This window comes from Plecotus auritus (assembly GCF_963455305.1).
Source record: "Plecotus auritus genome assembly, chromosome: 5".
Classification (NCBI taxonomy): Eukaryota; Metazoa; Chordata; class Mammalia; order Chiroptera; family Vespertilionidae; genus Plecotus; species Plecotus auritus.
The window spans coordinates 126,363,101-126,651,458 of NC_137776.1; the positions used below are offsets into that span (position 1 = coordinate 126,363,101).

Genomic DNA, 288,358 nt, shown 5'->3' on the forward strand with positions numbered 1-288,358 from the left:
AAGAGTTTTTCCTTTATTTTCAACTTCTTAGGGAGTCCTCATTTGGGGCTGTGTCTGCCACTTATGGCTACCAGATAGGAATCCATGATCGCTAGGGCTACTTTTTATTTTGTTTTGTTCTGCTATAAATTTTTTTCTTTTAATTTTCAATTACAGTTGACATTCAATATTATATTAGTGTCAGGTGTACAGCATGGTGGTTAGACATTTACATAGCTTATGAGGTGATCCCCCCTCTTAAGTCTAGTACCCACCTGGCACATACATAGTTTTTACAATATCATTGACCATATTCCCTATGCTGTACTTTACATGCCCATGACCATTTTGTAACTGCCCATGTGTACTTCTTAATTCCTTCACCTTTTTCACCTAGCCCTTCAACCTCACTCCCACCTGGCAACGAGTCTGCTTGTTCTCCGTATCTAGAGTGTGCTTCTGCTTTGTTTGTTTATTTATTTTGTTTTTCAGATTCCACATATAAGTGAAATCATTTCGTATTTGTTATTTCACTTCGTGTCATGCTCTCTAGGTCCATCCAGCTGTCTAGGACTAGTTCTTGCTGGTTGCAACACTTCCTCTGAGTTTTAGACTTCCAAGTAAAGGGACAGATGGCTCTCTCTCTTTTGATGTCTCTCTAAATTATTTCTATCCTCTGGACCTCATCTCAAAGGTTGTGGCTTTTTAATGGTTACAAGTAAGACCTGACTAGCTCCACCTCTAAAACCAGACAGTAGCAGGAAAAAATGAGAAACAGAAGGGCGGGGAAATATTTAAACTCTTTAGTCACATCAAAATTAATTTATTGCCCTAACTGGTTTGGCTCAGTGGATAGGGCGTCGGCCGGACTGAAGGGTCCCAGGTTCGATTCCGGTCAAGGGCATGTATCTTGGTTGCAGGCACATCCCCAGTAGGGGGTGTGCAAGAGGCAGCTGATAGATGTTCCTCTCTCATTGATGTTTCTAACTCTCTATCCCTCTCCCTTCTTCTCTGTAAAAAATCAATAAAATATATTTTTTAAAAAATTAAATTACTATTGCCCTAGCTGGTTTGGTTCAATTGGCTTGCGGACTGAGGGGTCCTGGGTTGGATTCTGGTCAAGGGCACATGCCCAGGTGTGGGCTCGATCCCCAGTGGGGGGCGTGCAGGAAGCAGCCGATCAATGATTCTCTCTCATCATTGATGTTTCTATCTCTCTCCCTCTCCTTTCCTCTCTGAAATCAATGAAAATATATTTATAAAAAAATTAAATTACTCTTCATTGAATAGATGCATGAACATCTCACTTATTCTCATGTCACCTTTGTTGGTATTACCATTTCTACTTTACAGAGGAGGAAAATGAAGGTAGGAGATTAGACAATTTTTCTAAAATGATCCCAAATGAAGTCAAATGTTATTTCCCACCCCTTGTTAAGAATGTTGGGCAGTTGGCTTTCAGCACATTTCTTCTGTTGTTTTCCAAAAGTCTCTTGTAATAAAAAATGACTGCCTGGGCAGCCCTACAAAAGCACATTCTTCATGTTGTTACTTGCTCAGCTTCTCCAAATACCGTGTTAGAGGCACTTTTTTGATTGACTTTCCTATTGTAATTGCCAATGGTTTCTTCTGCCCTTAGAATTTTAAATTATATAACTTAGATTATTAAGATTATGTTATCATTCTCTAAAAAATATCCAATTTAATAAGGCCGCTAAATGGGGGGAAAGCTTTTCTGCACTAAGGATAGAATCTAATAATCATACTAGTGGTGTTAAAAAACTGCAAACTGCCTGGCCAGTGTTGCTCAGTGGTTGAGGGTCGACCCATGAACCAGGAGGTCAGAGCGGGGTTGTGGGCTTGATCCCAGTAGGGGGTGTGCAGGAGACAGCCGAGAGATATTTCTATCTCATTAATGTTTCTCTTTCCCCATATCCCTTCTTCTCTTTCTCAAAAACCAATAAAAACATATCTTTAAAAAAAATGAATGGTAAAGAAATAAAACACAATTTAAAAAAGAAGTGCCAGCTGCTGGCACATTCATTTTTCTCCATCCAGGAAGGAAGTAATAGAAATGTCTAATAGTTTAAATTGGGTTTTTATAAAGATAAATGTGAAAGGAAAACAGATTTCTTTCTTCCTTTTTTTTTTAATCCTCACCCTAGGATATTTTCTCATTGATTTTTAGAGAGAGTGGAAGAGAGAGGGAAAGACAGGGAGAAACACTGATGTGAGAGAAACACATGGATTGGTTGCCTCCTGCATGTATCCTGATCAGGGCCTGGGCTGGGGAGGAGCCTACAACCCAGCAGAGGTACAAGCTCTTGACCAGAATCAAACCTAGGGCTCTTGGGTCTGCAGGCTGACACTCTATCCACTGAGCCAAACCGGCTAGTGCTCTTTCTTCTTTTGAAAAACGGCGTCCTTTTCTATTTATAATACACATGCTATCTCATTCTGGAAACGTTGGAAATTACAGAAAGTGTGAAGAGAAATAACAGTTTAAACTTCCTCCTGCATGAGACAGCCTCTTTAAACTTTATAGTGTATGTTTCCCTCCAGCCTGGAAAAGAGGTGCGTTGTTTTTTTTTTTGTTTTTTTTTTTCCAAATGAAAAGAATCCTGCAGCAAAATAATTAGATCAGTGACATGATTTTTCAGAATTAAAGGGAGAAAGGTGAACTGGCTGGGAAATCTTTCAACGCTTTCTACCCTTGCTCTGACATGATCTCTTCTGAGTAAGAGAGGAGAGTGTGAATTGTAAGATTGCCCCATCATGCTCACAGGTTCTCATAGACACAACCTTTTTCCTAGTTACTACGTTACAGAAATTAGCAGTACTAGCCCAAGGTCAACTTCATCTGGTCTTTTCACAAGTCGCAAGTGGCCATTCTCCTGAATATCCAAGTAGAATCTGGAATTTAAGGAGGTTTTGGGGATAATTTTTACTGGTACAGACATTTTGGGAAAGTAAACGGTGAATAAAAGATGATTTTACTTCGTAATTGAAGAGGGGAGTTTTGAAGTAACGAAGGAGAGGAACACAGGACCGGAGGATGGTGCGGTGTGTGCTCCTGCCCAGCTCCCTGCACTGGGTCAAGCTGGAAGCTGGAAGAGCTGATTTGTGGAGAGACGTCAGGGTTGTGAGCCCCCAGGGCAGGTGCTGGCACAGGGGGTTAGATTGGGGAGACAGCACACCTGAGGTTGGCTTTGGAGATTTCCCAAAGATGCCATCCTTAGCAGTGGCAATAGGAGAACCTCTGAGTGACAAAATGGGCTGGGGTTGTCTACAGCAAAAGACAGAGGAGAAGAACCTGGGGCCAGCAGGTTCTTCTGGGGCTTTGAGGAGTCCCAGAAAATCAGAAAGGAGGCAGTAGGGGATTTTGCCCGGAAGGTTAGAGATCGTCTCTGAGTAAAAAGTACAAAATCAGTAAGCGGGCATATTCCTTAGCAACTGCATTTGGCTGCTAATACAGAGATCTGACACGACAAAGGCTTAAACAACGTAGGCTTGGGTGGCTTCAGAGTGTCATCCAAATCCTGGGTCTATTCAAACTTTCTGTTCCACATCCTTAACCAGGAGCACAATGGTTTTCTCGGTTTCATGAAGGCGGTGGCAACTTCTCCTATCACACCCACTTTGAGGTGGGAAAGTGGAATCAGGATGTATTAGGGCTGCCATGACAAAGTATCATGGACTGATGGTTAAACAGTGGACATTTATTTTATCACGAGAGGCCCGATGCACAAAATTCATGCAAGAGTAGGCTTTCCTTCCCCAGCACTGGCTTCCCTCTGGCACCCGGGATCCGGGCTTCCCTCCTGCCGCCAGCAGGCACCTGGGACCCGGCTTCCCTCCGGCCCTGGCTTCGTCAGGAAGGACGTTTGGAATGACATCCAGTCTAACTAACATATTACCCTTTCATTATTATAGATAGTTCAGGAGGCTAGAAGTTGGAGATGAGGGTGGTGGCAGGGTTAGATTCTTCTGAGGCCTCTGTCTGTGCTTGTAGATGGCCGCCCTCTCCCTGTGTTCTCACAGGGTCTTTCTCTTTGGCTTTCTTTGTCTGTGTCCTAACGACACCAGTCATATTGAATTTGGATCCAACCTAATAACCATTACTGCTTTAAAGGCCCTGTGTCCAAATACAGTCACATTCTAGGGATTAGGACTTTAACATAGACATTTTGGAAGGGGACACAAGCCAGCACATAGCAAAGGGGAAAAGCAAAAGGGTAGGTCTCCGCTGCTCAGCCCTCTTTAATGGGCTTTCCCTGAAGCCCCAATCCACAGCCGCGTGCATCTCTGTGAAGAGGTGAGAAAAGTAGTTTTTACAACTTGACACTTGGCTGTGCTTATTAAACTTGGGCTATGGCTGGTAAAGAAGAAGGGGGAAGCCCTTCCAGAGTGGCTCAATGGTTGAGTGTCAACCTATGAATCAGGAGGTCACGGTTCCATTCCAGATCAGGGCACATACCCAGGTTGTGGGCTCTGTCCCCAGTGGGGGCATGCAGGAGGAAGCCAATCAATGATTCTCTTTCATCATCGATGTTTTTTTCTCTCTCTCCCTCTTCCTCCCTCCCTGAAATCATTAAAAATATATTGGGTGGGGGGGAGAAGGGGAGAAGAAGAAGGGGCATATGAATGATCCAGCCAGACAATGTATTGAAGTAAATGTGACCTCATTCATGACCACATACTAATATGGCTCTGTAGCCGATGGCCTAGGTCTGTGAAGAATGTACATCAACTGGTGATGGCTATTTGTTCACCAGCGTTGATTTTGGGGCCTGTGTTGTATGGCATGGACTGTGGTGGCTGCCCATCACCATAGCCCTGAGTGTCTCCAGTGGGGTGAAATGTGTGTGGCTGCCTTTCAGAGGGATGCTAAGGTTTAAGCGGAGGAGAAGAGCAGCAAAGGAAAAGCAAGAGAGAGAAATGAGAAAGGAAGTGTGGGAGTAGGGAGTAGGATGAGAAGAGAGGAAAGGATAGACGGTGAAAACAAGTGCTGGGATGAGGAATGAGCAGGACCCTTTTCCAGACACGGCAGTGCCTACTACCAGTGAGCGGGTGGGGAGGAGAGGAGGGGCAGTGAGGGGGCTGGGCCCATTATCTAGGCAAGCAGTCTCTCCAGATTGAGCCTGGAAGGAAACTGCAAGCCCTGGAGCAGAGTGGGCCAGGCCCCGAGGAGAGGAGCGCCAGCTGCGAACAGTTCTAAAAACCTGGCAGGCTCGCTACAGGAAGCTCCGGCTCTTCAAAGAAAAGGAAATTCTTCCATTTGGTACTAACCCTCCTCATTGATGAGCTCACTGAGTTCTGAGTCATCGATTTCCCATGCTACTAAAGGGTGAAGTGATGCTAAAGATGAATGTTATAAACATTGGGCTAATTATCATGTCCATCAAGGCCACTGCCTGTGATCCCTGTGTCCCCAGCCCCTGTGCATGAGTCAGTCACTGAGGTTTTAAGTAAAAAGCATTATTTGATTTCTAATGCAAAAGCAGCAATGCCTTTCCATCAACTGAGGTGGGCAGAGATCCCTAGACTGGGATGGAGGGACAGTGTTACCATGGTGATGAGATGACTGGCTGAGCACTGAGCTAAGCACCCTCTATAGAAGAATAGAAAGAGGTTGTTCCTCACTCTCATCCCTGCTGAGTCATAGCTGACTTACATAACCCCCTCATTCTTCATTAAAAGCTGATATCTTGGAGTGGGGAAATAGTAAGAACAGTGGTAACGGTGTTGGGGGGTGTTGGTGATTCACCATTACCATTTAGGTTTTCTGGTTTATGCTTTTAATTAAGATATTGTTCTCTGCTGAGGGCATATATAAAGTGATTAAATTTTAAAACGCCAGCCATGCCGAAACCGGTTTGGCTCGGTGGATGGAGCGTCGGACTGCGGACTGAAGGGTCCCAGGTTCGATTCCGGTCGGGGGCACGTACCTTGGTTGCAGGCACGTCTCCAGTGGGAGGCGTGCAGGAGGCAGCTGATAGATGTTTCTCTCTCATCGATGTTTCTAACTCTCTATCCCTCTCCCTTCCTCTCTGTAAAAAATCAATAAAATATATTTAAAATAAATAAATAAATAAATAAAACGCCAGCCACATTTTGAAGAGTGTGATATACTAGTAAATTAGGTTATTAGCTACATAACATTGAACAGTATACTCAACCTTCTAAACCTGGGTCAGAATACATGTTCTTCTTTTTAAGGTTGACACTTGTAAGCAGAGAACACTCCTTTAGATGTTTGTTGATACTTCCTGAGGGTAATATTGACTGACTTCCTTTACATCCCCAGTGCTTGTGGCAAATGGTTTGTATGTGATAAATGAATGCTTAAAAAAATCACTCCTGCCAGAACCGGTTTGGCTCAGTGGATAGAGTATCGGCCTGCGGACTGAGGGGTCCCGGGTTCGATTCCGGTCAAGGGCATGTGACTTGGTTGCGGGCACATCCCCAGTAGGAGGTGTGCAGGAGGCAGCTGATCGATGTTTCTCTCTCATCGATGTTTCTGACTATCCCTCTTCTTCCTCTCTGTAAAAAATCAATAAAATATATTTTTTAAAAAAAATCACTCCTATGAACACTCATACATTGCTGGTGGAAATACAAAAGTGTATTCGAAAGTAGTTTGGCAGTTAAACATGCATTTATCATATGTGATGGGTAATTTTATGTGTCAACTTGGCTAGGTTATAATGCTCAGTTGTTTAGTCAAATACTAGTCTAGCTATAGCTGTGAAGATTTTTTTTTTTTAGATGTGACTAATATTTATAATCAGTAGACTTTGAGTAAAGCTGGTTACTTTCTATAATTTGGGTGGGCCTTATCTGATCAATTGAAGGCTTTAAGAGCAAAGGCTGAGGTTTTCTGAAGAAGATATAATTATGCCTCAAGATTGCAACATAGAAACCCTCCTGAGTCTCCTGCCTGCCAGCCGATTTTGGACTCAAGACTGCAAGATCAACTCAACCCCTGCCCCTTTAGATAGAAGGATGGATAGATCGAATTTCCTATTGGTTCTATTTTCTGGAGAAGCATGAGTAATATGTCATACAATTCATCAATCCTAATGTTAGGTTTTTACCTATGAGAAATAAAAAAGTATGGTCACATTAAGACCTATCTGCAAATTTTCCACCAGTTTCATTCATAATTGCCAAGAATGGAAACCAAATGCCCTTCACTTGGTGAACTGAGACCAAACCATGGTTCATCCATGCAATGAAATATTAGTCAGCAATAAAAAGTAATAATAGTAATATACTATTAGTATAATACTATTAGTATACCAGTTTCAAAAGCATCATGCTGAGTGAAAAAAGCCAGTATCAAAAGTCCATATGAGCCTTTTAAAATAAAATTCTGGGAAAGGCAAAAATGTATGGGTAGAAAAGACATTAGTGGTGCCAGGGCCTGGCGTTAGCGATGGAGTTACCAACCAAGAAGCATGAAGAAATTTGTTAGGGTGATGGTATTTTCCTGTATCTGGATTGTGCTTACGTGACCATATGCACTTGTCAAAACTATAAGAACTGATGGAGGCAATGGTGAGAAAAGGAAAGACATGTTCAGAAAACAGAAGAAAATAAAATGTGGGCTGGGATTTACTATAGAAATGTCAATATTGGAAATATATTAATATACTAGAGGCCTGGTGCATGAATTTCTTGCATGGGGGGAGGGGATCCCCTCAGTCCAGCCTGCACCCTCGCCAATCCGGGACCCCTCAGGGGATGTCCAAATGTTGGGGGATCAGGCTGAAACTGGCAGTTGGACATCCCTCTCACAATCCAGGACTGCTGGCTCCTCACTGCTCACCTGCCTGCCCGCCTGATTGCCCCTAACTGCCCCCCCTGTCAGCCTGGTCACCCCTAACTACCTCTGCCTGCCAGCCTGATCGCCCTTAACTGCCCCTCCGCTGGACTGGTGTCCCCCAATTGCCCCCCCCCGCCAACCTGGTTGTCCCTTAATGCCACCCCTGCCGGCCTGGTTGCCCCTCTCTGCCCCCCTGCCGGCCTGGTTGCTCCACGCAGCCTACTGGTCAGTTGTTTGGTCATCCCTCCCTAACCCCCTTGCCAGCCTGGTCGCCCCACACAGCCTGCTGTTCGGATGTTACTATGAGGGTGTCGTGACCAATTTGCATATTACCCTTTTATTAGTATAGATTTCATCATATTGATAGATTTGAGGAGAAAAATCATATAGTTACCACCAATATGCTGAAAATATATTTGATAAAATTCAACAACTATGCTTGATAAAAATACTGAATAACTTATAGTTAGATACTTCCTTAACATGGTAAAATAGACTGATCTCAGCTCAAAGCCCAACATCATACTTAATGGCAGAACTTAAAAGCATTTCCAATGAAGTCAGAAACAAGCTAAAAAATGTCCATTGTTACTACTTTTATTTAACAGGGTGCTGGAGATTTTAGCTCACACAATTAGACAAGAGAAAGAGTTTAAGTGAGTAACAATTGGAAAGGAGAAAATAAAATTACTATTTGCATATGTTGTGATTGTAGACTTAGTGGCTTTACACATATTTACAAGTCAGAATCAGACAAAAGGAAGAAAAACCCCATTTACAATAGAAACGACAACAACAATAAAATTAAAATACTTAGGAGTAAACTAAACAAAAAATGTACAAAACCCATGAAGAAAACTTTAAAAAATTCTTAAAGATAAAAACAAAAACTTGAACAAATAGCAGGGAGATAATGTTCTTGGGCGGGAAGACTCAGCATTATACCAGTAAATATTTTAAAGCTCCCTACGGTAGTTCACAAATTTAATTCAGCTTCCTCCACAATTTTAATAAGTGTTTTTTGTTGCAATGTTTTAGTTTTGGATACTCGATCCTAAATTATATGTTAAAAAGTAGCTAAACTTGGCCAGCGTAGCTCAGTGGTTGAACATTCTCAACCTATGAACCAGGAGGTCATGTTTTGATTCCTGGTCAGGGCACCTGCCCAGGTTGCGGGCTTGATCCCCAGTATGGGGCATGCAGTAGGCAGCCAATCAATGATTCCCTCTCATCACTGATGTTTTGCTCTCTCTCTTTCCCTTCTCTGAAATCAATTAAAAATATTTAAGATTAAATTAAATAGGCTAATTCAAATAAGTGAATATTCAAGAAAATTTAATTGTACTGGACAAAAAGCTGTTCCTAAAGTGTTAACTAAAATTTCTATTGGTAGTTCATCTCATGGTAAAATTTCTGAACATGCAATGAAACTAAAGCAGCCATATTTTTGTGCAAAAAATTAAAATTTAAAGTTATCAAGACTGCATTATAAAATTTACAAAAGCCTCCATTAATCAAAAAAGGGGGGATAGTAGGGTAATATCATGTAGGGAAAAATATCCTATAAGTAAATTACATCTAGAAAATTTTTACTTCACAAAATTAATTTTCATTTGTAATGCTAACAGCAAGACACCCATGAAAAACACACATGGTGTCTAAATAAGACAAAGGAAAATCGTTTGGGCAAAAATAAAAAGGACCCCAAATCAATTATATAGAAAAGATTCCTTTATTAACTTGTGGTCGAGAATATGTTTGTATATTTTCAGAAAACAACTCCAAGACCACGTGGATTCCTGCAACAGAGAGGAATTGACAGGTCTGCTCCAACCACGAAGACAAGAGGAGAAACAGTCCAGAGATGGGAGACGCTGACGACGCCTTGCCACGCTAGCAGTCAGCAGCTGTGCGACACAGCAGCTTGCCTAGGACCAAACCAGAGAGGGTTGGACCTGCATTGCCACCATGTGCCCACCATCCAGATATCATTGCTGACATGTACACATAAGGAACTGTTTGACATTGAAACGGGGACTCAGAACTGTTGGACATTGAAATTGGGACTCAAACATTTTTTGTTATTATATGTTTATTTCTAGTCTGCAGAGGCAAGATTTTTTAAAGGAAAGAAAAGGGGAAAAAAATAGATACAGAAGCAAAGAAGCATTGAACAGACTGTCAAACTACAGCAGGAAGGCAGAGGAGGTTTTGGGGGGAGGGGCTGTAAGAGATCAACTGAAGGACTTGTACGCATGCATATAAGCATAACCAATGGATAAAAGACACTGGGGGGGGGGGCAGGTAAAGGCATGTACTGGGGGGAAGGGGAGGCTGGGGGGAGGTCAATGGGGAAAAAAAAGAGACATATGTACTACTATTTGTAATACTTCAAACAATTAAAAAAAATTTAAAAGAAAAAAAATAAAGTCCTCAACAACAAAAAAAATAAAAAAAATAATAAAATAAAAAAAATAAAAATATTTAAAAAAATAGCTAGAAAAACCTGGAAGTTAGAACAAGGATAGAGGAAGATAGCAAAACTGGATATTAAATGTTTTTGAATCCTTATCTGAGGATATGTTTTTATTTATCTTAAAGAGAGAAGAAGGGTGAGAGAGGAAGAGGCTGAAAGAGAGAGAGAAACATCAGTGTGAGAAAAAACATCTATCTGTTGCCTTCTGTACGTGTCCTGACTAGGGATTAAACAACCAGGGATCAAATCTGTAACCTGGGTATATGCCTTGACCAGGAATTGAACCTAGGTACACAGGACAATACTCCAACCAACTGAGCCACACTGGCCATAGTGCAAAACTGGATATGAAAACCTATTATAAAACCTCTTAATGCTGGTGTCTGGAAAATACAAAGTTACCTCTATACATCTCGTCTTGTCCCAGGATAAATTCCAAATGGATCAAAGATTTAAATGTGCAAAATAAGACCCTGAAAGTTCTAGAAATAAACAGAAGGGATTCCTTCAAAACCTTTGAGTGAGCTAGGCCTTTTGAACTATGGCTTGAAATCCAGAAGCCATAAAAGAAAAGTCTGATAAATTGACTACATAAAAAAAAAAAAAAAGTTTGCATGAAAATAAAACCCAAACCCAAAAAACAAACAAAAGAAAGTACATAAAATAAAAGGACAAACAACTGGGGAATAACATCTGCAACTCATAGTATAGATAGTGTGCTGGTCTTCCTAGAATATAAAGAGCTCCTGGAAATTGAGAATACAGACTAGTAATTCAAGAGAAGAATGAGCAAAGCATGTGAACATCTGAAAGATTAGCAAAACTCCAAGTCTGATCATGTATTCTGTGGGTGCAGCTGTGTGGACATGGTGTTCTCATACACTGCTGGTAGGCGTGTAAAGTAGTGCAATGCATGTGGGCGGGATTTGGTAACACCCACCTAAATAACTAACATGTACAGCCACATACAGACTTTGAACCAGCATGTCAACTTCTGGAAATTTATGCTACAGATATTTTTTGGGGTGGCGGGAAAGAGATGTCTACATAAGGTTTATTATTGCATCATTATTGGCGAATGTAAAGAGTAGGAAAAAGGTCTACCAATAGCAGATTGGCTGAATACATAGGTACATATACTGTATACAAACATAAAATAAAATAAAAAATAATTAGGGAGTTGTCTATGTGCTGATGTGCCACTTTATTTAAAATGATACTGGGAGAAACAAACATATTGATTGCTTTTGATTTTGCAAAAAATGACAGTTGGTTAAAATGTCTTTTAAATGGTGGCACCAGTAACCAATTTTTTTTGTTTGTAGGTTAACAGCTCTCCTGTTCTGTAAGTGAACTGAGCTATTTCAACCCGGGCCGCCCTTTTTTTTTTTTAATAGCTTCAGCTCCAACCTAGTCTAATGGAATCAGAATCTCTTTTGGGGTCAATTTAGGCTTTAAATCCTCAAAACAAACTCCTCTCTCTTCTTCCTCCTCTTTCTCCCCGGGAAGCTCTAGAAATATAAATTAATAAGGCATCTGAAGCTCCTTATGCAGCCCTCTTGCCCTACAGAGGCAACCACTATCCTGACTTTCTTTTTATAAGATTAAACAAAAAATTTTGTAGGCCTTTTGACATGTTTGACTTACAAATCTTGTTCTCTTCTTTGCCACCCTCCAAGAATAGCTATTGACTACTAATTAACTATAACTAACAAGCTGCTGTATAGTTACTTCCTATTCTGAACAAGGTCCTTGGTCAAGTGAACATTGTAGTCAGGAGCTATTGCTTCTACTCAACTTTGCTTACACACTGATTTGCTATATGCAAATTCACCCTAGGCTAGACTTGTTATTTTATCCTTCATAGCTATTTTTGTCCCATACTGTTATGTAGTAGGAATGAAGTTGAATGAAGATGTTTTGAAAGTAAATATAGTAAGTAATGTTGACATAGTGTGGCGTTTCCCAACTCAAGGTGTATCTCTAAACAAGCTTCCTATATGGCTGTGGAAATCAAGGGGGTGTGGTAACTGTGGGCTGTTCAGAGTTGTTCTAACTCCTGCGGTGAGTGAACGTGCATAATTGACATGAGTAATTGCTACTTGAATTAAGCAATATAAAATTCTGTGTAAAATCAACTGCAAGTGAGAGACTTGACAGTTAAAAAGAGGAAAATTAAGGTATAAAGCAAAGGTTTGTAAGCAACATGAATGATTGAAAGAATATGGGGAACTTCTGCTTAAAAGGATGATGGGAAAGATGACTATGACATTGTAGCAAGCCATTCTCTAGAGGTTTAGTGTACTTAAACAGATTTTTAGTTATGGGAGTGAAGGGGATCAGAGTGTGTGACCTCAAAATATGCCTCTTTGGCTTATTTATTTTCAGCTGAAGATATCTGAGATCCAAGAAGCTTTATTAGAGCTTCCCTTATGAGGAGAAACTTGTGAGAAATGAAGACTGTCATAAACTCCCTCACTCAGGGGAGTATTATGGACATAAGAAAATGAAAAATAGACACCAAGATGATCTGCATGAACCTTACCTTCCTTATCTTCCATTAGTTTCCCCATATACTTACTTTTCCACAATTTACTGTGCCTAGAACCTAACAACCCTTTTTCTTGGTCTTGTCACTTCTCCACAAATTTATTGCTCTTTGTTAAAATGGTGTATAAGTATCCAGGACTGACCACCTCTGGGATTTTCATTTCATTTCTGTAAGTCCCCCTATACGCATAGGTAATAAACCTTTTTCTCCTGATAACCTTCTTTTCAGTCTAGTTTGTGGGGCCGGTTAAATCTAAAAGGATAGAGGGAAAAGGGTGTTGTTGTTTTTTTCCTACAAGAGTAAGCACTAAATAATTATATTTTAAATATATTTTTTTTATTGATTTTTCACAGAGAGGAAGGGAGAGGGATAGAGAGCCAGAAACATCGATGAGAGAGAAACATCGACCAGCTGCCTCCTGCACACCTCCCACCGGGCATGTGCCCGCAACCAAGGTACATGCCCTTGACCGGAATCGAACCCGGGACCCCCCCCCAGTCCGCAGGCCGACGCTCTATCCACTGAGCCAAACCGGTTTCGGCAATAATTATATTTTAAAATGAACCACAAGGGCTAAATTTAGCTACAGAAACTTTATTTTCTAAAAAGAACATTTGAACGAGAAAATATTTCTGTGAAGATTCGACCACTCAGCTGAGTGATAAACACAGCAGTCAAGACTATTATTTTAAAGGAAGCTGAAAAGAAAGTTTTGCGTGTGTATGTTTTTTTTTAAAACAGTTGGAAGTAAGCTTGGTTTTTCTGCCATGTTCTGTAAAAAAACATATCAAAGTCTGTGGCAGAACATCCTCCCCAACCCCGAAACTGTCAAAATTACAGGCAGAATCTATATTGAAGACAATTAGGAATTCATTCTGTGAACAAAAGTAATCAATCAGACCATCTTCTCTGAGCAACTCATTGTTTTTTTAAGTTGAAGCCAGTAATGTAAAAAACAAACAAACAACAAAAGTAAACAGTAGCATCCTAGGCTCACAGGTCATTCTCTGAAACTATTTTGCACCCTCCCAGGTTTATCTAAAATCAGCTGTGAGTGACTTGGCTTTTTTTTTTTTTTTTTTAATATATTTTATTGATATTTCACAGAGAGGAAGGGAGAAGGATAGAGAGCTAGAAACATCGATGAGAGAGAAACATCGATCAGCTGCCTCAGTCCGCAGGCCGACGCTCTATCCACTGAGCCAAACCGGTTCCGGCGACTTGGCTTTTTTAAAACGAATTGAAGCTATGATATAAAATAAAAGACAAAATCTGAAGAGAGTTATTTTGAAGAAGAACTATTATTTCAAGTATACGTGGAACAGTGATAACATTAGGAGAAATGGCGTATTGTCTCCTAAAACAAACACGTTGACTAATATTCTTTGAATGTTTATTGGGTGTTCACAAGTTTCAAAGTTCTAGAAGAGAGGAACATTCATCTGGATGTCTCTTCACCACTAGTAAACATTCTGACGTGTGAGCCAGGCTGTTTCTGGCACACACTCACTGCTGGATCTTTGTCCCCAGCGTTTCTAGACAAACACTTCTTGCCCGTCAGCAGTGCTTCTCTATCCCTGTCTCCACAGTCAGCTCTCATGGGCAGGAACAGTAATCCAGGTCACCTTCACCGGTTCATCAAAACAATGCTTGTCAATGTGCATGTTTTAAAAAGGCTTACGTCCTTTAAAAAGCACATTAGAAGGCGAATCTTTAGGAAACAAATGAAAACACACATGCAATTAAATAATTTACTAGGATGTCAGTCACGGTGTTGTTTAAAAATAGGGAAACACTGCGAACAAATGCCATGTCTAATACCTGGGGATTGGTTAAATAAATATAGTAAATCAAAACAACGGAATACTGTAGAGCTGTTTAAATTGATGCCATAGAAGGGAATACCTTGGTGTGGGAAAGCTGTTTATGATTTATAATGTAAAACTGTTAGGCAGTTAGGTGGGCCAGATACAGAAAGTCACTAAAATGGAAAGTCCCAGGTGCCTAGCAACAGACAATCAATTGTAAGGAGCTCACCACCAGGGTGACTTTTCCTCCCCTAGCTTATTGCTGGGCATGAGGTTTGGACCAGGGCCTCCTGACCTTTCCTCCCTGAAGATAACATCTATGTCTTAGTTGTATTTCAGCTCCAGGCCCAGATAAACCACAAAACCAGCCTCAGGACCAGCAGCATTGAATAATGACCCCCTGCCCTGTAACCGGCCAATCCATCAGTGGAGACCACATCTCTGAAAGGACACACCTGGAAAACTGCTGAATATTCTATTGAGATCCTCCTATGGCACCTCCCCTAAAACCTCCACCCTTCAAACCCTTAGGCTGGAGGACCCAGTGTGCTCTCCCTCCCAGGAGCTCGCCACCCCTGCCTTTCCCTTCCTATTCATCCTTCCCACTGCAGGCACCTTCCCATTAGCTTCCTTACTCCCAAGCTCCAAGGGCCCTTCCTTTACCTCTGTAACTTGTTTCCTAAGCCCATTTCTTCTGGGAATTACTTCTACCTCTGTGATTTATCAAATAAATGTTCTTTTACAGTTTGGGTCTTGGCTCTGAATGCTCATCTAGCCAGGGGTTGCTTGAGGTCCAGCCTGAACCCATGGGTCTAACGCCCAGTGCCGTTCCTGCTGCCTACAACACAATAAAAATGTTATGCTCTAGCCCTAGCTCAGTGGTCGGCAAACTGCGGCTCGCGAGCCACATGCGGCTCTTTGGCCCCTTGAGTGTGGCTCTTCCACAAAATACCATGGTCTGGGCGAGTCTATTTTGAAGAAGTGGCATTAGAAGAAGTTTCAATTTAAAAAATTTGGCTCTCAAAAGAAATTTCAATCGTTGTACTGTTGATATTTGGCTCTGTTGACTAATGAGTTTGCCGACCACTGCCCTAGCTGATTTGGCTCAGTGGATAGAGCGTCGGCCTGTGGACTGAAGGGTCCCGGGTTCCATTGCAGTCAAGGGCACATGCTCGGGTTTCGGGCTCCATCCCCAGTGGGAGGCGTGCAGAAGGCAGCCAATCAATGGTTCTCTCTCAACACTGATGTTTTTATCTCTCTCTCCCTCTCCCTTCCTCCCTGAAATCAATAAAAATATATTAACAAACAAACGAACAAAAAAACCCCAGCCCCCTCCAGGGCTATCTGACCACACACACACACACACACACACACACACACACACACACACACACACACAATGTTATGGTCTAGTCCTTTGCTAGCTATTGACGGGGAAGGAAGCAAAGGGGGAATCAGACATTGTTGAGCATATTCAGCAGGGAAGCAGGGGCCTGTTTGCTTCACTGGGAAGCGACAGCTTCATGCTGCCCCACAGGGAACTACCAGTCCACCCCCAGCAGATCACTGGGGGGAAGGGATGGAACAAAAGGGGGCGGTAAACACATGTACAATAAAGTCAAAATGGCACAGGGGGAGGCGCTGGACCTTAGACGTCTGTCCGTCTAACCTGGGAAAGGGATTATTGGAACCCAAGTGCAAACCTGTGAACGCTTGGGAAGTTGGAAGTTGATTGGCTGCTTTGAAAAAGCATCTGGTTCCTCCCAAGCCCGAGAATACATAATTTCAGGGGAAAAAAGAGTCTCCCTTCCTCCCTGCCCTCCACTCCCCTTCGCCTCTGTGACTCCCACTCACCCTGTGCCTTCTCCTGATCTCCCTCCATAGCCATGGGGCGGCCAGCTGCCACCAAATGCTAGACTTAACTAAGTTTTAATATGGCACGGAATTGCTGGATATTTGCTCTATTTTTGGCCCTGACCCTGATTTCCCATGGCCAGAGGGACAGAGCTGGGGCATTGGGGACAATGTCCCAGCACTGTCCATAAATTTGATTTTACATCACAAATAAAGACTGCCAACAGATCTCATCCTCCCTTGCGGGTCTCCGGAAATGCTTTTCCTCGAGACACCACTGCAAGAACACCACATCCACTGACAACAAAACTAGATTATAAAAATGCATTCTTTGTATGATTCTCTTTTTATAAATTGATACATATACATATTAATTTTTATTACTTTATTTTCTATTATTTTCGTAGGATAAAGGTCTGGAATGATAAATTCCAATGGATGTTTAACTTTGCTCTGTGCTTCAGGACTCAACTTGGGGGTTGAGGGCCAAACCCTTGGGCTTCAGGCCGCCATCCTCTATTTTTTTTTTTAAAATCTATTTTAGCCCTAACCGGTTTGGCTCAGTGGATAGAGCATTGGCCTGCGGACTGAAGGGTCTCGGATTCGATTCCAGTCAAGGGCATGTACTTTGGTTGCGGGCACATCCCCAGTGGGGAGTGTGCAGGAGGCAGCTGATCAATGTTTCTCTCTCATCGATGTTTCTAACTCTCTATCCCTCTCCCTTCCTCTCCATAAAAAATCAATAAAATAACATTTAAAAAAATAAAATAAAAAATCTATTTTACATGCTAATGAAATCAAAATGTGGGAGTTCAAGTTCAAGTTCACTGTCTCGAAAAACCGAAGAATGGACTCGTGGACAAAAACGGTTAGCGGAAGCGAAGTTTATTGAGAGAAGACAGCCCTGGAAAAGGTGCAGATAGGGTTCCAGGAGAGTAAACCGTAGGCCAGTGTCCATGTTGCAGCCAGGTGTAGTTCAGCATCCAAGCTAATTAAAGTCTATTAGTCCATGTGTAGAGTCCCACATGGCTTATGCTCCCCCCGCCCCCTAGCTCCTATCCTCCCCAACCCCTGTCTCCCCTCTCCCCCACTGCCTCAGGAACCCATTGCATGCCAGCGAGAGCTGAGAGAAGAGGGGAAGCTTGCACTTTTTAATATAGGGTAGATACCTGTCTTGCTAGAACATCCTCGGGATTGGTTTATACACCTCACTGAATTGTGATTGGTTATCTGCAAGCTGCCTGTCTTAGCAACATCCATACATTTTAAACTGTCTCCACCACCCACCCTTCTTTCCATGTCCAGCTGGGCTGCCTTAGCAATTGCACCAGCTGAGTTTCCCTGTTCTACTTCCTTCCCCCCATGGTCTGGTCCTTGTCTACCTAGCTTCCTTCTGTCTCCTCACTAATATCCTATATAATAAAGAGGTAATATGCAAATAAATAGTCGTTACGCCTTGACAGTAACGACCAATCAGCAGGAGGGTGGGGCAGCCAGCTACAGTGAGGCAGAGAGCTATGAGCAGCTGTGGGCGGAGCAGCCAGCTGGGGCAAGCAGCAGCAAGCTACTCGGGCATAAATGATTCGAATGATTCGTGCACAGGGCCACTAGTCCCAAATAAGATTCATTTGAAAAAAAGGTTTTGCAAATTTCAAAAATTTGCTAGTCACTGACATATACTGTGAGATTAAAAGTAGTTATTGCTTTAAAAAAAAGTAGTTATTGCTAGATGTTTTTCTCAAAATTTTATTTGCTCACTCAAGTCCCAATGGACCTATTAGCAGAAAGTCCAATTACCTCACGAATAATTTTCTTTTCTTTTTTACTCATCTGCATTTTCAGATTTTTCTATAATGCAAAATATTGCTTTTGTTATAAGAAAAAAAGGCATTTTAACTTTAAAAACCTAATGAGAGAAGAGCCATGTTTAATCCACTTGATAGTGACATTTAAAATACATTAAAACTCTCAGAGGGGAGGCAGGGGAGGGTGGGTGGGAAAAGACCAACTAATGAACTTGTGTGCATATGTACATAACCCGTGGACACAGACAATGGGGGACTAGGGGCGGGGGAGGATGGACGGGAGCAGGCTAGAAGAGGTTACTGGTGGGGGGGATGAGAGGAAGACCTATGTAATACTTTCAACAATAAAGATTAAAAGCAAAAGAAATAAATAAGAAATAAGAGACATTAAAACAGCAAAGTGCCCTGTGAAAGGTGCTTCGAAGGGAGTTCTTGTTACTGAGCAGAGCACAAAGGTTTGTTTGTATCCTTGGGTTTACTTGTTTCCATAGTAGCAACCTGCAGCAACTGAGAACAGGTGGGTTGACTTTTTTGTTGAATATGCACTCTTATTATCTTGTAAATTAAGTTCTTGCCCTATTTGGCTGTATGAGACCAAGGGCAGGAAGAATTGGAACCTAGCCAGAGTACCCAAAGAAAACACAATCAAAGCAAAAGTATTAAAAAGTTTGCCTTTGAAATCCCTTTGTCCAAGTGAAAAAAGTAGTGGAATGTTATCATGGGTGTTTCTGAAGCTCCCAGAGTAGATGATTTTATTGCATCTTGTTCTTTATTCGTTTATGTAAATAAAAAATGACCTAACATCTAAGGAATCTGATCTTATTAATATTTTAGTGACTCCTCAAGCTTTTAGTAAGTGAATAAAACATTGGTTCACACTCAACTTTCTGGGGGTTATATTGAGAGAAGTAAACCTGTGGAGTTGGTTGAAGTAAATCTATTTAACTTGAAAATGCTTATCTGTTGACTTCCTGCCATTAGTGTCAGCATCCCTATGGCAACCTGAAAGGTTTTTTCATCATTCATTCCACAGTTATTAACTGGAGGTTTCCTAAATGCAAGTTAAATATTTGTTGAGTGATAATAATGGAGCAAGCATTGTACTTATCCTGCTTATAAATTCAAAGCAGGTCAAAAGGAATTTGCCTCTGACAGCTTCACAAATGTATACTTAGTCAATTTGGGACTTTTCCCTAATAAAAGTGACTCACGAACCCTTCATTTCATTTGGTAAAGAATGTAAAACAATGTTGGCTCTTTGGAGACAACCTTTCCTTGTACTGAAAAGGTGTCCTTTTCCCTTATCATCCAAACCCAGCTGTTAGGGGTGGGAGGGAGAAATAGAATAGTGAAGACTAGCTATAGTTGTAAGAAATATTAATCATGCACTGTTGACTGTGATTGTTTTGTTCTGATTAAAGAAAGTACATTCTAACCTAGCTGCGAGTTGTATGCCCTGGGACCTGGGAGTTAACCTGGAAATGTGTCCATCCTCCTCATCAGAGAGCTGTCTATTATGATGGAAAAATTAACCACCTATTCACAGAAACAGGAGGTGTCTGCCCTTTGCAAATCCACCACCTCGCATTGCCTGTAATCTATAACCATTATACCCATTTTTATTCCTTTGCTTACTTCCCTATGCCTGCATACCTATTTTTATTCCTTTTGCATACCCTTTTGCATTTCTTTTGGCTACTTCCCCATGTAATCTTTGTCCTTCCACCCAATATAAGCAGCTGTCTTATGGGCGCGGGGGATGCAAGAGCAGATTTTCATGGATGACCTACTGCTCTCCCATACTGCCGGCATTATTGGTATAAATGCTCATATATGATTCAACACTGTCTCTGCTTAATTGTCGCAAATAGTGACAGGCAGCCTGGACCCATTCGTTGTATGGTTTCACCACCGCTGCACTTCTGGTCTCTTAATGGTAACCAGTTCAGTCAATCTTTATTTATACCCATCACACTTTATTTACTACATGCTATGTATTTCATACCACAGCTGGTAGCGGGGTTCAAAGATACAGTCAAAGAGCCAACCCTCAAGGAGCTCACACAAAAGTCTGATAAGCTCAATGACAAAGGTAAGTGGGATGTAAATGGGAGGGATAGTGGATGTATTGTAGGCAGTTAGACATGAGCAGAGAAAGGGTGATGGGCCAGGCCCAGAAGGTCACCAGGGTGGAAAGCCCAGGTGCCTAGCATGGACAATCGATTGTAAGGCGGGACCTCGCCCCCAGGGTGACTTTTCCTCCCCTAGCACATCGCTGGTCATGTGGTTTGGATCAGGACCCCTGACCTTTCCTCCCTAGATAACATCTATGCCTCAAGTTGTATTTCAGCTCCAGGCTCAGATAAGTCACAAAACCAGTCTCAGGACCAGTTGCATTGAATAATGACCCCCTGCCCTGGTGCCGGCCAATCAATCACATCCCTGAGACCACCTCCCTGAAAGGACACACCTGGAAAGCTGCTGAATATTCTATTGAATCCTCCCCTGGGACCTATGCTAAAATCTCCACCCTTAAAACCCTTTGGCTGGAGGACCCAGTGTGCTCTTCCTCCCAGGACCATGCCCATGTCTTTCACTTTCTTCTTCCTCTTCCTCCTCCCTGCCCCAGATAGGTTACCATTCGCTTCCTCATTCCCAAGCTCCAAAGGCCCTTCCTTTACCTCTATAGTTTGTTTCCTAAGCCCATTTCTTCTAGGAATTACTTCTTCTACCTCTGTGATTTACCAAATAAATGTTCTCTTACAGTTTGGGTCTTGGCTCTGAATTCTTTCCTAGCCAGAACCCAAATACCGAGGCTGCTGAACCCAGGTTTGCTCTGACCTCACCGGTCTATCACCTGGTGCTGTTCCTGCTGTCTACAACAGTGTAGGCTTCCTAGAGAGACTGGGTTGCTGTCCGTCAGCTTTTGTATCTGATTCTTGCACAGATTTTAGGAAGAAGATATAAAATACTTCAAAATCAATATACCTAAAACTGAACTTATTATCCTCCTTCCCAAATCTGTCCTCCTATGTTTCTTCTTTGGGAGCCATCAGTTGTTGTTGCCTCCATCTACCTAGTCATCTGAGACAGAAACCTGGGCACCAGTCTAGATTCCATTTCTTCCTTCTTCATGACCTTCTTCAGAAGCTGGGCTGGCCTGTTTGGATCACCACATTTGAGGGAAGCGCTGGGATGTGTGAATCTCAAGCACAGTCAAAGCAGGAGGGGTGTTTTCCTGAGACAACATAGTGAGGTGGACAGAGACTCTGTCAAGTGAAGTCTAGTTTGCAGCCAGAAAAAGAGGATTGAACACTGAGGGTGAAGCTTAAGACAATGACACATACTGGAAACAAGGACCAAGGTTGGTAACTGGGAGGTTTGAAATGAAGATAGTCTAGCCCTGGTCAGGTAGCTCAATTGGTTAGAGTGTCATCCCCATACACCAAGGTTGTGAGTTCAATCCTTGGTCATGGCACATACAAGAATCAACCAATGAATGCATCAACAAGTGGAACAACAAATCAATGTTTCTCTTTTCTTTCCACTCTCTATCTCAATCAACAAAAAAAGAAATTAATGAAGAAAGTCTAAAGATTGAGCATCCAGTGGATGAGAGTGAGATGTTTAATGCTGAGTGGAGGATCTTGGCTTCCCTTTTAAGTAGTAGTACACTGTATTACTTGTTAGATGCAGTGCCATAAACAGTATCTCCACATCCTTAGTTGGGTTATTTATAAGAAGCTCTCTGGATTGGTGATTGGTCTATGAACACAGAAAGTTTGTTAAAGTTGAGAGTTTTTCTTGCTTGAACTACCCCTTAATTTCTGTCTTCACACAGTTCTGTTGGGCAGTGCAAGCTGTCACCCAAACACCAAAATGCCATGCAAAGGCCCTAATGCTTCTCTTTCCAGCCAGACCTTCCGTCAGTCCCCTGTGCTCACGCTAAGCTGAAGTCATACTAGTAGTACCACTTATGAACCTAATCATAGCACTTGTGTTAGGTAGGGAGATAGACATTAGCAGCTGGGGTGGGTCCTGTCCGGGGATCCCGAACAGGGGTCCTACCAACATTGTCTTCAGACTGCCTCTTTATGGGTGGCCCAGTAGCCAGCAGACCACCAGCGGGCAGGTTTGGAGCCAGCTGATGACCTATCCTCTCCTAGCATATCACTGGTCATACAGTTTGGACCCCTGATCTTTCATATCGCTGGTCAGGCAATTTAGGAATCCCCCCCGCCCCCCAACCTTTTCCTCCCTAAAGATAGCATCTAGGTCTCGGTTGTATTTCAGCTCCAAGCCCAGAAATGCAGCAAAACCAGACAAGTGACGTGTGGCTGCCTCAGGATCAACTACATTGACTAAAGACCCCCTGCCCTGGCTCTGACCAATCAGTGGAGACCACGACCCTGAAAGAGCACAGCTGGCCCTAACCAGTTTGGCTCAGTGGATAGAGCGTCAGCCTGCAGACTGAAAGGTTCCAGGTTCAATTCCGGTCAAGGGCATGTACCTTGGTTGTGGGCACATCCCCAGTAGGAGGTGTATAGGAGGCAGCTGATCGATGTTTCTAACTCTCTATCCCTCTCCCTTCCTCTCTGTAAAAAATCAATAAAATATATTAAAAAAAAAAAAAAAGAAAGAGCACAGCTGGAAAGCTAATAAGCATTCTATTGAGACCCTCTCCAGACACCTCCCCTGACAGTTCCACCTACCAGAGAGAGATAAATATGCTCAGGACAAAGGGTCCAGGGCACACTCTCCCTCCAAGAAGCACACTCGTGCCATTCCTTCTCCCTCTCCTTCCCCCACAGGCAGGTATCTTCCAACTTCTAAGGGACCTCATGAGACTTGCAACCAGGAGGCAATGGGCAGTAGCAGCTCATACTGAGCTTACTCCCTGAATCTGTCTCCAAGGCCCCCTTTTCTCTGATTTCCCAGTGAGCCAAAGAGACGAGCCTCCTCCCTCCCCTCCTCCGCCTCTGGATTGGCCTGCTCTGCTCCTCATTTGGAGTATATCTTCAATAAATCCCATTTTGCTTTACTTTCATTTTCATCAACCTTAAAATCTTTTCTGCATCAACGAGAAAAAGCAAGGTCCCAGCCAGTAACCCCAGGCAATAATAGTTGCTTCATATGTCTCTGTCTTCATGCATATTCCCTCAGTAGAGTGCACTATCAGTGGATGGGGGCCTGGTGAGTTCCTCCTACTCAGTCCTTTACGATCTAACACAGTTGACAACTCTCCTTGTCTTTCCTGATCTATAACATTCCTTCACTGTCTAATCATTGATTGTTTTTAACCTCAGGAAGAAAATATGACTTGTGTTTAATTTTAAATTATTTGTTTATTATCCTTTTTCTACAAATTATTTGAGTCTATTTATAATGTTACTAGAGGCCTGGTGCACAAAATTCATGCATGGGTAGGGTCCCTAGGTCTGGCCAGCGATCAGGGCTGGTCAGGGCCTTCTGGCTGCCTGCCTGGGCCTTCCTTCTTTCCATGCTGCTCTCTGGTGGTCAGCATACGTCATAGCAAGCAATCAAACTCCTGGTCTCCTGGTTGAACTCCCGAGGGGACACTTTGCATATTAGCCTTTTATATGTACTGAGTGGCCAGATATTATGATCTCTGAATGCATAATAATCTTGCCACTCAATATATATGTATATATATATTAGAGGCCTGGTGTATGAATTCGTGCATGGGTGAGGTCTGGTCAGCCTGGCCAGGGGGAAGGGACATGGCCGGTTGGCTGGCCTGCCTGCTGGTCGAACACCTGGTAGAGGGGACAATTTGCATATTAGTCTTTTATTATATAGGATATACACTGAATGGCCAGATTATTATGTGTTCAGAGATCATAATAATCTGGCCATTCAGTGTATATAGATGAAATATTCATGAAAAGGAAAACATATGAGGATCAGATCAGGAAACCTTGAAGGGTTATTATGAAGTTAAAATGTGACAGTGCAAGTAGGCACTTAGCATAGTGTCTGTTCAAGGTGAGGCTCAGTAAATGGGAGTTATTGTTAAGTGGATCAGCCCCAGCTCTCCCTAAACATCACTTTTTAAAATAGGCTTGGAGAAACATTGGGCAGCTGACTGATGTTGCATCCTCTAGAACACAGGTATTCTGTATTTACTGATTAATGGCACCTGAAGGAAGTAGAGAGTAGTTGGGGGAAAGGACTTTCCAGGAGAAGGGGGCATTTTGGGTAGAAGTTCCCAGGTTCTGACTTGGTGTGTCTGAGTGATTGAGGAGAGTAACCTGAGAGGCAGTAGGTGCTGGGAAGTAAGGACAGATAAAGAGACCTCAAAGACTGAGCAGAGAGTGTAATTTAGTGTTAGAAAGGAAACTGTTGAAGCTTCACTTGTTGACTTTATGGTATGACTACTTCTTATATATTCACAAAACTCCCTATAAGAACATCTTGTACTTCCAAAGCAATTAAAAAAATTGTTTTTATTGATTTCAGAGAGGAAGGGAGAGGGAAAGACAGAGAGAAACATCAACGATGAGAACCATTGATCGACTGCCTCCTGCATGCCCCCTACTGGAGATCTAGCCCATAGCCTGGACATGTGCCCTGACTAGAACTCTGACCTTCTGGTTCATAGGTCAACACTCAACCACTAAGCCACACCGGCTGAGCCCAAAGCAATTTTAAGGACATGCACAGGAGCTGGGAAATATTAGACACCAGGAGGTAGGCCCATTTTTGTTTTCTTCTGGAGGAAAAAAAGTGTTTAGAATAATGTTCCTCTCTGACAGTGTGTACCTCTAAAGGGTATGATGCAAATTATTAGTCATATGTTCCTTTTATGAATTCATATTGTTGACAATCCCTTCCCTACCTTAAGCCTCCCCAGAATGATAGAAGCCCATGGCTCTCTAAGGATCCAGGTGTTGCATGGAGCAGAAACCACCTGAGCAATTGTCGGTTATTTTAAGCTAGCAATTGGGAAGCATGTCCCTGCTCCACCTGGGAACCCACTGTGACTTGTGACAAACCTCATATTGGCTTGGTTGTCCTTATCTTTAAAATAAAATCCTTTATGTTACCACTTGTACTGGTCCAACTCAAACTACTTTCAAATGATTTGTAATCTGTATCCATACCCCAAGCACACCTTTAGGGCAGGGTCCACTGGGCTTTCCCCCTTCCTCTTTTGCCTCTTAGATTTTACAAGGGCCTTTAGGTCAAGGACTGAGCTTCACCCTCCTTCACCTGCCACCACACCTGCCACAATATTAGCTCTCTGCCTGGCCCAGACTGTGTGTGTAAAACTGATAGGTGCTTCCCCTGGGATTGTAGCAGGGGGCTCGGGTTTACCCTGTGCAGACAGCATGTACTGCCTTGCCATTTATAATGATCACTGAGCTCTTTGTTCAGGGAAGGTGACTAACTCTGAATCAGCAGCCAAACTCCTACCTTTGCAGGGTGGTGATTGTATTTTTTTTTCTTTTATTTCAAGAGATTGCTCAGGGCAATGCTTCTGCAATCATTACAAATTCTACCCACATAGCTGTGTGGAAATCAGAACAGCAAAATGAAGGAGGGAATGTGTAAGTGTGTGTAGGTCATATGTGCACGTGTATGGCAGTCTATGTTTCCTGGCTAAGATTTTGCAAATATGTTGGTATTTTGTGAGTGTGTTGGTCAGAGAGATGACCAAAACATTTCATTGAAACTACTCTCCTAGTCATACCTTATTCATTCCAAACCTGACAAATTGGAGTGGTAGTAAACAGTACAAATAATGTTTAGGGATTCTTTTTCTTCTAAAGCCAGGTTGATTGATTTTTGATATATTAGGGATGATTTCTCTTGAACAAACACACAGTGCATTCCTTTCCATGCTATCCTTGGGAAGCTTTCACCATTTCCGGTACAGGAAGTCTCTACCTTTGTTCCTAACATGTTCTTAGAAGTGTGTTTCTAAGTTGAGTGCTTGAGAGTCAAGTACCAGACTCACATGTTATAAAGAGCAATACATTCCCAGAGACCTAAAAAAATACGTTGCTGTAGGGGCTTCTTTCTTTGGAGACAGGCAATTGGGCATGAGGTAGAGGCTTCAGGGGCACCTGTGAGGGTAGAAAAGGCAGGAAGGTGAAATGGAGACATTGCTTTCAGCCAAGTGACATTAGTAGGATTTCCCAGAGCATGGCGTGGAGTGTTGGAGGGAGGAGGAGATAAGCTTAGGGCTCCAGATATCAGGCACTGTGGGGTCTGTGGTCTCTTCAGGCAAAAGGTAGGGATGGGAATATGATCATGATAAGACCTGGAGGAGGGGTTTCTATGTTGACACTATAAGTGAAGGCAAGAAACTTTCCCTGACACCTTGCCTAAGTCTGACACTCTGCAGGTGATTTTATTATGTAACTAGAGGCCCGATGCATGAAAAACGTGCAAGAGTAGGCCTTCCTTGCCCCGGCTGCCGGCACCGGCTTCCCTCTGGCACTCTACTCGGGCTTCCCTCACAGACGGGGCTTCATTCAGAAGGTCGTCAGGAAGGACGTCCAGTCTAATTCGCATATTATGCTTTTATTATTATAGATTATTATAGATAGTTTGAGATCCTCATTGGCCAGCTGAAGTAGGAAAACTAAATCCAGGCAGATGCTTTAGCAGTGTGAGTGTATTAAAGTCAAAGACACTCAAAGGCTGCTGTAACAAAAAACCATGGACAGGTGTCTCATGAACAACAGAAATTTATTTCCCACAGTTATGGAGGCTGGGAGTCTGAGATCAGGGTGCCAGTGCAGTTAGATGAGGGCCCTCTTTTAGGTTGCAAATTTCTCACATGGCAGAAGGGGCTAGGGCGTGGTCTGCAAACTCATTAGTCAACAGAGCCAAATATCAACAGTACAACGATTGAAATTTCTTTTGAGAGCCGAAAACCGACTTCTGCGCATGGGCTACAAAGTTTCAATCGCACTGTACGTGCGCGCCCGCACGTGATATTTTGTGGAAGAGCCACACTCAAGGGGCCAAAGAGCCACATGTGGCTCACGAGCCGCGGTTTGCTGACCACTGGGCTAGGGAGCTCTGTGAGATCTCTTTAATAAGAGCACTAGTTTTCCCCAGTTCTTTGCATGCCTGGTCATTTTCGATGGAATGCTAGATGCTGTGTATATAATCTTGTTGAGTGCTATATACTTTCGTACACCTTTAAATAGTGTTGAACTTCGTTCTGAGACACAGTTATGTTATTTGGAAACATTGATCTAATTATGGGCCTTGCTTTTAAGCTTTGTTAAATAGGACCAGAGCAGCATTTGATCAAGGGCAAATTTTGCCCCATTGCTGAGGCAATTCCTCCTGACTACTCTACTTGATGTCCTATGAATTATGAGATTTTCTACTCTGTCTGGTGTCACATGAACTATTACCACCACTGTGTGATTGCCCAGAATGTTCCTTCTAATCACTAATGTGCTGATGATAGGCTGAGGACTTGCAGATTTCTCTCTTTCTGTCAGTCTCTCCTCTCCAGCACTCTGCCCCTAAGCTCTAGTCACCTTGGCCTCCCTGTGCTTCTGCCTGTCTCCTCCATTCAGGGAGACTATTGGGCCTCTTCTCATTTTCCTCACCCTAAGTTGCAGCCTGGAAACTCTTTCCTGGTAGCGAGGCTGGGCAGTCATAGGGCTTGGTTGGTTTTCTATCTCTGTGGGACCACTATCTTGCACTGCCAATGGACACTGTCTGAAAACCATTGTTTCACACATAATTGTTACGCACACTATTTTTTCAGTCATTTCGGATAGATGGGTAAAATCTGAGACTTGTTATTCTGCCTTACTGAGAAGCAGAAGTCATTTATTGTTTTTGGAGTTGACATATATAATGAAACTGCTCTATCTGAGCTGCAATGTTTATGCGTTTTTGTGTTAATTGATGAATGTGTGTTGTGTTACAAGGGTAAGGGTTGGGGAAGGTTACAGGATCAAGGTCACTTATTTCTTTTAGGAAATAATCTTCAAACGCATTTTTGAAAAGTAGTTTTTTAGCTCCAGCCAGGTGGTTCAGTTGGTTGGAGCAACATCCCATATACCAAAAGGTTGAGGGTTCGATTCCTGGTTGTGGCACATTGCCTGGATTGTGGGTTTGATCACAGGTGCATACAGGAGGCAGCAGATCAATGTTTCTTTCTCACATCAATGTTTTTCTTTCTCTTATTCTTTCTTTCTCTTAACTTAATAGACATATCCTTGGGTAAGGATTAAGGAAGAAAAAAAAGAGAAAAGTAGCTTTAAAAAATATGTAAAACTAAGTGCTTAAGTAAATAATATAAATATAGCACAGATAATATAGAGTGAACATTAAGTCTCTTGACTAAGCCACTGTCCTATCTTTAAAAAAAAAAAATATATATATATATACATATATATATATATATATATATATATATATATATATATATATATTTCAGAGAGTAAGGGAGAGGGAGAGAGAGTGGTAGAAACATCAATGATGAGAGAGAATCATTGATCAGCTGCCTCCTGCATGCCCCACACTGGGGATCAAGCCTGCAACCCGGGCCTCTGCCCTGACCAAGAATCGACTATAACCTCCTGGTTCTTAGGTCGATGCTCAACCACTGAGCCATGCCCGCAGGGCTCTGGATGTGATTTAATACTATATTTTTGCAAAATGTTACCATTGAAGGAAACTGGGTAAAGTGTGCACAGGATCTCTGTTAAAAAAAAAAAAAAAAAGTGGATAGTGGGAACATTACTGGAAAGAGCCATGGTCTGAGGCTATTGGTATCAGAAAAAAACTCCAAATTTCATATTACACATTTTGTACTTTATGATATGGACCTGACTTATATTTTTAGTCTGTCTCCCATGACATGCCTAGGCAATCCCAGCATTGCAGCCCCTTTGAACTCTTTGCCATTTCCCAAAATGCTTAGTGTTTTCTGGTGTAATATGGGAGGGTGTCATGGCTCAGGGTGTTGGTCCCCCAACTTGGCTGTGTGTCAGTGTAGGAATCATAATGCTTGCTTGGGCCATGTAGTCATCCATGAACTTGAAGTTCTTACCCTTAATCCTAGTAGCTTGCCAAAGAAAGTATTTTTCTAAACAAAGAATGTTCTGTCCTATTCTGGTGTCAGTGATTAAGATTTTAAAAATTTCACCTCTTTCTTGATCTTCTCTTTCTCATAGTTTCTCTGGCTGGCATTTCCTGACCGCTCCCCCCCCCCCCCCCCCCGCCTCCCGCCCCCCCGCTCTGCCCCTCCCTCTTCTCCTTCTGTTAAAGCTACTTCCTTAGTGAAGTTTCGTGTCCGTCAGCTGCATGAAATTGCTTCCTTCTTTGAAATCCTGAAATTCTTTTGTTTATACCCTCTATGTTATAGTTTGGTTATTCATATACCAGCGTGATGATTCCACTTGATGTGAACAATTTGGAGTCAGAGTCACTGCTGGCCGCTGTGGAGAGAGACTTGCAGTCGAAGTCCTTGAATCCCTCACAACTTGGTGAAGGAGATGGTTTTTCAATATATCCCTTTATCCATCACAAACTGTGGAGCAGCCAAAAATCAGTGTCCCATTTCAATTTCTCCTGAGGCGCCTGTCACAGTAAGAGGCAGATTAAATCCGCAGGTATTGAGCCCTAGCTGGTTTGGCTCAGTGGATAGGGTGTCAGCCTGTGGACTGAAGTGTCCCAAGTTTCATTCTGGTCAAGACCTCATGCCCGGGTTGCAGGCTCAGTCCCCACTGGGGGGCCTGCAGGAGGCAGCCCATCAATGATGATTCTCTCTCATCATTGATGTTTCTATCTCTCTCTCCCTTCCTGTTTAAAAATATATTTTTAAGAAAATCTGCAGGCGTTGATTCTCTTCACACAATACTTTGTGCTTTTTACTGCTTCACTCAAGTTGCTGAAGCCAGAAACTCTCCAGAGGAATGGCTAATTGAGAGAAGAAATGTGGAAGGTAAAATGGTTGTCCCGGAAGCTTCATCCCATCTGGGAAGATAGCAAATCTCCAAGGCTTTGATACATGAGGCAAAAAACAAAGAAAATATAAACATGCGCATTCATGCATGCCCTCCCTCCCCCAACCCAGCAAGAGGAAAGGAAAGGAAATCGTATATTGTTGAAAGGTTTTTTTTCCTTTTAGAGTTCACATTTGGTAACATTTTGCTAATAGTGTAAAAGTAATCCAGAGTCACAAAGCTTTAGCTAATTTTAGATGTCCATACATATGGGCATGGTGGATAAGAGTAGTATATGGCTAAAAGCGTACTATTTTGAACCTTACCAGGCACTCAGAAGGAAGATGATTCTTTCATAGTAAGGCAAGCCTGGTAGATTTTTATCTTATCATTGGGACCTTTTCTAAGAATCCTTACTTGGTTACATATTTCTCCACAATTGCTCTATGGATTATATTAATATCTAAAGTATGTATTATGTACCCATCCTGTGCCCATTCAGTCTTCTTTTGGTAGCAGTACCTGATTTTCCCAGGGAGACTCCATAAGTCCCCCCCAAATCTGGGCTCAGCACATGACTCAGAGCAGCCAATCAGAATATTGTATTCCTCTGGTCACTGTGGCTGGCTGATTCTGTGCTAGGTATGTGACTCCATTTAGTCCAATTAGAGTGAATGCCAGGACTTTTGCCAGAACCATTGGTAGAGAGAATCACTCTGCACTGAGGTTGCTAAGAGAAAGCAGTGTAATCCTGGAACTGCTGGCAGCCATCTACACATATAAAAGGCTAATATGCTAAGTGTCCCTCCTACCATCTGACCAGTTGCTATGATGCGCAGTGACCACCAGGGGGCAGACACTCAAAGCAGGAGCTGCCAAACTGCAGTGACTTGGCAGCAGCGGTTCTCGGGTAAAGCACCCCGAAACCAGAGAGGAAGGAGCCTGATTCCTTGTGGGGCCGCATGATTCCACCTTCGGCCGTGGGTTATATTGTTGCTGGGGCTCTGTCGGCCCTGAATCTGGTTTATTGCACACTTGCGTTTGTGTTCCACACACTGTACGACAGCAGCTTTGCAGAGTGCCCTCTCGCACTCAGGGACCCCTTGGGGGATGTTGGAGAGATGGTTTCAGCCCGATCCCCGCAGGCCAGGCTGAGGGACCCCACCTGCTGGAGGGACCCTGCTCACTCTGCAGATACCGGGGAGGGCCTGTGGGAGGTTGGCTACAGGCCATGTCCAGCCCATCTGGTCCAGTCCCGCCCCACCGGCCACCTTCTAATTAATTTCCTTTCCATGTGCACGAATCCGTGCACCAGGTCACTAGTTTTTACAATAAAAGAGCAGAGCTTGCCAAAAAGCATTGTTATTACACACACAACACACACAGAGAGAAACAAACAAACCAAAAAAAAAAAAAAAAATAGAGCTGAGCTATAAAAAGAGTGGCTGAGGTGTGTTTATTTGTTTGTTTGTTTTGTTTTAAAGGCTGAGTTCTTGATATCTAGTTTAAGCCTCTATATCTACATGCCCAGTGCTTGCTTCACCCTTGGAGTTTTAATTTATGTAGGTTTTTAAAAAATATATATTTTATTGATTTTTTATAGAGAAGAAGGGAGAGGGATAGAGAGTTAGAAACATCGATGAGAGAGAAATATCGATCAGCTGCCTCCTGCACACCTCCCACCGGGGATGTGCCCGCAACCAAGGTACATGGCCTTGACCGGAATCGAACCTGGGACCTTTCAGTCCGCAGGCTGACGCTCTATCCACTGAGCCAAACCAGTTTCAGCTAATTTATGTAGGTTTTGCTTAAACCAACCTATTCTGTTTAAGTCAAACAGAAATTTCTTTGTCCCCATGTAAGTAGAACTTGAACTTTTGGTGTCTGCTGGTTCATCTATTTTAGGGACTCTTACATGTGTAAGGGCAAATCAGTAGGCATGAGCCATGGACTTGTTTTCCAGAGGGCTCAGAGAACCAACTCAGAGACTTCACAACCAGAAACGATGCCCACTGTCATGCCACAGCGCTGTCCCACTGTCCACAGGCCCTGCAGCTGGGGTTGCTACAGCTAGTGAACTGGATGGACACTGACCGCCATTGCTAGACTGTTGCTACAGCTGCTTCTGGAAATGGCTTGCAGCCTGTTGGTTCACGGACAAGCTTTGAATCGGTTGGTAGAACCTAGGTCCTAGTTTGCGTTCTAGCTACAAAGGAGGCAGAGGAAGCAAGTCTGGGATTTTCAGCTTTTTGAGAGGGAGGTAACCTTTGCCTTATAGGTGGAGTTCTCTGAATAGTTTTAGATACTGGGTGGCTAAAATCAATGGCAGATGTCCCCTCTAGTGGCTCGTGCTTCCACTTGGTGATTTCCAAACAGCAAAACTTCATTACAAGATTGACAATCCATCTTTGTATGCCCTGAAGTCTGTCATTCAGAGAAGTGGGCGATAGTGAGAAAAGGACATTTATTGAGCACTTACTGCAGGCACTTAGCTGGCTGTCAGATGTCTAGTGGTGAAGGAGAGATCATCCCTGTCTTCTAGAGCTCAGGGGCCAATACATGAGGCAAAATTTACATAGGTGTTTTTAAAAAAGCTTTTGTACTATAGTTTCAAATGGTGAAAATAGCTGTACAGTCAATCCTCATTATTATGGATTTGGTATTTTGAATTCACCCACTTGCTGTAAGTTACCGTCATTCCAAAATCAGTACTTGTGGCTTTTGAGGTCTCTCCTGTGCTCCTTGGAGCCAGCATCTTGATTCTGCTGGTTCCCTTATTAATGAATTAAGTAGGTGTTTAGCATGTGTTCATATATATATATATATATATATATATATATATATATATTTCAGATATAATATACTTGTATCAGTCATGTTTTTAACTTTCTGACACTCTAAAATTACAATTTTAGAACTTTAATGTTATATGTTCTAAATTATAGTGTGTGATGTAGTGGAAAATTTGAGTCATCCAACACTTACATTCCCAGCTGAGGTCAAACCAGGCAATGTCTGCCTTCTCGTTTCACTTTTATGCTGTAAACCAGTGTCCTTTTTGCAGTCTATTTAGTGCCATGTTTTTCACATTTTTGTCAGTGAATTTACTGCCTAAAATGGCCCTCCAGGAAAGTGTAGAAGTGCTCTCTAGTTCCTCGGCACAGGAACGCTGTGATGTGACTCACAGAAAAAATACGTGTGTAGATAAGCTTTGTTTGGGCTTGAGTTATAGTGCTGCTGTGAATCCAGTGTTGACGAGTCAACAATATATATTAAATAAAAATACGTCTCTAATGGAAACACACATATGACAATGTTATGTTTTGATCAGTTGACAAAAAAATGTGACTAGACCTGGCCAGTGTGGTTCAGTTGAAAATTCATTTTTAGTCATTGAAAGAGAAACTTTAATCATCTGAAAGAGAAACTTCTTTTTTAATCATTCATAGATCTAGAAAGCAAGATTGCTTATTCCCTATAGTGAGGGTTGTGTCTGTGTATGCTTAGCAGTACTGGCATTCAGAATAAAAGACTAACTGCTATTTCAGGAGCGTTTGGTTAAATCGTGGGGGGAAATGAATAGCTATCATTTTTATCGTTTCACAGCATGCTTTAGGGTCAGTACGGAGCATTAAAGAAAACAGCTAACGAGTCTGTCTTTCCTTTTCTATCTTCTACAGTCATCTCAACTCGAACTCCACCTCCACCCTCACCATTACCATTTCCAACACATGCTATTCTCCCTCCAGCCCCATCGAGCTACTTTTCTCATCCAACCATCAGATATCCTCCCCACCTGAATCCTCAGGATACTCTGAAGAACTATGTACCTTCTATGGCCTGTCCAGTCCGCACACCAGCCAGGTAAAAATGAAGGAGGTCGCCCGTTTGATTCCTGGTCAGGGCACATGCCAGGGTTGCCAGCTCAATCCCTGGTAGGGAGTGTGCAAGAGGCACCTGTTAGATGTATCTCTTTCTCTCTCTCTCTCTTTCTCCCTCTCTCCCCCTCTCCCTCTCTCCCTCTCCTTCTCCCTCTCCCGTCCCCTCTCTCTAAAAAATCAACAAAAACATATGTTTTAATAAAATGTGACCAGAAGCTCACAGGAAACTAACCCTTTATTTCCCCTATTTGCTAATTCAGTGTTTGTGACAACTTTATAGAACATAACTACTGTGCACAGTAAGAATAAACTGTATTATTACTTTTTCTAATTTTAAAAGCAATACAAGATTATTGCAAAATAATGTAAACAATAGAGGAATGTATGAAGAAGAAAGCAGAAAAACACTCAAAATTTCACCACTCAGAAATCCACTGGGGTTACTATTTTGGTAAAATGTTTTTCCAACATCTCATTTTATCAAACTTTTCAATCTTTGCCTACTGGATAATTAATATGCAATTTAAAAAATTAAAACCAGTGCAACAATTTAAAAAGTTTTACATGTGTCTTTGCACCTTGTCTGCTTATCTCTAAAGATGAGATCCTAGAGAGGATCCTAGAATGATTGAATCAAAAGTTATGATGTTTTGCCGAAACCGGTTTGGCTCAGTGGATAGAGCGTCGGCCTGTGGACTGAGAGGTCCCAGGTTCGATTCCGGTCAGGGGCACGTGCCTTGGTTGTGGGCACATCCCCAGTGGGAGGTGTGCAGGAGGCAGCTGGTCGATGTTTCTCTCTCATCGATGTTTCTGGCTCTCTATCCCTCTCCTCTCTGTGGAAAATTAATAAAATATATTTAAAAAAAAAGTTATGATGTTTTGTTGAGTTGTACACTTGGAACCTGTATGTTTTTATTAACCAATGTCACCCCAATAAATATAATAAAAAATTAAAATTCTTGTGATCCCTTTTGGGAAACTTTCCAGGAAAGATGTGCCAACTTTCTCATCCCCACCCACAATGCTCAAAAAGAAGAGTGTAAAGAAGTAAAGTACTAGGAAAATAGATATGCCAGAGATTGAGTGCTGAGTGGCTGCGGAAATTTCAGTTCTGCTCCTTCAGTGTTCGCTGGGCTGAGCTGAGTCAGCCTCACATGTGCACCTTTCAGGGTCAGTCAGAGATCTGGGCAAGAGTGTATACCCATACACGTGAAGGCCCCCTACTGCTTCCTGTCCTGGACATCTCTTCCTAATTTCTGGCTGCTCTGAACTTGAGTTCTTTCAGTCAATCAAACCGCACAGGCTATCCTCAGGGTCATGCCACTGAGAACAAGAAAGCCACAGGGTACTTCTCTCTCAGCATGAGACCCGACCGCCTTCAGAATCACCTTCTTTGGGTCTCTCCCAGTGCCTTCAGGTGGGTTTTTGTTTTGTTTTTGGCTGAGAGTTTTGCCCACAGTTGGGTCTTTTCTGGACTTATTTTACATTCTTTACAGTTGGATAACTATGATTTCTATAGATCCCTTGTGTGTGAACAGTGCCAGAAAAATACATTTTTGAGTTCACCAAGGGTTTATGTCTCCAAAGGCCTTGGAATTGCCTGATAAAGACAAAACAGCCAGCCAGTAGGGTGAGTGGTAAAGGAGCTCACAAGTTTCTGGTGTGTGTGTATTGAACTGAGGCAGATTTAGGGTATTTAAGCCTTTCCTAATCTCTCTAAAAAACATGGCCCAGGCCTCAGTTATCCTATATAATAAAGAGCTAATATGCTAACTAGACCAGTCGGTGGAACAACCTTGCGGAACAACCTTCTGGATGACCTTCCAGAACAACCAGTGAGCGGGGCTGCGGGGCCATGAGGAGGCCGGGCTGCATCGGGCCTCTAGTACCCTTTATAAAATACCTTTCAGAAAAGGGCCTTAGCATGTAGTTTATTCCCACTGACTAATGACTTTGGGTGAGCCGTTAAACATATCAGAAGCTCGGTTTCCTCACCTGTAAGATGTAAACCCTGCCTAGCTCACAGGGTTGTTGTGAACGTGCTTAGCAGATGATAAAATAGTTCAGATATACAGGAACCATACTTTGCTGCCTCCGACGTGGGCATAACTGCTGAGTGGGTCAGAGGTTCCCAGACTGCATCTGGAGGCCATCCCCCTGCAGCCTGCTTTTTTCAATATTTAAATATGTTTCCAGAGAAAGCTTTCTGTTGAGAAACCAATGGGGAATTCCGAGTCAGCTGGAAACATCAGAAGGAGGCGACAGTCTAGAGATAGTATATAGTAGATAGGATAGCATAAATTATTTCACTTTAAAAGTCCCCCCTCCCCGCCCAACACATGAGCTAGTATGACCTTTCTTTGGAAAACCCCTTGAGATACCTGGTGATTTGGCAATATGTAAAGTCATTTACTTGGCTACTTCCAGTCACCACACCCGACTCTGGGTCGTAACTGCAAGTCAAGGAGAGCTTTCTTTAGTTCAACTATTAGAACCCCAGGATTGCAGTGTTCTAGAAAAGGATAGTTATATACACAAAACCCCCATTCTATATTTGACATGCACGCACACAAAAAGCTGAAAGCATTGAAGTGCGTTGTTCAAGGTCACAAATCCAGGTCTCAAGAAGCTAGGAAATGAGGCTTTATTACTGGGAGTCCAGTGTCGGTGCCAGAGGCAGGCTCCCTTGAAGCAGTGAGGAACTATCTTTGTTGTTTTTTTCTCACAATGGTCAACTGCACAACAATAAAAATTATTGTCGCCCTGTCCAGTGTGGCTGAATGAATAGAGCGTCTGCCTGTGGACCAGAGGGTCCCAGGTTCGATTCTGGTCAGGGGCGCGTGCCTGGATTGCGGGCTCGGACCAACGTACAAGAGGCAGCCGATCAATGGGTCCCTCTTATCGCTGATGTTTCAATCTCTCTCTTCCTCTCCCTTCCTCTCCGAAATCAATAAAAACACATTTTAAACAATTATTGGAAATGAAATGTAAGTTATTTTATTGGGTCACATAGAAAACAAAGATATATTCTTACCAGATTGTTACTGGAGGAATGTCAGGGAGGAAACTGTCACAGATTTTCATTGAGATGGAATGTTAATGTTAATGTCAGACCTTGTGTGCTAAGTTGCAACTCAAGAGCACCTTTCTAGTGTTTTCTCCTGAAAACTTAGTGGGGCTCTGTCTGGCAGGTAGGCTGCTTGAGTCCCAGGGACTTGAGTTGCTTACCACAATTTAGAGCAGTGGTTCGCAAGGCCTGGTTCTTGAATTAGTAGCAGCAGTCAGGGTACAAGCAGGCGCCACCCCAGATCTATCTAATCAGAAACTCTGGGGGTCGAGGCCAGGAATCTGTGTTTTTGCAGCCTTTGTAGGTGATTCTAATACTGCTCAAGTTTGAGAACCATTGCTTTAGAGATACTTAGAACGAATCGCTGTAGCGCCAAGTCAAACCGACTTTAGAATATAGATGTTACTATGGGTAAGTTTTAGGAAGAAGGTTTGTATCTGTATCTCCTCCTTTAAGTGAGTGAAGGAATACCTGATAGAACCCTGAAGTGCCCAATCAGAAGTGTTGTAAATACTAGGCCCAAAAGAGGCTATGAGAATTGAATTGCCACAAGTGGGGCCAAAGATAATTATCTATTTACTAAATGCCTTCATGCCCTGGCGGATGTGGCTCAATTGGTTGGAGCCTCGTTCTGCACACCAAAAGGTCTCAGATTCGATTCCCCGTCAGGGCACATGCCTAGGTTGTAGGTTCCATCCCCGCTTGGGAAACATAGGAGAGGCAACCAATTGATGTTTCTATCTCTCTCTCTCTCCCTTCCTCTCTCTAAAGGTCAATAAACATGTCCTCGGTTGAGGATTTAAAAAAAAATGTATTCATGAAATACAATGAGAATGTCATTTACAAAAAGATGCTAGTATTCCTCAGAATGTGGAGACTACTTGGACTTGTAGGACAATGAAAGACTCTAGCAGTGTGAGGGGAAACATGCCAGAAAAGAAGGTACAACAGAGAGAGAGAGGACTTGGGGGAAGTGCCGCCCCGCTCCCCTCCCAAGAGAGAAGGTGTACAAGCAAAACTGCTTCAAGTCAGTTATGCCAACTCAACACTGACCAGAAGTTCTAAATGCTTTGGCTGGAGTTGGCGGGAAGGTATATAGGAACCCAGAACATCTAAAAACACTGAATTACACTAAAAACACTAAATGTATACGTTTAGATTTATATTTGCTTGCATATAATGAAATCTCAATAGAACCATGACTTAAACAAAGTAGTAATTAACTTATCATTCATGCAATAGAAATCTGGATGTTGGTAGTCAAGTATTTGTGGGGTAGTTCCACAGTTATCAAAAGTCCAGACACTCCTTCTGTCTTTTTGTTCCAGTATTTTAATTCATGGCTTCCATTCTCAAGGTATTACTTCATGGCCCAGTAGGGTGGCAGGAGCTCCAACCATCACATCTGTTCCATGCTATGGGGAGGAGGAGAGGCAGAAGGGCAAAAGGTCACAAGCCCTTTAAGTAGCCTTCTTGGGAGTAAAATATAATATATTTTATTGGCCAGAATTTAGTGACGTTGGTCATTCCTAGTTGCAAAGGAATCCTTGAAAATGTAATTTTTTTAGGCAGGCACCACGCTGCTCAATATAAAACCAGGTTCTCTTACTAATGGAGCAAAGAGAGAATAAACAGCAGGTGGCAAGGAGCAGGCTCTACAGATTGCTTATTTATTCTTGTTTTTTTAATCCTCAACGTTCCGCTCTGAAGTCTCGTATTGTCAAAATTAGTCTTTGTTTTGCTTTGCTCTTCTCTGGGTCTCACTTTCCTCATGTGAAAAAAAAAAGTTAATCGAATTTAAAGTGTATAGTAAAAATAAATAGTAAGGTGATTGAAAATATTGTATGTATGTATGTGAAAAAAGTGAACCAAGAACTGATAAACAGGGCAAAATAAATGTTTACCCAGCTCCAAATTCCTAGGACAAGGATGTTCTTAAGGGAAGATTTCAGCCTCCAATAAATGATGAAATTTTCCCTCTTGCATTTAAATCTCTCCCAGGGATATGAATTAATCCCCTTTAGGTCATTGAGGGACCTCTAAGCGCTTAGCTCTTGTATAATTCTGCAAAAATGAGTAGGCATTAAAGTAGGCATCCTGCCTGCCACATTACCCTAAGAAAAGTAGTATTTAATTTTCAGGCTTTATGTAATTTGTATCCATTAATCTTCTTCATTATTACCAGTTTTCTTAATTTAAAAAAAAAATCATATGCTAAAGCATTAGTATTCCAAGGTCTGAACAAAATGCTCTGTATACTATGAACTTTTTTATACTTTCATTTATTCACTCAATATCCATTTATTAAGTATCCATTACGTGTTGGGCACTGTGGTTTTGTTGTAAACAGAAAACACAAGGTTACTTCCTTCAGAGAGTTTACCTTATAGTGTGTGTGTGTGTGTGTGTGTGTGTGTGTTGTTATTGAGAGAGACAGACCATCAACAAGTAAATACATATTTTAAAAAAAGGGAAAAAAGTTATTGTGGATGTTTTGTGTAGTATCTTGACGTTTGTATTAATAATAGTTAAGTTCACTTCCAAATAAAACTCCCATAATACTAGATTTGATGTGTGCCCAATTTGAGCAAGGTTTGATTGACACCTGCAAAATTTGTTAAACTTTTCCTCTTGAAAGGAAATATAATAATCTTAAATAAAACAAAACAAAAAACAAGTAAATATATAAACAAACAAGATAGTTCCAGAGAGTGCTAAGTGTAGGCTGCAGGATGACATGGTAGCACGGGATTGAGAGGGAGGGGCTATTTTAGAAGGAGAAGTCCTTGAGGAGCAAAGACTAAATGTGAGATAAAGCCATTGACGAATGCATATTTTACAATGAGCAGTTACTTTATGGATATGAACATCTGAAACATTTTATTTCTAAATGCAAAACCATTTTCTCTCCATTACATAAATAAAAATGCAATTTTTATTTAAATCAAGTATCAACACAAAAGCCTTGCATTCACTAAGGGTAACAAGTTCAGGAACACTAAAGATTAGATTTCTGCAATATTAGATTTATTTTGAAACCCAAACAGCTCCCAGCAGGTGTGCCTTCAATGACAAAAAAATTCAGATACTTTGCTTGCTTAATCCCTATGCTAGTTACACAATATCTGAGTAATCTACAAAGTTTGTTATCAGCAAACTGGCAAGGGAAATTTTGTTATAAAAATGAATCCATCCTAATTGTTCTTTGGAAAAAAGCTGTTTTCTTTTTGTGATTCATGATCTTGTAAAATCACACATGTGCAGGAAAAGAAAGTTGGCATTTGCCAGGAGCAAAGCAAATTTGATTAGATGTTCTAGTGGCTAGAACACATTTATTCATTCAGTGTTTATAATTAGCTTCCTCAGAAATATGAGTGTTGCACGTCTAGTGATGTGAATTTAAAACATATAGGACTTCAGATTTGATCCCCAGTGTTAAAAGAAATAACACACCAATCTTCATCTACAAGAATAGATTTTTGGAAAATTAGATTTGATTCTCATTATAACACAATCATGACAGTAATTAGAGCCAAGTTTTTTTGTATCTCTTCAAAATTCAAGGAGTTGAAATTCAGAAGTAAAACAATAAGAAAGCATATGGGGGAGGAAGAAGCCAGCAAGGAGATGTCAAAAAGATGTGTGATATCAATTTAAGAACCAATGAATTTTATAAAACAGAATCATGCATGAGTAATGCAGAGTAGAATCTGGACTCAGACAGGTCTAGTCTTGGGAAGTGAAGTATAAACAGGAGGTTGTGGGGAGGAATGGAAACTTGCAGGGGTATTGGAATTAAATGGTCTCTAGGTCCCTTTTAGCCCCCTATATCTGATTCTAAAGACACCCAACAGGTGTGTTAACCAGTTCTTAAAAAGACTTTAATTGAGATATAATGTGCAAAACTATAAAACTCACCTACTATAAGTATACAATTCATGATTTGTAGTAAATTCATAGAGTTGTGCAACCATCACCATAATCTAACCCATTTTTTTTTTATGGGGTTTATAGGGTAGAAGCCATGTTATTTATTTTTCTAGTATAAAGTTACATTACGGACTCATTAAAATTGTAGAGCAATTCAAGGATGCAAAGATGATTCACTGAAAATATGTATAGTTGATGTGTTCAGGCAGTTGCTCTACTGAAACAAATAGGGAGAAAGAGAGGGAGGGTGGCTGGAGGAAGTGCAGAGAAATGGTTACCAGCCACACCCTGAGTTAGACTGCTGGAGCTCAGATTCTGGCATCCCTACTTGCTTCATAGCTGCCTGACCTCAAACAAGTTACTTGAACTTTTTGAGCTTGGGTTTACTCATCTGCACGTTGACAGTGCCTACTTCACAGGGTTATGAAGGATGAATGAAATCATATATGCAAGGGGCTTAGCATACTCCTGGCATATAAGAAATAATAAATGTTAGCTACTTTTATAGTTATCACTTGATGACCATTAGTCTTTCATGAGCAGCCACAAATGACCACATGCTCTGATTCAATTTATATGAAACTAGAGGCCCAGTGCACGAAATAGTGCACCAGTGGGGTCCCTTGGCCTGGCCTGCAGGATCAGGCTGAAACTGGCTCTCCCTTGAGGGGTCCCGGATTGCAAGAGGGTGCAGGCCAGGCCGAGGGACCCCACCGGTGCACGATTGGGACCGGGGAGGGATGCGGGAGGTTGGCCAACTGGGGAGGGGCCGTGGGAGGGCTCCAGGGCATGTCTGACCCATCTTGCTCAGTCCCAATCAGCTGGACCCCAGCAGCAAGCTAACCTACCAGAGTGTCTGCCCCCTGGTGGTCAGTGCAAGTCATAGCCAGTGATTGAGTGGCCTTAGCTTATCATTAGCATATTATGCTTTGATTGGTTGAACAGGACACCAGATGACCAGACACTTAGCTTATTAGGCTTTTATTATATAGGATTCTAGAAAAGGTAAATGATGGTGGTAGAAAGCAGATCAGTGGTTGCCAGAGGCCAGGGACTGGGGATAGAACATTAACAGCAAAGAGGCATGGGAAACTTTTGGGGGTTTTCTGTATTATCTTTAGGATGGTGTTTTGTAAACATTTGTCATCCAATTATACACTTAAACTTGGTGAATTTTATGGTATGTAAAATAAAGCTGACACTCCCCATTCTCCCCGAAATATAGGTGTGAATTTACCAGTTGAATACTTTGATTATTTTACATGTTAGAAGCAAGAATCAATTTCTAAACTCAGGCAACAAATATTTGTTGAGCACTTATTACATATAGGACGTTCTAGGTGCTGGGGATACAGCCTTGAAGTAAACAGCATCCCTTCAGTCGCTTATAGTTCAAGCACATATTATACACCTATGTTTGGGGTGACAAAAGGGGTCAGTGCGGGATGCTGGGTACATAAAGGTGACAAGGTAGTGGGAGGAGGGGTAGAGGAGCACTAAGTAGTATAAATATGTGTCCACGATTTTTCTTTTAGTTTTCAAACATACTTTGAAGCAGCCCTAGCAGGTTTGGCTCAGTGCATAGAGCATCGGCCTGTGGACCAAAGGGTCCTGGGTTTGATTCTGGTTAAGGGCATGTACCTGGGTTGTAGGCTCCTCCCTGGCCCAGGCCCTGGTTAGGGCTCCTGCAGGAGGCAACCAATTGATGTGTTTCTCTCACATCGATGTTCCTCTCTCTTTCCCTCTCTCTGCCATTCTCCCTAAAAATCAATGAAAAAATATCCTCGGGTGAGGATAAAAAAAGAAAAAATACACGGAAGCAAACACAGCATCCCTGTGTCTGAAGATGATGCCACTGACGGACCTATGACAGAGGCCTCTGGGTGACCGATGATAGTGACACAAGGCACTCTGGCCACACCATCTGTAAGACCCGGTGTTCACCTGCGAGGGAAGGGGACTGGCATCAGTCCAAGGACCACGTGGACGCCTCATAGGACTCAGGGGTAGCGCGGCTTTGACCTTGGCCTCGTCCAGCCGGCCCTCTCTTGGCTCCAGGGAGCACCTGCCCTCTGCAGAGTGCTGGAAGCGGGGACCTCAGGTTCCTCACCGGAGGGTGGGCCAACCAGCTAAGCCTCGGTGTGCGGGGTGACTCCGCCCACTGAGTGACCCCGCCCACGTGGGGTCGAAGGCAGATGTGGACTGGGGGCAGAGACTTGTCGGGGCAACCTGGTTGGCTGAACCGTCTGAGCCGCGTGGGAGGGCGGGGCGAGGCCTGTGGGGGCGGAGCCCAGGCGAGGAGGACCGCCCGGAGCCCCTTGGGGAGATGGATGCTCCGCAGGTCTGCGGGCGCCAGGGGCGGGGAAAGCGCCTGTGTAGCTGCTCCCTGGCCCCGCCCGGGAGCCGGCGGGAGGCGGGGCTGCCCCCTTCCTCCCACACTGGCGCTGGGCTGAGCCCGGAGCGGAGAAACGAAGTCGGCTCTGAGCTCGCTGCTTGGTTTTGGGTGGCGGCAGGCGGAGGAGGAATATGGCGCTCGTAGGCAACGGAGCCGAGCTGGAAGCGGACGAGGTACTGGCCGGTGGGGGAGTGTGGGCACTGCGCCTGGACCCGGCCGGGATGGCCAAAGTCCCGCCCCCTTGGTCCCAGTTTGGGACCGGCAGCCTCCCGCCTGGAGGGATGGGCAGGAGCGCGGAAGGGAGGTCTGTCCCCGCGGGAGCGAGGAGGGTCCCCGCGGCGCTCGGAGTGGAGGCGGTGCCGAGGTTCGGGGCGCCGGCACCTTGGGGTTGTGTGGATGGGGGACACTTCGGTCGTCTGGTGGATGGGTGCGAGGGCGCTGGACCCACAGCACGGAGCTATTCGGGGCCTCTCCAGGTACACCAGGCGTTATGAGGTCTGGCCCCGAAGTCCTGACCCTGGCCCTCGCCGGTTCGTGCAGTGGTGTCTTGAGCTGGGATGGAGTCGCACCTTCTATGGAAGTTTCCTGGGGCAGAACCGAAAGGCTTAAAGTCGGTGAGAGGAGGGGGACAGCCGGAGGAAGAAGAACCCCAGGGGTGTCTTCCTGGGTGCGAAGGGCAGGGGCTGCCGAAGGGCTGGGGCGCGAAGGGCCCGGAGCAGCCGCCCAGGAGCGGCGCTCTCTCCGCCGTCCACGGGGCCCGGCCTTTTTCAAGCAGGTCCCCAGTGTCGGTGGTGTAGACGGAGAGAAGGCGCTGCGGAGCCGACTCCAGCATCCTGTCGTCTCTGCCGTATTTAAGTAATTAGCCACTTCCTCCTGCGGCCGGCGCGCCCGGGTCTGGGCACATTTGGGCGTGCGCGCCGGACCTGTTGATTTTATAGACTCTTCTTTCAGCACTTGGCCGCTCCGGGGAGACGCGCTCTCTGGAGCTGCAAGTTGAGGCCGGCTGCTGCTGCTGCTGCTGCCATTTTACCTGACTTGAATCTTACAAGTCGCTGCCTGAGGAGGCTTAGTTTCAAATGATGCAATAGTGGAAGATCTGAAGGAGGCGGGTTAAGATTCCCATCCATTTCCTCAAAGCCGGGAAACTCCTGACAGTGAACACGATGTTTTAAATGTAGCCCTTAAAATAAAAACAAAACCAAACCCGAACGATATACTTCCTTTACGTGACCTGCAGACAAGAGGGCAAGCCTGGCGGTCCAGAACCTTCCTTACAGCCTGTCCCTTGAGACGAGGGCACCAAGATCACAGACCAAGAGCTTGCTCAACTGCATCTATTTTCTTTTGAAACTTTAAAACTACCTATATATAAAAAAAGCAAATGATGCAATATTACATTTGTTGCTAATTTCATCGGTGACAACCTTTCTTTATAACTTTAGGCTTTTTGGTATGTCGGAACCAGCTGTTTCTCATTCCTTAGTTCTCTACTGTAATCAAGGTGGTTGCACTTTTGTGGTGCTTTGACCCTACAGGCACTCCGTTCCTCAAAAGTACAGGCACTCCGTTCCTCAAAAGTTGTTTTGGCCCCCTGTTGTATATTGAATTTTGTACCCATGCACCTGGCATGCAAGGCTCTGTACAGTGTGGTCTCAATCCGATGTTCCAGCCTTGTCCCCAGCTGCTTCTCTGTGTAACCATTTGGTTTAATCAGTGTTATGCCCATATTATAAGTGAGGAAACAAGACAAAGAGTAGCTGGTAAATGTGGAGTGAAAATTTTGAATCCCTAGTTTGCTCATTGAAAAAAAAAAAAGTGCTACACTTAGGGCTATATAACTGTCTAGACCAGGGTATTGTTGAGAGAGAATGCGGATGCTATTAATAATTCATGCTTGGACAATAGGTGTAAACTGGGACACTCCTGGGCATATTGAGACATATGGCCACCCTGGCTATGCCCATTGCCTGCAAGATGAGCAGATGTGTTGAGATGCATTAGAAGGGCTGTAGCTCTGTGGGGGAGTTAGGTTTCAGAGCAGCAGAGAGCCTGGCTCACAGATACTCGATGAATACATATTTGTTGAATGAAGGAACAAATGAGTGACTGCAGAAAAAACGTTGCTCAGTAATTTATATTTTGCCATATATTTCATTCACTTTTTAAATGTAATAACTATTAGGTGCGTATTACATACTAGGTTCTGTACTGGTCCTAGGAGATGAGCAAGGTACAAGTAGTACCTTTTTATTCATGCCAAATCCACTTTTGTCCCTCATGGTGCACCTGTTCCATTGGTATAAGTTTACAAACATCGAACATTTGCTCTGTGTTCAAACTTGGTAGGTGCTTTAGAAAGACAAGACACAGTTTTGACTATCTAGGGTTCTCAGTCTGGGTAGGGGGATGTGACATGTGTACAGGATTCTAGAAAACAAGGTCTGCAAGTTAGAAATAGTGCATTGTAGACTGGGTATCCTTATTTGCAGAAAGCTCCTAACTTTCAGTGGGCTGAAATGCTCTGCTCATGAGTGAACAAGACCCTACCCTTCAACTTTACTGGTTGTGTGAACTAAAATAGCTTATTTCAGCTGGGAAGTTTTTCAAACACTAAACATTTAATAGTCTTTGTGGCCACTCTTTGATACTCCAGGAAAATAGAAGGCTGTGGTTGGAAAGGGTAGTACAAATGCCAAGTGGTATAATTGGAAAAGTAACTGCCTCAGAATTAGGTGAACTGGGCTCTCAGTTCTGTCACTAATTTGCCCCATAACCATTCATTCATTATGTGTGCAAACATCTGACTTTCTCATGTGTCAAACCCAGTGCTAGCCCAGACATAACAGTGAACTAGACAGACAAGGACCTTGCCCATAACTGGTGACTTTAATTGACATGTCTCTCAACTTCTTAGGGCTCTGTTGTTTCTTCATATGAAGAAGGAGGGGATGGATGAGCCTTAAGTGTTTTTCCAGCTCTAAAAGTCTGTGCTTTTGGAGCAGAGGGGGGCTCCTTTTTGGGAGAAGGGTTAATAATATGGGGATCTCTTTTCTTTCAAAGTAACTAAAGAGATGATGGTAGTAGAAGAGCTCTCATGATGAGAGCATATGTGTTGAGATGCATTACACTGTGGGATGCAGTGTAAATGGATGGTTTTTTTTTTTTTTTTCTAGGAGGATAAATGTGAGAATACAGAGATTAGGACCTGCAACCTCAAAGGTGCCAAAAATTGATTCTGGAGGGGAGGCAAAAACATCTTAGATTTTACAATGGTGTGTGGTCCTTCAAACCTTGGTTAACAAAATCTCATTTCGTAACATTAGGTTTTCTTGGGAATTACACAAGCAACATTGATATCAGGTTCATGAAAGGTATACAGAAATTGTGCAAGGTCAATACTACAAATCTATGGCAAATAGATGGCTATGACTGGAGGACCATCAGTTGCTTGATTTTGAAGTTGTATCTCTCTTGGTGAACTCTTCATTCTTATGGGCTGCTGTTGGCTGCCTTTCTTGCTGTGTTTGGCCCTCCGTGCTTTTGTGTGATTTGGAATTTGAGAATTAAATAAAAATAGTCTGTTTACATTTTATTATTTAATCCTGTTAAAATTATTCATTCCACCAATAATTATGTGAAAAAGTACTAAAAAGAGAATATATCACCCTGGCCAGAGTAGCTCAGTGGTTAGAGCATCTGCTCCCACCCTCCCCCGGCACTGAAGGGTCCAGGGTTCCATTCCTTGTCAAGGGCAAGTACCTAGGTTACAGGTTCCATCACCTGCCCCATTGGGGGCATGTGGGAGGCAACCAATTGATGTCTCTCTCTCACATTGAAGTTTTCCCCTCCCTCCTGCCCTCTCTCTCTTCCTTACTACTTCTCTCTCCCTGGGTGAGGAGAATATATTGACAATATCTGAGTGAATATCTAGGAGCTAGTTAAATTAAAAATTATTTTCTCATATGAAACAAGAGTTAATTTCATTAAAAATAACTTTTAAGAAGATAATTTTTCAATTGTTTTACCTTTGCTGGAAAAATAATAGTTTTGAATGTCTTTTAAAAATTTGGTTATATTTCTGTTAGGTAGAAATTGGTAATTTGCACATGTAAATAGATGCATTATATTTTATATTAAAATTCTATTAAAAGTTACTCAGCAAATACAGTTACAAAATTAAATGTTCATAGCTTTAAACTTTTAATAACTGAAATTTTTTATTAAGTCAATCTGAATCCATTATTGAACAAAAAGATTAAACTATACTTGCTCATTTTATGTATAAAGCACAGATAGATCTGGGTGCTATTAAAATTTCATGGGGGGGTATAGTTAGGAAAAATGTCTTAAAAGGCTTCTTAGGGGGCAATAATGAAAAACAGTTGAGAATCACCGAGTTAGGGAAGGAAATGGCCTGCATGTGACAGATGTTCCCATGACCTGCTTTTTGGGCCCAGAATTTTTTAAGTCTTGTTCTGATTTAGAAACTTTTTTCTTCAGAATTTTAGGTGAAGTATAGATCACATTGATTGCTACAGTTTCCTAGAATCAGCTTCATCCTTTCATTCCGTCAGTCACCAGTGTTTCTTGAGCACTTAGGTGCTAACAGCCTTTAGATGCTGGAAGCACACACTAAGGTAAGACAACATTATTGCCCTGCAGAACTCTCTTGCAAAGGACACAGGTATACAAGTAACTAGTTCTGTCTTTGGGCCAGATTAGGTTTTTGGTAGGAGGGCCATGTAATTTATTGTCATAATAGGACACTATGAGAGTAAAACGGGGTGCTTTCAGGAGTTACCCTAGGACAGCAGTGATGGTTGACACCCTAGATTAGTGGCTGGCAAAGACTTTAAAGAAGGGATGGTCTTTGGACTGGGGCTTGAAGGGTAAGCAAGATGATGCTGAGAGGAGCAATGGGATAAGCTCAGGCCTGCGTGGATGTTGAGATGGGCACCTGGGTTAGCAGGGGTTCAGCCATGGGAAGGAGAGCTGGTGAGGGCTGAGCCTGCACAGCCAGCTTGGATCACGTGGTACAGTGTCTGAATGTCAGGCTAAGGAGTTTGGGTTAATCTAAAAAAATGGGAATCTGGACTTCTTTTTTCATGTAATCAAAAGTATATATGTATTTTTTTCACATTCAGTATTATTTTGTATTAGTTTCAGGTATACAGCATAGTGGTTAGACAATCATATACTTTGCAAAGTATTTCCCTCTATATTTCCAGTACCCACCTGGCCCCATACATAGTTATTACAATAGTATTGACTATATTCTCTATGCTGTACTTTACATCCCTGTGATGGAAGGTTTTTTTTTAAATATTTTAATTTATTTATTTTGTTAATCCTCACCTGAGGATATATTTTCGATTGATTTTAGAGAGAGTGGAAGGGGAGGGGTAGAGAGAGAGAGAAACATCTATGTGAGAGACATCAATTGGTTGCCTCTCCCACACCCCAGACGGACCAGGACTGGGGATCGAACCCATGACCTTTCATGCACAGGCTGATGATCTAACCATTGAGCACCCAGGCCAGGACAGCTCCCCAACCCCTAGACACAAGTGTGATGGGTTATTTTAGGAAGATAAATCTGGTAAAGTTGATGCAGCCAGATTGTGGAGGTGGCAGCAGGAAGAGCAAGAGGCTGCTGCTCCTTTCTCAGTGAAAATTGCCCCCATTTTCTCCTTCCTTCCCCGCACACCTGGATACTCCCTTCTTCCTTCCCAGTCCAGTAGTGCAGGTATGCTGCTCTGGGCAGGTGTCAGTTCTTCCTTCAGTTAGCTGTTTACCTTCTTGTCTTCGTTCCCTGTCCACAGGGGCTGTTACTAACGATCCACACGTGAATCTGATTCTGTGCTTCTGTGAGGCTGGTGGTTTCCATCTACGCCAGTGGTCGGCAAACTCATTAGTCAACAGAGCCGAATATCAACAGTACAAGGATTGAAATTTCTTTTGAGAGCCAAATTTTTTAAACTTAAACTTCTTCTAACGCCACTTCTTCAAAATAGACTCGCCCAGGCCGTGGTATTTTGTGGAAGAGCCACACTCAAGGGGCCAAAGAGCCGCATGTGGCTCGCGAGCCGCAGTTTGCCAACCACGGATCTACGCCATCTGTTGACAGCTCCCCAGCCCCTAGGCTCAGGTGCCCAGTGGCCATCTGGGGTGGGTCTCGCTGCGCAGAGGTTGAGTACCTGGGAACTCTCTGGGCACTTGTGAAGCTTCTGGGAGAGAGTTTTCCTTTGCAAACCTTTGCTGGTCTCCTGTGCTCTCCTCTTCCTCTCCTGTGCTTTGTGGAAATTGGTCCTGTACTCAGAGCCACTCTGGCTAGATGGCTGAATTGGTTAGGTCACCACACCTCTTCACAGGGACTCCTCAAGTGTTGAATGCCTGGGAATTCATCATTCCAATATGCTTCTTAAGCTCTTTAAGACTGTGGGTATGTAGTAAATGCTTTTCTGCTGAGATCTGGGGACATGTTCCCTTGAATGTATTGCTGATATTATGCTGATATATACATAAGGCCTACATATTTTTAAGTGTTTTAGTAAAATTATATATATATATATACATACACACACACACACACACACACACACACACACACACACTAGAGGCCCGGTGCATGAAATTCGTGCACTTGCCGGGGGCCGTCCCTCAGCATGGGGGATCTTCTTGCAGTCCGGGACCCTTTGGGGGATGTCCACCTGCCAGCTTAGGCCCAATTCCCAGGAAGCTGGCAGTCAGACATCCCTCTCGCAGTCCATGGCTCTCCAGTCCGGGACCCCTCGCTTCTTACTGCCCGCCTGTGGCGGAGGCGGGAGAAGTTCCCGCCACTGCCACTGCGCTCACCAGTCATGAGCCTGGCTTCTGGCTGAGCAGCACTCCTCCTGTGGGAGCACAGCTCCTGCATTGAGCACCTGCCCCTGGTGGTCAGTGCATGCCATAGCAACCGGTCGTTTAGCTGTTCGGTCGATTTGCATATTAGGGTTTTATTATATAGACATATATACATATACATATATATATATATATATCTCCTACATATTTTAAAATATTTTAGTAAAATGATATATATTACATATATACACTGCCTTGATAATTATTCAAAGTATGTGTGTACATTTTTGGGGGACACCCTACATTTGTTGGGTCTCATTGTAACTAGTAAGTGAGAATTATTGAGTCTAATTTAATGGGTTAGATTTTGTGCTAGGTCCAGGAGAGGCAAACATAGCTGTCACCCTAAGTTACGGTCTAGTCAGGAACAGGGGCAGGTGTGTAGACAAATAGATGTACTGCTGCATGCTGGGAACCATGGAGGAGGGATGCCAGGCTGCTTTGGGTGCACAGAGGAGGGCACCTCACCTCTGGGCAGGTGTCAGTTCTTCATGGAGTTAGCTGTGTCACTTCTTTTCTTAGTTCCCTGCCCTCGGGTGCTGTTCCTAATGATCCACGATGTGAATCTGATACTATGAATTCTTGGGGGGGATGGGTAGTCAGGGATGGTTTCCTTGAAGAGACCATTTTTTGGAATTTCGGATTTTGCAGGGTAAGTAGGGCTGAGCAGAGAGCTGGGCATGAGGGAACTCTTGAAGTTTGTCTCAGGGAGAGGACCTAGCAGGCATAAGGCATGGAGGTGAGGGAGAGCTTATGGTGCTCTTGGTAGCAGGGGACAATACTGGAAGGGCAGGAAGGGCCGTTCCATGTCTTTCATGCCAAATTGTGGCTATCATGGTGTGTATTTAGTGTTTTAAGCTGAAGAGAAGTGTGGAGGGATCAGCACTGTGGGCAGGTGGCTCTCTCTGGAGTGCATGCAGGCTGATTGGAGGGAGGCACACCAGAGATGGAGAGGCACGTGGTTTTCTGGTGTTTTGTTTTGTCTGTCCAATGACTGTTAGCAGTCCACTGAAGGCCCACTATATGCAAGGGTAGCTAAGTACTGGGGTAGCGTGATGGGCAGGGTATGGTTCCCCATTGGAGCAGCCAGTCAGGAATGTGGACACAACAAACAACTCTATCCTGACATGTAGGGGAGAGTCCAGAGAGCGTGAGCAGCCTGGTGCTCCTAGAAGAAAAAAGAAGAGAGCATTCACAGGGCTGCCGTGGATATGTCGTGAGGGCATACCCCTACCCAGGTCGGTCGACTTGGATTGCAGACCAAGTCTTTACTGTCCAGCTGTGTGACTTAATCTTTGTGGGCCTGCTGTCTTCATAGGTGACACGAAGGAACTGGCACTACTGATCTGTTTCTGAAGTTCCTCTCACCTTTGACATCTGTGATCTAGAGGGTGACATTTGACCTGGCCCTTGAGGGTGGCATTTCAACAGGCATTGGTGGAGCAGATCACACCTTCATTCCTTGAGGCGGAGGCAGTGGCAGGGGAAACATGCTCAGGCGTGGACGAAGCATGAGGGGGCCATGGTGCGGGAGTGCAGTGTGCGAGTGAGGTGGCTGAGGCAGCAGAGCAGCGCTGTGTGTTCCAGCAGATTTAGATCCCTCAGCTAAGGAGTTTTTTGTGTGTTTTTTTTCTTCTTTTTGACAGTGGAGAGACACATGTATTCTCCCATATTTATGGACTGTTCCCCTTCTCTCTCTCTTTCTCTTTTTGAGTAAAGGAAGCAATGATGATAACATTCTTGGTTTCACTTTCTCCTTCCCCAACCCCATTAGCAAAGTGCAGTTTTAAACTGATAACTATACACTGCAATGCAGCGTTAAGGAGACAGAGTCAGACACGTTTGCCTAATCAGCCTTGGGCAAACTATGGCCCGCGGGCCGGATCCGGCTGTTCTATCCGGTTCTCTTGCTCTCCCTCCGCTCCTTTACTTTGAATTCATATTAGTTCACACAAACACTTCATCCATGCTTTTGTTCCGGTCCTCCAGTCCAGTTTAAGAACCCATTGTGGCCCTCGAGTCAAAAAGTTTGCCCACCCCTGGATAGGCTTATGTTTCATCACGTAGACTTACCCTCCGCTGAGTTCTGAGACACAGAACCACCCTGACCCCTCTCTGGTGTGGTCAGCAGGACCAGTCAGGCGTTCTCTCGGGGGCTCCTCAGTCCTTCTTTTCTCCTTTCCTGCTTCCTTAGAGCCGTGGTCGGCAAACTGCGGCTCGCGAGCCACATGCGGCTCTTTGGCCCCTTGAGTGTGGCTCTTCCACAAAATACCACGGCCTGGGCGAGTCTATTTTGAAGAAGTGGCGTTAGAAGAAGTTTAAGTTTAAAAAATTTGGCTCTCAAAAGAAATTTCAATCCTTGTACTGTTGCTATTTGGCTCTGTTGACTAATGAGTTTGCCGACCACTGCCTTAGAGCACTTTCTCCTAGAGTCCTGGGGTTCCTGGTCTTTGTCTGCTTATGAGTCACAATTATTTCATTCAGAACTAAAGGAAACAAACCTCAGATTCTCACCTCGTTTTTCAGGCCCAATGGGGTCTGATCTTTTTGAGAGGAGGCGGGCAAGACAGATGACAGAGTGAGAGAGAGTCCTGAAGAGAGAATGAGGGAATGAGGCCTGACTCCAGAACCCTCTCCCAGAAGCACTCATAGTCATCACCTGTGCAGGATCATTGACCGAGGACCTGTTGGCCCAAAGCAGCCCCCACACAGAGCGGTACTGAGCTTCTGGGGAGCGGCCAGCTTGGGTTCAGATCCTGGCTTCTCATTTGCTCTGTGACCTGTGGCATGCTATTTGATTAGTTGGATGCTCTTCATTTATAAAATGGGAATATATCTGCCCTACAAGGTTGATGATGAAGATGAAATAAGATTCTGTTTTACAAAGCACCTGAACATAGAAGTACTCTTGAAAGCCAGTTCTCTTTTCCCTTATGCTTTGTCCTCAGGTATTGCTGTTACTGTTCATTACTTATGGGTTTGATGAAAAATCTGCCATGGATGTTTTAGTGTACTCAAATAGTTTCACCTTATTTTTGCAGTCAATTGAGAAGAAAATTCCGCAGAAGTACACATCCTAGAAATAGTCAGGAAGTGACTGGCCCAAGGTCATTCAGCTTGCCTGGGCACAGAACCAGGGTTAGCAGCCACATGCTCTAATTCTACGTACTGTGCCTTTTCCACTGGGTTAGGGGACGCCACAGGAAGGCCAAAGGTAGCCTGCCTGCCTCCTGCCTGTTGTTGTAGATGAAGTTTTTTTGGAACACAGCCATGCCCATTCATTCAGGTGTTGCCTATGGATGCTTGTGCACTACAATGGCAGCAATGAGTAGTTGGGACACAGATTGTATGGCCTACGTGGCCTAAATAGTTATAGGTCCTTTATGGAAAAAGTTTGCTGACCCCATACTAGGTGATTTCTAGAGCTGTATGTAAGTTTGTTTATAATGTGTTATAAGCCTTATAAATTTGCTTATTTCCTAAATACTTGTACAGGCATAAATACTAGGAGAAAATATAAATCTAGTTGGCATATTCCATGAAGTGGTATCGTACAAGTTCTGGAGTCGCATGGACGTCCCTTCTCCTCCATGTACAACTTTGAATAAATTAATCTCTCTGAGCTTCAGTTTCTTTATCTGTAATTGGAGATAATAGAACCTCCTTCTGAAGGTTATGGTGAGGATTAAAGCCCTATAATGCGTTTGGGTCGTGGGGCGCAAATGTTGGCTCTAAGCATTATTATTAAGGATGTCGGATGTGGATAGTTGACACTGAGGGGAGAGGGGCAAACATCACAAAAGAGAGTCAACATGGACTCAGAGGGCCATCTGTCTAAGCAGAACAGTGTAGACTTGTGAGCAAGGGAAGTGGCAATGCCACTAATATTTTGAAAATGGCTTTGTCCACCAACTCATAAATAGTATGTGTGGTAACCTATGGTGTCTCCAAACGTTTTGCTGTGTGGAAGTGTCCCCTTGCTAGTATTAGTGAATGTCATAATGGTTCTTAGAGTTTGTTTGTTTTTTCACGCAGCACCTAGATGTTTTAGTTGGAGACTTGGACTATCAAAGGTATGTTTGTGTAAGGTTACTTAGTGTAAGAGGTTAAAAGGTAAAGGGGAGGACAATGTTTTGTGGATTCCTGGGCCCTGGAGGGAGCTCTGGGATTTTTGTTCTGCCCCAAGGCAATGTGCTATGCCAGCCTGCTCTTTCTAAAGTTCAAATCCATTGTCACCTTGCTGCTTAAAAATCTGTTCACAGCCTGTGAGGTACAATGCAAACATTTTAGCATGGCACATAAGGCCTTGCTTAGGATCCAGCTCAGTGGTTCTCACACGTTGGTGAGCATAGAGCACCTGGTTAGGGGGATGGGTGGCTTGTTAAGATGGATGTTCCCAGGTCCCACCACCAGCCATTCCTATTCAGTAGGTCTGAGTGGCTCCCAGAAGTTTGCATTCCTAACATGACCTTTAACATCAACCATGCTGAAGTGCTTGTAGATCCCCATCTATACCTCACCTCCCGGAAGGTCAGTCCTTTCTCACTTCCCAGCTTTTTCCATTTGCTGTTCCTTCACTTGGCCACTGCTCTTTAGCATTTAAGACCTTCCTTAGGTATCGCTCCTCCTCCAGCCTTTCCAGATACGCATCCTCTCCTCCTTTCCCTTGCAGATGCTCAACAACTATTTAACATGCTTGGCTGCCTGGAAGGAGCAATATTTCCCTTTTGGCATATGTGTTATGACACCCAGTGGGATGGGATGTAGGCGCCCAGGTGTTCCGAAAGAAACCAGCACAGAAAGCAGCAAAGGAACTCCCCTTAGTGCTTTCTAACAGTGTGAGATTTTTATCCTCTCAACCAGAAAGGAGAATTTACCCCCATCATCTATTAGCATTACCTCAATATGCTTAAAAGAAAGCTTTATTGAGGTATAATTTACATGCCATAAACGCACTCTGTTTAAATGTACAATTCAATGATGTTTAGTAAATTTACAGAGCTGTGCAGCCATCACTACAATCAATTTAAGGGCATTTCCATCATCCCATTAAGATTCCTTGTGCCAATTTGCTCTCACCTCAGTAAATTTTCGCATTTAAATTAATTGAAAAATTAAAATTCACCAGGATAAAATAGGACTTCCCAGGCAGAAATAAAAATGAGCAGCCAATATATACGATGGGGATAAAGCAAATGTGTTAGGTATTGAAAAGCAAGACTGGAGAGCAGGATACATTTGGGTCAGTGCTTGACTGGGTTCCTACGCCGTGACATCATCAGAAGAGAGGCCTGAGGGCTGTGTGAATAACCGGGTCCAAAATAGTCATGGTTTTCCAGGACTTTCTAGTTCATTCCCCCAGGCAGTTGCTATTTATCTGCCATGTCTTGCTAGAAAGATGAACAAACATTTGCATTTCTAAGCCATTAACAGTTGGATGAAAGGGACTGTCACCATAGCTAAAGTCTCAAGTGGGACAAAGAGTTCAGCAAAATCAGCCTCTTGTCGGGCAGCCCCGAATTTCAGATTTGTTGTGTCTGTGCCTAGGAAGGCCTGTGGGAGAGAGGACAGAACACAGGTGGGCTTGCAGGTTAGCAGACCTGGGTTGGGCTCTGTCACCTGTTGGCAGTGTGACCTTGGACAAGTTGTTTAATTTCTCTGTGAATTTCAGTCTCTCATCCGTCAAATGGGGCTTCTGATGCCCACCTTATAGCGTCCCTGTGTGTAGCCTGGTATCTTACCTGGTGCCTGCCATAGTGTAAGTGCTTAGTTGCAACCATTAATTTGACAATATATATATAGTTTGCTTTTTATCAGTACATTCAGAATTTTATAGAACAGGGAAGGGTCGAAGTAAGATTGTATCAAATACTGCAACTAGTCATATTGAACATCTTGATATTAAATATTTATTTGCTGATATTAATTTAAGAACTAGTTTGGGGAGGGAAGTTGTTTTGTTTTTATTTTAAAATACAAACAGTGGTAGGTGTCCTTTTGGAGAAGTGACTCCTACAGTGGGGCTTAAGTGGAATAACTTACGCAGTCTAGCTGGGAGCATTCACAAAGTGAGGATGATTATAATTTATTCATACACCTAATGCTTTTAGGAGCCTGAAGTATTCACATTTCTAACAAGCTGCTTATTTAGTAATAATAACATTTGGTATTCCTCCCAACTTTTCAAAATGGAAAAATTGAGACTGATGGAGTTCTTTTTACATCCGACATAAAGCAAACCTCTGATTTCATAAATTGTAGAGTCTAATCGCATTGCTAATTATATTTGAAATTTAAAAAGTAAAGATACAGGCTTGGAAAGGATCCTTTTTTCTTCTGAAGACTTGCCTTTTTACTTTCCTTTGTAGCTTATGGAGGCGGAAGTTACACTTTAACTTAAATAAGGCTCTGTCCACATCAGAACTTTGCTGTTTGGGGAAAGGAAGTTTCAGTTGACAACAGATTCGGCTCCTGCTGGGGAACATGTGACATGTGACATGCTTAAGTGAATTCCTATCTTTTTGTTAAAGTCTATAAAGCATTACGTTTCACTTGTGGCAACTTGGAGACAATTGCCCTTCGCATAAATTCTTTCAGGAGCAAACACGAGGATTTGGAGGAACAATTTAAAACAGCATTGCACAACCAATGAAGCCCTCCCCTTGCTTGATGTTTAATTTTCCCTTTTTGTTCCCCACAATTGACCCTTCTTTTGTTCCATTTCTCTGTCATCAGCTAGTCCTGTTGCATCTACCTGCAGAACATGGCTCCTTACTGCAAACCAGTGCCTTTTGTCCGTCTCCACCACCAGCTCCCCACACCACACCACTGCCTTCTCATGCCCGTAGTCCTGGGAGAGCATCCTATCTAATTGGTCTCCCAGCTCCCCTCTGCCAAGTGCTTTTGTACAAACATTCATACAGGGGACTTCGCTGCTTAAAACTGGTTAGTGGCTTTCTGTAACATTTAGGGTAAAACCCACACTACTTCCTGTGGGCTGCGTGGTGTGGCTTTTGCGTTCCTCCTCCAGTATACCTCGTGCCCTTCTTCCTCTCCTTCCCTCTGCTGTAGCCACCCTAGCTGCCGGCGGGTGCTTTGAACCTGCCCAGTTCCTTCCCACCTTGGTGCTTTTGCATGGCGATTTCCCCGCCTGGCGGACTTCACCAGCTCTTCACATGACTGGCTCCTTCTCAACTTACCGTCCTCACCTCAGAGATCAGGTTCCAAGGGCCGCTGTCCTCGGGTTCCATCGTCAAAGCAGCCTCTCTCTTTTCTCTATTACACATCCTGTTTATTTCCTCTTAGATGTGATCACACTCTATACTATCTTGTTTATTTTCTTCTCTGTCATCTGTCTCACTCCCTCGAGTTTCAGTGCAGGAAGTTGAAACTGCTGTAGGCAGTTTAAATCAGAAGAGTTTATGAAGGGAAATAGGTGTTTACAAAATGCATGGAGAGCTGAAGGAGGGGTTCTAAGCTGGGCCTGCAGTCCCACCCAGAACTGACCCCTAGGGGAGGTGCTCTGTTCTGTGGCTGGTGATTCTAGAGCTGAGAGCTCATGGCACTTTGCAATAGCTGTGATTCAGGGATCTGGAGGCCAGAATGGGGAAGCTTCTGTGGCTGCTGATTTTTGTGGCAGGAAGCTGGGGAGTGGATGCTGGGGTACTGCTGGTTTCCTCAGCATTTGCATCACAGCAAGAAAAGTCAGAGAGGGGCAGGGAAATGACCTCAGCCTCTTGGATCTTGCGCAAGGTACATCTGAAAGGGTGTAACCTAATTCTTCACCCAGAGTCAACTCACTTCCGCTACAGCCACAAATCTGTTAGGCTCACCGGAGCTCCCACCTTTGTGAATTATGCTGAAGTTCCTCAAATTTCTGTTGTAACTGAGCAAAACTCTAGTACAGTTGGCTTGTTTTGTTGTCCCTAGCTGTTTCTCTGCTTCGTAATGTTGGCAGTTCTTCTTTTCACTGTAGCCTCATTTTAATCAAGTCCATTTTGTAATACACATTGGTGGATCAAGTATGTAAGTCAGTGGCTACATATCTCAGTTTTCATTAGGGAAATCAGAAAAATAATTGAATCTTATTGCTCAAGTTTAGCTATGCCTTAACCTTGTAAGATTCCTTGGCAAACAGAACCCTCATAATAAGCAAGTTCTATTATTAGAATTTGCTCAGAGGGGTAAGTAGTGAGGCATTTAAAAGTTCCCCAGGCCAAATTTGTGACAATTTGAGCATGAAAATAATTTAAGTCAGTAGTGTATTACAGACCATTTAAAAAAGTAGAACTCCTTGAAATCTATATGAATGATAATTAGATAGATGCATGGAGGAGACTGGAGGGCTTTTACTTTCAAGAGAATGCCACAGGCCGACTGGTAAAGGTGGACGGAGTGTTGGAGTTGAAAATCAGTTTTCAGCTATCATAGTAAAGAGTGAGTCTGGCAGCCACCATCAGAGTGCTGAATCACCCACAGGCAAATTTGGGTGAGGAGCATGGTACATACCTAGTGTTACACTATCTCACTACAGATTTCTTGCAAGACAAAAATAGTAACTATGAAAGGGAGAAACTGGACAACATGCCGACCAGGTAATCAAAATTCACCTCACCAGTGGGGGCAGCGAACCTCTCTGCCTCCAGGTATAAATGACGTGACAAGGACACTGTGTCCCTTCCGGAGTAGTCTAACCTGAATCTAATCACGAGGAAACAACAGAAACTTTAAATAAGGAAGGTTCTATTTTTAAGGAAAGGAGAAGAGGGCTGTCCTCTCAAAAAATGCCAGTGTCATAAAAGGCAAAGAAAGGCTGTGAAAATGTTCCAGATTAAAGGAGGCCAAGGAGACCTGACTGCTAAATGTATTTGACCCGAGACTAGCTCTTGCACAGTAGAGGGGAAATACTGTAAGGGAAAATTGTTGGCTTAATTGACAGCATTGGCATATGGACATTAGCTTAGAGCAGCCAAATGTACTGACTGGTTATATGAGAGAGTATCCTTAGTTTTAGGAAATACACACTGAAATATCCTATCTAATAATCCTATCTAATAAAGAGGGACTATGCTAATTGACCATCACTCCGTCACAAAGATGGCTGCACCCGCAGCTGAGGCCAAGTTCCCATAAGGAGCCTTAAAGAGCCATCAGCAGGGACCTGAGGCTACGCCCTCCCCCACCCCCGTGGGGCTTGACAGGGGACCTCAGGCTGCGCCCCCCCCATCCTGGCATCAGGCTGGGGGACCTCAGGCCCCACCCCCCGCCCCAGTGCCAGGCCAGGGGAACTGAGGCCACACCCCCTGCCCAGCAGGGCTTGACGGGGGACCTCAAGGTGCACTTCCTGTCCTAGTGCTGGGCTAGGGGACCTCAGGCTGCTCTCCCTGCCCCAGCGCCAGGCCGGGGACCTCAGGCTGCGCCCCCCACCAGGTGGGGCTTGACAGGGGACTTCAGGCCGCACCACCCACCCCGGTACCAGGCCGGGGAATCTCAGACCACACCCCCCACCCAGCGGGGCTTGACAGGGCACCTCAGGCCGCGTCCCCCACCCCAGCACCAGGCCAGGGGACCTGAGGCTGCGGCCCCCCTGCCTGCCTGGGCTTGACAGGTGACCTCAGGCCGTGCCCCCCACCCCGTGGGGCTTGATGGGGGACCTCAAGGTGCACCCCCAGTGCTGGGTCGGGGGAACACAGGCCATGCCCCCCACCCAGTGGGGCTTGACAGGGGATCTCAGGTCGTGTCCCCCACCTGGTGGGGCTTGATAGAGGACCTCAAGGAATGTCCCCCATCCTGGTCTGGGCTGGGGGGCCTCAGGCCACGCCCCCCATCCTGGCACTGGGCCGGGGGACCTGAGGCTATGCCCCCTGCCTGGCAGGGCTTGACAAGGGTGAGACTGGCCAGGTCTGGATCTAGCCCAATGGGGGGAGTCGGCTGGGTCTGGGTCTCACACGATTTTGAGGTGCATGTGGGTGAGCGGGGACTTGACCCTGGTCCCGTGGTGTGCCCCAGACTCTGACAGGAGGAAGGTTTTCATATACATTTTACTAATTTTCTTTCATCTCTGACACTTCTATTATAGAGAAAGGGCAAATAGCAATATTAAATTATTTCCTCTAATCCCCTTTTAATGTGCATGAATTTCGTGCACTGGGTCACTAGTTTAGAGATAAAGGGCCACATTACATGTAATTTACCTTTCAGTGGTTCAGGAAAAAAAAATCTAGTTAGCTAGCTAGAGAAGTTTGGAAAGGGAGGAGGGAAGGGAGAGGAAAAAGAAGATTATGAAGCAAATGGGCCAAAATGTTAACAGTAGATGAATCTGGATAAAGAACACCCAGTGTTCTTTGAACTGTTCTTACTCTGGTAACTTCTCTGTAAGTCTGAAATTATTTCTAAATAAAAAGATTTTTAAAAAAGTTTTACTACTAGAGACAGAAAGTGCTCTTCGCTTATTCCAGGCATGGAAGGATTTGGGTTATAAAATAAATTCAGTTGGAATGTCACCTTCCTTACTGTGGTTTCCAGGTGTGTCCTTTCAGGGTAAGGGGTCATGATCCAGTGCAGCTGGTCCTGAGGTCAGCTGTGGTGTTGCTTATCCGATTTTGCTGTTTTTCTGAGCCTGGAGCTGAAATACAACTGAGGCCTAGATGTTATGTCTAGGGCGAAAAGGTCACCCTGAGGACGAGGTCCCATTACAACTGTTCTTTGCTAGGCACCGAGGGCTTTCCGCCCTGGCGACCTTCTGACCTGACCCATCGTCCTTGCTCTGCTCAAGCCTGTCTCACTGCCTACCATAGGTCCTTGTGCATGTGTATAAATATTTTATAGTATAGAATCCTAGAAATAGTGTTGCTGTGTAAATGTATATGCACATATATGTTTTTTATAGATATTGCCAGACTGACTTCTAAATAGTCTGAGGCAACAGTGTATGTTCGCTTTCCAGCATCTCTGCAATGCAAACTGAGGATATTATCAGTCTTGCAAACTTTGCCAATTCCCATGGACAAAATAATACCACTTAAAAAAATAATACCACTTTTTAAGTGCACATTTCCAAGTTAACTGGCTGCTGGGTTTCTTCTCTAGTGTACTGTCTTTACAACCTTTATCTGTTGTTCTTTTTGGTTCTGCACTTAGATGCTTTGTGATTTGGGGCAAGTTACTTAACCTCTCTGTGTCCCAGTTTCACTATTTGTAAACTGGGGATCATACTAAACCATTTTTAGAGGATTGGTATGAAGAGCAAATGAAGTAATATATTTAAAAGTGTGTAGAATAGTACTTGGCACATAAGAGTGCTATAGAAGTGCTAGCCCTTATTAGCATACCATCAGCATCCAAATTCTTAATACGTCATATGTCATTTTTTATGTTTATTTTCCCCGAATTCTTTTAAAAATCAACTTTATTGAGACTCAATTTGCATGTAGTGAAGTGCACCCATATTAAGTGTTCAGATTGTTTAATAAATGAATACCCGCATTTAACTACCACTATTATCAAGATATTATACATTTGCATCAGCCCCCAAAGTGCCCTGATTACGCTTTGCTGTCACTTCAGATTGTTTTTAATGTATTTGTTCTACCAGAATTTTTGTATTTGTCTTTAGCTGTTTAGAATTTTTAATTCATTTAAAAAATTTTTAAAATGTAGAATGTCTATTAGGTTTGAGATACTAGTTATATGATTTATTATACGAATCCCTCTGGCAGCCTCTTTTTTTTCTGCTAGTTTCCATATTTAATTTGCTTCTTGCTAGAAACCAAATGTCAGCATTTCACTTGTGATGGGATTGATTCAGTTACTTTGTCTTAATAGTATAAGGTTTATTCCTCTACATAATACTAATATGTAGATAAACATTTAGCTTCTTGCCCAAAATTTCTTACTGTTGGAAGGGAATGTTGGTGGGAGTGGAGGAAAATGAATGTTGACAGAAGTGGATTTATCAAAATCTTAGCTTTTTCTCTCTTAGACTGCTGCCAAAGAACGGATTACAGTTCTCAGCATCTCTGCTTTGCTAGCACCGGTAATTCTCATGAGGGGAGATGCTTGGAGAGGGAAAGTACTATCTGAGTGGTCCAATGTTTGGACATGCAGATTTTCCCGGAAGTAATAACAGTGAAAGCAATAGTTTAGTGAGTGCTGACATTATCGAGTACTCACTGTGGACCAGACACCAGGGCAAACCCTCTGTACATCTCATGTAATTCTTTGAACCCCGCAAGTGTGGTTTTATTGTTGTCCTTATTTTACACTAATAAATATGAATCCTAGAGCAGCTAAGTGACTTGCCCAAGGCCACACATGAGTAATGGAGCTCATGGTGGGACTCTACACTCATGCTCTTAGCATTATTTCACCCTTCATTTTAAAGATTGAAGGCCATGGGTTTTTTTTTTGTTGTTTTGTTTTTAATTCCTATTTTAGAAATTATTCACATCTGTTTCTCATTCTATTCTCAAAATATCCAATTGGGTTAGGGAAGAAAATTCAATGTTTTATCTATTTGTGCCAAGGTAGGCAAACTTTTTCTGTAGAAGGCCAGTTGCAACTACTCAACTCTGAAGTTGTAACAGGAAAGCAGCCATAGATAGTATTTAAGTGTGGAGTGTGACAGTGTTCCAGTAAGACTTCATTTACAAAGACAGGCAGCAGGCTGGATTTGACCCCGGGTTGTAGTTCGCTGGCCTGTATGGTGGTAGACTAACCTGTTGTGGACACCAGGATGCGTCTGCCAGGGAAGCAGTTTCTTTAGTTCCAAGTGTTGCACCCTGTCTACCACCCGACCTTCTCCAGGCTGCAGGCTGAAGTGCTCGCCAGTGCCTTTAGGAGAGTTAGTCCCAGCAATAATAGGGGTACTTACAAATGTTTTATACTCAGTGCTTTGTTTTCTGTGCTTTTCACATGTGTCATTTACTCTGTGGACATCCCTCTAAGATGGGAAACTGAGGCACAAAAAAGGAAAATAGCCCAAAAAGCTAGTGAGTCACCATGGAACTGGGATTTGAGCCCAGGCTGGCTGATTCTCAGCATGTGCACTCACGTCCTCTGGCCGTCACTCTCCTGCATTATGGGCTTCCTCAGTTTGAGTCACCTTTGTATATAGCCTTAGTTTTCGGGAACCGCCTCTTTCAAGCACTCATTAAGAGACAAGATTCTGTATTCTCTCTCATTTTTTAAAAATGTATTTTTATTGATTTCAGAGAGGAAGGGAGAGGGAGAGAGAGATAGAAACATTAATGATGAGAAGAGAATCATTGATGGGCTGCCTCCTACACGCCCCCTCCCCCCCCCCCCCCCCCGACTGGGAATCGGGCCCTCAACCTGGGCATGTGCCCTTGACCGGAATCGAACCCGGGACCCTTCAGTCCATAGGCTGACGCTCTATTCACTGAGCCAAACCAGCTAGGGCTATATTCTCTTTTAAAGACATTTACTTTGGAGCAGAGCTACGAGTGAAGGAATGCTCACTGCCAGTTTTCTGTGGTAGCCGGAAAGTTTGAGCGTCTCTAGCAAGATGATGCAAGAAGTTTCTTTTTGCTCATCATTAGGCTGCACTGGAGCCTTTTATCCATAGAAACACTTTAATGCTAACAAAAGAAATCACTTATTAGTTGTGTCAACACTGTGTTGAAGCATTGAATACATTATCTCATTTAAACCTCACAGCAATGATGTAAATTAACTGATACTATTCTAATTGTATGGATGGAAAAACTGAGGTTCATCTATGGGATGGTAGATAAGTTAATTAAATGTTTATGAGTTTTAGTTTCCTTATTTGGACAAGATAGTAGTCTTATCTCCTAGGGTCATAATGAAGATTAAATGAGTTAATGAATGTAAGGATTTAGAGCAGTTTTTGGCACTCAATTGTGTTACTTGTCATTATTATTGTCAGAACACAGTGATAGTAGTAATAGTAAAGGTGAAATGCTCACTTTTTTCTGATTTTTTTGTGAATTAGAAATAAGCGTCTAAGTGTCCAACAGAGTGCCTGGGTATTAATAAATGGAATTATGGTATTTATTCATAGGAAGAAGCTATAAGCTCTGTTCATTTTAATTTTAAAGCATTTTTACTAGTGATGATTTCAAAATTACTTTAGTTTAATTAGTTTAAAAAAGTCTCTTGGTTCTGTTTTGCTGTTTGTTCTGTGTAAAATTATTCTCTTGAAGAAATGGCATGCCCTCAATATTCCTCTGTGACGTACAGATTGAATAGGTTGGGCCCTAGAAGACAGAAGTGCTTGACATATTAAGTGATTGCCAAGGTTCATTTCACAGCCATAAAACTAGTAGCAGAGGCATATGTACAGGGGAGTAAGATAATTTGCTTATTTATGTTAAATAAATTCAATAATGCACAATTGTAAAAATCTTGTTTTGCATATGTACTCTTTATTATACACCATATTTCACTGTACTCATTTTATGTTTGTACATACCCATTCCTCTATGAGGTTATATTCAAAACCATTCATAATGACAGTTATGACAATTTAAAGTATTTGTTCAATGTTAAATTTGACTATATATTTTCCTTTTAATATTGACCTCAGGACTTAACCCTTGCCTTAAGCCAGACTCAACTCCATATTTATAACAAAATCTAGGAAGGGCAATTTTTTCCTTCTTCATAAAGTTGCTTATTTCATTTTTCTCCACTCACGGATCTATGTGTCAGTGGAAACTAAAGCCAAGCTGTCTAATTTCGTTATTGTTTTTTGTGAGAGTGACATCTGGTGGTTGCTTTTTAATTCTCATAGTTTCTCTGTGCTTGGCTAAAAGCTGTTGCAAATGCCAAAGAGTCATTTTGTGAACTGCTTTGCTTGGTACTTCACATACTAGCTAACTATTGAGGATCAAGTTGGTACCACTGATATGGCTCAAAATCTGAAAAGTTCAGCAGTCTATTTAGATGCAGTCCCTCTGAATGCCAAGCTTTTCTGAGGGCGATGGACAAACAGCTTCCTCATTGGGGAGGATTTCTGTTAAACTTAGGATTTTGAGGAAGGGATGGCATCTATGCCAACCCGTCTGCTTCACTCATAAGGAGGCTGGAGCCCCTAGCCATTCATTGGGTGTATTGGCCAAGCTCACATTGTGTTGGCCGAGGTCATTCTGCTCCCCATTGAGCTGAGGACCTGGACTCTGTGCCCATAACTTACGTTTATCATGCTGGGTAACCCACTGAGTAAGAAGGGTCTGGGCATTAAAGAATAAGAGGTGAAGGCATTTTAAGATAGGAGAAGTAAAGGCAGTTAACATTTTTGAGTACCTATTTGCTATAAATAGTCCCACATTTGGCTTCTTTTCTCTCTTGCAAACGGAGGTGTAGAATCTTTGGTATGAAAAAGAGTTGTTGAGGAAGTATAGTGGGGGATCTGGCTCCATGAGTGCACTGATTCATCCCATACAGCCATAGGCAAACTACGGCCTGCGGGCCGGATCCGGCTGTTCTATCCGGTTCTCTTGCTCTCCCCTCCGCTCCTTTACTTTGAATTTATATTAGTTCACACAAACACTCCATCCATGCTTTTGTTCCGGCCCTCCGGTCCAGTTTAAGAACCCATTGTGGCCCTCGAGTCAAAAAGTTTGCCCACCCCGATTCCATATCTAAGAATTTAGGACCCTCTGGAATGGTATTTATTTGGCCTGTTTTGAGTCAGACCTGCTATGCATGATCTCATTAGTATTCTTACAAAAATCAGGGAGGCTGTTGAAAACCCCATTCTACACATCAGGAAGTGGAGGATGGAAAGGGTAAGACCTGCCCAGGTAAGATTCAGACCCAGACAGGTCTAAATAAAACTTTCAGGCCGAAATATACGTTTCCCACTGTCCTATGTTGGAAATGTACTACATTATTACTGCAGTGTTTGAGTGAATCATTGAATAAGACCTAACTCACCAACATGTAATAGTTGCTTAATAAAAATGTGCTCAGTTTTTGTGCTCAAAGTAATCCTTTCTAGTGAAATGACTGTTCTTTTGTATGCCTAATTTTCACTTATCAGATCTGGTAGGAAATATGAAACTTTGAGAAAAAAATACATAATTTATGGGGTAATATTAGAGCACTCCCCCGGAGAAGAGCAATTAGAGAACTATATTAAAGTTATACTTAGAGAATATGTCAAATTATTTTCAATCTGAAGTGATGATTGTTTAAAATAAAATTTTCTAAGGCATAATTTTTTTTCTCCTGGCAGCTGATTTTATGGTATGTAGTTTTAAAAATTATAAAGCTCTGCATTTGAATAATGTCTGAAAACCTCCAGTTTTTTTACTAAGTGTATAAAAAAAATCAGATTTTACAAATCTGGGCAGGTTCAGAAGATGAACTCGGTGTCATGTTCTTCTTTCCTGTCTGCGATAGTGGAGAGTTTATGCCCATCGCCTGATCTTTTTAAGCCCTGGGAAAGGCACATTTTGTTCCCTGCAAGGGCCATGTGGGGACTTGGAGTGTGAATAGTCTCTACTGTATGGACCCCAGTTGCTTTCCTTCCCTTTGAGTAAGAGCTCTGTGAGTCAGTAAAGGCTTCACAGGGAACGTGCGTTGCTGGTAATCCTTTGAGGGGAGGTATGAGTGGTGTTTGCACTCTGCAGACCCAGTAACGGGGATGCTGAGGCTGAGTTTTACTCTTGTCCACCAGGGAGACTCAGGGCATTAACACTCATCATGCAGCATGAAGTTAAAAAAGCAAGTAGCATTACATAAACATGCAACTGTGGAGCCCTCAGGAGGCAGTTGGGAGTTTAAATGAAGGCCATGGCTGCTTTTTACAAATAGGTAAGATGGCAGAGAAATGGATGGCAGATATGAGCATAATGGAAAATCATTGCAGACAGATCAGCTCAGGGCAAATATATCTTTTTTTTTTTTTTTTAAAGTCTTTTCCAAATCTGAAAGTCACTTCATGGACATATAGTAAAGATGTATTTTAAATTCATCCTGTTTTAGAAAAATCAGTACTTTATTGATGCCAGAGTGGGGAATGATGCCACTTAAGGGTATGTGTTTTTCATATGATTCCTTTAACTAGCAGTGTGCCCTCTCCTTTATGTATGAAAAGATTTACAGCCAATATTTGAGGAATCTTCCTGGTGTGTCACTATGGTATTACTGAAGTATAACAATTGATGTCAGCCTGGTTTCCCACTTTGAATATTTTGATTCACCAGGCATGAAGGGCATGCAGAGGAGCGTGTGCAGTCTTGGGACCTCAGTATTCATGGCCCTTAATCGCTGCCCTAGTCCAGGGGAGGCTGGGCACTCTTTCCATGCCTCATTTTCCTGCGAGCGGTCCAGATGCGTCCCGGAGCCAGATGTAGGTAGAACCTGTGACTTGTCAGAGTTCTCAGCAGCTCTAGGGTTCTTTGAGCCCACGGAACCAAACACATAGCATCATTGGTCAATAGAAGGGAATCTTGGGTGAAAGCTCCAGTGAGGAGGGTCTGGGGCCATGTGGGGCTGGTTCTCCCTGAGGAGGAAAGTGTCTACAGAGTCCTATCACACTGTGCAGTCCCTCTCTAAAGAACAGTTACATGAGAACTTGGTCACATCAGCTCACAGACCTCATGAAGTCATCCATGAGAGAGAGGGAGAAGAGGAGGAGGAGGAAGAAGAAGAGGTAAGGGGAGACAGGAAGAGGCTCTAGAGAAGTGAGTCAACTTTTTGGATTTGTGGGACCCTTTGAAGGAACATTTATTATGTTCCTTCCTACTTCCTCTTTCCTTTTGGAGTACATTCCTTTACGTTACCATACATTCCTTTTCATTCCACAAAGTGCATTAAAGTTCACATGGGGAATCCTGAAGAGTTTGTAAATCTATCTGGTCTCTTTGGAAATTAATACAGACTATCTAAATTATTACTGTTAATAGCATATTATCTTTATTCATTTTTTTGTCTTTATTTTTTAATTTTATTTTTTATTACAGTTTATAATCAATATTATTTTCTACTAGTTCCAGGTATAAATCATAGGGTTTAGACAATCATATACTTTACAAAGTGTTCTCCCCAAATTTCTAGTAACCACCCCCCGGCCCCATACATAGTTACTACAATATTATTGACTTTCTTTCCTGTGCTGTACTTTACATCCTGTGATGTCATCTTTATTCTTTGCCTCTTCCCCTTCAGGATAAAAATAATGTAAACATTTTTATCATTAGTATCTTCATTATTTAAGATTCTTAGCTTATTAAACATTTATTAAGAATCTGCTGTTATTGAAACACACTTCCATGCATTTTTATATTCAGAATATAACCCAGTTAACCAATCAACATGAAAATTGTTCAGAAAAGCTTTAATAGTTGATACAGCACCCTCAACCCCTTTCCTCACTTCTACGTCCATTTCCATGACCAGGGTTCCCCTCAGCAGGGAGCAGGCCCTGGAGGGCCAGCCTTGCGTCTGAAGGTCCTCCAGGGACTCTTTCACCTCACAGGGGTAAGCCATTTGCTAACCTGCAAAATGAAACTGCTCAAGATAAGGAGCCTCCACCTCAGGACAAGGCTGCTCAGCCAGCCAGTCAGCTGACAGTTATTTGCTAAGAATCTGTGAAGTGTTGTGCTGGGTTATAAAGTGGGTTCAAAAGGAGTGTGATATCCCTTTACTTGACTCTAGCCAGGAAGTCAAGATAAACTCTGGAAAAAGTCAGGTACCATTTTGAGGCAATGTGTGATCAGGAGCCAGGTGTGGTCAAACATTTGTTGGGAAGGTGGGGAGGCAAAGAAAGACAGCTGCCTTCAAGGGAAGAAGGAAACACCGAAGCTTTCCGATGAGCAAATCCTATTGGTCAGCGACATGAGCTTGCCTGTCTTATTTTCCTTAAATGGGAAGACTCGGGATGCTTCTCTGACTGTATATGTTTCAACTGGAGTCCACATCGTGTGCCTGCCCAGTACTGGGAGGGTTAAGGAAACCAATTTATGGTAATCACTGGGGAAATGCCCGGTACTGGGAGGGTTAAGGAAACCAGTTTATGGTAATCACTGGGGAAATGAAAACCAACACTGAGAAGTACTGGGAAGCTGATGGTGAGTCTGGAGAAGCAGAGAGCCCAGAGGTAGAGAACTCTAGTTATGGCTGTGTGATGACTACACTGAATGGCCAGATTATTATGATCTCTGAACGCACAAAAATCTGGCCACTCAGTATATATATTAGAATATATTAGAGGCCTGGTACATGAATTCATGCATGGGTGGGGTCTGGCCAGCCTGGCCAGGGGGAGGGGACATGGGCGGTTGGCTGGCCTGCCTGGTGGTCGAATTCCTGGTTGAGGGGACAATTTGCATATTAGCCTTTTATTATATAGGATATACACTGAGTGGCCAGATTATTATGCATTCAGAGATCATAATAATCTGGCCACTCAGTGTCTATGCGGGCATACTCAGTGCTGGGGAGAGGCTGTAGAGCAGCAGTCCACTGCAGATTCAGTGCCAGACCTAGGGGTCCTGATGGGAACCCCACAGAGGAAAGGAGCCCCCTGAAGCAGCAGCAGGAAGGAACAGAATTTGAGGAAAAGGAAGCCATTGGTCCCTGGGTATATGGTACAGGAGGTCTGAGCAGACAGTCTCTTTGATTTCTGGTATTTTATCCCCAAGGTGAACCCACATAACTTTCCCCAAGAAGCTGGGAAACTGTATTTGCATGTAACCAGGGAGAGAGTATGTTGTCAACGTATAATTTTCAAAACTTAGAAATATGATTCTCATAAAGATAGAAAATGAATAGGTCAACATTTTATTTTGCCTGTCATGGCAGAAATGAGCGAGATGGCAAACTGATTCAAAGGGTATTTGAGGAACTGGGTATTTATAGGTTTGAAAAAAAAGAATGTCAGATGAAGATTGCTAGGCTGTACACAACACTGAGCAGTGTCCTATAGGGCAGTATAACTACAACCTTTGAGGTTTTAGACCAGTCAGAAACCTACACATTAGCATGTAACCTCACTGTGTGTGGGTTCTAATCAGACAGTAAATAGCAAAGTCAAACACAAGTGCGTCCTCCTAGAGAAGGAAACACTCATTGGAGGGCTAGTTCCCACAGTGCTACAGTGTGATATGGAGGGTGTGCTGCCCACTCCTCTCCCACACCCTTTCCACTCCTGCTCAACTGCCTCAGCTCCAAGATTTGGTTGTTTTATTACCATTTAAAAACTACGTTGGAGTTAAGGAAATCTGAGATTGAATTCTAATTCCTTTGCTTACCAGTTGTGCAATATTGGGCAGGTAGTTACCTGTGACTGGATTTACTTGCTATAAATTGGAAGGAGCAAATGAGATAGCTTTTGTAAAGTCCCTGGCACATGATCGGCAATCAGTAAATCTTAGTTCTGCTCTTTCCTCTTCATGAAATGAAAAAAAATTTTTACCTTTTGTGTCTGGCCTTCATAGGAAAAGTTTCTTCCTTCCCTCCTTCCTCCCTCCCTCCCTCCTTCCTCCCTCCCTCCCTCCTTCCTCCCTCCCTCCCTCCCTCCCTTCCTCCCTCCCTCCCTCCTTCCCCCCCTCTCTCCCTCCCTCCCTCCCTCCCTCCCTCCCTCCCCTCCCTCCCTCCCTCCCATTTTTCCTTCTTCATCTCCAGTTTATTAGAATAATGTCCTAGAATTCCATGGATTTTCTGCATTGTCAATGGAGGTATCCTATTTTCACTTAAATGGAAAAAAAACATTTTAACTTTCTTAAAAAAATTCTCAGCCGAGGTCATTTTCATTGACTTTGTTTTAGAGAGAGAGAGAGAGAAAGAGAGAGAAAGAGAGAGAGAGAGTGAGAAACATCCATGTGAGACAGAAACATTGATCAGCTGCCTCTAGCATGGGGATGGAACCCGCAACCTTGGTAGGTGCCCTGACTGGGAATCTAACCTTCAACTCTTTGGTCTATAGGATGATGCTCCTACCAGCTGAGCCACGACTCCAGCCAGGGCAATTATAACATTTTTAATTTAAAAAAAATCCCAGCTTTATTGAGATAATTAACATACAACAGGTGTACAACATCATGATTTGAGATAGGTATTATTGCAAAATGATTAGCATGGTAGGGTTAACACCTCCGTCACCTCACATATTTACAGTGTTTTTATCTTTGTGTGGTGAGAACTTTTAAGATTTACTCTCAGAAGCTTTCAAATATACACTGCAATATTGCCAGCCATAGTCACCAAGTTGGGTAGCAGGCTTTATTTAGAGAACCCTCTGCATATGAAAAAATGGAGAGACGTTACTTAATTAAAGACGATTTCTTACTTTATATTCGGTTTTCTTTTTCTGAGGTTGGTAATGGGGTATTTCTTGTTGAAGTGTAAAAATATCAGCCTGGGCTTTTTAAAAAGGAGAGCTGGCTTCCTGAGTTGCTCTTTCTGAAGCCACTCGGCATTTCAATGTCTGCTCGGTGCCTGCTCTGGGTTGAGCTTGGCCAGGAGGGGGGACGGACACACAGAAGCCTTCCCGGAGCCTGCTCTCCACCTGTCTTCTTACTCGTAAAGGTGACCCCAGGGCGGGGGTTAATAGTGATGCCAGAGGGATTGTGAGCTGGTGTCTGGTATAGGCAGCTGGTCCTCATGCCAGATTGGGGTTTTTGTAGAGCAGATTCTCTTCCCTCCTCCACAGCCCCTCACTGGTGTGTGCTGGCGTGTGCTGGTGTGTGGGGTATTGACCTATGATTCAAAATGGCAGAAGCTGTGATATCAAGAGCCTCTTCAGACTTTTGACTTGAAGAAAGGAGTCTGTTTTTAGTTAGAAACTTTTATAGAGGCTGGAGAAGCATCTTTTTACTTTTGGCTTAGGAGATTTTACTTCAGGACTGGCTCATTTTTCTGCCAGGGGCTTGTTGATGAGCTTCTGATGTGGCTTCGGGGGAGTGAGGATAAAGATGGAATTGCCCTCGACTCTGCCTCCCTCCCTTGCAGGACACGGTATTAATGTAGGCTAATAGGTTAGGGATCCCCAATTCTGAACTCAGTTCTGCCACTCCTTACATTGCTGTTTCTTCTTTTTTGTATTATACAGTCTTTTCCTGTCCTGCCTCAAGACAAAGTGCAGTGTAGTTTAAACATTGTTCAATATTAATGGTCACACAAGGGAACATTCTGTAACCCTATTTCCTCATTTGTATGTCATAGTTCTCGATAAGGTGTTACGATCAGTGCCTTGACAGTCCGTGATCCATTCATTCATTCATTAGGCAGCTTGTATTTACTGAGCAACAGCTCTGTGCCAAGCCTGGGCGAGTTTTTGGTACACATGATCAATAGGAGCCTGCCCTGATGGAGACAGATTGTAGCCACATAACCAAACAAGGTTTTAGAGATTATGATAAGATTATGAATGAAATAAATCAGATGACACAAAACGATAAGTAAACTGCTATTTTTAGTAATTTTAATTAGGGTTATCAGAGCCAGTCTCCTTGAAGAGGTGGCTTTCTGAGCTGAAAACAGAAGGAGAATGGTCAGTCACGGAAGAGTTGAGTGAAGAGCATTCTATGAAAGAGCGAATAATTCGGAGAGGTGTGGGATGAGTCTGTCTTGTTAAAGCAGTGATTCTCAACCTTTTTAATGCCGCGACCCTTTAATACAGTTCCTCATGTTGTGGTGACCCCCAACCATAAAATTATTTTCATTGCTACTTCATAACTGTAATTTTGCTACTGTTATGAATCGTAATGTAAATATCTGTGTTTTCTGATGGTCTTAGGCACTACAACAGCTAGCAGGGTCGCCTAAGACCATCGGAAAACACAGATATTTACATTACGATTCATAACAGTAGCAAAATTACAGTTATGAAGTAGCAACGAAAATAATATTATGGTTGGGAGTCACCACAACATGAGGAACTGTATTAAAGGGTCGCGGCATTAAAAAGGTTGAGAACCATTGTGTTAAAGGAACAGAAACTCAGACCTGTGCCTTATGTGGAGTGAGGAAGGGGGCAGCCAGGAGTTGGGGGGCCAGTGCAGTCCTTATGTTTGGGTGAAGGTGGGAGGGATGTGAGAGAAAGATGCTTTGACGATTCGACCAGGTTGTGGTGGGTCCTGGATTTGATTTTGCAGCTTTGAGGGAGCTTTGTGTATGTTTGAATTTGTGAGTGAGTGTGTGTGTATGAATATGAGTTTATGTATGAGATTGTGAGTGTGTGAGTCTCAGTGTGGGTGAGCGTGGGGTGCATGTGTGGATTTGTGAGTGGCTATAAATGTGTGTGTGTGTTTGTGTGTGTATGGATATGGGTTTTTCTCCTGTTGTAGCTTTTGAACAGGCCATTGGCATATTCCTTAAGGGCTGTCCTATGTGGCACAGATTTACATACTGACCTGGGAGAAAGGCTGGTAGCAGGAAGGCCAGCTAGGAGGGTATTGAAATTAGATGTGAAAAAGGGGCCCAGAGGATGCGTACTTGGCTAGCCATGGAGAAAGGGAAGACTAGATTGGGTAAATCCTGTTACTTATTTTATTCCCTGTCTGGGATGAATGAGACTGAGGAGTAAAAGATGACTCCATTAAAGAAGTCACACTCATTCAAATTATCCCAGTTTGATTGCTAGCCAAGTATTTTATCAGCCTTCATTATTTTTAAAAAATTAAACCTCACTTAAATTCATATGCTTGCTTTCTCTGACAGACATTTCGCTAGTGAGAGCTGAGTGATCCCACTGCATCCCACCCAGACTGCCCCGCCTCTGCACACACCCACATACTCGTCTGCTTGTTTACCGTTAGAGTTCTTGATTCTTGAGAAACTCATTGTATTTTCTGTTCCCCCTCAGGACATTTTTGAAGATGCCTTGGAAACCATCTCTGTGTAAGTAGTGACATAATAAACAATGTGTAGTAAATAAAAATTGATGGCTCTCTTATATAAAATGTAAATTTCCTTTTTGTCTTTTGAGATTACTGACCAGTGTCAGAAGGAAGTCACTTTTCTGTAAGTCAAGGGTTAGGATATGGCTATGCTTAAGAAAGGATCTATCTGAAGTTGTTATCAAATATATTTTTGAGTATTATTTCTTATAACATTAATGAAACTAAGAGAAAAGTACGTTTTCCAACAGATTAAGGTTTAGAAATGTAAAACTAAGTAATGAATATTTCCATGTGTTTAGCTTTGTCATATTCTTGAATTATCACCAAAGATTAACTTCACAGACATAGGATCATTGGGTTAGAAGGGATGCATATTTGCATTGTTCTATGTACGATATCTCAAGTTGCCTTTCTGTATGTTACCTTGGGCTACCATAAAAAAATATCACAGACTGTGTGGTTTAAACAACAGAAATTTATTTTCTTGAAGACCTGGAGGCTGGAAGTCTGAGGGCAGGGTGCCATCATGGTCAGGGTCTGGTCAGAGCACTGTTTCTGGCTTGCATGTGGCTGCCTTTGAGAAAAAGGGAAAGAGAGAAGCGGTGGCGGGGGGCGGGGGGAGGGAGGGGAGAGGAGGGAAAAAAGGGAGAGAGAAAGCGAGAGAGAGAGAGAGAGAGAGAGAGAGAGAGAGAGAGAGAGAGAGAGAAAACACACTACCTCTCTGACCTCTCTTCTTATGAAGGCACTAATCCCATCTAAAGGGCTCATTCTCAGGATCCCCATCTAAACCTGATTATCTCCCAAAAGCCTCATCTTCCCATACCATTACCTTGGGGGTTAGGACTTCAACATGTGAATTGGGGAGGGGGCACAATTCAGTCCATAGCACTTTCAAAAGGGTTTTTATCCATTTACATGGCTACCAATACTGTGTAAGTGAAGGGTTTTAAAATGTATAATCACCTTAAATGATATCTAATTATTTTAGATTTAAAAAATTTTGTTTATTATTGTTTGTTTATAACATCGCATTTCCTTTTGTATGAATGCTAGTTTTCTTTTCCTTGTTAACTATTTTTCCAATGTTTCTTATATACTTATGAACTTTAAGATATATATATGCCGAGGTTCTTGTCCCAGCCTTACAAAGGGTTCAGCATTCTGGAGAAAGGGGCTTCGCGTAGATGATTAAGGAGTCCAAGGACGAAAGATATTTTTGAAAGGCATTGGGGGTCAGAGGAGCTTCAGCTGAAGGAGCTAGAAGACTCTCCTTGTCTCAGGACCCCTTGCTTTTATTCAACATGATTTATCCTAAGGCAAGGTGGAAATATACACTTCAAAGGGTAAGGAATCAAAGGGTTTACAGAATCATTGTCAGTTTGGGGAATAGCCTACAGCTATTCAAGTGTTTGGTCAACAGGAGGCAATAAAATGCCCTGAGCTGTCTGGCAGCAGACAATCATTATATTCAGGTTTGGGGGAAGTGCCTTTTAGCCGTTTCCAACAGGTAAATTACATATGTGGCTCACCCTTGTTGAGCCGCCCAAGTCCCATCAACCTTTTGATGGAACTCTTGTAATTATTACATGCTGGAATTGGTTCTTGGCATATATACACTTCAATCTTTTGTCATATTTGCTACAAATATTTCCTCTTAATTGCTGCTTTTCTATATGTTAGAGTTACAAATTTTTATATTGTCCAAAAGTTTTAATGTTTATGTTGTTGACTGTTTATGTGACTAAAAAAACTTAATCGTGACTACTATTTTTATTTTGGAACAGTTTCAGAATTACGGTGAAGACAGTAAAGAGAGTTTCTGTATACCCCTCACTGGTTTTCCTTATTAACTTTACATTAGCACAGTGTATTTGTCACAGTTAATAATCCTATGTGGATGCATTATTAGTAACGAAAATCCGCACTTTATTTGAATTTCTTCAGTTTTTACCTACTGCCCGTTCCCGTCCAGCATCTCCTTCAGGATGCCCCGTTAGACTTTGTCATCCTGTCTCCTTGGGCCCCTCTTAATTTTGACCGTTTCTCCGGCTTCCTTGCTTTCTATGGCTTTGACAGTTGTGAGCCGTACTGGCCAGTTTTTTGCAAAATGCCCCTCAATTGGGATGTATCTTTTTTCTTCTCATGATTACACTGAGATGACGTGTTTTGGGGAGGAAGACACCGGCCATCCGCATCACATCATATCAAGGCTCTGTGTTGTCAGCCTGGCTGACTAGGGTAGCACTTCTGATCACCTGGCTGGAGATGGTGTTTGTTAGATTCCTCCCCTGTAAAGTTACCCCTTTCCCCCTTCTCTTTTCATGCAGTACTCTTTGGAAGATTATCTGTTTATGTGACATTATTTTTATTTATTTTTATTTTTTTTTACATTTTTTAAAATATATTTTATTGATATTTTACAGAGAGGAAGGGAGAGGGATAGAGAGCTAGAAACATCGATGAGAGAGAAACATCGATCAGCTGCCTCCTGCACACCTCCCACTGGGGATGTGCCCGCAACCAATGTACATGCCCTTGACCGGAATCGAACCCGGGACCCTTCAGTCCGCAGGCCGACGCTCTATCCACTGAGCCAAACCGGTTTTGGCTATGTGACATTATTTTTAAAAAGTCACTTTTAAGGTGAGCGTGTCATCTGCCATCCAGAAATCTTGTAATTATTCAAGTCTGCGGCTTCTGTGTCCTCTGGGTGTCTGGGACTGAGCTGGGCTGTAATAGGAGACTGCAGTCTAGGAGGTAGGAAGGGGTCAGGCTGCAGGCTGGTAATCGGAGTTCACCAGCCGAGGCTCCGCTGCTCCCAGCAGGAACAGACACACACACCGGAGAGGGGTCCGGCCTACGGGATGAGAGCAGGTCAGACGTCCTTGCTGTGGCCGAGGGCAGCACATTTTCACTGTGTTTCCCTCAGCTTTTACTGGCTGCGTTACACTGGCAGAGACATGACCTTTGAGTCTGTAAGGCCTTGTCAGCTATTTTTAACATTTATTGTTTTTTTTTTTTTTTTTTTTTTTAAATATATTTTATTGATATTTCACAGAAAGGAAGGGAGAGGGATAGAAAGCTAGAAACATCGATGAGAGAGAAACATCGATCAGCTGCCTCCTGCACACCTCCCACTGAGGATGTGCCCACAGCCAAGGTACATGCCCTTGACCGGAATCGAACCCGGGACCTTTCAGTCCGCAGGCCGACGCTCTATCCATTGAGCCAAACCGGTTTCGGCACATTTATTGGTTTTTTAAAGAAATCAAATCCTAGAGGAACAAACAAACAAACAAAACTCTGAACCTGACATCCAGTTTCCGGTTTCACATGTCAGGAGCTTGGAAGTTGCCACTCTGTTCTAAATGTGCCCATTAAAAGACAAAGATTGTCAGAATGGATAAAAAAAAACACTACCCAACTATATGTTGTGTCTTAGGAACTCACTCTAAAATACATATAGATGAAGAGAAAATGGATGGAGAAACATATACCATGCTAGCACTAGTCAAAAGAGAGCAGGAGTAGCTATACTAACTTCAGAGAGCAGACTTCAAAGTAAGGAAAGTTATTCGGGATAAAGAAGAGCATTGCCTAGTGACAGAAGGGTCAACTCTCCAAGAAGATTTAACAATTCTTAATGTATATGCGTCTAACAGCAGAGCGTCAAACTATGTGAGGCCAAAACTGATAGAACTGCCCAGAGAAATCAACGAAACTATTATCTCAGGTGTGTGTGACTTCAATACACCTCTCAGAAATGGATAGACCCAGAAGGGAGAAAATCAGCAAGCACATAGTTGAACTGAAAGCAAAAACAAAAACAAAAAAAACCCCCAAAAAACCCTTCTGAACTTAACTGAAGTTAATTTAGACCCCGCTCTCATGCAAACCCTGAATCCTCTAGCCCACTGTTCCAACACCATTTGCTAAGTCTGTGAAGAAAAGAAAATGTATGTATGGTGTCTCCTTTATCAAATAATTTCAGTAAAATAATGCTCTGTTTCTGGGCTTTTTGTTTTGTTCCTTTGATCTATATGTCTGTGTTTACATAAAAACTACTCTTCGTTGAACTGTTTTAGATGTTTCAATACTGTTATGACCGGTTCGCAGAACAGCATTCAAAAATGTCCCCTGTGATGGAGACCTGTTTTATTCCTGTCAGAAACTGCTTGAGCTTTAAAATGCAGAATTCTGGAGGCCTTGTGTCTTGGCTTCTTTTATTCTAATGTCAACCATGTTACAATTTTTCTCATCCTGAAACCAAAAGTTTGCTAACGCTCCTTCACTTCCTGGTTACCTACCATTTTTTTTTTCCCCATCCCTTGCCTCTTTCAGCCTCTCTTCCAGCTGAATTTATCTGCTGTTGCCAGCATTTTCTTTTGTCATCGAATTTTCAGTTCCTGTCCTGCTCAGTTTAGCAAATCCAGAGGTTTCAGATTTTTCTTGCTCTTTTAGGTTTCTAATGTGCATTATTTCTTGTGTCCTTTAAGAATGTCTCATAAACAGTTTGGTGTTTCTTTTTCAGTGTTGCCCAAATATCCCTGGTACATGCTCCCATCACTGTAGTTGTAGCAACACATTGGTAGCAACACTTCACCCAATAGAGAACCTCACCTATCTGAAATAGAGCCCATAGCCAGAAAGGTAGGCAAAGTACGTATTAGTGTCCATGCTCTAAAATTCTTTTTTAAAAAAAAAAATATTTTATTGATATTTTACAGAGAGGAAGGGAGAGGGATAGAGAATTAGAAACATCGATGAGAGAGAAACATCGATCAGCTGCCTCCTGCACACCTCCCACTGAGGATGTGCCCACAACCAAGGTACATGCCCTTGACCGGAATCGAACCTGGGACCCTTCATTCCGCAGGCCGATGCTCTATCCACTGAGCCAAACCGGTTTCGGCATGCTCTAAAACTCTTGTCCTTTACTTGTAGTAGGGGCCTCTAAGCCAGAGACTACTCATCATTACTTCTGACCTGATTCTAGTAAGCATTGTTTGTGGCATCATTTTGTCAGAGTTCTGAGAGGTATGGTGAGGCGGTGGTTTTAGAAGCCAGTTTGTGGACAGTGGCAAACAATGGCAGTGAAAGAAGGAAGAAAACATGACATGCAGTCATAGAACTCAAAAGCACAGCAGCCTGGTTTTGTTTTGCTTTGGTGCACACAACTAGATGTACCTTCTTGGAGACAGGTCCTTGGACTTCACAGGTAGAATTGAGCTTTAGTCCCAGCTGCCATAGATTGGCTGGGAGGCCAGCGACCAGTTACTCTTGAATCTCAGTTTCTTCATCCTCTCTTAGATGTATTGGGAAGATGAAAAAAGAAATGTAAACGTGATTATGGGAATAAGGCACCTATAGGTGCTCAGTAAATATTGGTACTTTACTGCTCCTTCCACCCTAGTTACTGTCAGTCTCCACTGAGACATTGAAGGAAGTTTAAATGGAATTATATCCACTGTATTCCATTTAAAAAGGTAGAGACTTGTATCACATATGTTAAAAAAATTTCAGGATGATGACAAATGTATTAAGGTGGCATTTTGAAAGTTAGTAGGGTACCCTTCATTCACAGGGAACGCTCACTTTTATTTCCCCAACACAGAGTGTGATGTTTCTGCATTTATGTTTACTGCATTACTAACCTGTTTTTGAAATAAAAAATGTTGCAGAAGTAATCTCTTACTCAATTTTTTTTAATATATATTTTTAATTGATTTTAAAGAGGAAGGGAGGGGGAGAGACAGATAGAAACATCAGTGATGAGAGAGAATCATTGATCGGCTGCCTACTGCATGTCCCCTACTGCGAGCCCGAGACCCAGGCATGTGCCCTTGACGGGAATCGAAGCTGGGACCCTTCAGTCTGCAGGCTGACCCTCTATCCACTGAGCTAAACCGGCTAGGGCTCAATATTTTTCTTTAAAAATTGTGTGTGTTTTCTCTGATTTGAAATACATGTTAATTATAAAAAATTCGTCTGTTGTTTTTGTGTGTGTGAACTGTTAGTCTGTCCTAATTTCAGGATTGGTCAATATTTTTCTTTCATTGCCTCCTAAATGTGTGATGCCACGACATTCCCTTTGTGATCCCTTAGCTGCTAACCTCACCAGAGCTCTTTTTAATTATGCTGATTGAACCACACATTTTGGTTTTGTGTTTCTAGTGTAAATAGCAGTGATTCAACCTCTCTGTAGCAAGACACGGACCTCTTGCCAACCTGATGATTAATTTCTTCCTGGGAAAATTTTCTCCTAAATTTCTAATGAAAAGATTTGAGCTAATAGACGAGAGAGGCCTTAAATTGTTTCCACAAAAGAAAACTATTTCCTATTCTCCCTTTCTGCTTAATGGATTGACCATCGCAGGCATAGATTTTCCTACTTCTGATCTTTGTGGTAACCACTGTGTTATTTTAACTATTTTGGAAAGTTGCTAGGTTTGCAAACTGCTAGATCGTACAAACATCTCCACTATTTAGAACTGGAGATAAAATGAGATTAAAAAACCCTTCCACAAACGGTTAGTGAAAACATCCTTTTTTAAAATTAAAATTGTTTATGAACTTTCTGAATTGCTTGGCAGAGGAGGTGACCTATAAATTAGACCCATGTCATGAACTATAGACATTTGCCAGATTAGCTGTGCTCTCTTTTGCCTTTTAATCTATTATTATTTTAAAAATTTATTTATTTATATTATATTTTTATTGATTTCAGAGAGGAAGGGAGAGAGAGAGAGAGAAACATCAGTGATGAGAATCATTGATCAGCTGCCTCCACCCCTTAGTTGGGATCAAGCCTGCAACATGGGCATGTGCCCTGACGGGGAATTGAACCATGCATGACCTCCTGGTTCATATGTGGCTCAACTACTGAGCCACCCCAGCCCGGCTCTTTTTGATAAATCAGTTCCACGCTGACACGTGCATCTGGTGCTCTGGTGACTGGGTAGCTTTCTCTCTCAGTGTTTGTGCGCCACTACCATTTCTGACAATGCAGTGGGGAGTGTGAATAAAGCATGTTCATAAAGTAGCAGTGATAGACATGTGAAGAATAAATAAAATGCTCAGGAGTTCCAAAGAGAGCTCTTTCTGGTTGACAGGAGCACCTGGCATTGGTTTTGAGTTTTGAGGGGACACCAGGTTACCTGGGACATGCGGACATAGTGAAGTTGGGTCACTGAGGATTCCTGACCTCCATCGAATGGAGAGAGTGGACTAACCACTTGGGATCACTGTGACTTGGTAGTACTTTCAGTTAATTGGTTTCTTATATAAAAACCACTGTAGAAAATGACACAAATCTAATTAACTCAGGGGCCTGTTGGGTACTACTTAATCAAGATTTTCTTTTTATGATAGTTTAGAGAGTCAGAGGATAAATTAAATTTATGTTTAAAGACTGTTAGAACAGATGCAGTTTAATGTGTTCTCAGCAGTGATCTCTCATATTCCTAGCACCTTATTAAATTTTTAAATTTATTCTAACATATGGAATCGTATGTGTTTAATCGAGTCCTGAGACAGTGTGAATGCAGTGGGGATGAATGTGGTTTTGAGCAGGAACTACTGATTTTTGTCCTTACCTCTAGAAGTTGATAAAGGTGGTATGGTGACATTTTTAGCCAGGTGATAAGAAGCTTACGATAAACACAGAATGTTTTATAGTATAGCATTTCTCATGGACTTTTTCCTTCTTCATACCTTTTCTTGTGAATCATAAATTGTAGATTATAATGAGATAAAGCTTTTAAGGCCAGTTTCCCCCCCTCATCAACTTAGATCAGTTACTTATGATGTAATGGTTTGGTCTGTCTTAAGGTTATTTCAGTGAAAAACAGTGAAAATCAGTGAAAAACATGCAGTTAATATTTTTCTTCATAATGGTTAAATGATAAAGAATAACTACAGGCAGAGTTGGATTTACTTTCATTTTTCTCTGATTTTCCCCCCAACTTCCCTGTCTAAGTAATGTAGATGTTTCTCAGGTCTGGAGAGGGACACTCTTCACAATGCCAAAACCCTACTCCCAACCTAATATTTTAAAAAGATGCCATTGACATTGTTATCTTATATGCCACTAAGGAAGGAGAACACACCAGGGAGAATGTGTGTTCTTAGGCGACCTTTCCTAAGGGAAGGGAAAAATAGCTGTCATGCAGGAAGACACAGTAAGGAGACTTGTGTATTTCAATATTGGTACTAGGTAGGAGGGAAGAAACCTCTCGTGAGATTTTCTGCTCTGAGAATCGAATAAAAATTCTATTGCTTTATTAATTTATATCCCATAAAATCCCTGTCTTAAGTTTAGTATATTTACACAATTATACAACCATCACTATAATCTACTTTGAAAACATTTTATCACCTGAAAAAGAAATCTTGTACCTTTTTTCCACCCCCACCCCTAGGCAACTACTAATCTAATTTCTGTCTCTATAGACATTTCATAAAAATAGAATCATATGTGTTCCTTTGTGTCTGGTTTTCGAGGTTCATCCACATTGTGCCGTGTATCAGAACTTCATTTCTTTGTATGGCTGAATAATAATCAAATGTGTGGATATGCCACATTTTGCTTATCCATCCATAAGTTCATGGACATTGAGGTTGTTACTAGTTTTTGGCTACTGTGAATAATGCTGCTACAAATAACTATGTACATGTATGTGCCATTCTCCAGCATGCATACCTCAGAGTGGAGTTGATGGGTCCTATATATGAAGCCCATGTTTAACTTCTTAACACTCTAATAAAAAATCTGAGTCAGAATTAGATTTGTGGTCTGAATCTCAGTTACCAGTGTGGCCCAAACAAGTGCAAGCAAGTAATTTAATTTTAAGTGGATCAGATTTGTGGTTGTCTCAGGTAATTGGCAGAAGCATATGCAGATCCTCTCTCCAAGAACTTCACTTTGATCTAGGTCAGTCGAAGTTGCTGGCAATTTTAAGGTGTATTCTCGTTTCAGGCATATTGCATAATGAAAAATCTTGTGTCATAGAGTCAGTGAAATATAATAAATGGAAATAAACGTTCTCTAACCAGCCCAGTGTCCTTTCCTGTATTGAATTGCTTTCTGTGTAGTCTATTTTGTGCTATTAGGTCTCTTTTGATGGCCTACTGTTGTATCAGAACTTCTAAAATGAGCTGTTCTTTACATAAGGCCACTGAGAGAATGGGGCTGCACATTTTGTTAAACTGTATATACTATCTAATAAAAGAGTAATATGCAAATTAACCATCACTCCGCTACACCCACAAGCCATGCCCACCAGCCAATCAGGAAAGAGTATGCAAATTAACCCAACCAAGATGGCTGCAGCCAATGAGCGAGCAGGAGGCTTGGGTTTCCCCGGCAATGGAGGAAGCCAAGCTTTCTGCACACCCTGGAGGGCCCAGGCCTCCACTCAAGGCTACAAAGTTTCAATTATAGAAGATAAATAAATCCCAACAAAAATGGCTGTGGCCACGGAGCTGGAGAGAGCAGGAGGCTTGAGTTGCCCCCGGCGATGGAGGAAGCCAAGCTTTCCACAGCCCTGGGCTGCCTTGGCCTCCGCTTAAGGCTACAAAGTTTCAATTATGGAAGATAAATACATCCCAACAAAAATGGCTGCGGCCACTGAGCAAGCAGGAGGCTTGGCTCCGCTCAAGGCTACAAAGTTTCAATTATAGAAGATAAATAAATCCCAGATCCCAGGGCCTCTGCTTGGGTCGCTGGGGGGCGTGGCCGGCCTGCAAACCACCACAGGCCCCTTGCCCAGGCCACCCTATGCCCCAAGGGAACCCCCACCCTGATCCGGGACACCCTTCAGGGCAAACCAGCCAGCCCCCACCTGTGCACCAGGCCTCTATCCTATCTAATAAAAGAGTAATATGCAAATTGACCATCACTCCAACACAATTTGGCTGCCCCTATGTGGTCAAAGATCCTGCCCCCATGTGGACACAAGATGGCTAGCAGGGGAGGGCAGTTGGGAGGGACCAGGCCTGCAAGGGAGGGCAGTTGGGGGCGATCAAGCCTGCAGAGGAGGGAAGTTGGGGGTGACCGGGCCTGCAGGGAAGGGCAGTTGGGGGGGACCCAGGCCTGCAAGGGAGAGCAGTTGTGGGGGGGGGGGGAACCAGGCCTGCATGGGAGGGCAGTTGGGGCAATCAGGCTGGCAGGGGAGCAGTTAGGCATCAATCAGGCTGTCAGGGGAGTGGTTAGGGGCTGATCAGGCTGGCAGGCAGAAGTGGTTAGGGGCAATCAGGAAGGCAGGCAGGCGAGCAGTTGGGAGCCAGCAGTCCTGGATTGTGAGAGGGATGTCCGACTGCCCGTTTATGCCCGATCCCGGGCAGTCGGACATCCCTCGAGGGGTCCCATATTGGAGCGGGTGCAGGCTGGACTGAGGGACAACGCCCCCCTTCGTGCATGAATTTTGTGCACCGGGCCTCTAGTATTCTATATATGCTTCCTTTCACTATGAGGAGGAGTGACAAGATTTCAGTCATTGGAAAGAAAGCTCTTAGTGACCTTTGAATCCAATTTTCACATCTCACCAAGGAGGTGGAAGACTTGCCTTAGTGGTGGCAAAATGAATGCTATATCTGAGAACCCGTATGGGCAGGGCCTTTGCCAATGTGGTCGCCTTTCCTGCAGACTCAAGATTTTCTCTGATGGTCACTCAACCCTGGGTAGCAATGCCCAGGTTGTGTCTGAAAACCAGAGGGACCCTGCTTTCAGTGCTGACTTCCTCACCTCCTCTAGCTGTGTCCTTTTAGACTTGGCAGCTGCTCTCTGCTGCTCTGTCTGGGATTATTTGGATAGCTGTAATGTGAAATAGGCCCAATCATCCATTTGGATGTTTCACAAACTTTAATTAGTATGTTCCAAACTGAACTCTTGATATCTACCTCCCTCCTCCATCGAAACCTTTTCCTCTCCCAGGTTTCTCCATCTCTGTGAATGTCTTCAACCTCCTGCTCAAGCCAGATGCTTGGGAGTCATCTTTGATTCCTTCCCTTTCCTTAAACTTCCATGTTACCAAGTCTGATGATTTCTGCCTCCAAAATTTATTTTCCATCTGTTCACTTTTCTCTCTCCCCTCTCTATAACATTAGCTCAAGGTACTTCCAGATTTTGCCTGAAATACTTTAAGAGCAGCCGAATGTGTTTTCTTGTTTCCTTTGTTCACTCTCCTGCCCTCCCAACCATACCCCATTGATTCTCCACACAACACCAAAGTTATCTTAAAAAGAATTCCGGAATGGCCTGTGTGGCTCAGTGGTTGAGTGTTGACCTATGAACCAGGAGGTCACGGTTTGATTCCAGGTCAGGGCACATGGCCAGGTTGGGGGTTCAGTCCTCAATGGGGGGTATGCAGGAGGTAGCCAATCAATGGTTCTCTGTCATCATTGATGTTTTATCTCTCTCTCCCTCTCCCTTCCTCTCTGAAATCAATAAAAATATATTTAAAAGATACTTAAAAATAAAAGAATTCTAATATGAAAAATTATATATACTAATATATATTCAAATATATACAAAAAGTAGCAAGGATAGTAAAATGAATCCCTGTGTATTCATTACTCATCTTCCACAGTTGTCAACTCAAGATTCATCTCATTTCTTCTATAACCCACCCCTAGGTTATTTGGAATCATAGCTTAGACACTCACTATACTTTATTTCTACCTCTAAATATTTTATTTATTTATTTTTTTAAAAATATATTTTATTGATTTTTTACAGAGAGGAAATGGAGAGAGGGATAGAGAGTTAGAAACATCGATGAGAGAGAAACATCGATCAGCCGCCTCCTGCACACCCCCTACTGGGGATGTGCCCGCAACCAAGGTACATGCCCTTGACCGGAATCGAACCTGGGACCCTTCAGTCCACAGGCTGACGCTCTATCCACTGAGCCAAACCGGTTTCGGCTACCTCTAAATATTTTAGTATGTACTTCTAGAAACAAAGACCTTCTCTTAACATTTGGATATCAAGGTCAGGAAAATAACATTCATACAGAACTATTACCTAATCTATACCTCAAATATGGCATTATTTTAATCTATATTTTAATATGCAAATATAAAAGATAGGTCTCTTTTTAAAAACATTATAAGACTATAATCACACCTGAAAAAATTAACAATATTCATCAACTATCCTGTCAGTCAGTGTTCAAATTTCCCCAGTTGTCTCATATAATTTATTATAATTTATTAACAGCATGTTTGTTTGAATCAGGATAGAGTGATCCTTCTTGAATCAAATTGGATGATGTCAATTTGCTTAACACCTGCCCTGAGTTTGCATGTCTCTGAGATGAAAACCCCAATCTACCGCAGTCCACAAGGCTTGAGGTGGTCAGGCCCCCACACTGCTTCCCCCTGGTCAGGGCCACTCTCACCCTCATTCACTGCCTTCTAGCCACAAGCCTCTTACAGTTTTTTGAGTGTACAAACCCTTTGCTGCCCTCTTTTTTGTGCATGTGGGTGTCTCTGACCACAGACTTCCTCCCACTTCTTCCAGGGCTTCTTCCTGTCTGTCACCCACCGCTCTCAGCTGGGATGTTCTCCCACCTCTTGTAATGACTCCTCCTAAATAGATTATTCCTATCCCATTTCTCCATCTTAACTCACATTTCTTTCACACCATTTCTCATTTTGTAGTTAATTATTACTTGTTTTTTGACCATTTGTTCCTTTGGGCTCTAAGTTCCATGAGGATAGGACTGGTCTGTGCTGCTCATTACAGTTATGTACTCTGCATCCAAGCACCATGCTCAGCACATAGTAGGTCCTCAATATATATTTGTCAAATTAATGAATTTGTTGAATGAATGTACTAATCAGAAAATATAGATGGGTAATCAAAGTAGACTGCAAGGATTTTCAGTGCATTAAAAAAATCCAGTCATCATTTATTGAGAACTTACCAAGGATAGGGGATAATAATAATTGCTGTTATTGTTCAAGGGAGAGTGAGTTAATGAATCTTTTGGGATGTGTATTTTCTTTTAAATAATGATTATAGCTAGTTGTGCTAATCAACCCAAATACATACTAGTACATAATTAGGTAATGCCCAATTGCTTGGGCCTAGTAAACACTATTCAGGGTTGTGAGTGTCTCCTTTGCTATTTCTCAACTATGGGCTGACTCACTCTTCATCTGAAGTTTATGTAAATGAGCTGTCAGACAGAGTCTCAAGGGATAGAGTGAGCTTCACTGCCTTTTGTTAACTTTCTACCATTCTTTTCTGTCTGATTTCAAGAGTCCTTTATCCACCTTTTGATAAAAATAGCCCAAAGTGAATAATAAAACTTCCAAAAAGCAGATACTACTTGGAAGCTTTGCCTTTTGAAATGTATCAAACTTCCATTGCTTATGCTTTGAAAATTTATCAATCTCTCTAGTCCCTCCTCTCATTCTTCTCTCTCTTCTCCATTTGTGTCATCATGTTTGTAGAACATCATGCGTAGAACTTTGCAAAGATGGAGTGATATTCGGGTTAGGTACATTTGTGTAATTCAGTATCATGTATCATATACATTTAATAAATAGTCTGTAGACTTATTAATAGTCACTAATAAATCTAAAGGACTCTGAAATTGTTTAAAACTGAAGTATTTGGGGATTTATGTATGACTTTTATCTTTGTGTAAAGTAATTTATATGTTATTTATTTTAATTTTATTGTCTTGAGTGAAAGTATTCATGCCAGCAAGAAGTATTTTTATTGCCTGTAAGCAGAAGTTTATAACTAGAACTCAGAATGTTAAAGCTCCATGTAGCTCTGATTAATTAGCATTTTCAAAGGTATAGGCATAGTTTTGGTTTTCCCTGTAGGCAATACAGTTATAAGCTGTGGTTTCTATTTATTTTGGCATGTAAAAAAGTTTTCTGCAAGACTTATTTTACTTTATTTTAATGCAGTTAAAAAATTGTTTGTGTGTATATTTGTATAAAACAACTCAAATCTATTCTCATTCAAATTCCAATAAAGGGCATCTTACAAAATATCTGACTAGTACGCCTCAAAACATTCAAAAAGAAAAAACAAGCCTGAAAAACTGTCACAGCCAATTAGTTAAAAATAAGTAAGTCCGAATAAAGTATGGTCTTTAGTTAATGATGATGTATTAATATTGGTTCATTAATTATAATAAACTAGAGGCCCGGTGCACGAAATTCATGCACGGGCAGGGGTGTGTGTGTGTGTGTGTGTGTGTGTCCCTCAGCGCAGCCTGCACCCTCTCCAATCTGGAATCCCTCTCACAATCCAGGACTGCTGGCTCCCAACCGCTCGCCTTCCTGATTGCCCCTAACCGCTTCTGCCTGCCAGCCTGATCACCCCCTAACCACTCCCCTGCCAGCATGATCCCTAAAATGGGGGAATAGATTTGAGATGTTTTTCTCCAGGTAAGACTGAGGTTCCAGATTTTTGGGAGATAGAGCAGAGAGTTAAAGTGCCACTTTCATTACATTATATCAGGGTCTATACTCTCAACATTATTTATCACTGTTGATGTTGGTCTGCATCACCTGGCAGCCATAGTATTTGTCAGGTTTTTCCACTGTCAAGTTACTTTTTTTGGGGAGGAGGAGTTATGTTTCCCCTAAATGAGGGCAGAGAATCTACATAAATTATTTGGATGTTCAGTGTTTTTTTCTTTTAGATTGCATCAAGACAGTCATGTCAAATTTTCATATTTCAACACTCTCAAAGGAGTCTTTTAATCTGTATGAGATTTTGAGCATGGATAAGTTAATTTTAGGTTGAAGAGCTCTTGGAAATATGTGGTAACTCACCATTTTAGGGATGTCTGAAATTAACTGGGTGGTCGGCCTTTTGTAATTTCTCAAAGGTTTTGTTCAAATGCAAGTTAGATGAATTCTCATACATATTGCACTATTCACAACAAGTATAGCTGGACTTAAAGTTTTTATTGATAAAGGAAAAAGAATATTAGATAAAAGTAACTTGTGTTGATGGGGAAATATATTGTACAAATAATTTTGCAGTTGGCCTTGTCATTCTCTTTTCCTTCCTTGAGAAAACCTGACCTTTGCAAGACCAGGTCTCTTAAACAGATTTCTAAAATGTCCTGTGGTTCTCCTTTGAAGTACAGTACCTGTCACATTTGCTGTCATTTGACTCTCTGGCTTACCTGCTGGATGGAGAGCTCCCTGGGAGCAGGGCCCATGTGTGCTCTGCTCACTACTGTATCTCCCATGCCCATACATAGTAGGCATACAAATACATGTTGACCGACTGTCCTATGCTATTTTGAGTGCTTTTAGAAATATAGGTGGTTAAATATTGGGTCACAGTTGTCATAACATGATGCTGTGTGAAAAGGTAATACACAATAATAAAATTAAAGAAAAATGTGTACACACACACACACACACACATACACACACTGAGTGGCCAGATTATTATGATCTCTGAACACATAATAATATGGCCACTCAGTGTATATCCTATATAATAAAAGGCTAATATGCAAATTGTCCCCTTGACCAGGAGTTTGACCAGCAGGCAGTCTGGCCAACCGCCCATGTCCCCTCCCCCTGGCCAGGCTGGCCGGAACCCACCCATGCACGAATTCATGCACCAGGCCTCTATATATATATTGGAGGAGGAAGACGAAGTAAATGTTGCAAAATATTAACAGTGGTTGCAAAATATTAACAGTGGTTATCTCTGGGTTATGAGATTATGGCTGGCTTTAATTTTCTTCATTGTTTTCCAGTTCTCTCCGAGGAGTTTATTATTTTATAAACAGGAAATATCAAGAACACAGTACCTAAAACTTTTATAATTAGGTAAAATAGTAAGCCCCATTATAAAAAAAACCCAACAGTTCAGTTCTAGTATGCATAAGAGCCCTTCTTCAAATACAAGTTAGATGAATTCAAGACAAGAAGGCAAGACAAGAAAGTTTCCAAGTCACTGACCATCTCTAAGGCTACTTAAAAAGATCTCATCAAGGCCAGTTCAAATATTGTTTAATATTAATTTCAAAGTGCTATTTCCAATGGTATTAGTGTGATTATGTCCTGTGTATTTCATTCACTTAACTAATTTAACTTTTGTGCATTTAACAAACTACTAGAGTAAAAACTTCAGAGAATGTCATTTTCCCTTATTTGGTGTTTTTAAAAAGTCCATGGGATATAAAATCTAAGTCTAACCTGGGAGTATCAGCCTGCTCTTACATTTTCCTTGAAACAAAAGAAATTCACTGCATTCTGCAATTGGCCCTTTTTCGATGTAGGTAAATTTTTGGGTATATTTGAAAAACCTTTAAAAGACCCTGTAGATTTTATAAATCCAGGCCATTTGTATTTTTATTTCCTGTTCCCTAAGACAATTAAACAGGGATGGATTAGCATTAGGCTGCAGCAGAGATTGGAGTGGGGTGGGGGGTGGGGGGGAATCTCCCGGCATCCCTTCCTGCAGAAGCATCAGCCAGGGGCAGAGCCAGAGCGGATCTGCCACTTTAACTGACAAGTCTTAAATTCTGCCCTGGGAAGCTCTGGGATGCTGTCAGCCACCTCAGCAACTTCTTTTCTCATGCCTGGTAATTTAGAGTCTCACTGGGGACTGAGAAATAAAACAGAAACTGAGGATTTTTGTTGACTGTTAAATTGAGGACTGCCTCTTCTTTTTGTTGGCTGTTTAAAAATCATTCATTCCTCCAGAGTCACAGCTGGTCGAAATCTGTGAGTATGTTGCATTTATTTAGCTGTTCCCGGGGGTATGATTGCAGCCTTCTCTTTAGATCTGTGAGGATTTAATTCCAGGAAAACAATGCCAGTTTTTAAAATCCGAGTTAAATTTCATTGGAGATCTGGAATTGTTTTTTTTTTTTTTTTTTTTTTTTAATTTGACATGTTCTTTATTAAAGGCTTTATGTCAAACTTGCCAGGGGTTTCCTCCCACCACCCCTCCCCCTATGTCCCCCTGAGGGTGAGTGCTGAAATCAGAGAAAACCGCAGATCTCGCTGCTGCAGAGGCTGTGGTTTCCCTGGATGCCATGGCTGGTTTATTGCTACAAGGTGTGCACGGGGCTGCAGAACAATGGAAGGATCACACGGGCTCACTTTGTGTTCCCTGTGTTTGTCTTACATCCTTTGCGGGCTTCATCATAGGTTTTGTTTTGCTAGTGTGCCTAAAACCTTAAGAAAGATGAAGCACAGGCTCACGCTCTCAGAATAGAGTGGGTTGATAACACCCCTTGCCTTGCTGTGTCAGCTTCAGTCTGTCTCTTTGTGGCAAGATTACAGTAAATGGGAGTCACTGAAAAGGGAGCTTTGCGTGATCACCCTTTCCTAATTGTGCATTTGAATCTGTGCCATTTTTCCCCTGGTGACGCAGACCCTTTTAGTCTAAACATCTGTCCTTAGTCATCGCGTCCCAGTTTCTCCCATTGGAGTTTACTGGAGGCTAGAACTGTAACCTTGCTGAATTACCATTGAATCAATTGTGAAAATTTTGTAAAGATAGAGGTTAAATTATGGTTCCCACCATAACCCCCATATGTGACTCTTGATTTGCCTTTGTTAAATGGAAGTCTTATTATTTTAGTGAATTGATTCATATTGTTTGGTTACTGATCTCAGTTCTTTATCTTAAAATCACATTAGCTACAGCAGTTTCTAAAAGTTGATATGTTCAGAGACCAGTAGTCAGAATGCTTTTAAACACCAACTGGTAGCAGTCATCTTTGTAGCTGCAGAATATGTTTGGCTTAGGGTGACATATTATGTGAGCTTTGTGGGTGCCAGTATTTTGGTGGATTTCCTGCAGCGTAAAATAAATCAAGGATTTTAAAAAGAAACTCTCCGCCACCCAGAGGTGGAACATTTGCTGTTTTTATTTTTAAACATGTTGTCATACTTAAATGCAGCAACTTTGAATTGAATTAGGAAAAGATTCCTAAAAATTAGAAATTCTGCCTTATCTAGACCTGCAAAATTTATATTTGCTCATTAATTAATTTATTTCAACATTCAACCAATGTTTACATTTGTTCTTCATGGTGCAGATATTTTTAGCAGGCGAGAGGCATTCAAAAACTACCTAATTATTTCATTAAAATTGTGGTCATTTTTCAACTGTAGAAGTGTAGGTACTTTGTGGCCAGACCTATACAGGACATACCAGTGGTCGGCAAACCGCGGCTCGCGAGCCACAGGCGGCTCTTTGGCCCCTGGAGTGTGGCTTGGCGTCAGAACCACTTTTTCAAAATAGACTCGCCCAGGCCGAAAACCGACTTCTGCGCATGGGCCACGAAGTTTCAATCGCACTGTACGTGCGCGCTTGCATGTGGTATTTTGTGGAAGAGCCACAGTCAAGGGGCCAAAGAGCTGCATGTGGCTCGCGAGCCATGGTTTGCCGACCACTGGGACATACAAATACTTGCCACTAATTTTGACCCAGGTTTTCTGAAGCCACAGTTCTTTAGGATGCTTGCGTTGCAAAGAGATTTTGGAAATCATGTAGTTATTTCAATAATCAATAAGCATGTGATAGGTACTATATACAGGGTGTCCCAAAAATGTATACCCACTTTGAATAATTATAAATCCCAATGGGTTAAATCTAAAAAGAAAGAAACATCAATTGGACTATCAGCTGTAAAGTATGTATATGGGACACCCTATATATAGAGAGAGATCATACAATAGTTAAAATAGTTCCCCATAACAATAAAAAGGAAAAGGAAAAAAAAGAAGAGGAAAAAAATGGTTTCCTGATTTTTTGGCCACTGTTTATTCCAGTATCTTAGAAGATACCGAGACACCAAAAACAGAATAGGAAGCAAACAACAGACCAAAATCAACTAACCAAAGCAAACCAGAGTAACAGCAACAGGAGTCTGAGTCTGTAAAGGTGTTTGGCTGGTCTTGGTTCTGAAGAAGGAATCCCGACAGACCTAACCCACTTGCCCTGACAGCCGACTCAGAGGGCTCCCTGTGCTGCCTGATGGTTAGTACTTGAGAGTGAATAATTAAGATTTTTTTTTAATACAGCAAATATCTTGGCCTATTGATAGATACTCATTCAAGAACTTAGTTTGTTGGGAAATACAGACAGGAAATTCTGTCTTTGGGACATGGTAGGATAAACAGTGTGTGGAGAAGGACAGGGTCTGTGAGCAATGATGAGGGGTGACCATTCTAACCTTGGGTGATGGGCAGGAGTCTGGGCAGATGCTGACTGCCTAGGGGTGACCTCCTAGGGCTTTTTGGAGGAGATGTCTGAATTTAGGCAGATATTGCTAGATACTTGGGCAGTGGTTCTCGGAGGTGGTTTATTAGAACTACAGAGCCCCTGAGATATGAGGCCCTTGTACAGAAGGCAAAACTTTCTCCTCTACTCTTAGGTTCATTGCTTGGGGTTCTGCAAGTTAAATGGACAAAAGACAGATTAGCAAGAGAAAGGAAAATTAAGATCAGTTTACACACACAAAATTCACAGAGTTCACAAAGAAATGTGCCTCAAGGAAGTGATTAGAATTTGAGGCTTATATACCATCTTAACACAGGATGATGCATCTTGGAGAAGAGGCTGAACTAAAGAAAAGGGTTTCTGGGCTTCTGTATGGGTAAGTTATGGGAAAGGATTAGGAAATGTATGGTAAATAAGGATTGTTTTATAAGGTTTGTTATACAAATAAAAATCCTTTTCAGGTGATATGAGTTACCTCTGGGGTCATGTCCTTCCTAGTATGGGAGAGGGAAATTTATGTCCTGCTTTTAGACAGAAAAGGGGAGGGCAGAGAGCTCATTGCTTTCAGCTCAAAACAGTCTTTCTGTCAAATTCTGGGGTAACAGACTCTGATCTCCTTCACCACCATCTCTTCAGTGTTTGCCAAGAAGTTTGGGAGGCCTGCCGTTCTAGTGAGGATAGGCTGGTCAGAGGAAGACAGATGCCAGGGAACCATGGCAAGAGAAGTGACCAGCCACATAAGTTTTCCTCAGGAAGATCACATGGATTTGTATTTAGTGAGGACTCCCTGGGCACAGTGTGGGGATTGGTAGAGGGGAAGTGTGCCTCAGTCTTAAAGTAAGACCTTGCTCCTGGCTCTAAGACTCTGGTCAAAATTATTAATAATTTAGGGCTCAAATAGGCTTTTATGGCTTAGGTTGAGAACTTAACATGTGTGTGCATATCTATATGCATGTACATACACATATGCATATATATATGTTTTAGTTATTGCTTTTATAGAAAATACTAGAGGCCCGGTGCACGAATTCATGCACAGGTGGGGTCCCCTCGGCCTGGCTGGTGATTGGGGCTGATCCAGGCAGCGGGAGGTTGGCTGTGGGGAGGGGCCATAGGAGGTTGGCTGTGGGAGCGCACTGACCACCAGGGGGCAGCTCCTGCATTGAGCATCATAGTGACTGGTCAACTGGTCGTTCAGTTGTTTGGTTACTTAGGCTTTTATATATATAGATGCTTTGATTTCTAACCAAGTGACTTATAGATAAACTTACATAGGAAATGACCTACTTACAACTTGTGTCATTTATAACCTCCCATTTTTTTTGCATCAAATCTCTCATTTGATTAGCAGAAGGCTTTGGGGCCTCTCGTGAGACAGGACATTTTGAGGCTCTATGTCAAACATGTGGCCCATCAGCCGCGAGTTTGACATGCTTGCTCTATGTGGTTTCAAAGCAGGAAGGAAGTGTTAGGGGCAGAAAAAGAATACTGGGAACTAGCTATAAATATAAGAAATATTAATCATATTCATATTTCTGTTAACTGTGATGGTTCTGTTCTGATTATAGAGAGCACATTCTAACCTGGCTGAGAGTTGTATGCCCTGGGACCTGGGAGCTAACACTGGAATGCAGTTCATCCCTCCTTTCCTGAGAACTGCCTAGCATTATGGAAAGTTTTACAACCTCATGGCTGTAACAATCTAGTTCCACTGGCACCCACCCTTTGCAACCCCTAGCCCTATTGCCTGTAATCTGGTCCCAGAGGTTGCCCTCTGGAACCTGTAACCATTATACCTTGCCTACTTTCCCATGCCTATAATTCTTACTCTCCCACCTAATCTTTGCCTTCTACCCAATATAAACAGCTGGCTTATGGGGAGGGGAGAGCAGATTTTCATGGATGACCTGCTGCTTTCCCATGCTGCTGGCATTATTGGAATAAATGCTCATATATGATTCAACCCTGTTTCTGCTTAATTGGCTAAAGTAGTGACAGACAGCCTGGACCCATTGGTTGTCCGGTTACAGAATGTTAAGCACCTTTTTGCTTTGTCATCATTTTCATATCTTAGTCGAGAAGAGATGAACTAGAATCTTTTAAAAATGTCTTCTGTGCCAGGTCCAGTAGCTGTGGTAAGTCCTTGTGTTTTCAACAACTGTGATAATTGGGCTTGCCATTCCCTGTTACGGATGAGGAAGATGAGGTGCACAAAGGCTGAATCAGTTGCCCAGTGCCTGCTGACTGAGACCCCATCGTGGTAAGGTTGGCAGATTTGTGCTCCAGCTGTTGTATTGTGCCCATTAGGTTACTGGTGGGAGCCCCCTGCCCCCTTTTATTAAAAATCCACAGTGCACTCCTGGATACATGTGTCATGATAAATGCTCAGTATTTTTGGACTTCATGCCCACAGGTCTTCCTGATGTTTTGCACTTGCTTTCCATTTTTTAACACCATATTTACACTTTGCTTCATTTTAGAATGGGCGGGGCTGCATATATGGGCAAAGAACATGAACAGGAGTTTGATATGAATTTCATGCATGGGTTACTTTTCTTTCGATACTCATCAGTCTACAGTTGTGGAAAGTCTTTAGACCATTCACATGGTATGAAAGGATATCTTTGGTGATTGTTTTGGACGAGTGTGTTATGGACTATCTCATTTCAAGTCATTACAGGTGACTGTGTTTGAGAAAGCAAGGAAGGGTGGAACCAAGGCTTGAATTTCTCTTGTGGGTTGGGACTATAGTCATTATCTTCCTAGTTAGTGGGTGAAGCAAATTTTGAGCCATTCCTGGATCCAGCAAACCAGGCCCTATATAGCATTTATGAGTCATCGCCCCTCCTCAATATTAGTTTAGGTGTTTTTGTTGTTGTTTTGTTTTCTAAGCAATAGCATCCCTGTATAGCAAAAACATTTTGTGTGTCTCCTTGATATTATAGGCTGAATAAATACACACCAACTATGAAAATAGTCACACACTGAAGATCTAAAGAAAATGAAACTTTGGCACTTAATTACTTGAGTATTTATATGTTTTCCCTTCTCGTTTGTTTGTCTGACCTAATAGTAAGGAAAGTCCTTGTATTTACTGAAAGCTGCTTATTTTTGAATAAAGGACTCTGTGGTATTATATTCATTGGTACTTTCCATGATCTACATATGTGACATAAAATGCCAAGTATCTTGACTGTACTTGGTACAGGGTGCTAGTGTAGAATCAATAAAAATGTCATTTATTCATTAAAATATCGGTGAGCATCTCTCAGCTAAGCCAGAGAGTTCCTCTCCTTAAAAGGCTCATAATCGATTCACCATAACTAAAAAGTAACCCAATAATTATACTATGATGAGTTGTAAATTCTGATCAAGGAACCCAGAGGAGAGACACATTATGTAGCCTGGGAAAAAGACGTATCGAGTAGTCTTTATTTTTAGAGTCAAATGAAAGGAAAATTTACTTTTAGCATCAATTTTAAAAAATTTCTTGTTTTGGTTTTCTTTGTTTTAGGTTGTGATGTTTTAAAAGACACAATAATCACCCACGCAGTGCCACACTGAAAACCTGCATTTGCTCTGCATCCCTCCCTTGAGGATGTAATGAAAATGGCAAAGTGCTGCCTAAGTGGCTTCTGCCCAGGGTGCAGGAAACACTGCCCTACTGAGTGGCAGGAGTATAAACGTAGGTCTGATGGGAGGCTCTTGGCCTCAGTCACTTAATTCTTCAACACCAGCACCGCATGTATGGGATGTTTCAGTCTAAACAGTGATTTCCTAAAATAAGACGCATTTCCTCTCATCACATCCATTGAGGTAGACAGGGCAGGTATTGTTATCCCTCCCCTGGCTGTGTGTGTGCATGCTTTCCCCCCAATTTGTTTTTATTGTGGTAAAATACACATACCATAAACTTAACCATTTTAAAATGTACCCTTCAGAAGTATTGAATACATTCATAATGTTGTGCAACCATCACCACCATCCATCTCTGTAACTCTTCACCTTGGAAATCTGAAACTCTATACCCATTAGACAATAGCTCCCCACTCCCCTTGTCCTCCAGCCCGTGGCAACCACCATTATATCTGTTTCTATGATTTGTATCCTTTCTGAGTTTGAGCAGATGAGGACACTTAGGCTCATAGAAGTGAGTGAAGGGTGCAACGCCACACTGCTTGCCAGTGCTGGGCTCACCTCGGCCGGGAACCCAGTACGCTTTCTCCTTAATCACACTACCACAGGGTGATGAGAACAGATAAAAAACTAGACAGAAGATTTCTGTTAGTAATAAGAGAGTCCTCTAGCAGGGAAGGTTTTATATGTATACCAGGGGCCCAGTGCACAAATTTGTGCACCTTGAGAGGAACTGCGGGCCGCAAGGCTGCGGTTGGCACAGGGACAGGTCTCGGCCCATCCTCCATGCCCCCACCCAGCCCCTCCGGCTGTGGCCCCTGGTCCCCTGTCTGCCAGCAGCCCTGCTGCTGGCAGCCCTGCTCCCGCCGCCGCCGCTTCCATGCACTTGATGGCGCCGGTTCCGCTTGCACCCGCTGATGGCGTGGAGCGATTAGGGCCAGTGCCAGCAGTGGGTGCAAGCAGCAGCTTTGGCGCTGGCAGCGGGTGCGAGTGGTGGCTCCGGTGCTGGCAGCAGGTGCGAGCGCCGGCGGCATCACAGTGCACGGGAGCAGAGAATTTTCAGTAACCACCAGAGGCTCACCCCGAAGACAGCGACTGGTGCCCCGCCTTGGTCTGGCGCCCCTGCTCATCTGCTCCACCATCCCGCCACAGCTGATGCCTGCCATGTTCCATGCTCTGCCACCTGTTTCTGATGCCCGCCATGTTCTGCGCATGCCCCCTGGTGGTCAGCGCACATCATAGCGACCAGTTGTTCGGTTGTTTGGTTGTTTGGTTTTGGGGTTGTTCCGCCATTTGGTCTATTTGCATATTAGGGTTTTATATATATAGATATGTTTTTACTGACTTCAGAGAGAGGAAAGGAGAGGGAGAGAGAGAAACATCAATGATGAGAGAGAATCATTGATCAGCTGCCTCCTGCATGCCCCCTACTGGGGATCGAGCCCACAATCCTGGAACGTGCCCTTGACTGAAATCGCACCCAGAACCCTTCAGTCCACAGGCTGACGCTCTATCCACTGAGCAAAACCAGCTAGGGCTTTTCTTTTCTTTTTTTAAAAAAAACACAGTAAAGAAAAGCAGCAAAATGAAACAGGAGCTGTGCTTATCTCCTGCCAATCTAACATTCCATTGCTGTTTGTTTTGAATAATGTGAAGAGTGCAGTTTGTTTTGCCGAAGGAAAGAATTTGAAGGGACACAGGCTCTTGTTTAGTTTCCACTGTGTCAGGGATTTGCTGTGGCTGTGGGCAAGAGAAACAGCATCTGTTGGGATAGTTTCTTTTTTCTGAAGAGACTGTAAGTTTACCTTCCATTTTTTTAGTGAGTGGGGTCTGAGACACACTATAGTTTATGCAAAATGAACTTTTATTCTTTCCAATTGCTCTCAGTTGCCTCTGGAACTCTCATCCCCATTGAGGATGGAAAAAAACATTGCCAATTAAAGATGACATCATCTGCTCAAATTTCAAACAGTCTCTTTTGGAGTGATTCAGGTTTTCTTGAAGGAGTGGCAGAGGCAAGTGCCCAGTCATGTAAACCGTTAAACTCTGCGTCAGGCCCACGCCTCCCTTCTCTGAGGTTTCCCCTCCCTCTCCTCCTTCCCAGGTGGTGTCAGGTGCAGGAGGAAGTGGAGTGTGATGGAGCAGCATCTGGGTATTGCTCTCTGGTTGGTGGCTCCATCCAGTTGTTTTTGCATTGCCCTCTGTCCTTGCTGCTGCTACATAGGACGAGGGTCTCTAGGTCTGGGCAGTCTTTACTAATGCTATTCTTGCTAAGCATTAAAGTGTAGCACAGTATTTAGCAGACACAGCTGTAACTGGATGAGCTTGCCTGGAACCTAATAATTTAGCCAACTGCAAAGAAGAAATCAACATGTAATTAATCAAATAGTGTATATAAGCAATGGCTAAGCTTCCCTTAGGGCAGAGATATCTGGATGTGATCCCCTTTAGTTGCTGCATAAAATACCTAATGATAACCATGTCTTGTTCTTGAATAAAACACCCAGAGCAGCAAATCCATTGTGTTTGGTTCCACTTCCTCTGCTGCCCAGGCACCTGTGGTGGCTGGACTTGGTGTGTCCATGACCCTGAGGGCTTAGTGTTCTCCACTGGCATTGGCAAGGCCAGTGACTGAGGTCCAGTGACCATTCATTTGATCCCTGTTGCTGCCCTTTGCTACAGGACCATCTAAGCTGTCTTTAAAAAACATTTTCTTACTTTGCAATAATTCCAATCGTAGCAAAAGAGTGTGAGAATAATAGAGAATTTAATGTATACCCTTAATCCATTTTCAACATTTTGCCACATTTTGCTTTATTATTCTCTCTGTATACACATAACGGGATGAATTAGAGAGGGAACTGTCTGGAAATAGCTTTCATGTTCTTTCCTTTTCTCTGCTTTCCTCCAACCATTCTTTCTTTCAAGGTAAGCTTCTCCACTTCCTTGAACTCTTCCTTCTGTTGAACTGGCTTTAGTCTTTTCCTGGCTGTTGGCTTCTAGTTGCGTTTCCAGCCGTTGGTTGTCTTAGAACAGTGTGTAGGACATCAGATAGTTCAGGGGGTTGGATTGACCAGATGAGAGTGAGGGCCAGTTCCTTCCAGTGAAAAATAAATCAGTGTTGTCTGCCAGTTGCTCCTCCGTTTGTCCATTTGTTCAGTCAGTCAGTCAGTCAATCAACACAGTCTTTTTGGGAGTTTCCATTTGCAAGAGTGGTGAGGAAATGTTGAATTCCTTTCGCTTGATTCTGATAGCACTGGTGACAGGCCTGGCTTGGAGCTGACAGTCAGAGGGCTGTGGGAGTACCTGCTAGTTTCTGGGCTCTTCTTGCCCTCCCAGCGGCCGCTGCAGCAGTCCCCGCTGCCTCTGATCAGTGGCCCCGAGCATGGCTATTTGAAGGAATTGCCCATTGGGCAGGATTTGGTCTGGTGAGCAGTTTTCTTTAGTAAGAAAGACAAGCTAATCATATGGTCAATAATATTAAGCAATAAATTTCCTGGAAATCTGGTGGTGGTATCCACTGGAGTCCCATGTTCATAATGCCGATGGACACTGTTCAGACTGTAGATTATATAAATGGTGCCTCTCATAGCATAACAGTTGGCCATCTTTGTTCATTCCTTTTATCCCCTTAAAGAGAGATTTAACTTTGATGAAAAGCTGGAAGGATATTGTCTTTTAATAATTTTTGAAAATTTTACTTCATTTTTTGCTTTTCAAAATGAGCTAGCTTTTTATTGTGCAGGAACATAGCACATTGCATTGAATTTATTAGGGAAATTAAATTTGAATTGATTCTGCTAATTATGACTTGAATGAGAGAAAAAGTATAAACAAAGACAGCTGTAAGCTTTTCATTTGAAAATAGTTCTACCTCATGATTAAAAATTAGAGTAGTATAAAATACAAAAATAAAAAGACAAATAACACAAATAACAAATGGCCAAAGAACCTGCATAGACATTTCTCCAAAGAAGATACACAAATGGCCAATAAGTTCCTAAACAGATGCTCAATATCATTAGTCATGAGGCAAATGAAAGGCAAAGCCATAATGAGATACCGTTACCCACACAAAGATGGACAATAACAAGTGTTGGCCAAGATATGGAGAGATTGGGACTCTCATACATCACTGGTAGGAATGCAGAATCACACAGCCAATTTGGAAAATGGTCCAGCAGTTTTTCAAAATATTAGACATAGAGTTACCATTTTACTCAGCAATTCCACTCCTAGGTATATACCCAAGTTTTTTAGAAACTTAAATAAATTAGAGTAGTAAATACAGTGCAAAATGAGGGCATATTTTCCAACACACTAATAACAGTAATTGAAATATGATGTTTCCTTTAGCATCAATCAGCCAAATAATAGTTTTCACTAGCTAAAAATGCGTTTCTTCTAACATCTCAGTATAACATCTTGGTCATGCTCAGGAGTGGAACAGACAAGTCATTCTATTTAAATGTTTAATAACTGCGCTTACTTTGGCAGAACAGACCCTAAAACTGAAGCAATTTAAAGAACATTTAGCATGGCTTTTTTTGCAAGGATGCATGTACTCCACTACAGTGTTTCAGATATTAAAAACCTTTACTGAAGGGAATAAGACTTGAATAAATGTGTATAGATGTGAAAATATAATATTGTAAAGATAGCAGTTCTCTGCAAAGTTTGCCAGGAAAAACCATGTCAGGACTTTTTTTGGTATCTCTATAATAACTTACTCTGTAATTTATAACTAAGAATGAAGGTAAAATAATAGCAGTTCCCGCCCACCCCCCTGACAAAGAACATTAGTAAAGTAGAGGACTTGCTCCTTTGGCATATAAAGAAAGCCACGATAGTGCAAAGTGCAGAGAGGCATATGTATGAGTGGAACAAGAGTGCCTGGGCACAGACACGTGTACACATGGAAATTGGCCCTGTGTTACAGAGTTGCAGTGTTATTCAGTATGTCATCGTGTAAAACTTACAGAACGAACAAATGTCAGATTTATTTATCCATCAGCAAGATGGTAAAACTGGCTCTAAAAATATTTGGGGAATGGAAGACAGAATGTTGGAATAAGATTTGCTATATTTAAAACTGGTTAATATCTTACAAGGCAATAAAACCATAACCCTACCAGACTAATTATTTGGGTATTTACTAGAAAAAAAATCTACAAGTTAACATATAATTTTACAGAGTATCAATCAATAGTCATTCATTAGCAAATCAAACAAAGGTATATCTTTGGGTGGGCCTGTTAGACAGTGCTCCAACATGACATTGAAAGGACATTGGTTTTCCTTTTGTCTTATTTCCAAGCTAAGGAGTAGCTGAAGGATGAAGTTATTCATTGGTGTTGGGATAATTGCCTGTCCATGTGGGAAACAAATATGTGCACCTCACGTTGTACACAAAAATGAATTTCAGATTTACTTGTCATATTTTCTCCATGTATTTGAAGCATTTCTCAAAAAAATTTTTTTAAATAGTTCTTTTTTAAAAAAAAATATATTTTATTGATATTTTATAGAGAGGAAGGGAGAGGGATAGAGAGCTAGAAACATGGATGAGAGAGAAACATCCATCAGCTGCCTCCTGCACACCTCCCACTGGGGATGTGCCCGCAACCAAGGTACATGCCCTTGACCGGAATCGAACCCGGGACCCTTCAGTCCGCAGGCTGACGCTCTATCCACTGAGCCAAACCGGTTTCGGCTTAAATAGTTCTTGATGAAATACTAGGTAATAGTTTAAGTGAGTGAATTAGGTCTATATCAAAATACTGTTGAATAAAAAATCACTTTGTAGCATGATACACTTATTGTGATATTAATATACATTTTAAAATACAATTTCTGGGACTTTGTATACATGTATATAAAAGCATACAGGACTAAAGGTGTCTAATCTAAACTTGAAATATGACATGTTGTTTTCTTTAGCATCAGAAAAAATGAATAAGCCCTAGCTGGATTGGTTCAGTGGATAGAGCGTCAGCCTGCTGACTGGAGGGTCCCAGGTTTGATTCCATTCAAAGGCACATGCTCGGGTTGCAGGCTCGATCCCCAGTAGGGGACATGCAGGAGGCAGCCGATCAATGATTCTCATCATTGATGTTTCTATCTCTCTCTCCCTCTCCCTTCCTCTCTGAAATCAATAAAAATATTAAAAAAAGAAAAGATGAATAAAATCTAATTTTGTTTTATTAATAATTATTAAGTTCTGTTAAATTCAAGTCTATTGTGCCAGGTAAAGACACTATAATTGTAGCTTTGAAACATGGAACATTTACTTGGTAAATGTTGGTTTTAGCAGAACTTAATAAAATTTTAGTGTTTTATATAATGGTCTGTCATATCATTGAGGGAAAAGATATGGTCTTTTAAAAATTATCTTGGGAAAATGGCCAAAGACTAAGAAACAAATTCACAGCACTTTGTGGAGGGGAGTTTTTTCTGAGTATGCCCTCAAAATCAGAAATGCTAAAGGAAAGAGCAATGTTTGCCTTTTAAAAAATATGTTTAAAACATTAAAAATGTGATTTTACAAAGAGAGAAAGGGAGAGGGTGAGAGAGAGAGAGAGAGAGAGACATCAATGTGAGAGAGATACATTGATAAGCACCTCCTGCAGGCCCCCTTCTGGGGATCTAGCCTACAACACAGGCATATGCCCTGATGGGGAATTGAACTTGCAACCTTTCTGTGCACAGGACGACCCCAACCAACCAAGTCACACCGGCCAGGGCAAGTGTGATTACTTTTGATTTTAAAAACCCTAACAGATTCAACACTGGAGATAATTTTATGATTAAGGCCAAGGGTGAATCTGTAAGAGAGCAGATGGGCAGGAATGTTTCAAAAGGGTTCACAGTCTCTTGAATCTGTTTTTACCTCTTTCCCTGTTTGTAAACGGATATGACAGTCACTGCCTCAGAGTTTTGTGTACACAAGTGCTAGTGCTTCCTCTGTTCTGGTATTAAGTTCTTGGGCTGGAACATAACCTGAGTTCAAGCTACATTCCGCCTTATCTGTCGCTTTTTCTTCCCTCCCACTACCCACACCCAATGACTCTTGTAAGAAGAACTTCGATTTTCCCTTAACCTGATGTATAAAATTTAGGGAACTTGATCTGTTCCAGATATGGTGAATGTTGAATGTAAAATATTAGAGGGTACTGGGAAGTTTGTGAGGGGGAATATAATCAAACTCCACATACTTGAGGGCATTATATATCTTAGAATTGGAAAAAAAGGCTTCCCTTAAGGGTAGTCAATACTCCTTTCTTCTTTATGGGATGTGTGCTCTTAAGATGAATGGAAGCAGAAGGAGATTGGAGATTCTGTTACAATACAGGGCGGGCTTATTCTTAAACTCTAGACGTTTCCTTCTCTTGAGTAGCTCTGGGTCACTAAGGTGGCCCAAGATTCTGTAAACCAGATTCATGTCCACCTCCTCTATGTCACTTCAGCACTGTGTGGTATCCTATATAATAAACGGCTAATATGCAAATCAACTGAATGGCAGAATGACTGGTCGCTATGACGTGCACTGACCACCAGGGGGCAGATGTTCAACCCAAGAGCTGCTTCCTGGTGGTCACTGTGCTCCCACAGGGGGAGCGCTGCTCAGCCAGAAGCTGTGGCAAGCACAGCGGCGGTGGCAGGAGCCTCTCCCGCCTCTGCAGCAGTGCTAAGGATGTCCGACTGACAGTTTAGGTCTGCCCCCAAGGGCTCCTGGACTGTGAGAGGGCACAGGCCAGACTGAGGGACCCCCCCCCCACCAAGTGCACAAATTTTGTGCACTGGGCCTCTAGTGTGTATATGTGTGTGTGTGTGTGTGTGTGTGTGTGTGTGTGTGTGTGTGTATGTGTATGGAAATGAAGCAATTTATTACAAATAAGCTACCTTACAAAATATACCCCCTTTAATTCAAAAATTTATCCTCAGGAAATAATCAGGCAACAGTATATAAAGGGGCTTATTACAGTATTATTTGTAGTAAAACATTGGGAGCAACCTCCATGCCCCAAAATGAAGATGGGGTAACAAATTATGTTACTTTCATTCAGTAGAATGCTGTGCAGACAGTAACTATAATAGAGCAACTCTTTTTATTAAGAAGAGATTCAGGATAAATGAAGGTTATAATGAAGGAAACTAGACTATGCTACCCCAAAATATGCCTCTTTGACATAAAAATTATTTTGAGCTTAAAGTAATTAAGAAGCAGTAAAAGGCAGTGAAAGCTCTCCCTTTGCTGCATAAAGGCAGGAAATAAATTCTTTTACTGGAGACAGACACCTATCCACCCATAGAATCTGCAGACAAACCTTATTGAAGTAATCCTTATATTCCTAATTTCTTCTTCACCATTTACTACTCCTAGCCCAACTCCTTGTCTTGTCAGTTATTCACAAACTTATTATTTCTTTGTCTAACAGGTATAAAAGCTTCCTATTGTTCACTTCTTTGGGACTTCATTCTCTTTGAAGGCTCCCATGTACATGTAAAAATTCAATAAAATTTATATGCTTTTCTCTTGTTAACCTGTCTTTGTTACTTTACTTTTCAGACCTAACCAGGGACCCTAAGAGGGTCAAAGAAAACTTTTTTCTCCTCTACCATACTATTCCATTTTAATCTATATAATATAAAAGTCTAAGCAACCATTACAACCAGTCGCTTGATGTGCACTGACCACCAGGGGGCAGATGCCCAACGCAGGAGCTGCCCCCTGGTGGTCAATGTGCTCCCACAGCCAACCTCCCCTGGCCAGACAACCTCCCATGGTCCCTTCCCCCTGCCAGCTGGCCCCAATCAGCCCCGATTGGCTCTGATTGCCGGTCAGGCTGAGGAACCCACCTGTGCATGAATTCGTGCACCGGGCCTCTAGCAAAATATAAAAATATATGTGTAGATTTACTTGGGAAAAGATATGCAAGGATATATAGAAGATACAATGCTGTCTTTGGGTGGAGAGCTGTGGGGGATGATTTCAGTTCATTTCTTTTGTGTGTGTGTGCACTAGAATAAAAGAAAAATAAGTTTATTTTATTGGGGCTGTATTTCAGGAATGTTCGCCATGTAACTGAATAGTTTTTCCAAATTGCTAAGAAATGGAGGTGCCCCGGCTGATGTTGCTCAGTTGATTGGGCATGGCCCTGAAAGGTTGCTGGCTGGATCCCCCGTCCCCCGTAGGGGGTGTGCAGGAAGCAGCCGATCCATGTTTCTCTTTCACATCAATGTGTCTCTCTCCCTCTCCCTTCCTCTCTCTCTAAAAATCATTTTAAAAAATCTTAAAAGAAATGGAGGTGAGATGCAGTAAATAATTGAAGGACTTGTGTTGTGTACTTAAGTTTATGTGAACGCTTCCTGTAAGACACCTCACTCTGCCTTCTTTATTAACAGGCCTTTTCGCACAGAGATGGCAACAAGCAAACCTCACTTGGCATCGCTGGACGCAAAACCGGCCTCTGGACAGCACCGATCATCCAAAGTGAGCAGGTCAGAAAGGGTGCGAGCGTTCCTGGGGGGACCAGTCCTACCCTCCGGTGAACTGCAATGCTGATGTCAGAACAGGCTCTGTGTTTTATTGACCTGTGGGGAGAGGAGAGGCCCAGGCAGGTAGAGGGCCCATTTTACAAATGAGGGAAGGAGGCGAAGGGGCTCAGTGAGTAGGTGTCTCTGTTACATAAAAGCAGGAACAAACAAAATTAAACTCCTGGGGCACAGCTCCCTTTGTGTCTTGGTTACCTCAAATTTTTTAAACCATTAATTTTTAAAAATATATTTTTTTATTAATTTCAGAGAGAAAGGGAGAGGGAGAGAGAGAGAGAAACATCAATGATGAGAGGGAATCATTGATTGGCTGCCTCCTGCCCACCCCCTACTGGGGATCGAGCCTGCAACCCGGGCATGTGCCCTTGACCAGAATCAAACCCGGGACCTTTCAGTCCGCAGGCCGACGCTCTATCCACTGAGACAAACTGGTTAGGGTAAACCATTAATTTTTAAATAAAATAATATAACCACATTGCCAAGCATCAGGGAAAATGGAGGAAGGAGAAACATAAACTATAATTATGACTTTAATACAGACTGTTAGCATTTTGGTGTATTTCATTCCAGTCTTTTCCCTAGGCATGTGTTTCTTGAAATGGATATAACCAAAGAGTTTTCAGTCAGTATTGTATTATGATTATTTTTCTAATAATATTCTTCTTGTAATCTTGGCTTAAAAGTGCATTTAAAAAATGTTCATTGTAGAAAATTCAGGAAATACAGAAAAATCATAAAGAATTAAATATGTATTACTATCACAATAACTACCACAACAATTTTTTAGATGTATATTCTTTCTTTTCCCCCTTATATATAAAGATGCTAACTTTTTTTTTGCTTAATTGGGATTATATTAAATATACTGTTTAGTAACCTGCTTTTTAAAACTTAGTTAATCATAATATTTTTTTCTTTTCCTTAAGTATTTTATATAACATCACATTTCATTGCTAAGTTCTGTTCCTTTCCTGCCTATTCTAGAATTAACTAGTTGTTTCTTTTTAAACATGTAAGTTATTCCTTTATCAGTTATTAAGACAACTCTGTTAAAGCTGTTTTTTTTAGGCTTGGCTGGTGTGGTTTAGTGGTTGAGCGTCGACCTATGAACCAGGAGGTCACAGTTTGATTCCCGGTCAGGGCACATGCCCAGGCTGCGGGCTCAATCCCCAGTGTGGGTTGTGCAGGAGGCAGCCAATCGATGATTCTTTCTCATCATTGATGTTTCTCTACCTCTCCCTTCCTCTCTGAAATCAATAAAAAATATATTTTAAAAAAGTACTTTTCATCTATCCTATAGGTTTATTAGACTTTAATTATACAACAGATCTTTAGCTTTTTGTATTTTGCATTTGAAATTTTAGCTGTTTATGAATGTGTTCGTAATACTCAGTTTATCAATGTAAGAAAGGGGTGCAATAATATGAGGGTTGAGGAATGGAGATGAACTTGAAAATAACTTGTAAGTATCTTAAGGCATTTATTTTTCACAATACTATTTTGTTCCATATGTCTCTCTTCATGGAAATCTGAGCTTTCTTCAGAAATATAGGCCCCTCTTTCAGAGTTATCCTCTAATTTATCTGATAGTTTCCTAGGTTCCTACTACATCAACATTTATAATGCTGACTTTGAAAGCTGTAATAAAATAGCTAAAAAAATTACTGAAAGCAGTACTAAATAAAGGGTATGGTGTTAAGAGAGAAAACAAGAGTGAAGGAAAGTTACCTTTTTTTGCTTGGTTAATATTAAGTAGAAATAAGTAAGATTTGTGTTTGTTTCTGAGTTGAAAAGGGGTCAGAGAAGAAGAGGTTAAAGATATATAAAGGAAGTTCAGTCAGGATGGCGGAGCAGATAAATGCTGTGCTTGCCTTCTCCCGCAAACACATCAAAATTACAACTAAATTATAGAACAACACCCTAGAGAACCACCTGAAACTGGATGGTTTTATGTAAAAAAAGAAAGAAAGAAAGAAGTAAACTTTACTTTTTTACACTATATACTACAAGAATAAACTCAAAGAGGATTAAAGACTTACTAGTAAATGTAAGACCCGAAATCATAAAACTCTTTGAAGAAAACATAGGCAATAAAATATCTGGCATGGCTCTTAGTAATATCTTTTTAGATATGTCTCCTTAGGGAAGGGAAACAAAAGGAATTATAAACAAACTAGAGGCCCAGTGCACAAAATTCGCACGTGGGTATGGTCCCTAGGCCTGGCCTGTGATCAGGGACATCTTTCCTGGCCACCGGCAGCTGCCACCACCCACCCCCTGTTCCCCATTCGTCATCGAGGGATCGGAGCCTGCCGGCCAGGGGGAGGGGCCGAGATGTGGTCAGTGCGCCTCATAGCGACTGGTTGGTCGTTCTGGTTGTTTTGCCATTCCGTCGATTTGCATATTACTCTTTTATATATATAGATGTGGGACTATATCAAATTAAAAGGGTTTTTGCACAACAAAGGAAACCATCAACAAACCAAAAGACTACCTACTGAATGGGAGAAGATATTCACCAATAATACATCCAATGATGCTTAATATCCAAAAATACATAAGAAACTCATACAACATAACACCCCAAAACAAACAATCCAATTAAAAAATGGGCAGAGGATCTAAATAGACATGTCTCCAAAGAGAACATAGAGATGGTGAATAGACATATAAAAAGATGCTCTATGTCCATAATCATCAGAAATGCAAATTAAAGCCACAATGAGAGGAACTCTTACCATTTGCAACAGCATGGATGGTCCTGGAGAGCATTATGCTAAGCGAAATAAGTCAGTCAGAGAAAGATAAATATCACGTGATGAACAACATAAACTGATGAACAAAAACAGATTCAGAGACAGAGAAGCATCGATGAGATGCTCAAACCTCAGAGGGAAGGTAGGGGAGGGTGAGGGTTAGGGGGAGAGATGCATATAAGCCTAACCAATGGACACAAGACACCAGGGCTGTGTGGGCATGAGCGGGGGTGAGGGGGTGGGGAGGCAATGGGGGGGATAAGGACACATAGATAATACCTTAATCAATAAAGAAAGAAAAAAGAAGCCACAATGAAATATCACCTCACACCTGACAGAATGGCTATCATCAATAAATCAACAAATAACAAGTGTTGGGGAGGATGTTGAGAAAAGAGAACCTTCATGCACTGCTGGTGGGAATGCGGTCTGGTACAGCCACTGTGGAAAGCAGTATGGAATTACCTCAAAAAATTAAAAATACGACTAACATATGACTCAGCAATCCCACTTCTGGGAATTTATCCAAAAAAATCCAAAACACTAATATGAAAAAATACATGCACCCCTATGTTCACTGCAGCATTATTTACAATAGCCAAGATATAGAAGCAATCCATTGATGGACAACTGGATAAAGAAGAAGTGGGGTAGGCCCTGGCCAGGGAGCTCAGTTGGCTGGAGCGTCATCCTGATACGCCAATGTTTCGGGTTCGGCCCTCAGTCAGGGCACATACAAGAATCAACCAATTAATGCATAAGTACTAGTAAGTGGACCAGCAGATCAATGTTTCTTTCTCTCATTCTCAAATCAATAAATAAAAAGTTAAGCCCTAACTGGTTTGGCTCAGTCGGCCTGCGGACTGAAGGGTCCCGGGTTTGATTCCGGTCAAGGGTATGTACCTTGGTTGCGGGCACATCCCCAGTGGGGGATGTGCAGGAGGTGGCTGATCAATGTTTCTCTCTTATCTATGTTCCTAACTCTCTATCCCTCCCTCTTCCTCTCTGTAAAAAAATAAATAAAATATATTTTAAAAAAAACAACAGTTAAAAAAGAGAAGAGGTTGGATGTATATACAATGGGATATTACTTGGCTATAAAAGAAATCTTACCATTTGCAACAACATAGATGGACCTAGAGGGTATTATGCTAGTGAAGTAAGTCAGACAGAGAAAGACAAATACCATATGATCTTGCTTATATGTGGAATCTAAAATACAAAATAAATAAACAGACTCAAATACAGAGAACAGTCTGCTGGCTGCCAGATGGGAGGGGGTTGGGGCGGCTGGATGAATAAAATGAAGGGATTAAGAAGTACAGATTGGCAGTTGCAGATTAGTACTGAGGATGTAAGCACAGCATAGGGAAAGTAGTAAATAATAATGTGATAACCATGTGTGGTACCAGGTGGATACTAGACTCATCAGGAGGATCACTTTGTTAAGTTATATACCGTAGATGTCTAACACCTATCGTGGCTATACCTGAATGTCATATATAATATTGAATGTCAACTTTAATTGAAGAATAAACAAAAATACATAAATGAAGAAATGGAGGGAAATGTAAGAAATTACAGTATATAGAGGCATAGTCAAGTATATAGTATTACCATTTGCAGATTTCATAGCCTTTTTCTTTTTAAATATTAAACAATAAAATTCCTCCTCTGCCTTTTAATCAATAGGTTTTTTAGTGCATTTGTAAAAACAAGCAGTTGTAAATGTATTCTGGAGCAGCCTAGAAGGTCTAAAGTGGAAAAAAATCTTCAGATTTGGACAAGTGTGTGGGTAGATTGCAGAGAACAAAATAGCACCCTACCTAATGCACCACACCTCCTGTGACTGCTCGCTCCACAAAACCCAAAGCATTTACTCCTCAACACAAAGTTGTGTGGCAGTCCAGGAGGGTGTTTTGGTCATTATTTAATAGACAAGGAATCCTGGATATTCAATGACACCCCCAAGGTGCCACGGCCAAGGCAGTAGTTGAATTGCAACTTGATGCTCTGTCTTCTCATTTCTAGGCTAGTACACCATTCACGAGTCCTTACCCCCCACCCCACCCCAAGTTATAACCCTTCTCATCTATTTAGTCTTACAGTGTATTGACAACCATGGTTTCTTTTGATTGGTCTTCAACTTGAAAGAGCCAGGAGAGAGTCTTTCCTTATAAGGATCCCGATGCCTTGCAACTCTGATATTTATTGCGTTTGAGTTTATTGCTAGTGCCCTTACCTGGCACATGACACCAAGTTTCAGCCATTTGTAAGTTTTGTGTTCATTGGTTCAAATCTGTTGCCACACTAGTTGATGAAGCAGCTGTGTTAGGGTCATTTTTGGAAAAATAAGGGAAGATTTTCTACCTTGGTCCAGAGCTTTCCCATCACCTCCTTGGAACACGTATTATTATTTCAGAGACGTGTCTAGTCTTCAAATATGAATTTTTCTATGGGAAATGTTATAATGATGTAAACACTTTAAAATCTCTGAGATACGCCCAGCCAGCGTGGCTCAGTGGTTGAGGTCATGAACCAGGAGGTCACGGTTTGATTCCAGGTCAGGGCACATGCCCAGGTTGCAGGCTCGATCCCCAGGGTGCAGGAGGCAGCTGATCAGCAATTCTCTCTCATCATTGATGTTTCAATCTCTCCCCCCCCTTTCCTCTTTGAAATCAACAAAAATATATTTTTTTAGAAATCTCTGAGATACAGTGTATTTTGTCTTCTCAATCTACTTGAAAAATTCATTAAAAGCAGGAAGCAGAACAGGGGTCTAGGGCCTCAGGATTAAAGATATAGAGATCAAATCTTTTATAGACCTTTGAATTCTTCACTTACCAAGCCTAGATTATCAGCTAAGTATGGCACGACTACTGGTAACTTTAATTACTTAAAGAGGTTTGAGAGAATCACAGAGTTTATGCAGGGAATTCTGGTCTTTCACGAGGCTGAGTTCCAGTATCTGTTTAGTGAGATAAGGTTTCCCAGTGGCTAGATCATTAAGGTTATGGCCAGATTTTGACTAGGGGCTTATGGGAGAAGAGGGGACCCTCTCTCTTTGCTTGGTTCGTAAAGAGTGAAGGATAGAGGGAGTTATTGTTTAATGGATATCGGGTTTCAGTTTGGCAAGATGAAAAAGTTCTAGAGATTGGTTGCACAACAATGTAAATATAATTAACACTACTGAACTGAATGTACACTTAAAATGGTAAATTTTATGTTATGTGTATCCTACCATAATTAAAGAGAAATAGAAAAAAGAATGCCCAGACATTATTATAGAGTTCAACCTAGCTTTCTTTGTCCTTCTTGTTTGTCTTAGACATTCCTGGAGAATTACACTAATGTCTCAATATAAACAGTGCTTGTACTTTTATTTCCATGAGCTTACCTGGTTTTTATAACTACCTTGTAAAGTAGTAACAGCAGGCATAGATAAGGAGACAAACTTAGAGAGGTGGCGTGGTTGTTTGAGGTTACAGAGCTGGGAAGTGGTACAAATAGGACGTTTCTCTGTTTTTCTTTAAAACATTACTTTTGTGTGTAAGATTTATATAAATCAGTTTTTCATCATAAAAGTAAGATGAAAAGATTTTAAATAATTTGCAAAGAGGAGAAAAAAGTCACCAATTATCTCTCTACCCAACATAAGTCAGTATAAATTGTGAGTGCTCAGAGGGTAGGAAGCAAAACCTCCAGGTAAATATGGAAAGTAGACTGGGAGTTTGAGGTCTGCTCACCTGGGACCACAGTTTGAGTGGAATCAGTATATACAGGATAGCTTGAATTGTAGCTCTTGGGGTAAAGGGGCCCTGAGCTCCTGAACAAAGTAGAACTTTCTCTGGATGCACTTAGCAAAAACGCTAAAATGCCGATTTCCATCTGCTCCCTGGATCCCTCTGTTCCCTCACCAACACGTACCCTCACTTTGTCATAAATAATAAACTTCTGACATGCTGACTGTCTTATAGGGAATATGCCTTTATGCCTTTGTTCATCCTGCACACATTGTGAAACAGGAGGGCATTTACTGGTAAAAGGGAGGCAGTGGACTCAGGGAAGATAGATGACTTTCTGAATGAAGATCTGTCTCATGGCTAGAGAACGGCAACGCTGACTTCCGGTGTCCAGTCCAGGAATTCTCATTATATCACGTCAGGCTTGAGGAGAATGCGTGCTGATGAGCCCCTTGCAAGATACTTGTCTGTTTTCAAATAGCCATACTCTTTGTTCTGATCTGATTAGACAGGTGTGGTGGGGGCTGGGCAGAAGTGTTGGAACGTCCTCTGGTAGATACGGGCAGCCCCTTTAGGTTCCTAACCTAAGGAGGCAGAGTGATTAAACATCTGTTTTAGGAAGAGCAGTGTGAGAGTGGTGTGCAGGATGAAGGAAAGCAAAATTAGTATTGTTTGGGAACTTGTTGGGCCTTTCCCAGGCCTACTGAGTCAGGAATGCTGGTGGTGGGGCTCAGCAGTGCATTGGTTTATAACAAGCCCTCCAGGTAAGTGTTTTGCACCCTGAAGTTTGAGAACCATGGAATCAAAGCAGCACGGTTGGGAAGGCATTCCTGACTGGAAGTGAGAAGGGTCTCAGTTAATGTGATGGCAATGGACATGGAGAGAACTGACTCCAGAGATGCTGAGAAGTTCCCGCTGAGATTCAACTCGCTCTCTTGGTCATTCCGTGCAAAACACCTGGTAGCACTGGTATTCTGGGGATACGGGCAGTGATTCTTAACTTCATGTAAACATCTTAGTAAACTGCTTAAAGGGTTGAGTTTACTGTGTTTGGAGGTGCTGAGCTCCCACTTTTGTCTATCCCTGTAAGCTGGGCATCTAAGTGGGTCCTCCCGGTGATTGTGGCCTGCTGAGATGCAGGGGCGATTGTCCTTTGGCAAAGGGACCAGTATTTGTTCACAGCCCATCTCCTTGTAATAAAAGCTGAGCTGTAACCTGAGAGAAGTGGTGGGAGAGAAGAGTAAGAGAACGGGGTGAGAGGTGGTAAAACTGGAAAACCTAATAGTTGAAGTGGTGGTTAGAAAGGGAATGGAGATTTCTGAGCTAAGAATTTCTTTTTGTTCTTAGAATAAAACCTATCTTTCTGCCACTATGATTTCTGGTTTCTGCCTGGTTGCTGTCCTCATCTTCTCTCACTCTCTGCTTTGCTTATTATATTCCCAGCTTAGAATCTCCCCCTCTCCCTTCAACCTAGATATTCTCATGGCTGGGTCCATATTACAGTGCTCAGTGGTCACCCTTTTGGAGAGCTTTCCATGACCATCCTCATTAATGGTGGGCCTTACCCACCCATCTTCCCAAACCAGTTTCTTGCCCAGACTGTCTAACCCAGCCTGAGATGATCTTGGCTACAGGTCTTCTCGTTTAAGTCTGCACTCCTACTCCAGGAGGATGGAAGCTACTTTGAGCCCTGCATCCTGTGTGTCTTTTTAAAAATATATATTTTATTAATTTTTTTACAGAGAGGAAGGGAGAGGGATAGAGAATTAGAAACATAGATGAGAGAGAAACATCGATGAGCTGCCTCCTGCACACCCCCAACTGGGGATGTGCCCGCAACCAAGGTACATGCCCTTGACCGGAATCGAACCTGGGACCCTTCAGTCCGCAGGCCGATGCTCTATCCACTGAGCCAGACCGGTTAGGGCCTGTGTGGCTTGTTTATTGTTATATTCCAGCCCCTACAAGGGTGCCTGGCACATACTTAGAGCTACATAAATATTAGTTGAATGAATTCTAGGCGAAGATCTGACTGGGGTGAGAGGTAGGGGTAGGAGATGGGTGAAATGTGTCTGTAGACACCAGGCAGCAAATGACAGCTCAGTTGGACTGGGCAGTGGAGGTGAAACAAGGTAAATCCAAGAGATGTTCAGGAAGTAACACTGACCAAACATGGTGATGGACTGAAGGGAGGTATCAAGCAACTGTCATGTGTAAATCTTCCTGAGAGAGGTTTGTGAACTAGCATTCTTATTTGGTCTCTGTAGTCACTGGATACTCAAGAGCAAACAGTTCTGGATTTTTCAGGGTTCTTCAGAGAATCAGGACCAATAGGATATATAGATGAGGTGACTTGTCTTGGGAATTGGCTCATGTAATTATGGAGGCCTGGAAGTCCCACAGTCTGCTCTTTGCGAGCTGCAGAACCAGCAAAGCCAGTGGTGCAATTCATTCGGGTCTGTAGGATAGAGAACCAGGAGCTCAAGTGAGCAGAATGTGGATGGCCCAGCTCAAACAGAGAGCATACACATCCACTCTTTCTCTGCTTTTTGTTCTATTTGGGCCCTCCGTGGATTGGATGATGCCCACCCACATGGGAGAGGGCCATCTGCTTTACTCAGTTCACCAATTCAACAGCTAGTCTCTTCTAGAAACACCCTTCACAGACACATCCAGAAATAGTGTCTTACCAGATGTCTGGACATCCCTTTAGTCCATTCAAGTTGACATGTAAAATTAACCATCACAAATTTTCAGCTCTTCAGCTACCCCTCCACCAAGAACTTGTCTCATTTCTGCACCACCTTTAAGCTTTAGGCATGACGAATTCTGTGTTCCTACCCAGATCAGCTTTACCTAGCCACTCACCCACCCACCAGCTCAACAATATTGAATGAGTATGTACTATGTTCTAGATCCCACTGAAGATACTGGTGGCACAGCAGTGACTAGAACAACCTCCTTGCATTTATGTTCTAGAGAAGGAAGATAGACAAAGACAAACATGACCAAAATGCTGCATGGGATACTGGGGATGGTAATAAGTGGTGCGGAGTGAAAAAACAGTGAGACAGTATGGGTGGGGTCACTGAGGCAGTTCTGAGTTGATGCTTCTTGAGCTAAGATCTGAATAACAGGAAGGAACCAGCCATGAGAAGTTTTGGAGGCATAGGCCCATTTCCTGTAGAACCTTCAGAACCCATTTCTGGTAGATGAGTAACTGGTAAGATTTTGTTTTCATGCTTGAAAGAATGAACTTGGAGAGGTTGGAGGCATGGCAATTCAACTTTAAGTACTTTGAAATAAATTGTACTACTCATTTGCTTACCAAAATATTTCTATCAATAAAAAAATCATTAGCAGATAATTTTCAAATAGTGTATAATCATGACTCTCCTAGAGATACAGAAATCACCGCATTTGAAAGGCTTTACTTAACTCATTAATCAATGAAGGAACTAGGCAGGTGTTATAGCAGATTCAAAGGAGAAATGAAGACGGCACAAATTTATATGGACTAAAAAGTGTTGAAATGAATGTGTAAATTCAGGAACAACTAGTTTCTTTTACACTGGAGGGAAGTCAGTTGAACCTCTACTGGCCGGGACTATATTGATATGTCTATAGACAACAAATAGTTTGCATGACTATCAATTACTTAAAATTCACAGAGTTGTAAGATAACTCACATAAAATCAAAAGCAAGTAACTAGGAGAGGTCTCCCTTAGTTCAGTTTTCTGCTGAAGCACATTTCTCCCCTTTATATAATCTAACTAAAACAAATAACCTTGGCCTCTCCCATGAAAAAAGGTAGTTCCTCTACTTGTGGTGGAGTGATGGCGGGGGCGGTGGAGGGGGAGTATGGCATCACTATCATTTATTCACTGCTCGCAATGAGCCATATTTGTCATTAACTGCATCCTCACAATGGCCCCATGAAGTAGGGTGTGGTGTCCCATTTTACAGATGAGAAAGTCAGCTCCCAGAGGTTCAAGACATTGCTAGTATGTGGCAGAGTTAGAATTTTAGCCTATCTGTATGCAAAGTATGCGTACACACACACACCCCGAGACAACTTGCTAATAGTAAAAACTATAGAAATTATATATATTTTTTTCTTTATCTTTAGATCATCATCAACCAAGATGGATCTCAAGAATGGCCTGGAAGAATGTGAAGTGGCACTGAAATTATTTCTGAATAACAAATTTAAAGATGCCTTAGAATTGCTTCAACCATGGTAATTAACTTTATTTCTTTTAGGTAAAATATATTTTTCACATGTTTTTAGTGACATTCATGTCTTTTATGTCATACTTGTCAGTTAATTTATTTGTATTTCCACCTAAATATTTGAGACCTCTGAATATCCAGTTAAAAAAATCTGTCTTTTCAACTTTACTCTGTAGAAAATTTCTGATTTTTTCTCATCCTTTAATTTCTATACTCGTTTAAATAGTGTCATCTATGTAGTTTTTTAGAGCTCCGTTTTGCTTTCATCAGTGAACTATTTTTACGGATGTTTCTCTTAACCTTAAATATAATTGAGAAGAGTTTCCTTTGAATTGGGAAAGGGAAGAACAAGAAAATGCTAATCTCAAGTGCTAACAAATTTAAAATGATGTAAATATTATAGGGACTCCCTGCTTATGTGATAAACTTAGATTAAACAACTTAATTTCAATTAATAGTATCTGTTAATATTTCTCTCCCCTCCACCGCCGCCCCCCCCCCCCCCCCCCCCCCCCCCCCCCCCCCCCCGTGCTCAGCCTTCTTATTAGGCCTCACTTTGACCACAGTCCCCAACCCTGTGGTGTGACTATAGCTTGACAGGAATGCTTACTCTGACATTGTTTCTTCAGACACAGTCACTTCCTTGGGTTAAGCTTAGACCTTATATCATAATTTTCTAGAAGCTTAGCTGGGCACAAAAGTAGGAATCTTACTCTTTTGAGCCATCAGTAGCATGATGTGATTCTTGTCCTTGACCTTGAATCTTAGAAATGGATTTACCTACTGAGAAACTGCAAAGGCAGTTCTATTCAGATTTAGATGATCTTGGTCCATTAGCATTTCAGAGGTTAGGAACATATGTTAAAATAGATGGTGAAGCCCGTAGCCTGCAGAAATTGTCCAGTGCTGTCTCCATCGCTTGTCTCGCAACCACTACCTTGCCTGTCTCCTACCTTTTCGCTCAGTGACTTCTCCATCTCTCTATCTTGTGTCTCTACCTTTCCCTGTCTTCTCTCTGTCTTGTCTGTATTTTTTTCTTTGTCTCTCCTCTCTCAGCCTGCCTGCCCGGCTTCTTTTTTAGTCAAACACGTCTCCTTTTTTTTTCTGTGCCACTGAAATCAGCTGGACATAATATGGAATGAAAATAAATGATTTAGTATTGTATTTAATGGAGCTATAGATTCTCTGATCTTTATGCAGGTGTCACTCTTAAGAATATATTTTTCCTACTTGAATACTTTTTTTCCTCTTGGAGGACCTTCCGGTTTAAATACGAGGTTTAAAACCCCAGTTACTGATTAACTTTGGGCTGCTCTTATTCCTTGCAGTCCTTTTGAACAACCAGTGCCCTCAATGTTCAGGACAAGCTGCAAATTACCGAAGGATGTTTAGACTGTTTCCGTGGGGGAAGAGAATAAAGTGGCTTGCACTTGTTTTGCACAGCAGCAGGCTTTTGTGATTATATTTGAATTAAAAACAGAATCGTGCATTGATAGTTTACATCTTACAAATAATTAGCATAACTTAAGAAGTTGAGAAAAGCGATGGTGAGGTTTTTTTCACAGCCTGAGAATCTGGGGTGTATGTCATATATCAGGACTAACTGACCTTCTTAAGAATCTAAGTGATTCTCACTGGTAATGTGAATTATCAAGAACTTTAATCAGGAATCTCAGATAATGGGATTAGATTAGCGATGGAGATTAAAATGTGCTTTTGTCTCCTACCTAACTTTATTGCAAAAATGTTGCCTCTGGCTTCGAGAGGAAAGGGGACAATTTATTTTTATTTTTGTTAATCTTCACTCGAGGATATTTTCCCATTGATTTTATAGGGAAGAAAGAGGGAAAGACAGTGAGAGAAACACATTGATTGACTGCCTCCTACACAAGCCCTGACCAGGGCCTGGGCCGGGGAGGAGCCTGCAACCAAGGTATATACCCTTGGCCGGAATCGAACCCGGGAACCCTTTGATCTGTAGGCTGATACTCTATCCACTGAGCAAAACCGGCTAGGGCAGAGAGGGGACAATTTTTAATGAGTCTTTATCTTTCAAAAAATATCAGAATCTGTCACAAAATACATTTCTAGTGGCTTTTATTGTAGCATTTATATCAGAGCTAAAGGCAGTACACTGCCCCTGGTTCAACCGGGGAAAAGTGGTTTGCTTTGAAACATTTTCCAGTAAATGAACCCGCAGGCAGCCCCCTTGTGCTGAAACAGGGAAAAGCATCTCATCTCTTTCTCTTTCAACCTGCAGTGTTCTGTGCTGCCTGTGTGAGCTTAAATCGTTAAATCCTCCATACGCGAGTGCTTTAGGGCCCGTCTTTTACAGTCCCTATTCTTTCAGTGACTATGGCAAAGGAATAAAGATTGTCACTGTGAAAGTTAAGACATGCATGTATTAGGATTTCTCATGATGACAATCAGACTAGACCTGAATGCTTTCCAGTTTTAATTGAAATGTGCTAATTCCCTGTGTTGCCCCCAGGGCTAAGGACAGCATGTACCATGCCTTGGGCTACAGTACCATTGTGGTATTGCAGGCCATCATGACCTTCGAGCAACAGGACATCCAAAATGGCATTTCTGCCATGAGGGACGCCTTACAAACCTGCCAAAAGTATGAACTTAGTAATTACATGCTTGAGATACGACTATAAACCTATATGTCTGTGTGATCAAATGAATGCGGTTTGCCTGACTGAGCTGTTGGAAGTTGGCCACAGTTGTAAGAAAAGTACTTGAGCTTCAGAGCTTTCTTGGCCTCATGTAGTTTTATGTAATAGAGACAAAAATCCCTATTAGAAATTAGAGTATGCTTTTCGTTTGGCCAAACGTGTGGCATTTGTGGTAACTTGAAGTACCCAGCAGGGCTGAGATTTCAGTGGGGTTAGCAGCAAGCCGCTCCAGGGTCTCCCTGTGGTGAGTTTACGTACTGCAACCCGAACCAGGCCAAGCAAGGCACATTCTTCTTTTTGTAGGGGATGCTGCCAATTCAGAAAGGAATGTTTTATTTGCTTACAAAGAAAGTAGTTGAACACTTTGGTTGGTAAAAATGAGATGGGTTTTCAATTTTATTTTAATCTTTGCTCTGTGTCCATAGGAGGACCCTAGCAAAAGCTGTTAGCTAGCATTGGTGAATTTTAACCTTGGTGAAATTATATACTCACCTAATTTTGTGGCAAGCCCCACACATGAAGAGAGAGCTTTCAAGTATTGCACTCTTACGTTCATTCTTTATCTGTGGTGAGTCTTACCACAGAAATGCTGAGTTCAGCCACAGATTAGGGGAGGTGCTTGGCAGGTTGGGGTCACTGTTTTGTGTGGGTCTGTCCACTCACTGTTCAGCGAGCAGGGGTTGAGTGCCCCCGCATGCCAGCCCGGTGCTGGGAGGTGGGGCTGCAGTGCTGACAAGGGTGGTCTCTGCCCTGGGGACGTGGTGTTGAGCTCTGCCTGCCTTCATGACTCTCTGGTGTGATTGTGACTGAAGTGAACGTCAAGGAGCTCGGGCTAATTTCTTCTTCTTCCTCTTTCCTTCCCTCCTGCTTATTCTATGCAGATATAGGAAAAAAAGCACGGTTGTAGAATCTTTCTCAAGTCTCCTTTCTAGAGGATCATTGGAACAGATGACCGAAGGTAAGAGTCATTTAAAAGATTACATTTTTTCCCTTTCTTTGAAAAATCGAAACAGGATCATGCTCGTAAGATCCAATACTTAAATATATCATATAAAGTAAATGGAATGTCTTTTTCTCTTCCCCATCATACCTTCCAGAAGTAACTACTGGTAGGAGTTGGTTTTGAAGCCTTGCAGACTTTTCTGTGTACATATATAAATATACACAAGGTAGACAGGGGGTATTTATAGTTGTTCAAGTATTATTCATTTTTGCAAGCATAGAATTACATAACATACCAGGATATATTGTTCTACAATATTATTTTTTGGGATATTGATGTTTTCACATGCCAGTATATATAACTTGTATTTCATTCTGTTTAATAGTTATGTAGTACTCCACTGGATGGGGTACTATAAATTACTTGCTTTTATCTATTGAAGAACAGTTGAATTGTTTTTATTTTTTCACTATTACAAATGATGCTGTCCTAAAATTCTTTTTTAAAAAAATCCTCACCCGAGCGTATGTTTTCATTTATTTTAGAGACAGAAGAAGCGAGAGGGAGGGAGAGACAGAGAAACATTGATGTGAGAGAGAAACATCAATCGGTTGCCACCTGCACTCTCCCAGACTGGGGATCAAACCCACAACCTGGGTATGTGCCCTGACTGGGAATCAAACCTGCTACATTTAGGTGTATGGGATGATGCTCCAGTCAACCGAGCCACCCAGCCAGAGCATGTCCTAAAATTCTAGTACCTATGTCTTCATACATTTTTGTAAGTGTTTCAGAGGATAAAGTCCTAAAAGTGAAATGACTGGGACTTAGGATTTGAAAGTTATTAATATTTATAATGCTACCTATGTTTTCTCCAAAGAGTTAGGTCAGTTTATATTTTTACCACCCATGTATGAGAGTTGCTATTTTTCTGCAAGCTATTAAAATTGTTTTCAAGGTAAAAGGAGTAATTTTGATATCTTAAGAAAACACATTGGTTATGTTTCACAGTATGGAAGATGTTTGGTTTGTGGATATTTAGGAAATATTTGAGAATCCAGGAATGGCCATAGCACTTTGATTAGTTGGAGAGGAAAGGGAATGACTCTTTTTGTTGTCAATTCCTTCACGTTCCCACTGAGATGAGGGCAGAAGGTGCCTGATCAGCTCTGTTTTATAAGTGTTACACTCTAGTCAGAATTGTTTCTAAGAAAAGAACACCCAGATGTCCTGCAGAAGAGAAAATCATGTTCTTCAGACGTGGCCAGCCTAGAGTAAAGCTCTGCCATCTGAGGAGAATTTGTGCACGTGTCTGTCGTCATTGTCAAACTGACTCCCTGGAAGAGGTAGCACCAATAGTGGAAGTGGCTGTGGCTGATTAAGGCAAGAACTATTCTGGATACAGCTGTCAGAGTCATGCCTGGTCTTCACATGTATGTCAGGCACAGTTTTTTATTTATTTTTTATTATTTTTTGTTAATCCTCACCTTAGGGTATTTTTCCATTGATTTTTAGAGAGCGTGCGGGGGAGATTGAGAGAAACATCGATGTGAGAGAGACACATCTATTGGTTGCCTCCCACACACCCCCTGACCAGGATCTGGAATCGAGCCTGCAACCGAGGTACGTGCCCTTGACTGGAATCGAACCTGGTACCCTTCAGTCCATGGGCTGACGCTCTATCCACTGAGCCAAAATGGCCAGGGCCAGACACAGTTTTTTAATGTGTTGTATTATGAGGTTTTATTTTGTTAGAAGAACATTGTCACCAACCTGTTATAGACATTGAAGAACTTGGGAACATTTGTATGATGTGAGGCTAGGTGCTGATCACAGGAGAGGCCTATGGGACTTGTTCCTAAAGGGTATGATGTTGGCCCTTAAACCATTACAGAACAGAATGGCATTTCCTGTGTCACTCCAGGCAGCCAAAGCCCACTACCTTTTTCTCCAGAAACTGACCTGTAGGAACCCATAAGAATTTTCTTTATCCCCTTGATTTTGGGTAGAATATGGCTTCATATTTTCCATCTTTGGGTCATTGATGTAAATTGGCCCCAGTAATCCTAAAGGCCACTAAAGTTGGTCAGTGGGAATTTAAATGGGCCCTGAAGAAATTTGACTCTTTCATCTGTATTTTTTCTGTTTTCCTCTATCTGGTTTCTCTCAGGTGGCCTTTTGCCTTCTGCTTTCCTTGTTTGTTTGTTTTCTTGCAATATGAAGGCTGACATTTGAGATTTTTTTTAACCTTAGTTTTGGGAAGAATAACAGTATTTTTAGTGTTAGTATAAATAATAATCATCATCTAAAAAGTAATAGTGATAATGCCCCATTATGTCTGTGTGTCAGACATCGTTCGCGATGCTTTCCTCAGCATTATTCAATCTAATCTGTGGAACTTCCTTTTTATGGAGTAGGAACTAATGTTCAGAAGTTTAAACACATGGTCCAACAGAGCAGGGTTCAAACCTGGTCTACCTTTCCCTAAGCCGTAGTTCTTTCCTCTGTAACCCAAACTTTCTCCTGTAGATGTGTAGAAAAGGTCATAGAATGTGTCATATACAGATAAGGGAAATGTTGAATTGTTCCTGCGTTAGAGATCTTGACAACAGATGGTGCTGTTTTCTGATCTTTTTATTATGTCATTGGACATAGCATTTTAGAAAATCTGGAATACTTTTTACTAAATATTAAAAAGTAAACAACAATGAGACACTACTACACACCTGTTAGAATGTCCAAAACCTGGAACATTGACCACAGGAAATGCTGGCAAGGATGTGGAGCCTTGGGGAGTCTCCTTCATGGCTGATGGGAATGCAGAATGGTACAGCCACTTTGGAAGCTAGTCTGGCAGTCTCTTATGAAATGAAACATACTTTTGCCATACAATCCAGCAGTCGCTCTCCTTAATACTCCCTCAAAGAGCTGAAACTTTATGTCTATACAAAAACCTGCAATTGAATGTTTATAGCAGCTTTATTCATAAATGCCCAAACTTGTAAGCAACCAAGATGTCTTCCTGTAGGTGAGTGGATAAATAAACATCCAGACAATGGAATATTAGTTAGCACTAAGAATAAGAAAGAGCTATGAAATCATGGGAAGACATGGAAGAACCTTAAATGCATATTACTAAGTGGAAGACACCCATTGGAAAAGGCTACATACTGTATGACTCTAAGTTTATGACATTCGGTAAAAGGCAAAACTATGGAGAGAGTGAAAAGATCAGTGGCTGCCGGGGGATCAGGTGGAGGCGTGAATAGGTGGAACATGGAGGATTTTTAGGGACTGAGGCACCCTGTAGGATACCATAATGGTGAATACATGTCATTGTACGTTTGTCCAAATATAGAGAATGTGCAACATCAAGAGTGAAACCTCGTGTAAACTATGGACTTTGGGTGATTATGATATCAGTGGAGGTTCATCAATTGTAACAAATGTATCATCGGGAAGGGGAGGATTGTTGATAGTGGGAGAGATTATGCATGTGTGGGGGTAGAGGCTATGTGAGAAATCTATACCATGCACTCAATTTTGCTGTGAGTCTACTAGTAAAACAGCTCTAAAAAATAAAAATAATTTTAAAAATCATAAGTTAAAAAAAATAAGTGAACTTATGACTATAGCCTATTCTGAAATATAGGTTTACTTAGACTTTTATACCCGAAGGCATGCTTAGCTAACATTTCAATGCAAAATGAAGATATTTCCTTCAGTGAACTAAGAAATTGTGAAGAAATAGGCTTTCATAAATTAAGTTGCATTTATTCCTAATGAATTTGGCTGCCACTGCAACCCAAACAGACTTTGTGTTCAAGGAAGCATGTCAAAACATTGTAGCTTTAGCATGTGATTTGTTTTTCCTCTTGGTAATTTTCATTTACATCCTTGAGTGGCTGGTTGTGTGCAGGAGGAAATACAGTTAATTAAACTTTTCATGGGTTTAACATGGAACACTCCCGTCCTTCTCTCGTGGCTGGCATATTGCCCTGAATGGCTTTCAAATTGCCTTGAGGAACACATAGTTATAGGCAGTGCTTAGGATGTGAGAGGGATTTAATGTGAAGAATAGGTACGTATAGTGCATAGAGTTCAAACGTCCTTGCCTTTTATCTCTGCTTTCTGCTTACATCCTTTAGCTGCTGATAGCTTGGTCTGTCTTTAACTTAACCCTGACCCTGCCACCCTTCTGCTCAGATCTCTGCGAGGACGCATCATTGCCTCCCGAATCGAGCCCCGACTCTGACAGTCAGGGTTGTCCATAATTTAGCTCCGACTTACATTTCCAGACTCAGTGGCCACGCCTCCCTTTGCACCTGGTGCTTCAGCCACAGGCACACCTGCAGGTGCTCTGTACTTCCCTCGCCCAACGGCAGCTTCCCCTCGGCACCTGCCCCACGCCAGCAGTCTGGGTTACTGAGCAGGCTTTCAAAGTGAATAGTTCCTAACCATGCCCACTTCGTTATAAGTGTACCTGGGGGAGAGAATATTCAGGTGACTCTACAAATAGAAGTTGCCCGTTTTTATCGACTGCATACACTGGGAAAGTCCGAAAGCACATGTGGAGGTGGGGTATTTCGAAGGACTGAGACCCTGTCGATGCTGCCAGGATGTGCACAGGCCATCACTCCTCAGGTGTGGCCCCATCCTTATGGGTGCTCGCGGGCGATCTTAGCTGCAGAGTTGCTTTTTTGTAAATTCAATCTGTGGAATATGAGCATGGCAGGACGGTGAACCCATTTGTGAAAACCAGTGGTGTGCAGTGTGTGTGTGTGTGTGTGTGTGTGTGTGTGTGTGTGTGTGTGTGTGGTTGGAGGTCTGGTGTGTAAATAAAAGCAATAGTTCTTATCCAGTTTAATTCAACAGCTTTTCCACTAGCACAGAAACACCCTAGTTTTCAGTATGGCACACAAAATGTCCTGCTTTATTTATGTATCAAGTGCTTCTCTGAATGGTGAGCTCCACACCCAGCATCTCACGGGGTTCCTGAGCTCTGAAGCAGAGACATTGTAGCCAGGCCGTATAGGAGGAGACCAGCAGAGAGAGGCGGGGAGCTTTCTTGAGGTCCTGCCGCTAAGTACTTGGCAATACTCTCCTCCAACCCAGGCTGTTAAACTCCTCAAGCTCATTTACTACCTGTTTGTATGTCAGGGATAAAACAGGAATCTACTGATGTTTTTAATGCAAAAATGCAAAGATTCTCTGCTTCTCCCCAATCTCTGCAAGTGTAATGGCTTGTTTGGGAAGATAGACCCAGTGTTTGAGGCACTCCACGTGCCGCTAGGATATGCAAGCTGCACAGCCCGCCCGTGCCAGGGCTTTGTTCCCGTGCTCGGTGTCACAGCCATCAAAATAGCCTAAAACCTGGCTCGTGCGTTTTTCTCATCTTTTGTGTGTAGGGGCCATGACGTGTGCACACAGGACAGTTCTTTTTCACAGAGCTCTAGAGAATGGCTGTTTTCAGGTTACTAATGTGTCTGATCATTGCCATGATTATCCTACCTTCATATTTTAGAAGCTTGAATTCACAAATGTAAGTTAGTTTTTTCAATCTTTATAACTGTGTTAAACTTGAATATTATTAATAAAAATAAGTGGTTTTCTGTTTTTGTTTTAATGCTTTTGAGTTTTGGTTTCCTCTTGTGAGCTGAGTTTGGGTCCCTGAAACTAACGGCCCGACTCCTTGCCCTCACATTTGAATGGAACCATAAGATGACTTTCCTGAGCCAGTTTGCACATTCTGGGAAAATCTTGCGGAGAGACTTGAGAACGGAGGTCATCGTTCCACTTTTACGGATGCATCAGGGCGATCTAGGGTTTTGCATTTCTCTTGGGTTCATTTATCTACCAATCTTTTCTGAACATCTCTGAGCAATTACTGTGGACTTGGGATTTTCCTTAATATGATTTTATTTGTTTTTTTTAATAGAGGAAATGCATGCCGAAATCTGTTATGCCGAGTGTCTCCTGCAGAAAGCAGCACTCACGTTTGTGCAGGTAACAAACCTTTGCTTGAGAGTCCATATTGCTGGGGTAGCCTGCCAGAACTCCATAGAAAAAACATGGCCCCTTCGATGTCAGCACTTCAGTTCTTTTGACTTAGAGTTGCAATGAAAGATACTTGTTATTCTGATAAACCAGGGAGCTTTATTCCTATTCACATGTACTTAGAGTCTGTTTCAAACTTCAGTCTACTGGAAACTACTGCCTTTTAAAGAAACTGTCTTGCACATACCACACCTAATTTCAGGATGCTCCTCTGTATGAAAACTGAGCTTCTCTCTCCCTCTGTGCTTGCGATTATTGGTAGAGGGCTGCACACAGCAGTGGCCTGGACATAAAAGGCTTCCTTAGTCCTTGGCCATTCCCTTCTTGCATCAGATGCTTCAGCAAAGCTCAGTTATGTATGCATTGAGAGCCACACTTTTCATGCATACTTCAGATTTTATTTTTCTCCCTCTTTCTATTGTCATTCCCCTGTCTTGCTTTTAGGTCTTCCTTTGAATGAGCATTTTTAAAAAGTCATTAACAAGACCATGAATCTTTCCTTAGGAGGCATTTTAATTTCACCTCTAGGGACTGTTGCCACCAGTACCTATCCTTGTATCACCCAATGCTTCTAAAAAACATGGGTGGCGGTGATGGGCGCCGTGGGGCAGCCGTGGGGTGGAGATTATAAGAGGTAGAAATTCAGCTGTAATATGAAAAGAATCTTCCTCAATCTCAGTGTTTCACATTGTCTTGAGAATTGCTTTTCTCTTTTGCTGGAGGTTGACTTCTTAGGTTGGATTCTGGTTTGGCAAAATTGAATCCATTAGGCCCATGACCCTGTTTCCTAAAATCCAACATATTATGAAGGCTGATTAAAAACAAGTCTTACTGCCTTAGTAAATAAACCTAATGTTAGTCACGGAGGCCTTCGCTTTTTTCTGATTTGTTTCCCAATGGGGATCTGACCATCAAATCTATGATTTGAAGGCTTATGTTACGCTTGGATACTTGTAATCAAACGTCCGGGAGATATCCATGGTTTTCCTCTTCTGCATGCCTCCATATCCAGTCAGTCTCATGGTCATGCCTCTTTGACCTTGGGAAGAGTTAGCAGCTCCCGCTCTTCCTCTTTCTTCTGACTGTAATTGTCTAGTGGAGGTGCGCCTCAGCTCTTGCCCGGGCTGGACAGCAACCTAGTGACTAATTTCTCTGACCTCCCGCTCATTCTCCATTGTGCAGTTGAGCACCCTCTCAAAGAGGAGAACCTCACCTTGTCATTCCTCTGCTTCAGCCTTGAGTAGTTCTCACGGACTACAGCAGGGGTTCTGTATTAGAATACCAGAGATGGAGGAGGCTTTTTCCAACTAAACCAGTATCTCCCCCAAGTTCCCTACTCCCCTCTTCCCGACAGCCTCAGGTGGCAGGTATGTTGCATATTTGAGTGGCCTGGGTAGAGGTGGCTTTCTTACTCCTTCGTCATTCCCTTTGCTGTAGATTTCTGCAGCAGTGCTGAGGATGGCCAAGCACCCCTTGACCTGTAATGCTTTCTCGCCTTCCCACTGAATTTTCCTTTGCTTGCGAAGTTTACATCTGCTTTACCTTTCTTCACCAGGCTACTTCCTAATCATTGTGTGTGTGTGTGTGTGTGGTGTGAGTACACATGTGCTTTAAGCACTGATACTTCCCGTCCTCCAGCCCTCCTACCTTTGTGCTGTTATAGCATCCTGCTGTGCATGTCTCCATCTGTATGCATTCCTCCATCCCTGAGCACATTGCATTGCTTTCGTCTAATTTTGCATCCGGGTGCTCTGGTGTAAAATAGGCATTCAGCTAATGTTTGGTGAATCATGAAATGAAATATTCTTATTTGAGGCAGATTTTAATCTAATTTAAGCAAATTGTTTTCTGGCCATTATTGCAATTTGTGTAATCATAAAATGCCTTAAAACACAATGATAAAAATTATGTAGTGAATTTTGTACTTATTAATATTATAATAATTTAAATGTTAAATATTTAAGTAACTAATGAAATTAGTAAACTAAAGTCATTTTTGCTTCAGACAATGTTCAAGTGCACAGGAGATAAATACCAGAGTATCTTTCTGATATTAATAGCTTAGAAAAGTATTCTTGGAAATGGGAAACTTGGGGCCATCTCCATTTGCATCATCTATTATACCAGGTGGGGCAAAAGTAGGTTTACAGTTGTGAGTACACAAAACAGCGTTTATTCTTGTATTATTATTATTTCCCATACAGACAACTGTAAACCTCCTTTTGCTACCCTATAGTAACTTCCTTCAAGGAGTTATTTGGTATGCTTTTTAAAGAGACTCTTGGAACCTTAGAATGCTGAGTCTAAAAATGCCATTCATTTAGGGCAACTGCCTCAATTTGATGGTTGATGACCATTAGGCAAAGAGAAGTTCATTCCCCCCTCCCCCCAAAAAAACAAACAAAACAAAACAAAACTTCATATTATTGACAACAAATTTAGAATCCAGAACAGTTATTTTTAGTTTGGAAATGTATATGAATGGCATTCACAATGATAAATGGTCTCTGCCTATTAAAATACCCTGTGAAAAAAGAACCGTAATCCCATTGGCTGGAGTATGATGGACAGGGACAGGAAAGGCCTTAGATCATATTCCTAAAGCCAACCATTTTGGATTCTATTGAACCAAGAAGAAAGTTGCTCATTCAAGTAGGTTTGTATTCACCTATATGGCCCCTAATTGTGAGAGTTATTTCTTTAATTACTTTCTTAAAGTCATTTGAGAATTTAAAAAATGTTTCCTTTCTGTTGTCCTCTAACTTTGAAGAAAAATGACGAAATGGTATTTCAAATATAAAATAATAAGAATGTTTTAATTTAAGAAATGATGTTCTCAAAAGATGGTATCTTGTTCAGACCACACAACTACATAGCTGTGGGGAATGTTTAAGAATCTCTTGCTAACTGATCTAATTATTTAATTGAATTGTTTTCAGGATGAAAATATGATCAACTTCATCAAAGGTGGACTCAAAATTAGAACAAGTTACCATATATATAAGTAAGTTAAAATTTAAGATGTGGGCTTTTTATTTATTTATTTTTAAATATATTTTATTGATTTTTTTACAGAGAGGAAGGGAGAGGGATAGAGAGCTAGAAATATCAATGAAAGAGAAACATCGATCAGCTGCCTCTTGCACACCTCCTACTGGGGATGTGCCCGCAACCAAGGTACAGGCCCTTGACTGGAATTGAACCTGGGACCTTTCAGTCCATAGGCGGACGCTCTATCCACTGAGCCAAACCAGTTAGGGCAAGATATGGGCTTTTTAAATCTTACCACTGGAAGTTTATACCTTTGACCATGATCATGTGGTTTTTAAAGGATTCCTGTACTATGTACCATTTTGTACTTCAGAATTTTTTTTTTTATTTGATGTTGGTAAAAATGCACTTGATTTCTGGCTTATTAATTGATTGCTGTAGGACAACAGAATTTCAATTTCAATGTAATTTTAAGGGAAAACAGCTAAACATTAGCTGATAATTTATGTTTAGATAATCTTAGTATCTCTCTTCTAAAAACAATTCATAAATTTAAAATAACAGGTATATCTTTGGCCCAGCCTCTAGAGCAGCATTGCCCAATAGAATTTCTGCAGTGATTCTAATGTTCAATTAAGGTAGACCATGGTATTATTCATAGCTTCTGCAATCTTTCTGATTTTTATCTAACGGTTTTATCATTTACTCACAATGTTAAAACTCTCTAACTTTGATTCTGGAGTCATTTATTTCTCCCTTTAGTGACATCAATATTTGCTTTGTATATTTAGAAACTCTGTTGTTAGGCTTATATATTTTTAATTGGTTTATTTTCCCAATAAATTAACCTTTTTATAAGTATGAATTGTCCCTACTTAACTCCTTGTAATATTCCTTGTCTTGAAATCTTTTTTTCCTGATATTAATACAGCTATTCATGCTATTTTACAATTAGTGTCTGTGTGGCATATATTCTTTTACTTTAAACCTTTTAAAAATATTTAAATTGCATTTCTTGTAGCTGTGCATCGTTGTGTCCTGCGTTTTTTCTCAATATGACAATATGTTTGCACTTGTGACTACCATTTTGTTTTTTCACTTTGCCTCATTTGTTTCTCTCCTTCTTTTGCTTTAATAAATTAAAAAATAAATAATCCTTCTATTTTCACAGCTATAGCCATCTTTAATTTTTTAATAGTTGCTCTAGTGATTGCAATATACTTCTTGTCACGGTCAACATAGAGTTAATATTGTACCATTACACATAAAATATAAGAACTTTGCAAAAGTATAGTTTCATATTCTATCTGTTGTCTTCTATATTACTCTGATGATAGTACACATATGCATATTATAAACCTCACAATGCAGTGCCAATCTTTTGTTGAAACAGTCTTATATTAGAGTCTTCTTTATGTATCCATATAGCTACCATTTTTGGTGTTCTTCATTTTTTTCTTGTGTATTTTCAGACTGAAGCATTTAGTATTTTTAGAGATACTTTTACCCAAAATGATTTCATAAAATTATATTTTATTCAAAAACCCTGCAGGGGGATGGATTGTGGCATCCTGATAAACTGTTTTTAGTTTTTCTCTCAAAATATTTTTAGAAGATATAAATGAATGTTAAAATTGATTGCTTCTAATACTCAAAACTTAAAAAACTGAAGAAATTAAAATAGTCTTATAATGGCACAGACATATACGAGTGGATTGGAACATGGAGTTTTGAAACAGATGCATCATGTATGTGTATTCACGTGTACACACACTTGTGTGTATTAAAATATACTAAATTCCTAGACATACATAAATCTCTTTCAAAACAGTGGAGGAAGACGGCGACTTTAACAAATGATTTTGGGAAAATTGGTCTTCATTTTGAAAAAATGACTATGCAAAAATAAATTTCATATAGATTTAATATTAGAATATTTAAAAAAGAATACTAATAAAACATAGAAAAGTGTTTTTTTATAATCCTAAAGTACGAAGACCTTTAAACTTTTGTGTGTTTTTAAATTTTTTTCACTTTGAAATAATTTCAGAATTTTTATAAGAATTTTCAGATATTCTTTACTCAATTTCACAAAAGTTAACATCTTATAGAACCACAGTACAGTTATTAAAATCAAGAAACTAACTGATTCAATATTATGAACTAATGTATTGACTTTACTCAATTTTCTCTAATTGTCCCACCAGTGTACTGGGTGGTTATGAATTTGTGGGGGGTGAGACATAATTCAGTTCATAGCTCCTTGTATTTCCTGTAATCTGCAAGTTTGAGCTACAGGATTATTAGATTTAGGTTAAATTAATTTGGCTTAAACACATATAGGTGCATGCATTATAATTACATCATAATACATAATATCTGGTTATTTCTTAATACCCTTAAAATATACTTATCAATTTGGTAGGCAACTCCTGGTTATCATAAATTTTTTTTTTTTTTTTTTTTTTTTTTTTTTTTTTTTTTTTTTTTTTTAAATATATTTTATTGATATTTCACAGAGAGGAAGGGAGAGGGATAGAGAGCTAGAAACATCGATGAGAGAGAAACATCGATCAGCTGCCTCCTGCACACCTCCCACTGAGGATGTGCCCGCAACCAAGGTACATGCCCTTGACCGGAACCGAACCCGGGACCTTTCAGTCCGCAGGCCGACGCTCTATCCACTGAGCCAAACCGGTTTTGGCTGGTTATCATAAATTTTATATCTTTGTCATTGAGTTTAATTTGCATTTCTCTTTTGAAGATGTGAAGGGAAAGGGAGAAGTGCATAGAGAAGATATTAAAGTGATAAATCAGTAAGATTTGCTTGGAGGAACAGGAAAAAATAAGAGGACAAATGGAGCTATTGTGATGGAATTTGCTTTCTTCTTTCAGTGTTTCCTAGTCACAAGTTCTAATTCATTTGGCCTATTGGAGACTATGGCGATCACACTGAAATTCAGTTGTTGTTTTTTTTGTCAGTAGCATCTCAGTTAGTTGATGGAAGATAGGGTGGCTGAGGAATGGACCGCACCCAGGAAGTCCCCTCCACCACATTGTGGGAGACTGGGAGACCGAGGTCCTGCAGTCCTACGTTTCCTGGCTCATACTTGCTGGTGTTTGAACCTCTCTTGCTTTAAGCCCAGAGGTTTAGTCCTGGTAAACAGTGTAGAAATGAGCGTGTCATTTTTCCTTACTGATAATTATGCAATAGCTTTAAAAGTAAAACTCAACACAGCAGCATCCACCTAGATATTCTCTAGAATTTTGGCCAATGACAATTATTTTATGGTGTGTAAGTGTGAAATTTGACTTAACAGTCATTTTCAGAGTCATAATAAATTTATGCTCTAACTTTTTTCTTCAATCCAGAGAATGTCTTTCTATCCTGCATATACTTCAGAAGAACAAAGTTGAGCAACAATTCTTCCATGAGTTTGAAGGGGGTGTCAAACTTGGAATAGGGGCCTTTAATTTGGTAAGTAAATAATTACATATCCACCAGAATCTTTTGTAAAAGATCATAGGTTTTCAGTGCCTTCTGTACTGCATTTGAACCTCACCCTGACTCTCTGCCTGGGTTTGGCTGGTAAATGGTAGAGTGGGATCAGTTTTCTTGTGTTGAGACCCAGTGGGAGCTTTGGTCAGTATGTGTTGTAAAGTCCTGCACATGTTCAGAATAATTTTGGGTTGTACAATAAGGGAAGCATATAGCACTCTGAATGGAGAAGTAACATTTTTTGGTAAGAAGACTTAGGAATCCAGTTCCATTTCCACATCAGAAATATTGTTGCAGGGGGTGATGGGGCGGGGAGGTAAGAGATCAACCGAAGGACTTGTATGCATGCATATAAGCATAACCAATGGACACAAGACACTGGGAGGGGGGTGAGGGCATGTGCCGGGGGATAGAGGAGGCTGGGGGAAGGTCAATTGGAAAAAAAGGAGACATATGTACTAATAAAAAAAATAAAGTTAAAAAACCCCACAAATATTGTTGCTATAGCAATGACGGCTCTGAAATGAAAAATAGGTGACAAAGTGATATAACTTGGGGAATGATTTTGATGTTCTGGGTGAGGTGAAACATTTGGAGCAGATACCTGTCAAATTGTGATATATTAGAGATTTTGAAATTTTATTAAGGTTTGACTGGAATTGTTGAGAAAATAAATTGGTAAAAGGAATCGTATGCATGAGTGTATATGTTACCACAGCCACTTTGTTCATGAGCCCATGGATCGCTGACAGAGGTGGCTGAGCAAGGAGACTGACCTCTGTCCACAGAATGGGTCACCCCATCCACCTGATCGTTAAAATCCTCCTCTGCTGAGGTCAGCCTTCAGTGAACATGCACATGCGACACAACTATCTTCATGGCTTTTGCCCATTCAGAGAGGTCCATCCACACACCTCTTCCGCAGACCTTCTTGTCATCAATGTTCCCATCATGTTCTTCCCAGATCCCTGACCATCCAAGCAAACCATGGGCTATGAATCGCATAGAATCACATATGTGGCCATTTCTCCTTCTAAGCAAAGTGAACAGCCAGGTGCAGTGCTGGATGTTCTGTGCGGGGAGGATTTCTCTTCGCCACGGCTCTGCAGGGATGTCCCAGGGAGGGGCTGTAGTGTGCAGCGGTCCACTTCTGGTGGTGCCTGCAGGTCATGCAGAAGACAGCACACTTGTGCTTTCTGAAGAGGAAGCTAAAAGAAACCTCGCTGGAAAGGTGGGCCCTGAGGAATTGCCTTCTCATCGTTTCATCACTACACATGAAAGGAGCACGTCTTTAGAGCATGCTGAAAAGACCAGGTTTTCCTTTTTAAAAACATTTTTTTTTAGATTATTGTCTTAGCTAAATGAAATTAATTCACAAGTAATGATCGCAACCTGTGCACTAAGTGATGATTGAGACACGCCTGGTGGATTTCAACTCGGTTCTAATTTTTCATATTACTGAATTATTAAAACTTGAAGCTGTTTGGAGTTTAACATTTACCTATAGTTAGATACACTAACATGTGAGTACACTTGTATTATTTTTTTTTCTTACAGATGCTGTCCCTTTTACCAGCACGGATTATCAGACTACTAGAATTTATAGGATTTTCTGGAAATAGGGTACAAATTTAATTTTATCTCAGTTTTGACAGTGAAGATAAAATGTTATTTACTGAATAGTAGAGCAATGCAACATGTCCTCATAACCAACATGACAATTGTTGGCAATTTGTTTGCAGGATAATAAAGAGCCATTGGTCCTTGATCATGTTTTTTAGGAATTAGAGATGCTTTTTCTACTGAAAGTTAAATTTTTTATCTCTGTTACCTAAATTCTGAGATTAAAACTTCTATTTTACTAAGATAGGGTGGAGCAAAAGTAGGTTTACAGTTATTCAGATGGAAAATAATGCAATAATTAATAATACAAGAATAAAGTCCATGTTTCGTGTACTCAACAAAACCTTACTTTTGCCCCAACCTGTGTTGTGCTTGCTGGACCTTCAGTACAGTTGCGTGGTTCAAATTTGCTTCCTTAACATTTTTTACAACCCCAGAGTCTTTTGTAGAACCAGGAAACTGGCTAGATTTCCAAGTCTAACATTTTATGATTCACCTGATCAAGCATAGCTGCAGTATTTTGGTTTTCCTTGTGTTTTTACAAGCTTCACTATAAAACTAAGCAAGGACATTTGTTTTCCATGAGTTTGTTTCTGTACTGTATAACATTTATTAATCATAGCATTCAATATGCTATTATCAAAGTTGCCTTATTGCAAAAGCCATCCCTGTTAATTAGGAGAGCAGGTTTCAAGAAATGTATGAGAATACGTATAAGAACCTGTAATTTTTAAAATTCTCCCCCGAGGATATGTTGTTTTTTTTTTAAGAGAGAAAGGAAAGGAAGGAGAGAAAAATAGAAAGAGAACCATCAATTGGTTGCCTCCCATACATGCCCCAACTGGGGATCGAACCTACAACCTAGATATATGTCCTGACCTGGAATCAAACCCACAATCTTTTGGTCTATGGGACAATGCTGTACCCAATTGAGCCACCCAGTCAGGGCAAAAACCTTTAATTTCCCCCCTCATTTATTCTACTGTATCTGTTCTTCATAAGGCATTATGTACTTACGGTGATCTCTTCATGATATGTTCTATCTATTCAGACTGTATTTAATCATTCCCCTTCCCCTTGACCATTCATCTTTCATGTGGCACGCACTATATTCTAGTAAAATCATGTGCTTGTATACTGTCTTCTCTATTGGATGGAAAGGTCTTTGGAGACATAGAACCATATTTATTTATACCCACCATAGTGCCTTCCATTTAGATCCTCAGTATGTTTTAATAAGTTAATATTTATATCAGAGCAATAACAACATTTCTCTGAAATGAGCTCTGCTTTTTTCTTTCCCTAGAATCACATGATACAAAAGAATTTGTGAGATTGTCTTATGCCACTTTAAAATGTAAAGTTTGTTTCTAGTTAGGAATTATGACTATTCTAAGCTCTTGAAAAATGAACCCACCTTTGTGGTGGGTGGGGATACAAGAGCTAGCATTTTAAAGTTTCTGAACATGATTTCCCAGGCATCTCTTCTCATTCTAAAATGCGCTTAATTCCCACAGGAACTGGGCCTCCTGCAGCTACAGGAAGGTGCATCTGGAAGAAGCATGAGGTCTCCACTCTGCTGCTTGACTATTCTGTCTTTCCATACTTATATCTCCCTAATACTTGGTAAGTGCTGGGCTACATTTTATGTCATTGTCAGTGGATTATCTTTCATCTAAGTAAAAATTGAAAAATCAGTAAGTGGTAATAGTCTAAATCTGTTTGTTTATTTATTTATTTATGAATAAAGATGGAAAATAGTAACATTTGTCAGGGATGGTAGAGGGTTTCTTTCATTGAATTTTTAAAATCTGTTTATAGCTAAAAAAATTCTATAATGTTGAAGGAGATCTATGTTAGCATCCTAGATTTCCTTTTAAATTAAAATGTGGGCTCAAATAAGTTAATAATGCTATTCAAATCAGACATTCCAATTAGGGATCTAAGACAACCACCTCCATTCTTAAGAATTAGTCTGTCCTAGAGCTTTCTTAAACGAAAGTTGCAGCTGAGGCTTGTCTTATTATATTTTTCAAAGAAATGAACAGCTTTCATCTTTTCTATGAATAGGCCTTTGCTACATGTTAATGAACTTGGAAGAATTGATTATCAGGGTCTGCATGTTTCCTGGAGACTGAGGCTGTTCCTGTTACATTTGCAGGGACAGGAGAGGTGAACCTTGTGGAAGCAGAGAGTCTCCTGGCACCCTTCCTGCAGCAGTTTCCAAACGTACGCCGAGAATCGCAAGTGTAGTTTCAGCCGCGATCCCCTGGCCAGGGCCAACAGTTGAACAGTGTGTTCTCTTTCTCCTCAGGGCTCACTCATGCTGTTTTATCACGCCCGAATAGAGCTGCTGAAAGGGAATGTAGAAGAGGTAATTTCTTTGGGAGGAATTATTTGGGAAGTTGTCTGTGTGGTGGAGTTGCATCACATTCTCATTCAACATAAGTCAATGTATGCCCTAGACCAGCCGTGGGCAAACTACAGCCCGCGGACCGGATCCGGCCCGTTCGGCTGTTCTATCCGGCCCGCGGAGCCGAAAGAGCAGAGGGTTCTCTTGCTCTCCCCTCCGCTTCTTTACTTTGAATTTGTATTAGTTCACACAAACACTCCATTCATGCTTTTGTTCCGGCCCTCCGGTCCAGTTTAAGAACCCATTGTGGCCCTCGAGTCAAAAAGTTTGCCCACCCCTGCCCTAGACAGAAGCAAAGGAAAAACTAGCTGTGTGCCCTAGACAGAAGCAAAGGAAAAACTCTGTAATTAAAAAGCCAAAATTACATTTTGTGTGTGTATGCTATTATATGTAGTAGGTTACTGATTACAGCCTACGTTTACACATAAAGTACATGAAACAATTCATAGTAGAGTATACAAAATACAGGTGGAAATTTAAGGGATTAAAAAAAAACTTGACTATTATCAATTTCTATCTATATATAAAAAAGGCTAATATGCAAAATGTCCCCTTGGGAGTTCGTCCAGGAGACCAAGAGTTTGATTGCTCACTATGATGTGCACTGATCATCAGGGGGCAGTGTGGAACAAAGGAAGGCCCCAGCCAGCAGCCGAATTTCGTGCACGGGGCCTCTAGTATTATATATTGACTTTGGAATTTACCCCTGCATGAGATGCAATCGCACTGTACTACATGTGTGCTCCTCATCAAAGTGAATTATTCACCTTGAAGAAGATGAAGAGCCTTTTATATAAATACTAGAGGTCCAGTGCACGAAATTCGTGCATGGGTAGGGTCCCTAGGCCTGGCTGGCAATCAGGGCCAATCTGTGGGGCGACCGGCAGAGCAATCTGGAGGCTCCCGCTGGCACCCACCTTGGCCGGCCTGGCACTGCCTGCTCGCTGGCATGGCTCCCCACTGCCACTGCTGGTTGCCTCCCTCTGCAGGGCAACCGGTGGGGCGATTGGGGGGCCCCCGCTGGCACCCACCTTGACTGGCCTGGGGCCTGCGGGCCGGAGCAGCTCCTGGTGGTCAGTGCGCGTCATAGCGACTAGTTGTTCCGCTGGTCGTTCCACCATTTGGTCGATTTGCATATTAGGCTTTTATTATATAGGATTCTCACAAGCAATTGTCTTCTATACAAATGGGGTCAAACATATGTATTTTTTATTTTTTTTTATTTTTTTTCTACTTACAATACATATTGGATTTCTGTCCAGGTCAGTGTATGTAACTCTCATTCATTCCTTTTGATGGCTGGGTTTCATTTCTTTTTTTTAATATATTTTATTGATATTTCACAGAGAGGAAGAGAGAGGGATAGAGAGCTAGAAACATCGATGAGAGAGAAACATCGATCAGCTGCCTCCTGCACGCCCCCTACTGGGGATGTGCCCGCAACCAAGGTACATGCCCTTGACCGGAATCGAACCTGGGACCCTTCAGTCCGCAGGCCAACGCTCTATCCACTGAGCCAAACCGGTTTCGGCGGCTGGGTTTCATTTCTTAGGATGGATGTACTATACCAGTGGTCGGCAAAACGCGGCTTGCGAGCCACATGCGGCTCTTTGGCCCCTTGAGTGTGGCTCTTCCACAAAATACCACGGTGTGGGCGAGTCCATTTTGAAGAAGTGGCGTTAGAAGAAGTTTAGGTTTAAAAGATTTGGCTCTCAAAAGAAATTTCAATCGTACTGTTGATATTTGGCTCTGTTGACTAATGAGTTTGCCGACCACTGTACTATACCTATTAAAGCGGTCCACTATTGATAGACATCTGGCTACTATAAGCAATGCTGTTGTAAACATGATTATATGTATATTTCTGTGCATATGTGTGACATGTTGATCATTAGGATTTCCAGGTCAAAGAAGTTTGCATTTTGATAAATTCTGCCAGATTGCCCTCCTGACTTAAGGCTATTCCACTTAAACTCTTGTAACGATAGAATACTTGTTTCCAGTTCTCTTTACCCAGTCTGGACATGATCTGTTTTATTTTTCCCTCTTTCTTGGCTAAACAATGATAACCTAATTTTATGTTTTTATTTTTATTGATTTCAGAGAGGAAGGGAGAGGGAGAGAGAGATAGAAACATCAATGATGAGAGAGAATCATTGATCAGCTGCCTCCTGCATGCCCCGTCCTGGGGATTGTGCCCTGACCAGGAATTGAACCATGACCTCCTGGTTCATAGATTGATGCTCAACCACTGAGTCCTGCCAGCCAGGCTAATTTTTTTTTTTAAGAGTAGCTCTTAGTATTTTTTTAAAATATATTTTTTATTGATTTCAGAGAGGAAGGGAGAGGGAGAAAGAGATAGAAACATCAATGATGAGAGAGAATCATTGATCGGCTGCCTCCTGCATGCCCCCCACTGGGGTTCGAGCCCACAACCCAGGCATGTGCCCTTGACCGAAATCAAACTTGGGACCCTTCAGTCCTCAGGCTGACACTCCATCCACTGAGCTAAACCAGCTAGGGCAAGTTGGGCTAATTTTTAAATTTATATTTTTTTAGTTTCTTTATATGTGTATTTGTTACTCGTGTTTCTTTCTAATTTGCCTATTCATCTTTGACAATCTTCTCATTGAGTTTTTTTGTCTTTTTCTAGAAGATTTGATAAACTTGTTGTATAAGGTTAATCCTTTGCCACTTACGTAGCTGATGATATCTTCTCCCAGTCTGTCCATTGGCTTTAACTTTAAGGTATATTTTACTCTCTGAAAGTTCTGACTTTCATTGTCAGTCTTTTCTTAATGGACCTCTACTTTTATATCTTACTACATTTTATAATTTCCCTATTCCCACATTATAAAGTTTCACAGCCGCCTCAGAAACTTAAACAGAGAGGCAGAAAAGAATTGTATCATTACATGTGAGGAAAGGAACATAGCATCATTTTGAGTGGTTTAGTGAGGGGTGATGTTGTTCGTTCTGTACGAAGTGTTTTATGTATTTTTCCATTAGGTTATTAACTCTTTGTGTAATATCTGGATGATCAGCTTTATGCAATTGACTTACAGGCACAAGAGATATTTCGAAAATGCATTTCAGTTCAAGAAGAATGGAAACAGTTTCACCATCTCTGTTATTGGGAGCTGATGTGGATTAATATATTCCAACAAAACTGGATGAAGGCGTATTACTATTCAGACCTGCTTTGCAAAGAGAGTAAATGGTCCAAGGTAAAGAGCAGTGTTTTTATTAATGTCATCTAGTTACTAATAAGTATACAGGACTTATTAGGACTATTTGTTCAGTAGTATGATGTCAACATGCTTTTCTCCACTGAGACCTGTCAAAGGAGGAAGTGTGCATTTAGTGCCTATCAGTTATGACCACTATTGGTCCTCAGCACTGCGTACTTTAAAAGCCATCCAAAGAGTCCTTTTCCACAGAGGCTTTCCCTCTAAAGAGGAACTGCGCTTATATTTAAAAATTATTAAATATCATAGTTTTGATAATTTTTGTAGACTTTCCAATGCCTTGATGACAAAGCTTTTCATAATAATCAACATTGATTCTGATCCATTTGTGACAAGTTGGGAGGAATGAGATAATGATCTCTCGTTCATTTTGTCCATTTTCTCACCCAAGAGTGCTCTAGTTGTGTAGTAGGAAAATGGTCAGCAGTAAGTGAAAAGAGTTAATCTCATTTGGAACAGGCATGGCGAGTCATTTTCTTTTTTTCTTTGATACCTTTTAAATATTATGTCTGGAAGACCTGTAGGTCATTCCTGATTGCAAGGTAGAAGTGCCATGTTCCTACGGATCTTCTATAGCCAGGTGCTTTTTTCTCTTCTTCCAGGCAACGTATGTGTATTTGAAAGCTGCGGTTTTGAGTATGCTTCCTGAGGAGGAAGTAGAAGCAACTAAAGAGAATGTGGTAACTTTATTCAGGTGAGCAATATACTACTTCTATAACCAAGGCCTCGTATGTAAAGAGGAGCACACAAGTACATCTTTTTTCCTTACTGCGCTCCCATGCTTCACCTTCATATTTCTTTAATTTATCTACTTATTTAACACAGGAACTCTTTAAAAATATATTTAGCTAAGAGTCAAAATGGCATCCTTTTAGCAGGAATTTTGAGAACATTATTTTTTGTTTTGTTTTTCGGACTTTGCTACTGCATTTTGAACAGTTTCCTAAAATGGTATTGTTGGCAAAAGACGTCAACTATTGTTATGTATCAAAGGTATTCTGTGATCAGATAAACGTAAGAAACACAGTTTAACATATCCTTGGTTTTCATTAGTGTGTCAAAGATTCTGAGAGGCTCTGTGGGAAGTAATCTGTTTTGCTTTGTTTACACTAGTATTTAGCCAGCCAGCCAGCCAGCCCCTACGAGTTGCTGATTCATTAGGTTTGGGGAGGAGCCTGAACATTGCCATTTGGGCCAGGTTTCCACGTGATGCTGCTGTTGGTCTAGGCTAGGGAGCACGCATGAACACCACGGGTGCGAACAGAATCTGTGTCCTAATGACCTTTTGCTGGGGCTCTTCACAGACAGGTGGATAGCTTGAAGCAGAGAATTGCCGGGAAATCCATCCCTACGGAGAAGTTTGCCGTGAGGAAGTCTCGCCGTTACTCCGTCTCGTTGCCTGCACCCGTGAAGCTCGTCTTGCCTGCCCTGGTATTTGCCTTTGTTTTTTTTTACTGTTTGCGTTCTAGATGTAAATGGTCTCTTCCTCGCAGCAGAGAGCACGCCTCGCTTTTGTTGTGAAGTTTAGCTCCATTGAAAACCATTGTAAGTGTTGTCTGTAAGGTGAACATTCATAATTAAATAATAAATATTACAGCTGATTTTCTTTTGACAAGTTGGTATGTTCTACCCATTATGATAAGGACTATTTAAATATATATATCATTTGATTCTTACTCGATGATTCTGTGAGGGTAGGTTCTCTTTGTAGCCCATTTTACAGGTAAGGAAATCCAGGCAGAGTGGGGTGAGTTGACTTAATTGAAGCTGAGTTGAATTGTAATGCTAGCCACATAGGTCATTTTCTCTTTTCTGAGTGGCCACATTAAAAATGAAAAGGTGAAATGTTAAAAAGGAAAAGGAAACATGAAAATGAGGAAAAGATATATTTTGTTTAATCCGGTATATACAGAATGTTGTTGTTTGAGCATGGAATCGACAAAAATGTCATGAGATGCTTCCTGTTCTTCTGTAGAGTTCTGATTCTTTGGAATGTGGTTGTGTTTTACTCTGGGAGCGCATCTCCTGTGGATGAGCACATTTCCAGGACTCAGAGCCTGAATGGCTGGTGGCTGCTGTACTGGGCAGTGCACGGCCCGAGCCATAGTCCTCATGGTTAGACCACCAAGGCTAGACTTCATAAAAACCGTAATTTCAACTTAAATGTTCTTAATGAAGACTTCTTGAAAAAGTACCGGGTATCTCAAATTGCTGTGGTTCGTTGGGGCTTTAGATTTGCATAGGTAGTCAGTACAGGCAGCTGTTTATTGCCCGTTCACCTCTGCAGTCCTCTGCCTGGGTTTCCTGATGTTTAAAAAATTTTATTTTTTGTATTTCAGGGATTATTCATTTATTCCCCTTTGAAAGTTCTTCAGGGTTTTTTTCCCCCCCAGTTTTTACTATTACAAACATGCTACAGTTCATATTCTTCTTTTTGTCTTTGGACATATAATTCTCTGGGAAAGCTTTCGAGAAATGGAGTTCCTGGTTATAGGGTATATGCATTTAGTATTTGGACATTGCCAAATTGCCCTCCCAAAAAGGCTGAATCAATTTAAAATTCTGTCAACAGTTTTTTACTGTTTGAATTTGTGTTTTTCTATTGGTGCAGTTGAACATGTCTTTATGTGCCTACTTACTTTATTTCTTTCTCCTCCTGTGAACAGTTCGTATACCTCACTAACTTTTCATCGGGTGTTTATTGTTTGATCATTGAATTACGGGAGCTCTCTCTACCTGCCTTGAGAAAGAAAACTGTAGCCCCTACCAGGTGATAGGAGCGACCTGCATCTAGTGCCCAGGCCCGCGTGTTTCCTGCTTCAGATAGACAGTCTCAGGGAACACCACAGCAGCACAGTTTATTCTGTGCCTGTGCAGGACAAAATATGACCACTCTGTATCTGAGCACAGATGAAAGTAAGAAAACCAGGAAGAGGCCCAAATATCCCTCGTTCCCAGCTAATGTGGGAGCCTGCTGCTGTTTTCCCAGTGACAGCTTTTAGCTCCCTTCCTAATTCACTTCTATCACTAATTTGTGCTTGGAAACTTTTTCTTCCTACGTCACAGAACTTTCCTGAAAATCATCTAGAGCACTGTAGCCTTCTTGCTGCCCTAGGACTTATATAAGCTAATTATATCCGATTTCATTAAGGGTCTTCAAGAAGGTTAACTCACTGCACTGATTTCTCTAGATCTAAGGCAGTATAATTGGCTTGAATTGTGGTAACTTGCTTTCTTCTTATAAATATTTCATCAGTAAAAACAACATCTTAAAAAGATCATCATCATTAAATATCCCATTAGTTATTGAATTGAGTTGTGATGCTGTTAGCAACAAGAAACTGTAAGATGTGAAATAAAAGGTAGAGTGTGGCAGTTTTAGTAGTTTTCAGTGGCATAAATTAAAGATTACTTTGTTGCCACTATACTCAACTGCATTTTCCTCATTTCCACTGTTTCCCTGTAAGAGGTTGTTTAAATAATATCTTCATCATGTTTCATTTCTAAGAAATATTAATTACCCTGCTTATTTCATACTTTTAAAAATGTGAACTGCACTACCAGGAAGATTATAAAAATATTTTCAAGCAAAAGCACATTTGCTTTTGGTCCAAAAAAAAAAAAAATTCTCATCTGGTACCTTATTAAATGTAATTTGCAATAAAAAAAATCATTCGTTTACATTTTCAAGGGCTGTCATTCAGCCATATGGCCTTCAAATGAATACATTTTCTGCATATTGGATTGCATTACTGAAATGTCACATGTTTTAATGGTATAAAAGAACCTGAGCCCAGTGAAATATTTCCTATGTTCATTTCCAGTAATATCCTTGGAAACAATTTATGTAAATAATTGGCAGATATTTTAAAATGTTTTCCCTTTACTTAAATGTAACAGCAAAGATTTATATTAAATAGAATTGCCCATAGTATCAGTTTAAAATATTGTATTTATTTGTCTGGCTGGTGTGGTTCAGTACTTGAGTACTGACCCAGAAACCAGGAGATCACAGTTCTATTCTCAGGGCACATGCCTGGGTTTTGGGCTCGATCCCCAGTAAGGGATGTACAGGAGGCAGCTGATCAATGATTTTGATCACTGATGTTTCTATTTCTATTCCTCTCTCCTTCTCACTTCCTCTCTCTGAAATCAATAAAAACATTTTAAAAAAATGAAATATTTACTTCGGTATCTATAATTGATTATCTTCCAAAATGATTGACTACCAATAAGCGCTTAATAAATATTCGTTCAATGAATGAATAAGTTATTTTTTCAGTAAAAACACACTATAGTATATCTATTGAATTACTTAACAGTATAAAAGACAAAGTCATATAATAAAATGAGAAAGGGGAAATTATATCACTAAATTCCATATGAGATCCATAGCAACCAAGGCAAACACACATTCGTAGTTTTGTTGTTGTAAAGGACATTGAATAACCCTCACATAATTGCGAATGGGTTTTCATTCCTCCCTGTTAGGAAATGATGTACATCTGGAATGGTTTTCCAATAGTGAGCAAAAGAGAAGACCTCTCCGAAAATCTGTTGTTAACTATTGAAAAGGCTGAGACAACTTTACAAAATCAAAGTAAGTATGAACCTTGAAAGCCTGGAAATCCTTACCATTCCCTCTCCCCTGTCATGTCCCTGCTCACATCTGCCTGTGCTAGTCCATGTGCATTGCGAGGACAGAAGAGCTTGGGCTTCAGGCGTCTGGTGACTGCAGTGCAGGTGAAGGGAGGAATGATACGCGCTGCACACATGGATGACCCTGGGCGCACAAGAAGCCAGTAGCCAAAGACTGCATGTTACATGATCCATTTATATGAAATACTGACAATAGGTAAATCTGTAAAGACAAAGTAGACTAGTGGTTGCCCAGGATGGAGAACTGGAGTGGGCACGATAGTTAAAGGGTCTGGCATTCCTTTTTGGGGTGATGAACATGTTCTCAGATTGATTGTGGTGATGGGTGTACAACTCGAATACATGCAGTGAGTTGTGTACTTTCAATAGGTGAATTGTATGGTATGTACATTATATCTGAATAAATCTGTTACCAAAAAAGAGGAAGGGAAGAAGGCAGGCGAGTGTCGGAGCAGCACAAGGAAAGTGTGCACTTGTGATTTTATCTTGTGCCTCTTGCCACGCCTGCTTTTGCTCTCTAGTGACCTTCATGCTTTTGCGGACACAGAGAACTGTTTGTTTTCGAGTTGAAATCTTATCACAAATTTTTTCTTTTACTCATTACTTTCGGTGACCCTAGAGGCCCCTCTCCAGTTCCCTGGAGTGTCCTCTCCTGGGAGCAGCTGTCCTGTTGGTAGAAGGCAGGTCAGGGTCTAGGGCTCATAGTCCCGGCTCTGCAGCTTCCAGACCCTGGAAAACCCCCTCATCACCCCGACCCTCAGGTGTGGTCGGATAATATCCACGTTTTCTTTTTAAAGCGGGAGTGGTGTTGGGCCCGATAATATCCGAGTTTTCGTGTTCTGTCCTTTTCTAATTGTCTATCTTCAATAGAGGATTTCTCTTTTGATGAACCATCCAGTAAGTGGTAGCCTTTGTCCCTTGCCTTACCAATCCCCCAAGATAACGATCTTATCCTCTGGAGTAAAATGAAAACGTTTGTGTTGATAAACATGGGAAAGGGCATACAAATTCAGGAGGAGGCAGCGGGAGTCAGAGCGGTGAGCGCATTTCTCTTCACCAGACCAGGACGGCCCTGGGGAGCACTGGCCCCTACTCAGCACACTCCCCGAGGGGCGTGCGCCCTGACAGCGGCTCCAGGGAGGAGGTCCTCATTTGGGTCCTTTTTGTACTTGGAGCTACAGCCTGAGGCTGAAATGTTTAGTGAGATTGCTCTTTACAATTGTTAAAAATGAAACACATTATTACAATTGATAGAAGCAGGTGAAAAAAGTGTCCGTATTTTTGCTACAACACAATTAATTTACAATTTTTGTATAGTCCATCCTAGCTGATTTTTATAGTTACAATCATAATGTACCTGAACATATACTAGCCTAGTTTTTTAAAAATTTAATATATCATAAACTTCTTTTTCCAAAATTGAGGTACAATTGACATAGTAATTTTAGGTGTATAGTAGTTTAGCATAATGATTCAATATCTGTATACATTGCAAGATGATCACCACTATAAGTCTAGTTAATGTCTGTCACCATACATAGTTACACATTTCTTTTAAGATTACTCTCTTAGCAACTTCCAAATATTCAGTAGAGTAATATTAGCTATAGTCGCCATGCTGTATGTTCCATTCCTGTGACTTATGTATTTTATAAATAGAACTTTGTACCTTTTGCCCTCTTCACCCATTTTGCTCACCCACTTCCCAACCCCTGACCTCTGGCAACCACCAATCTGTTTTCTGTATCTAATCAGCATTGGTGGCGTGGTTGCTTTTTTTTAAGGTTCTACATACAAGTAAGATCATACAGTATTTGTCTTTATCTGATTTATTTCACTTAGCATAATACCTTCAAGGTCTATCTATCTTGTTGCATGGCAAGATTTAATTCTTTTTTATGGCTGAATAATAGTCCAGTGTGTGTGTGTTTGTGTGTGTGTGTATGTGTATACATATGTTCTTGCCTGTGTGTGTGTGTGTGACATTTTCTTTATTGACACAGATTATTCCCATATCTTCATCAATGGACACAGATTATTCCCATATCTTGGCTATTATAAATGATGCAATAAACATGGAGTCATATATCTCTTTGATTTAGTGTTTTCATTGTCACTTTTTTATTAAATTTATGGGGGTGACATTGGTTAATTTATATAAGTTTCAGGTGTACAATTCTATAATACATCATCTGTATTTTGTATTGTGTTCATCACCCTAAGGTAAGTCTCCTTCCGTCACCATTTATACCCCATCCTCTCTTCTACCTCCCTCCACACCCCTTTCCCTCTGGTGAGCACCATACTGTTACCTGTGTCCATGAGGTTTTGTTTTGCTTAATCCCTTCACCTTTTTCACCCAGTCTCCCAACTCCCTCCACTCTGACAGCTGTCAGTCTGTTCTCTATAAGTCTGTTTCTATTTTGTTTGTTTGTTTACTTGTTCATTAGATTCCACATGAGTGAAGTCATATGTACTTATCTTTCTCTGACTGGCTTATTTCACTTAGCATAATGTTCTCTGGTCCATCCATGCTGTTGCAAAGGGTAAGATTTCCTTCTTTTTACATCCAAGTAGTAATCCATTGTGTACCAGTAAATGTACCACAGCTGTTTTATCCACTTATGTACTGATGGGCACTTAGGGCTGTTTCCAAATCTTGGCTATTGTAAATAACATTGCAATGAACACAGGGGTTCATATATTCTTTTGAATTAGTGTTTTAGGTTTCTTTGGATATATTCCCAGAAGTGGAATCACTGGGTCATACGGAGTTTCATTTTTAACTCCATATTGTTTTCCACAGTGGCTGCACCAGTCAGGATTCCTAACAACAGTGCATGAGGGTTCCCTTTTCTCAACATCCTCTCCACCACTTGTTGCTTGTTGATTTATTGATATCTCATTGTGTTTTTAATTTGCATTTCTCTGATGCTTAGTGAGGTGGAGCATCTTTTCATATGTCTACTAGCCATCTGTATGTCCTCTGGAATAAGTGTCATTTCAGGTCCTTTGCCCATTTTTCAATTGTATTGTGGTTATTTTTTTGGTTTGAGTTTTATAAGTTCTTTATAAATTTTGGATATTAGCCCCTTATCAGATATATCATTGATGAATATGTTCTCCCATTCAGTGGGTTGTCTTTTCATTTTGTTGATGACTATCTTTGCTGTGCAAAAACTTGATTATTTTTTCTTTTGTTTCCCTTTCCCGATTATATATATCAGAAAAAAACATTGCTATGAGAAATGTTCGAGATTTTACTGCCTATGTTTTCTTCTAGGATTTTTATGGTTTCAAGTCTAACTTTTTTTTTTTCAGTTTTTAAATAAATCTTTATTCAGATTATTACAATTATTTCTCCTTTTTCCCCCCATAGCTCCCCTCCACCCATTTCCCACCCCACCTTCTGCCCTTACCTCCCCCCCACTGTCCTCATCCATAGGAGTATGATTTTTGTCCATTCTCTTCATGAACCCCCCATACCCCTTTCCCCCTGAGAATTATCAGTCCACTCCCTTTCTATGCCCCTGATTCTATTATATTCACCAGATTATTCTGTCCCTCAGGTTTTTAATTCACTTGATTTTTAGGTTCACTTGTTGATAGATATGTATTTGTTGTTCATAATTTTTCTCTTTACTTTTTTCTTCTTCTTCCTCTTCTTTAAGAATACCTTTCAGCATTTCATATAATACTGGTTTGGTGGTGATGAACTCCTTCAGCTTTTTCTTATCTGTGAAGCTCTTTATCTGCCCTTCAATTCTGAATGATAGCTTTGCTGGGTAGAGTAATCTTGGTTGTAGGTTCTTGCTATTCATCACATTGAAAATTTCTTGCCACTCCCATCTGGCCTGCATAGTTTCTGTTGAGAAGTCAGCTGACAGTCGTATGGGTGCTCCCTTGTAGGTAACTAACTGTTTTTCTCTTGCTGCTTTTAATATTCTCTCTTTGTCTTTTGCTCTTGGCATTTTAATTATGATGTGTCTTGGTGTAGTCCTCTTTGGATTCCTTTTGTTTGGGGTTCTGTGGGCTTCCTGGACTTGTAAGTCTATTTCTTTCACCAGGTGGGGGAAGTTTTCGGTCATTATTTCTTCAAATAGGTTTTTAGTATCTTGCTCTCTCTCTTCTTCTGGCACCCCCATAATTCTAATGTTGGTATGCTTGAAGTTGTCCCAGAGTCTTCTTACATTATCTTCAACTTTTTGGATTTTTTTTTTTTTGCTTTTTCGGTTGAGTGTTTTTTGCTTCTTTGTATTTCATTTCTTTGACTTGATTTTTGTGTTCCTCTTGTCTGTTTTTGGGTCTCTGTATAATATTTTTTATTTCAGTCAGTGTATGTTTAATTTCTAGTTGGTCCTTTTTCATATCTTTGAGGGTCTCGTTATATTTATCGGCCTTTTCTAGGATATTCTTGAAAAGCCTTATAACCGTGGTTTTGAATTCTATATCCAGTCGTTTGTTTTCCTTCATTTCTTTCGTTTGTGATCTGATTCTTTGACGCCGCATTTTCACTGCTTCCCTGAGTTGGTAAGGTAGATTTGTGTGCTAGGTTTCCAATATGGCCCAGTGGGTCGGCCTCCCCAGTTAACCTGAAGTGGACACTCTTGGTGCACCCCTTTGTGGACTGTGTGTACAGCCTTGTTGTAATTAAGTCTTGATTGTTGTTGGTATCACTGGGAAGAATTGACCTCCAGGCCAGTTGGCTGTAAGGATCAGCTGTGTCTATGCTGGGAGAAGTTCGGTGCTGGAGACAGCCTTATAGGATTAGACTTGCCAAATTGCAATAGCCTCTGTGCTCAGCTTGGATGGGGTGGAGTCTCAGTCTTGGCTTCCCGTCAGCCTTGCCCTTGCGCGCACGTGCGTGCCTTCAGACCTCTGCCTTCCCGGCTCCCGAGTCTCCGCCCGAGAGTCCAGACTCCCCCCACAAGAGCGTGGGTCCCCAGGGGCTCGCCCGGAACTGGGGTTCAGTGCAGTCAGAACTGGGGTTCAGTGCGGTCGGGGGCTTCCTTCCCCCTTCCACCAGAGAAAGTCAGCCAGGCTCTTAGCCGCCCTTCCTCTCTGCGCGCACAAAGACCCTTTGCCGTACCTCCAATTCTCTGTGAGCTTTTCTCTTTCCTTCTAGTTGTAGAATTTTCACTCAGCCAGCTTTCCTGTGGTTCTGGATGGTGTCCGTTCTGTCTTTTAGTTGTAGTTTTGAAATTGTTGTGCGAGGCAGCAGTTCAGGTGTTTACCTATGCCGCCATCTTGGTTTCTCCTCAAGTCTAACTTTTAAGTCTTTAATTCATTTTGAGTTTATTCTTGTGTATGGTATAAGAAGGTGGTGTAGTTTCATTGTTTTGCATGTATCTGTCTAATTTTCCCAGCATTGTTTATTAAATAGACTATCTTTACCCCATTGTTTGTTTTCCCATTTTTTGTCAAATAGTAATTCACTATAAAGGTGTGGGTTTCTTTCTGGGCTCTCTATATGTTGTTTTTATGCTAGTACCAAGCTGTTTTGATTGCTCTGGCCTAGTAGTATAGTTTGATATCAAGTAGCGTGATTCCTCCCACTTTGTTCTTCTTTCTCAAGATTGCTGTGGCTATTTGGGGTCTTTTGTGGTTATATATAAATTTTTGGAATATTTTTTCTAGTTCTGAGAAATATGCCATTGGTATCTTAATGGGAATTATATTGAATTTATAGATTGCTTTGGGTAGTATGGACATTTTAATTATGTTAATTCTTCCTATCCATAAACACAGTATATGCTTCCACTTATTTGTATATATTTCCATTTTTTTCTTCAGTGTCTTATAATTTTCTGAAGAAAGGTCTTTTACATTTTTGGCTAAATTTATTCCTATGTATTTTTTAAAAGCAATTGTGAATGGGTTGTTTTCTTAGTTTCCCTTTCTAGTATAAAAATGCAACTGATTTCTGGGTATTTGTTTTGTATTCTGCTACTTTACTGAATTCATTGATCAGTTCTGGTAGTTTTTTGGTGGAATCATTAGGATTCTCTATATACAATATCATGTTATCTGCACAGAATGACAGTTTTGCTTCTTCCTTTCCAATTTGGATGCCTTTTATTTCTTCTTCTTGTCTGATTGTTGTGGTAGAACTTTCAGTACTATGTTGAAAAAGAGTGGTGAAAGCGGACATCCCTGTCGTATTCCCAATATTAAGAGAAACGTAGTTTTTGCCCATCGAATATGATGTTGGCTGTGGGTTTGTCATATATGGCCTTTATTACATTGAGGTAGGTTCCCTCTATTTCCACTTTTCTGAGAGTTATTATCATAAATGAGTGTTGATTTTATCAAATGCTTTTTCGGCATCTATTGATATGATCATGTGGTTTTTATCCTTCATTTTGTTTATGTGGTATATCATGTTTATTGGTTTTCAGATAGTGTACCAACTTTGTATGTGACCATAAATCCCACTTGATCATGGTGTACTGCAGGGTCTGGTTTGCTAACATTTTGTTTAGGACTTTTGCAACTATGCTCATCAGGGATATTGGCCTATCATTTTCTTTCTTTGTAGTGTCTTTATCTTGTTTTGGAATTCGGGTAATCCTGGCCTTGTAATATGAGTTTGGGAATCTTCTCTCGTCTTGAATTTTTTGGAATAGTTTGAGAAAGAGGGGTGTTAGTTTTTCTTTGAATGTTTGGTAAAATTCACCTGTGAAGCCATCTGGCCCAGGACTTTAGTTCGTTAGGAGGTTTTTTGTTTGTTTGTTTTATATTGCTTCATTTTGACTAGTTTTAATCTGTCTGTGCAGATTCTCTGATTTTTCCTGATTCAGTTTTGGAAGATTGTAGGTTTCTAGGAATTTACCTATTTCATCCAGAGTGTCCAATTTGTTGGCATATAGTTCTTCATAATATTTTTTAATAATTCTTTGTATTTCTTTGGTGTTAATTGTTATTTTTCCTCTTTTATTTCTAATTTGATTTATTTGGGTCCTCTCTCTTTTTTTTTCTTGATGAGTCTGGTTAAGGGTTTGTCGGTCTTATTTGTCCTTTTAAGAAACCAGTTCTTGGTTTCATTGATCTTTTGTATCTTTCTTTTTAGACAATTTTATTTATTTCTGCTCTGATCTTTATTATTTTCTTCTATTCACGTTGGTCTTTGTTGTTCTTGTTCTAGTTCCTTTAAGTGTAGTTAGGTTGTTTATTTGAGATTTTTCTTGTTTCTTTAGTTGGGTCTATAATGCTATGAATTTCTCTCCTAGAACTGCTTCCATTGTGTCCTATAGATTTTGGGTTGTTGTGTTCTCATTTTCATTTGTTTTAAGGTGTTTTTTTTTTAAATTTCTTACTTGATCTGATTGTTAAGCCATTCATTGTTTAGTATCATGTTATTTAACCTCCATGTCTTTGTGTGTTTTTCAGTTTTTTTCTTGTGATAGATTTCTAGTTTCATACCATATGGTCAGCGAAGATGCTTGGTATGATTTTAATCTTATTAAATTTATTAAGACCTTTTTTGTGTCCTAACATGTGGTCTATCCTAGAAAATGTTCTAAGTGCACTTAAAAAGAATGTATATTCTGCTGCTTTGGGTGAAATGCTCTGAAAATGTCAATTAAATCCATCTGATCTAGTGTGTCATTTAAGGCCACCATTTCCTTGTTGATTTTTCTATCTGGAAGATCTATCCACTGATGTCAATGGTAGTGTTTTAATTTTCTTTGAATAGATACCTTGAGTGGAATTGCCATATCATACAGTAGTTCTCTTTATGCCATAAACTTTTAAATTATTGCTACATAACCCTTATAATAATTTTGAAAGCTTCATAGCTCATTATGGAGCTAATGCATTATAATTTAACCAGTCTGCAGTATTTTTGAGCACTTAGGTTGTTTCCATATTTAAAGTAATTTTAGCTTTAGATTCCCATTAATCAGGAGAAGGAATATGTAAGAATGAAAGCTGAATCAGTTGGCTTATCTATTAACAAGGTCAAAGTTTCAGGCTGGATAGTTAAAGAATCCAATAGAAGAAAGAACAGTGCTGTTCTGAAGCCACAGACTCCCCCCTTGCCCACTCCCCACTTAGTCATTTTGGAAATACAAACAGATGCTCACAAGGAGTCTAGTGAATGGAATATCCTACTCCACTATTTCCACTATTGAAAAGTCACACCCAAAGCTCATCTGTTGATGGAGGGTGAGGAAAGTAGTCTCCCTTCATTTGTGGTTTTGATCTCTGCCATTTGTTGCTCACGACATGAATTATTCCTTTGTCCAATACATCCATCTCACTTCATCTTATGTAGACGTCACAAGAAGAAGGGTAAGGACAGTACAGTAAGATATTTTGAGAGAGAGAGAGAGAGAGAGAGAGAGAGAGAGAGAGACTACATTCGCATAACTTTTATTACAGTATATTGTAATAATAGTTCTATTTTATTATTAGTTATTGTTGTTAATCTCTTACTGTGCCTAACTTATAAATTAAATTATATCATGGGCATGTATGTATAGGAAAACAAATAGGATATCTAGGGTTTGGTACTATCTGCTATTTCAGGCATCACTGGGGGTCTTGGACTATGTCCCCCACAGATAAGGGGGGACTACTATAATGTCACCTTTCCGTATTAAAGACAGCATTTTTATAAAAGAACCATGGCTCTCTTTTCCTTTTATTTTCCTTCCCCTTTTATAGAAAAGTTATAGCAGTTAACCCCCATAATGATAGGTAAAGAAGCTAAAATATTGAGGTATTCATCTTCACGAACTGATAATTCCCTCTGATTTCTGGGCAGCAGGGAAACCAGCGGATAAGAAGTCTCACAAAACTGGGATGAGAAAGAGGAGTCAAAACTTTTTACTATTTTACAGACAACCAAAGGAGCGTATGTATAAGTACAGACTGTAGACTTGCTGTGTGGACATTTCAGACTTTTTTTGTGAAGTTCTATCACTAACATATTTTCAATGTAGTTTTTATTGCATAAAGTTGTGATAAGCTTTCTTACTAATTTTTAATAATTATATTTTTAATTTTTTGTAGTAAAATTTACTGTTATCCATTCTTTTTTTTTTTTTTTTTTTACCATTTAGAGGTGTTTACATTCACATTGTTGTGCAACCAATCTCCAGAACTTTTTCATACCCATTAAATAATAACTCCCCATTTTCCCCTACCCTAGCCCCTGGCAACCACTATTTTACTTTTTGTTACTATAAATTTCCTTACTCTAGAGCAGTGGTTCTCAACCTTCCTAATGCCGCGACCCTTTAATACAGTTCCTCATGTTGTGGTGACCCCCAACCATAAAATTATTTTCGTTGCTACTTCATAACTGTAATTTTGCTACTGTTAATGAATCATAATGTAAATATCTGTGTTTTCCGATGGTCTTAGGCGACCCTGCTGGCGGTTCTCAACCTGTGGGTCGCGACCCACAGGTTGAGAACTGCTGCTGTAGAGCCTAAGACCATCGGAAAACACAGATATTTACATTACGATTCATAACAGTAGCAAAATTACAGTTATGAAGTAGCAACGAAAATAATTTTATGGTTGGGGGTCACCACAACATGAGGAACTGTATTAAAGGGTCGCGGCATTAGGAAGATTGAGAACCACTGCTCTAGAGGCTTCATATAAGTGGCTTATTTCACTTCGCATAATGTCCTCAAGGTATATCCATGTTGTACTGTGTCAGAATTTACTCCTTTTTTAAGGCTGAATAATATACCATTATATGTATATGACACATTTTTTTAATTGATTTATCCATTGATGCATATTTGGGCTGCTTCCACCTTTTGGGTATTGTGAGTAATACTTCTATGAACATCAGTAGGCAAATATATATATATATATATATATATATATATATATATATATATATATATTTTTTTTTTTTTTTTTAAGTAGGCAAATATTTTTTGAGACCCTGCTTTAAATTCTTTTAGCTGTATGCCCAGAAGTGGAATTACTGGGTCATACACTAGTTCAATTTTTATTTTTTTTGAGAAACTGCTGCACAGTTGGTTTTTTTTTTTTTTTTTTTTTTTTACTGTACACTTTACTTTCAGTATTATTTTGTATTGGTTTCAGGGTTACTGCTATACAGTTTTCTATAGTAGCTGTGTATCATTTTACATTCCCACTAAAAGTGTACAAGTGTTCCAATATCTCTACATCCTTGCCAACATTTGTTATTTTCTGTTTTGTGTTTGTTTTGGTAGTAGTCATCTTAATGGGTGGGAGGTGAACTTTACTATTTTTCATGTAAAATAATTTCAAAAAGGAAAAATATTTTGTTCTGAGTGGAAAATCAACATAAAGTTACATCATTTTGAATTTAAATGAAATGAAACTCTATGAAATTTCACCTTAAAAAATGAGATTTCAGCCCTTGCTGGTGGCTGAGTTGGTTGGAGTGTTGACCAGTACACCAGAAAGGTTGTGGGTTTGATCCCCAGTTAGGGCATGCACATACTGGAGGCACCCTATGTTTCTCTCTCACATTAATGTTTCTCTCTCTCTCTCTCTCTCTCTTCCTTCCTTTCTCTAAAATATATCCTTGGGTGAGGATTTAAAAAATGAGATTTTCCATGGATCTTTTTGTTGTTGTTTTTTCAGAGAGAGAGTGGAAGGGAGGAGTGAGGAGAGAGAGAGAGAGAGAGAGAGAGAGAGAGAGAGAAACAGAGAGAGAGAAACATAAACATGAGAGAGACACATTGAGTAGTTGCCTCCCACTTGTGCCCAACCGGGTTGGGGATCGAACCTGTGACCCTTTGGCCCGAGGGCTGACACTCTAACCACTGAGAAAAACTGGCTAGGGCCCATTTGGACTTTTGAACAAATTTATTAGTATTCATTTGTGTTCAACTAATTTGGCCATCTTTGATTAATTTGCTCATTTGAACACTCTTGGATTTCCTTGCTAGATATAGAATTATAATAGGCAGAGAAAGCATTTGTTTCTGCTGTTAAGGAAATCCTATATAATAAAAGAGTAATATGCAACTTAACCATCACTCCGCTACACCCACCAGCCAATCAGGAGCGGATATGCAAATAAACCAACCAAGATGGCTACGGCCACAGAGAGCAGGAGGGAGGCTTGGGTTTCCCTGGCAATGGAGGAAGCCAAGCTTTCCGCCTGCCCTTGCCAGCCTAGGCCTCCACTCCAGGCTACAAAGTTTTAATTATAGAAGATACATAAATCCCCAAAAATGGCTGCCGCCATGGAGCAAGCAGAAGGCTTGGCTCTGCTCCAGGCTACAAAGTTTCAATTGTAGAAGATAAATAAACCCCAGATACCAGGGCTTCCGCTTGGGTCGCCAGGGGCGTGGCCAGCCTGCAAACCACCACAGGCCCCTCGCCCAGGCCGCTTCACGCCCCAAGGGAACCCCCACCCTGATCCGCGACACCCTTCAGGGCAAACCAGCTGGCCCCCACCCATGCACCAGGCCTTTATCCTATCTAATAGAGTAATATGCAGATTGACCATCACTCCAACACACAAGATGGCTGCCTGCCCACATGTGGTCAAAGATGAATGCCTGCCCACATGTGGACACAAGATGGCCACCACAAGATGGCCAGCAGGGGAGGGCAGTTGGGAGGGACCAGGCCTGCAAGGGAGAGCAGTTGGGGGCGATCAAGCCTGCAGGGGAGGGCAGTTAGGGGTGACCAGGCCTACAGGGGAGGGTAGTTAGGGGCAAACAGGCTGGCAGGGGAGCAGTTAGGCATCAGGCTGTCAGGGGAGTGGTTAGGGGGTGATCATGCTGGCAGGCAGAAGTGGTTAGGGGCAATCAGGAAGGCAGGCAGGCGAGCAGTTGGGACCCAACAGTCCTGGATTGTGAGAGGGATGTCCGACTGCCCATTTAGGCCCGATCCTGGGATCGGGCCTAAATGGGCAGTCGGACATCCCTCGAGGGGTCCCAGATTGGAGAGGGTGCAGGCTGGGCTGAGGGCACCGCCCTCCCCCATGCACGAATTTCGTGCACTGGGCCTCTAGTTGTTTATAACTAAATCACACATATCCACAAACTAAATGGAAAAGTGAAGAACTTGTATGCCTATATTCATAACCCATGGACACAAACAATTGGGTGGTGAAAGCTTGGGGTGGGGCCAGGGACAGGTTAGAAGAGGTCAGTGGAGGGGGCGGTGGGAGGGGAATATATGTAATACTTTCAACAACAAAGATTAAAAAATAAATAAAAAAGTGGATATGTGAAAACTGGGAAGTAAAGGAAAACCTCTTTTTATTAAGGGAAAACATTTTTAGCTTATTCTTTCGCCCAGAAAAGTAGGCCAGCTTGCTTCTGTTTTTCTACAAAGAAAAGGGTGTGGGTTTAGTAGAATAAATTCTGATGTTTGAATGTTCATCTTTTTCATGTAGACTAATGTGTACCAGCAGAGAGGGTCTTTTGTCTAAAGAAGTCCTGGAGGACTATTAGGTTCTCTCTTTGTGGGCAGGCTCTTCACCCCCACCCCTAAGTTTATTTTGTCCTTTCTTTGGTTGGGAGAAAAAAATTAAAGGAGTGATATATGTACCAGACTGTGCATGTAAAATGCAATAGAGGTTTAGAAGCCAACACACTGTCTCCATCCATCCCTTCTTCTTTTAATGACGTTATGACATGATAGGCTTCAGAAATATTTAAGCAGGGCCCAGGGAAGCTTAGACAGACACACTGTACTTAGTCAAATTCTGTCTTTTTATGTCTTCCCCTGGGTAGAAAAATTGGTTCCTTTCCTGAAGATCCCCTTTGCCAGATGTTACACATGAAATTTATGGTGATGATCTCTTCCAGGTCCATTGGTTATGCAGGAAGATTACCCAACACACACCCGCCTCTCCCTTGCCCCCCGAACTACTGTTATGACCTTTGAATAATTAGGTTTCTGTCCTTCCGAGTAAGAGGAAAAATCTAAAATTGGAAAATGGAGTGAAGTTGTAAACCTGAGGTTAAACTTCATCTTCACCCCTCCACCTCCATTCTTAGGAATTAATGTGCTTTTGCTTCTACCTTTGGTGTCTTTAAAGTAAAGGATGGCAGAGGGTGCAGCTGATGTACGCTGACAGTTCCATAGTTCTGAGAGGCTGGTCACAGATACCCAGGGAGCAACAGTTTAAAGAGAAAAATACTCGGCGTGATATGCTTGGAGTCAGTGTTTGCTATGAATTACATTAGCGTTTCGTTTGAAATCTAACTAAATTCAACATGGAGCCAGAAGTTAATATACTCGCTCTTTGTTTGACTATTTGTTGTGGTTAATTTGAAATCACATAGCAAACATAATCAGAGTGACATAAAAGGGAAAGTATTATTTATAACTTTTCACTTTCTAAATCTACTTTCAGTTTTTTTCTTTGGTGCATTTCAACTAGCTTCTAAGATGTTCAATGTAGATATTTTTGTAGCCTGGGCCTCAAACTTCTTTTTCCTCTGCCTACCCTCTGTTTTATTAAGTGCAGATCTTTTGTGATGAGAATGTGCTTTGGCGGCATCATCCTTTTCTTGGAATGTAAAATGGAAACTGTTGAAATGTTCATCCGTGAACTCACCCATGAGCTGGAGAATCGTGATAGACATTTACATCTTAAGGGAAAATAATCATCTGACAGATGTTGCTCTGTGGTCTGAAGAAATAATGGTTTTGCTTCCTAAGGTTTTTGGAGGATGTTGGTATTTTTGTACCTATTTTCCATATTCCTAACTCACGATCTAAATAAAAGCTAAGTGTGGCTCTACTGATACTTAAGCTTTGCATGGTGTTAAGGCTGTTCCTCTCAGCAAAACCGTTGTTTACCGAGCGCCAGGATTTTCTGATAACACACACTATCAGAAAATCCTACAGAGAGCTCAATAAAATGCACAAAAGCAATGCTAAAAACTAGCATCTAGCATGGGACCTAAGGGTTTGGTTATAAGCCTGGAAAGATACTGTTTCTTGAATGCATATTTCAGTGAGCATCTATGATTGGAAGCATACATAGATGTATGTCCCCCTCTTTCTTAGAAAAATGGTTCTTAAGTCATAGGAAAGGTAATGTGGTATTGATATCTGTGATTTTTCTTGGTGAATGACCCATCAGAGCTTGGGAGTGAAAGGTGAATATCAGCTGTTTTCAGCACCTGGAAGTAAAGGGGACCCCCTTTTAGTTGGTTACACAGCATCTTGAACCTCCCATAGACAAGCAGCTTACGAAGTAAAACATCAGCATGTGTGAATGGTGGTTTCTGAGCTTTTTTTCTGAAAGCTGGAGGATTTCAATAGGAGGAACTCCTAGGGCCTCATTAATTTGGTTTGCAGGCCCCAGTCCATTCCCCTGCCCCTCCCCCCAGTGTTGTCACAGCCTGAAACGTGTAAATTATCAGTCTGTCTTTGAATGACTTCTTAGTTGCATCTTACTTGCAAAAACCCCCAAATTCAAAAGTGGTTGCTGTGAAATAGCTACCTTTGTCATAGATGTCGCACATAATATTGCTCCTTCTGTTTACCCTTGGCCTTGGGCTGTGGGGGGCAAAGCCTCCTTCCCCAAAGGGAAAAAGTGGCAAAAGGAAAACCATTCCATTAGCCTCAAGCAGTTAGAAATGTGTGAGGGTCTGAGGTACCTTGCATGTACTTCAGAACCATTTTATCTAATTTTATAATCTAATTTCCCCCCAAAAGAACATAGCCTGGGAGAATTGATAAGTTATAAACAATTCAGGATTTGCTTTTTGAATTGTTAATGGGTAGAAGGCCATCTGCTTCACCATATGGAAGTACTGTCCTCATCCATATGAAGCTAACACAGTTAGAAGCCAGAACCACAGGAGGACGCAGCCTTCTTGCTCCTCGTGGCTTTACCTTTACAGAATTCATACAGCCCTGCCTTACTTAGAATTCAGAGACTCTACTCTTATGCTAAGGGCACATCACTCAGAATATGAGCCCCTGAAAAAAGGTTGAAGTGGACGAAGTGAACCCCTTAATAACAGGGTGTACTAGACTAATGTAGTAAATTCAATATCCACTTAGTTTAAAGTAACTTCACTGTGTTTTATTTAGTGAGCGTAGCACGTGCTAAACATTTTATTTTTAAATGATCCCTTTGTAACCTAATAGCTAGTATCCGTTCTTTCCTCTGAATTGGGACTTTGAACAAGCATTTTTGTTTTTGTTGCATGATATTTGTGTATTTGCTTTAAGACTGCAGCGACTACCTGGTGGACGACGAGTGCCTGCTGAAACTGCTGAAGGGGTGCTGTCTGAAGAACTTACAGCGGCCCCTGCAGGCGGAGCTGTGCTTCAATCACGTCATCCAAAGGTGAACAGAGGAGGAAACCCACGGGCGGGCAAATTGTGGCTCCTGGGAGTTCCTGTTGGAAAGTGATTTCTCTTGCTGCTACCCTTTTACTTGGTGTGACCAGAAACAGAACCCGGTAGTGTTGTCTTTGTTCTTTGAGAACTGAATGGTCATCTAAGTGGAAAACGGCTTTGTGCATTTCCACTTGGAGTTTAAAGGTGACACACAAAACTAAATGAATGGCCAAGCCTGCAGGTGTCCAGCTAAACTCGGGCAGCAATGTACAGAACCTCTGACACTCTTTCGATTCCTGCCTTTGTTTTTTCATTTATTTATTCCATAGATATTTGAGCACCCACTATGTGCCAGAGACTGTGCTGGATCCTAGGGATTCAGAGTTGAGAAGGGAGACTTGCCATCCTTGTGATAATAATCACAGGGAAGAGAGATATGGGGGGAACACTGTAACTGCTTCTCTTTTGGCAAAAGGCATTTCTCCTGTATACACATTAGTATTTTTTTTTTTTCCTAATAGCATTGATGATGGGGTCAGGTTCTGATGCCTAGCTTTCTTCTCTATACTGTATCTGGAATCATAAATGCAAACATCTACAAAGAGCCAGATAAGAAACCTTAGTGAATGGTGGTAGCAATAGGGATTGGTGGGCACTGGAGAGTCAAGAGATTGTGTGTTCTCTCCAAAGAATGCAGCCACTCCTTAACGCTAATTGATTATTGCTCTGTGTAGGGTAGACTCTGTAGCAATAATTCCTACAATTTTTCATGAAAAGTCTGGAACCTGTATTTGGTGTAAAATCTCCTGATTTTTAAATATCAGCTCATAGATCACAGCCACAGACTGCCAGCTGACATCCTCGGTACCGTACCGTGCGCTTTTCCACCCATGGCCACTCTTCCCCTTCCTGCTAAGAATGTGGGGGGACTGGTGAACTTATAAGGAGAGGAAAGAGACCATGTCTAGTTCCCTTATTAAGTAATATACTTATTTTTTGTGAACATGTTCAGTATTAAGTATCCATTGAGTTCTGTTTTATTGGTGTTCTCATAAGGGTCAAAAGGATTATTAAAGAGATGACCCATTTGTGCCATTTGTTATGTTTTAACAATAGTGAATTGTGTGCTTCTGTGTTCTATAATTTTGGATTTTGAGTTTTTCTTCATTGGCATTTTATCTTGCGACTCCAATGAGGCTAGGATTCAGGAAGAGTCTCTCTAACGTCACTTTGCTTTTCTTTCTGCCAGTGCCCCGAAGACTTTGCCAGCCCAGAACCACATCCATGTTAATTTCATGGCTTCGAGGTTCTTGGATCTTTTGGGCAATGTAAATTTGAATTGCAAACTCATGTGAGGGCAGGCCTATTGGTTGTTAATTTCCCCGGGAATGTGCTTTTGCTTCCCACCTAGAGCAGAGGCCCAGGAGCCAACTGGCCGCGTTTTCCTCCTGCACCAGAGATTTTTTTTTTTCTACTCTTCCCTTTCTCTGATGGAGCAGCCTTTCAAGGGCCCTAGCTTGTATTGAGGTCTCAGTCCTGCTCCCTGTCCCATGGGCCAAGGCCTCCTCTCCTCCATGGACATTGAAGCACTGAGCCCTGATTGTTCAGACAGGAGTGGACCTGAACTGCTTGGGCATCCACACACAAAGAGTTCTGGTTTTGTGTTGTTTTCAGTTCGAGAATTTTCTTTATGTTCATGGGAGCTGAGCTCTGCATTTGAAATTGTGTTACTCATATTTTTAGTGCTTTGCAGATGTTTTGTTGTCAGAGAATTCTTATAATATTGCTGAAAACAGAAGTTATTGACTTTTTTTTAGCATAATAAGACTTAACAAGTCGAGGTGACCCTTCATAAAAAATGATACAGCATTCTTATTTTTAAATATTTATGTTCAGGAGTATGATCTTGTCCTTTCCAGGGGTAGGCTTTGAAGATTGTTGCCCATATGTGTTCATATCCCTAAGGGGAGGTAAATAATCCAGTTCAGACTAAGGAATAAAATAAGATTAATATAGTACAAGCATACTATTTATTGCTGTAGTTTATTAGATTCTTTGAGTACATTTTGCATAATGACAGCTTTTCTCTGAAAATCTTGCTGCTAAACACCAGTTTTACGGGAAATGGGGAATGCTGAAATATGTATGTTGAAAAAGAATGACACCTTTCTTGTTCTGTTGAGACTTAATTGCTTTCCACTCATTCTTTTAGTGAAAAGCTGCTGAAGTTTGACCACTACCTGGTGCCATTTACTCTGTTTGAGTTGGCGTTTTTGTACAAAAGCCAAGGGGACATTGACAAGGCCTTCAAGGCCCTGGAAACTGCAAGGTGAGTGGTGATGGCAGCTCCTCTGGGGTTGCGGTGGCGTTAGGAATGTCAGTACCATTACAGCAGCAGTGATAGTACATACACACTTAAGAGTTAAAACATGAATGAACGGTGGTTATACTGCTTCCTTTGCTAAGTTATGCTTCGTTTATGCTCATGGCTTTTGCTGCAATTGTGCTGTTTTCAACCTTCTGAGTGCCTGGCCCTGTGACTGTTTACAGAGGTTGTGGTTGTGGGCTTCTGTCTGACATATCTAGTCCAATCTATTCTATATCAGAGGTCGGCAAACTGTTCCTGTAAAGGGCCAGATAGAAAGTATTTTTGGCTATACAGTGTAAGGTCTCCACTGCAGCTACTCAATTGTATCGAAAGCAGCCACAGAAGATGGCATAGAAATAAATGGGTGAGTCCAGATTTAGCCATAATTTGCTGACCTTTGGTGCAGTCAACCATATTTCTCATCTCCTTGAAGAAGCTCTTTGAATCTCACCCTGGCTCTCTCTGTTTTCTGGCTACTCTGGCCATTTCAAAGCACATATTATCATTCCTACTACATAGTGGCTCACAGACTTGTGATCATGGTCTGTTTGTCCTGAACACTTGTTGCCATGGGTAAAGAATGCCATTTGTAGCTCCAGGCCATCAATAGCTTAGTGGTTCGTTGGTTTGGTCATTTATTCTAATTCAGCAAGTATTCACTGAGCACCTCTTATGTGCCCAGCATAGTAAAGGCTCTAGACAGACAACTATACATAAACTGACAATGTTCCTGCTCTATGAGTAGGAGGGAGATATTAAATAAGCAAGTAAAAAAAATAGCAGTGGTATGTGTTTTGCTGAGACTCCCATTCTGATACAGAGTACCGGGCTGTGGCTCTAGGTTGGGTTGATTCTGGAAGGTCTTGAGGAGGTGATATTGTAGTTGATATTTGCCTAAGTAGAGCCAGTCCTGAGGTCAGTCAGCAGAAGACTGCGTGGGGCACATTCCTGTCTGGAGCCACAGCTAAGTAATCTCTAGGCTAGGGTAGGTGGAGCCACTAGGTCAATAATGATGATTTTACTGAGATGGGAAATCCTTAGAGGGTTTGGGGAGAGAAAAAAATACTTCTGTTTGGACCATGATGTTTTGAGGAGCCTACTAGGTACCCACATGGAGATGGCGAGTTGGTAGTCAACTGGAGAAGCATGGAGTTCAGTGGAAAGGTAAATGCCACATGTGGATATCTCAAAGTCACCAGCACAGACACAGAGGTATTTGAAGCAATGATATAGCATCATTTTACTGAGAATAAACAGAGAAATGGCCACCGAGTCAGGATGACATACAGGAAAGCCAAGTGAACAAAGTGTTTCAAAAAGAAGACAGTGGTCAGTTGTACAGATAGCTGCTGAGAGGTCCACTAAAGTGAGACTAGAGAAGTGAACTTGGCTACATGAAGATCATCGGTGACTCTGACAAGTGAGGTGAGAAAGTAGAACCAGTTACTTTGGGCAACTCTTTCAGGATGTTTTTCTGAAAACACAGTAATGGGGAAGAAGCTTCAGGGGCATGGTGGAGCCAAGAAAGCCGCCGTCCTTCTCCTCCTTCCCCTCCTCCTCCTCCTCCTCCCTCTCCCTTCTTCCTTCTTCCTTTTTTCTTCCTCCTCTCCCTTCTTCCCCCTCTTTCTCCTCTTCCTTCTCCTCCTCATTTTTCTCCTTGTTAATGAGAGATATGAGAACAAATCACTTTTAAAAAATTAATTTGTTGAGGGTGATAATGACGTATTTCAACTGACATGTATGTGTCATGAAATATAGCTCATGGAAAATTAGGGACTATAAATACTATCATTCCAATTATTCATTATTTGTACATATTTAGTGTTACCTAAGCAGTACACAATAAGGCAAATTTGTAATGATGAAAATAAAAAACTAATAATTCACTACTGAAAAACAAGACCAGCAGTGATCCAAGGTCACCACTAATTCAAACCAGTGCTGATGATGCCAACGTAAACAGTCTTCCCAGTAATTCCAGAAGAATTGTCTGTAGTTTCCCTTATGTAGTAGGAGCCTTGCAAAGTTGCCAAAATTTGTGACCAGACATTTAGGAAAATACTTAATTATATCCCTTGGTAAACTCTAGTAAGATGTTGATTTAGCTTATGAATAATGACCCTTATTATGAATAATAACCCTTTTCAGGGTTACCAGTAAGTAGTACTTAGATCTGTATACAGTGAAGGGCTGTGGAAAGAAATAAATGCCACTGCAAAGAAAGAAGTTACAGCTCACCCAGGGGCCAAAGCAGTGGGTGAAAGCAGGAGCCCAACGTCGAAGCCATTCCATTTTGATCACTCTTAACAATTCCAGCAAAGAGTAGTCATGAATGATCTCAGGGAAGTTTTTACATCATCTGTGGATTTTAATGGCCTGGCCCCTTCTGACATTGCGATGCAGTAATTATTGGCCAAACTCTTGCTACGTGTATCTGCCTGTGAGAATTGGAGTGATTTTGGTATCACGGGGTAATCCTGCTGTCTTTGCTGCGGCTGTTGTTTCATGGGAGTCTCAAGATAATTATTTGGAGGAAGTTGTGATCCATCAAGTTCACCTTGTTTGTATGAGGCTGCCTTAGCATTTCCAGTTCAGAAAAGGAGGTCAGCTGTTTAAGAATAGTTGACGAAATTGTTAAACCCTCCTCATAATCTTCTTGCGGTATTTGTGAATGGCTTGGTAGTGAAGTAGAACCTTGGTATTCAAAGTCTGACTTTCAGGTCCTCACCAGGAAGCTTCTAGAAATAAAGAATACTGCCATCCCCCTCTCTTCACAGGTCACCATCTACATTTTAACAGTATTGACTGGTATGCATAGTCAAGTTTGAAAGCAATAAGGAGTGAATATGAGAGGAGGGGAGGATGGTGGTGGTGTTCTGGTATAGAAGAACTTTTGACATTTCGATTTTGTTGTTATTGTCTTCAGAAACAACTACAAAGATTACTCCATGGAGTCTAGACTGCACTTCAGAATTCAGGCAGCTCTTCAACTCTGGAGAAAGCCTTCCTCACACTGATCAGAGCCTGGAGGATGGATGGATTGCCCCTCCGTTACACCCACATGTGCTACAGATAGCCCTTGTATTAAAGTGGAAGAGTGATCTTGTGAATGAGAGAAAAAAATAATTTTATTGTCAATATTTTCTATCATGTGTGTGGTTTACTGTTGTTCTACGTGAATGTCCCCCCCGCTCCCCGCTATGGAATAATGCTCAGTACTATCTAAAAAATTCTTATATTTTGCCTCTTCAAACAGAATTTCATATTAGGTTTAAATTGGAGAGTGGGGAAGTCTTTTAAAAGACTCACAGGTACAATAAAGCCTAATCAGATTATTTATTTTTTTTAATATGAAAATTAATATTGTTTAAGTAGCACATGGCTTACAAGTTGAGCCATTTTTAGATTTGTTGGTCAGTTAAACTTCAGAGTTATTTTGTTGCCTAGAATTTAAATTTCAGAGGAGAAATAAAATCACTTACATTCGAAATAGCTTAATAACCTCCTGAAGAATCCTGAAAAAGACAGGCAGTGGTGTGAACAGGGATGGGATCATGTAGTTAATGGGTTGAAAAGACCTGTATCTAGCAAAGACGGTGAAATACTGTTATTGTTTTTTTTTTTATTCATCATGTAAATTAAATGTGGTGACATTTTTGAAAGACTATCCTGTTTTTGAATGTACTTAAGTTTATTATAACAAAAATTAAAAAATGTGTATCTAAAGGGAAGAAAAAGTTATATTTTAGACAATATCCTTAACAATGATAGCCTGAAATATATATACATTGATTATTTTTCTTATATGAAGCAAAGTTCCTGCTGCTTTAAATGATATGTAAAATATTAATAATTTTTACATTCATGATGTTGGTGAGTAAGATCTAATTTTCTAATCTCTCTAGCACTGTGACGGTTCCTTGTAAATATCTGGACTGCGTTTAGTCCTTTCATTTTGGAAATGCAATGGGGACATTGAGTGGAAGAGAGTCCGACTCCACGTGGTCCTGGCTCTGCTACTGGTTAGCAGTTACCAGAGTGACCTTGATGGAGCCGCCGCTCTCTGTAAAATGGGAAAAGAACAGATGATTATCAAGGTCTCCTTCAGTTTTAGAACTGTCAGTATTTTAGGTATTTATTTTCAGCAAAGAATGTTAAAATGTTTAATCTGAATCACTCCCACTTAGAGTATGTTTTTATTTTGCAGTCATCACTGTCTCTACCCCCCCAACCCTCAAATATGTATGTTTTGTGAGTAAGGACCAGGTTGTATTCAGAGCGAGGAAAACAATTTGGGAATCCATGAGTCAAGGTTTTGTCCTATTTCTGCCTCTATTTTGAAGACTAACTTGTCATGGAAGCCTATGCAGTTTAACAGAAACAGCCTCAGATTGGGAGCCAGGGGCTCATCTCTATTAGCTAATAGTTCCTCACCCTGCAGCAAGCCATTCACCTCTTCTGGGACTCAGTTTCCCTAATGGGGATAGCCTCACAGAGCTTGGTGCTTGTGAGGGCTCGATCAGATAATGCAGAGTCCTATGCATGGCTTTGTGTGAACTGTGCAAGGCCATATGAACATGAGTTGTAACGATTATGGTTTTTATGCACCAATTATAGTATCAGTACAGAGGTATTGGCTGAGTCTGTGTTCTCTGATGTAAAAGGAGAAGAGCATGGAAATTCTATCACCTTTCAATGTATTCATGTATTTGACACTGACAGTGGCCCAGCTTATAAATTTATTTCTTGCTACTTATTCCCTGTGACATGAGCCTGTCCCCAGCAGGTGTTTGCCTTGTTTTCTTTAAGGTATTTGTCCAATACTGAGAATGTATTTCCAACGGAAGATGTTAGTACAGTTCGAGTCAGATGGTATGGTGGAAGATCTGAATATGTGCTATTGATATGCATTATGTAACTTACTGCAGGTCCAGACAAAAGAGGAAATAAAATAAACTGTCATTAAACTAGTAGTGGAAAACATGTTTAATAATTATTTTTTATATGACTGGGGAAAATGTTTATAATTTCTTAGAAGAGCTTTGGTAGCATTATTTTTTTTTAAAATAAAAACATCCACATTGTTTTTGTGAGAAGCTGTAAATTAGTGAAAGTCAGTAATAAAAATTCTCTTTTTGGTATAAAATGAAAACAATTTAAGCCAATAGTAGTTATTTTTATTTTATTTGAACTCTGCATTATGAACAAATATAAAAGCAATTCATATCTATTTAAAATTTCACTGTTATTTTTTAAATTTTATTTTTGTTACTTCCTATTGTTTTTATGGTTAATCCAATGGATTTTTAAGTGCTGTAAAATCACTAATGGTACAAATATTAATCTGTTTCCTGCCATGTTTAAGGTATTATGACACCAGTGTCTTGTGCCATCAGCTCATATTGCATTTTTGGAGTTAATTTGTGACTCAGGGTGTTCTCTATAGAATGAGTACTGAAGTGACAATGTTTTATCTAATGTTTTGAGGGGCATGTGTGGTAGAGTTGGGCTGCCAATGTGTCTGACAGTTTGTGCAATTTGTGTAGTTCTTAGTATAATTGCCTTTCTTTAAAAAAAAAGGGAGAACCACAGTTCTGATTGGTGCTGTATAATTTTGAGACTCAAGTAGAGGTTATGCTTTGTAGGATGGTGACAATGTAGGCATGATGTCCGCTTGACAACTAACAGAAGATTAACTGCATAAGCTCTTTTATGGACATTTTAATGTTTCTGTGCTTCTCCTGGATACAAAAGGCCCAAGTTACATAAGAAAATAGAGTCCATTGATTTTCTATCTCTTTGGCAAGTGGGTCCAAACTGTAGCAAGGTGAATTCCAGATCAATCAGCATCTAAGATTTTAAGTCATTGAAACAATCCAACAGCATAACCATCTCTTTGGCAAAGTTGTAGTCTAGCAGAGCTCTGTGATTAATATTCCAACCTGGCCTGGAAGCTAATGGTTTAACTTTGAGGTTAAAATACTCCATCAGTCTTTGATTAGGGCTTCAAATCAGTGGGATGTGTGTAAAGATGAAAGTTGTCTCCTTTCAGAGAAAAGTGTTTTCTCCTTTGAAGCTACGTTTAAAGGTAGTTACATTTTGATATCACTAATAGCCTGGTTCCAATTCTCACCCATTTCTTTAAAGTGAGTCTGTTGATGTTTTCAAATAGATACTTTCCTGCTTTTGCACATTAGACATAACAACTGGTAAAACTGGAATTACTCAATTCTTCATTGACTTAAAAAATATTTTTGTTTCTTTCTGTACTCTACATATTTACAAATCAAAAATTCAAATACATTTAGTGAAAATGAACTAACGAAGACTCCAGTGATCATTTTGATGCCAAAGGTTTTGGGATTCATCAGGCCTGGAATGGATCTTGGAAAATTGTCTTGTCCTTCCTGATCTCTAAACAGTGTTGTTTCTCCTTCAGTCCTGCTCTGTCCAGTATGGTAGCCACTGGCCACATGTGGCAATTGAGCACTTGAAACATGGCTGGTGACACATGTTGGAAGGATACTGAGTGTGGGGAGCAGTCACACATGCTGCAGTTCTATTTAGGGGTCTCCTAATACTGGGCTGCCCGGAGTTCTGGCTTTTTACTATGATCATCCAGTCACCATATTGTCAATTGTGGTTCAAATATATATTAGTGGGATTTACCTTTTCTGCTTTAGTACCCATAAACTTTCATTTCATCCTGTTCTGCGGATGATCAAGGTCATTGGCACATTTGAACATGATTCCTTCCCCACCCCCAGAGCTCCTTACATACTAACCTAAGAGAATTGATTTTTTTTAAGACTACCATTTTAATCTGATTTTCCCTGCCTTTTCAGATGCAACATCACAAACTGTTAGAGTTGTACAAGAAGTGACTCTCAACTTGGGGATTTAGTAGACTTTATGATTAAAATAATATTTTATGTTTAACATTATTCTGAAAAATTTTAATTCCTGAACCTTTCATTCTGTTATATTATCAGTGTTTCAACATTAACTCAGCTAGGCCAATATTACTATTTAAAGATTTTAAGGTACTAGCTATCCACGTACAGAATAATTTTTAGGTACTAGTTACCCACTTACAGGATAATTTGGCAGGTAGTTTATTTAAAGTTATATATTTTATGCCTTTGCTCCTATTATTATTTCTAATATGTATGATACCTAAATAAAATGCATACATATAATTGACATATCTTAATCTCATTAGACATTTCTTGGTCAAGTGCATAGGTAGATAAATAGATAGGAACTCCATAGAAATATTAGACAAGCTTTACACTCTTCTATGAGGAATGCGGGATTTCCTCCAGGTTTTTTCCCCTTTCCAGACCAATTAGTTACATATTTTTTCTTTAATGTCAAGTACTTATTGTGAAAGACTATTCCTGCTTCTCATTGTTGCTAGTTTTATCCTTTGTACACCTTCTGTTAACTCGAGTTACTTCAGAATGTTGAACTTGAAATGTAATAAAAAGGACACATCGGCAGTTATCAGGAGGGAGACTGTCTTCTGTGTTGAGCAGTTGCTTTCTGACCTGGATGGTGCTGAAGGCCACACCAGTCTGTTCATAATGTCAGAACTACAGGAAGAAATGGTGCAAGGACTGTTTAAGTGGACAGAGAAGACTGAGCAGGTACATGGCCTGATCCATCCAAAGGGTGATGTAGATCTAGCGTCAGAGGAAGTCCAACCCCATTCTGTCCTGTTCACAAATGTGTAGCAATCCTGTAACTCGACATTGCATGGAAAATCAAAGCAGCCACCCCATTGTAGATCACTAACAAAGATGTCACACAGACACCTATAGATTGGATGGTTACTAGGAAAACTCAAGAGACTTGAATACCAAACTTCATTAAATAATACTTGTTGCATATTAATATGCCTTGTATGTTAACCCCGTAGTTCTTAGAAACACATAATTTAAAAGATGAATATAAGGGGTGCTGGCACATGCAGGTGGGAACTTTTTTTTTATTGCTGCTTGATATTTTCTAGCATATTGGTTTTAATTACTGGTAGTCTGTTTGGTACCATGTAGGGGGAAAAAGTTGGTCTTGTGTAACAGAACTGGTAGCCAGAGAAGTTGGATACAATGAACATGTTCAAGGACATTCCTTATCATTTCAGTTTTAAAGGAATTATGTTAATTTGAAAGGCTGGAAGGTCTTTTTCAGTTAGAACAGATGCCTCTCCCTGCTTTGGAAATCATGCAGACATTTTTAAAAATTGAATTTATTGGGATGACATTGGTTGATAAAATTATATAGCTTTGAGGTATACAGTTTTATAATACATCATCTGTATATTGAATTGTGTTCATCACCCCAAGTCAAGTCTCCTTCCATCACCGTTTATTCTCCCTTTACCCTCTTCTACCTCCTCCCACCCCGCTTTTCCTCACCATATTGTTGTCTGTGTCTATGCGGTTTTTTCATAATAACTCATGTTTTTCACCCAGTCCCCAACACTTCTTCCCCTCTGACAGCTATCAGTCTGTTCTCTTTATCTATGAGTACGTTTCTATTTTGTTTGTCAGTTTATTTTGTTCATTAGATTCCACATATAAGTGAAATCATATGGTACTTGTCTTTCTCTGACTGGCTTATTTCACTTAGCATAATATTCTCCAGGTCCATTCATACTGTCACAAAAGGTAAGATTTTGTTCTTTTTTATGGCCGAGTAGTATTCCATTGTCTAAATGTACCACAGCTTTTTTATCCACTCAACTACCAATGAGTACTTGGGCTGCTTCCAAATCTTGGCTATTGTAAATAATGCTACAGTGAACATAGGGATGCATATATTCTTTCTAATCTGTGTTTTGGGTTTCTTCAGATAGAGTCCCAGATGTGGAATTGCTAGGTTATAAGGCAGTTCCATTTTTTAATTTTTTGAGGTAACTCCATACTGCTTTCCACAGTGGCTGCACCAATCTGCATTCCCACCAACAGTGCATGAGAGTTCCCTTTTCTCCACATCCTCTCCACCACTTGTTTGTTGTTTTATTGATGATTGCCATTCTGATAGATGTGAGGTAATATCTCATTATGGTTTGAATTTGCATCTCTCTGATGATTAGTAAAGTTTAGCATATTTTCATGTGTCTATTGGCCAGCTGTATGTCCTCTTTGGAGAATTGTCTATTCAGGTCCTTTGCCCATTTTATAATTCAATTGTTCTTTTGGTTTTGAGTTTTATGTTTTTTATAAGTTTTGGGTGTATCATTAGTAAATATCCCATTCAGTGGGTTGTCTTTTCATATTGTTGATGGTTTCTTTTGCTGTGCAACAGACATTTTAATTTATTCTTATTTTTATTGGAGCCAAGTATTTAGGTGGCAATTTGGGGCATAGTAAATGAGTTAAAGCAGTTTTCATTAATTAATTCACTTTTTTCTGAAGTGATTTTATTATTCATAGTAAACATTGTTTTCTGTACAATGATTTTGTTTTTTTACAAAAATGATTTACATGAAAAGAGAGATTATGGGAAACACTAGAAATCTTAGGCTATTAATTTAATGTCTTAAAAAATAGTACTATTGGCTTCTGTTTAACTAAGGTTTGCAAAAGGAGAACACATCTTTCACTGATATGTGCTGTTCAGAAAACTTCATTTCAACAATGTTTTGCATTCTCATGATGTTAGAGGACAGTTTTATAACTAAGTAGTTTATTATTTACTAGAGGCCCGATGCACGAAGATTGTGCAAAAATGGGCCTTCCTTTCCCTGGCTGCCAGCACCGCCTTTGCTCTGGCCCGGAGCCGCCTTTCCACCTTCCCACGATGCCCAGAGGCCTGGAGCAGCTGGGGCTGTGCGGAACACTTGCATCGTCACCATGGCATTCCGCCCCACCCCCAGCTGCTCAGCGTCTGCGTATGCAAATTAACCCACCATCTTTGTTGGGTTAATTTGCATACTCACTCCTGATTGGCTGGTGGGCATCGTGAAGGTATGGTCAATTTGCATTACTCTTTTATTAGTGTAGATTATTAGTTCCCTTTGCTAACTATTGACATCCAAACACCTAAATGAATACCAGCTGACTTACTTATGTACTAGTGTTTTAAAATATTTATTTGCAAATATTCATAAGATCTCTTGAATTTTTTGATGTAAGTTGCTAAATCATAGGTAAAAGCAAAATATATATTTAATAAGTGAGAAGTATTATTTTATTACTGAAATTTACTTCCAAAGCAAATTTATTTTGTAGGTACTTCACTTGGGAAATTTTACTTTGCCTTAAAACATAGGAACAAAATAAACCTGTCGTGTGATCTAAAAATAAAAACCTAAAACACTTATGCTAACCTTGTTGTGTGGGGCGGGATTCTGAAATTCTTTGATAATATTTATTTTTCATTTTTATTTGAATTAAACCAGAATAGTTAGAGGCCATAGTGTTTTGTGAATCAATGTATGGTTTTCTGTTGAATCATCAAAGCTACCTGTATGTGCTTCATAATTCAATGTTTTCTTAGTAAAAATTGTCAGCATTTTATCTCACTCTTTCTAATTACATTTGAACTTAGTTTCTCTCTTTCCCAGTCCCGGCCATCACAGCTTTGCAGAGCAAGACACGTTTAGAAATGGAAGATGTGTGAGTTCTATGTAAGACGAATGTGTTAGTAGCATCCATCTGCTGATCAAGTAGGCATTGGATCTGGTACCAGACAGTGAAAGAGTGTAGCTATTAAAGCATTTTGTCTATATAAGTCAAGAAGGAAGGAGAAAACTGTGAAGTTCTGATATTTTTACTATAAGACTATGTTCCCAAATGAGAATTCGCTTGCTGGTTTTCTGTTAGTGTTGTCATCTATGATTTGTAGGCTAATGCTGATATGAGATATAAATTTTCATCATGAAGATAACAGTCCCTGGAGCCTATTTTTAACATTTTTTGAAAACAGATGTCATCTTAGAAATTGTATTAAGTGCAAATAAATCATCCCAACTTGAAAGTCAATGTTTTATTTTCATTCCTTAGTATTACAGAATACTCTGCATAGTAGATGCATGTTTAAGTAGCCAGGTAGTCTCAGAATTCTATATTTACTTATTGCTACAACTGGTTTACGTACATACAACATACAATTGAATTATTAAATACATTACACTTGGTGGAATAACAGTCTTACTCTGGGTTGTCTACATGTGAAAGATATACGTACATCTATTTTGCTGATTTTTAATCTCAGTGCAATGTATACCTGAATTTTTGTTTCTTGTTAAGACTTTTTTATTTTTTTAAACAAAGTTTTACAGGCAAACCTTTGAAGGCCCTTCTTTATGCTGTGTTCTTGGCTGAGCTCTGGGCATGAAGAGATAAATGGGATGGTACAGTTTCTTGTGGGAGGAGTGCCTTCTTGTTCATTTTTAAAGACTAATAGTTCTGAGGTTTAGATTAGCTTCTGATAGATTTGGTTTAAGGGGCATCTTTAGCATTCATTGACCCACCATGGTCTGCATTTGAGACTGAACTTGGCTGGTTAGTGGCATGTGATTTGCCTTTCCCAGCAACTTCTCTGAACTTTGACTAACCGCCCTGTAAAGTGGGGATAATTCCATGACCTTATTCAGTTCTAAGGAGGAACAAAGGAGGAGGCATGCAAGAACCACAAAGGGCTAATCCACATAAAATACTCCCCTCACTGTCCTGCTGCATACATTAGGGTGAACTACCATCTGTCTATAACCTGGTGCTCCTGCCTGTGGGTGGCTTTTCATGTGTTTCATTCAGTAACCGAGGTTCTTTCAGTCTGTGGCTCTGCCCTCTTGAGTGCGTGGCTGCTATGGTCACTGTTCTTTTGCATCAAGTTGCCCAAGGGGGAAAAGCCTGGAGGGTTGTGTGAGGGAGGTGATGCATATCGTCTGTTCACATTCCATTGGTTCAAGTTTAGTCAACTTGCTTGGCCTCATGTCAAAAGGGGCAGGGAAATGGCCCTGGCTGCTTTGGCTCAATGGATAGAGTGTCGGCAGACTGAAGGGTCCTGGGTTTGATTCCGGTCAGGAGCACATCCCTGGGTTGCAGGCTCGTTTCCCAGAAGGGAGCGTGAAGGAGGCAGCCAATCAATGATTCTCTCTCACCATTGATGTTTCTATCTCTCTTTCCCTCTCCCTTCCTCTCTGAAATCAATAATAATTAAAAAAGAGGCAGGGAAATGTAGCCCAGCTGGACGGCTCAGGGAGGAGGAAATGGGTGTGGTCAACAGCTTGTCTGCCACATCACCATTTGGGCTGGTCCACCATGGTTTTCCACGTTTGTCTTTTGTTTTTTGGCATGAGCAGCTTGGTGGATTTGGGAACATATTAGTTATAACTCTTTGGGTTGGAGTAAAGAAAACTTGAGCTGGTGTAAAAACAAAACCCCGAGGAGGACGGTATTAAACGGATAAAAGATCAAGTGTGTCTTGTGGAACCCATGGGCAGGAGTGTGTAGTATAGTTGAGTAATATGAAGCACAAATTCGAAAATGAGCTCTTCCTATGAAACAGGGCATTTATCTGGCTTTTTGCAGACTCCCATATATCTAAAAGGTAGTGTGTCATTAGAGCTTTTTTTGGGGGTTGGGGGAGGGAAGAAGCCAAGCATACAATCTGAAATTTTAATTAAGCAGATTTGACACTGTTACCAAGAAGCAGCTGTGAGGGGGAAGATTGGTGCATTTTTAGCCCTGCTTTGAAAGGCTCAGATAGTCTCTGAGCAGAATGCAGCAAAGTGCCACAAATCATGTTTTCTGGGAAACCAGTTATATCAACACTACATGCCAGCCAGCGCCAAAAATAACACGAAAAGAACCGACTGCAAATCTATTTAGAACTGAGCCAGTAATTATTTTGTTTGTGATCATTTTCAAGAATCATTCCTACCCAAATATTCAATGGAAAATAATAAAGGCTCATTCTAGCCCTGAAAGTTCCCATTTTCTTTACTCAACGGTTTATGTTAGTAAATTATTAATAGTTTTAAACAGAGCACTTCGGTGTTGAGTTGAAAAGTAAAGTCATTTTAATAATATTTTAGAGACTTTATATTTTTCTTTATTAAAAGAGGGAATGTTTTCTTTATATTTTTTCCCTGTGCCTGAAGTTGGTTATAACATGAAAGCTTCTTAAAACCCACATTACAAGGATGTGATCTTTTAAAGTCCTGGAATACCAACTATTTCCTGACTTCCCTTTCGGTATTAAACAAATACATGTTATTTGGGAAAGTGTCTATTTGGCAAACTTTGAGTGATCATTGAGATAAGAATGGTGATCATGGAACCAGTGTAGAGATGGAGCCAAATACTCTTCCTTTTGTTCATTAAGTGGCTTCTCTGGGAAGACATGGGACCCTTCATTCAGGAAAGTAGAGATTTAAAAAATGATGACAACATAATTATTTACAAAATCTCCCTTTCCTTAATGTTTGTCCAGCTTCTCACACATTTCTCATATTCCTCCTACAAGTTAGTTCCATGAACAGACCAAGTAAATATTTATGGTGCTCATTAATCTTGTATGAAATATGTACATTCTGACATTTGAGTGCCTTGGGGGATTCTGTTTTTCTAATCCTTGTCAGGTTAATGCATAACTTCTATCTGGTAAGAACAGGAAACATTCCTCCTTCACCCTTTGTCAACCAGATGATCTTCCTAAGGCCAAATCAGACAAAGCTTGACCCCTAAAGGTGACTTCATGACTAGCTGGCAGAAAGATAAATGCTTCTTTTAAAAATAGATGCACGGTGTAGCCTGCCACTGAAACCGGGGCTCTGAAAGAAGCCTTAGGTTTGGAAACCTATGAGAAGGTCCAGTTCATCTATAGAACAGAGACAGTTACTGGTGGGATGCTCTTTCAGACATCTAGTCTCATTCATTTTCAGGACCTGAATCCGTCCCTCAGACATTAGCAATCTACATGGAGCACTGGCCACAGCGTGGTGTTGGAGCTGCAGGGGCAGCTAACTTGGGCAGGCACCTACGTCCACTTTGTCACGCCTTCTGCTGTACTCCCGCTGGAGCCAAACACTGCTGCACTCCCTTCCTCTCTCAAAATCAACAGAGGTTTGATCTCCAGGACAATTAGATGGCTACCTCTTAGTCCTCTGAATGATTCCCTTAATGCTGAAAATTGGCTGATGCGCGGACTTTCAGAACTTTTGTAGGTTCTTATGAGCAGCCCTGGCAAAGCATGGGTATTCAATATGTGTTGACTGATTACTGGTGTCAGAAGTCCTTTACCAGACTTACCTCTGCTTGGGGGGCCTCAGGTCGGGTTGCCTTATGGGAGGACCATGTAGAATAGGCGGAAAAGCCTAGAAGGCTCCTTCAGACTTGACAGATGAGTCAGCCTGGGTGTGGAAAGGGGCAAGTGGCAACAGAGGCAGTTCCCTCCAGGACAGTGGCCAGGCAAGATGGTCTTACCAGGCAAGGTGACTAGCTCATATGGGGATTGCTGAGGAGATAAACCTATTCTGGTTCTCTTATGGTCAATCTTTTTGTTGTAGTTGCTGCTGCTATTTGAATATCAGTGGAGATTCAACAGAAACCATTCCAAGTACTTTAAGAAGAAAAGGCTTTCATACGAAATCATTAGAAGGATTAGACAGGTAGGATCTAGGCTGGGCCTCCAGGAATGACTCCAAAGCATGAACGAAGTGACCTAGCAGGGGACATAACCAGGAAGGTAGAGAATTGTTTAACCTTGAGTTAAAACAGCAACAACATGCCATGTCTCTGCGATCCTGGTGTCAGAATGTCATTTGCTCTCTAGATATGGCCCACAGACCCCTGCTCAGTAACATCCCCCGTTGCCCACGGCCTGGCTTGCTGATAGGAACCCGCCCAAGTGGCAGGAAGAGGGGGTCTGTCTCACTTCTGCCTTCAGACCTTCTCTTAGGGCAGCAGCCTGAATATTTACTTATATCTATGGCAGCAAGGGTATCTTGGAAATGTAGTGTTTAGATTCAAGTTTCAGTTCAGGAAGGCGCACTAGAAGGAGCTTAGGTTGGATCCAAGTAAGGTTGTCTAGAATTCAAAGCCTATCCGCCTGTGGACCCACCCCCTCAGCCCGCAGCAGCTTCAGCTTCCCCAGCCAGCTGAGAGGTGAGCTCACGGGGCTGTTCCTGGCACCTGCGCCTGAAGTGTTTATCGGGGCAGCTTCCTCAGGCAACCCCAGGGCTGGGCCTGGAGTGAGGATGCCGGTCCAGGCAATAGCTGCCGTGAAGATGGCAGCGTCCAGCTGGGTGAGTAGAAGCCACACAAAGCCCTTAATGAAGGGTTGTGGGTAGTTTCAGTGACTGCTGCCCCCTTTCTTGGGATTGGAAGTCCCCATCTTACAAAGCTGCCCTTTGTTGTTGTTAACCCTCATCCAAGGATATTTTTTCCATTGATTTTTAGAGAGAGGTAGAAGGGAGGGAAGGGAAGGGGGCAAAGAGAGAGAAACATCAATGTGAGAGAGACACATCGATTAGTTGCCTCCCACATACGCCCCAACAGAGGTTGGAGATGGAACCTGCAACCCAGGTATGTGCCCTTGACCTGGAATAGAACCCATGACCCTTATGTGTGTGCACTGACACTCTAACCACTTAGCAAGACCAGCCAGGGCTTGCAAAGCTGCTCTTCCTGGGAGCGGCTTTGAGGGAGAAGAATGGACAAGCAGTTGCAGGGAGCGCATTTTCTGACTACCTTCTCTCCAGAGGAGTTGCTTTCCCAAGGTGTTTGAGTGGGCAGGTGGGGAAGGGGTAGCTCTGGGTCCTCTCTGGTGGTGCCGGTGGCTGCAGGACCAGTCTCCAGCATAGTAAGTGTGTGAGTGGTGGTGGGGAACTATGGGTGGTTAGTGGGGGTCCTGATGAGCCCACTGAGAGAAGGGGAGCGTTTATGGACTGGCCTCTCATGGCACCCTGACATTCCTGCTGGCTAAGACTGGGCCTGGCCGTGGGGCAGAAAGCTATGTGACCACCTCCAGGGAGTCACTTCCTAGTTGGATCGTGTCCATGCCTGCTTTACAATCTGTGGTTTCCTATTTGCATGAGGTGACAGTCCAAGCTGCTTACACATCCACGGAGACCCTGTGTGCCCCGGGGCTCGCCTGAGTCTGACTTCATGCCTCCTATTCTCCCTGCTCACTGTGACCCAGCAGCACTCAGCCTCTCGCTGCCGCTTGCACTTGCAGCTGTGTTCGCCTCAGAGCCTGCGCGCTCAGCATCTGCTGGGCCCGGAGCCATCTTCCTTCTGTACCTGCTTGGGTAATTGTGTCCCACTGTCACCTCATCAGAAGTTAGAGAATCCAGATTTCCCTTAAATGGGTGAGTCAGTCCTATGTGAGGGGAGTCACACCATTTTAGTGGGAGATATAAGTAGATGATTTAAACAAAAAAAAGAGATCCACCATGTTTGTGGTGTATAGAAAGATAAAATATTAAAATAAAATATATAGAAAGCTAAAGATAAGAACTAAGTTTCCACTCCCAATAAAAATACCAGTGACATGAGAAAATAATTCTCAAGTTGATAGTGAAAAATAAGGAGGCAGTAATAGCTGAGAAATGAAGAAAGGAAAAATGAATGGTGACTGGCCCCGCGAGCTAATAAAGCATAAGGCTACTAAAATCAGAAAATGTTGATACTTGTAAAAGAAGTGAAAAAGATTAGAGAACCCTGAAACCAGTGCTCTCATAAATGGGAATTTAAATGTATGATAAAGAACAAGTCACAAATCAGTGGGAAAGATACTATGAAACAAAAATTCCGAGGTCTCACTCCTGGGTATACGCCTAAGAAAATTAACAACGTATGTCCACACAGAAACTTGTACATGAGTGTTTATAGCAGCTTTATTCATAATAGTCAAAAAGCAGAAATGGCTCAAATGTCCCTCCACTGATGTATGGGTAAAATGTGGCACACTGATACAATAGAATATTACTCAGCCAGAAAAAGAATGAAGTACTGATACATGCTATACCATGGACGAATCTGGAAATATTATGCTAGCTGAAAGAAGCCAGACATAAAAGCCACATCTTGTATGATTTTATTACTCTGAAAGGTCCAGAGTAGACAAAAGTGGCTTAGTGGTTACCAGAGGCTGGAGGAAGGATGGAAGAGAGGTAGGATTGCTTGTAATTGATATAGGGTTTCTTTTTGGGGATGAAAATCTTTTGGACTTAGGTAGTAGTGATGGTTGTACAACAATGTGTATTAACTAAAAACCACTGAATTGTACACTTTCAAAGAGTGAATTTTATGCTACATGAATTATATCTCAATAAAAAATATCAAGTGAGATCCATACATCAAAATAAATCCTAAACTAAATCATTACATTAAATATGCATGAGTACTGAACTGCTTTAAGGATTACAAAATAGTAAAAGGCGAAATGTTAAAGAAAAATATCAATAGATTTTACCACACAAAAATGAAAAACTTTTTATGCCAAAACATGTCATAAAATCAAAAAGTAGTAATTTGATTTCCATAAATATGGCAGGAATAAGATTAATAGTCTTACTGTTTTAAAATGTCAGTACTATACTTTTACACATAGAAAGATATGGTTGATTTTGCATTGAAGAGCACCCTGATTAATAATTTTCATCTTTGAAACCACAAACAAAAATTTTATAGCCATAAATTCTGTACTGCATTAAAAAAAAAATGTCAGTACTAGTTACAAGAAAATTTGTAAGGCCCTAGCAGAAAAAAATAAACACTGGTGATTCATATAGAAATAAATAAGTCACCAATAACGTGAAAAGTGAAAGGTCAAGTTTAAACTATGAGGTATTCTTTTCTTTTACCAGATGAACAGTCCCTCCATTTCATACATAAAGTGTTTTTCTCATCCCCAGCAGTGGAAGGAAAATGTGAGTTAAAGTTCACAAATTATTTATGAAACGGGAGATACATGTGTGTGGATTCTGTGTGGGCATGCACCATGCTATTTATTTATTTATTATTATTTTTGAATCCTAACCTGAGGATTTGTTTTTTATTGATTTGAGAGAGAGAAGAGAGAGAGAGAGAGAGAGAGAGAGAGAGAGAGAGAGAGAGAGAGAGAGAGAGAAACATTGGTGTGAGAGAGAAACATCAACCAGTTGCCTCCCATACATGCCCTGACAGAACTGGGGATCCAACGGCAACCTGGGGATGTGGCCTGACCTTTTGGTGTATGAGATGATGCTCCAACCAACTGAGCCACTCGGCCAGGGCCAGGCTAATTTTTTTTTTTTAATTCCAATGTGCATGTTTTCTATTTTTAGATTTAATTATAAAATTTTAATTTGATAGAAACTTGAGTTTTATTTTTTTACAGCCCTAATGTATTTTCCATAAAATTTAATATATTAACAAGAGTTTAACAGAATTTAATTGATTATAATATTTATGTGTATCCTAGCTAATAAAGAGGGAATATGCTAATTGACCATCACTCCATCACAAAGATGGCTGCACCCACAGCTGAAGCCAAGTTCCCATAAAGAGCCTTAATGAGCAATCAGCAGGGACCTGAGGCTACACCCTCCCCCACCCCCATAGGGCTTGACAAGGGACCTCAGGCTGGGGGTCCTCAGGCCACTCCCCCCGCCCCGGCGCCAGGCCAGGGGACCTGAGACCATGCCCCCCACCAGGTGGGGCTTGACAGGGGAAATCAGGTCGCGCCTCCCGCCCCAGCAGGGCTTGATGGGGGACCTCAAGGTGCACTTCCCGTCCTGGTGCTGGGCTAGGGGACCTCAGGCTGCTCCCCCTGCCCTAGCACCAGGCTGGGGGACCTCAGGCCGTGCCCCGTACCAGGTGGGGCTTGACAGGGGACTTCAGGCCGTGCCCCCTGCCCAGCACTGGGCCAGGGCACCTGAGGCTGCGCCCCCCTGCCTGGCGGGGCTTGACAGGGGACCTCAAGGTGCACCCCCAGTGCTGGGTCGGGGGAACTCAGGCCGCGCCCCCCACCCCAGCACCAGGCTGGGGAACCTCAGACCGCACCCCCAACCTGGCGGGGCTTGACGGGGGACCTCAGGCCATGCCCCCTGCCCCAGTGCCAGGCCAGGGGACCTGAGGCCACGCCCCCACCCAACAGGGCTTGATGGGGGACCTCAAGGTGCACTTCCCGTCTTGGTGCTGGGCTAGGGGACCTCAGGCTGTTCCCCTTGCCCCAGCACCAGGTCGGGGGACCTCAGGCTGCGCCCCCCACCAGGTGGGGCTTGACAGGGGACTTCAGGCCGTGTCCCCCAACCTGGCACCAGGCCAGGGGACCTGAGGCTATGCCCCCTGCCTGGTTGGGCTTGGCAAAGGTGGGACTGGTTGGGTCTGGATCTAGCCCAATGGGGTGGGGGCCAGCCGGGTCTGGGTCTCATGCGATTTTGAGGCTCATGTGGGTGGGTGGGGACTTGACTCTGGGTCCCGTGGTGGGCCCCAGACTCTGACAGGAGGAAGGTTTTCATAAACATTTTACTAGTTTTCTTTGATCTCTGACACTTCTATTACAGAGAAAGGGCAAATAGCAATATTAAATTATTTCCTCTAATTAACCTCCTTTTAATGTGCATGAATTTCGTGCACCGGGCCACGAGTATATTTTATAAAATCAGCAGAACATATAATCTATAAGAAATGCTAGAACTTGACAGTGCTCTCAATATTATTAGGGTTCCTATTGTTTTCTTTCTAATTTATGTTGTCCATAGGCTATCCAAACTGGACATGATTTTAACAGAGACAACCCAGAGGCATCCAACAAAGATCCCCTTCCCCCAGCCATCTTCAGGCTCAGCTGAAATGGAGGAGTGATGTAGGATTAAGAAATGGGGAATTAGCCCAACCTGTGTGGCTCAATGGTTGAGCATCAACCTATGAACCAGGAGGTCATGGTTCGATTCCTGGTCAGGGCACATGCCCGGGTTTCGGGCTCGAGCCTCAGTAGGGGGCTTGTAGGAGGCAGCCAATGGATGATTTTCTCTCATCATTGAAGTTTCTATCTCTCTCTCCCTCTCCCTCTCTGAAATCAATAAAAAAATACATATAAAAAAAAGAAATGGGGAATTAGAAACGAGTGAAGATGAGCCCTGCTCCCTCTCCACCCTCCTTTCTGTTAGTCACCTCAGTACATGTCCACTGTGACTCAGATCAACTTGCCTGAGCCCTGGGAAAATGTGGGCTATTTCTATACCATCTTAAGAGCAACTAAGGAAAGTACCATTCCTTTCCTTCCATAGGGGACATTAAATTCTGCATAAACATTTTATGATTTGATTTGATTGCCTCATTGTGAATGGTCTGTGTGCTTCATTGTAAAAGCAGCTATTCTCTGCTCCAGACAATTCCAGAATGCTGCCCGACCTGCTGAATTCTGAGAAAGTGGTTCCAGGAAGATGTGAGCATGGCAGGTATGTACATCTACCACAAAGTTTGGGAAAAGCAAGAAGCAGCCTTTTGTCTATTCCTAGTCCTTGCTGTCTAGCTCAGGCTGCACCAGAATAATAATAAGGCTGTTCTATCAGAAAACTGCACTAATTAGTCACAATTTCTCAACATCTCTGGACTGTTTCTGAAAACTAATTACTGGGAACCAGAGAGTGTAAGAGAATACATACCCTGCGGATATGTAGTTAACACACACCTCTCACAGGCGCTGATGGGATGGGCTACTTAATTTCCCCAAAGAGGATGCGCTGGATTTTCCCCTCCCCATCTTTTAAGTTTTTTCTTTTTTTTAACAGCTTTGTTAATTTAGGTTAAGTGGTTTGGTTGTCAAGGAAACCAATATTCCTCTCTGGCTGATTGTGTCAAAGGCATCATTAATCTGTTTTCTCAACTGCTTCTTCCTCATCTATCTAATTGCAGTCCCCCCTTGCTCCCCCTTTGGATGACATAATTTTGGACATTTTTAGGACACCATATGTGAGATTCAGCACAATTTATTTTCTATTCAAATTCCATATCACTATGTTAATTGCCATATTTCCACCCCAAAGGAGGAAAGTGGCTCCCCCATATGGGGCATAACATCTCCAAAGGGGAGGTTGAAAGTCCCTTAATTTAATACACCTCAGGTGCAAATTTGCATCCCAAATAAAGGAGGCTTTCTGTGCCTCGCCTCTCCCTCTTTCGCATCTCTGGGTTCTCCTCTAGGACACAAATGACTGTTTTTGATGTTGTTTGTTCTGGGCACTGTGATCTCTGAAAGGGTGATGAAGAGCCTGACTGATGAGACAGAGAAGAGGAAGGATGATTCGGGTAACAGTATGGCCACCATCCTGCTGAGATGGCCTTGGTTCTGGTGCGAGAGTGTGGAGCCCTGCATATTATTGTCTGTTCATTTTGGAAAATGGTGTGTCCTTTGGGTCCTTTTGCCTTGGTGGCAATTTCGACACACACCTGCCCAACAAGGCAAATGTAGAGTGACCATGGTCATTTGTCCCTTTTAGCTCTGGTCCATGGAAAAACTCTCAACTCATTTGTTCTCTCCTACCTCAGCTAGGGGGCTAGATTTTCCCACATAACTCCCTCTCTCCATGGGTTTCCAGTTCCCCACCATTATTATGAGGGGTGTATGTGCCCCGAGGATGCTGTGGCTATGGGTGTGGCACAAGTCAGTGGGGGTGGCTTTGAGGACAGTTCAGCATATGATCCATCCACTCTGCTTCCAGGTGTTCTCAGTGGAAGAATTTTAAGAATTGTTGGCCTCACCACCTTCCTCTTGGGAAAACCAAATCTCATCTCTGCCCTATTTTGCTACTGTTTTTATGGGGTAGTGCTGAGAAGCTGGGAAATAGTGTTTATTTACCTTTTTTTTTTTTTACGTTCAGTCACATAATTTACACATAAATCATGTATTAGAATTTTTTTTCCTTCTTATTTCATAACAGCAGACACAAATTATTCTCCTAAAATTTTGTGTGTGTGATATCTATTTGATTCCAAAGTTTCACATCCTTTTCTCATCACTATTCCTTAGACAGCAGTCATTGTTTCTTCCTCTATTTCCTGATACTTTTCATCAAGACATTTATTATAGTATGCATACTATTTAATTGTAATTAATTTGAAAGTATGTCTCTTTAAAACATGAGTTGTTTGAATCACATTTTTAACATTTATGTCCAACAGAGTGTCTGACATATTATCTAGTCAAGTTTTTTGTTGGATAAATAAATGTTGACTTAAGAACAAAACAGTTTTGATGTATAGGTATATTAGTTTACAATAAGGAAAAAAATGCTCATTGGTCTTCATTGTCAAGAATGGTGGTAGAACTGATAAGAGTTAGTGTGTTAACCCTCTAAGAAGAATTTCTATTTTAGGCCAAAGGAATGAAGCAATTGTAAGAAAACTGCCCAAAGCCAGTTGATAGCTTTCTTAGTTCTCTTGGGCTGCTATAACACAATAGCATAGACTGGATGCTTTATAAACAACAGAAATTCATTTCTTATAGTTCTGGAGGCTGGGAAATCCAAGATCAAGGTGCTGGCAGATTCTGTGTGTAGTGAGGGCCCACTTCCTGGCCAACAGATGGAGTCCTTTTGCTGTGCCCTCACAGGATGGGAGGGGTGGGTAGTTCCTGGGACCTCTTCCACGAGGGCACTAATCCCATTGACAAGGACTCCACCCTCATGACCTAAGCACCTTTCAAATGTCCCACCTCCAAATACTATCACATTGGAGGTTAGGTTTCAACATCTGAATTTTAGGGACACCAGCATTTTGTTTGCAGCAGTGGCTATGCTCCTGCAATTCTAAGTAAAACTGATTTAGTGACACCAGGTTGGATACGGGACATAAGAGAGGACCTAGCTGACTCCTAAGTATTTGGCTTAGGTAACCAGGAAGAAGTTGGCAATACAGGGAGAGCAGGTTTGGCAGGGTGAGGAGGAGAAGGTGGGTAGCAGGCTTGGATGTGGTCATTTTGACACTAAGCAAGCACCAGTAGAGAATGAACTGGGCCTTTCTGAGTAAAAAACAAATGAGTCCTTAGGTTATATTTTTCTCAGATGGTTGAGTCTTGAATGCAATGATATGAAGCAAAGTGTCCAGTATCTCATAGTTCCAGCAAGAAGCCCTCTCTCGGGGCTGTTGAGCGTTAGCAAGAAATAGGGAAGACAGGCAACAAGAGTACTTAGGATATAATGCAGGACGGAAGCAATTCAGATTTGTAAGAAAGATGATATTTTATTTAAGAGAAACCAAGACAATTTTGTACCCAGGAAATCACTCAAGTTATTTTTGTGACTTTTTTTTTTTTTAAATTCTTACCTGAGGATATTGGCTTTTTTATTGATTAGAGAGAGGGAGGAAGGGAGAGAGAGAAACATTGCTGTGAGAGAGAAACATCAATAGGTTGCCTCCTGTATATGCCCTGATGCTGCTCCAACGGACTGGACCACGTAGCCAGGACTCTATGACACTTTTTTTTAATTAAAGAACAATTAGGACCACCGAAGGGCAGTCACCCCTGCCCTCTGCCATCTTCACTGAGTTCCCTTTCTTTCCTTCATGCTTCGTGGCCTCTCCTTGGACATTGAGCCTGTTCTTTCCTCTCCTGCCAGCTTTGTCTGTATCTTCACCCGCCGATTCCTCAGAACTTGATTGTGTACAGGGCCCATTTTGGCTACCCCTCTACCTCATGGGAAACGTCTACCTTCAACTCACCAGACAAATGGCATTACTTTTTATTCTCCCATCCCAGGATTCTCAGGAGAGAATGCTTATTGTCACTTTCATTTTGGAAACTGTACAGGGGGTATGGGCAGCGTTACCTGGCTGCCACACATTTGTGGGGTTTGTGGGTGAGGGGTACTGAAGGGCAGACCATGGAAAACAAATCTCACCTAAGACATCACTTGGAGACATACTGCACCCCTTGCAATCAAAACAACATATTTCTCTAGCGACTTCCCCTGTAGGGGAAGGATTCCTACAAGGATTTATATCAAAATAGTTCTTTTGTCATAATTTTTAATCTAGTAAGAAATATAAGACTCGAGTGGAGGTGGTTAAACCTTAACATTTCTGGGGTCCTTTTCCAGAACTCATGTAATAAATACCTTTATGTTGTCAACCAATATTTGTTGCTTACAACCCAGGCCTTAGTTTCGGCTTTAAAGAGGTGCAGTAGGTCATAGAAGCCACTAGATGTCACTATTGCAGGTAGTATCCCAAATTCCCCAGCTTGCATCTGATACTGTCAGTGCAAATATTTTAGTAACAGTTGGCAGTCTCCAATAATTCATCATGACTGTCCCTTCTGACACGAAGCCACAGTGGACAGGTGAGTTAGTGGTTTGCCTTTAATGGTCTTCAGATAAAGAGCAATGTTTATAAAAGCACCAATCTTGAACACTCTCTAAAGTATATGGTTTGCTAACCACTATGCTATACACCTGAAACTAATACAAAAGTATATTGAATGTAAACTGTAATTTAAAAATTGTTTAAATCAAGAAAAGTATAATGTTAGTTGTCCCTATGTTATACACCTGTAACTAATATTATATATCAACTGTAATTAAAACATAAATAAAATCACCCATCTTTGGGGGCCACTTTCAGGACAGTCACCAACACTCGTTTCCTCCAAGGTCCTTAAACTCTGCACATCTATGACCCTGAGATCCTAACTCCAAGTGGACATGGCTTCTGCCCACCACTCAACCTTTGTGTACTTTGTTTTTGTCAAAATCCAATCATTTTAGTAAATGGTATATTACACATTCGAAACAGTAGGCATCCTACTGGTGAGAAACATTAAGACTACATCCCAGCGATGGTAAAGCTTTGCCTTGACTTTCCCTGATGCAGGGGCCACGGCCAAGTTGCTGAGGGCCCAGGGACGGGCCCCTCTGGGGTGGCCAGGCGGCTGCTCCTGCAGGGATGCCGCCTCTCTGAGGGCTTGGATTGAACTCAACTCTGAGATTATTGTGTTCATGTGGAAGACATGAGTTTTATTACGAGTTAAGAGTTTGTACTAACAACATATTCTTTATCACCATGTATTCCTTCTTATGTCGGCTCTTTTAAAAATATATATATTTTTTAATTGATTTCAGAGAGGAAGGGAGAGGGAGAGAGAGATAGAAACATCAATGAGAGAGAATCATTGATTGGCTGCCTCCTGTATGCCCGCACTGGGGACCAAGTCCACAACCCAAGCATGTGCCCTTGACTGGAATTCAACCAGGAATCGAACAGTGACCTCCTGGTTCATAGGTCGAAGCTCAACCACTGAGCCACACCGGCCGGGCTTATGTCGTCTTTTTATTTTTCTCTTTTCTTTCTCTTCTCCTATAGCCTCTTCTTTTCCCCTTGCCTCAACTATCCTTTCATCTTTGCCCATCATTCCCAGTGGCTCCAAAGGCATTTCTTAGTTATATCAGTAACAATTGGTGAGCAAGATATTGTGATCCTGGAAATGTTGTTTTTTTTAAAAAATATATATTTTATTGATTTTTACAGAGAGGAAGGGAGAGGGATAGAGAGTTAGAAACATCTATCAGCTGCCTCCTGCACACTCCCAACTGGGTATGTGCCCGCAAGCAAAGTACATGCCCTTGACCGGAATCAAACCTGGGACCCTTGAGTCCACATGCCGACACTCTATCCACTGAGCCAAACCGGCTAGGGCTATTTTTTTTTTTGTTTTTTACCTTCTTTTCTCCTAATGTTAGACAACAAGCAGAAGAATCCTAGCTCCTAAAAGCAGATGACCAATTAGGAGAGTGAGACCTAAATGATACCATGGGAGACAAAGAGGGGTGGAGAGGCATGGCTGACCTGGGCCCATGCTTCCCACATGGTTTCAGCAAAATAGTATTATTTCCCAAGATGTTTCATAAAAAAAGCAGCTCCATGCACAGTGAATTTTAGAAATGTTACAAGCCATATCCTCTTTAAAAACATTTTTTTATTGTCTAAAATTTTACATATGTCTTATTTTTCCCCCAATTGACCCCCCACCCAGGGCTCCAGTGTCTATGTCCATTGGTGATGCTAATATGCATGCATACAAGTCCTTTGGTTGCTCTCTAACCTCCCTTCCCTCCTCCCCTGCCATTTGTCTCTGGATCTATTTTTGTTCATCAGTTTATGTTGATCATTATATCCCACATATGAGTGAGATCATGTGATATTTATCTTTCTCCGACTGGACAAGCCATATCCTCTTTTGGGAGGTGTGCAATGTTCCTACGGCAGTAAAGATTCCAATATGTATTTCAGCAAAGAAACTAAGAAACTAATTTAATGTTTCTTAGCCTAGCATTACCCACTCCCATGTGACCACAGAACCCATATGCCATAGCTGATTTTGCACAACGCCTACTAGTGACCTACTAGAGAACGGTGTTCTGTGGAATATACTTTGGGGGTTGTTCCCACAGCAGGAACCTTTTATAAATCCACCCTAAGCAAGGACGTAAATGTGAATGCCTCTTCTAGAACAGGTTCAGGCTTTGGTTTTTGAGTTCTGAGATGTCACATTTAAAGCACATAGAATATTATGTAGGGGATATCACTTTTCTATGATGTCATTTACGTTACTAAAAACAAATACTGAGTTACAAAATTGCAAGACTTTCTTCTCTTTGGAGGACTTTTCACTGTTTGAAATAGCTTTACATCATTTAGTTTCATTTTTATTGAATGGTCACTCTATGCCCAGCATTGTCTTGAGGATGCAAAGATAAATAAGAAATTAGTTCTTGTTCAAAAGGAAATCTAGCCCTGGCTGGGTTGCTCAGTTGGTTGTGGGTTAAATTCCCGGTCAGGGCATTTACCTACGTTGTGGGTTTGTTCCCTGGTCCCGGTGCCCACGGGAGGCAACTGATTAATGTTTCTCTTCCCCACCCCCCCACCCCCCATCCTTCCCTCTCTCTAAAATAAAAAAGCATGTTCCCCAATTAGGATAAAAAAAAAAAAAAAAGGAAATCTAGAGGTGAATCTTATAGTCTTATGCAACTTAACTCTTCTATCCTGTTAGTTCTGATATTTAGTGAATGAGATGTCACTTCTGATATGCTTACAACTGTGTTTAGGGTAAACCTTAATAATGGTTAGCATTATTAACTATACTTTGAAGAGAATATTATAAAAATTTTAGACTCAAAACTTCTTCTCCTTGTCATTTAAGAAAACAAACCTCAAATAGGTGGCTTTTAACCTTGTGGTTAAGGTTTGCTTTAATGTGTGCCCTAGAGCTATGTAGGAAGAACCCCTCCCCTCCACATCTTCCTCAGGCAACACACCTGCCTTTGGGGAGGGGCACTTCATTTGCCAGGTGTCAGGACTAAGTGATAGCCTGGTTTTATGGTTACGATGTGGATGGTGGAGTGACCCAATCAGTCAGAGCCTTTCCCTCACTCTCTCCCTTGGTCCCGCCACCTCGACAAGGTAATCAGTGCTATTTTCTCAGGTTTTGCCCGAGTTCAATATATACGTAATGCCATTTCCTAAGTAGACTGCCTTTTGCATTCACAATGGATATCATGTTCCCCTCATTGGGACATACATAAGACATTAAAAATAATCTCACCCCTTTGCCCCGCGCATGGTGTCCCCTAGACTCTCTGATGCAATGGAGTGTGGGAGTGGGGGTCCTCAAAGTCCTCTCTAGGGGCTTGTACCAAGGCTCCCACACGGGTTCACTTTTATAATTAACCACAGCATACACCTGGCAGCTATGGCTCCAGATTCCTGGTCTTTCCAGGATAGAGCCCTCCATATTAGCCTTGCAGGAACCAAAGGCAATTATTACTTGCTCAACACTATTTGGTCTGAAGTCAGAGAAAGTGTGATAAATGCTTATTGAACTGACCTACTCATGTTGCCCCTTGAAATACTGAGTAACTGCTTAGAAAGGGTCTCTTTTTTGAGAAGGAGTTTTGTAGGATGTTGGTAACTTCTTTGTAGATAGATTTGTGATTTTGAAAAGGTATACCTGGTATTCCCACTTGGAACAAAAGCCAACCTTCATATCCATAAAAATTTGGCTCATGTACAGGTGAGCACATTCTAAATAGAATTTAAGAACAATCCTTTTCAAAGCTTCCCCTTGATTTATGGACCTTATAAACAAGATCCTGGGAAGATGGCACATAGGATTATGGGATTTATTTTGTTTGCCATGAGGATGAAATAGAGTTTTGGAATTATTGAGGCCAGATGCAAAGGGAAATTAAATAAGCTCAGTGGATGAAAAGAAATTTTTTAAAAAGTGCCCTACAAGACATATCAGGTAATAAAGCACCAGGGCCATATGGATACACAGCTGAATTGTACAGAACAGTCAGTCATAAATTACTTCCAATTTCAGAAGTGGTTTATAAACATGCTTCAGAAACCAGAGAAACTTCTCCTTGTTCCAATTTTGCTGGCAAGAAAAATGAAATGTATAGGCTAGAAACTCAATTTTATTTCTTTAATTCTAACCTCAAAACCATAGCTGTTAGATTTATAAAGCTATTAAGCAATATATTTGCCACAATCAAGTGAATTTATTGTATGGAAATTTCTGGAACGTAATATTTACTGCCCAGTTAATATTATAAGTACAGTACTAGATAATTGAAAAATAGATATGGATAAGGCTTTTACCTAGTGAATTGAAGAGCTGAAAAAAGCCTTCACCTCAAATAAATAATCATAGAGGGTTTTTGTAGTAATTACAAGACTAGCCTGAATCCAGGCAGAATAAATATGATATTCTCATTTCTAGGAACATATTTCTGGAATGTTAACCAACAGTCATTGGTGCCAACTCAATGCCAACAAGAATCCCCAATGTGGGGAGGGGTGAAGGAAGAAATTTTATTCAGTGTAAACAGCTCAATTGTGACACAGCAGGGCTGTGAGGTGGCCCTGGGGCCATGACTTATAGCTAGGCAACTCAGTTCTTCACTCTACACGGGTATGCCTCTCTGCTCTGCTATGTTCCAGCAGGCCATCTTCAGTTTAAACACACTGTCCAGTGGAAAGGGAAAGTGTGTTCTCAAAGCCAGAAGCTCTCAGAGCCAGAGGGAAGTTGGCTTATATAGACAAAAGTCCTTGCTCCTGGTCCCTGATTGGTCCATCCTCATGCAGATGAGGAATCAAATCGTTGCAGTTTGATTGGTCCAGAAGGCACTGTCTTGATTACTCAGAATAGAGCCACTCTGATTGGCTGGAGCTGTGCAGCTCTGATTGGATGGGGAAAGCCTCAGTCCTATTGGTTGAAATAGGATTTCAGGGTCTCCTTTATAAGGGCTGGCTCAGATGGCAGAAACACGGTGCAGGCAGGCAGTTCAGTGCAGGCTTCTCCCTGAAGTGCAGTTTTCTTGAGAGGCCCCTGTGTAGAAATGGCTGCTAGGATCTGTTTTTTAAAAAATTTGAGCCCAGTTAGCCACCAGGCCCACTTCTTAGGAAGCATCTTCTTTCTCAGGCTCCACAGGAATAATATCATGCATGTATTAAACTATTTAGTATCACACATGTTTTTTAAAGCGTGGTTTGAAATAGCAAAAAACTGGAAGAAAATCTTTAGGTCCTACACCAGGTTCAGTAAATTATGGTATGTTCATTCAATGGATATTATGCAGTTTTTGCAAGTGCAGAGTATTTAATACCAGAAAGATGCCATGCTATTTTAAATGACAAAAATGGGTTCCAAAGCTTTTTGATTTGCTTTTTGTAAAGTAATAGGGAAACATGTGTTTGTGTGTCTGGGGGGTCTTGTTAGAGTCGATTAAACATTGAAACTCAAGGCTATGGGAGGATACATTTGGCCCAGCCTGCAGGGGAGGGTCAAGCAGGAGGCACAGCTCATTGGCAGGGCAGCACCTGGCTTTTCTTTTCAGTGGGAGTCCTCGCAGCAGTACAGCTGGGCGGAAGGACAGGAGAAACACCAGGCAGGGCCAGAGCTGCCACGGCCAGAGGCCTCATATCTCACAGTCCCTCAGTATTCTCATAACAACTTGAGAGGCTTCCAGGTCTCCAGGGGACACTGGACCACACTCAGGGACACCCACCACGGCATTGTCCAGTCAGGTCTTCGGGGTTCATCTATAGTCTCTCCCAATTCCGATGCAATTTACCGACCAAGGGTCATCTTTATCATTGTCAATGTGGCTCTGTGCTAGAGAATGAATGTTTGTATTCCCTCCCCCACCCCCGGCCCTGAATTTATGTGTTACAATCCTAGCCCCCCAGGTGATTGTACTAAGAGATGGGGACTTTGGATGGTGATTGGGCTGTGAAGGCACAGCCTCCCTTGCCCCTCCTCCCATATGGGGTTACAGCCGAAACATGGTAGCTTAGAAAGTGAGCCCTCACCAGACACTAAGTCTGCTAGTGCCTTGATCTTGGACTTCCCAGCCTCCAGAACTGTGAGAATAAATGGCTATCCATAAACTACCTATTCTATGGTATCTATGTTATAGCGGTCTGAATGGCCTGAGACTCTTAGTGTCATAGTGAACTCACCTGTTGATTACTGAGATGTTTAGTTGGTTAATTTAAGACAAACGGAGAGTAACAGTCCACCTGCTGCTTACTGTGACAGGGCAACCAAGAGGCCAAAACAGAGGCACTTGCTCCCCAGTGTTGTACTTCCCCCATGGAGTCAGACACCTCATCGACTTTAGCAGGTCTCCAGAAGACGGTGTGAGAGTGTTGACTGATGGGCCAATTTTCATAGAGAAGGGCTTTCAACCCTTCACTGATAGTTTGTTATATTAATCTTCTTTGTTCACTCTTTCTAGTTCTTTTCTTTTGTCCCGCTGGATTTAAGTTAGTTTCTTATGTATTCCACTTTTATTTGTTCAGTGACTTGGCTGGAAGTACAGGGTGGCGGATACAGCCACGAGCATGCTCACAGTCACCCTGGGATGACAGTGGCCATGGCAGGGCTTTCTTTGACTGTCTCTTCCCCTTCTCTCTATTAGGCTGTTGATCTCTGTTGGTATTACACCCAGCTATTAGTCCCTATTAATTTCCAGCTGGTTGCTCTATTGTTTTAACTATGTCCCGGGACATAAATTGCTCTACAGTCTTTTCTAATTAAATTTGGGCCCTTTTGCAGGAGTAAAAGTATTTGAGGCTAGACTTTGAGGCCTGTGTTGACCCCAGAAAGGTTCTTTGCTGCATTTTCACCTAGTTCTCCCTTGTTTATTTTTTTTATTTTATTTTATTTATTTATTTTTTATTTTTTTTTTTACATTTTTTTAATTGTTTGAAGTATTAAAAATAGTAGTACATATGTCTCTTTTTTTCCCCCATTGACCTCCCCCCACCCTCCCCTTCCCCCCAGTACATGCCTTTACCTGCCCCCCCCCCCCCAGTGTCTTTTATCCATTGGTTATGCTTATATGCATGCGTACAAGTCCTTTGGTTGATCTCTTACAGCCCCCCTCCCCCCCAAAACCTCCTCTGCCTTCCCACTGTAGTTTGACAGTCTGTTCAATGCTTCTTTGCTTCTGTATCTATTTTTCCCCCCTTTTTTCCCTTTAAAAAATCTTGCCTCTGCAGACTAGAAATAGACATAAAATAACAAATAAATGTTTGAGTCCCAATTTCAATGTCCAACAGTTCTGATTCCCCGTTTCAATGTCAAACAGTTCCTTATGTGTACATGTCAGCAATGATATCTGGATGGTGGGCACATGGTGGCAATGCAGGTCCAACCCTCTCTGGTTTGGTCCAAGGCAAGTGCTGCGTCGCACAGCTTCTGACTGCTAGCGTGGCAAGGCGTCATCATCGTCTCCCATCTCTGGACTGTTTCTCCTCTTGTCTTCGTGGTTGGAGCAGACCTGTCAATTCCTCTCTATTGCAGGAATCCACATGGTCTTGGAGTTGTTTTCTGAAAATATACAAACATATTCTCGACCAAAAGTTAATAAAGGAATCTTTTCTATATAATTGATTTGGGATCCTTTTTATTTTTGCCCAGACGATTTTCCTTTGTCTTATTTAGACACCATGTGTGTTTTGCTGTTAGCATTACAAATAGAAATTAATTTTGTAAAGTAAAAATTTTCTAGATGTAATTTACTTATAGGATATTTTTCCTTACATGATATTACCCTACTATCCCCCCTTTTTTGATTAATGGAGGCTTTTGTAAATTTTATAATGCAGTCTTGATAACTTTAAATTTTAACTTTTTGCACAAAAATATGACTGCTTTAGTTTCATTGCATGTTCAGGAATTTTACCATGAGATGAACTACCAATAGAAATTTTAGTTAACACTTTAGGAACAGCTTTTTGTCCAGTACAATTAAATTTTCTTGAATATTCACTTATTTGAATTAGCCTATTTAAATTAATCTGAAAACTTGATTATTATTTTACTGTCAAATTTAATACTCTACCAACAATCTTAGTTTACCCTGTAAATATTAGTGGAAAGGATTATTTGCATTCTTGAGTAGGCCCTGAGCATTCTTGGTGCTAGGCTGGATTTAGATATAGGGCAGCTGCTGTCAGCCAAGTCTCTGTCTGTTACCTGGATCCCAATCTGAGCTGGGCCAAGTCACACTGTCTGTCACCTGTGTCCCGATCTGAGCTGGGCGTGGGAAGCAAAGCAGCCATGGGAGCAGGAGACCTCCCTCAGATGGGGCGAGGGTTCAGGCCCCTGCAAGGTTGGGAGGGTGGGGGTCTGTGCCCCACCTCTGATGATCCCCAAGTTCTCTCCTGATGGCCCCACTGCGACTGTGCCTGTCTTAGGTTGTTCCTTCCCTGAGGAATCTTACCCGTCTCTGGCTAACCAGTCATCCTCCGGGGCCAAGCAGGGTGATGTGAGGTTCAGTTCTGTCTCCTTGGTAGCCTATGCCTCCGTGGCCTCCACGCCCAGCACCTGCCTAGGGATCCCCTGGCCTGCTGGTGGGGCCCCAGAACTGATCACATATCTCGGGGAACTCAGGTTTCTTCTCCAGGGAGGGCCCAGCTCACACAATTGGGCGAGAGACAGATCCATGGTACCAGCCACCACGAGGCTTCAAGCTCAGCATGAACAGAAAGCTCAGGCAACAGCTGAGGGCAACTGGATTGTGAGAAGAGGGTCCCTCTTGGCCCAAAAAGCAAGAGGGGCCAATATAGAATGCTCAAGTGCCTTCCCAGTGCCTTAATTCCTTCTGAAAGGGATTAAATCCTTTCATGTCCTTTTTTTTTTTTTTTTTTTTTTAAATTGCTGCCAAACATTCCAAGAATTAGTTTGTAAGTTTGTTTGGGATAATTGTACAGTATGCTGTTGTAAAATATCTAAAATTATAATGACATTGTAGAATAATATCATGTAAGGATATTCTTTGCTCTAGGCCATGGCAATTCAATTTCAAACTGGCTGACAATTTCTTTTTGTAACTTTATATAAACTTTGTCAGGGAGGCAAAAACACAAATTATTCCCCCATAACCCCCCACCCCCCACTTATGCCCCACCCCCTTGTTGTCTGTGTCCATTGATTGGGCTCATATGCTTGCACACAAGTCCCTTGGTTGATCTCTCCCCCTTATCCCCACCCTCCCCTACCTACCCTGAGGTATGAGGTGCTGTTCGACGTTTCTCAGTCTCTGGATCTGTTCTTGTTCATCAGACTATGCCATTCATTATATTCCACAAATGAGTGAGATCATGTGATATTTATCTTTCTCTGCCTGGCTTATTTCACTTAACATAATACTCTCCATATCCATCCATGTTGTTGCAAATGCTAGGAACTCCTTCTTTTTTACCGCAGCGTAGTATTCCATTGTGTAGATATACCACAGTTTTTTAATCCACTCATCTGCTGATGGGCATTTAGGCTGTTTCCAAATCTTAGCTATGGTGAATTGTGCTGCTATGAACATAGGGGTGCATATATCCTTTCTGATTTGTGATTCTAGTTTCTTGGGATATATTCCTAGAAGTGGGATCACTGGGTCAAATGGGAGTTCCATTTTTAGTTTTTTGAGGAAACTCCATACTGTTCTCCACAGTGGCTGCACCAGTCTGCATTCCCACCAGCAGTGCACGAGGGTTCCTTTTTCTCCACATCCTCGCCAGCACTGGTCATTTGTTGATTTGTTGATAAAAGCCATTCTGACAGGTGTGAGATGGTACCGCATTGTTGTTTTGATTTGCATCTCTCTGATGATGAGTGACTTTGAGCAGGTTTTCATATGTCTCTTGGCCTTCTTTCTGTCTTCTTTCGAAAAGTGTCTATTTAGATCAGATGCCCATTTTTTGATTGGGTTGTTTATCTTCTTTTTGTTAAGCTGCATGAGTTCCCTGTAAATGTTGGAGATTAAACCCTTATCGTTGATATCATTGGCAAATATGTTCTCCCATGCAGTGGGCTTTCTTGTTGTTTTATTAATGGTTTCCTTTGCTGTGCAAAAGCTTTTTAATTTGATGTAGTCCCATTTGTTTATTTTCTCTTTAGTTTCCATTGCCCTAGGAGCAGTATCAGTGAAGAAGTTCCTTCGGCATATGTCTGAGATTTTTCTGCCTGTGGATTCCTCTAGTATTTTTATGGTTTCCCGTCTTATGTTTAAGTCCTTTATCCATTTTGAGTTTATTTTTGTGTATGGTGTAAGTTGGTGATCTAGCTTCATTTTTTTGCATGTATCTGTCCAATTTTCCCAACACCATTTGTTGAAGAGACTGTCTTGACTCCATTGTATGTTCGTGCCTCCTTTGTCAAATATTAATTGAGCATAGTTATTTGGGTCAATTTCTGGGTTCTCTATTCTATTCCATTGATCAATATGTCTGTTCTTGTGCCAGTACCAGGCTGTTTTAAGAACAGTGGCTTTGTAATATAGCTTGATATCCGGTATTGAGATCCCACCTACTTTGTTCTTCTTTCTCAGGATTGCTGCAGCTATTCGGGGTCTTTTTTTATTCCAGATAAATTTTTGGAAAGTTCGTTCTAGGTCTGTGAAATATGTCGTTGGTATTTTAATGGGAAGTGCATTGAATTTATAGATTGCTTTGGGTAGTATGGACATTTTAATGATGTTGATTCTACCAATCCATGAACATGGTATGTTCTTCCATCTGTTTATGTCTTCCTCTATCTCTTTTTTCAATGTCGTGTAGTTTTCCACGTATAGGTCTTTTACCTCCTTAGTTAAGTTTATTCCTAGGTATCTTAATTTTTTTGGTGCGATGGTAAATGGAATTGCTTTTTTAGTCTCTTTTTCTGTAAGTTCACTATTAGTGTATAGGAATGCCATAGATTTCTTGGCATTAATTTTGTATCCTGCTACATTGCCGAATTCATTTATTAAGTCTAGTAATTTTTTGATGGAGTCTTTAGGGTTTTCTATGTACAATATCATGTCATCTGCGAATAAGGACAGTTTTACTTCTTCTTTTCCAAATTGGATGCCTTTTATTTCTTCTTCTTGTCTGATCGCAATGGCTAATACTTCCAGCACTATATTGAACAGGAGTGGTGAGAGTGGGCATCCCTGTCTTGTTCCTGTTCTTAGGGGAAATGGTTTTAGTTTTTGCCCATTGAGTATGATGTTGGCTGTTGGTTTGTCATATATGGCTTTTATTATGTTCAGGTATGATCCTTCTATTCCCACCTTGCTGAGAGTTTTTATCAAGAAAGGGTGTTGGATTTTGTCAAATGCTTTTTCTGCATCAATTGATATGACTATGTGGTTTTTATCTCTCAATTTGTTTATGTGATGTATCACGTTTATTGATTTGCGAATATTGTACCATCCTTGCATCCCCGGGATAAATCCTACTTGGTCGTGGTGTATGATCTTTCTGATGTACTGCTGGATTCGATTTGCTAGAATTTTGTTGAGGATTTTGGCATCTATATTCATGAGGGATATTGGCCTAAAATTCTCTTTCATTGTGTTATCTTGATCTGGTTTTGGTATTAGGGTGATGCTGGCTTCATAGAAGGAGCTTGGAAGTGTTCCTTCCTCTTGAATTTTCTGGAATAGTCTGAGGAGGACAGGTTTTAGTTCTTCCTTGAATGTTTGGTAAAACTCCCCTGTGAAGCCATCTGGCCCCGGGCTTTTGTTTCCTGGAAGCTTTTTGATGACTGCTTCAATTTCTTCCATAGTTATCGGCCTATTGAGATGCTTAGATTCTTCTTGATTGAGTTTTGGAAGGTTATATTTTTCTAGGAATATGTCCATTTCCTCCAGGTTGTCCAGTTTGTTGGAATAGAGCTGTTCATAGTATTTTTTAACAATCCTTTGTATTTCGGTGGGGTCTGTTGTTATTTCTCCTCTTTCATTTCTGATTTTGTTTATTTGGGTCCTCTCTCTTTGCTTCTTGGTGAGCCTGGCTAGAGGTTCATCAATCTTGTTTATCCTTTCAAAGAACCAGCTCTTGGTTTTGTTGATCTTTTGTATTGTTTTTTTGGTCTCTATGTCATTCATTTCTGCTCTGATCTTTATTATGTCCTTCCTTCTGCTCACTGTGGGCTTTTCTTGTTGCTCTCTTTCTAATTCTTTGAGTTGTTGAGTTAGATCATTTATTAGCATTTTTTCTTGTTTTTTGAGGTAGGCCTGTAGAGCTATAAACTTCCCTCTCAGGACTGCTTTCATTGTGTCCCATAGCAATTGCATTGTTGTGTTTTTATTGTCATTAGTCTCCAGGATGTTTTTAATTTCTTCTTTGATCTCATTGATCACCCAATCATTGTTTAATAGCATGCTATTCAGCTTCCAAGTGTTTGAATTTTTTGGAATGTTTTTATTATAGTTTATTTCTAATATTATGCCATTGTGGTCTGAGAAAATGCTTGATATGATTTTAATCTTTTTGAATTTGGGGAGACTTTGCTTGTGACCCAGTATGTGGTCTATTTTTGAAAATGTCCCATGTGCACTTGAGAAGAACGTATATTCCGTGGCTTTGGGGTGAAATGCTCTGAAGATGTCAATTAGGTCCATTTGATCTAGTGCGTCATTTAGAATTGCTGTTTCTTTGCTGATTTTTTGTCTAGAGGATTTATCCAGCGATGTCAGTGGTGTATTAAAGTCTCCTACTATGATTGTATTGTTGTCGATCTCTCCCTTGATGTCTTCTAGGAGTTCTTTTATGTATTTGGGTGCTCCTGTATTGGGTGCATATATGTTTACCAGAGTTATATCTTCTTGTTGAATTGCTCCCTTCAGTATTATGTAGTGGCCTTCCTTATCTCTTGTTATGGCCTTTACTTTGAGGTCTATTTTATCAGAGATAAGTATCGCAACCCCAGCTTTTTTCTCATTTCCATTTGCCTGAAAAATGTTTTTCCATCCCTTCACTCTCAGTCTGTGTGAGTCCTTTGCTCTGAGGTGGGTCTCTTGTAGACAGCAAATATATGGGTCATGTTTTCTTATCCATTCAGCTACCCTATGTCTTTTGATTGGTGCATTTAATCCATTTACGTTTAATGTTATTATTGACAAGTACATGTTTGTTGTCATATTTTTCCTTAGTGTTTGTGTTTCTTTTTGCCTTTCTCTTTCTTCTTTTTACAGCAGTCCCTTTAGCATCTCTTGCATTGCTGGCTTGGTAGTGATAAACTCTCTTAGCCCTTTTTTGTCTGTGAAGCTCCTGATTCCACCTTCAATTTTGAATGATAGCCTTGCTGGGTATAGTATTCTTGGATTCAAACCCTTGCTTTGCATCACTTTGTATATTTCATTCCATTCCCTTCTGGCCTGGTATGTTTCCGTTGAGAAATCAGTTGATATTCTAATAGGAGAGCCCTTGTAGGTAACTTTCTGTCTCTCTCTGGCAGCCTTTAAGATTCTTACTTTGTCGTTAGTGTTCGCCAATTTAATTATGATGTGTCTTGGTGTTGGTCTTTTGGGGTTCAACCTGTTTGGGACTCTATGTACTTCTTGGACTTGCATAGTTTTTTTCTTGCCAATATCAGGGAAGTTTTCTGTCATTATTTCTTCAAACAGGTTTTCTATTCCTTGCTTCTCTTCTTCTCCTTCTGGTATCCCTATTATTCTAATATTGTTTCGTTTTGTGTTGTCCCAAAGCTCTCTTAGGCTCTCCTCTTGCTTTTTAAGTCTTCTTTCCAGTTGCTGCTGTGTTTGTGTGTTTTTTCCTACCTTGTCTTCTAATTCGCTGATGCGGTCCTCAGCCTCTTCTAGTCTACTGTTTAAGCCTTCCAATGTGTTCTTTATTGCAGCTATGTCATTTTTCATCTCTTCTTGGTTTCTTTTCATGTTGGTAACATTCTCATTCAGCTCCTTATAGTTCTCATTGAGTTGTGTGTATTTGTCATTGAGTTGTGTGTATTTGTCATCCATCCGTTTAAACATCCTTATAACCATTACTCTGAATTCTTTGTCTGTTAAGTTACTAGCCTCAATTTCATTTAACTCCCTCTCTGGTGATTCCTCTTTTTCTTTCCTTTGGGAGTTGCTTTTTTGTCTCCCCATGTTTTCCTGTAATGTTTTAATTGTAGATCCAATTGCTTTGCTACCCAGGTTCTTTTGGTGATGGTGTTACTGGTGTAATCTCTTAGTTCTCCTGGGCTTGGTAATCTAGTGCAGCTCCCTACTTGAGCTATTTGGGTTCTCTTGATGTAGGCCTTTGAGCTTGAGAGGCACAACTGCAGTATCTAGAAATCAGCAGCCGTGGAGGGGAGTATCCCAATTTTTGCTGTCTTGCACCCTTAATTGAAATCACGCGTGCCTAGTGGGGACTCACAATGGCACCAAGGAACTGTCTGTCAGGGTGATGTGGCTCAGGGGGCCTGCACTCTGGAAAGGTGTGACTGTGATGCCCAGAATTCTGTAGTTATGGGGTGGGCAGACTCAGCTGTCACTGCTGCACCTGTGGTGGATAGGCGCTTACTCCCATTGGCGGCTCACAGGAGCACCCGCCTTTAAGTTTGCCAGCGAGGCACACTGAAGCACTCTGAAGGGCTCTGGCAGTGTAGCTGTGTAATTAAGGTGCTTAACTTTTAAAGATTTCTCTTTAGGGCAGATCCTATAGCCTCAGGGAGTATTTAGGTTCCACGGTGTTAATCAGTGTGAGATCTGGGTGTGGCTATATTGGTTGCCTGGAGACTGGAGGGAGGGGCTATCTCTCAGGAGAAAATGGCGTCGGGGGCCTAGATATGACTCAGCACCAGACTCGCTTCCACCTCTCCTGGACCATCCGCTGCCTACTCTCCCCAGATTCCACAACCCCACTCCCTCCTCTGCACCTCAACTACAGGTAAGCGTCTGTATCCTAAGGGTCCTACGAACCAGGTTCAGTGGAGAAAGGCGCAGGCCCCAGCTCAAGGAGGGACCGCGTCTCTGCAAGTTCCTTTCTTGCTGGCACTGCGCGGTCCGGCAGCTCTTCAGGGTTGCCTTAGAGCTCAGATCCCAAATCCAGACTCCAAGGTCTAAAATCCCCTACCTCCCGCAATCCCGTGGACCCCCTTTTTTTTTTTTTTTTCTTCAGTCAGACGCTTTGCCTGTCCTCAGGGAGGCGGCTTGGCGCTGTGTAGTTTCTCCCTTACCTGGGCTCAGAGGTCCAGCCGATTCTAATGCCTAGATCTTTGACTTTACCTTTATCGGGGGATCTCTGCCCTTCCCAGCAGCAAACTGTCTCACCAGCTGCGCCTCCTTTGCCAATTCAGGCTGGATTCCACTCGTTTCAGCTGCTCCCTCTATCTGCTCCGGGACAAGGCTCAGGACACGTCCGTCTATTCTGCCGCCATTTTTTTCCCCCTCAGATAAGTCTTCCTCCCTTGTTTAACTTCTACTAGTGAACAGGTTAGCTTATTACTCTTATAAAGGTACCAGCCTCCTTAATTGCTTACCACCAAAATTCCCACTGTTTTCAACAGTGCCCTCAGGCTTAAACTTTGCCACACCCGTTCCAAATAAAATTCTAGGAATATATCTCAGGAAGCTAGAAACATCAATCAGAAAGGATATATGCACCCCTATGTTCATAGCAGCACAATTTACAATAGCTAAGATTTGGAAACAGCCTAAGTGCCCATCAGCAGATGAGTGGATTAGAAAACTGTGGTACATCTACACAATGGAATACTACGCTGCACTAAAAAAGAAGGAATTCCTACTATTTGCAACAACATGGATGGAACTGGAGAGCATTATGCTAAGTGAAATAAGCCAATCAGAGAAAGATAAGTATCACATCTCACTCATTTGTGGAATATAATGAACAACATAAACTGATGAACAAAAACAGTTCCAGAGACAGAGAAACATCAATCAGACCATCAAACCTCGGAGGGAGGGTAGGGGCGGGTGGGGGTAAGGGGGAGAGATTAACCAAAGGACTTGTATGCATGCATACGGGCCTAACCAATGGACACAGACAACAGGGGGTGAGGGCATGAGTGGGGGGGATGGGAGGGTAATGGGGGAATAAGGACACATATGTAACACCTTAATCAATAAAGAAATTAAAAAAATAATAATCCCTTTGAGGAGAGATTCAGAGCTCTCAGTTCTTATGGCTAGTCTCTCCCGAGGGGCAAAATCTCTGAGCCACAGCTCTAAAGCTTGGGGCAGGGACATCAGTCCACGTCTCTCAGAACGACACCCTTGCTTGCCAAGCACTGTGCTGAGAGGAGTGTAGCTTGTGCTCTTCTCAGCTTGCCTCTCCTAGCATGAAATCTCTGCCCACAGGTAAGTTGGGATGAAGGGGATTTGGGTCTCAGTATTCTCTGCCTGTTGTGCCTGAGACAGAGCTTCTGCCCTATGAGACAAGGGTGATGGAAGGAAGCTTTCCTGGAATAGAGCTTGTGCAAACTGAAGCTGGGGGGTGGGGGTGGGGTGAAAAGTGCTGGTGGCCTCATCTTCCTGGGGGAGAATCCGTAACCCCGACTGAGAGCTGGGCAGGTGGGAGGCCTTGTTCTTGGCTGCCCAGCCTGGATTAGTGTTTGCATCATGCTGAACTCCGGGCAAGGGGAAATGCCACCCATTTTTATTGTTCTTACTGAGATTTAATAGATTTTCTTAAATAAATTATTTCTCTAAGGGCTGTATGCCCTTAGGAGAATTTCTAGAGACTTTGTAAAAAATAATAATAATAATAGTTATTATTATTATTGTTATTACTGTTTTTGGTTCCAGTTGTTTTGCTAGGGAGAAGGTTTGAGGAGCTCTTCAGAGGGCCATTCTAGATATCTATTGCCTTTCCTTGTTTCTAATTAGTATGTAGTCTCAAGGACCATTAGCCTGCAGTCATTTCATTAATACTATGCATTTATTTTGAAATGGAAAAGTTATACAATGGCCTATTCATGGTAATCTCTGGATGAGGAATTATGTTGATTTAAATATTCTTATTTTGCTTATTTGTATTTTTTGCTTTGAGTATTTTCTCTAAGACAACTTAAAAAAGCTTTTAATAAAAGAAGCAAATAAAAACAAATACGTTTTCCTTTGTGGGCTGGGAAGGAAAGAGATAGCACTAGGCCTGCAGTCCATTCTCTCCCTTTTACTGAGAGTCTTCCTGGAAAGAAAGATGACTTGGTAAATCTCCTTATGAATGACAGACCCTGTAGCACACACACAAATGGCCTTCATTGTGGGGTATTTTTAGCATAGCAGAATGTACCTAGTCTCATGGTAGACACATCAGGAACCTATGGGTGTATGGAGCATGGTCCCCTGGATGAAAGTCACATAGGTATTGTTGGGGGGAGGACATGACCTCTGGTTGACCTGGGAGCTGGATCTGGGCAATCAGAGGCTCCATCCCCCAGATCCTCCTCCCTCCTTGTCCTTGGGATGTGGTTTGGCCCATTGTTCCTATAGCTGGAGCTGGTTCAAAGATCCGGCCTTGGGAAAGCAAAGTGTTGTTGAGACCATTTGGACTGTATCAAGGAAAGTGTTGTTGAGACCATTTGGACTGTATCAAGGAAAGTGTTGTTGAGACCATTTGGACTGTATCCGTCACTGAACCCAGGTAAGGCCTCTGTACAGACACTTGAGATTCTGGAGGACAGGTGCAGAGACTGGCTTATCTCGTAGCCGCTGGAGGGAGGCCCTGTATATGTTTCCTTGCTTATTAAACCTGCCACTTACCTATGGGGGATGAGGGTGGGGGTGGCGGTGGGAGTAGGGGTAGGGGTGGGGTCTGCTTCTTTCTTTCCCCTCTTCCAATTCTCGGTGTCCAAGGGCCAGTTTGTGAACCAACAGCTATGTTACCATGGGGATATGAAAAGGAGATGTTTGATGACAGAAATAGCTTTCTTTTGTGAAAGTGATTCTTGCATATGTTAAATATTGCAAAATGAGACAAGTGAGGGCCTGGAAGCTGGGTGGAGGTCTGGAGCTCTCCTGCCTCTTCCCTAAAGCCTGATATGGGGTACCTGCTCGGATACTGGTGTGTCTGGTGTGAGAATCCAATCTTTGGTATTGTTTCAGTGTCAAAGTAAGAAGAAGAGCTACTTTCCTAAGAGCCCTTGTGCGTTTAACACTCCATTGTAATAGTATTAGAAATGGTTGAACTCTTCGGGTAAATAATAAGCAGTTAGATGCAGAGATGCAGAGATGGAAGTTGTGTGTACTCCCGGTCAGCACTGCCATTTATAACATACATTTCTCAAACAATTGGGCAATGCAGCTTTAGGTTCTTCCTTCTTTTTTTTTTTTTTTCTGAAAACCAATTTGCCCTAAGTTAGGTTGGCAAGTCACTGAAAGTTTTCTGGGAATTGATTTTTAGTGAATTGGCTTGCTTCTGGTCAATACAATTAAAAACGAAAAAGGTTACCCCAGTTCCTCTGGCACTTCCACGGTGCCTGAATATAAAGAGGAATAACTGAGCATCATGGGAAGTGAATACCCTCTTCCCCAACTCTAGGAAGTTTCATGTTTTTGTTCCATTATTTGCCTATTTTTTTTTGGCCCCATGTAGATAAAGTTTTTCACTTTATGTTAAACTTATACATTGATCAATGTCACCTCAATACATTTAATTAAAAAAATAAACTTATATACTCATTGAAGGAAATTTGAAAAATAGAAGAAATATTAAAAATAGAAAACCACTCAGCTGGCTTGGCTCAGTGGTTGACCGTCAACCTATGAACCAGGAGGTCACGATTCAATTTCTGGTCAGGGCACATGCCTGAGTTGCGGGCTCAATCCTCAGTGAGCGGTGTGCAGGAGGCAGCCAATCAATGATTCTCTCTCATCATTGATGTTTCTATCTCTCTTTCCCTCTCCCTTCCTCTCTGAAATCAATAAAAATATAAAAATATATTTTAAAAAAGGAAACTAACCAGTTTTTATACATTTTCCTCCGACCTTTTCTTTAGATGCATAGTTTTTTTTTCTCATGCATTTGTAATCCATTCTGAGCAGAGTTGAAACATTTTAATATCCCGGACTTCAGTTTAGATAGGACATTCACTTAAGTTTATTTTAAAAAAATCAAGCTAGATATCTGCCTGAATTACCCAACTATTCAAACTGGCAGGGTCATCTGAAACTTTCCAAATTGCTTGTTTTTTTTTTTGTAATAGCATAGTCTGGTCCTGTGCACATATCAAAAGGCATAGAGGAGAAAAAGGTCCCACTAAGTTGGGGGAGGCACTTTAATGGGATGTAGGAAAGGAAACTAATTAAAAGGCTTTTGCCCCCAGTGTTTTTACACATCACTGGGTGAGTCATGTGATTTCCACAGCTGTTTCCAGATGTGATGAGGGTGTGCACCCTTCCCAGGTAGAGTAGCTAACAGCTTTTGAGAGGCATTACCCATGTTTCAGCTGCTTTCCATTATATTAAACGCATTGCTCTTGCTCGTAGAGTACTTCCATGTGAAAGAATTGATAGTTACCAATTTATAGAGGCATTGTGTTTACAAGGATTTTTTAGTTAATTCGATTCAGATTAGAATACATTCTCCCAGATGAATATTAAACACTAGAGGCCCGGTGCATGAAATTCGTGCTCCGTTAGGGTCCCTGGGCCTGGCCAGCAATCAGGGCGTATAGGGGTCTTCTGGCTGCTGGCTGGGGCCTCCCTTCCCCAGCTGCTGGCTGGGGCCTTCCTTCATTCCATGCTGCCCCCTGGTGTTCAGCGCTTGTCATAGTGAACAATAGAACTCCTGGTCTCCTGGTCGAACTCCTGTAGGGGCACTTTGCATATTAGCCTTAGATATACATAGATAATGGTTCAATTTCCAGCTAGATAGCTAAGAGAGAGTTTTAATAGTATTATTAGTTTATATTTGCTTCTATATCATAATGAATCCTATAATCTATCTGGAAACTAAGTTAATACCATGTTACATGTATGTGCAGACAGAAATTCCAGTCTTTAAATGCAAATCTCCTCTTTTCCTCTCCTTCCTTATTGTCCATACCCCAGCATAAAAGCGAGAGGATTTGTAATAGCAAAAATATCTGCTAACAGTTACTGTAGGTATACTATGTCCTAGTCATTGTGCTAAGCCCATCCTATGGAGTTTATCATTTAATACCCACAATTTTCCCCATTTTATACCTGAGCAAACTGAGACTAAGAATTAAAGTGACTTGTCCAGAAAAATAGAGCTGTTTAAAGGTGGAATGTGGTCTGAGGTCTGCAAACCCTGTCTGCCCCCTTGAAACCACAAATCAGTCTATATTGGTCAAATATTGTTTCCTCATTAAGAGTCTCTTTATACACTCCCTCCACCCTCAGAGTAACTCTTATCCCTATTTAGGTTCTCATAGCCTTGAATTTAGAGTACTTGTCACTGTATACTAGCATTGTGTAGTTATTCTAGCTTCGCTAGACGGTAAGTACCATGAGAGAAGGGACCATATCTTTCTACCTTTGTTACCCTAATGCTAATGCCAGGAATATGGCTGGGGCTCAGTTAATGTATTTAGAACAAATGAGTAAAGTAGAAAGTGAAGTAAAGTGAGTGAATTGCTCTTATGGGGGCACAGGTGTATGCTTGGAGAATGTGGGCTTCAGTGTGTTGGGGGCAGGTTTTGGCTTTGATATTGTCAGATTTCAGGGGAGGGGGGTAGCCACAGGTGCTGTGGCTCTTCATGCTTGGTGGAGGAAGGTGGTCCAGGATGGCGTTGGGATCATTATTTTACCTGTCATATTATTATGTCCATGTTTAATCTGAATAGTTTCATTTGAGGCAATTTCCAAAAAGTGGTTTCTAATTGAACTATTTCCACAATCCATTGGTTCTTAAAAATAAAATAAAATAAAATATATATATATATATATATTTTATTGAGGTATAATTAACAAATAAGATTTTGTAAACTTAAGTTGTACAACATGATGATTCATATTATGAAGTGATTACCACAGTGTTTTTAATTGAGGGTCATTTGCTGAGGTATTGATAAATCTTTAAGGGTTTCTTTTTGATTTTTGGGAAAAATCCTACCCACCGACCCAAGGCCCTCAGGATCTATTCTTATTTCTTACAAGTTCCCAGGGCAAACACTCTTTTACAGCCAGTCTCATCTCCTCATGGGGCCCTCTTCTTATTCATGGTTTTTCTCTCTGTGTCTGTCTCCAAACTACTCCTTCACTTCACATACTCCCCTCACTCCTTTGCTAAACCTGAATGAGGCCTTAAGACCCAGTAAGTACCTTCTCCACAGAGCTTTCCAGCCTGGCCCCTGCTGTACCCATGGCAGCATCCTGCCAAATCAATGCAGGTCCCTTCTGCCCTCTCTTCTTTGGGCAGAAATCCCACCCAGTCCCAGGAATATCAACTGCTTTTCCTTACTCCCCCTTCATTTACCCCGGCTTGAAGCCGGCTGCAGTACTGCGTGTTCTTCGGTAGGTGGCGACCGTCACAAACAGAATTCAGGCAATTTGGTTGCTTTGCTCAAAGGGACAGTATCTCTAATGCGAGGCACAGATGCCTCAAGCAGCTACCTTAGCTCATCTTGCCACTAATTAGAAACATTTGCTTCCTTGGAGTCAAAAAATGTCCCCACTATTATTCTGTTTTGTGAAACAATCTGAGTTGTTATTTAGTGATTCCATTTTGCTGCCCTCACATGCTTAGGGGATCAGAAGATATCAAAACAAAGCTCTTTATTATTATTATTATTTATTATTATTATTATTATTATTATTATTAGTTTTTCAAAGAATGAGGGGGCTGAGGGAGAAATCATGGTTCTGCTTTCAATGTTGTGTGGAAGTTTTCTCTTTGTAAGATGATGGTGTTAAAATTTTGAATAGTGATCTTTATCATGAAAAACATCGAGAAGGAGAATGTTTTAAAAAACAGGGTAGATTGCTAATTGAAAAACAAAGACATAAAAAAACAGCATATTGTTCAGAATTCATTCTCTTTGACAAGAATATGAGAGTTGGTTGCTTTATGAAATGGAGACGTTGGTCCATAACACTGGTACATTTGGTGTCTGCACTTCTCTGGAATAATGGCACAGGCGTACTTACTGAAGAGGTATGACCTCTTTCTCATACCTTGACTAACTGTTGCCACTTACCAAGGCCCTTTGCTTAGAAAATAAATGCACTCCCTTTTCTTGTTGAGTCCTTCCAGAACTTTGGCCCACCAGTGTGAATGTTACTTCCCATGGGAAGTTTTCTTTGGATCATCCAAACCCTAATGTTACTTTTCCCTTAAACTATCTTTGCTTATGTGTACAAAACAAACATAGTTTAAGGAAATGAGATTGAATTTCAGCACCAAATCCAAATGCATTCTTCTACACATCACTGTGCTCTTCAGAGAAGCCACTGTGGAGAGCCATGCATTTAATGATGATTTGGTGACTTCAAACATTTAAAAACTCCTCTTTTGGTCTTATTTCAGAGTCTGTTATAATGGGATAGGAACAGTCTGAGGTCCTTCCCATGACCTTCAGTTCTTAGTCTTTACTTCTGCCACGACTTTTGCATTCTTTGACTGTTCAGAAGGCATTTATCTCACGAGCTCTGTATTGCCCCAGGAGTAACAAAATCACTATTAGCCCCTTCCCTCATCTCTCAGGACAGGTCTCTAGTATTCTCTCATTTGTATCTTCCATAGAGAAGACTGTACTCCTTAGAGTTTTGGTGTCTGACCTGAAAAATGACTAATTCCCATAGTCTCTACCCCACTAGTGTATGGAGTGGATGGTTCTTCAATTTCTGTTGGATTTATTCATCTCTGAGGTCAGACATCCTCAGGACTGGAAACACATTTACTAATTTACATAAGAATATATTGCATCCTTGTAATCTCTGCCCATTTTTAATTTTATCATTTATATTGGCCTGTCACATTTTATTAGAGAGTATTTTGACTCTAATATCATTTATCATATAGTTTTAAGGTTAATCCCAATATTTTCATAACTTACCATATCCTGAAACTATTGTAGTTATTTTAGTCTCTCTCTCTCTCTCTCTCTCTCTCTCTCTCTCTCTCTCTCTCTCACACACACACACACATATATATATATATTTTAAAACATATATTTTGTTTAATTGATTTCAGACAGGAAGGGAGAGAGAGAGATAGAAACATCAATGATGAGAGAGAATCATTGATCGGCTGCCTCCTGCACGGCCCCCACTGGAGATCGAGCCTGAAACCTGGGCATGTGGCCCTGACTGGAATTGAACCCGGGACCTTTCAGCCTGCAGGCGCACACTCTAACCACTGATACAAACCAACTAGGGCTCACTCTTATATTAATTCAACTTCATCTATACCTATAGCTTAAAGCAGATTAATTCAATCAACTGTTTGAATATTGGTTTGTAAGAAATGGTGTAACCTCTCAGAAATATATCATTTACAAATACATCTACTCTCTTATTAATTAATACTCGGTTGACAGATTCATTCATTCATTCATTCATTCATTCAACCACTGTTGATGGGCACATACTTAGTGCAGCCATTTATTTACTGTTCTGGTGAAAGCAACAGGAAACAAGGGACGCAGTCTGATTTAGTCCCAGTGGAGCTGATTGTCCAGGAGGCTTCCACTTTCTAAGGGAATCAAAAGTAAAATACTGTCCAAGGAACACATGCTATTGTCAGCTACTTTCACTGATGGAAGTTTATTTAATCCTCACAACAATTTTTCACAAGGTTGATGTAACTTAGAGTAATTTCTATTCTATTCCAAGTGCAAAGATGGGGGAGTTGGGACTTGAACTAGGTGTGCAGCCTACCCAGTCACCCCAATGTTCATGTGACTGTCTTGGCCTCAGTGTTTAGCCACCAGATTCAGTTCTCTTTCGTTGATAATCCTCCTGATAACAAATTCTTTACCATAACAAATATGTGCACTGAGAACAGTAGCAATAACCACCCTTTACGTAGCACTTATTCTGTGTCAGGCACTGTTCTAAGGGCTATCTGGTTATTTATTCACTAGAGGCCCGGTGCATGAAATCGTGAACAGGTGGGGTCCCTAGGCCTGGCCAGTGATCAGGGCCAATCAGGTTCCCCGCCTCCCCATCTCCTCCTTCCCTTGCAGCCTGCATCTGCTGCCACCCACCCCTGCTTCCCTGTCCCAGCTCAGGGCTCAGCCCCGATAGGGACCTGCTGGCCAGGGGAAGGGGCCAACTGCCACTACAGCAGGTGGGCAGTGGGCTGATTGGGGCCTGCCAGCCAGTGGGGGAGGGACTGGGAGGTTGGCTAGCAGGGCCCGATTGGCAATTGGGGCCTATAGGCTGGGGGCAGCTCCTGCATTGAGCATCTGCCCCCTGGTGGTCAGTGCGCATCATAACAGTTGCTTAGGCTTATATATATAGAGATTTGATCTTCACAAAATCCCATGAAGGAGGTATCATTCAATTCTTGTTTTGCAGGCAAGGAAACAGAAGCACAGAGTGGTCACGTAGATGGCTGAACTTGGATATAAACCCATGTAGACTGAGTGCCAGGGCGTGGATCAGTGTCACGCTGACACTAAGGAATGGGACTCATACAATGTAACCCACCACATAATAGCGACCTCACTCCACAACTCTTAACCAGACACAGGCTAAGGAAGTCACGTCAATGTGTCCATATACACGTGTGTACCCGTGAAGAGCTGCACACAAGCTACAGGCTTCCTTAGGGTTGTTCTGGAGTTATTCACCAGGACCTCTGTGAAAGCTACAGACAAGAAGTCACTGAATGGCTTAGCCGGGCCACAGCCATATCGATGTCTCGGGCTCTGCTTCATGGTGCCTTGTTAAAGCCTCTTGCCAAATGCTCTTTCCTTGTAACTATGGGAGAAAGGGCTTTAGCAGCCTCCTTGGTTTTAGAATAACAAATGTTTAGAAGTCCCTGATTTTACTTAGCAATACCTCTGTCTGTGTCTACAAGCTTATCACGTATTTTCTTTCTCTCTAGGGTTTGCTGGAGACTTAGTGTGAGCTCACATGCTGGGTTTGACCATTTAATTCTTTAATTCCCACTGCCTCTGGGTTACACAAGCAATATCTTTGAACATAATTTGATTTTTTAAAAAAGTACCTGTACGTTATTTTGAAACAAAGTGTTATTTTTAAAGTCAAAGTTTATTTTATGACCTGCTTGGATGGCAGACCCTTAAACCTTGTGAGGCTGTTTCAACAGTGAATATGTGACTATGAAGCGGTAGCTTTGTAGCAATAACATATGCCACCTTAGCATTAAGAAGTCTCTCCAATGCAGCACGATCATATTAAATTAGAGCAATTGGGGGTGTGGTTAATTGCTTTTGTAGGCAGCTTAGGCAGCATCATAATTTGTTGCTCCAAGTCATGCTATGGGCTAGAATATTCTGTGCCTTTTGCTCAGCTCACAATGTAATTTGCACTTCATTATTCTAGTTGAGGTGAAAGTGGACGTTCAATTAGACAGGGAGGGAGAGCGGAAGAGTAAATGCTGAGTAAATGAAGCCAGAAGACAATGGTTAAAAAGAAAACCCCTCCCAAGAACACACTGTGGGGTGTGTGTGTGTAGCAGGTTGTGTGGTTGTAGTGATGGTGTTTGAATGGTTAAAATGAAGAGTCAATTTATATTAGCATTCTGTCATAGAAACTCTTTCCTTGGACTTACCTCTTGGTCCTGGCCAGCACAGATTTCTATCTATGACAGACCTGAAGGCCTCTTAACTGTAGGGTGATGAGCACAGTTATTGAGAATGAGTGTACTCATACCATGGAAGAGAACTGTACACACATTTCTATATGGTAAAACATTCATATGCAAAAAGCTAAAATCAATATATAATTTTACTAGAGGCCTGGCGCACGAAATTCGTGAGTGGGTACGGTTCCTAGGTCTGGCCTGCGATCAGGGCCATCTTCCCCGGCTGTCTGCAGCCGGCCATGCCCCCCCCCCCCCCGCCGCCACCCACCCCCGGTTTGCCATTGGGTGATAGGTGCCTGACGGCCGGGGGAAGGGACCGAGAAGTCGGCTGTTCCCCCCACTTGCCGGCCCCGCCCCCTCCGTGGGTGGCCATGAGGCAATCAGAACCTGCTGGCCGGGAAAACGAACCAAGAGGTGGTCAGTGCGCCTCATAGTGACTGGTCCAGCAGTTGATCTGGTCGTTCTGCCATTAGGATCAATTTGCATATTACTCTTTTATTATATAGGACTAGAAGCCCAATGCACGAAGATTCATGCTAGAATGGGCTTTCCTTTCCCTGGCTGCCAGCACCGCCTTTCCACTCCTGCCCAGCCCCTTTCCGCTCAGGCCCCGGAGCCGCCTCTTTCTGCTCCAGCCTTGCCTTCCCACACTGCCCAGAGGCCCTGAGAGACTTGGGTGGGGCAGAACGCCTGCGTTGTCGCCATGGCGACGACACAAGTATCCCGCCCACCCCAGTCACTCCGCACCTGTGTATGCAAATTAACCACCATCTTTGTTTGGTTAATTTGCATATCACTCCTGATTGGCTGGTGGTGTAGCGGAGGTACGGTCAATTTACATGTTTGTCTATTATTAGGTAAGATAGAGGCCTGGTGCATGGGTGGGGGCTGGCTGGCCTGTCCTGAAGGAGGCCCTGGATTGGGGTAGGGGTCTCTGCTGGGGGTTGGGGACAGCCTGGGTGAGGGGCATTAGGTGGTTTGCAGGCTGGCCACACCCCCAGCTTTGTCAGGAAGGACGTCTGGAATGACATCTGGAAGCTGCAAGGTTTATTAGGTCTGAGCCATTTCCTGAGAAAGAGAATGATGTGAGGGTTTGGAGGAGAGAGTCTGGGAGTTCGCTTTAGGACATTGTATTAGTTCCTTATTGCTGCTAAAACACATTACCACACACTTTATGACTTAAAACAACAGGAATCTATTCTCTTAGGGTTCTGGAGGTCAGATGTCTGAAACCACTTTTATTGGGCTGAAATCGAGGTGGGTATGGAGGGGCATGTGTCCCTTCCAGAGGCTCTCAGGGAGAACTTGTTCCCACGACTTTATCTGTTTCTAGAACTGCATCCCTTTCAATCTGTGGCTTGTGGCCTTGCCCTCCATCTTCAAAGTCAGCAGCCTTGCATCTTCCTTTGGTCGTCGTTAGTCTATACGTCATTGCCTTCTTCTTTTGTGACCAAGTCTCCTTATAGTTTCCTCTTAAAAGGACCTTTGTGATTACATTTAGGGCCAATTTGGGAAATCCATGTTACTCTCCCCATCTGAAGATCCTTAACATCTCTGCCAAATTCCTTTTGTCATGCAAACATTTAATGGTGCCAGGAATTAGAACCTGGGTTATCCTTGCTGGCCATTATTCAGCCTACTACAGGTGTTGTGAGTTGGAGATACCTCTAAGACAGTAGAGTGTCAATGGCAGTTGGCATGTGAGTTTGGGCTCAGGAAGAGATCTGGGATAAAGATACAGCTTTGGAATCATTAGTTTATATGTAATATTTAAAGCAAGGGGCTGAATGAGATCACCTAGCAAAGGAGTGCAGAGAGAAAACAGAGGTTTACTAAGCATGGGAAAATTCCAAGTAGAGGTTGGAAAGATGCGAAGAAACCAGTAAAGAAGACTGAAGAATAGCTAGTTGGGAGAACCAAAAAAGAAAGAAGGGTGTCTTCAAGTATATCAAGAAGACGGAAGTGAGAAATTTTAGAAAGTTGATACTCAAGTTAGGAATTTGAGGTCATTGGTGATCTAACAACAACAGCTTTGGTGCTGTGGTGTGGTCATAAGTCTGCTCAAAAAATGGAGGAGAGGAAATAGTTAACAATTATAGACAACCCTCTCTGAGAGGGGCTGTAACGGAGCAGAGAATGGAATAGTAGGTGGTGTCAAAAGATCTAAAAAATCAACTTCATTAAGGTATAATTTCCATACAATTAAATGTACCTATTGTTAAATGTACAGTTTGATGAGTTTTGACAAATATATACACCTCAGTAACCACCGCTACAGCCCAGGTTTATAAAATTTCCTCAGCTCCAAATTTGTTCTTACTCTTTTGCAGTCAGTCTGCCCCTCCCATGTCAGGCAACCACTGGTTTTCTTTGTCACTATGGATTAGCTTTGCCTTTTCTAAAATTTCCTATAAATGGAATCATTAGCATAAGGTTTTTGAGATTCATCCATGTTGTACTTATCCCTATTCCTTCTGATTGCTGAGTAGTATATAAATATAACACCTGTGCTTAACCATTTATTGACGGACATTTGAGTAATTAGGACAGTCTAGCTTGGAGCTATTAGGCACAGAGCTATAACAGAATTCACATACAAGGTTTTGTATGGATGTATGGTTTTTATCTTGAAAAAACACTTAGGGGAGCAATTGCTGGGTTCTATGATAAGTGTATGGATTACCTTTGAGAAGTGCATGGCTAACTGACATGTGGTTGTGTCATTTTACAAACCCTACAGCAATGTAGGAAAGTTCCAGTTTCTCTACAGCCTTCTCAGCCCTTGGTATTGTTACATTTTACAATTCCAGCCACTCTCAAGGGTATGTGGCAGTATAAAAATTGAGATTTTAATTGGAAGTGTCCTGATAACCTATGATATTCAAAGTATTTTCATGGGCTTATTTGTCATTTGTATATCTTCCGTTTAGAATTCCCTATTATAATATTTTGCTACTTCAAAAAAATTGGACCCTTTTATATGGCTTAACTGAGGCATTAGTTTTTCTGTTACCTGCCTATTACATGGCATTGTATACCTCTTGGCACTGACATACTTACACATCTGTGGTTTATCAGTTACCATCTAGCTCACCCTTTTGCCAATTAACGACACTCTCTGGCATGTCTCTTGAACAATGGAATTTTTCAGGTATGTGTCTTTTTCCTTCAGTAAGACTACAGGCTCTTTTCTTTGTTCTCCAACTCAGTGTCACATCAAGGGTGGGTAGGTTGTTTTGTTTTATTTTATTTTATTTTATTTTATTTTATTTTATTTTATTTTATTTTATTTTATTTTATTTTAGTACTTCTAACCATTTTGTCAAATTTTGTCTAGTAACAGTGGTGCAAAGGAATTTGATTTTTTATTATTGTTATTATTTTTTATTTTTAAAACTAGAGGCCCAGTGCATGAATTCATGCATGGGTGGTCAGCTTACCCTGATCGGGGGGAGGGGCTGTGAGAGGTTGGGGAGGGCCTGAAGGAGGTTGGCTGGCTGGCCATGCCCCCTGTTGAGGTGGGGGGCCAATTGAGGGCAGGGCTGGCTGGGGGGAAGGTCTTTGGGAGTTTGGCTGGCCAGCCTCACCCCCGATTGGGCCAGTTGGCTGGCCAGAGTGCACATCATAGCGACCGGTCCTTCCAGTCATTCTGGTCGCTTGGCTTTTATAAATATAGATATATTTTTATTGATTTCAGAGAGGAAGGGAGAGGGAGAGAGAGATAGAAACATCAATGATGAGAGAGGATCATTGATCGGCTGCCTCCTGCATGCCCCCCACTGGGGATCAAGCCTGCAACCCAGGCATGTACCCTGACCAGGAATTGAACTGTGACCTCCTGGTTTATAGGTGGATGCTCAATAACTGAGCCAAACCGGCCTGGCAAGAAATATGGTTTTTCAAAGGCATAGGTGAAAAACTTTGCACATCCTCTACGGCAGCCGTATGGTGTACATCAAGTGTCCAGCTGACCAAGTCTAATATAGAACATGCTTGAAAAAACTCCCCACTATCCACACTGGGAATATTTAGGTGCTTTTTGGGGGTCTGGCATGGGTGTTTCTTTTCCGGAACAGGTGGTGAAGCTACATTTGTTTGGTGAGCTTGACAGACTTGGAGCCTGATATTGAAAGACCTCAGTGGCTGTAATAAACAGTTCTTCCCTCTGTTTACAGGGAACTGAGGCTTTCCCTGGGCTGTTGGATTTCTGTTTTGCCTGCGAGCAGGCTGGAAACCATCCTTGCTCTCCCTTTGTCCGCAGGGACAAACAGCTGGGCCAATTTAGTTTAGAAGCCTTGTCGCTTGGCTGTGACATGTGGCCCTACGTTCTGACATTTGGGCCACAACTGATTGTAGTGATTCCTTCAGGTCCACAGAATAAAAGAAACCCATACAATTTCTTCAGACTCCTCATATTGAGGTGCTTCCTCAGTAGACACTCAGTGGGTGGTAGGTTGGAGGGTGGATGAAGGCTTGGGGAGGAGGAGGAAGGTGTGGGCAGGGCAGAGATATATGAACATGGGAAGAGGATCTAGTTGCTGGATTTGAAAATCTTTCGGGTCTAAAGCAGATTGTTCCATTTGTTTATTTGTTTTTTTTGGATAAACCAGCCTGTAATGGAAAGTGAGGCTTTCCTGCTGAGGGTGGGTGTTGCTGGCTTAGGTCCTTGAAGTGGCCCTGATCTTTCCATGTGTAGATTCTGGACTGACTATGCTCCAATGTCAGGCCCCGGGTGCTACTGGGAAAGGGGCTGGAGGAATGTCTTTGGTGAGCAGGGTGGAAGGCGGCCACAACCAAAGAACCGTGGTGCTGCCACACAAGACTTCAGCTGGGAAATGTCACTGACACGGTGTTACCTCCATAGGCCGCTGACAGTGGTTGCTTCTCACAGCAGCCTGGATCCAGCCCTCATCTACAACGGTCAGGCTGTGCTCTCCCGCTCGAGGTTTGTGGAATGCCCCTTATTCCTTCCAGCTGTTTATCGGTATTTTCATTCAAGATCGGGAGGCCTGTGCTTCCAGTGTGTGTAGCACAGGCTTGTTTCAGGCATTGAAGAACTAAAGGTAGTTTTCATTAGTACCTTCTCTGGATGCCAGCCTGCCCTCCTTCTGGTATACCTTCTCTTTTTGGATTTTGCAGGCAGCACTCTATGGTCAGTAAGAAACTGGGCTTTAGATTCACAGAGACTTGGGCTTAAATATTTATCGGTGATGTGACCCGGGTAATGAATTAGTTATGATACAGATTCAGCTATTGTAGCACAGGACAAAGTGAAGTGGCCTCAGTAGGACAGAAGCATGTATCCCTCACACCTAACAGAGTTCACACTTTATTTTTTTTTTTTATTTTTTTTTTTAAATATATTTTATTGATATTTTACAGAGAGGAAGGGAGAGGGATAGAGAGCTAGAAACATCGATGAGAGAGAAACATCGATCAGCTGCCTCCTGCACACCTCCCACCGGGGATGTGCCCGCAACCAAGGTACATGCCCTTGACCGGAATCGAACCCGGGACCCTTCAGTCCGCAAGCCGACGCTCTATCCACTGAGCCAAACCGGTTTCGGCCAGAGTTCACACTTTAGAGTTGAAGTGACAATTCATGGTCTCTAATTTCTGGTTGCTCTACCATCTTCAACATATAGCTTCTATTTTGTGGTCTGAGATGGTTGCTCCAGCTCCCGCTGCCAAATATACATCCCAGCAGGTGGAAAGGGAAGAAGAGAACTGGGGATATGTCCCCCTAAGGGAACAACCTAGAAGTCACACATGTCACTAACTCACAGTCCATCACCCAGGACTTAATTGCATGGCTGATATGGACTGAATGCTTGTATCTCCTGCCTCCCTCAATTCATATGTTGAGGCCCAGCTCCCAATGTGATGGTATTAGGAGGTGGGCCTTTGGGAGTGAATTAGGTTTAGATGAGGTTATGAGGGTGAGACCCTCATGATTGAATTAGTGCCTTTATAAGAAGAGGCCAGAGAGCTTACTCTCTGCACTCTGTGAGGATATAATAAAAAGACAACCATCTATAAACCCGAAGGAGCGTTTTTTCCAGGAACTGAGTTGGTGATCACCTTGATCTTGGACTTCCCAGTCTCTAAAACTGTGAGAAATAAATTTCTGTTGTTTAAGCCACCCAGTCCATGGTATGTTGTTATAGCAGCCTGAGCTAAGACAGTGGCCAAGGAAACTGGAAAGTCAAGTGGCTATGTGCCCAGCTAAACTCAGATGTTTATTACTGAAAGAAGAGGATAATGGGCACAAGGGCACAGTTGCCCTCTTCCACAGATGAATTATTTATAACCAGAGGCCCGGGGAATGAAATTCCAGCACTCGGAGGGTGGGGGGTGAGGGTCCCTCAGCCCAGCCTGCACCCTCTCACAGTCCAGGAGCCTTCGGGGGATGTCTGACTGACGGCTTAGGCCCACTCCCCCTGGGCCTAAGCCAGCAGTAGGACATCCTTAGTGCTGCCTCTGAGGTGGGAGAGGCTCCTGCCACCACCGCTGCACTCACCAGTCGTGAGCCGGGCTTCTGGCTGAGCTGCGCTCCTCCTGTGGATGTGTACTGACCACCAGGGGGCAACTCCTGCGTTAAGTGTCTGCCCCCTGGTGGTCAGTGCTCTTCATAGTGACCAGTCGTTTTGCCATTCAGTTGATTTGCATATTAGCCTTTTATTATATATTATTATTCTGTCTCATTTCTTTCGTCTGGAAAATGAGACTGATCTCATAAAATTATGAGACTTAAATGAGATAATGCTTATAAAGCTTTAAAAAATATATTTTTATTGATTTCAGAGAGAGGAAGGGAGAGAGAGAGAAAGAGAGAGAGAGAGAGAGACATCGATGAGAGACAAACATTGATTAGCTGCCTCCTGCACACCTTTTACTGGGAGCAAGCCTGTAACCCGGGCATGTGCCCTGACAAGGAATAAAACCATTGACCTCTTGGTGCCTGGGTAGATGCTCAACCACTGAGCAATACCAGCTGGGCCCTTATAAAGCTTTTAATATGTTGCCTGGGATATAACTATTCAACTAGCTGTGAATAACAGAAAACATGTTTTTACTAAACACCTTGTGTATTTATTTTAAAGCTCTATCCCCAGGAGATTTACTGTTTCACAATGGCCAAGTGATGCCTTCACCTTTTGTGTCCATTTGGAGCTTTACCTGGTGGCACGAAGAGTTAGACTTGAGGTGTTTGTGAAGGATGTTGAATGTCTTGCATCCTTATGCATCTTTGCCATTTTCCCCTTCGTCCCATTGAGAATTGCCTCCTTTGTAGTCCTTATCAGAAATGTCATAATTTGGAACTCTGGTTTCTGAGAATGAAAGTGGGGTTAACATGACTGCTTAGGAATCTCAGAATCAGAAAATGGTTGCCAGAGCTTCTGCGAAGTTCTGGAACCTGTGAGGAGTAGTGTGGCCTTCAGCAGTCTGCAATGGAAGCTGGCATTGGGATCTGACAGAGCTGGAGTCTCAGACTTCTGAGGTGCTCTGATTTCTACAGCAAACTGACTAGTTGAATCTGAGGGTTTGATGGGAAATCTATGCCTCTTTCCTAAGGGTTTTCAACTTTTCCATTCATTATAAGTTGTCATCCATTCTCATTATACAAGCTTTACATTTAATTATTAAAGAATTGTCCTCTTGACTGTCTTGAATTAGCTGCCGGACTGCTGAGGTAGTACAGGTTACCTACTGTAGCCTGGACCTGTGGTCCAGAGAAACAGGGCGCACCAGGAGACCACCTTGGGTGGAGGTGGTCTGCAGACTCGCTCCTGGGTGAAGGAGCAGTGGGGAGTCCAGGAAGGTCTCCCCAAACCCAGAAAAGTATGGAGCTGACGGCCTCTGAGGCTGCCATGCAAACGGTGGCTAATTCTGATCTTGCTCTACCGAATTTGTTTTCTGAACCATATATTGTGAAATAATTTGCTGAGTTGTGATGAACATTCTATAAAAATTGAAATGAAATAGAAAATGGCAGAGTGCATCACAGGTAGTAAAAGAGGAGTGAAATGTTTATTTTAATCATCTCTCTCTCTCTCTGTCTGTGCTCAGTCATGGTGTAAATGTTTTTCTTATTGTGGGCCATGGTCAAAAAATTTTAAAAGCTATTGTTCCAGCATAAAACGTGCCAGTGTTGTTGCTGTAGAGCTGTTTTTAAAAAATATTAAAAATTTTTTTTTTCTATCACCATTTATACCCTCCATGTCCTCTCCCACCTCCACCACCACCACTGAACTGTTTTTCTGTGGTTTGCTTTTATTTCCCTTGGATCCAAATAAGATTTTGGCAATGGGCAGGTAGGCATTTCTGGGTTTTGTAATCTATGTTTCCCTCTGTCCCAGTATGGGCTGAAATCATCATAAAGGCTTGATAGCACAATCAGTTCCATTCCACAAATAATTGTTGAGCATGGAGTGCACACAGACACTGTTAGGTGATGTGGGAGGTACATAAACCCCTTTGCTGCCCTCCGGAAGTTCATAACTGGTGGCTGTGGCAACAGGTAAAAGAATACACAAATAACCTCAAGACTGATCATAATAGAGAATATAATTAAGTTTGATCCAACTGTCATGAATTAACTTTCTAATTTTAATTTAGATAACTAAAATTTTATTTTAGATAATTAAAATATCCTTATTGCCAAGATATCAATTATTTTGTATCAAATACTCTTTGAATTTTAGAAGTTTTGACATTGGGTGTGGACAAAGTGTTGGTAAGGTGGGCACTTACATTTTCATTGCTGATGGAAATGAAAGTTGGTATCTTTTTGGAAAGCAATGGATGGGCAATAATTGGCTTAAAGTACAATCTTTGCAGTAATTCTAGGTATCCTTTAAAAAACCAGAGATTTGGACAAAGATTAATGTGCAAAGATGCTTATTGCAACTTCATTTTTAGAGTAAAAAGTTAGAAACAACTAATGATTCGTAGGATGAATCTATGTAAACGGATAGTCCATGTTGTTAAAAATCACATTTTCAAAAAATAGGTAAAGACATGGGAAAGTGTTTATAGGAATTATTAAATGAAAAAAAGCAAGGTCAAATACTAAGCAGACAGTATGATCACCATTCTGGAAAAAAAACTACACCCCACAAAAAACAATGCTACTTTTGCATAGAAAAAACTAGAAGAAAACCCATCCATATATTAAGTGTTCAAATTGTAGGATTTGGGTGATTTTTGTTATTGTCTTCAAAAGTTTAATGTATTTTCTGCAATAGGCAATTTTTGTGTTATAATCATAAATAACAAATACAATATTATAAAAACTATGACAATTTAATGCTAGCATGCCAAGTTGAGTATTATTTTTAGAAGAGTCTTTCAAAGGCTCTGACAACATCTTTTTAGATTTAGTGGGGAGTCCTGAGTATTTGCCTCATTCCTTCACTTTGCCAGTGCGGGAGACGCTATGGCAACAGAAATGATTAGAAGAGTCACGTATTTCCTTTTCTAAATTTAGCTTTTAAGAAGACAAGAGTGTGAAATGTCTCACGAGCAGTTGGCCCCATCTGTATCCATTTACATTTCCTGGAGAACCCTGAACTTACCCTGATAGATCAGGGCTAACCAGAGACCTTCACACTCGGTCTTGGGACAGAAACTCGCACATGGACAGACTATGGATGTATTTAATTCATTCACGTTATCCTCGGTTACCCTCTACCGAGGGCACCTTTGACCCAAGAGGGGCTACATTGAAAAAAGAATTTTTACTTTTGTAAACACTCATAAGATAAGAGATAATAATTACTAATGATCATTGAGTGCTTCTTTAGTGTTGTGCCCTAATAATTCAATGTACTTTACTTGCATTATCTCATTTAATTCTCACAATAACCCCATTATGTCATTCCCATTATCATCTTTATTTTATATACAAGCACCTGATATATAAAGAGGTTAACTAACTTGCCCGGAGTTATAACTATAGTAAGTACCAGAGGTAGACTCAGGCCCACGGGAGGCCAGAGTACAATTTCTTACATGCTGTACTATTGAGCATTCCTGTGTTCCCTCTTATGCCCTTGGAGACCTACTGTGAGATTTGTGTATAGACGAGGTAATTTAAGTATTCCAGTGTTAGAAGAGACTTTCTATCCTGAAACTATTGCTGTAATGACTGAATGATTCTGAATTGATTAGGAATGCCAGATGCCTTCAGGTTCATTCTATTAAAATTAGCTTTGCATATTTTTGCCTATACTTGGTGAAGCTCATGTTTTAATCTCCTTGCAAATCCAGAAAGAAAAAAAAAAGCAAAATCATTTTATTGCCAGTAAAAGTCTTCTAGGTTTAGTCAGAGCAAGTTATAATTTCTGGTGCTCCTTGGCTCATTAGTTCTTCCAGATGGTGCATGTAAACATGGCAAGAGCTGCCAATTGTGTGAAGGCCGAAATGTAAATCAAGAAATAAGTATTCATTATGATTTGTATGACAAATGCAAAGGCTATAAAGCGAAACAGTGTACTGCTCGATCAATTCCATCCCATTACTTTTGGGATGCCCCAGAGACTATTTCCAGAAATGGACTTCCCTGATTTTGTCAAGGTCAATTGTCTTGACAATGTTTGGAGGAGTCCTCAGGCTAGCTCGGATATGTTTGGGACATTGTAGCTGCATTTTTCTGCTCTTGAGAATCTGTGGGCAGATTTCAGTTCTTGAAGAGAAGAAAATATTACCTTAGAATTTTGAAGGTTATTTGAAAAGGAACAGGAGGCTGGTTACAAGTGCTCCTATAACCACTGTGGTGGATGCTACGGTGCCCTGCCCAGATTCCCCTCTCTGTAGGACAGAGGCTCACTCCACTATACTGCTGGGGTACAGGTGACTCTCAGCTGGAAGAGATCTTCCTGGCCCGAGGTCATGTGTCTTCTGAGCAGCCCACATCTATTGACTGGTTGATGTGGGAATGTGTGGGCCCAGGTTTTTCATGTGACCCTACACCCCTCCTCAACTCATGACAGCCTCACTCCAGAATTCCTCATAGGGTTGGCTGAGGCCTTTGTTGCAACTGAATTGCAGTTCTGAATTCTGCCCAATTTAAAAAAATAATTTAGCCTCCAACATATGAAGCAGCAACGTGTGAAGGTAGAATGGGCACCAAACCAGGAAGCAGGAGACCCAGCAGGCTTTGCCACTATGAAGCTCTAAGATCTTAGACACATGCTTTGTCTCCTCTGTTTGTTATTTTTCTTATATTTTAAGTGTAAAGCTTGGCCTGGACCAGCAGTTTTTATCTGTGGTTTTGCCCCAGTGACTCTCCTTTGACTGTCTAAAATTACATGCAAGGTCTACACATTATTTTTAAACTTAAAAAAATTGATTTCAGAGAGAGGAAGGGAGAGGAGAGAGAGAGAGAGAGAGAGAGAGAGAGAGAGAGAGAGAGAGAGAGAGAGAGAGAGAGAGAGAGAGGAACATCAATGATGAGAAAGAATCATTGATCGGCTGCCTCCTGCACACTCCCTACTGGGGATTGAGCCTGCAACCCAGGCATGTGCCCTGACTGGGAATTGAACCGTGACCTCCTGGTTCATGGGTTGATACTCAATCACTGAAGCAGTGAGGCCGGGAATGTCTATGAATTTTTCTGGCAAGAAGGGCCATAACTTTCACCAGGTTCTCAAAGGCTCCTCAGAAGTTTAAGAACCAAAGGTGAGTATTAAGTCATCCCCGACTCTAGCTAAAACCACTGCCCGCATGAATACCAAGAGAATGAAGATGAGAAGTATTGAATGTCAGTATTTCTGTGTAGAATTTATAGTGAAGAGGCACCTCAACTGACTCTGGGTCCTAGAATGTGGGCTAAGCAGGTAGAAAGTAAATTTCAGTCTAGGGAGAGCGGGAGAAGCTACAGAAATGGGCAGTTTTTCTAGCAGTTCAGGGGGAATTTCCAGAGAAAACTGCAGGGAACAGTGGTTCCTTTGGTAAGTGGGGACTCTGAGGGGTCTGCTTTAGCAGTCTGAGAGTATCTGGCTACATATTTCAAATTATTCCTGTGACAAGAGCAAGCCGGCCTCTGTGCTGGGGGAAATTTGAAGAGCACCTCTTCACTTGGCAGCCTACTGGAGAGGATGAATGATTTCTACAAAGTATCTAAGGGGACAGAGTTTGATCTACAAAAGGCAAAATGTCAAAGTAAGCATCAGAACATGGTGTAAGTAGGAAAGTGTCCCCTCTTTGGACATGTTTAAGCTGAGGTGGAGAAATCACTTGATAGACACATGGGTGGGATTCTTACCCTAGGAGAAAGGTTGGACTCGCCTGTCTTATAATTGTCTAGGTTGGGGTTTCTATGAACCTGGTAAAGGATTCTGATTCATGATCATTGCATGTGGAAACTAAAAATTAATTGAAGGACTACAACATTTAGAATGCCAAGCAATGATAAAAAAGAGATAATAAAAGCAATAAAAAAATAATATCCAACTTCCACAGCTGGAATTACCTGTCTGCATAAAACAAACCTGATGGGATGGATCTAGCTAAAACTCAGAGGGTTTTTTGCTCGTTTGTTTTGTAATACATTAATACATTGTGAAAAAATTTTCATTTTATGAGACTATTGTTCATATACAGAAAGTGGCTGAATTACAATATGTTACTGAATTACAGAGGATGCATGGAACAAAATAGATGAGAAGAGTAGCTTCTCTTGGATTTTCCCCCATCCATCACATTGAGTGCTCTACACTGATGATCAAGTACCATGGTGGAGACGCTTGGCTTATGTTGAAGAAACATTTCCTGCCAATACGAACCATTTTGCAGTGTTTTATTATTCCTGTCAGCCTTCTTCCTTCTTGAACAATACCGTGAGCCCATGAGGTCATAGGAAGTTACTTAAAATTGTAGAGTTGGTTGTCAGGGCTCCAATACTGATGTTATCTCCTTGGTGCATGATCTTAGATCTCTCGGGACCTCTCTGAGTCATTGTATTAGGCTTTCTACACTGAGTGGCCAGATTATTATGATCTCTGAACACATAATAATCTGACCACTCAGTGTATATCCTATATAATAAAAGGCTAATATGCAAATTGTCCCCTCGACCAGGAGTTCGACCAGCAGGCAGGCCGGCCAACCGCCCATGTCCCCTCCCCCTGGCCAGGCTGGCCGGAACCCACCCATGCACGAATTCATGCACCGAGCCTCATATATATATATATATATATGTATATATATATATATATATATATATATACACACACACACACACACACACACACACACACTCTCTGAGTGGCCAGTTTATTATGCGTTCAGAGATCATAATAATCTGGCCACTCAGTGTAATTGTGTCAAGCAAGGTTGCTGTGTTTCACTGAAATAGACTTCTCTGAATACCACAAAAACTTAAATAGCCTATTCCTATATCAAGCTGGCATTTTTATAAATTTCCAATACTGCTGTCATTTAGTTTTCTGTTAGTAAATATATCTAAGGACAGGCATGAATAGTCTTTCCCTTTATATTTTTTGAAATGAAATCTACAGGCATCTTGATTCTGTTATTTTTGGGCATTACTGTTAAAGTAGCTTAAGTTAATAAAACTCCCCTCTCCCCCCATCCTCCCTCCTTCTCTCTCTCTACCTCCTCACCATCCCTGCCTAGGTCAGCTCCTCATTATGTCTCACCTGGGTTGCTATAGTAACCTCTGTAATGGTATGGAATTCTCCACCTTGCAGCTAGTTTGGTTTTTCTAAAATACAATAGTGCTCCTGTATTAGTTTTTTTGTTTGTTTGTTTGTTTGCAAGTGAGTGAAACCCGACTCAAACTACAGTAAGCAAATCTGGGAATTTATTGGCCCACAACATTTGGAAATCCAAGAGATGGATCTGATTAAAGGCCCAGCTTGACAAAGAGTTTCAAATATACTCACCGATGGCTATGCTGGTCACTGGCAGCCCAGGCTTCAGACTCTAGCAGGTGTACAAGCCAGCAAAATAAGAACATCTTCCCACATGGTTTTGGCAGAATGGTCCCAAGGAGGGCCCTAGATCTATTCTTGACTCAATTACTGATTCTTGAGTCACAGAGCCTCTGTTTGGGCAGACCTGGCTTATCCATCCATCCCCTATGACCTGGAGGACAGTCAACCCCACCTAAACCCCATGCATGGGGGAAAGGGAGCCTTGGCAGGCAAACACAACAGATGCACATGGCATTCCATGTTTAAAGTCTTGCAATCATTCCCAAATGTGTTTGAATAATTGCCAGATTCCTTAGCAAGCTATATATGCCTTGCCTACCTGTACAGTTGTATTTCTGCCTCTTTTACTGACAACTTATCTAAGGTTCAATTTAAGCAGCATGCCATGAACTCCTTCTGGCCTGTCAAATTGGGTTAAAGATTTCTTGTTTGTGATTCCATAGCACCCTAAACCTCTGGTATCCTAGCTCTGAACACACTGTGTGTGTGTGTGTGTGTGTGTGTGTGTGTGTGTGTGTGTAATAAGTGTGTGTAATCAGCCCTGACACAACTAGAGCATCCTCTGCTGGAGAACTGAAAATATATCCATGTCCTCCTAACTCTTCCTGAGCTCAAGTCTCAAGTTCCTCAGAGACTTGGGGAATGAGTTCTGTCTCTCTCTCATCTATCTATCTATCTATCTATCTATCTATCTATCTATCTGTCTGTCTGTCTGTCTGTCTGTCTGTCTGTCTGTCTATCTATCTATCTATCTATCTATCTATCTATCATCTATCTATCTATCTATCTATCTATCTATCTAATCTCTCATCTTTTCTTAAGCTCCCCAGGTGATTCTGAGGCGTAACTGGGCTTAAGAACCATTGGGTTACATCATTTATGTTCCATCCAGAACTAAAATTCTGTGATTCTAACCCAGTTAGAATCTTCTTTACCTCTCTCCTCCTCTTTCCTCTATTCCCCTTTCTCCCTTTTATTTTCAGCTATCGCATTGGAGATGTCAAAGCCATAGTTCTACTAAAAATATGTATAAAGTAGTATATTCTCTCCATTTTTATTTTATTTGCTCTTAGGCACTTTGAAACTATCGCAGTGACACTGAGATGATCTTGGCTCTTTATACCAGCTCAGCCCAGTCTCTCCTGCTAGGGGGCCCGGCATTGGAGCTGTGCCTGTGGGTCCTTTATGATTACATGTATCTCAACAGCACGGCCAGTTAGGCCTACAGTGAACAGAGTCGTTTGAGGAACTTCCTGTAATGTTTCAAACTGTTGTGCAGTTGACATTCAGTGCATGTGTTTGTCATTGACACACAGGCTTCCATTCCAGCTGGAAAGCCTTGCCTTTCATGTAGAAGCTGTTTAAAGGAAACACTCCTACTTATCTTAAAGCCAGACAAAGTGGATGGGAGGGGGGAGTTTGTTTGCCCTTGTCTTCAGATGCACCCACAGCATTCTGGGGACGCCAAGGGGACTGTTTTACTCTGCTCCATGCAGAGACAGACTTGTGCTGCTTTTCCTGAGATCCTGGCAGAAGAGTGTTTGTCTTTAATGTCAGGAGATGAGATAGTGCAGCTGTGTTTATGGTGGGAGTTACCTGTAATTTATGTTTTCACTTAAATATTTAGGAAGATTAGCTGTTTCCTCTCATTTAATGACCCCAATTCATTCTTCTCTTCTCTCCCCTCCCCTCCCCTCCCCCTCCCCTCTTTTCGCCTTTTCTTTCTTTCCTCCCTCCTTTCTCTCCCATCCCTTCTCCCTCCATCTCTCCCCCTTCCTCCTCCTCCTTCCCTTTCACCTCAACTCCTATAAAATTTTTATTTTATTTTTTTAAAGCGGTGTTATTTTTATAGTTATCATTTTAATTAATTAATTAATTTTTTGTTTGTTAATCCTCACCCGAGGATATTTTTCCATTGATTTTTTTTAGGGAGAGTGGAAGAGAGAGGGACAGATAGAGAGAAACATTGATGTAAGAGAAATGCATCAATTGCTTGCCTCCTGCTCGCCCCCCAACCAGGGCCCGGATCTGGGCCAGGGAGGAGCCTGCAAACAAGGTACATGCCCTTGACCAGAATCGAACCTGGGACCCTTGGGTCCATAGGCTGATGCTCTATCCACTGAGCCAAACTGGCTAGGGCTCCTATAAAATTTGAAAATAGCAGGAAGGCAGTTGGAAACCAGGACTCCTGTGTTCTGGTACAGAGTTGAAATTATGGAAATGAAAGCATTTCAGAAGGTGAACATATACTTAATTTCATTCCAGAAAAGAATAAGCAAATGAGGAAAAACTAACCAAGCTGTTATTCACACAAGGGCAAGACATCTCGTAAGGTTTGTAAAATCCAAGCTGATCATATCATGTGCCTTCCTTCTCACTGTTCAGCTCTCTTACTATTTGTTACAGTTCAGATCATGCTAGATTTTAATATCCTGAAATGTTGACTTCCAAGCACATTAGGGAAAGTGAGCTGAGTCAGCACCACTCAGATTTTAGGATTTGGGATAGGGGTACGGGGGTAGGAATTGTGGACTGATTGAATCTAACAGAACCACGAGTGTTTGTTTTATAAGCACCAACAGATGGATTCACCTCACCTGACCCAGTGAAATATGGTTTATTCTCATCTAGGAATTTGAGAAGAAAAATTTATTTGCCCTTTTTCTGCTAAAGGAAATTAAGCCTTTGTTTACATTTATCTTTAGAACCTTTTCTCTAAAAACTAACTTTTCATGGAAAAGTTTACTGGGATCTGCAAAGAAAATATAGCATCATTTATTCATCAATTCAGCAAACACTTATTTAGTACCTGCAATATGCAGGCATTGTGGAAGTGATAAAAAGATGAGAGTGGATGTTGTATCCACACAAACATTTAATAAACTGTGATTTTTTTAAAAAGCCAATCGACAAAATTGTGACTGGTCACAGATATCAAAAAAGACATAAAATATTTTATGAGATCTAGATTTAGTATATCTATGATATTTTCTTGTTCTATGAATCCTGGGACCTGACTCATTTGTGTGAGCCTATATTGTGCCATAGTGTTGCTACTTTCTTCACTAACTTTTTCCCCAAATTCTGAGTAGCAGTCAACTCTAGAATTTTCCTGGGCATTGCTTGTTAATTCCATTGGGTTATACTTTCAAAAATCTCTATCTGAACATTGTTTGATCATTTTCCTCTATAGGTGGCACCATTCACAGGGGGTGGAGAATCAGTACTGCTTTTTTATAACTAAGCCATAAATAGAATGGGGGCTCACAGCCCAACATTAGCCTTGTGAAAGTCAATATGACTGTTGGGTTTCTGAGCTTGCAGCATATATCCACACGCTTCTTTAAAAAAAAAAAAAAAAAAAAAGCCCAGCCTGGCTGGTGTGGCTCAATGGTTGAGCATCGACCCATGAGGGTCGATTCCCTGTCAGGGCATATTTTCATTTATCTTAGTGATTTGAATCAGATCTTTAATGTAGTTCCAATTCTTGTTCTTATGATAGATTCTCTCTCAGCTGACAACTTAGGAAATTTTTGTGCCTAATTTGTTAAGAGAGTATGAAAATTGTATTTGTTTTCTTAAAAATAAACATCTGCTCTTCAAGAATTGGAAGAATAACAATATATGAGCAGCAGCATCCAAGTATCATCTAAAACTGACTTTCTCCACTGGTAATCAGATTTCATTCTTAGATTTAGCTGAAGCACTCCAGCTCTTTCGTATCAGAAGAATGTTCCTATTCACTGTTAGGACTTAAGCTAAAGGGTCACCTATAAGCATGATGAGAAGTGATTTGATCGCCAGGGGAACGCACAGATAAGATGTTGGTAAGTTTTAAGTCTCTTATAAACGGAAGAGTGGCTTATTGCTCACAATGTATGCAGCTGATTTCATTGCTTCTGACATTCCTATCATGTTGTGGTAAGTCCTTAATTAGCATTGTTGATAGGTTCTGCAACCTTAAGTGCAATGACTTGTAACGAAACCAATTTTACCACAGGCTAATTGATATAAACAAGAGTTAAGTTTCTACAGCATCTCATCAGTGTTCTAATGAAACAACATTGTTATAATTGACTTCCTCCTCTGAGAAGTTGGAAGAGTTTCCTGCTCCCAGAGCACTCATACTCTCATCCCTTTCAGTGTGAAGCCTTCTCTTGCTTCCCAGTCTCTACTGGGCTTATATAATATTGTGCGTGTGTCTTTAAGAATATTCCCTTATCTCTACAGCTCTCCCTTCACACTTTTTTTTTTTTTTGCCTATTATACTGTAAGCTCTGTCAGAGCTTGCTCCATGTCTTATTCATCTGCATGTTTTCTTCACCCAAAATGGTGTCTGATATATAGAATGTGCTTGATAAAAGTTTAGCATTCTTAGTCACCTCTCTATAGAAATTATATTTGTAGCATGCAACAATTGAGAAATGTAAATTTTATTTTATATCTAATTGTTTGTTAATCACACAATACATATATATTACAGAAAAAGTGGGAAATACTGTTAAATAAGAACAATAAAAGTCTTCTGTAGTGATATTAACTCCAAACTCTGACCCGAGCTGTAATGAGGATAAAATGAAATAACTTATATGAAGTACTTAAAACAGTGCCAACCTATAGTAAAATCTGAATAATTATTAGATCTTACCTTACTATATATATTACATAAAAATTTTCACACTGTAATCCTCTTTGTTACTTGTTTTCTTTACTTACTATACTGTGAACATCATTTTAGTTAATGAATATACTTGTACAACATCATTTTTAGGACCAAACAGTATTCCTCTCTTTAAATACACCATAATTTGCACAACACAATTTCTGGTTCTCAAGGATATGAACATCATGAGATGGGGACTGTTCCATGTACTGTGGTTTTTCTTGTGCCTAGAACAAGGCTAGCACAGGGTGGGTGCTCAATAAATTCTTGTTGACTGAATAAGTGAATGAATATTATTAAAGTTATTCCCAATTTTTCACTATTAATCATATATATATTTTTAGGCATTTTAAAAAATAAATCTTTATTGTTCAGATTATTACAATTGTTCCTCTTTTCCCCCCCCATAGCTCCCCTCCACCCGGTTCCCACCTCATCCTCTGCCGTTACCGCCCCCCACCCCACTGTCCTCATCCATAGGTGTATGATTTTTGTCCAGTCTCTTCCCGCACCCCCCACACCCCTTTCCCCCTGAGGATTGTCAGTCCACTCCCTTTTTATGCCCCTGATTCTATTATATTCACCAGTTTATTCTGTTTATCAGATTTTTATTCACTAGATTTTTAGATTCAGTTGTTGATAGATATGTATTTGTTGTTCATAATTTTTATCTTTACCTTTTTCTTCTTCTTCCTCTTTTTTTTTAATATTTATATATTTTATTGATATTTTACAGAGAGGAAGGGAGAGGGATAGAGAGCTAGAAACATCGATGAGAGAGAAACATCGATCAGCTGCTTCCTGCACACCCCCCACTGGGGATGTGCCCGCAACCAAGGTACATGCCCTTGACCAGAATTGAACCCGGGACCCTTCAGTCCGCAGGCCGACGCTCTATCCACTGAGCCAAACTGGTTTCGGCATCTTCTTCCTCTTCTTAAAGGATACCTTTCAGCATTTCATATAATACTGGTTTGGTGATGATGAACTCCTTTAGCTTTTTCTTATCTGTGAAGCTCTTTATCTGACCTTCAATTCTGAATGATAGCTTTGCTGGGTAGAGTAATCTTGGTTGTAGGTTCTTGCTATTCATCAGTTTGAATATTTCTTACCACTCCCGTCTGGCCTGCATAGTTTCTATTGAGAAATCAGCTGACAGTCGTATGGGTGCTCCCTTGTAGGTAACTAGCTGTTTTTCTCTTGCTGCTTTTAATATTCTCTCTTTGTCTTTTGCTCTTGGCATTTTAATTATGATGTGTCTTGGTGTGGTCCTCTTTGGATTCCTTTTGTTTGGGGTTCTCTGTGCTTCTTGGACTTGTAAATCTATTTCTTTCACCAGGTGGGGGAAGTTTTCTGTCATTATTTCTTCAAATAGGTTTTCAGTATCTTGCTCTCTCTCTTCTTCTGGCACCCCCATAATTTGGATGTTGGTACACTTGAAGTTGTCCCAAAGGCTCCTTACACTATCTTCATATTTTTGGATTCTTTTTTCTTTTTGCTTTTCTGGTTGGGTGTTTTTTGCTTCTTTGTATTTCAAATCTTTGACTTGATTCTTGCGATCCTCTAGTCTGCTGTTGGATCTCTGTATAATATTTTTTATTTCAGTCAGTGTATGCTTAATTTCTAATTGGTCCTTTTTCATATCCTCGAGGGTCTCACTAAATTTATTGGCTTTTTCTAGAAAATTCTTGAAAAACCTTATAACCGTGGTTTTGAACTCTATATCCAGTCATTTGCTTTCCTCCATTTCTTTCATTTGTGACCTGTTTCTTTGTCTCTGCATTTTGGCTGCTTCCCTGAGTTGATAGAGTGGCTTTGTGTGCTAGGTGTCCTATATGGCCCAGTGGCTCTGCCTCCCCAGTTACCTGAGGTGGACACTCTTGGTGCACCCCTTTGTGGGCTGTGTGCACACTCTTGTTGTAGTTAAACCTTGATTGTTGTTGGTATCACTGGGAGGAATTGACCTCCAGGCCAATTGGCTGTGAGGATCAGCTGTGTCTACGATGGGAGAACTTCCTGTGCTTGAGACACCCTTATGAGACAAGACTTGCTTCAGTGGGGCTTTGGTGCTCACTGAATCTGCCCCCTGAGTGTGTCTCTTATGGATTTTAGGAGTTGTAATCTGGATGGTCCCACTCTGATTCCTGGGTACACTGGCTCTTGGATCTCCAAGGAGGTGCTAATTTAGTCTCTGCCTGAGGCCACCCAGCAGGAGCTATGGAGAGATGTGCAGATTCCTCTTCTTTGTTTGGGTTTTGGAGGTGCCCAGATGAGGCCCAGCTGTGAAGCAATGCAAGCTGCTCTGGGGCCTTGGGCCTTCTTTTGGATGTTCTGGGTCTCACTGACTCAGCTGTAGGTAAGTTTAAAATTCAAAGGACCAGGCCATTCATATGCAAAAGCCTCTGAGCTCAGATTGGATGGGGTGGAGTCTCATGGCAGAGCAAACAGCTATGGCTTCATGGGGCGGGATCTTAGGGTGGGGCAAACAGCGATGGCTTCCCACCAGCTCTGCCCTAAGAGGCCCCTGGTTTTCAGTGTCCTGCAGTAATCGCTACAAGCACCTCTGAGAGAAAGCCGCCCTCGAGTTTTGCCCACTACCAGACAGTCCAGTTTCTCCCCGTATGAGTCTGGGTCCCCAGAATCTTGCCTGGAACTGGAGTTCAGAGCAGTTGGGAGCTTTTGTCTCCCTCCTGATTGAGAAAGCCCGCTGTGTACTCAGTTGCCAGCCCTCTCTGTGCACGCCTCTGGACCTCTGCCTTCCACAGCTCCTGTAAGTCTCAGTGTGCTTTTCTCTTTCCTTCTAGTTGTAGAATTTCCACTCAGCCAGCCTTCCTGTGGTTCTGGATGATGTTCGTTTTGTCTTTTAGTTGTAGTTTTGAAATTGTTGTGTGAGGCAGCAGTTTAGGTGTTTACCTATGCCGCCATCTTGGTTTCTCTCTCATATTAATCATATTTTTTAAAAATTCCTTTACAACTAAGAGGTTTGAAGTTTTAAAATTTCCTTGTGTGGTAATAGTAAACTTTCTAGTTATTGCTTAAGAAACAAGATGAATTCCTACAGTGATGTAAAAACATGTTGTGTCTAAGGATACTCATTTAGTCCAAGAGAAGACATACCACAGCTAAAGTAAAGATGCATGGTTATGCTTAAAATAATAACCTTAAAGCTCCCTTTCATGAAATTCTTTTCAAAGAGTGTTTCACCATGTGGGTAAATTTTAACAAAAATTGCTCAAATTAACTCCAAGTACAATGCTTTGATTACACATATGAAATTCATTTAGTCAAAGGAGACTTTGAGCAGGAAAAATGCAACTTTGTAAGAAAAAAAATCCCTATTACTATAATGATAGAGTAGTTCCCCCAGATTTAATCACTTGCACGTTTAGAAGAAAGCATTTTATATTCTCTGTAACAGCCACATCTGGTGACCGACTATTCCCGAGCAGCTTCATTCTGCTTTCGAAGTTCTATTTTGTGTTATACAAATCTGTAAGTTGCCTGCAGAGACTTAGGGAACTGGAACATTTTCAACTTCACTTGAAAAATGTGCTACTATTCCTCACTCCCTGGAGTTAGGGTGGAAGAGTTAGGGTGGAAGAGCGTAATGATGGAAAGCCAAGATGAGTGAGGTTAGGAGAGCCCCTTCACGTATTGTGATGATGTAGTGAACACCTCTTTAAGGGTGTGAGGAGCCCGGCCAGCAGACTTATTGACTAGAAGGAAGATAAATAGACTATGACAAGCTGGAGAAACAGATGTAGCAAAGGATTGCCCAAAAGGGAGGAAATCTAGAGTCCAGCCAAGGACATACTTTTTCACTTGAGAATGCTTCTAGTGAGATATTATTTCATTTAATTTAACTTTTTTGGGCATGGAACTGAAGTATAAATCATGTAATCCAGTCTGCTTCCTAGGTGATATTAAAATTGCTTTGGACTTTAGGGTCAATTTGTCTTTTATTTCAATGTTGTTCAGTGTGGAAGGAATAAGTCTCTGGATACCTGCAGAGTGGCCTGAACAATAATTTTGCCAGGTAGGTACTGCAGTTAACATCAGTTGGAGCCAAGACTCAGAAAACTTAATGTTGGAGATCTGTGAACAGTGGTTAAACAGTTAACTAGACATTGCAAAAGAAAATAATTCATTGATATCTTGGCCTAAATGCACTCATAACCTAACTGAATAGCAGAGTGAGATGTAAGAATAATCTTACTAAGGTTTCGTTTCCCTTATCTTCTCTTTTTATTTGCTTCTCAGTTTTTTCTTCTATTCTTCCCTTCTGATTCTTTCTCTTATTTTTCCCCTTTCCCCTTAAATATTTATCTTTTCCCCTATATTCTCTTTACTCCCTCCTCCCCACTGCTGCCCCCTTTGCCACTCTTGCTTACTATTTCCCTCCTTTTCTCCACCTACTCCACCAATTTTTAAACTGTCGATTGAGCTGAAGTATTATTTTGATGGTTATTGTGAAATAGAGTTTTATTATTTGTAATTTTAAAAATAGTTTGAGGAGAATGTCTATTTTTCCAAGGAAAAAAATTGTGTTTTCTTATCTATAATATTAAAAGTGTAATATGCTAATTAGACTGGACGTCCTTCTGGACGACTTTCCGGATGAAGCCAGGGCTGCAAGGGAAGCCTGGGTCCCGGGTGCTGGAGGGAAGCTGGAGCCGGCAGCTGGGGGAAGGAAGGCCTACTTTTGCATGAATTTCATGCATTGGGCCTCTAGTCTAATATGAAGCACTTGAATAAAGTCTGGCACAGAAAAGACACTACATTAAACCTTAGCGATTAGTATTCCCCAATTCAGTTTTTCCCTTTACATAGGTTGGCCATGAAAGAAGAAAGACTTCTTAGGTTTTCCCTAAACAACCCAAGATGGGATTGCCGTGGCTCTTTTAGGCGTGCTTGAGGATGGAGCGTCTACGCTTCTCCTAGCCTCCTGTTTCAGTGGGTTATTATCCACTTGTCTACCAAACTTTCTATGTAATTTAAGCTCATATTTTGTTTATTTGTTTGAGCTTTAGCAGAAAGAACAGATGGAAAATTACCTCCTTGAGGTTCAAGCTCTGGAAAATAGCTCTTAGGACACCATTGACCCTTTTATAGCATAGCCATGACCAGAGCATGGGCTCTGGAGGTTGACACTCAAGGTCCATGGGCAAGCATTCAGAGGACTGCTGTTAAAGGAACAGTTAAAGGAATCCAAGCTGACAGACACTGGGCATAGTGTCCATGTGTGGTGAGATCCTGATAAATGGCAGCATAAACTCTTGGAGCCCTCATGGTAGAGATTCTTCTCATGCGTGGGAATGCTACTGAGTCTGCCTCTTCCTTCTAAATGGCCCATAAGGAATGAGTATGATCTGGGAATATTAAAATCAGAGATCAAAGAACATTAGATGTGAGAGAGGGAGAAACAGAGATAGTCAGTTGGTTGTATAGCTTGTGCTCCTGGGCACAGAGACCATCTTTTTGGTGGCTGAGTGACTAAGCTTAGGAGCTTCCCAATATACAGCAAGGAGAAATAGTGGTCCTATTATTTGCTGAATTAAACTTATTTCAAAAACGTTGTGTAAGAGGGCCAGCTTCTCTTCTGCCTCCCACAGGCATTGCACAAGCATCTGGTTGTTAGAGAAGCTGAGCAAATGTGATAAACCCTTTCAGTTGTAAGGGTTACACAAGACAATATTTTTGTGTGTGTGTGTGTGTGTGTGTGTGTGTGTGTGTAAGTGTGTAATAAGCTAATAGAATCAAACCCTTCTCTTAGAAAGGATCCCAAAACTGAAAAAAAATATCAGTTAGTTCCTAGGTACTTTCTCCAAATTAACTTAAAAATGCACTGTTGGAGGGTAAGTGGAACAGATGCAAGCATGCTAATGCTCAGACTGCTTGCTGTGCCGTGAGTAAAGTCCTTTGTCTCTAACCCAAAGGTCTCATTGCTTCTGCCAGCATCCAAGAAACAGCAATAGGCAAATCAATTAGTTTGTAGATAAGTTTAAATCAAATCTCAGACCTAACAGGAAAGGAATACCAAAGTTTAAGAAATGTTTGGAAAGAACTTGAGTCTTCACTGAAGCGCTTTCTTTTCCTTTCCTCTGTCCTCTATTCTTAAACACTATTAATAAAATCCAAGGTTCTTGGCAATGCTGTAGAATTCTTAGACTTCTTAATTTTGACCTCTGAAATTATTGAACTTCCTGAATTCTTCCTGGACACGTGAAAGACCCTATAAAATACCAGACTGGTGGGGTTTTGCAGAAGCCATGAAAACCAACAGTTGGTTTTCATCCAGCCATTCCTGCCTTCAGGCTATACTTAAATCAGTCCAGTTTTTAAACATCTCCAGAATGATGGAGTTTAGCCACATTCCCTCTGTAGCCTGTTTCACCTTTTCCCTTTTAGGAAAGTTCTCTGCTTTATAATTTAAATAGAACAACAACAACAAAAAAGAATGAAATGGCTTGTTAGTTAAAATTTTTCCTTTTCCCAGAGGATTTAGAAAACCGATCCTACCCTGAAGTGGATGGGGGGAAATCTTGAAGTTCACTGTGACTGTCTTTTTTCAAGGCTGAATGCTGTCCCATTTTTCTTTAAAAATCTTTCACTGTGAATCTCATTTCTCAATTATTCTCTGCTGCTTTCCTCAGAGCTCTACTTTCTCTACCTTGAGATCGTTTCACTCAGATGAACTTTACATCCCTTTTCTTCCTGCCACAGACTTCTATGAGTATCATTTTCTATGGGTTGTATTAAGTGGAGTTCTCAACTGGGCCATTGGGACGATTAAGTTCTAAGACTACTTCTAACATAAGGTTTAGGAGTTTATGTTACTTGGGGATCATGGATGCCCAATTTGTGTACACCTGTGTTGAGTATCATCCCCCTCTATCCACTCTACCCTGAATTTCTAGAGCATGAACAGTTTGTTAGGATTCATTCAACAGAATATGTGTTTTCTCAGTGAAGACACCACTATTTCCATAAGCCTCCCTTATAGATATGCCTTGTTTTGTGCTTCAATTTTTAGTAGACTCATTACTATTGATAGTAATAGGTTATCTTGCAATTAAGAAGAATCAACCTTTATTTTGAAGGTCAAAACAGAGTCCATACATATAGTCTCCCATGTATTAACTTTCTACCATACTCTGATAGAGAAATACTGAAACTGGATTCTTTAGTCTCCTTTTCCCTTGATTATTTCAAGCTGTGTAGACACAGCAGGTCACGGTTTTCTTTCTTGACTTCCTTAGCTATTCCCTTATCAGTCACCAAATGTTTATTTAGGGATTTAGCTTGTACAAGCAGCTGAGACTTAATGATCTGATTGAGTATAGAACTTAGCATGTTGCAATTTGCTATAAATTCTTTAAAAATTTTAATTCTTTAGTGACACTTCTCTGGTATAGGAGTTCCTGGGTTAGGATGGAATAAATGTAAATAAGGGAAATTGCGCAAAGAGGGCCTTTGAGAAGGCCCCGAGAGCTCACTAAAACTGCTTAATTAGGTCCTTAGCAGTAAAGGTTTTTTAAAATTTATTTTTATTATTGAGGGTATTACAGATGTCCCCCATTTTCCATTTTTTTGTCCCACTTTGCTTGGCTCCCACCCTACCCCAGCCTTCACTATACTATTACCTGTGTCCATGGGCTATGCATATCCTATATAATAAAATTGTAATATGCAAATTGACCATCATTCCAACACACAGAATGGCCGCCCCCTTGTGGCCAAAGATGGCTGCCACAAGATGGCCGGCAGGGGAGGGCAACTGGGGGAGATCAGGCCTGCAGAGAAGGACAGTTGGGGGGGGGGGGGACCCAGGCCTGCAGGGAAGGGCAGTTGTGGGGGACCAGGCCTTCAGGGGAGGGCAGTTGGGGGCAAACAGGCCTACAGAGGAGGGCAGTTGGGGGGGGGGGTACCCAGGCCTGCAGGGGAGGGCAGTTAGGGACAATCAGGCCAGTAGGGGATGGCAGTTAGGGGCAATTGGGCCAGCAGAGGAGCAGTTAGGTGTTGATCAGGCTGGCAGGGGAGTGGTTAGGGGGTGATCAGGCTGGCAGACAGAAGCAGTTAGGGGCAATCAGGCAGGCAGGCAGGTGAGCGGTTGGGAGCCAGCAGTCCTGGATTGTGAGAGGGATCCCAGATTGGAGAGGGTGCAGGCTGGGCTGAGGGACACACACCCCCATGCATGAATTTCATGCACCGGGCCTCTAGTATGCATATAAAGTATTGGTTAATAGCTTCCTGCCTGCATCTGTCCCCACCCCCTCTTTTTTCTGAGATCTGTCAGTCTGTTTCATGCTTCCATGTCTCTGGACCTATTTATGTGTCAGTTTATTTTGTTCATTAGATTCCACATGTAAGTGAGATCATGTGATATTTTTCTCTCTCTGAATGACTGATTTCCTTTGCATAATAATATCCAGGTCCATCCATGCTGTCTCAAAGGGTAAGAGATCCTTTTTTTTTTTTTTTATAGCTGCATAGTCTTCCATGGTGTAAATGTACCATAGCTTTTTTATCCACTCATCTACTGGTAGGCACTTGAGCTGTTTCCAGATTTTAGCTATTGTCAATTGTGCTGCTATGAACATAGGGGTGCATACGTTCTTTCTGATTGGTGTTTCAGGATTCTTAGGATATATTCCCAGAAGTGGGATTGCTGGCTTCAATGGTAGTTCCATTTTTTATTTTTTGAGGGATCTCCATACTGTTTTCCACAGTGGCTTCATCAGTCTGCATTCCCACCGACAGTGTACTAGGGTTCCCTTTTCTCCACATCCTCACCAAAACTTGTTTGTTGATTTATTGATGGTAGCCATTCTGACAGGTGTGAGATGGTACCTCATTGTGTTTTTAATTTGTATCTCTCTGATGATTAGTTACTTTGAGCATTTTTTCATATGTCTCTTGGCCATCTGTATGTCCTCTTTGGAGAAGTGTCTATTCAGGTCTTTTGCCCATTTTTAAATTGGATTGTTTGCCTTCCTTTTGTTGATTTGTATGTGTTATTCATATATTTTTGGACATTAATCCTTACTAGATGTATCAGTAGTGAATATGCTCTCCCATACAGTTGGTTCCCTTTTCATTTGTGGATGGTTTCTTTTGCTGTGCAGAAGCTTTTTAGTTTGATGTAGTCCCATTTATTTATTTTTCCCTTTGTTTCTCTTGCCCTAGGAGATGTATCAGCCAATAAAGTTTTTTTTTTCCCTACAAATTTTATTTCTGCATTTAGAAGCATTACTTTGGCTGCTAATGTAATCAACAGATTGAAATATTGTAGCTATCAACTTACTGACTACTACAATATTATATTCTGCCTTTGAATCATATTTAGCCAAACTTTAATAACTTAAATGGAGATAGAAAAAATGATGTTGTAGAATGACTTTTATTGATATTAAAAGATATCCCAGTGATAATTTTCATTTTCTTCCTTTTGTTCATATCCATTTTCTAATTTTTCTATTATTAGAGTATATGAAAAAACTTACCATTTAGAATTTGAGGAGTAATAAATTCATGACTTTTTGTTATTATATAGATATACTTATGCTTTGAAGTCCCATTTAAATAATTTTATATGGCCTCTGAAACAGCCCCCAGTACTTCTGCTCAATGGCATAGAACTGTTTGGCCATCATAATCTCAGACCTGCCCTAATTTGAACATCCTATATAATAAAAGGCTAATATGCAAATTGACCGAATGGTGGAACAACCAGTGGCTATGACACGCACTGACCACCAAGGAGCAGACGCTCAATGCAGGAGCTGTCCCCTGGTGGTCAGTGTTCTCCCACAGGGGGAGTGCCACTCAGCCAGAAGCCGGGCTCATGGCTGGCGAGCACAGTGGCAGTGGCAGAAGCCTCTCCCGCCTCCATGGCAGCGCTAAGGAAGTCTGACTGAAGCCTTTAGTTAGACATCCCCCGAGAGCTCCTGGACTGTGAGAGGGCGCAGGCCAGGCTGAGGGAACCCCCTTAAGTGCACGATTTTTGTGCACCGGGCCTCTAGTCTTATATAATCATGATGTAGTTATAGAAACTAGGAAATTAACTTTGGAATAATGCTACTAGCCAAATTACAGACTTTATTTGGATGTCCCCAGTCATTCCACAGCTAATATTCTTTTGCTCTTACAGGATACTACATTGCATTTAGTGGTCCTGTCTTCTTTTTTTTTTTTTTTTTAAATAAACCTTTATTGTTCAGATTATTACAGTTGTTCCTCTTTTTCCTCCCCATAGCCCCCCTCCACCTGGTTCCCACCCCACCCCATGCCCTTACCCCCCCCCCCCACTCTCCTCATCCATAGGTGTACGATTTTTGTCCAATCTCTTCCTGCACCCCCCACACTGGCTTCCCCCTGAGAATTGTCAGTCCACTCCCTTTCTATGCCCCTGATTCTATTATATTCACCAGTTTATTCTGTTCATCAGATTTTTTATTCACTTGATTTTTAGATTCACTTGTTGATAGATATGTATTGTACATTGTTGTTCATAATTTTTATCTTTGCCTTTTTCTTCCTCTTCTTAGAGAATACCCTTCAGCATTTCATATAATACTGGTTTGGTGTGATGAACTCCTTTAGCTTTTTCTTATCTGTGAAGCTCTTTATCTGACCTTCCATTCTGAATAATAGCTTTGCTGGGTAGAGTAGTCTTGGTTGTAGGTTCTTGCTATTCATCACTTTGAATATTTCTTGCCACTCCTGTCTGGCCTGCATAGTTTCTGTTGAGAAATGAGCTGACAGTCGTATGGGTGCTCCCTTGTAGGTAACTAACTGTTTTACTCTTGCTGCTTTTAATATTCTCTCTTTGTCTTTTGCTCTTGGCATTTTAATTATGATGTGTCTTGGTGTGGTCCTCTTTGGATTCCTTTTGTTTGGGGTTCTCTGTGCTTCTTGGACTTGTAAATCTATTTCTTTCACCAGGTGGGGGAAGTTTTCTGTCATTATTTCTTCAAATAGGTTTTCAGTATCTTGCTCTCTCTCTTCTTCTGGCACCCTCATAATTCTGATGTTGGTATGCTTGAAGTTGTCCCAGAGGCTCCTTACACTATCTTCATATTTTTGGATTCTTTTTTCTTTTTGCTTTCTGGTTGGGTGTTCTTTGCTTCTTTGTATTTCAAATCTTTGACTTGATTCTTGGGATCCTTTAGTCTGCTGTTGGATCTCTGTATATTATTCTTTATTTCAGTCAGTGTATGCTTAATTTCTAGTTGGTCCTTTTTCATGTCCTTGAGGGTCTTACTAAATTTCTCGGAGGTTTCTAGAAGATTTTTGAGTAACCTTATAACCGTGGTTTTGAACTCTATATCTAGTATTTTGCTTTCCTTTATTTTTTTCATTTTTGACCTGTTTCTTTGTCTCTGCATTTTGGCTGCTTCCCTGTGTTTGTTTCTATGTACTGGGTAGCTTCTAAGTCTCCTTAAGTTGATAGAGTGGCCTTGTGTGGTTGGTGTCCTATAGGGCCCAGTGTCTCAGCCTCCCCAGTCACCTGAGGTGGATGCTCTTGGTTCACCCCTTTGTGGGCTGTTTGCACAGTCTTGTTGTAGTTAACTCTTGATTGCTGTTGGTATCACTGGGAGGAATTGACCTTCAGGCCAACTGGCTGTGATGACCAGCTGTGTCTACAATGGAAGAGCTGCTATGCTGGAGATATCCCCATGGAGCAGTACTTGCTTCAGTGGGGCTTTGGTGCTCACTGAGTCTGCCCCTTGAGTGTGTCTCTTATGGATGTGAAGAGTTGTAATCCAGTATGGTCTCACACTGACCACTTGAGTACACTGGCTCTTGGATCTCCAAGGAGGTGCAACGTCAGCCACTGTCTGGGGCCGCCCAGCAGGAGCTACAGAGACAGCTTGGGTGAGGCTGTAAATTGGGTGGGTGGGGCAGGGTCTCTGGGAATCACCAGGGTGGAGCAAACAGCAATGGCTGCCCTGAACCAGAGAAGTCCCCAGTTCTCCATGTCCCACGCTCCCATGCAGGAACAATGATCGCTGCGAGCACCTCTAAGAGTAAGCCGCCCTCGCGTTCCTGTCCCGATGCCAGACAGTGCAGTTTCACCCCATATGTGCCTGGGTCCCCCAGAGTCTCACCCGGAACTGGAGTTCAGAGCAAGTGGGAACTTGTATCTCCCTCCCGGTTTAAAGAACAGCACATCCAGGTGCCAGCACTTTCCGCGCCTCCGTACCTCTTACCAGTCTCAATGCGCTTTCTTCACCTCTCTAGTTGTGGAACTTCCACTCAGCCAGCTTTCCTGCGGTTCTGGGTGGTAGTTCTGCTGTTTAGTTGTGGTTTTGATGTGGTTGTGAGAGGCAGCAACTATAGGTGATTACCTATGCCGCTATCTTGGTTTCTCTGGTCCTGTCTTCTTAGTTTCCTCCAAGCTATGAGAGTTTCTTAGTTTTTTGTTTTTGTTTTAAATTTATGATCTTGACCATTTTGAATAGTATTGATCAGGTATTTTGTAGAATGTCCCTCAATTTGGGCTTGTTTGGTGATTAGACTGGAGTTATGGATTTTTTAAAAAGATACCACAGAGGTGAAGTACTTTCCTCATTGCATTATGTCAGAGTCCATGCTATCAACATGGCTTGTTTCCTGTTGATGTTAACATTGGTCACTTGGTTAAGGTGGTGTCTGCCAGGTTTCTCTGCTGTCAGGTTATTATATTACCCTCTCCATTCTCCATTCTTTAGAAGTCACTAAGTGCAGCTTCTTCTCAAATGGCACTTATGCATCTTCCCTGGAGGGCAGATTCTCAGAGAATTTCTGGGCATATGTTAGAATCACCACAGAAAGTAACAAATATTTGGGCAAGATACTTTGAGGCTATGTAAATATCGCATTTCCCTATAAGCTTATTCTTATAATTTTCTCATTCATCAGTGAATCTTATTGTAACAATTATTCCTGTGGTGTTCTAAGATGGTTTACTTTGCCCTTCATCCTTATACTTATTACTTGGCATTCTGCGTAAGGAAGAGCTGTCCCTTCTCCCTCATTTATTTATTTATGCAATCATTTATTTGCATCGCCATGGGCTCAAAGATATTTATTTCATCCTTTGGGTTTCTAGCTAAAACGTCTTGCTGACTTATATGTCTTCCAGTGACATCTGCCTCCAGCAAGCAAATCCTGGAGTCCTATTTCTCCTGCCTGGCGCCTATCACTCCCACATTTCACATTACCCGTTTGCTCTGTAATCTCAGTGGTCCAATGAGGTTAAGAAAAGTCAATAATTTGCACTTCCGCTTTTTTCTTGTTCTAAGGGTGTGGGTGATGCCTTTTCCGGCTCTCTACATCTCTAAGCTAGATCCAGAAGTTTATATAATGTATTTTAATATAAGATGTAATATATTTCAATGTAGTATAATACAATATAGTAAACCATAGTGAAAAGATATTTGGGTCATACGTAAAGGAAATTTTAAGATGAACTAGGTATTAGATGATATTAAGAAATTATTGCTGGGCCACCGTGGCTTAATGGTTGAGCATTGGCCTATGAACCAGGAGGTTACAGTTCAATTCCCAGTTGCAGGCTCGATTTCCAGATGGGGGCATGCAGGAAACAGCTGATCAATGATTCTCTGTCATCATGATATTTCTATCTCTATCCCTCTCACTTTCTCTCTCTCTCTCAAATAAAACCAATAAAAAAAACATACTAAAAAAAGAATTTATTGTTAATTTTTTTAGATGTAATAATGAATGGTATTGTAAGATAATGTCCTTTGTTTTTAGAATGGCTCGAGGAAGTATTTAAGGGATAAAAATATCATGACCTTTTTTCTTATTTTGTTTGGTTTTCACGGGGGTCTTTTAATGTGGCTATTTGATCACAGAGTCCTAAACATTTCAATTTAAAGTTAGTCCACGAAGGTCTGCTTGCTATAATTGAAAAAATTTGGGCCCGGTTTACTCCAGAACTTTGTCTGACTTGAGCCAGTGATACAGTAGACTGTGACTGTCCCTTTAATCTTTAGAATGAGTCACTTCATAGTCTCAGAGCTCTTTGAAAAGGAGGTTGGGACACTTGAGAAAGAAACTTTCAATAACATCCCAAATACAGGGTGTGGCAGAAGTAGGCTTACAGTTGTAAGTTATGAAACAGTTATTCTTGTATTGTTATTTATTTATTGTATTATTTTCCAAATGAACAACTGTGAACCTACTTTTGCCCCACTCTGTATATATGGGGGCTACTGCTCTTAACCTTCCCCAGAGGGACCTGCAGCATTTCCCAGAGGCTCTGCACACTGAGAAGAGGCAAATACCTCAAACTTGTAAAAATGATTGAACACTGACTTTGAAACAGTACTGGTGCCTGGGACACAGAATGCCAGTGCGGGTTTGTGAAACCCAGACTCAGGAGATGAATGCATTTTAAACCAAGATATCGCCCACTGCACGCAGCGGAACCCTGAATATATCTCTGCATTAATTTTCTAGTTTCCCTGTGGTAGTTTAAGTAGTAAATAGTGGACTCCTTAGCAAATAGTGGAATCCCCAGATTCTTATGATAAAGGCTATTATGGTCTAAAAGACCAAAAATAGGAAGCATGTGGTATTTCACTTCCCTAAAAGAACAAATGAAAAGCAATACTACATCCCTTGGGGAACCACAGGTATCAGAACCACCACCAAGGATGTGAAAGAAGTGGGGTGGTCTTACCACATCCCCAATTTGAATCTCCTGGTTGGACATTGCAGAAGACAGAAGGATGTGAGAGACTAAGAATGGATTTTCATATATATATATATATATATATATATATATATATATATATATATATATATATATATTTGATTTCAGAGAGGAAGGAAGTGGGAGAGAGAGAGATAAAAACATCAATGATGAGGAAGAGTCATTGATTGGCTACTTCCTGCACACCTTACACTGAGGATCGAGCCTGCAACCTGGGCATGAGCTCTGATTGGGATTCAAATGGTGATCTCCTGGTTCATAGGTCGATGCTCAACCTTTGAGCCACATGGGCCAGGCAAGAATGGATTTTCTTAATCTTGATTAGGAGGTGACTTCAACTGTATCTGAAGTTCCAAATATAGTGTCCTTACCTGAAACAAATTGATTCCACCTTGGCCACTGGATTTAACAATTGATCTGGCATTTCTCCCCAATATTCCATTAGCAGAAAATATTAGGAAACACTTGCTTTCATCTGGAAGGAATAGCAATAAACTTTTGCTAAGTTGCCTCAGGTGATACCAACATTATGACTTTATGCCACTTTATAGTGAATGGCATTGGGACCTTGGCCATTTTCACTCTTCAGTGGCACATTATATTGGTCCATTACATTGATGATATCATACTGGTAAGACCCAAGGAGGCGGGTAGTGGGTGCCCTAGATGTTCTGGTAAGACACTTATGTGCCAGTAGTGAGACACGTGTGTCAAAAGGGAAACAAAATCCTAAAGAAATACAGGGTCTTTGTGTTCACACTTTAAATCCTCTTGGCCTCATGGGCCACTGTTAGAATAACATGTGTGAGCTTTGACCAGCTTTATGCGAGTGCAACTTGTGTCACATGCCTCTTGCTCCCCACCCTGAAGACTTTCTGACAAGGCAACCTGGGACCCCTGCAGGGACACCCCTAGTCATTCATGCATATTTAACCTGTCAAGGTGAGGAGTTATTGCTTTATAGAAATGTGACCAAGGATTGATCCAGTTGGGCACTCCTGCCTGGGACTTTGACTCTTGAAGGCATGGTGCAGAGATGTAGGAAAAGCCAGTGATTCTTCATGTGGTAGTGGAGGTCAGGGTCGGTGTGTAATGATGAGTATCCAGTGTTGGGGCCCCAGTGGTAAAATCCAAAACAGTTCCTGTGGAATGATGTTGGCGGTGTCTCAATTTGGCTACCTCCCTTGGTTCCTGCCTTTTTTTCATCTCTGCTTTTCAATCTTCACAGTGATTCTAGGGGCTAGCCAATGGCTTCCCTACAAATACCTTTTCTGCTTAAGTAGCTTTTACTGTTTGCAACTATGAACTCTGACTTTGTAAAATGAGAACATTAGGCTAAATGACCACTCCATGATTATTTCATCTTTTCTTCATTCTATTACTAAGCTGCTTCCATTTCATCAATGTGTGTGTTTTGTGAATTTTTTTCCCCTTTAAAAAATAAAAGCAATGATTTATTAGGCTTATGTTTTTCTTTTTCTAGGGGATGTCTTTTGGGAGGATGAGTGTGAAGAACAGGGAATTGAGTAAATATCAACATGCTGTTTAACAGCTATGAGGCTTTTTAAAAATTAATATTTGTATTGATTGGTTTTTTTTTTAAAGAGAGAGAGAGAGAGAGAGAGAGAGAGAGAGAGAGAGAGAGAGAGAACTTAGTTGTTGCACTTATTTATGCATTCATTGGTTGCTTCTTGTATATGTCCTGACCGGAGATTGAGCCTACAACCTTGGTGTATCAGGGATTGTTCTAAACCAACTGAGCCACCCATCCAGGGCCCTGTGAGGCTATTTTAATTTGATGTTTTGAAATTAATTTTATTAAGTAAAACCCAACTGGTTGATTTGTTATAAAATTGATGGTGTGACTTTTTATGTCCCTTTCTGTTGGATAGATTAGTTCTGGGTGTCAGAATGTAAACAATTCCACATGTGAACAAGAAAAACAATAGTTGTTATTTTTATTGTTATACACTATTAACTCAATTGGACACATGGTGATGGAAGGGTCTGATGTTTGCTGGTCTTTTTCATCCTTGAAGCTAGTATGAAGGATCTAGCATGGACCTAAATTGCTCTGGTTAAAACAGGAGAGAGACAGAGGCCCAGAGGGAGGTCCATGCACCAGTGCTGCAGCTTAAGAGATTTGATGTCTCCATGCAGAAGGACAGAAAGAGGTGACTCTTTGGATGGTGGCTGGGAGAACTTTTGGAGTAATGGAGATGTATTATGGCGATTTTTGGAGAGAAATACTTTGTGTGTGATATAAATTACGTCGATCTCCACTGAGAAATCGTAAGTGGAAGTCTCTTCATTGTAGAAGGGGTGAAGTGTAGGGTGAAAACAGAGACAACATGAAAAGTCAGGCAACACTTTGATTACAGAAAGCAGTTTTGTAACATCCCATAAATGTCACTGTCTCAACTGGGGCTCAATTGAACTCTAGTAGGATCTATGCTCAAAGACTCTTTTCTTACGTTAGAACTATTTTTCACACAGATTTGCCCCTATTTTCACCTAAAACAAAACTAGCATTTCCTGAGGATCTACTGTGCACCAGTCACTAAGCCAACTGCATACCAAGGTATAGCATAAATTGTCCTCTCTGGTGGGAGAAGTATCTAATTACTAAGTTTGTTTAAAATTTTTAATGTATTGTAATAGTAAAAAGTGGGTCAACTTTTATCCAGTTTTATTATTGTTTTAAAATTCTCTGCAGACAATGCACTCTCTTTTTACCTGCACATAGGTGTAAGTCTCATCTCAGTACCTGCCTTGGTAGGTACTGTTCTAATCTTTACATATATTATCTGTTGTATCATTTAGAATAATTTTATAAGGTGTTGTTGTCCTCATAGATGAACCTTAAAGAGATTAAGAATTTCACTCAAGGACACCAGTAGACAGGAGCAAAGATTTCAACCTAGCACCTCAGTTGTGCAAACCTATGCTGTCCCCACTACTTCGCCCTGCCTCTCCATGGCAGCCTGGAAAATCTAACAGGATGCAGGGTTTGCTCCTCTTCTAGGACCCAGCAGATTAGTGCTGCTCTCTCTTTAGCTTCTAAAATCTCATGGACACTAGAGTGCCACTTGGGCCAGTGGGCCAGTGCCCATTCTCTCCCTAGTGATAAAAATACTTCGGTTGTCTTTGGACTGTTAAGCTCTTATGATATCATCTTTGACTGTGAAAATAACTATATAAAAGTAATGACTAAATTCAGACCTACAGGAAAGTACAGCTGGTCTAGTTTCCTAATGTATTTGGCTTATTCTCAAGAAATAAACATAAATAGCCTCGTGGCTTGTTTGTGGTTAGAGGCAAGTCTCTTGCATAAAAAAGTTTATTTAAAAAAAATAGCTGAAAGCAATACAACTATTATGATGAGATATCAAAACGAATTCACTCTTGGTTAAATGTGCCCTTTTTATATATTTGTAGTGGACGTATGGATGTGAGAGAGCAGTAAATTAAGAGTTCAAAGCAGTGGAGAATGTTTGCTTTGAACTGAATTAAACATTAAGCAGCAATAGAAAAATCCTTCTTATTTGCTTTTGAATCGCTACTTCTTCTTTCTTCTTTCTCCCATTTTTAATCCCCATTCTTCAATTCTGAATATTTATTGTCAAAATATGCTTACCAAAGGTAGATTAATTCCTCTTTGTTGTTTTCATGGAAAAGGGTTTCTCTTGTTTATAAATTGAAACTAAAAACATTTTGGACACTAAGGAAGAAAATAACAAAAAATATTTTGGACTCAATTCTAAACAAGACAAACATATGGATTAGATTTATTTTGAAATAAACATGGCTTTAAGACTGGTGTGTGGTAGTGGTTGCACAGGGAGAGGGAGAGAAAAATGCATTTGGAGCTTTTTAAACATGAAAACACATAGAAATGATTTTAGGTCAGTCATAGCCCCAGCAGCACAGATGTCTTTATTCTTGGAGCAATCTTAACATTTGACTAGAACTCTACAACCCTGTGAGATGGGGGGCTGATGCAAACTTACCTGCTTGCTTTCCAGCTACCTCTCATACTCTGCCCTCCTTATTTTAGGGTGGAAGTTGACTGTGGAGCTATCAAACTCTTAATCTAATTTTTTGCAGATTAAATTATGCTGCTGTCCTTAGTTTCATTTCTTTGTTCAAGTGTGGTCCGTAGAGCGCCTGCATCAAAATGGCCAAAGTACATGTTAGAAATGCAGAATCCCAGGTTCCATGCCAGTCCTGATTAATTTGCATCTTCATGGTGAGCTCAGAGATCTGCATTGAAGAAGATGCTCAAGCACACTGAAGTTTGAGATCTTTTGTCAGTTAGTATTTTTATTTATTTTTTTATTGTTTAAAGTATTACAAATAGTAGTACATATGTCTCCTTTTTCTCCCATTGACCTACCCCCGGCCTCCTCTACCCCCCGGCACATGCCCTCACCACTCCCCCCACCCCTGTGTCTGTGTCCATTGGTTATCCTTATATGCATGCATACAAGTCCTTTGGTTGATCTCTTACCTCCCCCCCGCCCCACAACCCTCCCCTGCCTTCCTGCTGTAGTTTGACAGTCTGTTCAATGCTTCTTTGTCTCTGTATCTATTTTTGTTCATCAGTTTATGTTGTTCATTATATTCCACAAATGAGTGAGATCATGTGATATATACCTTTCTCTGACTGGCTTATTTCGCTTAGCATAATGCTCTCCAGTTCCATCCATGCTGTTGCAAATGGTAAAAGTTCCTTCTTTTTTATAGCAGCATAGTATTCCATTGTATAGATGTACCACAGTTTTCTAATCCACTCATCTGCTGATGGACATTTAGGCTGTTTCCAAATCTTAGCTATTTTAAATTGTGCTGCTATGAACATAGGGGTGCATATATCCTCTCTGATTGGTGTTTCTGTTTTCTAGGGATATATACCTAGAAGTGGTATTACTGGGTCAAATGGGAGTTCCATTTTTAGTTTTTTGAGGAAACACCATACTGTTCTCCACAGTGGCTACACCAGTCTGCATTCCCACCAGCAGTGCAAGAGGGTTCCTTTTTCTCCGCATCCTCGCCAGCACTTGTCGTTTGTTGATTTGTTGATGATAGCCATTCTGAGAGGTGTGAGATGGTATTTTATTTTTTAGAGAGAGTGGAAGGGAAGGGAGAGACACAGAGAGAACCATTGATGTAAGAGAGACACATGGATTGGTTGCCTCCCGCATGCGCCCAGGGATAAGGATCAAGCCTGCAACTGAGGTATGTGCCCTTGACTGGAATTGAAGCCAGGACCCTTCAGTGCACAAGCAGATGCTCTATTCATTGAACCAAAATGGCCAGGGCTTGTCAGTTAGTATTAACTAGCCTTTTAGTCATGGTAAGTTTTTAGGGTACTGCTTCTGGGGCTATATTTAAGTAATAGTAATGTTAGCACTGCTTAAGGTTTCAGTTCCACTAGTGTTTATTGATTTCCTACAGGCATTTTCTGTACATTATTTCACATAACGATAAATAATCCAGTGAAGTATTTTCTCCCACAGTCAAGATGAAGAAACAGAGGCTCCCAGATATTACTTGCTCACCCAAGCTTACATAACTAGTTCATAGTGGCATTAGGATTTGTATCATGTTTCTGACTCCATAGCCCCAACCTCTTATACCGTATGTCTACCACAGCTGTTCTTTAGCTGAATTACAGGTGCTTACTAAGCTTTTACAGCCCTGACCAGTTTGGCTCAGTGGATAGAATGTCGGACTGCAGACTGAAGGGTCCCAGGTTCGATTCTGGTCAAGGGCATGTACCTTGGTTGTAGGCACATCCCCAGCAGGGGGTGTGCAGGAGGCAGCTGATCAATGTTTCTCTCTCATTGATGTTTCTAGCTCTCTATCCCTCTCCCTTCCTCTCTGTAAAAAAATCAATAAAATATATTTTTTAAAAAAGCTTTTACTACGGTCCAGGCACTGTTCTAAGTGCTGAGAGAGAGTGACAGGAGACAAGACTCCTCCTCTCCTAGACCACATTCCATTGCGAGAAGATAGACAAACAGTTCAAATGCATGTTAAGTACCCACAATAAAGAAAAGGCAATAAATGAAGATTCTAATTCTGAATAAACAATATTCTTATGCTATTTATTGTCACATGAAACTAAATAAGACATTATTAGTGCTAAGGGTTAATACATTCCTTAGTTATTATATCTAGCAGATGATGTGAGAATTATCCATAAATATTCATTAATGAGAATTGTATGTAACCAAGGAAATTTATAATTGTAAAAATTATGTCTATCTCATAAATAATCTTAGCTATGATCAAGTAGGCAGATTGGAAAGAACTTTTTTAAGCACTCAACTGTGTGACACATTAGGCAAACATTCTTCACCGATCACCCTGAGCATCTCAGCCCCCAGATTAATGGAAATGGTTTTGAAAAAGAACAGAAGAAACTCTTCTTTGCTCTTGCCTTAGGTCATGGGGCCACATGAGCCTAATGATCTTTATATTTTGAAACAAACTGGGACAAACGCCTTTCTGGCACTCACCAGAGAGCACTTTTATTTATTTATTTTAACTTGATAGTGGTTCTTCTTCTGAAAGGAAAATTACTAGTAAGATGAGTGATTAAAGGAAAGAGAGAGTGGCTAGGGCTTTGAGCTTCCCCATGTCGTTTCTTGAGTTGAGTGAGGTTACCTGAAACCAATGCACTTAAATTGCCTTCCCCTTCTGCTCTGCTGTGGTACTTTCTTTGAGTGTCATTTTTCTAGGCTTTTGAGTGAGTGAGTGGATAAAAGATATCTGGCCAGTGTGGCCCAGGGATGGAGCATCGTCCATGCACCAGGAAGGAGGTCGCCTGTTTGATTCCTGTTCAGGGTTTCAGGCCTGATCCTTAGTGGGGGACATGTGAGGGCTGGTCAATTGATATTTCTCTCTCATTGCTGTTTCTCTTCCCTTCCTCTCCCTGAATCAATAAGAAAAATAACACATGAGGACTATTCCTGTATTCTCTGGAAATGACTTCAGACACATCACACTGCTCCTTCTATCCTTCGGGGCTGTTCTGAGGCTCCATGTGAAGAGTTATTTGGACTTAATGCTCAGAGTGATTTTGTTCTCCAGACCCACTCTGCCTGGAATGACTTTCTCTGTGTGAATGCCTGGCTGACCTCTGCACACTTAGCACAGATGTTACAGCTTCCAGAGCTGGTCCTCTGACCCCTTTTGCCCTTTTAAGAAGCCACATATAAACATTTTAAAATTAAGTCCAAACTGGTGTAAGTTTGAGACTAGGAATTGAAGTAAAGTGAATAGGATTAAACCTTAAAGACTGAAAACATATTCTAATAATGAAGGTGATTAGGAAGGTAGAGAATCTGTCCTAGATGTCACTAAGGAATCCACAACTCAGTGGGGAAGGGGGCTCTACACAATCAGGGGGCATCTACTGAAAGAAATTATTCTCTTTCCTGTTTACACTGCCAACAAATTGGGTACAGTTGGGTTGAGTATAAGAACCATCTTTGCAACTGTAATCCAGCATCCATTTCCCCTTCTCTGGTAGTGGGTTCCTGATTTTGCTTTGGAGAATTATCTCTCTATTCATATACCTCTTGTGGGACTGTCAGTTAACGCGCTGACTTTATTAGCCAAGATGGGTCATGTGATGTGCGTAGGCCAATATTTTGATCTCTCATGGGAAACTGAATCTTGAGAAGAGGGACCAAAACCTGAAAGAGACCGTTTTTAGTTTCTGTTCCAGATCCTGAGCAGTGTTTGTTTCTTTCTCCCCTGAAGCCTGATTCATTCATTCATTCATTCATTCACTCATTCAACAGTTATTGGATATTATTTGCTGTCCCAGGGATTTTGTGTTAAACAAGACAGGTCAGTTCCTGCTGTCTTGGAGCTGACATTCTGTGGTGGTTCTTCACCTCTTTCTCAACCTTGGAGCAACCACATATCCATATCCTTCTAACAAATTCATTTTTTGCTTATGTTAGCCAAGCTGGTTTCTGTTGCTTGCAACCACACCCTAGCTGATCACCGATCATGCTCACCTTCTTTACCATGGCACACAGGCAGTTCCTGATCTCATCCAGTCCATGCTCATCTCTCCATACTGACAGGTGCATTCTACAGCCCACTTATACCACACTGCAGTGGAACATTGGCATCTGCTAATTGTTTTCAGATTTGACATTATGACAAGGACACATAGGAATCCAAGTCACAGGTATTTGCCCAGAGAACACCTCAGGGTACTTTCTCTTCTGTTTGCAAATACTGTTTCTTCATATTAGAATGCTCTTCCCTTTCTACCATTGTATACCCAGTGAAATTCCTCCCTGTAAGATTTAGTTCAGATATCACTTTCTCCACCTCTGCCCTGGAAGCATGTTTGGAAATAGAGGCAAGAGCATGGGCTTTAGAACCAGTCAGATTCATTCACACATTCTTAGGTAAGCTACTTAAACTCATTGAGCCTCAGTTTTCTCATATATAAAATGGGGATAATAACACCTGCCTCACTGGTTTGTTAGGAAGATGGAATGAAATGATACATATATAACGCCTAGCTTAATGCTTGATACAGAGGTACAACTTAAAATAGCTTTGTTCCCTTTTGTAGTAATTGAGGTCCCAGCAAGAAACAGATGATCCGCTGAAATTTGGATAATTTACAAAGTTGGACAGAGTATAAGAGAATGAGAAGGGGCTGTACAGGGGCTAATAAAAGCAGAGGAAGAACTTATACCAAGCCTGAAGGGATAAGAAGAGAAAGTCTGGTAGGAAATGTGGCTCGAGAAGACCAGTGACCTATAGTGAAGGGACAGAGCTAAGTGACCTTGCAGAAAGGGAAATGGGAATAAATACTGTTTCCTCATTCTTCCATTTCCTGTGAGTGTTTCCAATAGGAAGCTGGAGGACAGGAGCCTGGTGACATAACCCATACAGGTGAGTTTTCCAGGCTATGGAACAGATAAAGGGGAATGAAAGTGGATTGGGAGAAGTGGATCAAAGACATCTCTGTACCTTTCTTTCATATAGCAATTTTAATCATTTAATCTTGCTATACACATGTGCAAAGAAATGAAATATAGTTTAACCTCATCTTCATTATGAACCCCCACTCTGTTTTTTTCCAGTAGAACCATGCAAGATTGCTATAGGTCAAAAGTGATGATTATTGATACTTTCTTATGGCCAACCCAACAATAAATCCAGCCTGCTATGATAATTTAAAGAGTCTTTTTATGCCTGGGTCTATAAGTTTCTACTGATACATCAACCAAGCCTCCCCCTTTTCCTACACTGTTAAATATTATGCTTAGCTCTCAAGGCTATGGTTCATTTCTGGGCCCATGGTCTCCCCAACACAATGCTTGAGTAGGATGGGCCACCACCCCCCACCCCCAACACACACACACAGTGTTCTGGATGTTTCTAAAGTCAGCTCATCTTTGGTGTAGCTGGCAGAAGAGGAAAACATGGAGCCTAACTTTCTTGCTTTACCTTAGTTTTCCTCCATATTCCCACCAGGCCTTGGTGTAGAAAGGACAGATGTTTTTGTGCCTCTCCTCCCTGGCTAGCTGGGACTTTTCTTCCCTGCCTCGTGTCTTATTTGGCTTCATGGTGAAAGGGGACCAGGAAGAAAAACTAGCTTCTCCATAAAGGAACAAAATTAGAAGCCAATTAAAAATATATAACTACTGTATTTGTCTCTAGTTGTGAGGCAGAAACCCCTAGAATAGGTAGCATATAGAGCCATATCATTAATTTTTACTCAATGGAAACGAATAGACAGGTGTTCTTTCTTTGAGAGTTCGTTTTGATAGAAGAAGGAGAAAAGAAATCTTGAAGTTCAAAGCATCTATGATCAGAAAAACTGCAAATGAGAGGTTAGGGAAATAAACTTTGCCCCCTTCCTGTCGAAGATATCAAATGAGCCTGACTCTGCCGGTAAATTCTTGTCTTTCTCCTTCTAGACAGAGCATGGGGTGAGCTTTATGCAAGTATTTATTTATGGCAGTGCTCCATCCTGAACTGTTTCAGGATTCTTTTTTTTTTTTTGTTGTTGTTGTTGTTAAATATATTTTTATTGGTTTTATAGAGGAAGCGAGAGGGAAAGAGATAGAGAAACATCAATGATCAGAGAGAATCATTGATAGGCTGTTTTCTGCACATCACCTACTGGGGATTGAGCCCACAAGCCAGGCATGTGCCCTTGATCAGAATCGAACCCGGGACCCTATAGTCTGCAGGCCAATGCTTTATCCACTGAGCTAAACCAGCTCCGTTTCAGGATTCTATTGTGTTTTGTTTTCTGGTATTTTGAGCTAAGTCAGATTTTTTAAACCCCCTAACACTTCAGTAATAAGAACACTTTATTTTTCTGACACAGGTTTTTACAGACATTTTCATTCTGTGTACTGCCTGGTCTGGCTTTTGTCTAGAAAATACAGTCCCCTCCAGCCCTTGCCAAATGTGAGATTACCATGGCTGCCATTCTTTATGCCCCTCGGGAGTAGCACTCTGAGAACTTATAGGGGAGGCATGATATACATTTGTGTATGTGAGGTCTTTGATTTCTCCATACTTGAAATCTCAGTTGAATATTTTAGTTGGGCACTAAAGATGGGAATGTCCTGCTTCATCCATAAGAAGGATGAGAAGCTGGGAAAGTAAAGAGTCTTCATGTGTTCAGGAATAAATAAAGTCCCAGTAGCTCTTCATGGAATTATGATGGGTTGTTTTTTGTGTGTGACAGAGAACAGACAATTCCATTACTGGTGCAAATAAGACTGTAGATAGAAGTTTGGCCTCCAGTGGGAACCCCTGCTACACTCTAGTGGGTAAAAGTAAAGGGAATAATAAATTGCTTTGAGAAATGTGGGGTTATTGCCATTACTTGGTGGGTAAGAAAGGCATGGTTTTTGGGTCTCAATCCAGGCTCCATTACACATTTGCTGAATGATGTTGGGCAAATTATTTACCTCCTCTGAACTTCACTTTCTTCATGAGTGCAAAGGCAAAAATAGTACCTACTTCTTAGGATTGTAAATAAATAAATAAGTAAATAAATAAAGCTCATTACAGAGCCTGATCTATAGAGAGGGTCATCAAACCCCTTTATACTGTGAATATTGGTTTTCTTTTCAAAGGAAATTAGGCAAGACAAACTCACAAGAGCTGATTTTCTCTTAGCAGTCATCTGCGGTAAATGGCAGGCACCCATTTTCTTAAAGCACGGAGCTTAGTTATCTCTTCTGTTGCTAACTAGCTGTGTGACCTCAGAACCATTGCCTAACTTCTCTGAGTCTCTGTTTTTCATCTGTGAAATGGAGATAATTATAGTACCCACTTCACCTGGCGATGATAAAGATCCAAGAGTTAATTTCTCCAAAATCTAGCACTGGGCTTGGCAAAGGGTAAGTGTTAAATAAATATTGTCTATATTATTTCAAGACATATTAGCTGTTTTTCCAGCATAGCAGCTGTTATTTTTATGATTAAGCCATGATTCTGAAGCAATACTGCAGAGATTGATTTAGTAATAAACTTGGTTTCTTGTCACTTACAGTTTGGCCCCAAATTCACTGCTTTTAGTGCCTTCACCATATCTGAGCAACCTTCCTACTGTAAGAAAGATCTTTTCACTTTTCAGTGTGAAAACACAATGGCCAGGGACCTCTGTGACAGGGTCAGTCAAGACAGGAGACTTGCTGTTGTGGGGCAGATGGAGCTCTGAATCCCAACCTTTGTGTTCAGCTGAGCTGCAAACAGGAAATGATGTGGCCAATCTCATAGGATTAAAACCAGGGACCCTTATTCATATAGTAAGGATGTTGAAGTCATAGCCTGAGGAAGAAACCCCTTTGAAAAGGATTGGTTCTATGTAGTTTACCGGTGGTTATAGCAGATAGCATCTAGGGGATGCTGAAAACATAAACCTCAGGTCTCACCCCTGTCACCCACCCTCCTAATTATTACCATCTGTCCTCCTCACTTCACAGAGTTCCCTGTGACAAGGTCGTACCTGCTCTATGAGGGCCTAACCAGGTCGGCCTGAACAACAGCAAGAACCATGACTGTTGTTTGTGGCACCCTGCCTAACAGTCTACTCATCAGAGTTGATTTCTTTCCAGAAACGGGACCCATGTCTGTTTGATTTTCCTGGCCTAAGGTTTAAAAAGTTCTGAGTGTGGAGCCAGGAGCTTTTGGCTCTGATTTGAATCATCTGTCTTGCAGAGTTTTTTCTGAAATACGTCAGTTTCTTGAAGCCCTTTGGCCTTCCTGTCCATGGCTTTTTATTTTTTGGGGGTATTACTAATCCATTGGTAAATAACCAAAGCCTGTGTCCAAAGAACTCTAGAAAAAGGAGGCTCTAGTCTCTTCAGAGACAGTCTGGTTGCACCCGATTAACTCCTATTCATCCTTATTTTCTGCCCCATTTAATTATGCCTTGGTTTTATCTCATAATGGCATTTTTCCTTCTTAAAGGGCTAATAAAAAACTGAAACTATATGTGTATGTTTCCATGTTTGTGTATTTAATTCTGATCTCCCCCCATGGATGTATGAACTCCATGAAGGCAGATGTGGTGACTACATACACCCCATCATGCAGCCAGCACCCAGCAGTCTGCTTGACACACGAACGAGCTCTGTAAATGTATCCCAAATGAAGGACCAAATCATCTCACGGCAAATGCAACAAAAATTGTTGAACATGTGAAGCACTGTCACCAACGAGTTCTCATATATGGAATCCAGGCCTGCTTTGGCATAAAACAGCCCCAAAATCAGTTTGGAAATTCATTTGTAAGCTTTCTTTATAATATTAAGTTATATGTTGATAGCATTCTACCACTTTCTGAGCCCCTTTACATATGTTAATTTTTTGTCCTTACAATAATTCAGTAATCTTTTTAGCCCATTTTACAGAGAAAGGAGATCTGTCTCCAAGGTGTCTGCAACATGCCCAATATCACACAGATGGGAAGCAGTACATTTCATGAATCACTGATTGGAAAGCATGAATCCCAACCCTGGTTTTGCCACTTTCTTGCTGTGTGACCCGGGTAAATTATTCAATCGCTCTGAGATGGTTTCCTCATCTGTGAAAAGGAAATAGTGCAATAGTGTTGGGAAGATGATATGTGTATCTGAAATGTACCCTGGGTAATAGCAGGTCATTCTAATGTTACTACTATCATCATTGTCTTCAGCATTATTAAATCACTCAGTTTTATTCAGCAAAGGGTGAATGGGGCTTTGATTTTAGACCACGGACACCTGAAAGTGCCTGTTAATCAAAGCTGCAGCATGAATTCCATCCTCCACTTTATTAAGAGTGAGCTGTAATGTCCTATGCATTAGGCGCAGACACACAAGTCAAACTCTCATGTGAGCTTGCTGCATCTCTGCAACCAGACTGGTCTCTTTGAAGAGACTAGAGCCTCCTTTTTCTAGAGTTCTTTGGAATAGGTTTTGATTACTTATCAATGGATTAGTGAAGCGCCCCCCCCCGCCCCCCCCCAAATAAAAAGCTATGGACAGGAAGTCCAAAGAGCTTCAAGAAACCAACCTATTTTTAAAAAAAAGTTCTGCAAGGCAGAGGACTGTCTGATTTATTAGTCAGCCTTTCTTAGGAACTGCTTCTGCTATTTTGTTAGCAGTTGGCTTGTTACGGTAATTTAGCAATTATGGTAGGAAGACATCTCACCTAATGCTACCTTCTCTGGATATAGTTTCATGGCTTTTTCCTCTCTCCGCTCCCTCACAACATTTGGCATCAACTGCTCTTCCCCGTTTCAGATTTGTCATTGCTTTCTATGTGGATTAAAAAAATACTGTATTTTTCTTTAGTGTTTTCTTCCTTCAGTCTCTTTCTCTGATTGTTGTCAGAAAATAGCATGGCTCACACATCAACCCTAACAGAACAAGGAGGCGTGGCCCAGAGATATCTGAGGTGGGAAGATGGCTGATGAGCAATGCTGAGGACCTGTTCATCTAGGACCGTGGTCAGCAAACTGTGGCTCGCCAGCCACATGCGGCTCTTTGGCCCCTTGAGTGTGGCTCTTCCACAAAAATACCACAGCCTGGGCGAGTCTATTTTGAAGAAGTGGCGTTAGAAGAAGTTTAAGTTTAAAAAATTTGGCTCTCTAAAGAAATTTCAATCGTTGTACTGTTGATATATGGCTCTGTTGACTAATGAGTTTGCCGACCACTGACCTAGGATGTCCTGAATTCTCCTAATAAGCCAATCTCTGGTCCCCAAATCATGGTATTTGGGATTATTCTAGAGCCCCACATGACACTCAGATAGATGGTCTGTGAGCTTTGGAAAGAAGCTCTGATTCCCATTCTCTCCCTTGCCCTGTCCTAATCTTTCCCTGAGTTTTCATTCCTGATGTCTCTCTGTTTTAATAGTTGATTTTTTTTTAAGTGTGAAGAAAGAAAAAAAAAAAATCAAAAGTCAGTCTTTTCTGTGAGCTGGACCTAGAGATTCCCTACCTGATTGGCAGCACAGTCTTTTTTAAATGTTGAATTCTACTGAATGCAATCACAGGACAAAAAGAAGACCCCAAACCCCCACAAAAAATAAAGATGGAACAAAATTCCCAAGACTCGCTGAAAAACAGAAGAAACCTGCCAACATTCTCCATCACCTGAGGCACTGCTGTCTCAGAAGACGGGGCAAATAGAATGCATGCTCCAGTCTAAGGTTCCAGGCCCACACCCAGGATTAAGGGGCAGTCATGAAAGGCTCAAGAGAAGACGAGGGGACAAAAAGAGGACTTTGAACCCATGGCCCCTCTCCCACCATCCAGCGGGCAGATCCCACCACCAGATCTCTCCACCCTGCCCTGGTCCTTCCCATTTTCCTCAGTAGATCATATATATACTCCTTAGTGTATGTAATTTTCTCTATATTCCATTATAACCTGGATATTTGCTAGTTGTCCTTTACTCTTTAAAGATATAGGCTTGGACACCACCACTTCCATAGTCTTTGGAGGTCTAAAGATCTCCTGGGAATTTTTACTAATTATTAGGGATAATAATTAGTAAAATTATTTACTAATAATTTTACTAATTATTATCCCCCGCCCTCCTTTTAGGAAGCATATGTAGACTCTACAATGTATTTTATTTGGAAATAGGTTCTACATATTAAATTTGCAAGGGTCCTATATCCATCTGATAATGGCTCTTATTACTTTCCCAATTTCTTCAAAGATTTTTCTTCTCACCATAGTAGCCAACATCTCCAACACTCCCCACCTCTTCAAAGTTTTCCATTCTTTGGCTTTCTTTATTTAGAAAGACAAAACATTTTCTTCCAAGAGAGTAAACTTCCATAAGATTTGGATACTGCCACATTTCCCTTGGTTGGGGATAGAAGTAAATATTTGCAGTTTGTGGAAAGAACTTAGAATGAATTGTTTTGTACAGATGGAGAAATGTCAAGGATACTTTAAATTCTTTCTGGAAGAAGGTGGACATGCATATGTACATACATAAATTCATCTTGAGTGAAGAAGTGGGGATTTCTGGCAAGTCTGCATTTTATTTTGCATATGTTTTCTAACTCAGTTTGTTCACAGACTGTTTTGTAATGAAAAGTACCCGCCATATCCATGCTAGCAATTCTGAGTGCCCCGAAACTCCAGTTATTACATGAAATTCTGCAGGATGGGAAAGAGTCTGGCTGTCCTACATTCAGGTGTTCAGTTGATCTACCTTCATTAAGTTTTTTAAAAAATAATAGATTGTACCATTTTTCACTGAATGACAAAACAGGAGAATACCAGCACCTAGAAGCAAGGAAACCCTGTATGTCACCAAAAAGACTGCGAGCCAAGGTCACATCCATCATCATGTCTAAAAGGTCTTTGATACTGTCTATGTAACTACACACATGATGCAAGTTTATGATATGTAGAAATCAAATTATAATCCTTGGCTAGATGCTTAAGGGTTTTTGTTGTTTCCATCTGAAAGAGATTTTAAAGTCTGTGACTCAAGGACTATGTGTTTTATAAATTCTAGTGATTCTTTTAATTTGTGTTCAGAACCAACTCTGACTGAGCAGGTTATTTTTGCTCTTTTTTCTTTGTATTTGTTGAAATAGGCAGTTGTTACTAACTTAACTACAACAAAGATAATTTTACATGTATAGCAGGAGAAATATTTACTGGTACCTAGTTTTACTGCAGTATGTTTTTCCATAAAAGTAATCAAATCAGGTACATAAAACGTGCCAGAGCTACTAGTAATTCAGTAAGTAGGAAATGATTGTTATGCTTATCAGTTAGCTAGGCATCTCTTGATTTATTCAGCATATTTGGAGGCTGCACTACCATTCCCTCTATACCACCTCTATTATTCATGTATTTTTATGGCTGAGTAATATTTTGTAGTATGGTTATGCCACATTTTGTTTATCCATCGGTTCTTAGACTCACCTTTTGTTATCTTACTACAGGTATTCTGTTTGGCTGCACAGACTTGTGTCTTTTTATTCTTTTTGTTTGCTTGTTTTGTTAATCCTCACCTGACGATATATTTCCATTGATTTTTAGAGAGAATGAAAGGGAGGGGGAGAGACACACATTGACTGGTTGCCTTCCGCACATGCCCCGACCAGGGCTGGGAGGAGCCTGCAACCAAAGTATGTGCCCTTGACTGAAATTGAACTCGGGACCCTTCAGTACTCAGGCCATCTCTCTATCCACTGAGCCAAACTGGCTAGGGCTCTTTTTATTCTTTTATTGACATTTTTGTATGATTTGGGAAAGAAGCAGAGCAAAATGTGTTCAACCTGCCATGTTTAAACAAGGATACATCATTGTTTTAAATCAATAATACAGATATACTATGCTTCTCTTGACTAAAGCATAAACCCAAAAAATTGAACTTGTATTAAACAAATTAGAATTGACCTTGTCCTCTTAACTGTCCACAAATACAAGCAAAAAAGAATAACTCATACTGCTTATTAAAAATGTATATTCATATATAACATACTGGAACTGCCTCTTTGAATGGCACCTTTAAAATATTTGATTCTTTTTTCTTTTTACTTTTTAATTTCATATAATTGCATATTCTGTCATCATGAACTTTTACATTAGAGGTAATTGTCTCTAAAATTGGTCCCATCTGAGAAACTTTAGGTCCTGGAAGTATCAGGTATATTTCACAGCCCCACTCATCCTCCAGCATAATTCTGGATAGTATAGTAGGGTGGTATCTTTTTTAGACAGGAGCTATTGTTTTATTTCATTGGAAATATGACATAATAATTTTATAGAGTCCTTTATAATTCATTATCAAGACAGTCTTGAAACAATGATGGAAATAGAACTTTAAAAAACCACCCACAATCCCTCAGTTGTAACAAATTAGGAGTTTTTATAGTTTTTTAAAAAATTGATTTCAGAGAGAAGAAGGAAAAAGGAGGGAGAGATAGAAACATCATCATTGACAGAGAAAATCATTGATTGGCTGCCTCCTGCATGCACCCCACTGGGGATCGAGCCTGCAACCCGGGCATGTACCTTGACTGGCAATCGAACTGTGACCACCTGGTTCATGGGTCGAAGTTCAACCACTGAGCCACACCGGCTGGGCCAAATTATGGCTGAATTATATTTTACTAGAGGCTCGGTGCACAAATTGGTGCACCAGTAGGGTCCCTCAGCCTGACCTGCAGGATCGGGCCGAAACCGGCTCTCTGACATTCCCCGATGGGTTCTGGATTGTGAAAGGGTGCAGGCCAGGCTGAGGGACCCCACCAGTGCATGATCAGGCTGGGGAGGGATGCGGGAGGTTGGCCAACTAGGGAGGGATGACGAGAGGGCTCCAGGGCATGTCTAGCCTGTCTCACTCAGTCCCGATCAGCCGGACCCCAGCAGCAAGTTAACTTACCAAGTTGGAGTGTCTGCTCTCTGGTGGTCAGTGCATGTCATAGCAAGCAGTTGAGTGGCCTTAGCATATCATTAGCATATTATGCTTTGATTGGTTGAACAGCCAACCAGTCAACTGGACACTTAACATATTAGGCTTTTATTATATAGGATTATATGGGCATAGCATGCTATTCATTCCCCTGTTTAAGCATTTGGGTTATTTTTAGTTCTGTTGAGTAACTGTGATACTTGAATAGGAACAACTAATACATATTTAGGGGAGTAATATGCCCAATTAATAGATCATAGGCTTTGTCTCAGACAAGCCTAAGTTCTGATTTTGGCTCAGCCACTAGCTTTGTGGCCTTGGGGAAAGCTTTTAAATTTTTTTAAAAATACTGTGTTTGATGGAGTTCTCCTTTACATATAGTAAAATGCATAAATCTCAAATGTGTAACTCATTAATTTTTATATATGTATATACCTATGTGACCATATACCTGCCCCTCCCTGCTAAGTGTAATCACTATTCTAATTTAGCACTATGGATTAATTTTGTCTTTCAAAATTTATATAAATGGAATCATACAGTATGTGCTCTTTCATGTCTGTCTTCTTTTTTTTAAATTTCTTTATTGATTAAGGTATTACATATTTGTCCTCATCCCCCCATTCCCATCCCAAACCCCTCCCCATGCATGCCCCCACCCCCCCTGTTGTCTGTGACCACTGGTTAGGCTTATATGCATGCATACAAGTCCTTTGGTTGGTCTCTCCCCCTTACCCCCACCCGCCCCTACCTTCCCTCTGAGGTTTGACAGTCTGATCGATGCTTCCCTGTCTCTGGGTCTGTTTTTGTTCATCAGTTTATGTTGTTCATTATTTCCCATAGATAAGTGAGATCATGTGATACTAGAAATACACATATAAGAACAGAAAATGAGACAAGCAATAATGGTTATGCTGAGGAGCAAATGAATCAGTCTGTAGTGAGTTTCTTTCTGGGCCAACAGTTCTTTTGAGTCCCAATTTCAATGTCAAACAGTTCCTTATGTGTACATGTCAGCAATGATATTTCAGTTCTGGATGGTGGACAAATGGTGGTAATACAGGTCCGACACTCTCTGGTTTGGTCCTGGGCAACCTGCAGCAATGCACAGCTGCTGACTGCTAGTATGGCAAGGCGTCATCAGCGTCTTCCATCTCTGGACTATTTCTCCTCCATCTTCATGGCTGGAGCAGTCCTGTCAATTCCTCTCTGTTGCAGGAATCCACATGGTCTTGGAGTTGTTTTCTGAAAATATACAAACATATTCTAGACCAAAAGTTAATAAAGGAATCTTTTCTATAAATTTGACTTGGGATCCTTTTTCATTTTTTGCCCAAACGATTTTCCTTTGGCTTGTTTTGACACCATGTGTGTTTTTCATGGGTGTCTTGCTGTTAGCATTACCAATGAAAGTTAATTTTCTAAAGTAAAAATTGTCTAGATGTAATTTACTTACAGGATATTTTTCCTTACATGATTGTGTCTGTCTTCTTTTGTTCAATGAAATGTTTTTGAAATTCATCCATGTTGTTGTGTGTATTAGTTTGGAAGTTTGTTCTTTTTAATAGCTAAGTAGTATTGCTTGGTGTAGATATCCCATGGTTTGTTTATCCTTTCTTTTGCTAATGAACATTTATGTTGTTTCTACTTTGGGGCTATTATAAATGGAGGTGCCATCGTTACTAGGAATATTCTTGTAGAAACCTGTTTTTTAAATACAGGTGCTCAGTTCTCTTGGGTGTATATCTACAAATGGAATCACTGTATTATAGAATAAGTGTAGTTGGTGATGTTGATAAATGTGAACAATGTGGTACAATCACAAAACTGACTGGGATGGGAAGTATGCCAAGAGTAAACTTAGGTATATCTTTTAATCTTTCTGCACTTCAGTTTTATCAACACTAAAATAAAAACAGTAATATCTACCCTGAAGAGTTGCTGTGAAGATTAGGGTATGTAAAGAGTATAAAGTACCTGGCATAGGACCTGGGACATAGTACAGTATTCCCTAGTTGGGATCCATGATGATGGTGATGATGATGATGGTAATATAGTCTTTTTATATGTCCTGATGGGTAGACCTGTTGAGTTAAATTACAGAGCTGATCTCTTTATCTTATCCTTGGAAGAAAATCTAAAAACTTCCAAAAAGGTACCTCTTGTACAGTGGCTACACCTGTGGTTCTTAACAAGATTCCAGCATTCACCTCTGAGATTCTGATTTTATTTCCAAAGTCTGGCCCAGGCATCCACTCGCTTTTTTTTTTTTTTAATAAATCTTTATTGTTCAGATTATTACAATTGTTCCTCTCCCCCCCCCCATATTTCCCCTCCACCCGGTTCCCACCCCACCCTATGCCCTTAACTGCCCCCTCCCCTCCACTGTCCTCATCCATAGGTGGACAATTTTTGTCCAGTCTCTTCCCGCACGCGGCTCACCCATTTCCCCTCGAGAATTGTCAGTCCATTCCCTTTCTATGCCCCTGATTCTATTATATTCACCAGTTTATTCTGTTCATCAGATTTTTTTATTCACTTGATTTTTAGATTCACTTATTGATAGATATGTCTTTGTTATTCATAATTTTTATCTTTACCTTTTTCTTCTTCTTCCTCTTCTTAAAGAATACCTTTCAGCATTTCATATAATACTGGTTTGGTGTTATGAACTCCTTTAGCTTTTTCTTATCTGTGAAGCTCTTTATCTGACCTTCAATTCTGAATGATAGCTTTGCTGGGTAGAGTAATCTTGGTTGTAGGTTCTTGCTATTCATCACTTTGAATATTTCTTGCCACTCCCATCTGGCCTGCATAGTTTCTGTTGAGAAATCAGCTGACAGTCGTATGGGTGCTCCCTTGTAGGTAACTAACTGTTTTTCTCTTGCTGCTTTTAATATTCTCTCCTTGTCTTTTGCTCTTGGCATTTTAATTATGATGTGTCTTGGTGTGGTCCTCTTTGGATTCCTTTTGTTTGGGGTTCTGTGTGCTTCCTGGACTTGTAAGTCTATTTCTTTCACCAGGTGAGGGAAGTTTTCTGTCATTATTTCTTCAAATAGGTTTTCAGTATCTTGCTCTCTCTCTTCTTCTGGCACCCCCATAATTCAGATGTTGGTATGCTTGAAGTTGTCCCAGAGGCTCCTTACACTATCTTCATATTTTTGGATTCTTTTTTCTTTTTGCTTTTCTGGTTGGGTGTTTTTTGCTTCTTTGTATTTCATATCTTTGACTTGATTCTTGCAATCCTCTGGTCTGCTATTGGATCTCTGTATATTATTTTTTATTTCAGTCAGTGTATGCTTAATTTCTAGTTGGTCCTTTTTTATATCATCGAGGGTCTCACTAAATTTATCGGCCTTTTCTAGAAAATTCTTGAAAAACCTTATAACTATGGTTTTGAACTCTATATCCAGTCATTTGCTTTCCTCCATTTCTTTCATTTGTGACCTGTCTCTTTGTCTCTGCATTTTGGCTGCTTCCCTGAGTTGATAGAGTGGCTTTGTGTGCTAGGTGTCCTATAGGGCCCAGTGGCTCAGCCTCCCCAGTTACCTGAGGTGGACACTCTTGGTGCACCCCTTTGTGGGATCTGGGCTGTTTGCACAGTCTTGTTGTAGTTAAGCCTTGATTGTTGTTGGTATCACTGGGAGGAATTGACCTCCAGGCCAATTGGCTGTGAGGATCAGCTGTGTCTACTGGGAGAACTTCTATGCTGGAGATATCCTTATGAGACAAGACTTGCAAAAACCTCTGTGCTCAGCTTGGATGGGGCGGAGTCTCGGGACGGAGTCTCAGGGCAGAGCAAGCAGCAATGGCTTCATGGGGCAGGATCTCAGGGCAGAGCAAATCGCAATGGCTTCCCGTCCGCCCTGCCCTAAGAGGCCCCCGGGTCTCAGGGTCCCACAGTAATCGCTGCAAACACCTCTGAGAGAAAGCTGTCCTCGAGTTTCGCCCGCTGCCAGACAGTCCAATTTCTCCCCGTATGAGTCTGGGTCCCCAGAGTCTTGCCCAGAACTGGAGTTTAGAGAAATTGGGAGCTTTTGTCTCCCTCTGGCTTGAAAAAGCCTGCCACGTACTCAATTGCCAGCCCTCTCTGTGCGCGCCTCCGTACCTCTGCCTTCCGCAGCTCCTGTGAGTCTCAGTGTGCTTTTCTCTTTCCTTCTAGTTGTAGAATTTCCACTCAGCCAGCCTTCCTGTGGTTCTGGATGATGTTCGTTTTGTCTTTTAGTTGTAGTTTTGAAATTGTTGTGCGAGGCAGCAGTTTAGGTGTTTACCTATGCCGCCATCTTGGTTTCTCCCCATCCACTCGCTTTAAAAGTTCCTCTGGTGATGTTAATCTTTCTGCACTTCTGTCAAGGCTGAGAAAAGCCAATTTATAACTCACCTCCACAGACTTTGCCATTCTTCAGTTCTCCGAGGTATCAGATTGGTTGCATTACTTCTACATTCTTCTCTGTGCTGAAAACCTCACCCTCGTAGTCACATCTGAGAGCCTGAAACAGTCTCTGAGATTTGTCTTATCAGTGAGCTTCCTCTTCTCCTCCCATTTCTCTTACGAAGCTCAAGTCACTGATTGATTTTAGGTGTTCCTATGGTTCCCCATTTGCTACTTGGTTTCAGTGTGCAATCTGAGTCTTCTGAAATGTCACCTTATCAATATTTTCTTCTTATTTCTCATTGTTTCCCCTTTTTCATTTAAAGTAAAAACAAATATGGTGAATTCCTACAGCCTCTGGCAGCTGGCAGCCCGGCTGCTTGACTGCGCCCACCTGAAGGTACAGATTATGCTGGCAGACTTGAAAGTTGTTGTGACTTAAAGAGCTGCTGGTTTTTCTTCTACTTTCTTCCATTCTTTTTTTTTTTTTTTTTTAACCTTACTTCATTTTCTCTCTTAATTATAAAAGTAATATATGTTTATTATGACAGAAAATTTGGAGAGTTAAGTCCAAAGATCCAAAACAACAACAAAAATATACTTGAGTTATCTTAAAAATTTTTTTTAAATATCTGTAAACATTTATTCTCTTGGAACTGAAAAAGGCTTGCATAAGCACACATTGTACAGCCTTTCAAATTACACAGAATTTAAAAAAAGGTTCCTGGTAATTAGTTCAGTGAATCTTTGATGTCCAATGATCTGCTGCAAACAATGAAAATAAACTTTAAATTGCTTAAGAAGTTTCCAGCACTCATCAAATGCATTTCTTTAGGTGACAAAAATCCCTGAGGAGGGGAATGCAAATAAGTGGCATTTAGTTATTGGAAGGACATTTTTTAAAAAAGTGTAAGTATTTTCCAGCCTAGAATGATTCCTATTCCCCCTTGAGTCTAAGTGGTTTGATTGAGAAGCCTTAAGAACATAATTTACATCACACTTAATGGTCCTACTACCTAAAAGAACAAGGAAACAACCCAATGAGGGAATTCTGTGTTTTCTGGAAATTGTTTTTGTGTTTAGAGGTACAGCGGAAGAGTAATCTATTTGTGGGCTCTCCTTAGTCATCCTTCAGCCCCTCAAAAAGACAGCAAATGGTTCTGACTTGGTTATTCCACTCCTATATTCTTTCCCCCTAACTTCTATGGTGAATCACACTGTGCTGGCTGCGAAAAAGAAATACAGGTTGCAACTAATTGTAATAATTTTGAAGAATAATTTGCTGTATAATAGAGCTTTGGATCAGAAATTCAGAAATAGAAAACAAAATAACTCTAAAAGGCAGGAGACATTTGAACAGCATTTCCTCAGAAAAAGCTGCTAACTCTGTATGACTCCGATGTGGATTCCTAGTCAGTGGGGTGCAGTGTGGCTTTCCCCCCTTTGCTGGAACACTGGCTTGTCTTCATAAAGCTATTTTGCTGTGGCCACCATCCTGGGAGAGTTATCTCAAAGTGTGTGTGTGTGTGTGTGTGTGTGAGAGAGAGAGAGAAGCTTTCTCCCTTATAGTCAATATCCAATTTCAGCTCCAGCAGTACCTGCATATATGATGCTGGGTTAGTTCTCTTCCCTGAGTCTGTTATCTCATATGTTAAAGAGAAATGATAACAAAAACTTGATTGAAAAATGAGTGAAAGATCAAAAAATATGAAAGTGGCCATTAAACACACGGAAAAATATTCATTAGGCAGGAAGAATTCTCCTTACTTGGGGGGAGGGTCAGCATTTTTGTTTTATTTAAGCCTTCAAGTGATTGGATGGGGCCTAACCACATTATGGAGGGCAATCTGCTTTACTCAGTCTATTGATGTAAATGCTAATCTCATTCAAAACACCCTTAGAAAAACTCCCAGAATAATGCTTGCACAAATATTTGGGCAGTGCCTGGCCCAGTCAACTTACAGTTAATAAGGTGGACTTTTTTCAATAGATGGAGTTACACATATGTTGATATATATGTGATTTGATATGTATGCTATTTTGTTGTATTGACAACAAGCTTCAAAACTTCATATGTCACATTTGCTGAAGGTGTTAACATCATAGATATTTTTACACTTAAAAATGTCATATTTCATGCCAAAAAAGCATTTGTGGGAAGTTATAACTCATTACTTTATTTTGAAGAAAAGTGCTGCTGAATACTTCGGGAAGCTTCTGGTGAACATTCTCCATCTCAAGATACTTGTGAACATTGTTTTAAATGCTTTAAAAGTGATGATTTCGACGTGGAAGACAAAGAATGTCCAGTTCAACCGAAAAAGTTTGAAGACCAACAATTACAAGCATTATTGGATGAAGTTGCATGTCAATACAAGCAATGGGAAAGATTTTAAAGGAAGGAAAATGGGTGCCACAACAACTGAATGAAAGACAAATGGAAAACGGAAAAGTCATCAGTAAAATGTAGCTTCAATGGCACAAAAGAAAGTCTTTTTTTGCATCAAATTGTGACTAGGGAGGAAAAGTGGATTTATTTTGAGAATCCCAAATGCACAAAATCATGGGTTGATCCAGGTCAACCATCAACATCAACTGCAAGGCCAAATCGCTTAGGAAAGAAGACAATGCTCTGTGTTTGGTGGGATCAGGAAGGTGTGGTGTATTATGAGCTTCTAAAACCAGGTGAAACCATTAATACTGATCGCTACCGACAACAAATAATCAATTTGAACCACGCTTTGATCGTGAAATGGCCAGAATGTTCCAGAAGACACGGCAAAGTAATTTTGATTCATGATGACACACCATCACACACTTCAAAACCAGTTAAAGACACGTTAAAAGATCTTGCCTGGGAAGTATTAACCCACCCGTTGTATTCACCAGACCTTGCTCCTTCAGATTACCACTTGTTCCAATTGATGGCACAAGCACTTTCTGAGCAGCACTTCAAAATGTATGAAGAAGTGGAAAATTGGGTCTGAATGGTTTGCCTCAAAACAAGAAAAGTTCTATTGGGACGGTATCCACAAATTACCTGAAAATGGGGAAATGTGTAGCTAGCGATGGACATTACTTTTGAATAAAGCACTTTTGATGTTTCTCTTGAAATTATCATGTTTTCTTTGATTATAAAATCCGCATTATTAACCGGTACACCTACTAATACCAAATTAACTATCACAGAACCTATGAAAAAAAGAAAATAATGATTTATATAACTCATTGAATAAAGTAGAAATTGTGAGTTCATAATAATAATAAACAGAGAAACAATTAAGTAAATTTAAAAATGTTTCCTTAAAGGAGAAAGTCAGGAATGATAGAGGTAGGTCACCATTTTGTGACCATTATAATAGTAACTATTTCATAATACCCTTTAGGTCTATCCATACTGAAGCAAATAGTATGATTTCTTCTTTTTTTATGGATGAGTAATATTTCATTGTATATATGTTTCACCACTTTTTTATCTACTAATCCATTGGTGGGCACTTGGGTTGCTTTCATATCTAGTGTAAATAACACTGTAATGAACATGGGGGTGCATTAATTCTTCCAAATTACTGCTTTGATTTTCTCTGGATAAATCCCCAGATGTGGAATTGCTGGGTCATAAGGCTGTTCTATTTTTATTTTTTTTTGTGTGGAAACTCCATATTGTTTCCTATACTGATTGCAGCAGTCTGCATTCCCACCAGCAGTGAACTAGGGTTCCCTTTTCTCCACATCCTCGCTAGCCCTTGTCATCTGTACATGTATTGATGGTAGCCATTCTGACAGGTGTGAGGTGATAGCTCATTGTGGTTTTAATTTGTGTTTCTTGTGCTCCGTGAAATAAGTCAGTCAGAGAAAGATAAATACCATATGCTTTTACTTATATGTAGAATCTAAAGAACAAAATAAATGAATCAACAAAATTGAAATAGACTCAGACACAGAGAGTGAACTGGTGGTTGCCAGAGAGTAGGTAGGTTAGGGACTGGAGAAAGAGCTGAAGGGATTAAGAAGTACAAATTGATAGTTAAAAAATAGTCATGGTGTCCTGGGCTGGTGTGGCTCAGTTGGTTGGAGCATCATTGAGTACACCAAAAGACCATGGGTTTGAATTTTGGTCAGGGCACATACCCAGGTTGTGGGTTCAATCCTCGTCAGGGTACATGTGGGATGCAACCGATCAATGTTTCTTTCTCACATTGATGTTTCTCTCTCTCTCTCTTCCTCTCCCTTCCTCTCTCTATAAAATCAATTAAAAAAATAGCTATAGGAATGTAAAGTATAGCATAGTAAATACAGTTAGTAATATTGCAATAAGTATGTATGGTGCCAGTTGAATACTGGAAGTATCAGGGGAACACTTTGTAAAGCATATGATTGTCTAACCAATATGCTGTACACCTAAGCTAAAACAAAATAATATTGAAAGTAAACTGCAATTGAAAAAACCCGATTCAGACAAATTTTTATAAATATTATAACAGTAAGGTTTGATGAGGTGATGGATATATATACTCTCAAGAATAAAAAAAAGAGAGATATCTTTGAAGTAGAAAAACTTGGCTGACACTACCTAATGGCTTCATATATATTTAACATCACCACTAATGAGATAAATGGACATCCTGTGCCTCCTGATGCAATGCACTGAGAAGGACACAATATCACATATATAGTGCTTTTGCCAAAAATAACGATAAACACAAAATGAGGGGAAGTCTAAAAATGCATGGTCCATACACTTAACAAATGTCGGTGTTATGAAAAGCAAAAGTGGATGAACTGTTTCAGATTAAAGGAGACTAAAGAGACAAAACATCTGAATCAAATGAGTGGTCTTGGATTGGGTCTTGGATCTGAAAAAATTTGTTATGAAGGCATATTTTGGGGCAATGTAGCATATCAAATATTATTGTATAAGCATGAAATTTTCTGATTTGATTATACTGTGCTTATAAAACAAAATGCTCTTGTTCTAAGGAAATATACATGAAGTACTTAGGAGTAAAAGGGCACGATGTATGTGATTTACCCAAGTTGTTCAGAAAATGTATGTGTGTGTTTGGAGAGAGAGAGACAGAGACAGAAAGAGAGAAGATAAAGCAATGTGACAAAATGTTATTTGGTAAATCCAAGTGAAGGGTATAAAAGAGTACTTGTAGTATTCTTGAAAATTCTTTGGAAAAAGTTATTTTGAAATAGTTTTTAAAGTTAAAAAAAATAATAAGAGTACTTATTGTTATAAAGACTAAATGGAATAAATCACAAAAAAGGTTTTAGCACATGGCCTGGCATAGAGGGAAAAACTCAGTTCGTTAGATATTATGAAACCAATATAAATATATCAACATGTTAATATTTGATCAATATAGTAATAGCAACAGAAGTATAATATCAACATATACCTGTAACATTTTTTTAAAAATATATTTTATTGATATTTTACAGAGAGGAAGGGAGAGGGATAGAGAGCCAGAAACATCGATGAGAGAGAAACATCGATCAGCTGCCTCCTGCACACCTCACACTGGGGATGTGCCCGCAACCAAGGTACATGCCCTTGACCGGAATCGAACCTGGGACCCTTCAGTCCGCAGGCTGACGCTCTATCCACTGAGCCAAACCGGTTTTGGCTATAACATTTAATATATGTATTAATTGTTCAATATATTTACTATGTTGATAATATAATTACTGTGTTAATATTTATTACTAATATTAATATCAGTATCAATATACTAATACTCATTGTTATAGTAAGTAACTTTATTAAAAATAATACTATTGCATAATAATTATATTGTGGCTTGTTTTATTCCCTTAAATTATATTATAGGTAATTTGATTTTTAAAAAAAAATATATTTTATTGATTTTTTACAGAGAGGGAGGGAGAGGGATACAGAGTTAGAAACATCAATGAGAGAGAAACATCGATCAGCTGCCTCCTGCACACCTCCTACTGGGGATGTGCCCGCAACCAAGGTACATGCCCTTGACCGGAATCGAACCTGGGACCTTTCAGTACACAGGCCGACGCTCTATCCACTGAGCCAAACCGGCCAGGGCAGTAATTTGATTTTTAATGAAGTGTGAGTTTTATTGTTATATCTCATAATTTAAATTTTTGTCTAGTTTTGGGCATTTGTTGTTTTAACTTGTATTCTTTATAAGTAATATTTATAAATTTATAAAAGAATTTATGAACATTATAAATTTTTGTCCCTTTCCCTGATTGTGTAAGACAGGGTCCTTGAAGAGCTATTGCTAAGTCAAAGGACGGATGTTTAAAAACTCTTTAGTTCGCTGCTACATGGCTTTCAAGGAAGAGTCCCCTATTTGTTCTTGCACTAGCATGATGGAATGAACTGTCTGGCCTCTACCTTACCAACATTGCATGGTATCAGATATTTTACTTTTTAGAAGGAGCTGATTTTTAAGAATTAAATTGTTTCTGGGTATTAGAACTTTGTTAGTTTTTAAAACTTTGCACTTTGTATTTTTCTCTAATACTTTGACATTTTCCTAATGAGACTTACAAAGGAAAACAATGAAATAGCTTGTTTTTTAAAAAAAGATGAGCTTAGTAGTGGTCAAATTAATAAGGGAACCAATATAGATTGTATGGTTTCCTTATTCACAAGGAAAATCATAATGTTGACCAGAAAATTAGAGTCTCCTTAGGTACCTAGGCCTAAGACAGAATTCCCAGGAGGGTTTCATGTACTGGACAGCTGGCTTTTGGCATCAGGTAGACCTGGGTTCAAGTCTTGATTCTTTTATTTCCTAGCTCCTGAACTTGAGCAAGTCTTTGGGTCTTTCTAAGCCTTTGTTTTCTACAGGCAAAATTAGACTAAATGTGTTTTCCTCACGGCATCACCAGAATGTTTAAATGAGGGCATGTGGGAAAAGTGTTCGGTATCATACTGTTTACTTTCTAAATATTAGTTTGAGTTCATCATGCAATTAACGATGTTTTCAGCTACAATCTCAAATAAATAAAATAGTGAGTGTTGTATGCCTATACCTAGTGTCCCTTACGGTACTCAGGAGAGTAATATTGCCCAAGTTCAACTCACAAAAATAAATTATTCTTGGGAGGTTAAAAGTTACCCTAGAATTAGAATCCATGATTCCAGAGACTGTAGCTTAGTAATGAACTGAACCACAGGTCTGCATACCAGATGACCGAGTCCTAAATGCTTGATTATATTCCTGTACTTGCCCAGGAGACCACCAAAGAACAGCTTCCTGTTAATTAGATGCCGAGCTAAGACCATTTTAGGTAGGAGAAACTTGATTTGGTTTAATTCTGGAAGTAATAAAACCAACAGTTTCTTATGGTCCATAACAATGTGTAAAACAGTATTTAGATTTAGACTGAGGCATCAGATGTGTTAGATAAGACGTGGCCATTTCAAGTTTCCTTAAATAAATTTTACCTTGGGAGTAAACTGAAAAGCTGACCCACCACCAAAGATATTGGACCAGGGTAATTGTCTACTTTTAAGTGGTTGAGGAGAAAATACATTTTCCCCAGCTCTAAGTTATCATTGTAAAACCAGACCATTAGTTGTAAATGTGTTGCTAATATAAGATTTAAAGGAATGGATGTTGAAAAATTAAGTTTTTTTCCCTATGTATCCCCCCAGGAAACAGTCATCAGAAAATGCTTTGCCTAGCCTCTTGATAGTAAGCAGATGCTACACTCCCACAAAACAGAGCTCAAGAAGATTTCGCCTATGCGGCAGAATCTGCCATAAATGTCTGAAGATATCTACTTGACCAAGATTTATGTTACATTGAAATGAAGTCTAATCTTAAAAGCAGTTGTCTATTTAATTAAAATGTACGCGCACTAGTGAACAATTTGCAGACAGATGCTAAAAATCTCGAATGTAGAGTGCTGAGACAAGGTGCCCCAAATATGCACACGCATATAAATAGAACTTGGTTTGAAGAAAGAAGGAATTCCACTCCTCTTAGGGTGGTGCCTCTTTTCTAAATTCCTGTTTCAATCTGTGGAATGGGGCACCAGTATTTCATCAATGATAACTTCTTCATAATGTAGAGGTAAACTCAGTGCTGCTGAAAAATACCAAGTTGAAGGGTTTTCTTTGGAAATAGATGGGGAATTCCATCAGTTACTTTGGTGAGTTGCATCCCTCCTCTAACTGTCTGATATGTCGTGGCAGTAGTTTGGGGAGTGCTGAAACATGGTAGGTCATATTTTCAGAGCTCGCTTTACCTTCAAATTCTCTGGAGCCTGCGGCCTAATGCGACTGCGCCGTTGGCCTTTTTTGGAAAGGACATTTCTTTTTGCTAAAGCTATCTTGCTGCTGAAATGTCATGCCTTGCTTACTGGAAAGCACGCCTGGCTGTTGATTTGCCATCTCTGGCACTCTAACGGCACTTCATTTAGAGATTGACAGATTTCTCATTCCCTGTGCTCTTGTTTTATTCTTGGCAAGTAGAGTAGTCTATCATTATGTTATAAAAACAGCTCCAAAGCACCAACTATGGGAAATCTGTGATCTTCCATTTAAATTATGATGGGGATGGCTTAGAATTTTTTAGTCAAATTTAGGAAGATGTCTCCCAAGGAAAATTCTTACCTCACTCTCCATTCCAGTCCTCAAACTGCTCCGTTTTTCTAATTCCACATAGTTTTCATTATAATGACAAAATGACTAAGACCATCTGATTTTTTTTTCCAATAAAAAAGTTGGAAGTTCACACTTCAAATGCTTGACATTTATTTGGAGAAGTTGAAAAGTTCCTTGTTAGTCTGTCATTGACATTTTTAAAGTGATTGATTATTCATTAATAAATATTAAAGTGCTCTCATATTTAGGAATAGTTAAAACCTTACTAACAATCATGCTGTTTATCTATGTTAAAGATTCTCCTGGCTCGAATTACCTGGTTCAATCACTTCAAATTATTGGTATTCCTATGAATATAGTGATAACCAAACTTGTCTTCATGATATGAATCTCTCTGTTAGCTACCCCCAAATTGAGACTAAGATTCTTATCTGCTTAAAACCAGACCACATTCCTCAGTAAACAGAATTGAAGTTTTGTATTTATATGCCATTTTAATTAGTTCCTTAATTAATCAATGGCATGCCATTAATCTCAAGCAGAAATGGATATCACTTAATCATCCATTTAAGAAATAAGTCAAAGTGTGGGGGGAACCCATCAAATTGTGCATCAATTTAGAGACAAAAATAAAATTATCAATAAATCACAAAATGATTCAACAACTGTTCTTAGGAAATAATTGCGAAATCTTTCTTTTTTTAATTTAAATACTCACTTGGTTTTCATAAGGTATTTAACTGCTGTGTTAAGGACTGCTTCCATTCTTTTTATGGACTATGTAAGCTTAACTCTTAGATCTGTCTCAGGAGATATATTTGCTGCCAAGCCAAATGAGACCATGTACTTGCTTTTAGTGAATGCAAAGACAAAATGGATGTCTGACTGTTTCCTCTTGGAGGATAAAGATACTTCCTCAAATTAGCTTCTCTTAAGATACTTTCAGGTTTGGTGAAATGATGATGTTGCCTTTTTTGAAGGAAGTATGTTGGGAAGATAATACTGATTAAGAACCATGGAGTTATAAAGTATTCAAAGTTTACTTAGAGAATTATTAGATGCATTTCCTTCATTCTGCTCCATGGAAAGCACACCTAGACAGGGAATCACAGACACATACATTCCAAGCCCAGCCCAGGCAGATGGACTTGTAGCCATGGATCATTCATGCAGCTTCTCTATGTCAGTTTCCTCGTCCAGAAAATCACAAGGATAATGCTTTTCCTCTTTACCTCTGAGTTATGAGGATTAAATAAAATCATGAATGTAAATGTGGACTCATGAACTATTGCACTATTTGTGGAGAGAGAAAAAATATATGTCTGATATTATTTGAGGAGAATGTATAAGCCCTACATTCTTAATTAATCCTTGATTTCCATAAGCCCTATTTTCTTTTATTTCATTTTAGCTAATGTCATCATGGCTAAAGCCAGATTTTTGATCCAGGAGCTTGTTACATAAGGAGACTGAGAAATGTTTGCAAGACATTCGCTTAGATCAACAGCGCTCAAACTTTTTGTTCTCAGGGTTGCTTTATACTCTAAAAAAAATTACTGAAGACCCTGAAGAGCTTTTGTTTAATTGATGTTTACTGTATTAGAAATTAAAATGGAAAATGTTTAATTTATTTCAAAGGAACAATAAATTTATTACATGTTAACAAATATTTTCATGAAAAATAGCTATAATTTTAAAGACAAAAATGACTGAAAAAGTGGTGTTGTTTTACATTTTTTTCAAATCTCTTTAATGTTGACTTAATGGAAAACAGCTGGATTTTCACATCTGCTTCTGCATTCAATCTCTTGCGAATATCGCATGTCACATAGCCTCCAGAAAACTACATTCTGAACTCATGAGAGAATGTGAATGAACAAGGAAAAGAATATCTTATTATTATAAAAATAATTGTGACTTCATGGAGCCCCTGAAATGGTCTTGGACAGTGGTCGGCAAACTCATTAGTCAACAGAGCCAAATATCAACAGTACAAGGATTGAAATTTCTTTTGAGAGCCCAATTTTTTAAACTTAAACTTCTTCTAACGCCACTTCTTCAAAATAGACTCGCCCAGGCCATGGTATTTTGTGGAAGAGCCACACTCAAGGGGCCAAAGAGCCGCATGTGGCTCGAGAGCTGTGGTTTGCCAACCACTGGTCTTAGGGATTTCTAAGTGTTCCTGACTACTTTGAGGACTGCTAACTTACAAGATACTAAAGGCATACATTGCATCTTGTGATTAGGGTACATCTTGTCAGAGGGTACATCCTATGCAGATACCTAAATCTGATTTAGTCATCATAAAAATCTTCATAGGCTGTTATTTAAAGAACTTATGAATTAATGATAATCTCTGAACTTAACAATTGTCCTTTTTTTATTGAGCTATAATTGAACTAAGGTAGCTAACATTAACTATTTTTATAGCTACACAGACTAATAGTTTCCAGGGGATCTGAATTTTTACTTCATTTCTACATAAAGGCATTATAGATATCTTTTTGTGGTCAGAAAAGCAGCAGGACTCTGACATTTCTCTCCTGGCTTGTTTATATAATCGGTGACGGTTACAAACTCGTTTCTTCAAGTAACTTAAGGGGAACAATTGACTTTGATAAAAACATAAGATGGTATGATTACTGCAGGGGAGGCCCAGAAAGGTAAGAGATTTGCCTTAAGTCACACAGCTGCCTGATCGGAAAACGGCAAATGGAACCCAGTCTTCTGATTCTTTACTCAGAGCTTTTTATCCTGATTCATTCTTAATTCTATTGGAACACCTATGCTCTCATAGTGAACTGCACTTCCCCTTCGTGGTGAATTCATCACATTCGCATTTATAGTTCAGTGTCTGCCTGCTGCATTTATTGCTATATTCCTAGTATATAGGAAATCCTAAAAAATATTTATTGAGTAAATGATATTGTGATAACTGCACAGAATTAGAGTCAGTCTAGGTTTACTGGACTTAGAAGTTAATGTTATTTAAAATCATGCTTCTTTAAAGAACACTGTAGTTGAAACATATTCCTACTCTGAGATATAGCAATTTCTGAAATATACTCAAGAGAAATTAGTACATAGGTCCACCTAAAGTCATATAGGAATGTTCATAGCAATTTTATTCATAATGGCCCTAGCCTGGAAACAACCCAAATGTCTATTAACAAAGAAATAGATAAATTGTTGAAAATTCATATAATAGTATATTATATAGTAATAATAAAAATAAAAGTAAACTACTGGTATTCAAATAACATGGGAAAACCTCACAGAACTCACGTCGAGTGAAATAAACTAGATACAATATACACTGTATGATACCATGTGTACAACGTTCAGTAATAGGCAAAACTCCTCTGTTGTGATTTCAGCTAGAATAATGGTCACCTCTCAGTAGAGAAGGAGGTTATTGACTGGGCAGGGAAATGAGGGAATGTTTTGGGCTACTGAAAATATTCTACATCTTTATCTGGGTGGTAGTTATTTGCGTGCGTAAGTTCATCAAACTCTATACTTAAGACTAATATACTTTATGCACTTCATCTAAAATCATATGTTTTTATACCTCAAGTATGTGTTTATTTTGTTAATCCTCACCTGAAGATATTTTTCCATTGGTTTTTAGAGAGAGTAGAAGGGAGAGAGAGAGAGACAGAGAGAAAGATACATCGATGTGAGAGAGACACATCGATTGGTTGACTCCCACATGTGCCCCAACCAGGGCTGGGGATTGAGCCTGCAACCAAGGTACATGCTCTTGACTAGAATCAAACCTGGGACCCTTCAGTCCACAGGCCAGCGCTCTATCTACTGAGCCAAACTGACTAGAACTCAAAATATTTTTCTAAAAAACCCTAAAGCTAGAACTTCCTTTGGAAAAAATTTTAAATCTTTGATGTGGAGGATCAATTTTTCAAAAATGTCCTAATTTCTACATAAATGATATAATTAACTAATATTAAGTCAGCATTTATGGCATGTTTCTTATGCTGCAGTAACCATGTGAGTGCTTTGTATACATCAGCTAATCTAATGACATTTGATCTTTACTTTGGAGGTGCCAGAGGACTTCTCGAGCATATTACTCCATTCAAAATTCATGCCAACTCCTGGAAATGTCTAAAGGAATAACACCCATTCTATACATCAGGCAATTGTGGTTCTGAAAGATGAGGACACTTCTTCAAGGTCACATGACTGACTTGTAAATGCAAAAGCTTTCCTGCCATCCATGGCTCTCCGTATGGCTAAGCCACTCTGTTGTTCTTTTATAGAGCTACTAGTAGCCCTGCGCATGAATCCGTGCGCCAGTAGGTCACTGCTGCCCTCCTGTAGCTTCCCCCACCTCCCTCTCTCCTCCCTCCCCCTCATAGCTTGCTGCCCTGCCCTCTCCTGTAGCTCTCGGCCACCCACTTGTAGTTTGCTGCCCCACCCTCCTGCTGATCCATGATTTGGTTGTTAAGTGGTTGGTTGTTATGCCTCAGGGCGTAATGGATAATTAGCATATTACTCTCTTATTATATAGGACTCGTGACCCTGTGCACAAAATTCGTGCACATTAAAAGGGGATTAATTAGAGGAAATAATTTAATATTGCTATTTGCCCTTTCTCTATAATAGAAGTGTCAGAGATGAAAGAAAATTAGTAAAATGTATATGAAAACCTTCCTCCTGTCAGAGTCTGGGGCTCACTACAGGACCCAGAGTCAAGTCCCCGCCTACCCACATGCACCTCAAAATCGAGTGAGACCCTGACCTGGCTGGCCTCCCCCCACATTGGGCTAGATCCAGACCTGGCCAGTCCCACCCTTGTCAAGCCCTGCCAGGCAGGGGGCGTAGCCTCAGGTCCCCTGGCCCAGTGCCAGGATGGGGGGCATGGCCTGAGGTCCCCTAGCCCAGACCGGGGCAGGAGGTGTGCCTTGAGGTCCTCCATCAAGCCCCACCAGGTGGGGGACATGGCCTGAGATCCCCTGTCAAGCCCCGCTGGATTGGGGGCATGGCCTGAGGTCCCCCATCAAGCCCCGCCAGGTGTGGAGGCGCAGCCTCAGGTCCCCAGGCCCAGCACCAGGAGGGGGGCGCAGCCTCAGGTCGCCTGCCAAGCCCCACGGTGGAGGGGGAGAATGTAGCCTCAGGTCCCTGCTGATTGTTCATTAAGGCTCCTTATGGGAACTTGGCCTCAGCTGTGGGGGCAGCCATCTTTGTGACGGAGTGATGGTCAACTAGCATATTCCCTCTTTATTAGAAAGGGTTACAAAGCATTAATCTGGTAAATTCAAAATATCAACCTTCTTACAGGTTCTTCCACTGTGAACAAGTGACATTTGATGAAGATAGCCATAAATGTGAGAGTCAGTACCAGGAGTGTTGCTAGACCAGGGCTGGGCAGTGCACAGCCCATTGTCTACCAAGTTGGAACAGTAGTGACCTCTGGGCACACTAAAGACTCCTTGAAATCACTCCAGATAGAAATGCTGAAATTGGCAGGCTGGTCCTGCTTGTCATACCATAGAGGAATTAGAAACATGGAATATATTGCAAAGGCACAATGTGGACCCCTGGGTTGGAATCCAAGGACCCAAACTCATGTTCCCATTCCACCATTAGTTCTGAGAACTTGGACACATCTTTGGATTTTGAATTTCTCTTCTATAAAATGAAGACCCAGAGGCAGTTCATCTCTATTATTCCATGAATTCACTCTGTGAATACATTTAGTGGATATAAGACTGAGAGCCTCTTGCTGTAAAAGTATAGCTAAAAGTCATTGATTCTTCTGAGACCAACAGAATAATGTAAAAGTTGTAGTGTTTTGTAATGATTAAATGAGTTAATGCCAATAAAATAGCTTTGGAAATGGAAAAAGACTCTATAATATTATATTAGGAAGATTATTTGTAATATTCAATTAGAGTACTTAATATTTATCTGAAGTTGCCCATATTGGAGTAGGTTAGTCCATTCACTTCTTTCTTCTCTTCATGCAGTAAGTGAAAAACGATGCCTATTGGATGCTGCAATTTATGCATTTAAAACCTTAGGAAGGGCTACTATTAGAACCCAAAGTACAGTACACTTGATATTTCTATTAAAGGTGGTGAAGAAGAGTCAGTTCTAGAGAGTTTACTGTTTAAGAAGACAAAAACACAACACATATTCCTAAGGTACCTTTGCAGAAATTGAACAAGATAACTGATCAGTGAAAAAGCATGGACCAGACAGGTAATACATTCCCACTCCATTTCCTATGGCAATGAGAGTTTGTTTTGCTGATATGTAGCTGGTCAGAGGTTTCATGAAAAAAAGTTCCTTGCAGAATAAATTTTGGCTTTGAAATTTTTCTGGGATGGAGTTTCTGGGATCCATTCAGTCTTTTTGATCCCTGGTAATCATAGTTGTGACAGATCTAGGTGCCATCCTATCTAATAAGAGGGAATATGCTAATTGACCCTCACACCACCGCAAAGATGGCGGCGCCCACAGCCAATAAGGAGGGAATATGTTAATTGACTGCCCTGCCCTCAAAAATGGTGGCACCCATAGCCAATAAGGAGGGAATATGCTAATTACTGCCACTCCCTCAAAGATGGCAGTACCCACAGCCAATAAGGAGGGAATATGCTAATTGACTGCCCCGCCCTCAGCTACAAGATGGCAGCACCCAGTCCACTCAGCCCCGCCGCGGCGGCAGTCACACCCCCGCCGTGCGCCTGCATCTGGAGTCCCCCAGTCCCCTCTGCCTCCCAGCTGCCCAGGGCCAGTCTGAGGTGCAGGCAAGCCTCGGATGTCAACTGCCCAACTGCCCAGGGCTGCCCGAGGTGCAGGTAACCAGGGCCGGCCGAGGCTTGTGCTGTCGGCAGTGGCAGCAGCAGAGGTGTGATGGGGCATTGCCTTCCCCTGATCGCTGGGTCGCCTCCCGCCGCTAAGGGCTCTTGGACCGTGAGAGGGGGCAGGCCAGGCTGAGGGACACCCCTCCAGTGCATGAATTTTCATGCACCGGGCCTCTAGTTTATAATATTTATAGGTGATAAAGTACAGTTTATTTTAGGTCCAAACCACTGCTGGTGATACATAATTAATCATTCCACTGGATTTAAGTCCAAGCATTCTAAAAGACTTACATTCCTATTCCTCAGAATAAATAATTAAAAAGACCTCTCTTTTTTTCCCATCCGCCACTGGAAACTGTAGAGTCAGCACCCTTCCCAGGCATCCAGTGCTCCCCCATTCAGAACACTTAAGTGGAAATGCTCAGGAGAGGCCACAATTAAGGGGAACAGAAATCAGGAAATTCTCCATCCTTTTTCAATGATAGCATTTGTCAGAAGAGGAAATTAGATGATAGGAAAATACTGAATTGGATACCATTATAATTGACTGTTAAAACCCAAAGAAATAAGCTAAAACTACTCTGAAGACAGTGGGGTTGATAAGTATGCTGCAAGAAACTCAGGAGATTAAGGCTGAATGTGAGCGTGAGAGCACATTTGTCAGGAGAGAGAAGAGCAAGCATTCCTGCTGTATTATCAAAGAAGAATACACAACAGTGGTTCATCACTTGTACTAAAAGTACCACCTAGAGTTTATTGTTTGTTAAGGTTCACTCTTCATGTTTACATTCTATTGATTTGAAAAGATATATGAAGACTTATCCACCATTAAAACATTATACCGAGAGGCTTGGCCGGGTGGCTCAGTTGGTTGGAGCATAGTCCTGTACACCAAAAGGTTGCAGCTTCAATTCCCGTTCAGGGCACATACGTAGATTGCAGGATCGATCCCCAGGAAGCAACTGATCGATGTTTTTCTCTCACATTGATGTTTCTCTCTCTCTCTCCCTTCCTTTCTCTAAAAATCAATAAATATATCCTCGGGTGAGGATTAAAAGAACAGTATCATTCAGAGTTTTATTACACTAAAAATTCTCTGTGCTCCATCTATTCATACCTCTTTCTCCCTCGATCTTTTTACTGTCTCCATAGTTTTGCCCTTTTCAAAATGTCAGTAGTTAGAATCATACAGTATGTAGAATTTTCAGAATGGCTTCTTTCACTTAGTAACATGCATTTAACATGTCGTTTCATGGCTAGATAGCTCTTTTTTTTTTTTTTTACTCCTCACCCGAGGATATTTTCCATTGATTTTTAGAGAGAATGGAAGAGAGAGAGGGAAAGACAGAGAGAAACATCGATGTGAGAGAAACACATTGATTGGTTGCCTCCTGCACATTCCCTGACCAGGGACTGGGCTGTGGAGGAGCCTGCGACCAAGGTACATGCTCTTGACCAGAAGAGAACCTGAGACCCTTCAGTCCGCAGGCTGACACGCTATCCACTGAGCAATCAGCTAGGGCATATAATTAACTTTATGAAAGTTATGTTTCCTGCAGACATTTCAGAATACATTGCAATCTAAGTTTGTATGTTTGTTTTTTTGCTTAGAACGCTGAAAGCATTACCGCCCCCCCCCCCCACCCCAGAGAAGTGGTATAGAAATAGTATTTCAATTTCTAGACTAATTAATAAACTTCATTTAGTCCAGATGTTAGAAGAAGCACATGATTCAACCACTTATTAGATTCCTTTATCAAATGGATTTTATTTCAACTATTAGCATCTAGAACAGGGGTGGGCAAACTTTTTGACTCGAGGGCCACAATGGGTTCTTAAACTGGACCGGAGGGCCGGAACAAAAGCATGGTTGGAGTGTTTGTGTGAACTAATATAAATTCAAAGTAAACATCATTACATAAAAGGGTACGGTCTTTTTTTTTAATTTCAATAGTTTTATTCATTTCAAACATTTTAACAAGAAGAATGTAAACACTAATTATTATAATTTGAAACTTCAAAAAATGGAGGAATCATAGCACAATAACATACCTTATATTGAAGATGGCAAAGGCAAAATAAAATTGCCTAACAAAGGAAAGGTACAAAAGCCTTTCAAATTAAACTTAAATATAATAAAATAATTTAAAACTAAAACAAATAGAAAAGAACAAAATGTGTAAACAGTAAATTAAACATTTTCTTTAGTGCAACTTCCAAATTATGCCCGGGACGTAGATGTAGATGGCAATGTAGACTGGGTTGAAAGGTTTTTGGTCTTTAAAACATCAACTTCAGTGGGAACAGTGTTGTTGGTCTCCTTTTTTAGCTAATGCATCAAAGTCTGGAGTTAGTTTTGTTGTGGCTATTCTCAGGATAGATCTGAGGTGTTCATCAGTTAAGCTGGATCTGTGAGGGGCTTTGTTGATGTTCATGACGCTAAATGTCTGCTCACAAACATAGGTTGACCCAAACAGCACCAGTATCTTCTGTGCCATCCTCCGGATGTTTGGAAAAGTGGCTTCATTAAGTGAAGCATAAAAGTCTCTTAGTTCAAGAGAGCTGAATTTCTCCTTTAGGACAAAGTCAGACTGAAGATCAATGAGTTCCAGTTGCACCTCTTCTGGTGCTATTTCAGGGTTTTGTGACAAAGGACAGGCCACCAGTTGAAGTGACTGGTCAATTTTTTCAACATCAGAAAACCGACGACAGAATTCTGTATGCAGGTCATCCAGTGATTTGCTGTATTTCTTCACGTTTTGGATGGTCTCCTTCTGTGTGGCTAGTGTGGCAAAATGAGTGAAGACTTTGTCTGAAATGTGTCTGGAAAAGAAAATCAGCTTCAATTTAAAGGCTTTCACATTAGTGTGCATGTCATGTACATACTGATCTTTTCCCTGTAGCTTCACATTTAGCTCATTCAAATGTGAAAATATATCTACAGCAAATGCAAAGTCACACAGCCAATTCTTGTCACTCAGCTCAGTAAATTCGTCAGACTTCCCCTTTAATTTAAAAAATTCACCAATCTCTTCTTTGAGCTCCCACACTCATTGGAAAACTTTGCCCAAACTCAACCAGTGGACACGAGAGTGGTAAAGTAAGTCGTGGTGATCCGCATCAGTTTCCTCCAGAAACTTAATAAACTGATGGTGCTGAAGTCCCTTTGCTCGAATGAAATTAACAAGCTTTACGACTGGATTAACAACATGATTAAGTTGTAATATAGACTTGTACAATGATTCCTGGTGAATAATACAGTAAAGAAAAATAACATCTTGGTTAGGGTTCTCCTCTTTCACTTTATCCTGAATTCTTTTTAGCAGTCCAACATTTTTTTCAGTTAAATTTGGAGATCCAGCTGTCGTGACATTAGCAAGTTTACTCCATGGTAGCTTCATTTTCTCGATGACAGTAGACACCTGGTCATACAAGTCCTCTCCCCACGTTTTTCCTTTCAGTGGCTCCATGGCTAAAAACTCCTCCGTAATTTCAAAATTGTCACTAATCCCTCGGATAAAAATTAAGAGCTGAGCAGTGTCCTTTACGTCATTACTTTCATCCAATGCTAGTGAATAAAACTTAAAGAACTCTGCCTTACTATTTAACTTGTTGGCCAAGTCTTCATCAATCAGTTCCACTCGACGAGTCACTGTCCTGCGCGATAAGCTGAGTTTTTCAAACTTGCCTTTACTCTCTGGACACAAGAGACCTGCTGTCTCTATCATACATTCTTTCAAAAACTCGCCTTCAGAGAGAGGTTTGCTAGCTTTTGCTAATTTGAATGATAGCATAAAACTTGCTTTGGTAGTTGTCTCTTGAATTGCAGTTTGTCTGTGAAAGACATTTTGCCGAGCCTGTAATTTAGCCATCAACCTCTGTGCAGTAGCCTCCCGTTCTTGAGGTGACTGCTTGCTAGCATAGTTGCCATGCTTTGTGGCAAAGTGACGACTGAGATTGTACTCTTTGAAGACTGCAAGTGTTTCCTGGCATATCAGACATACCGGCATTGATTGGACTTCGGTGAAAAAATATTTTGTTGTCTACTCCCTCTTAAACACTCGGCATTCACTGTCCACTTT

The 288,358-nt window shown here is 41.1% G+C and overlaps 1 protein-coding gene across 3 annotated transcripts; it reads left to right on the forward strand.

Annotated features, from left to right (window-relative positions):
• The first annotated feature begins 43,413 nt into the window (after nucleotides 1–43,413).
• On the forward strand, nucleotides 43,414–169,497 carry TTC39B (tetratricopeptide repeat domain 39B). Of its 3 annotated transcripts, XM_080667214.1 has the most exons (20): nucleotides 43,414–43,695; nucleotides 74,223–74,257; nucleotides 106,538–106,633; nucleotides 117,317–117,427; nucleotides 119,912–120,043; nucleotides 120,983–121,059; nucleotides 126,983–127,050; nucleotides 130,041–130,105; nucleotides 133,465–133,570; nucleotides 135,149–135,214; nucleotides 136,732–136,840; nucleotides 137,376–137,443; nucleotides 137,529–137,588; nucleotides 140,693–140,854; nucleotides 141,478–141,569; nucleotides 142,180–142,306; nucleotides 145,367–145,475; nucleotides 160,709–160,826; nucleotides 163,032–163,148; nucleotides 166,114–169,497. In XM_080667214.1, exons 1-20 carry the CDS (start codon nucleotides 43,654–43,656, stop codon nucleotides 166,202–166,204), a joined length of 1,851 nt encoding a protein of 616 aa, XP_080523340.1. In that variant the 5' UTR covers nucleotides 43,414–43,653; the 3' UTR covers nucleotides 166,205–169,497. The 3 variants fall into 3 exon arrangements, with proteins under 3 accessions (XP_080523340.1, XP_080523342.1, XP_080523341.1); XM_080667215.1 differs by lacking the exons at nucleotides 43,414–43,695; nucleotides 74,223–74,257 and adding an exon at nucleotides 90,715–90,984; XM_080667216.1 differs by lacking the exons at nucleotides 160,709–160,826; nucleotides 163,032–163,148; nucleotides 166,114–169,497 and adding an exon at nucleotides 158,988–159,273 and having other exon boundaries at nucleotides 43,438–43,695.
• Nucleotides 169,498–288,358: the final 118,861 nt, after the last annotated feature.

Coding starts and splice junctions, on each gene's coding strand:
- TTC39B (XM_080667214.1), top strand. CDS start 43,654: ATGGCGCTCGTAGGCAACGGAGCCGAGCTGGAAGCGGACGAG. Junction 133,571..135,148: donor GAATAGGGGCCTTTAATTTG/GTAAGTAAATAA, acceptor TTTTTCTTACAG/ATGCTGTCCCTTTTACCAGC. Junction 142,307..145,366: donor AGCTCGTCTTGCCTGCCCTG/GTATTTGCCTTT, acceptor CCTCCCTGTTAG/GAAATGATGTACATCTGGAA.